The sequence below is a fragment of the Hypanus sabinus genome, chromosome 22 (genome assembly GCF_030144855.1).
Source record: "Hypanus sabinus isolate sHypSab1 chromosome 22, sHypSab1.hap1, whole genome shotgun sequence".
Lineage (NCBI taxonomy): Eukaryota > Metazoa > Chordata > Chondrichthyes > Myliobatiformes > Dasyatidae > Hypanus > Hypanus sabinus.
The window spans coordinates 2,500,659-2,789,016 of NC_082727.1; positions in this window are offsets into that span (position 1 = coordinate 2,500,659).

A 288,358-nucleotide genomic window follows, 5' to 3' on the forward strand; every position below is an offset into this window, starting at 1 on the left:
TAAAATTGGGGTTATTACACTACACCCAGTCTATGATAACTTCTTCCTGCATAGGCTCACGCACAAGCTGCTTTAAAAGCCATCCCATAGGCATTCAACAAGTTCCCTCTCTTGCAATCTGGAACCAACCTGATTATCCCAATCCCCTTGCATATTGAAGTCCCCCACTACCATTGTCACATTACTCTTATTACATGCCTTTTCCAGCTCTCTTTGCAAACTTAACCCCAGATCTTGGGTATTTTGCCATCCTTCTACCACAAATATAGCACCCCCACAATTTACTAAGCATAACCCATATATAATCAAACCATGTGTAACTTTTGGATCACATTTGAAAGAGTTTCTAACTTAATATTACATACAAATCTATATCTCATAATTTCTAACAATCTCATAATGAGTACTAATGAAGGGTCTTGGCCTGAAAAGTCAACTGTTAATTCGTCTTCATAGATGGTGCCCAAGCTGCTGAGATCCTCCAGCATTTTGTGTATGTATCTCAATCTCATTTCATTGTATACAATTTTTAACCAAATGTAAAACATGAAAATGTCTCTTATTTTCCTGAAAGAATAAGAACGGCATTGGAACAGAATTAGGTCAAATCGACCCATCGAGTTTGCTTCACCATTCCATCATAGCTGAATTATTATCCCTCTCAACCCCATTCTCCTGTATTCTCCCCATAACTCTGGTTAATAAAGAATCTATCAACCTCCACCTTAAACATGCCCAATGGCTTAGCCTGCACAGCCTTCTATAACAATGATTTCCACTGATTCACCACCATCTGGCTAAAGAAATTCCTCCTTATCTGGGTTCTAAATGGATATTCTTCTATTCTGAAATTTTGCCGTCTAGTCCCAGACTCCCCCACTATCTTCTCCACATCTACTCTGTCTCGGCTTTCCAATATTCGATGTTTCAGTGAGATCCCCCTCTCATTCTTCTAAACTCCAGTGGGTACAGGCCCAGAGCCATCAAGTACTACTCATATGTTAACCCTTTCATTCTTGTGAAACTCCTCTGGACCCCTTCCAATGACAGAACATTTTTTTTTAAGATAAGGGGCCTAAAACTGCTCACAGTACACCATACAGTCTGACCAATGTTTTATAAAACCTCCGGATTACATCCTTACTTTTGTATCCTAGTCCTCTCAAAATGAATGCTCACATTACATTTTCCTTCCTCACCACCGACTCAACCTGCAAGTTAACCTTTAGAGAATCCTGCATGAGAACTCCCAAATCCCTTTGCACCTCAGATTTTTGTAGAAAATAGCCTATACTTTTACTCCTTCTACCAAAGTGCATGACCCTACACTTCCCTGTACTTTATTCCATCTGCCTCTTCCTTGCTCATTCTCCAATCTAGGTTCTTCTTCACACACCTTGCTTCCTCAACACTACCTGCCGCTCCACATATCTTTGTAGCCTCCACCAACCTGGCCACAATGCCATCAATTGCTTCAATCTAAACATTGACATATAATGTGAAAAGAAGTAGTCCCAACACCAACCTCTGTGTGACTCCATTAGTTACCAGCAGGCAACTAGAAAAGGCCCCCCTATAATCCAACTCTATGCCTGTTGCCAGTCAGCCAATCTTCTGTCCATGCTAGTATCTTTCTTGTAATACCATGGGCTCTTATCTTGTTACGCAGTCTCGTGTGGCAGTTTGTCAAAGGTCTTCAGAGAATCCAAATAAGCAATATCCACTCACTCTCCTGCCTATCCTGCCTGTTAGTTCCTCAAAGAACTGTAACAGATTTGTCAGGAAAGACTTCCCCTGAAGGAAACAGTGCTGACTTTGTCATGTACTTCCAAGTACCCCGAAACCTCATCGTAATAATAGACTCCAACATCTTTCCAACCACTGAAGTCAGGCTAACTGGCATATAATTTGTTTTCTTCTACATCTTTTACATCCCTCCCTTCTTAAAGGGTGGAGTGACATTTGCAATTATCCAGTCTTCTGGGACCATTCCAGAATCTAGTGATACTTAAAAGACCAATGCTAATGCCTTAAGGTTCCTTAAGGTTGTTATAGCCAGGGCTGGTAAAGGGATCAAGCTCCCAGTACCTATTAATGCTCCCAGTGGAGCGCAGCTCAAATAGCCTCTGACAACCATGTCCAGCTCCTGGCCTTTACATGTGGCTTAGCAACTACTGACAGGAGAAAGGGCAAAGGCAGGTTACTGGCACCTTAAAACCAGTTACTTTGGGCAAATGGGGCTTATCAGCCATGGTTGGCAGCTCAGCCAGGAGAAGAAAAACTCTGATCTCAAACCTTCACTGCCTTGCGACTATACCCACCAATGGGGAAGGCTTTGGGAGTAAACTCTCAGGGAAGAATCCAGAGCTGGAGTCCCTATGGCAGTCCTATATTGGGTTGAATACTGTCTGGCAACTCCTGTGACACTACTGGTACCAAACTGTATGAGTCTCTGCTGCCATTCCTTTGAGTTGACAGTAGGGACCTGCTACATTGGCAAAAGCTTGCTCTCCATATCGTACTACATATCTAGACAGCTAGGATGCAGGGTCATGGTTTGACCCCGACTAATGAAGGCCTCATCATCATTATCATGAACTACGCCTCCACAATCTCTTCAGCAACCTCTTTCAGAACCCTGTGTACAGTCCACCTGGTCCAGACTTTTCAGCTTCCCAAGTACCTTCTTAGACACTCAGTTCTGTCCCTGACACTCTTGCCCATTTTAACAACCATGATTTCATTCTTTAACAGTTACAACTTCATCAGTGTAAAATCACCATGAAGGTTAATAAAGTAAAAGAATGTATAATAATGTTAGGAATAATACAGGTTCAAATAAGATTAGGCCAGTTGGATAGAAGATTACTTTGTGACAGTCAATCAGGATATTGGTGACATGAGGCAGAGAGAGGAGATTAAATACTGTAGTGAAAGTTATTGCTATCATATGAACCATTTTCTGCTAATGGAAATCTTACATGAAGAATAATCATCACCCGGCTCGAACAATGTCCTGAAGTAACCCATAAGTGATGGCTGATCTGTTAGGAGAACATGTAGCGACACACATGAATACCTTTTCTGGGAGGGGGAGGTTAAGGAATTTCAATTGTGTAGACTGCTACTGTTTTCTTTAGACTTCAGAGAATTGAAGGTAATTTTATCAAAGCATATAAATTCTTAGAGTGCTTGATAACCTTTATGCAAGGAGGATATTTCATCTAGCAGAGTGTCCTCAAACTGAGGGGCATAGTTTGAGGATAAGTACAAAATGTATAGGGGTGAGATGGTTATGGGATTCTCCACCCTTAGAGGGCTAGAAAATTAGATGAAATACTTAAATTGAAACTATGAAATACTGGAACATGGTATAAAGCAGAAACACAGGGAAATCTGCAGAAGCTGGAAATCCAAGCAATGTACATGAAATGCTGGATGAACTCAGCAAGCTAGGCAGCATCTATTGAAAAGAGTACAGTTAATGTTTTGGGCTAAAACCCTTCAGTAGGTCTGCAGGAAAAAGGCTGAGGAGCAGATTTTACTTGGTGTTTCTCTCTCCCCTCCTCCCACCTTTTAAATCTCCTCTTCAGCTTTTTTTTCTCCAGTTCTGCTGAAGGGTTTCGGCCCAAAATGTCGACTATTCTTTTTTCCATAGATGCTACCTGACCTGCCGAGTTCCTCCAACATTTTGTGTGTGTTGATAAAGCAGCAATGCTGGGGTGGGGGGGGGGACTTTTATTTTACAAGAGCATATTTGATCTAGAAATAACAATAGACAATAGACAATAGGTGCAGAAGCAGACCATTCGGCCCCTCGAGTCTGCACCGCCATTCTGAGATCATGGCTGATCATTCACTATCAATACCCAGTCCCTGCCTTGTCCCCATATCCCTTGATTCCCCTATCCATCAGATATCTATCTAGCTCCTTCTTGAAAGCATCCAGAGAATTGGCCTCCACCGTCTTCCGAGGCAGTGCATTCCACACCTCCACAACTCTCTGGGAGAAGAAGCTCTTCCTCAACTCTGTTTTAAATAACTGACCTCTTATTCTCAATCCATGCCCTCTGGTACTGGACTCTCCCAACATCTGGAACATATTTCCTGCCTCAATCCTATCAAATCCTTTAATTATCTTAAGCGTTTCAATCAGATCCCCTCTCAATCTCCTCAATTCCAGCGTGTACAAGCCCAATCTCTCCAATCTCTCTGCGTAAGACAGCCCTGCCATCCCAGGAATCAACCTAGTGAATCTACGCTGCACTTCCTCAATTGCCAGAATGTCCTTCCTTAAACCTGGAGACCAAAACTGTACTCAATATTCCAGGTGTGGTCTCACCAGGGCCCTGTACAAATGCAAAAGGACATCCTTGCTCTTGTATTCAATTCCCCTTGTAACAAAGGCCAACATTCCATTTGCCCTCTTCACTGCCTGTTGCACTTGCTCATTCACCTTCATTGACTGGTGAACTAGGACTCCAAGGTCTCTTTGCATTTCTCCCCTACCTAACTCTACACCATTCAGACAATATTCTGCCCTCTTGTTCCTGCTTCCAAAGTGGATAACTTCACATTTATTCACATTGAATGACATCTGCCAAGTATCTGCCCACTCACCCAGCCTATCCAAGTCTCCCTGTATTCTCCTAATGTCCTCTTCGCATGTCACACTGCCACCCAGTTTAGTATCGTCAGCAAACTTGCTGATATAGTTTTCAATGCCCTCATCTAAATCATTGACATAAACCGTAAAGAGCTGTGGTCCCAATACAGAGTCCTGTGGTACCCCACTAGTCACCTCCAGCCAGTCCGGGAAACACCCATTCACTGCTACCCTTTGCTTTCTATCTGCCAACCAGTTTTCTATCCATGTTGAAACCCTGCCCCCAATGCCATGAGCTCTGATTTTACTCAACAATCTCCTATGTGGCACCTTATCGAATGCCTTCTGAAAATCTAGGTACACAACATCCACTGGCTTACCCTCATCTAACATCCTTGTTACACCCTCAAAAAACTCCAACAGATTAGTCAAGCATGATTTGCCCTTGGTAAATCCATGCTGGCTCGGCCTAATCCTATTACTGCCATCAAGATGTGCCATTATTTCGTCCTTAATAATGGACTCAAGCATCTTCCCCACGACTGACGTTAGGCTAACAGGGCGATAGTTCTCCGTTTTCTCCATCCCTCCCTTCTTGAAAAGTGGGATAACATTAGCCACTCTCCAATCTTCAGGAACTGATCCTGAATCTAAGGAACATTGGAAAATGATTACCAATGCATCCGCAATTTCCTGAGCCACCTCTTTTAGAACCCTCGGATGCAGACCATCTGGACCCGGGGATTTATTAGCCTTCAGTCCTACCAGTCTACTCATCACAGTTTCTTTCCTAATGTCAATCTGTCTCAATTCCTCTGATATCTTATGACCCTGGCCCATCCATACATCTGGGAGATTGCTTGTGTCCTCCCTGGTGAAGACAGATCTAAAGTACGCATTAAATTCTGTTGCCATTTCCCTGTTTCCCCTAACAATTTCTCCCAATTCATTCTTCAAGGGGCCAACATTGTTCTTAAGTATCTTCTTTCTCTTCACATAGCTAAAAAAGCTTTTGCTATCCCCTTTTATATTCCTGGCTAGACTGAGCTCATACCTGATTTTTTTCTCTCCGTATTGTTTTTTTAGTCAAGATCTGCTGTTCCTTAAAACTTTCCCAATCATCTGTATTCCCACTCATCTTAGCCCTGTCATACTTCTTTTTCTTTAATGCTATGCAATCTCTGACTTCCTTTGTCAACCACTGTGGCCCCTTCCCCCTCTTTGAATCCTTCCTTCTCATTGGAATGAACTGCTTTTGCATCTTTTCTATTATCCCCAAGAATATCTGCCACTGCTGATCCACTGTCTAACAAATGAAATCTATCAAGAAATAGCATTCAGAAACAAACTAATGAAATGTACAGTACTTTTCATATGACATTACACCAGCACATTGAAACAAAATGGTTCCTACTACCATAAGAGATAGTTTTAAAAAACATACTCGACTATACCAGGGATTGCAGCTTTCCTCCACCAGGAGAGATCAAGTAGATTGGTACTGTGTTGTTTGGAGTTCAGAGAAATGAGATGAGATCTCATCAAAGCTTATAAATTCTTACATGGCTGAATGAGCTTAATGTAGGTAGGACATTTCCCCTAGATGAGGTGTCTAGGATCAAGGAGCACACTTTGGCAATAATTGCACACTGTTCAGGGGTGAGATGATCAGCCAAAGACTGGTGAACATTTAGAATTCCCTACCCTTGGAGGGCTCAGCTATTACATCCATCTGAAGCAGATATCAGTAGATTGTTGGAGGAGAAGGAAATCAAGAGATCAGTTTTGAAGATGGCTCTGGAGTAGATCAGCAAAGGCTTTGATGAATAATAACCTTCTCCCCGTGACTGTGTGGGTTACCTCCCACATTCCAGTTAGTAGGTTATTAGTCATTTTAAATTATCCTGTGATTAGGTGAGGGTTAGAGACGTGAGTTGATGGGCAGTGTGCTTTATTGGGCAGAAGGGCTGTATCTCTCTATAAATATGTTTTTATGGGTCAGGTGGCCTACTCCTACTCATGCATTCTATCAAAACTAGTATGGAAGGAAGATTGTTCGACTGGCAGAAGACAGAGTTGGATTAAACAGAGCCTTGTCTGGTTGGCTGCTAGTTACTAGTGGTGTTCCACGGGAGATGGTGTAGGGTCAGCTACTTTTCACATTAATGTATCTAGATGACAGAATTGACAGCTCTGTGGCCAAGTTTGTGGACGATACAAAAATAGATGGAGAGGCAGGTAGTGCTGAGGAACAGGATTCCCTAAGTGTTAACTTGCAAGTTGAGTTTGCAATAAGAAAGGCAAATACTACATTAGCATTCATTTTGAGAGGACAATATATGAAAACAAAGATGTAATGCTGAGGCTTTATAAGGCAGTAGTTGAACTACATTGGAAGTATTGTAAACAGTTGTGATGCACTTACCTACAGGGAAGCTGTAAACAAGGTTAAAAGAGTATAGAGAAAATTTACAAGGATTTTTCTGGAGCTGGAGGACCTGAGTTATAAGGAAAGATTGAATAGGTTATGACTTGATTCCTTGGAATGTAAAAGATTCAGGGGAGACTTGATAATGGGATATAAAATCATGAAGGGTATAGATAGGATAAATGCAAGCAGGTTTTTTTCACTGAGGTTGGGTGGTATTACAACTAGAGGTCATGGGTTATGAGTGAAAATTGAACATTTTAAGGGGAACATGAGGAGAAACATCTTCTTAGAGGGTCTTGAATGTGTGGAACGAGCTGCTGGCACAAGTGGTGCATATGAGCTTGATTTCAACATTTAAAAGAAGTTTGGATAGGTACGTGGACAGCACATGTATGGAGGGCTATGCTCCTGGTGAAGGTCAATGGGAGCAGGCAGTTTAAATAATCCTGCATAGTTTAAATCTGCTCTACTTTTCTACGACTCTATGACTCCAAAGCAGGAGAATAGGTTTGAGAGGGAAAATAAATGGTCTAATTCTACTCCTATGCCTTTCAAAGTGTGTTTTGAAGTCTGACAGACCAGTCTGTCATTGAGTTTATCAGACAACCACAACTTCTTTGTAGTCCCACACAGAGCATGAGGCATATAATCATGCATTCTTCAAAGCCAGCACCATTCACGTGTGGGATGCACTTAAAGCAATAGCTCATGACAGGCCCACCATTTCAGGCTCTGTGAACTAAACTGGATTGAACTGAATTTATTTCTCACATCCTTCACATAGATGAGGAGTAAAAATCTTTATGTTACATCTTTGTCTAAATGTGCAATGTGTAATCATAGTGATTTACAATAATTTATAATGAATAGTACAGTCAATGTAACATAGAAATACACTCAGATCAGCGTGAGTTAATCTGATGGCCTGATGGAAGAAGCTCTCCCGGAGCCTATTGGTCCTGGCTTTTAGGCTGCAGTACCACTTCCCAGATGGCAGCAGCTGGAACAGTTTGTGATTGGGGTGACTCAGATCCCCAGTAATCCTTCGCGCCCCTTACATACACCTGTCTTAGTAAGTGTCCTGAATCATGGGAAGTTCACAACTACAGATGAGTTGGGCTGTCTGCACCACTCTCTGCAGAGTCCTGTGATTGAGGGAAGTATAGAAGCCAATTACCTCAGTAATTACATTGTCAATTTGCCAATGACATAACAGTGGCAACACTCATCACCAACTGTGATGACACAGCTGACAGGAGGTAGAAGGCCTCAGGGCATAGTGCCAAGGAAAGCTGTGTGCATACATCTACTGATTCCTCTGGACACATCATCAGTGATGTTCCTGGGATCATCGAGTGTTTCAGGTCTTTCAACATCATACACCCTCCTCCAGGCTGATCAGACCCCAGCTTGTGTCCAGATGGCTAGCTACATATGACTCCATGGCTTCCCCTCTCTTAAGCCACAGCCATCTTGAGGCCCTCTCTGCCACATTGGTGGTATTGTGGATGGCTCTCCCCTTCTGCTCTCCCTCGCTGCCCAAGTTGCTGAAGGCTCTGGCCAAGGAACAGGCTGCGAATCCCCTACAACCAGCTTCCACTGGGAGACAGCCTGCTGGCAGTTGCTGACCAGTCTTGCGTACTTCAAAGCTTCCTTTCAAGTGATCTTCCCATGGGACTGTCAGCTCCAGCATCACCACCTGCTTCGTAGACTCAGACACAAGGACAATGTCTGGTCGTAGGGTGGTGGCCGCGATATGGTCGGGGAACCTCAGCTGCCTTTCGAGGTCCACCAACAGCTGCCAGTCCCTTGCAGAGGTCAGGATACCTGCAAATGTTCTTTTGGCAGGTATTGGCTGCTCCCCAGCTCTGACAAAGGCAATGGTCTGCTTGGAGGGTCGGGACCGCTTCCTCAATATCAAGAAAACAACGGAGATAGTTATTGACTTCAGGAGAACTCACACATCAGCTGTACAGTAGTGGAAAATGTGAGCAATTTCAAATCCTGCAAGTGGACATCTCGCATAAACTCTCATGGTCCCAGAACACATCCTATACAGTCAAGAAAGCTCACCAATGCCTCTGTTTTCGAGGACTCTGAAGAGAGATGGATTATGCACATCTATACTGAAATCTTTCTACAAATATGTAGTAGAGAGCATCCTAACAGGCTGCATCACTGCATGGTATGGAAACCACAGTGTGGCGGTTAAGATGGCTCCACATGGTAGTTAGATCTGTCCAACACATTTTTTACTGTGATCTTTAACTTATTGTGCTTTTATTACTGCTGTATTAGAGAAAGAGTAACAATTATTTTGTTCTTCTTTACAGATGTGTACTGGAAATGTCATTAACCAACCTTGCGTCTAATCTGGCTTCATTGTGCTTCAGGATACAAGGACTGAGAGATGGCAGTATGTAAAATGTTAACAGTAGCTACTCCTGTGAATGCCTGTATGGCAGTATAGAACAGAAAACATAGAACAGTGCAGCAAGGAACAGCCCCTTCAAACCATCATGATGTAAAACTGATAATCCTTCTGCCTCTATCTATGATCTATATGATCTATATCCCTCCATTCCCTACATTTTCATGTGCCTGTCTTAAAAGCCTCTTGAATGTCATTGTTCTATCTACTTCCACTACTGTACTTGCAGTATATTCCAAATACCTACCACTCTCAGTGTAAAATAACTTTCCCCTCATATCCCCCTTTAATATCCCCTCTCTCACCTCAGCATCAGAATCAACATCTTACTCATTGATGTCTGTACTTCATCAAACATTTGCAGTGTGTGTCCTATCTGTAATAACTGATCGGTCATAATATAATTTATGGTATTCTGACTCTAAAACTTGATCAGGATTGTATTTATAGTGAGATGTGATTTTATTTATGAGTTTGTATTTTAAAGCAAGCTTTTGATGAATGATATTTGCCACTTGATAATGCTTCGGTAAGTAATCAGATTGCATTAAACTGCTAGAGAATCCTGTAATGTGTTGGATTGTTCTTGATTTTTTCTGCATTTTCTACATTTATAATCTTGTATTTGTTGGTCTATTATTATTTATTTCTGATATTTTTTGTTATAACCACCTAGTTCTGTATTGCCACAAGTAACCCTTCAGTTTCTGGGAAGAGGTCTCCAACTCTGAACCAGGATATTCAGCGCTTCCCTTTTGAGATCTAGTCTGCTTAGATTGTGGGCTGTCTTCCATGATGGTCATGCTCTTCCATTGGTTAACCTTTCCTTCAAGAGTGATAATGTTTTAATTTTTCTAGGTTGTGGTCTCATTTAAGTTTAGTGGTGTGTACTTCCTTTTGGAATTGCATATGTTTGTGTGGAGCGCTGCTTCCTGTTTTCATTGATAAAAATATGTTTCATATTCATCTATCGGCTCACACTGAGACGTAAGGCGAGATATCGGCTTTTATTGACTGGAAGAAGGAACCAGGAGTGAGTGTCCATCATACCATGTCCTGGAGACTGAGGCCGAGCGTCAGGCCTCAGATCGCCTTTATACAGGGGCCTGTGGGAGGAGCCACAGGAGCAGTCAGCAGGGGGCGTGTCCAGACAGGCACATAGTTCACCACATTTGTATCCTGCTGCTCTGTTTTGTATTCTACTAGCATCATTACAGGCAAATGACAGGACAAAATTGTAGCCAACAGGGTGAGTATCAGTTGCAATCAGAATGCAAAATCAAAAAGGGTAGCAAAAACAGCACTCAAAGTGTTAAATCTCAATCCATGGAGTATAAGAAATAAGATGGATGATCTTGTAGCACTATTATGGATTATCAAATATGACGTTGTGGCCATCACTAAATTGTAGCTGAAGGATGGTTGTAGTTGGAGCTGAATTTCCGAGGTTACATGTTGTATTGGAGAGATAGGAAGGTAGGCAGAGCTGGTGACGTAGCTCTGCTGATAAAGGATGGCATCAAATCAGTAGAAAGATGCGACATAGGATCAGAAACTGTTGAATCCTTGTGGGTTGAGTTGAGAAACTGCAAGTGTAAAAGGACCAGCTATATACAGGCCTCCCAACAGTAACTGGGATATGGACCACTACAGATTACAAAAGGAAATAGAAAAGGCTGGTCAAAAGGGCAATGTTTTGATAGTCATTGGAGATTTTAATATGTAAGTGAATTGGGAAAATCAAGTTGATAATGGATCTCAAAAGAGCAAGTTTGTTGAATGTCTATGAGATGGCTTTTCGGAGCAGTTTGTCATTCAGCCTACTGGGGAATTAGCTATTCTGGATTAGGTGTTATGTTAATGAACTGGAGTAATTAGGGTAATAAGGTAAAAGAGCCCTTAAGAGCCAGTGATCACAATTTGATTGAGTTCAACTTGAAACCTGATAAGGAGAAAGTGAAGTCTGATGTAGCAGTATTTCAGTGCGGTAAAGGAAATTATACTGGTTTGAGAGAGGAGCTGTCCAAAATAAATTGGAAGGAGCTGCTGTCAGGGATGACAGCAGAGCATCAATGGTATGAGTTTCTGGGAAAAAATGAGGAAGGTTCAGGATAGATGTATTCCAAAACCAAAGTAATACTCAATAGCAAAATAGTCCAACTGTGGCTGATGAAGGAAAGGCAAAGCTAATGTAAAAGCAAAAGAAAGGGCATACAACAAAGCAAAAATTAGTGGGAAAGAGGATCAGGAAGCATTTAAAAACCTATAGAGAGTAATTAAAAGAATCATTGGAAGGGAAAAGATGAAATATGAAAGCAAGCTGCCAAGCAATATCAAGGTGGATAGTAAAAGCTTTCTCGAGCATGTAAAAAATAAAAGGGAGTTGAGACTTGATATAGGACCTCTAGAAAATGAGGCCAGAGAAATAAAAAGGGGGGGGGGGGTGGGGAGATGGCAGAAGAACTAAATGAGTATTTTGCATCAGCTTTACTGTGGAAGACATTAGCAGTGTGCCAGATGTTGTTCTGTATGAAGGAAGAGAAGTGAATGCAGTTTCTATTACAAGGGAGAACGTGCTCAAAAAGCTGAAAGATCTAAGGGTATGCAAGTCACCCAAACTGGATGAACTGCACCCAGAGTTTCTGAAAGAGATAGTGTTAGAGACTGTAGAGGCATTAGTAATGATCTTTCAAAAATCATTGGATTGGCATGGTGCTGGAGGTCTGGAAAATTATAAATGTCACTCCATTCTTTAAGAAAGGAGGGAGGCAGCAGAGAGGAAATTATAGGCCAGTTAGTCTGACCTCAATGGTTGGAGTCAATTATTAAGGATGATACTTGGTAGTGTAGAGGAGCAGAGGGATCTGGGGGTACATATCCACAGATCTCTGAAAGTTGTCTCACAGGTAGATAGGGTAGTTAAGAAAGCTTATGGGGTGTTAGCTTTCATAAGTCGAGGGATAGAGTTTATGAGTCATTGGGTAATGATACAGCTCTATAAAACTCTGGTTAGACTACACTTGGAATACTGTGTCCAGTTCTGGTCGCCTCACTACAGGAAGGACGTGGAAACATTGGAAAGAGTACAGAGGAGATTTACCAGGATGCTGCCTGGTTTAGAGAGTATGGATTATGATCAGAGATTAAGGGAGCTAGGGAGAGAAGGAGGATGAGAGGAGACATGATAGAGGTGTACAAGATATTAAGAGGAATAGACAGAGTGGACAGCCAGAGCCTCTTCCCCAGGGCACCACTGCTCAGTACAAGAGGTCATGGCTTTAAGGATAAGGGGAGGGAAGTTCAAAGGGGATATTAGAGGAAGGTTTTTTACTCAGAGAGTGGTTGGTGTGTGGAATGCACTGCCTGAGTCAGTGGTGGAGGCATATACACTAGTGAAGTTTAAGAGACGACTAGACAGATATATGGAGGAATTTAAGGTGGGTGGTTATATGGGAGGCAGGGTTTGAGGGTCAGCACAACATTGTGGACTGTAGGGCCTGTAATGTGCTGTACTATTCTATGTTCTATGATGTTATGGAGTACTTAGTGACACAGGACAAGATAGAACAAGGTCAGCACGGTTTCCTTAAGGGAGAACCTAGCCTGACGAACCTTTTGAAATTCTTTGAACAGATTCTAAATGTATGTACTTTCAGAAGGCCTTTGACAAGGTGCCACATCTAAGCTGCTTACCAAGATAAGAGACCATGGTGTTACTGGAGAGTTACTAACATACTTAGAGCATTGGCTGATTGGTAGCAGGCAGCAAGTGGGAATAAAGGGAACCTTTTTGGGTTGGCTGGTAGTGACTAGTGGTTTTCCACAGGGGTCATTGTTGGGGATACTTCTTTTTATGCTGTTAATCAGTGTAACCATTCCTGCCCCTAAGCCATCCAATAATGATCACAACATCATAGCTTCGTACTGCCCACTCTCTAAGCTCATCCACTTTGTTCATAGTACTCCTTGTCTTAAAATAGACGCATCTCAAACCATCAGTCTGAGTGCATCCCTTCTCTATTATCTGCCTATCCTCCCTCTCACACTGTCTCCAAGCTTTCTCTATCTGTGAGCCAACTGCCTCTTCCTTCACCTCTTCAGTTTGGTTCCCACCTCCCAGCAATCCTTATTTAAATTCTCCCCAATAGCCTTAGCAAAGCTCCCCACCAGGATATTGGTCCCCCTGGGATTCAAGTGCAACCCATCCATTTTGTACAGCTCACTCCTGCACCAAAAGAGGTCCAAATGATCCAGAAATCTGAATCCCTGCCCCTTACTCCAATCCCTCAGCCACGCATTCATCCTCCACATCACTCTATTCCTATACTCACTGTCATGTGACACAGGCAGTAATCCCAAGATTACTACCTTTGTGCTCCTGCTTCTCAACTTCCTTCCTAACTCCTTGTAGCTGCTTTCAGGAGCTCCTCCTTTTTCCTGCCTATGTCGTTGGTACCAATATGTACCACGACCTCTGGCTGTTCTCCCTCCCACTTCAGCATATTGTGGATGCGATAAGAAACATCCTGGATCCTGGCACTTGGGAGACAAACTACTATCCGTGCTTCTTTCCTGCATCCACAGAATCGCCTGTCTGACCCCCTAACTATAGAGTCCCCTATCACTGCTGCTATCCTCTTCCTTTCCCTATCCTTCTGAGGCACAGTGCCAGACTCTGTTGCTTCCCCCAGGTAGGATGTCCCTCCAACAGTACTCAAGCAGGAGTACTTATTGTCAAGGGTTACAGCCACAGTAATGCTCTCTAGTATCTGACTCCTGCCCTTTCCTCTCCTGACTGTTACCCACTTATCTGTCTTCTGAGGCCCTGGAGTGAGTACCTGCCTACAGCTCCTCTCTATCACCTCCTCACTTACCCTGAACAGATGAAGGTCATTGAGCTGTATCTCCAGTTCCCTAATAGGGTCCCTAAGGAGCTGCAGCTTGACACACCTGTCACAGATATGGTCATCTGGGAGGCTGGGAGTCTCCAGGGCTTCCCACATCTGACACCTAGCACAGAACAACAGCCTCACACACATTCTCCCTGTCTGTATTCTATACAGGTGACCTACCTCGCCTCATCCCATTATTGCTGAAGCCCCATTCAGCCAAAGCCTTCCTACTTTGTCTCCCTCTACTCTGAAGCCTGCTCTATAAAGCTGTGTGCTTTTAAACTCTTTTTGTTATTCTCATTGGCTGACATCCACGTGGTCGCGCAGTCATGCCCCAATCAAACCGCTGAAGAAATAACCATCCCCTTTTAAACTCTTTTGCTTTTAAACTCTTTTCACTGTTCTTATTGGCTGACGTCCACATTCTTGCGCAGTCATGCCCTGATCAAACCGTTGAAGAAATAACCTATCTCAACCTTTTTCATTGTTTCTGAACTGATAATTCTGTTTTCTTCATCCAGTGTATTTCCTTTAGTCTGGTTTCATATCCACCAAACTTTTGTTTCAATGTATCTATAAACTCTACTGTGCTTTGCTTTTGTTAGGCTGATATATCTTGTACGGGCCTTATATTTCCTTAGCTTTTTTTCTTAATTTTCTTGTTCAGGTTATCCTTTTTTTCTCCACTAGGCAGGCTAGTTCTCTTCTTAAGGTTTCAATTTTGTTTTTTAATCTGCATGGCCATTTTGGTATTCTTATTTCATTACTCCGTTTTGAGCTTCTACTAATGAGCGCCTCTATTTTGGAGCCATTGCAATGCGCTCCTCTTAAAGTGCCACTGTATGTTTTGTATGTCATTCTTCAAATGTTTAACATTTTCCTAAATGTTCTGGTAATATAATTTTGTTGAGAGCATCAACAATTTTTGCAAATTTTGGTGATATATCTGTTTTGGTACATAGGGTCTTTTTCTTAGGTCAATGCCCATATATTCTGTTAGTGTGGTGTTAAATATTAGAATAATTTTATCTGTAGCTCAGCTTCATCATCAGCATTCTGCAAAGGCTTGAAACTGTGTTGCTGCTGTTAATGTCTGGTTGTGAAGCAGATGAAGTAATTGTATTTTCACCAGCGGGTTGCAATTTCATTATTTTCTTGTGTAGTATTCTCATGGTCTTTAGTTTGGTTTCTTTCTAGCTCTTGTACAACTTCACATTTTATTTGTTTTGACATATCTAGAGGGATTAAGTTATTTTTTTGCTATCACTCTATATTGATCTGCTATTCATTGTGCATTGATTTGCATGGAGGGATATTGTATTGTAATCAGTTGCTGAAGTTTGTCCTTGTATCCTATCATATTATTATCATTAGTAGTAGTTTTATTTTTCTACTTGCACAGTTCATCTTCTTCTGCTTGTTTCTCCTTCTTTGTGTGTCGTTTTTTTCATTGATTCTATTGTATTTCTTCTATGAATGCCTGCAACAAAATAAATCTCAGGATAGTATATCGTAACAGTCGAAGCATTCCCATGCAAGTCTGGTGAAGAATTTTAAAAACCCAATCTCTATAAAAGAGGGATACCATCTTGCAGAGCAGTTGTCATCATTGTTGTCTGAGTCAGGGTGGTAAGGTTTTGGCTCACTAGCACTTTGGCAAGAATAGGCAGAGGTAAGATTATTCCTTATTTCTTCTTTCTTTTATCTTATTTAAATCTTGAGAGAATAGGAGGTATGTCCTACCGAAGGGTTTTGGCCCAAAACGCCAACTATACTCTTTTCCATAGATGCTGCCTGTTCTGCTGATTGCCTCCAGCATTTTGTGTCTGTTGTTCGGATATCCAGCATCTGCAGATTTTCTCTTGTTTGTGAGGGGATATGTCTACAGGGCCAGTGTTCTGTTCTGGATGTCAGAATCAGATGTGGGAGACTACCAACCTCCTCAATGGCCACAGCTGCATCAGATGCATTGAGATGCAGCTCCTAAGAGACCCTGTTAAGGAACTGGAGCTGCGGCTCAATGACCTTTGGCTTCTGAGAGAAAATGAAGAGGTGATAGAAGCTACAGGGAGGTAGTTACCCTAAGGCTACTGGAGGCAGATAAATGGGTGATTGTCAGGAGAGAAAAGCAAGAACATCAGATAGAGGAAAACACCTCCTATGGCCATCTCCTTCAACAATAAATACTCCATTTTGATTACTGTTGGGGGGGGATCGACCTACATGGGGGAAACAATAGCAGCCGTACCTCTGGTATTGAGTCAGGCCCTGTGGCTGAAGAGGATTGCAGCAGTAATAGGAGACTCAATAGTTAGGGGAACAGATGGGAAATACTGTGGATGCAAAAAACAAACATGGATGGTAGTTTGTCTCCCAGATGCCAGGGCCCATGATATTTCTGGAAGCATCCACAATATCCTGAAAAGGGATGGTGAGCAGCCAGAAGTTGTGGTAGACATTGGTCGAAAAAGTGGCGGAGGCCCTAAAAACAAAATGCAGGAAGTTAAGAAGGAAGCTGAGAAGCAGGATCTTAAGGGTAGTAATCTCAGGATGGCTACCTGTCCCATGTGACAGTGAGGATAGGAATAGAATGAGGTGGCAGATAAATGCATTGCTGAAGAATTGGAGTGGGGGCAAGGATACAGATTTCTGGTTGCACTTGAATCCAAGTGGGTCAAATTTTCTTGCAGACAGGTTGACTAGAGCTGTTGGGAGTAGTTTAAACTAATATGGTAGAGGGATGGGAACCAGGATGATAGAACTGAAGATGAGCCAGCAGGTTTACAAGTAGATGATGGGTGTAACATGAATGTAAGGAAGCACAAACCAATGGTTGGGTACAAATGCAGACAGAGCAAAGAGTTAAATTGTGCCACAGAGGGAAAATTCAAAAGGGTAAAGAATGTAGGAATGAAGGTGCTGTATTTAAATGCGAGTAGCATTCGAATAAGGTGGACAAACTTGAAGCGCAATTAGCGATTGGTCAGTATGATGCTGTGGGCATCAATGAGTCGTGCTGAAAGAAAGCCATAGTTAGGAGCTTAACATCAAACGATATACTTTGTATAGAAAGGACAAGCAGGAAGGCATAGGCTGTGGCATGGCTATGTTGGTAAGAGATGGAATTACATCTTTAGAAAGAGGTGACATAGGGTCGGAGAATGTTTGACTCTTTCTGAATGGAGTTAAGAAGCTGCAAGGGTAAAAAAATATATAGGAATCAAATAGTAGCCAAGATGTGGCACTGAGATTGCAAATGAGCTGGAAAAGGCACATAATAAGGGTAATGTCACAATTGTAATGGAGAACTTCAATATGCAAGGGAATTAGGAAAATCAGGTAGGTTGTGCTTGAGCCTACTTGAAGAAAGGCTATCTTCAATTGGATGTTTGATAAGGTGCTGCACATGAGGCCATTTAACAAGATAAAGTCCTATGGCATTACAGGAAAGATGCTAGCATGGAATGAAGAATGGCTGACAGACAGGAGGCAGTGAGTGGAAATAAAAAGGGCCTTTTCAGATTGGCTGCCAGTGACTAGTGGTGTTCCTCCGGGGTCAGTATTCAGACTGCTACTTTTCACATTTCCATAATGGAATTGATGGCTTTGTGGTAAAGTTTGCAGATGATACAAAGATAGGTGGAGGAGTAGGTAGTGTTGAGGAAGCAATGCAATTGCAGCCAGGGCATTAAAGCAAATTGGAAGAATGGACAAAAAAGTGGCAGTGTTGGGAAATGTATGATCATGTATTTTGGTAAAAAGAACAATGGTGCAGCCTGATATCTAAATGGGAAGAACATTCAAACATCAGAGGTGCAGAGGGACTTAGGATTCCTCATGAAGGACTCCCAAAAGGTTAATTTACAGGTTGAGTCTGTGGTCAAGAAGGAAAATGCAATGTCTGCATTTATTTCAAGGGGGAAATAATATAAAAGCAAGGAGATAATGTTAAGGCTTTATAGAACACTAGTCAGACTGCCCTTAGAGTATTGTCAACAGTTTTGGGCCCTGTATCTTAGAGAGGATGTGTTGTTATTGGAGAGAATCCAGAGGAGTTTCATGAGTACTCACTGGAATTAGTAAAGATGTGTGCGGGGGTGGGGGGGGGATCTCATTGAAAACTACCAAATGTTGAAAGGTCTCCACAGGGGGCATGTGAAGAAGATGTTTCCTATAACTAGAGGGCACAGCCTCAAAATTGAGGGGTAACCTTTTAAAACAAAGGTAAGGAGGAATTCTATTAGCTAGACAGTAGTGAACCTGTAGACTGTTCTGCAACAGACTGCGGTGGAGGGCAAGTCCAAGTTATGTACCCCTAGGGTTCATATTTTCTGTCGACTGTCACTTTAAAACGCCAAAAGAATTGAGACTGACTTTTGTTTTTTTGGATTTCTACTGACTGTAGAATTGCTTGGTTGCTATGGTGAGCAGCTTGTGTTTACATGTACTCTGCAGCGTGTTTTGAATAAGCAAGGTCAGATGATCCTCTTACAGACACACAGAGTCAAGATGGATTCGGTCAATGGAAGACACCAGTGAGTCGGTCGCTGGTTTAATCTTTCAGTAGCCCAAAAGGGGTGAGTTGAGATCAATCCAGAGTATTGATAGATGACCCTCACAAGTTTTCTGCAACTAGAAGAGAAGAGAGGAGAGGAAGGTTTGGAACAGAAGAAACCTAGTGACAGTGAGATCACTGTTTGGACTCTCTCTCTAAGTAACACGTAAGGGTGAGTTTGTTTCCATTCGGCTACGGAAGTGTGATTATCACTTAGTTAATCCACAGGAGTGGGTTCTCTGGTGAGGAAAAAACCTTTGTGTGTCGTCCCTTGCCTGGGTGGTGGTTTCCTTGAAGATGGTCCCCTTTCTTGTGATAAGCTACTGTTGGTGATAATTCATACATGGATTCTGTTTGAGTATCCTGTGGCCACCACTTTGGGATGACCCGTAACTAAATTTGGGTGTGGTACCACTTGTGTTGAAAGGATATTCGTTGAAGATCAGTGTCGGTGATATTTCGTGTGTGGACTGGAACAACTTCAGAGATAAAACCTACTGCTATTGTTATTTTGTATTGCTGTTGTGGAATCTGTGGAATATCAATGTAATTGCCTTCTCACAACATACGCCTTTGGATTACAAATCTCTCTCCTCAATTCTACTCAACTCAATATCACGAACTGAACGGACTTCATTCCTATACCATCTAAAGGCTACAACATTTACCACATAAGCTTGAAGAAGTCTCTACACTTATATCTGCTAACCTGTTTGATTTATCTGGTTTTATTACTATATTATGTAGATACTAATAAATGGTGTTTTGTTTACAGTCAACCCTCCTCATCTGCAAGTTCCGCATCGGCAAATTCAACCAACTGCGAATCCAGTAAACCTGGAAGTGCTCTTCCAGCACTTGTTGTTCGAGCATGTACAGACTTTTTTTTCTTGTCATTATTCCCTAAACAATGCAGCATAATAACTATTTACATAGCATTTACATTGTATTAGATATTATAAGTAATCTAGAGATGATTTAAAGTATACCGGAGGAAGTTCGTGAGTTATCGTGGATAGGGATCGACAAAAAATCAGAAGTTCTCTTACTAAGTAAGTGGGAACAGGTACATCCGGTATTATTTAACGTCAGTTAGTCAAACATTTGTCTTAGTACATAGTATATATTTCACCTTTCAATGCTTGTAAAACACTTTTATGTTTCAGCGCCGGGCAGTGACAGACCGCTATCGAGTGCACTCTCCACATTGATGTGGAAGATCAAAAACTCAAAACCCCAAAACCCAATAATAAAACCACTGCATTGCTTAGTAATAATTGTAGCTTTCATCGGGGCAGGGCCTTTCTCACTTTATCCTTTAAAATTGTTCCGATCGTTGACCGATGTAGACTAATGCTTTTCCAATGACCGATGGTGGTTCACCTCTTTCTGATCGTTTTATTATTTTCACTTTATTTTCAATCGTGATCGTGATTATTTTCGTAAACAGAAACACTGTGGATTCAGAGCTCCAATGCCGGGTCCTAATGTCCACTGGACTGAGACAGGTTAAACAAGGTCTGGGGTTCCGCTTGGTCCTAAGATCCACCACATTGAGACAAGTTGAATAAGGGACTTGAGCATTCGTGTTTTTTGGTATCTGCAAGGGGTCCCAGAACTAATCCCTCGTGGATAAGGAGGGCCGACTGTATAGCAAAACCAAACTCCAGGTGTGTTCCATTTCTGCTGATTCTTTTAACCCATTACGGATGGAGTACATAACAAAATACTAAAGTGGAATTTGAGAGTTTCCTGATTGGTCAGGGCATCAAAAGATATGGTGAGAAGGTGGGTGTATAGGGTTGAGTGGATCAGCCATGATGAAATAGTAGAACAGACTTGATGGGCTGAATGGCCAAATTCTGCTCCTATGTCTTAAGGGGTTATAGACATATACGTATTTGATAATAAACTTACTTTGTACTTTGAACCATGCTGATGAACTAATCTGTCTGAAGCCAAAATGATAAGACTGATATGAAGGCAAGGTATTATTCCTTGTCTCTGGAGAAGGTCTTTGTGCAGCAGTTCATCCTGGGCTCACAGAACATCCACTTATTACCCTATAGGCAGCTGCCTTCTGCACAATGGAAGATCCATTTCCAGATTTGTTTACGCCAGCAACCATACTGTATTCCACTAGAGCAGGGGTCAGCAACCTTTACCACTGAAAGAGCCACTTGGACCCGTTTCCCACAGAAAAGAAACCACTGGGAGCCGCAAAACCCGTTTGACATTTAAAATGAAATAACACTGCATACAACATTTTGTTTTGCCTTTATGCTATGTATAAACAAACTATAATGTGTTGCATTTATGAAATTGATGAACTCCTGCAGAGAAAATGAAATTACATTTCTGCATGCAACAAAAACATTTTGAACTCCGAAATAAAGACGTTGGGTTGAAGGTTACTTTTAAGTAAAATACTCAACGTCTATTTGAGTCCTTCTTGTATTTATGAAAAACGCCAAACTTAAATTTGCCGCCAGCAGCAAACCAAAAATAACGTCAGCCAGCTGTCAACCTGAAAAATAAAAGGACTATTTCACTGAACAATGAAAACATATGAATATACGTAAAATAATAGGCAATTAAAATATTTATCATACTTGTTCAGGTTGACTCACACCTGACAATGCAGTCGTATTCAGTAGGGATGAATCGATGCTTAGGGGAGTGACCGGGAAGGATAATGTGTTTTTTTCCTCTCTGAACTCACAAAAGCGTTTCCCAAACGATGTTTGCATTGCGATGATTGCAGAATGTAAATACTCCGAATTTATCATGTCGTGACCTTGTTTGAACTCTCTCAAATTGGGGAAGTGAGACAATGTGCCTTTCTGTAAATCTCTGGCAAGCAACGTCAACTTGCGCTCGAATGCCAAAACATCCTCCAACATGTGCAGGGCTGTACGTCCTTACCCCGTTGAAGAGCTGTGTTCAGCGTGTTCAGGTGCGCTGTCATGTCTACCATGAAGTGTAGCTTTTCCAGCCACTCTGGCTGTTCCAGCTCAGGAAAGTTGAGCCCTTTGCTGCCCAGGAAAGTTGAGCCCTTTGCTGCCCAGGAAAGTTTTCACTTCTTCCAGACACGCGACAAAGTGTTTCAGCACCTTCCCTCTGGACAGCCAGCGATAAAAACACGTTGTAGCGGTGTGCTACACACAGTCAGTAAACTGCAGTCAAAGATAGCTTTATTCGAACTAAACAGCCTTGCTTTTAAGCCTCCCTCAACCCACCCCCCATGGGCGCGGATGCTGCAAAAGACACGTACTCACAAACCCCCGTAGGCTATCTCCCTTAGCCTGAACGCTGGCTAATTGTGAGCCGGTTCGGATGTGTCAGGAAATGGGTCGCCACAACGTCTTATTTAGATTGTACAAGATCACCATAATCTTCAAATTTAGATTTACATTTCAAAAACTAACAAACTAACATAAAATACATTTTAATTAAATACTGACCATGTAGCGGTGTGCTACACGCAGCGCTAAAATTACGACACGGAGACGGTAACTGCAGTCGAAGGAAAAAACTTTATTCGAAAACTTCAGCCTCACTTTTAAGCCTCCCTCAACCTGCCCCCCATGGCGCAGAGGCTCCAAAGCTCTGTGCTCGCAAACCCCCGTAGACTATCTAATTGTGAGTCGGTTCAGATGTGCCAGGAAAAGGCCACAACCAATTATTTCCCAAAGCAACAGGGAGCCGCAGCACAGTCGTAAAAGAGCCACATGTGGCTCCGGAGCCGCGGGTTGCCGACCCCCGCACTAGAGAAACTAGACTCACGTGTCTGGTTCCTGGGACACGTCTTTGATCTATTGATTTGATAAACTTCAAATGGTCGAATCAAAATGAAGATTAAATAAAGATTCCTATGAAGCATAAATCAGAATCTTATTGCTAAAGCTCTAGCAGCTGATAGGTCAATGGAGAAATAGCTTTGAATCTCAAAGTATGTGGTTTTATTGCACTTAAAATGATTAAGTCATTGAAGGAGCTCTGTTTGTGGTTCTGACAATGCGAGTTGCTTAAAGCTATCTTGTAGGAATAAAAATTTCAGCACGTGAGGCAACAGAATGATGATTCATTGCAAGCTGCAGATCTGCTCAGAACTTATACTCTTTTAAATTTAAATTTTATGACTCTAAGAATTATTTTTAATCTACATACAGGAATAGTGATATTTCGATCTCCTGGGGGCATCACAATCTAACTCCTCATGTCCTCGTACTTTATAGATGCCTGCACTGCACTATCTCTGTAAATGTTACATGTTTTTCTGTGTCCTGTTATTGCCTTTCCCTTGTACTTACTGAGGTGACATTACATTTTGTACAGATGATAAGGTACTGTTCCTTGGTGCGTGTGATAATTTATCAAATTTACCTAAACCAATCTGTTGGATGAAGAGCAAGTGTTGGTCGGTCTCTGTGAATTTCTTCTGTTCTTCTTTGAGTAATGAGTATGGATCCTCTCTACCCTCTGAGCATGCTAACAGGACCCCAGTTTTATATTTTAGTTCATGTCAATGATTCACATCAAGGTTACCCTGCAACCACGAAATCTCATTTCTCTGACTCTTTTGACATCAGATATCTGCTCATTACACAGATATGTTTATGGGTTAAATTTCTTAAGGCTATAAATTTGATATCATGACATAACAATTTGAGTGACCAATTAATATTCATTTCATTTAATCAACCAAGGTCAGCTCACAGATAAAAATGGAGCAGTTGGCCAAAAGGGTCATTTTATTCTGGGAATTGGTAAGCAAATAATGTGTTACCATGTCGTAGATGACTGTAGCCATGATCGAGAATGGTGTACAGAGCTGGGACAGTAGTCACAGAGATTTGTCTTTAAGTTCAGCAGGTTTCAGCATTTATCAAGTGCAAACCAATTTCCCACACAGTAATGACAACACTTCAAGACTACTTCAATGATTATGAAACACTCCGGAATTTCTTGAAAGTGCAATGAAATGTATTATTGAAAAACAATAAAATAAATTGGACACACCTAAGTGGGGAAGTGGGGAAGTGCGGCAAGCAGATCTATGCAGGGAATCAGATTTAACATTTCTGATACATGACTTTTCAATGTTATCAAATCATACAATATATTTCAACTGTGCGTTGCTGTTCATATTGGCACCCAAGGTGCAGTTAGTTTTGACAGGACAGCTGAAATTTGACATTTATACCAAAATGTAAAAGAGACTGTTTTCATAAAGTCATACAACACAGAACAAGCCCTTCAGTCCAACCTTACTAGCATACCTGTTCAAGTGTCTTTTCAATGTTGTGAATGCATCTGCCTCAACCACTTCCTCTGCAAGCTCATTCTTCTCTGGGTTGCCACTTGACTTCCTATTAAATCTCTTCCTTCTCAACTTAAACCTCTGCCTTCTAGTTCTTGATTCCCCAATGCCAGGAAAAGGCAAATATGCATTCATCCCATCTATGCCCTTCATGATTGTACACATATGGTCACCCCTCATTCTCCTGTACTGTAATGAATAAAGTCATAGCTAACCAGCTCTACAGCTCAATCTCCTGTGTTCTGGCAATATCCTATTATGTTTATACCCTTCCTTTTGATTTCATGCTCTTTATCCAACATGTTTCGCTCTGGCACATTGAGACCTGAACCATGATAGTTCTATTATTAAAATTGAAGGCGGGGAATAATTTTAATAGTCAATTAAATTTCTTGCAAATGTGAGAAGCTTATGAAAAACATATATTTAACATCAGAGAAGTCTTATGGAAAATGGTTTTAGCTGCTTGGGATACTGATTAAAAGCATTCATTGAATTTTAGCCCACTTAATGGCAAAATCAGGTTGGATTCTGGTAAAAAGTATGATTCAAGTTTTGATTAAGCATGATTGATTTTAGCACATTCAATATTTACCCATGGGAAATACAGTATGTAACTAACTATGGCAGCTTATCAAGAATGTCTAAAAACAATGTATTCTTGATTCTTCAAGGTTGGATGCAGAATAAATCACTAAATGCTTTTCAATTTAAGATTGCAGCCTCATCTGAAAGGCAACAAAATAGAACAACAGTTGATGACAAATGTTAAGAATAAGAGAGAGGGAAAGGCAAATTAAGTTAGAAAAATAAATGATGTATCAAAGTGCCAAAACAGATTTTTCTTCAGAACTTATGAAACTAATTACCTTTGAAACTCGGGAAATTACTGAAATCAACTGTGCATTAGAATGCTATCTGAACTTGAACATCAGATGTTACAAGCAGCATAGAGCTATTATAGAGCTAATGACCCGCGTTCAATTCCACCACTGTCTGTCAGGAGTTTATATGTTTGATCAAGGTTTCCTCTGGCTGCTCCAGTTTTCTCTCACATTCCAAAGACATACAGGACTAGTAGGTTAATTGGTCACATAGGCACATGGACGTGTTGGCCATAAAAGGCCTGCTACCATGCTGTACCTCTAAATAAATAAATGAGCAATCAATATTAAACATGCTCATTTCCCATCATTATGGTTGATGTAGGGAAGGGAAATGTCACTGATGTAGCTTTGATTTATTTATTTATTGAGATATAGTGTGGACTCGGCCCTTCGAGCCCTTCGAGCCCTTCGAGCCACCCTACCCAGCAGCCCCAGATTTAGTTCTGGGACAATTTACAATGACCAATTAACCTACCAGGCAGCACATGGGAGCAAACTGGAGCACCCAGAAGAAGCTTGTGTGCTCACAGGGAAAACGTACAAACTCCTTACAGGCAGCGGCGGGAATTGAACCCGCCACCTGTTCTGTAAAGAGTTGTGCCACTCAACTAGGGATTTTTTGTGTAAGAGTATGAAAAAGGTGATAGTGAATGTGTGGCAAGTTTCCCCACACAAGCCATAATGAAGAGTAGCAGAACATAGCAGAAATATTCAGGGTAATGAGCAGTATCTTTGGAGAAGAGCCGTGGGCTTAAAAGGAAATCAAACAGAAAATTGGAAATCGAGAATAAAAACAGAAAATGCTAAAACCAGTCAGGCAACATCTGAGGAAAGAAAGACAAAATTAACATTACAAGTCACAGACACTGTTTTGACATCATTGATCTGAAATATTGATTCCACTTCTCTTTTCACTCATGCTCTGGTCTGTTGAGAATTCCCAGCATTTCCTCTTCCTTTAGTTCATATTTATAGTAGTTGTACCTTTCTGCTTCAATTACTGTAAAACAGGATAGTAATTTGTTGAGAGACATTTTACACCATCATCTTGTGCACCTTGAGTGTATTGATAAACTAGTATCCATGTGACTAGCATTTAGCATAGCAAATAGCGCATTTAAATCAGTATGATTTACTAATGTATTAACATTAGACAAGGAAATAAGGTAGCAAAATTGAATGGGAAGTTGGTTGCTATTAAATTAATGACTCATTTATTACACAATCAGTGGCCACTTTAATAGGTACACCTGTAAACCTGCTTATTAATTCAAATATCTAATCAACCAATCATGTGGCAGCAACGTAAAGCATGCAGACATGGTCAAGAGGATCAGTTGTTCTGATTAAACATCAGAATGGATAAGAAATCTGATCAGTGACTTTGAATCTGGAATGATTGTTGGTGCTAGGCAGGATGGTTTGAATAGCTCAGAAACTGCTGATCTCCTGGGATTTTCACATGCAACAATTTTGAGAGTTTACAGAGAACAGTGCAAAATACCAAGAGCATCCAGTGAATGGCAGTTCTGTGGATGAAATGCTTTGTTAATGAGAAAGGATAGAGGAGAATGGACAGACTGGTTCATGTTGACAGTAATTCAAATGAACACACATTATAACAGTGGTGTACAGAAGAGCATCTCTGAAGAGCGATCTTGAAGTAAAGGAGCCATTAGGAGGTAGTCACCATTATATGATAAGTTTTTATCTGCAATATGAGAAGGATAAGGGCAGATCAGAGGTGTCAGTGTTGCAGTTGAACAAAGGAGACTATGGAGCCATGAGGGAGGAATTGGCCAAAGTTAACTGGATGGATATCCTAGCAGAAAAGACAGTGGAACAACAATGGCAGGTATTCTTGGGAATAATGCACAAGGTGCAAAATCAGTTCATCCCCCGGAGAAGGAAGGATTCAAAAGGGGGAAAGGGGCCACAGTGGTTGACAAAGGAAGTCAGAGATTGCATAGCATTAAAAAAAAGGAAATATGACAGAGCTAAAGTGAGTGGGAGGACAGATGATTGGGAAGTTTTTAAGGAACAACAGAACTTAACTAAAAAGACAATACGGGGAGAAAAAATGAGGTACGAACGCAAGCTAGCCAGGAATATAAAGGAGGATAGCAAAAGCTTTTTTAGGTATGTGAAGAGAAAGAAGCTAGTTAAGAACAATGTTGGGCCCTTGAAGAATGAATTGGGTGAAATTGTTATGGGAAACAGAGAAATGGCAGAAGAATTTAATAAGTACTTTAGATCTGTCTTCACTAGGGAAGACACAAGCAATCTCCCAGATGAATGGATCGGCCAAGGACATAGGGTAACAGAGGAAATGAAACAGATTGACATTAGGAAGGAAACGGTGATGAGTAAACTGATGGGACTGAAGGCTGACAAATCCCCAGGTCCAGATGGTCTGCATCCTAGGGCACTAAAGGAGGTGGCCCTGGAAATTGCGGATGCATTGGTAATCATTTTCCAATGTTCCTTAGATTCAGGATCAGTTCCTGAGGATTGGAGAATGGCTAATGTTATCCCACTTTTTAAGAAAGGAGGGAGGGAGAAAACAGAGAACTATCATCCTGTCAGCCTAACATTAGTAGTGGGAAAGATGCTAGAGTCCATTATTGAAAATGAAATAGTGGCATATCTAGATAGCAATGATAGGATTGGGCCGAGCCAGCATGGAGTTACCAAGGGCAAATCATGCTTGACTAATCTATTGGAGTTTTTCGAGGATGTAACCAGGAAGTTAGACAAGGGAGATCCAGTGGATGTAGTGTACCTTGATTTTCAGAAGGCATTTGATAAGATCCCACATAGGAGATTGGTGGGTAAAATCAAGCTCATGGCATTGGGGGGAAGATATTGACATGGATAGAAAACTGGTTGGCAGATAGAAAGCAAAGGGTAGCGGTGAATGGATGTTTCTCGGAACGGCAGGTGGTGACTAGTGGGGTGCCACAGGGCTTCGTATTGGGACCACAGCTGTTTACGATTTACATCAACGATTTAGATGAAGGCATTGAGAATAACATCAGCAAGTTTGCTGATGATACTAAGTTGGGTGGCTGTGTGACATGTGATGAGGATGTTAGGAGAATTCAGGGTGACTTGGATAGGCTGAGTGAGTGGGCAGATACTTGGCAGATGACTTTTAATGTGAATAAATGTAAGGTTACCCACTTTGGGAGTAAGAACAGGAAGGCAGATTATTATCTGGATGGTGTAGAGCTAGGTATAGGAGAAATACAAAGAGATCTAGGAGTCCTTGTTCATCAGTCACTGAAGGTGAATGAGCAAGTGCAGCAGGCAGTGAAGAAGGCTAATAGAATGTTGGCCTTTATTACAAAGGGAATTGAGTACAAGAGCAAGGAAATCCTTTTGCATTTGTCCAGGGCCCTGGTGAGACCACACCTGGAGTACAGTTTTGGTACAGTTTTGGTCTCCAGGGTTAAGGAAGGACATCTGGCTATAGAGGAAGTGCAGCGTAGATTCACGAGGTTAATTCCTGGGATGTCCGGACTGTCTTACGCAGAGAGGTTAGAGAGACTGGGCTTGTACACGCTGGAATTAAGGAGATTGAGAGGGGATCTGATTGCAACATATCAGATTATTAAGGGATTGGAAAAGATAGAGGCAGGAAATATGTTCCAGATGCTGGGAGAGTCCAGTATCAGAGGGCATGGTTTGAGAATAAGGGGTAGGTCATTTAGGACAGAGTTAAGGAAAAACTTCTTCTCCCAGAGAGTTGTGGGGGTCTGGAATGCATTGCCTCAGAAGGCAGTGGAGACCAATTCTCTGGATGCTTTCAAGAAGGAGCTAGATTGGTATCTTATGGATAGGGGAATCAAGGGATATGGGGACAAGGCAGGAACTGGGTATTGATAGTAGATGATCAGCCATGATCTCAGAATGGCGGTGCAGGTTCGAGGGGCCAAATGTTTCTCCTTCCATCCCCAAATTAAGCCTTGAATTGGGACATCTGAAATTTTATTCAGCTCTCAGGCTTTCTCCAATGGCAGCCTGGGAAATCAAATGTTCAACACACAACTTTCATAATGTTTAAAAAGGTGAATGTTGAAAATAGTTGCTGGGGACTAACAGGCATTGTTTATTGTGGGAATAGGTCTAAGATGAGGACTATAGCAGTTCAAGTTGCCTCACTTCCTCCAGGCCAGGTGGGGATTGGAAAATAAATCCTGACCTCTCTAGTGATGTGTTATATGAGTCGATATTGGTTTATCATTGTCACATGTATCAAAATACAGTGAAAAGCTTCTCCATACATTCCAAAATCCAAAATATCAGATCATTACACAGTGCATTGAAGTAAGAAAAATGTAAAAGTATAACAAAATATGGAATAAAAGTGTAACAACTCCAGCAGAAATGCAGTACAATAAAGTAGTACAAATCATAATGAAGTGAGAATGAACACTATAGTACATTATCTGCCCTGATCACCTCTTAACATCACACTATTCCCTGAATTATGGAATTTCATTCAAAGTTAAGCGAAGTGCATTTTGAGTATTTCTATACAGTGTATTCCTATGCATGGAGTATGCATACAGTATTTTTAAAAGCATCAAGGCTACAAACCCCAAAATGCTTTTGTTATTTGTAAGTAGAACATTTGCATATTGAGGAAAATCAGAGTCAGAGTGACAAGGGGAGAGTCATCACAGTTAATTCATCTATTAATTTCAAGCTCAGACGTGATACAGTGGAACAGATAATCAATTTTGTTCCGTGATGCCACAGGTGGGTGATTCTAGACAGTTTTCAGAGGGTTGCCAGCTGGCATACATACAAACAATGTACTGACTTGATTGTGGTGATGATCATTGCATGATCCCACATCCCACATCATCTCCCATACCATTGTCCGCTGGGTAAGCATGAAAAAGAGCATGTAACTCTGCCACTGATATTGCTGTCATATTGTCTCAGCTGTCTGAGCTAACCAAATAAAATTAATCTCCCCTGGTCCAGTTAGAGCCCAATTATATAAGACTTCCTTCAGAAGTTTAGCTCCTGGTAGAATGTTAATAAATAAATTATATTACATTATTGCTTCAGTGATCTCTCATATAATACGCACTGATGTTTACCAAATCAGTTCATTTCTTTGACATTCTCTGTGTTGAAAAGGCAGGAAGGAAGGAAATGGTGCAAATGAAAGAAAATAAATGTAAGCCTCAGGCTCGGCCAACTCGTGTTCGTCTAGGGCAGGGGTCAGCAACCTTTACCACTGAAAGAGCCACTTGGACCCGTTTCCCACAGAAAAGAAAACACTGGGAGCCGCAAAATGAAATAACACTGCATACAACGTTTTGTTTTGCCTTTATGCTATGTATAAACAAACTATAATGTGTTGCATTTATGAAATTGATGAACTCCTGCAGAGAAACGAAATTACATTTCTGCATGCAACAAAAACATTTTGAACTCCGAAAAAAAGACGTTGGGTTGAAGGTTACTTTTAAGTAAAATACTCAACGTCTATTTGAGTCCTTCTTGTATTTATGAAAAACGCCAAACTTAAATTTGCCGCCAGCAGCAAACCAAAAGTAACGTCAGCCAGCTGTCAACCTGAAAAATAAAAGGACTATTTCACTGAACAATGAAAACATATGAATATACGTAAAATAATAGGCAATTAAAATATTTGTCATACTTGTTCAGGTTGACTCACACCTGACAATGCAGTCGTATTCAGTAGGGATGGATCGATGCTTAGGGGAGTGACCGGGAAGGATAATGTGTTTTTTTCCTCTCTGAACTCACAGAAGCGTTTCCCAAATGATGTTTGCATTGCGATGATTGCAGAATGTAAATACTCCGAATTTATCATGTCGTGACCTTGTTTGAACTCTCTCAAATTGGGGAAGTGAGACAATGTGCCTTTCTGTAAATCTCTGGCAAGCAACATCAACTTGCGCTCGAATGCCAAAACATCCTCCAACATGTGCAGGGCTGTACGTCCTTACCCCGTTGAAGAGCTGTGTTCAGCGTGTTCAGGTGCGCTGTCATGTCTACCATGAAGTGTAGCTTTTCCAGCCACTCTGGCTGTTCCAGCTCAGGAAAGTTGAGCCCTTTGCTGCCCAGGAAAGTTTTCACTTCTTCCAGACACGCGACAAAGCGTTTCAGCACCTCCCCTCTGGACAGCCAGCGATAAAAACACGTTGTAGCGGTGTGCTACACGCAGTCAGTAAACTGCAGTCAAAGATAGCTTTATTCGAACTAAACAGCCTTGCTTTTAAGCCTCCCTCAACCCGCCCCCCATGGGCGCGGATGCTGCAAAAGACACGTACTCACAAACCCCCGTAGGCTATCTCCCTTAGCCTGAACGCTGGCTAATTGTGAGCCGGTTCGGATGCGTCAGGAAATGGGTCGCCACAACGTCTTATTTAGATTGTACAAGATCACCATAATCTTCAAATTTAGATTTACATTTCAAAAACTAACAAACTAACATAAAATACATTTTAATTAAATACTGACCATGTAGCGGTGTGCTACACGCAGCGCTAAAATTACGACACGGAGTCGGTAACTGCAGTCGAAGGAAAAAACTTTATTCGAGATCTTCAGCCTCACTTTTAAGCCTCCCTCAACCTGCCCCCCATGGCGCAGAGGCTCCAAAGCTCTGTGCTCGCAACCCCCCGTAGGCTATCTAATTGTGAGTCGGTTCGGATGTGCCAGGAAAAGGGTCGCCACAACCAATTATTTCCCAAAGCAACAGGGAGCCGCAGCACAGACGCAAAAGAGCCACATGTGGCTCCGGAGCCGCGGGTTGCCGACCCCAGGTCTAGGGGAAACAGCCGAACTGAAAAATCACATTTGTGTGGATGCTGTGTAAGGTACCCCCAGTTACAAACCCACAATGCAAAACATCAGACAGTACACCATATGCAATTAAATGACTGAACTTTATGAATCTTACTCTCAATATAGGGTTAGTAATGAAAATTTTAAAAGGGGCCCAATTCAAGGAAACGTCAAAAGAGCACATTGGAGACCACTCAGTCATCATTCTTCTACCATCGATCTCCTCAAGTGTCACTGACCTTCGGACCCTCACATCCCAGTCCACTCCATCTGGTGGTCTACCAGCTCTCTCCACATGTCTTCCCTCTTCATCTCTCCTCAACAAAAACCGCAAAAACATCCTTCCAGATTCACAAGACAGAGCAACAATCTCTGACTGGTTAACGTGCATACCACAGTCCTGTTATCTCCAACAGTAACCCAGACATTGCTGCTACAGAGAAACCATTGCCTCAGCAGCGAAACATTACAAAGAAGCCATTACATTTGCTATCCTTATAGCACGTTGCATTAACTACAAACCAACTAGTAAATCACAGATCTGGCTAGAGATTAAAGTATTCTACATTTTCAAAGAATAAGAAGATACCGGCTGTAATCAGCATGCTTCTGAACCTGGGATTATTTGAATGGCAAAATGTAGATTAAGAGCTCAACACATTAAAGGAAAACTTCCTGAGGATCATCTAGAGCTTTGGCTAGGTTACTGATAAGGCAGGAATTGGCTGTTCTGTATACTAACACATAAAACAGTTTATAGGTTGGTTGTGACTTCTGCAATCAGTTTGTGTCTGTGCTTGTGCTTTCTACATTACGACCGGAATAGACTGGCTTTTCTGCTAACCTTCCAATCTTCTTACTTATCTACAGTCGACGCTAAAAGGCTTGCCAAAAAGAAAATGTTTTGGCTGGATCACTGCTCCCCTTTCATAAACAGACCAAACAGTAAAATAAGTATCTCTGTGTACACTTTGTTCCTTGGTAAGTCATTACTTCACTTTAAGAGAATTTAAATATTATATCACATGTCTTATCCTGTACTTCAGGAAGGGAATTGTTTTAGTCTCCATTTCTTCCAGTTTCTCTGAATGCTGAGATTTGTTCATAGTTCATGGTGATAAAGATGGTATTCCTCCTCCACCAACTCAGGATAAGCACCAGGAAATGGACTGAGTGAAGGAAAAGCAGAGTACTCTGGCTTTCTTGTTCTGCACTGCCAAAGAGCTTGTTGTGACAGATACAGTTACAACATTTGAAAGTTTTTTGAACAGATACTCAGATCAGAAATATTTAGAAAGATATAGGCCTAACACAGACAATGGACTAGCATAAATAGGTACCACAGTGGGCATGGACGAGGTTGGCATGAACGGGCCTGATTCTGCGCTGTACAATCCTATGATCCTGTAATCAATATTCTCATAATGTGCCAGAGTCATCTTACATAGGGAAATTGTGATTCCCTCATTTGTAAGCCTCTTTGTTTCAGAAGCCTAACGCTCACCCTATGTGTATGCACAAGCTTCTTCCTGATGTCACATGTATCATATAACTGGTCAGTTATATTGGCCTGTGAAATAGGCATAGTAGTGATGTAGTGATTAGTGCATCGCCTGAGAGTGCCGGTGATCACCAATCAAGGTTCAATTCCCACTGCTGTCTTCAATGAATTTATACATTCCCTCTGTGACTGCATAGGTTTCCAGTGGGTGCTCTAGTTTCATCCAATATTCTAAAGATGTACAGTTAATGTTAGCGAGTTATGGGTATGCTATACTGGCAACAGAAGCAGGGCGATACTTATGAGCTGCCCGGCACAATGCTCACTGATTTGATTTGAAGCAAACAATGTATTTCACTATAGTTTCAATATTTCAATGTACATGTGACAAATAAATCTAATCTTTATCTACAGCAGTCTACTTCTGAAATTTGATCCTGCTGATTTCATCCACAGACACATTTCTTATCAATCCTGTTTCCATGATTTGCCACTGAACAACAATTCTAGTCGTTGGCCTTGGAAAGAAGCCCAACCTTTTCATCACTGAATATCAGCACTGACACAAAGAATATCCAAACAGGTTCTTTGGGGTTCACGGTGCTAAATTGTTGCCTGAAGTAAGCTGTAGCTCTGGTTATTAAGGATTTTTTTGACAATGGTGGTATCAAATCAAATCAAATCAAGTTTAATTATCATTCAAACCATACATACTGTAGATACAACTGAATGTGACAGCATTCCTCTGGGGCCAAGGTGCAAAACATTCAAAATAGCAAGCAAACATTCAAAAATAGCCAGTGACATAATTCAAAATATCGAGCAAAGATGCATATTCAACTCAAAAAATAAAACATATATAGTCCAAGACCCTGAACGACAATGTCCAACAATTGATGGTACAGTCTCCCGGCAGTGTACAAACACATGCAAACCACCGCTCAAACATGGAAGGCAGCACCAGCTGAGTTCAACCATGCTATACCTCTCACCTGGTCTGTAGCAGCAGGCAAGCCCAAATCTTGAGGCCTAGTTCTCACTACAACCGAGGTCACACAGCTCCTATGTTGCCTGTCCCTCCACCAGATTAGGGTAACAGGCCTGCGTCAAATTACAATATCGCTTTCCAACAGAGTCTTGCGATCGCAAGCAAAACGTCCGAGGTAGTCTCCCATAATTATACCGAAATCAACTCTGATGCAGCAACGTGGTCTGCAGCCAGGACATCTCCCCCATTCTCAAGCTGGCTCCTCCAACATATCGGCAGAGTCCTCCAGTACTCTAACCAGCTCTTCTGATATTCCAACAGGCTCATCCAATATCCAAACCGGCTCCTCTGATATCCCAACCAACTCCCCCGATATCCCGACTGGCTCCTCCCATACCCAACCTTCTCCACCTTGGCTGGCTCTGCCACCTACACCAGTCCAGCTACTCCAATCAATGAGCAGCTCACTGATGAGAGTAACTCTGCGGTACTCTGTGTTCTTGGAGTAGAAATGTCTCTGGACGTAAAAAATAAATTTTACAAAGAGAAAACCTCCTTTGGTACAGCACCATCTTACCAGAAATCTACGGATATTGTTCAGGCTTTGGCACAAACAGAAACATGAAAATTTATCAGCTTGTTTAACATGATAGCACAAAGTTGCTGAAGCCAGGACCCATCAAGAAGTATATTGTTGTCTACATGATGAGATGCATTACTTTGTAGCCATTCGTTAGCACAAATATTGAAGAACTAATTTGTTTTGTCTCGTGCCCTGTCAATTTGGAAGTTCGATTCTCCCCACAGATTATCTACCTAAAACAGCCCTCAAGGTTTTAGAAAGAATTGACTGAAGTGGCTGGCATGTTGCCCACACTAATTTGTCCAAGATTCAGAGCAACAGAACTGTGGGTCAAAGGCCAGCAATTCCAATGGATTGATGTGGGCCAGCAAGCACTGTAGATGAAGACCATTGATGATGAGAGCTGGTAACCTCTCCCCCCACACCCCAGCAGCATTCCCCAGCCAAGTTCAGGGAATGGAGGACCAATCAGGCAGCTGGCATGAGACCTGGTTAGTGTCAAATTCAAGGCCTGAAGTCCGAGGTGCCGCCATCAGCGATTCACCGAAGATCGAAGCTCGGAGGTCAAAGACAAAAGTTGGAGGCCTGTCTGTGTGTGTGAGTTGATGGGAGGAAGGAAAGGGACTTGATATACTGTTGTTGTTGCTAATGTTGATCTACTGAACGTTGTGGACAATGGTGGCACAGGTATGTGTGGTCCCAACAGTCTGCCCCAACACATCCTTAAATTGTGTTGGCTGTTACTACAAACAATGCATTTCACTCTGTGTTTCAATGTACATGTGATAAATAAACAAATCAAATCTGAATTATTTGAGCTAACCTTCTGCACTTGAGAGATAAAGCAGATTGTGCCTGCACCTCTGCAAGACCCTGATGTCTTTAATGGTCCAATGCTGATAAAGGATTTTATAATTTTTTTAAATGTTACTGACATTTTAAAACTGTTCAGATTTATTTAGCTAACGTAAAACAGATTAAAATGATGAAAATAAATTAGATACAAATGAAAACACCTTCAATTACATTGCCTTCATGTTGCCTGGATGAGTCAGTTGCCTGTACAAAATAAATAAAACTAGTCCCCTTTTGAACCGTTTATTTGAGGTTTTCTTCAAAAGGATAGCCCTGGTAGAGCATGAGTGAATTTTTGTCATGTTTTTGCCTCGTTGGCCTTTTCTACAATGGGTACCCAGAGTTGTACACTGAGGTCTGCTACACCAGTTGACGACCTTTGATTTACTTTCACTTAGTTCTTCAGAGGGTTGGACAATGAATGGGGCATGATTCTATAATACCAATTTGAAATGAAGAGCATCCCACTCCACTCCTCAACAACATGGTGCTCTCGTGATTCAGTCTACTGGCAGAATGAGAGTTATGATCTTGCTATTTTTCCTCCTTCTCACCATGAACTTGTGAATTTGACTGCACGTGGTGAGCTCCTAGATGAGCAGAACCATGAAGTCTATATATGCAGTGTTTTTCTACAATGACTCTGGCTAAATTCTGGTCATTAATTTCAATGGGATAGCTTTAGATAACAATTGTTACATCATCAAAGAATTCAATCAGGCTCATAAGGCACAACCTGCCTTGACAAAGCCATACTGACCATCCATAATCAGATCATGTCTCTCCAAATGCTCATAAATCCTGCCTCTCAGGACCTTCTCCAACAACTCACTGGTCTATAATTTCCTCTACTCCCTTTCTTGAACAAAGGAACAACATTTGCAACCCTCCAATCCTCTGGTACTTCTCCCATCCCTATTGCTGATGCAAAGATCATCACCAAAGGCTCACCAATCACCCTCCTCGCTTGCCACAGTATCCTGGGGTATATCTCATCCAGTCCCAAAAATCTTATCTAACTTAATGCTTTTCAAAAATTCCAGCACATCTTTTTTCTTAATAGACTTGATGGGCCAAATGTCTATTTCTGCTCTTGTGTCTTATGGTCATATATGAATCATAGAGGTGTTGTTTTTGATAACTATTGCTGATTACAGAAGTGTCCCTGATTAATAATGTTGCTAAGATTCTACATGTAATGATTCTGAAATGTTTGACCTGTGGAAAATGATTAATGCATTTACATTCACAAACAGAAAAGATTCTGCAGATGCTGTAAGTCTTGAGTGAGACACGCAAAATATGGAGGGGAAGATCAATCAATGTTTCAGGTTGAGAACCTTCATCAGGACTGCGTCCATGATCTCCATCAGCACAGGTGCATCACAAGACTGCATGCTTTCCCTCATGCTCTACTTGTTTTACATTTATGTCTGTACAGCTAAGTGCAGCTCCAATGCCATCTTCAAGTTTTCTGCTGTAGGCCAAATCATAGGTGGTGATGAATCAGCATATAGGAGGGAGATTGAAAATGTAGCTGAGTGGTGCTACAACAACAACCCCTTACTCAATGTCGGTAAGACCAAGGAGCTGATTATTGACTTTAAGAGGAGGAAACCAGAGTTCCAAGAGCCAGTCCTCATCAGAGAATCAGAGGGTGGAGAGGCTCAGCAATTTTAAATATCCCGGTGTTGTCATTTCAGTGGACCTGTCCTGGGTAATTCATAAGTGCAATTACGAAGAAAGCATGTGTGGTGAACTACATATACCTGTCTGGACCCCCCCCCCCCCAACTGCTCCTGTGGCCCCTCCCACTGACCCTGGTATAAAGGTGATTGGGGCCTGAGCCCTGCCCTCAGTCTCCAGGATGTAGTATGGTGGTCAATTGCTGCTTGTTCTTTCTTCCAGTCAATAAAAGCCTATATCTCGCCTCACGTCTCAGAGTTATTGATGGTGCATCAGCATGGCAGCCCCTACACTTAGGAGTTTATGAAGATTCAGCATGATATCTGAAGCTTTGATAAAATTCTATGGTGTGCAGTGGAGAGTAAATTGACTAGCTGCATCACAGCTTGCTATAGATACACCAGGGACCTTGAATGGAAAATCCTATAAGAAGTAGAGGCTACACCTCAGCCCATTATGAGTAAAGCCATTCCCACAATTAAGAAATCTATGTGGAGCATAGTTGCAATAAAGCAGCATTCATCATTAGGAACTCTACCACCCATGCTCTCTTCCTGATGGCAGCACATCAGGAAGAAGGTACAGGAGCCTCAGGACTCACACTACTATCTTTAAGCACAGTTGTTATCCCTCAACCATCAGGCTATTGAACTAATGGTGATAACTTCACTTAATTTCACTGAGATATTCCCACAGCCTTGTGTGCTGTCAGAATAAAAGGTAAGGATTACAATAGTGGAGAGCCTTGCTTCTCAAGAGATGTTGAGGCCCTGGTTAATAAAGAAAAGGAGGTGCTTAGCAAGGTATAGATAGGTAGGAACAGATTAGTACAATACAATTTTTTACATCAATTATATATTAAACCACAAAAAATAAACAGATTAAATCCAAATTTATCTGATCAATGTTTTCCATGTAATCAAGAAGTTGGTACTTTTTTACACTCTACTTGGTCTTGTTTTAAAATTCAACCTTTTTGGATAAATTTAAGAGTTTTATTGGAACAAATTATTGGAATACAACTTCCACATAACCCAATATTATTTTTACTAGGTGATTTTGAAGGGATAAAACTGAAACTTAAATTGAACAAATATCAGAAAAAAATTTATAAAAAATTGCAATGGCAGTAGCCAAAAAGGCTATTGCAGTTACTTGGAAATCTGATTCATATTTAACTATGGACTGTTGGAATAATGAAATTGTTCATTATTGAACATATAGCTTGGAATAAAGCTGTATTCCACTTGAAAAAATTACTTATAATTTAAGAAATGAATATGACATATTTCTGAAAATTATATATAACCATATAACAATTACAGCACGGAAACAGGCCATCTCGGCCCTCCTAGTCCGTGCCGAACTCTTAATCTCACCTAGTCCCACCTACCCGCACTCAGCTCATAACCCTCCACTCCTTTCCTGTCCATATACCTATCCAATTTTACCTTAAATGACACAACTGAACTGGCCTCTACTACTTCTACAGGAAGCTCATTCCACACAGCTATCACTCTCTGAGTAAAGAAATACCCCCTCGTGTTTCCCTTAAACTTCTGCCCTCTAACTCTCAAATCATGTCCTCTCGTTTGAATCTCCCCTACTCTCAATGGAAACAGCCTGTTCACATCAACTTTATCTATCCCTCTCAAAATTTTAAATACCTCGATCAAATCCCCCCTCAACCTTCTACGCTCCAATGAATAGAGACCTAACTTGTTCAACCTTTCTCTGTAACTTAAGTGCTGAAACCCAGGTAACATCCTAGTAAATCGTCTCTGCACTCTCTCTAATTTATTGAGGAAATTTGGCATCCTTATTTACAAAAGATAGGATTAAATATATAGGCTCTTTGAAGATAAAGTTATTAGCCATTTGGGGAAAGAAATAAATATATATATTAAAGTTGTTTTGAATTCCATGGAGCATGTGGGGATCTTCCGATATCCAGGCAATCTTTCTTTCTTTTTCTCTTTTTTTTTCTTTTTTTTAGATAGGGATGTTAAGGGGGGAAGGGTTAAGGGGAGGGGTGAGGGCTGATATTATACACTATTATTCTATTCATTCTATGTAATTATCTTAAAAATTGAATAAAATATATTAAAAAAAGATAGGTAGGAACAAATGACATACTTGTGGAGTATAAGAAATGGAAGAGAACACGTAAGAAAGAAATCAGGAGGGCTAAAAGAAGGCAAGAGGTTACTCTACAGATAAGTTACAAGCAAAATGATTCCAAGGGACAAAATTGGTCCTCTGGAGGATCATAATGGTAATCCATGGGTGGAGCCAGTACAGACAGGGGAGATCTTAAAGAAATTATTGTCACCTGTATTTACTCAGGAGATGGACACAGAATCTATAGAACTGTGGCATAGGGGCATCAACTTCATGGACTCTGACATTATAAAGAAGGAAGTGATTGCTATCCTGAGAGAAATCAGGGTGGATATCCTCAGGGCTTGACAGGGTGTTCTCTCGGACCCAATAAGAGACGTGCAGAAATTGTCAGGCCCTTAGCAGATATCCTTAAGTCATCCTTAGCAACAGGAGAAGATAGCCAATGTTGTTCTGCTGTTTTAAAAAGTCTCTAAACATAGAACAGAAAATTATACTCGGGTGAGTCTGACATCAGTTGTGGGAAAGTTATTGGAGGTTATTCTCAGGAACTGGATATGTATGTATTTGGATAGACAAGGATTAATTAAGGATAGTCAGCATGGCTTTGTGCGTGGTAGGTTATGTCTAACCAACATTACAAAGTTTTTCAAGGAAGTTACCAGGAAAGTTGATGAAGGTAAGGTAGTGGATGTTGTCTACATGGACGTTGGCAAGGAATTTGACACGTTCCCACATGGTTAGTCCTGAAGACTCAATCATTCAGATGAGGTAGTAAATTGGATTAGACATTGGCTTTGCGTGAGAAGCCTATGAGTGGTAGTAGATCTTTGGCTCTCTGACTGGAAGCCTGTGACTAGTGGTGTGCCACGGAGATCAGTAATGGGTCCATGTCATCTGTATCATTGATTTGGATGATAGCTTGGTTAACTGGATCAGCAAATTTGTGGATAACACCAAGAGTTTGGGTGTGAACAGTGAAGAAGACTATCATGGCTTGCAGACTGATCTGGAGCAGCTGGAAAAAATGGGCTGAGAAATGGCAGATGGAAGTTAATACAGACATGTTCAAGTTGTGCACCTCGGTAGGACCAACCAGGGTAGGTCTTACACAATGAACAGAAGGGCACTAAGGAGTGTGGTAGAGCTAAGCAATTTCAGAATGCAGGTCTGTAATTCATTGTTAAGTGGTTTCACAGGTACAGTATATAGTGTCATAAAGAATGTGTTTTGCACATTGGCCTTCATAAATCAAACTATTCAGGACTGGAGATGGGATGTTACGTTGAAATTGTATAAAACATTGTTAAGACCTAATTTGGAGTATTGTCACCTACCTACAGGAAATATGTAAATAAGGTTGAAAGAGTACAGAGAAAATTTGCAAGGTTGCTGCCAGGTCTGGAGGACCTGAGTTATAAGGCAAGGTTTAAAAAGTTAGGACTGTATTTTTTATAATGCAGAAGATTAAGAGAAGATTTGATAGTGGTATACAAAATAATGAGGGGTATAGATAGGATAAATGCAAGCAGGCTTTTTCCACTGAGGTTAGGTGGGGCTACAACCAGAGTTCATGGGTTAAGGGTAAAAGGTGAGAAGTTTAAGGGGAACATGAGGGGAAACCTCTTCACTGAAATGGTTGTGAGAGTGTAGAATGAACTGCCAGCACAAGTGCTGCATACAAGCTCGATTTCATGATTTACGAGAAGTTTGGATAGGTACATGGACAGTAGGGATATGGAGTACTCTGATCCCAGTGCAGGTTGATGGGAGTAGGCAGCTTAAATGGTTTGGCATGGATGATGTGCTGAAGGGCCCATTTCAGTGTTGTACTTCTCTATGACTTTATGACATATATGTACTTTCATTATAAATTTACTTTGGCCATTGAACATTCAAACTAGCTAGGTGGACAATGTGGTCAGCATAGAGTTGTTGGGCAGAAGTACCAACTTCTGTGGTGTATTTCTTTGTGACTCCATGATTGATAAATAATGTGCATTGTGTAAATGAAAGATCCTATGATTTTATTTTGTTATTAGCACAATACATAATTGCAACTTTTACTTTTATCTAAAGCTATCCCATTGAAATCAGTACGGCATTTGATAAGGTTCCCCATGCAAGGCTCATTCAGCTTTGAGGCATAGGAACCAAATAGAACTTGCTTTGTGGATGCAGAAATGGCTTGCCCACTGAAAGCAAAGAATGATTGCAGATGGTTCATATTCTGCATGGAGGTCGGTGACCAGTGGTGTGTCTCAGGGATCTGTTCTGGGACTCCTCCTCTTTGTGATTTTTATAAATGACCTGGATGAGGAAGTAGAAGGGTCGGTTAGTATGTTTGCTGATAACACAAAATTTTGGGGTGTTGTGGATAGTCTGGAGGTTTGTCAGAAGTTACAGTGGGACATCAATATGATGCAGACCTGTGCTAAGAAGTGGCAAATGGAATTCAACGCAGGTAAATATGAAATGATTCATTTCGGTAGGTCCAATTGAAAAGCGGAATATAATATTAATGCTAAGATTTTTGGTAGTATGGAGGAGCTGAGAGTTCTTGTGGTCGGTGTCAAAGGTTGACAGTGTTGTTAAGAAGGTGTATGGTGTGTTCGACTTCATCGACCATTGGATTGAGATAAAGAGCAGTGAGGCAATGTTACAGATCAATATGACTTTGATCAGACCCCACTTGAAGTACTGTGCTCAGTCTGGTCACATCACTACAGGAAGGATGTGGAAGCCATAGAAAGGGTGCAGAGGAGATTTACAAGGATGTTGCCTGCCTTGGAGAGCATGCCTTAAGAGAACAGGTTGAGTGAACTTGGCCTTTTCTCCTTGGAGAGATGGAGGATGAGAGGTGACCCGATAGAGATGTATAAGATGATGAGAGGCATTGATTGTGTGGATAGTGAGAGGCTTTTCCTAGGGTTGAAGTGATTGCCACAAGAGGACATAGGTTTAAGGTGCTGGGGAGTAGGTACAGAGGAGATGTCAGGAGTAAGTTTTTCACTCAGAGAGTGGTAGGTGCATAGAATGCACTGCGAGCAACGGTGGTGGAGATAGAAACAATAGGGTCTTTTAAGAGACTCCTAGATAGGTACATGGAGTTTAGAAAAATAAAGAGCTATGTGGTAAGGAAATACTAGGCAGTTTCTAGAGTAGGTTACATGGTTAGTACAATATTGTGGGCCAAAGGGCTTGTAATGTGCTGTAGATTTCTGTGTTTTGTGTAATGCTGATAACACATTGGTCAGACCGCACTTGGAGTATTGTGAACGGTTGTAGGCTACTTACCTAAGAAAACACGTACTGGAATTGGAAAGAGCCTAAAGAATGATGACAGGAATGATCAGACCAATGTATGAAGAGTGTTTGATTGCTCTGGGCTTGTACTCACTGGAGTTTATAAGAATGAGGGGGATGATCTCATTGAAAACTATTGAATATTGAAAGGCTTATAAAAAGTGGATGTGGAGGGGATATTTCCTATAGTTGGTGAGTCTAGGACCAAAGGGAATAGAATAGAAGAACATCACATTTGAACAGAGAGGAAGAGGAATTTCTTTAGCCAGATGTTGGTGAATCTGTGGAATTAATTGCCACAGATGTCTGTGGAGACTAAGTTATAGGGTATCTTTAAAGTTGACAGGCTGTTGATTAGTAAGGACATTAAAGATTACAGGTAGTAGGCTGAAGAATGGGTTTGACAGGGGTAATAAATCAGCCATGATTGATTTGCAGAAGAGACATGGAGGGTCATATTGCCTGGTTCTGCTCCTATGTCTTTTGGTCTTATAACATAAAGTTAGAAAAAAGTAGAGTTCAGAGAACATGGGTTCATAAGGTTCCAGTGGTCAGGCGGATTATCTTCGCATGTAGAAGTTCTTTGGTGTTGAAGTCTGCTTCTTTGACGATCAGGTTCAAACTCCATTATCAGTTGATGCTTATGAGAGAATTTCAAAAAATCATGTAAAAGCTAAGAAGACAGACAACATTGCAGAAAAGTGATATTTCCTTTTATTAATTGCAATAAATTGCAAAAGTCAGGAGGAAATTTTATTTTTTTGGGAAAACAATTTAATCTGCATAAATGCTTTTCTTTAGAATAATTTTTAAAGATGTGTATATCATAACATTAAATCAGGAATGTGAAGTCTTTTAATAACTTTTGGAGTTTTTTTTAATGCATGTGCCTGGATGCATTTTTGTTCTTGTCTATATCCTTCCTTGAAGGTGTTACAAACCCCGTAACTGGGTGTCTTACCAGCAAAGATAGGAGTGTCCGTTGAAATCAGATGATACTATTTTTAACAGTATTTATTAATAAAAATACACAAAAATAATATCAATGCAAATATACAGATAATATATGTCATCAATACTAAACCTCAAAGTGCAGGTATAATAATCATCAATAAGAAATAAGCTCTATTGTTGTCTAGGGAATAATGAATTGTCCGATGGAAATATACAGTTCAGTTCAGTTTATACAGGCTGCAGCTGTTGTTGATTGCTGTGTTGCAATTGTTGGAGAGAGAGAGAGAGAGAGAAAGAGAAAAACTTGCCAACTTCCCTTGTTACGATCTTGATCCGTATCCGTCCTTTAGCTAGACCGTTCGGTGGAGGACTCACCACCCAGGCAAGGATGGACACACGTCTCGTACGTTTCTACTGGTGTGTCTGAGGGGTGTTCCCCAGACCCGACTTTTATCCTCACTCACGGGGTCTCAGATGTCAATCAGATTGGGATGATGCAATCCCTCAACCAGACCACTCTGGTTGCCCCCTGAGGGGTTTCAATGAATAGCACAGTACTCAATACACAATTCCTTCTCCAAGAGACAATAACAGTAATCAGTGGTTCTGTTCGCTTTTGTTAGGAGACATTCCACTTTTTGTCTATTCCTGCGTTGTCAATAACAACTGCCTTTTCTGTTGTCCTGCGTCTCTCTCTCTCTCTCATTACTGACCTGATGTGTATCGCTATCATTTCCTGGGTATCAGACCCGAAATAATAGTGATCTTGCGATTCTCAAAAAGGAGGGGGCGACTTTGCAGCCTTCGGCCCATCAGAGTTGCTACACATTCGTAACATACCCATCCTTCTAAGGATTTTTACCACAGGGAAAAATTAACTAATACAGAGTCTTACAGAATTTCAGAATCTAACACAATACAAAAGAGTTTTTTTTTCACTACAGAGTAATACAGTTATACATTCAATTCAGCATCTAGATAAACAGTCAGCAACCACATTATCACTTCCTTTAATATCTTAATATCTTGTACCTTAATAAATTCCTGTGGCATCAGACTCCAATTTAATAACCACTTATTTTTTTATTCCTTTTCTTCAGCAAAACAAAACTAGAGTTGTGATCTTAGCTTACGTGTATATTACAAAAGTTTATGCAAATACTAATCTTTATTTTACTTTCAAACTTAACAGTCAATCTTCCATGGTGTTGTCTTTATTATTTATATGCTTTGGCAAAATCCCTTAAAACCAGATCCTGTTATTTAAAGTGGCATCCCGTCAACCCTCGCCCCTTTTCCAGTTAATTCTCACGTGGTTAGCTTGCTTACCGATGTGGAATAGGCTTTTGCATGCTCCTTTCATAGGAGTTATTTTATCAACAATGTTTTCCAAACTTAGCCCATTTTCTGAACTTCCACACAATTCTTTATTTTTAAGCAAGTCATTAGTATTATCTTCAGGACCCTTCATTCTATTAGTTTTCAGTTTAATATCTGCAAGCGAATCCTCTTTGTCCAAACAGCATTTCAAATTCTGCCTCTTCACAGCACACCCTTGAATAACATTAGTGAGTGGGGCACCTTTACATTCCAAATCAAACTGTAATTGATTTGCAGGCACCGTGTTAATAAGCCATTGTTCCTTCAGCCTGGTTACTGCTTCTGACACCAATCCAGACTTTAAGTTATCTTCATTCAATTTAGGAACTACACTTTTCCCTTCTCCTTCAATAATAATATTCACCTCACCACCTTTTATCTCCTCACTAACTTTTAACACACCTTCAAAAACAAACAACTGGGAATTCTCACTTCCCACTAGTACCAAGGTTAACACTTCCTTCACTGAACCAAGTCCATCTGACCCACAAGGACTGCATTCCTTTTTAACTGAATCAGATACCTCAGACCTTTCCTGAGTTTCATTACTAGGTTCAGTACCACGTGCATCCACATCTTGAACACACTCAAACGGGACATCTGCCTCTTCCAGGCTTTCAATACCCGTCCCCTTTTCAAATTCTAAGTTCCCCTGATCCTCCCAGTTACTCTCTGGGCAACTCCCTTCCGGAGTACACTCCACCCTGCGGGCTGAAACAACCTCATCTGCCAACCCAGCAGACTTCTTCAAGGTAATGGCATCCTTTTCATCTAGGACTGCCCTCACTTCATTATCGGGAACACCTTTAAAATTTTCAACTTCTTCAAACAGTTCTGTCAAGCCAGACACATCATCCATGTCCAACCCTGGACCTTTTAACAGCCTTATCGGTTTCCCATTTTTACTCCGTGCCTCTATAAATTTCCTCCTGGCTAAGGGTAGGTCTACCTCCTCTCTTTTACTCTCATTCACCTCCCTATTCTCCATTTTACCACCCTCTAACCCCTCTTGGTACAGGGTCCGTAAAAATGTCTCAGCCAAATCAATACTGGACTGATTTAAACTGGCCTCTTTCTCAGCTGCCTTTCTTGACATGCTGCAAGTGATCGCGCATGCGGGATAGATCTTGGAACCTAGGGGTAGGTCCTCAACACTTACAGTCTTGCTTGGCAGCTTCATTGCTGACCAAACCTCACCCCCGGCTAAATCGTTACCAAGAAGGAAGTCCACGCCTTCTTTCGGGAATTCTGATTGCACCCCTATTTCAACTGGTCCAGATACCAGATCACAATTTATAATGATCCTATGCGAAGGTAAAGCTCCTGTCCCTTTTCCTATGCCTCTCAAAGCTACCTCTCCAGTCTCAGGACCAAAATCTAGTACCTTACTGAGAATCAATGACTGCTCAGCTCCAGTATCTCTCCAGATCCGCACTGGAACTGGTGTTTCTCCCTCTTTCACAGACACGGTCCCTTCTGAAATAAATTTTTCACAACCCTCTCGTATTCTATCTACCTGGGGCTTTCTCATCGATTTATTGATCAACACAATACACCCTGTAGGGACTGCTGCTTTCCCTTTTCCTGTCTCCTTCCTCAGAGCAAAGCACTTAGATGCAATATGACCCACCTTTCCAAAATTAAAACAGGTCAAGCCAGGACCCCTCCTGCCAGCCTGCCTTTCTTCCTCCTTACTCTTACCACTAGCTCCCGGCTGAATTTCTGCCTCAGCCGACGGGCTTTCTCTACCGTTCCTACGGTCTTTCTGGTAACTCTTATTCGAGGAAAACTTTGTCTTGTGGGTTAGGGCATATTCATTTGCGAACTGGGCAAATTCGGATATGGACTTATTCAGCTTCTCGTTCAAATACATCTGGATATCATCTGAAACACAACCTTTAAATTCCTCAATCAGAATCAACTCCCTGAAACGCCGAAAATCCTCTTCCACCCTTTCTGCCGCACACCAATGATCCAAGAGCACACCCTTCTCATAGGCAAATTCTGCATACGTCTGATTCCACACTTTCTTTAAATTTCTGAACTTTTGTCTATAGGCCTCAGGTACCAATTCACTGGCCCGAAGAATGGCCTGTTTTACTTCCTCGTAATTCTCATCCTCCTCCTCCTCCACAGGTAACGCCGCATATGCCCGTTGTGCCTTCCCTTTTAACACACTTTGTAACAACGCCACCCACTGATTTCTGGGCCACTTCTGATTCACTGCCACCTTTTCAAAATGCAAGAAATAACTATCAACATCCATCTCCTCGAACTGAGGTACTAACCTAAACTCCCTACTAACATTAAACCTCTCCTCTCGGTCTGACCCTTGAGCTCTTCGCTCTTGCCTTAACTTCTCCAGGTCCATCTCATGCTGCCTCTGTTTCTCCTTCTCCTCATACTCCCTCTGCTTTTCAGCTCTTTCCTTCTCCTTTTCAGTTGCTTCCAGCTGTTTTAACTTAATTTCATGTTCCAACCTTAATTTTTCTGACTCTAACTGAGCCGTCCCACTAGCTGGTACCTTTTCAGGGATGTGTTCCACTACCTCAGCCGAAAACACATTCTTCTCAATATAATACTGAGTTATGGCCCTCCGCATCTCCCACTTTTTCATTGACAACCTCACCTCTGCGAGATTTAGTCCTTTTGCAATATTTATCAAGTCCGACTTTGTGGCAGCCTCTAGCGCCTCCGGAGTTGGGTTTTTTATAAATTTGTCTACATCCATCTTTGCTGGTTTCCCATCTGGTTACCTGCGCAACCAGATCCAAGTCTGGACTTAGAAGCCCGATTTACTAGCCCTCCAATTTGGTATCAAAATCCCGGACGAGCCCCCAAGTTGTTATGAACCCCGTAACTCGGTGTCTTACCAGCAAAGATAGGAGTGTCCATTGAAGTCTGATGATACTATTTTTAACAGTATGTATTAGTAAAAATACACAAAAATAATATCAATGCAAATATACAGATAATATACGTCATCAATACTAAACCTAAAAGTGCGGGTATAATAATCATCAATAAGAAATAAACTCTATCATTGTCTAGGGGATAATATGGAAATATACAGTGCAGTTCAGTTCATACAGGCTGCAGCCATTGTTGATCGCTGTGTTGCAATTGTTGGAGAGAGAGAGAGAGAGAAAGAGAAAAACTTGCCAACTTTCCTTGTTACGATCTTGATCCGTATCCATCCCTTGGCTAGACCGTTCTGTGGAGGACTCACCACCCAGGCAAGGATGGACACACGCACAAGCCCCCCACTGGTCTTGTACGTTTCTCCTGGTGTGTCTGAGGGGTGTTCCCCAGACCCGACTTTTATCCTCACTCACAGGGTCTCAGATGTCAATCAGATTGGGATGATGCAATCCCTCAACCAGACCACTCTGGTTGCCCCCTGAGGGGTTTCAATGAATAGCACAGTACTCAATACACAATTCCTTCTCCAAGAGACAATAACAGTAATCAGTGGTTCCTTTCACTTTTGTTAGGAGACATTCCACTTTTTGTCTGTTCCTGCGTTGTCAATAACAACTGCCTTTTCTGTTGTCCTGCGTCTCTCTCTCTCTCTCATTACTGACCTGATGTGTATCGCTATCATTTCCTGGGTATCAGACCCGAAATAATAGTGATCTTGCGATTCTCAAGAAGGAGGGGGCGACTTTGCACCCTTCGGCCCATCAGAGTTGCTCCACATTCGTAACAAAGGTTTGCTTTGCTTTACAAAGTCTGCTACAAGGGGGAGCCCTGGGAATGAGGTGGCAGTTGACAAAGAGGTTAGTGGCTGGGATGTATGCCAGTTACCCAGAGAAGATGGTCAGGAACAACTGATGGAACCAATAGGAAGACCAGGTTCCTTGGAAATGAATCAATCCATCCAGCCATTGCAGTTGAGGTCAGCTATCTCCAAATCAACAAAAGCCTTAAACATTACATAGAAATGGAAAGAAGTTCTACAATCCTTTGAGCCTGGTTTATCAGTTAATTAATGCCATGGCTGATCTAATCCTTACCTCAGCTCCGGCTTGCTCCCCGACGCCTTCATTTTCTATAGTTTAATGGACGAAGAAACACTTATTACAAAATAAACAAACCTCTCCTTGACTCCTTCTACACTTCCTGCTGTCTTGGGAAAATGGCCAATATAATTAATGACCCCTTCCATTCTGGTTATTCTCTCTATTTGCCCTCCTGTTGGGCAATAGATACAAAAGGCTGAAAGCAGAAATCACCAGAATTAAAGATTGCTGCTACCCTGCGGTTATCAGGCTCTCATGCTCTAAAGATTAAACTCTTGTACTCTCAGTCTACCTTGTTGTGGCTCTTAGAACTTATTAACTACATGCAGTGTACTTTCTCTGTAACTGGGGCGATATATTCTGCAGTTATCCACTTTTACTACTTTGCTGTAATTATTATAGCAGGATCTACTTGAAGGATGAAGGCAATACTCTAAGGCATTGATCAGACCACATTTGGAGTATTGTGAGCAGTTTGTGCCCCTTATCAAAGAAAGGGTGTACTGACAATGGAGAGGGTTAGAGGACATTCAGAAGTATGATCCGGAGAATGAAATGGTTAATGTATGAAGGATGATTGATGACTCTGGGCCTGTACTTACTAGAGTTTAGAAGAATTTGGGGGATCTTATTGAAACCTCTCCAATATTATACTTTGATAGAGTAGACATGGAGAGTCCAGAACCAAAGGGCACCAGCCTCAGAATAGAAGGATGTCCCTTTAGAACAGAAATAAGGAAGAATTTCTTTAGCATAGAGCAGTGAATCTGTGGAATTCATTGCCATAGATGGCTGTAAATTTCAAGTCAATGGGTATACTTAAAGCAGAGGTTGATAGCTTCTTGATTAGCAAAGGTGTCAGAAGTTACAGGAAGAAGGTGGGAGGGGATAAAAAATCAGCCATGATGGAGTGACAGAACAGACTCAAATGGCTGAATGGCCTAATTCTGCCCCTATGTTTTATGGCCTTATGAATGTCAGGCAAATCAAAAGCTGTTACTGTATTTTAGTACACAATGTCAGTAACATAGAAATCCTATGGTAAAGAGCGAGTAGTTTTCTCTTCAAACTTTCAGAGAATGCTTCTTTCAACCACTGAGAATGACAGCTGCCTGTCTGGACTATTTGAAAGAGTGCAGAGGAGATTTCATAGTATACAAGTTGTTAGCACTGAAGACTGATTTGTGTGAGATAAGCGAAATAGAAACAGATGGTTGCAGAAAATGTGACACGTCATTGGCTGGGGTCACAAGCTCCTTTCCAGTTTACTTATGCAATTCTATTGCAGCAGAAGTCAAGGGGGAGATGATCCAGATGGAAATCAGTGGTGAGAAAATATTTAGAGTGTCCTTTTTGGAAAATATTAAAAGACTGCAAAGCAGTTTTTAAAGCTGTTTATTGATTAAGATACAGTGCAGAACAGGCCCTTTGAGCCATGCCACCTAGCATTAAACCCTAGCCTATTGTGTAGTGTGTCATGTGAGGCAAGAGTAATGTTCAGTGCCAATATTCTCTGGCTTCTACCATAGTAAGGTTGGACTGGTCCTACCAGTTACTGCTAATGGATTGTTAGGAACAAGAGACATGGTCAGAGCATACTATTTATATCATAACCACTGATCCAAGCAAGAACAGAGCTGTACCTGTATCAGAGCTGGTCACTTTGAAGTCATATATCTGTGGTTTTCACCTTCATTTTTGTCTCTCCATTAATACAGTCTAACCTGATAGACATGTCCCACAACCCTGCAATTATCAACACATAAATCAGACAAAGAAGCATAATCACTCTTTATCTACTATCAACCTGAGATATATATACAGTTGTACTATCTGCTCCTCCTATCCCTATCTTTGCAAAATAAAATTATCTTTTTATCTCCTTTCCAGTTCTGACAAAGGGAAGCACACACAAAATGCTGGAGGAACTCTGCAAATCAGACAACATCTATGGAAAGGAATAAAGAGTTGACAATCTCGGCTGAGACACTTCGTCGAGTCCTGATTCTCTTTAGTAGGACGTCTGTCATCCTTACCCTGATCTGGCACACGTGATCCTAGACCAACTGAACTTGACTCTTAGTTGTGACGAGCCACTAGAAAGCTATGCAGCAGTTCAAGAAGGCAGCTGACCAGCACTTTCTCAGAGACAATTAAATGCAATGCACACAAAAATGAGTGATCCTGATGAAAGGTCTTGGTCTGTAATGTTAGCAGTTCATTTTCCACCATAGATGCTGCCTGACCTGCTGAGATTAGATAGCAGTTAGGTGACCAGGAAGAGTTTGTCCTAATAAGCTCATGTATCTCATACAATGGGAAATGGCTCCAACTCTTTTGCACTCCCTTGGTGACAGTGGTGTGCCTCAGGGAACTGTTCTGGGACTCCCTCTCTTCGTGATTTTTATAAAAGACCTGGATGAGGAAGTGGAGGGATGAGATAGTAAATTTACTGGTGATACAAAAGTTGGGGCTGTTGTGGATAGTGTGGTGGGCAGTCAGAGGTTACAGCAGGACATTGATAGGATTCAAAACCAGCATGGAAGAGATGTCAGGGGTAAGATTTTTACGCAGAGAGTAGTGAGTGCATGGAATGGGCTGCCAGCAGCGGTCGTGGAGGTGGAAGCGATAGGGTCTTTTAAGAGACTCCTGGATGGAGCTTAGAAAATAGAGAGCTAGGTAGTTCTAAGGTAAGTACATGTTCGGCACAGAATTGTGAGCCCAAGGGCCTTTATTGAGCTGTAGGTTTTCTATGTTTCTATCATCAACAGGCATGCTCACCTGAAAGTTTGACTGCCAACTGAAAGTTGATCTTGGCAAGCAATTAATGTTCTCTGACTTCATAGCATCACCATCCCTGAGGCCAGACAGGTTCATTCTGTCAGAAACCTCAAAGCAGGTGATCATGGTAGAATTGAAATTTCCTTGGGAAGACTGGATTGAGGAGGTGTTTAACATACTGTCAGAAAGCCAAATACCAGGAGCTAGTAGAAAGGTGTAGAGGTTTTTCTGCTGGCTTGCTGTGGTGAACTTATCTCTTCTTGGCCTTACAGAGGCTGCAGAAAGCCATCAGCACCATCACAGAGGATGCTGGAACGAGCCTCCAAATGGCTATGGATTGAGAGATGTGACCATAGACAAATGCTGTTGGGATAAAAACCAAGGCCTGACCAACCCTGGCTCCGTCACCTGGGTAAGCATATCTGATGTTGAAAACCCAGAAATACCCAATGACCCCGGGTTACCAGGTTAAATCACTGATGATGTGACCCAGCATATCCTAGGATGAATCTCAGCATCAGCACTTACTGCAAATGCCTGCAAAAAATGAATCTCAGCATTGTATATGGTGAAGTATATGTACTTTGATTGTGGCGACCCACTTCCCAGCGCACTCGAACTGGCTCACAAAGTGGCACGTGCCGGCATTGAAGCCGGTCCCAAAGAGGGCGCCAAGCCTGCTTCACCAGCAGGGGGAAAAGCCCGCGCGCGGGATGGGACTGCCAATACAGCATTCCCGCCGGGGAGGGCGGGATCAGGAAGGCTTTAAAGCGAGGCCGCGAAGTTGAATAAACCTCTTTTGCAACTGCAGCTCACTGACTACGTGTCATTATTTCAGCACTGTGTGTAGCACACCGCTACAATTGGTGACCAAAATGGCCCAAACAATATTTGGACCGGAGATGAATGATGCCGCATCTGTTCATGCAGTTTCGTTAAAACTGCCAAGCTTCTGGACGCTGCGACCTCACCTATGGTTCCAGCAAGCAGAAGTCCAATTCCACATTCGGCAGATAACCTCGGATGCCACACGTTACTACTACGTAGTGAGCTCCCTCGACCAGGAGACAGCCGCCCAGGTTGAGGAGTTCATACAGTCGCCCCCGGAGGATGGCAAATACACAGAATTCAAAGCCCTGCTCATAAGGACTTTCAGACTCTCACGGCGCGAGCGAGCTGCCTGCTGCCTGGATGGTTTGGGAGACAGGCCACCATCAGCTTTGATGAATGAGATGCTGTCCCTGGCCGGAGGACACAAGCCCTGCCTCATGTTTGAGCAGGCGTTCCTGGAGCAGCTGCCCAAGGACATAAACCTGCTGCTGTCCGACACAGATTTCAGCGACCCCCGGAAGGTGGCGGCCCGGGCAGACATGCAGTGGAAAGCTAAGAAGGAGAGTGGGGCATCCGTCGCACAGATCACCAGGCCACGCTCCCAGCAGCAGACCAGACCAGGCCCGACTACAGAGTCCACTAACCCCAGAGGCAGGGGCGAGGAGACCAGCGAACAATGGTGCTTCTACCACCAGCGGTGGGGCGCTGTAGCCCGCCCTGCAAGTTCCCAGGAAATGCCAGGGCCAGCCGCCACTGATGGCTACGGCAGTTGGCCATCGGGATAGCCTCCTGTATGTCTGGAACAAGCAGTCGGAACGCCGTTTTTTGGTCGACACCGGAGCCGAGATCAGCATCTTACCTCCAACGAGTTATGACACCCACAACAGAGAACTGGGTCCCACCCTGAGGACCTGCCAAGGAAGAGACTGGTCCACGCCGAGACCTTTCAAATGTTCTCCCTGGGTGAAGCCCAGTTGCCAGCCCCACACCTAGACTCCATCACGCTGTCCGACAACGACTTCACCAGAGTCCTGGTGGATTTCCCATTGGTTCTGGTGCCGCAGTTCATGGCAGCCACGCCCAGACACGGAGTACAGCACCACATCCTGACACAAGGACCACCCCTATAAGCCTGTGCCACACATTCAGGACTTTGCAGCAAACCTGCACGGCACAAGGATCTTCTCCAAGGTAGACCTCGTCAAGGGATACCATCAAATCCCGATGCATCCGGACGATATCCCCAAAACGGCACTCATCACCCCGTTCGGCATTTTCGAGTTCCTCCGCATGCCATTCGGCCTAAAGAATGCCACACAGACATTTCAGCTGTTAATGGATGTGGTGGGACGCGACCTGAACTTTGCTTTCATCTATTTGGACGACATCCTCAGAGCCAGCAGTAGTTGTCAGGAGCATCTGTTCTACCTCCGTCAACTCTATGCCCGACTGAGTGAATATGGCCTAACAATCAACCCAGCCAAATGCCAGTTCGGGCTCAACACCATCGACTTCCTGTGCCACAGGATTACTAAAGACGGGGCAACCCCTCCGCCCGCCAAGGTAGACGTGGTCTGCCATTTCCCCCGACCCAACACAATCAAAGGCCTTCAGGAATTTGTGGTATGGTGAATTTCTACCACTGCTTCCTTCCTTCAGCAGCCCGAATCATGCGCCCCCTGTTCACCCTGATGTCGGGTAAGGGCAAGGACATTACCTGAGACGAGGAGTTTGCCACCACTTTCATTAAACCCAAAGAAGCCTTGGCAAACGCCAGAACAACTCATCGATGGTCGCTGGCAACCCCTGGCATTTTTCAGCAAACACCTACGACCACCGGAGCTCAAATACAGTGCTTTCGACCAGGAACTGTTGGCGCTATACCTGGTAATCCGGCATTTCAGGTACTTCTTAGAAGGTAGGCCCTTCACCGCGTTCACGGACCACAAACCTCTTACTTTGTTGCCAGCAGCAACATCTGTCCTACATCTCCGAATACACGACAGATGTCCGGCATGTCTCGGGAAAGGACAATGTCGTGGCGGACGCCCTCTCACGCCCTAACATCCAAGCCCTGTCCCAGGGGATAGACTATGAAGCACTGACGGAGGCGCAGCAGGCAGATGAGGAGATCCCTTGTTACAGAACTGCAGTCTCTGCTTTGCAGCTCCAGGATCTCCCCGTAGGCCAAGGTGAGAGGACCCTACTGTGTGATGTCACCATCGGCCACCCCCGCCCCATCATCCTGGCAGCCTGGCGGCGGCGTGTTTTCAACTCCATTCACAACTTAGCGCACCCCTCCATCAGGACAACCATCCGAATGGTAGCCAACAGGTTTGTTTGGTATGGACTTCGCAAGCAGGTCAGTGAATGGGCCAAAACGTGCATGCACTGCCAAACAGCCAAGGTGCAGCGGCACACCAAAGCCCTGCCACAGCAGTTCCACCCCACCCGGCAGCGTTTCGACCACATTCATGTGGATATCGTGGGCCCACTGCCAGTGTCGCAAGGAGCGCGACACCTCCTGACTATCGTGGACCGGTTCACAAGATGGCCAGAGGCGATCCCGCTCACCAACACCACCTCCGAATCCTGCGCCCGAGCACTGATTGCAACCTGGGTATTTCGCTTTGGTGTACCAGCCCACATTACCTCCGACAGAGGCGCCCAGTTCACCTCCAGCCTGCGGTCAGCTATGGCCAGCCTTTTGGGGACACAGCTGCACCACACAACTGCCTACCACCCACAGTCGAACGGACTAGTGGAGCGTTTCCACCGTCACCTGAAGTCGGCTCTCATGGCCCGCCTCAAAGGGCTTAACTGGATGGACGAGCTTCCCTGGGTCCTGCTCAGAATCCGTACAGCGCCCAAAGAGGATCTGCACACCTCGTCGGCCAAGTTGGTGTATGGCGCACCCCTGGTTGTCCCAGGAGAGTTCATACCAGCCCCAAGGGGGCAAGAGGAAGAACCCGCAGCAGTCCTGGAGAGACTACACGAGAGGCTCAGTAACCTGGCCCCCATACCCACTTCACAGTATGGGCAGAACCTGACCTGCGTACCCAAAGACCTGCAAAACCGTAAGTTTGTTTTTGTACGACGAGGCGGACATCGGGCACCGCTACAGTGGCCCTACAAGGGGCCATTTACAGTGATCAGAAACAATGGGTCCACATTCGTGCTGGACATGGGGGGGAAAGAGGAGGTTTTCACAGTGGACTGACTCAAACCGGCCCATGTGGACTTGGCGCAGCCGGTTGAGATTCAGGCACCGCAGCGCAGAGGCAGACCTCCCAAACAGGGACCGACCCAGACTGAGGACATTGGGGGGTGTATCGCCAGTTCTGGGGGCGGGGGTTATGTGGTGACCCACTTCCCAGTGCACTCAAACCACCACACAAAATGGCGCACGCCAGCATTGAGGCCGGTCCCAAAGAGGGTGCCAAGCCTGGTTCACCAGCAAGGGGAAAAGCCTGCGCGCGGGACGGGACTGTGAATATGCATTTCCACCCAGGGAGGGTGGGAATCAGGAAGGCTTTAAAGCGAAGCCGTGAAGTTTGAAGAAACCTCTTTTACAACTGCAGCTCACCGACTACATGCCATTATTTCAGCGCTGGGTGTAGCACACCGCTACATGATAATAAATTTACTTTGAACTTTGAATTTTTGACACTGGTTGTAATTCTTTTTCCTTTTCAAAGAAGTACCCGGGGATCCACCCTAGTGTACATATAGCTTGACTTAATGTTGTTTTTGAGAGGCAGAATGCCCAGAACTACAGCTGCTTCTTGGCATTGCATGATAATGTCAACCGAACAATATTCTGGGAGGTGAGGGAAGTTTCCAGACTGACAAAGTGAGCCTGAAAGATCTCTCAGCTCACTTATCTAAAGTCAGGGAGCCAACTTCCCTTCAATGGAAAATCTAAACCAAATTACTTTTTATTAAACTGTTGGTGTTGAATTAGCACAAAAGTAATAGCATGCATGGAAAATAGAATTGTATAGAAAAATTAAGATATGCCTTTAAATTCAAAAAGGCCTTTACCATGTTAATTCATTGGAAAATATTCCCCAAACATGCATTCAATGTCTAGATGAGTTTAGCGGCCGCAAAATAAAATAAACATTTGGGATCACACAGGTCACTTGTTTAGAGTAATATAAAATGTAACAGAATTATTGCAATTTGAACAGTAATTTATTCCCAAAATGTTGCCTTTGCTTTAAAGTGCTTTAAGTATAATAATTTCAGCCAATATGGATAAACTTTATTTGAACAAAACGGATGAAAGCCATTGATTTCATCAAGGTCAATTCACCTAGGCAGCAGCCTTTGACCTTACACCCTTCAATAATTGTGTATTGTGATTGAGCCACAAAAAGGGTTTAACATTGACAGTCAGAGGCTTTTTCCCAGGGCTGAAATGGCTTGCATAAGAGGGCACAGTTTTAACGTGATTGGAAGTAGGTACAGAGGTAAGTCAGGGGTAAGTTTTTTACGCAGGGAGTGGTGAATGCATGGAATGGGCTTCTGGTGATGGTGGGGGAGGCGGATACGATAGGGTCTATTAAGAGACTCCTGGGTAGGTACACGGAGCTTGAAAAATAGAGGGCTATGGGTAACCCTAGGTAATTTCTAAAGTACGAGGGGTGATTGTTAAGTTTGTGGTCTAAGGTGGAAGGAGTCAATTTTAGACAACCTAGTACATTTATTTTTCAACATAGTCCCCTCCTACATTTACATACTTAGTCCAGCGGTTGTGGAGCATACGGATCCCTTCTTTGTAGAAGTGGTTCACAGCAGGGGTGATTGATAAGTTCGTGGCCTAAGGTAGAAGGAGATGAGTTATTAACTTCAAACTTTCTGCATTATCGCTCAAAGAGTTGAACTGCATGTGCATGTAATGAGAGCGTCTTGGACCACCAGGTGGTCCACAGCAGGGGTGATTAATAAGGCTACATCCACACTATGCTGGATAAATCCATAACCAAAGCTTTTTCTCTGCGTTTTTACCTCCGTCCACACTAAAACGGCGTTTTCGTCCCCCGAAACCGGAGCTTTTCAGAAACACTTTCCAGGGTGTGTATTTTTGAAAACGCTGCTCGGGCAGATCAGTGTGGACAGGGTAACTGGAGACTTTTGAAAACACTATCAGATGGCAGCGCGCTATTTCATTGTTTTCTTGAACGCAACCTAACAATTTCAGAACCGACGGCAAAGAGACTGAAGCCAGAAGAGTTAGAAACACAGAAACAGGCCCTCAGCCCACACTCTCCATGACCGCAGTCACAGAAACAGGCCTTTAGCCCACTGTGTGCATGTCCACTATTACAGAAACTGGCCTTCAGCCCACTCTCTCCATGACCATCATCACAGGAAGAGGCCTTTTGTCCACTCTGTCCATGACCACAGTCACAGAAACAGGCCTTTAGCCCACTGTGTGCATGTCCACTATTACAGAAACTGGCCTTCAGCCCACTCTCTCCATGACCATCATCACAGGAAGAGGCCTTTTGTCCACTCTGTCCATGACCACAGTCACAGAAACAGGCCTGCAGCCTCTCTGTCCAAGGGGATCATCAGAGAAACAGGCCTTCAGCCCACTCTATACATGCAAACTGCAACAGAAAAATGCCCCTCAGCAGACACTCTCCATCAACACAGAAATAGGCCTTCAGCCCACTCTGTCCATGTCCATCATCGCACTATTAGCTGCCTTCAGCTCACTCTGTCCATGTCCATCATCACAGAAAAAGGACATCAGTCCACGCTGTCCATGCCCATAATCAGATAAAAAGGCCTCAGCCCACTCTGTCCATGTCCATAATCAGAGAAACAGGCCTTCAGCCCACTCTGTTCATGCACAGAAACTGGACCTCAGCCCATACTCTCCTTGTCCACCATCCAAGAAACAAGGCCACATTGTCCATGTCCATCAGCACAACAACAGGCCTTCAGCCCACTCTGGCCATATACGCAGTCACAGAAACAGGTCTTCAGCCCACACTGTCCATGACCACAGTCAGAGTAACAGGCCTTCGGCCAAGTCCCTCCATGTCCATCATCACAGAAACTGGGCTACAACTCACATTGTCCGTGTCCATCAACAAAGAAATAGGCCTTCAGTTGACTCTGTCCATGTCCATCAGAGAAACAGGCTCTCACCCCACATTCTACATGTCCATCAACACAGAAACTGGCCTTCAGCCCACTCACTCCGTGACCATCGTCACAGTAAGAGGCCTTTTGTCCACTCTGTCCATGAACACAGTCACAAAAACAGGCCTTCAGCCCACTGTGTGCTTGTCCATCATCACAAAAACAGGCTTTCATCCTACTCTGTCCATGACCACAGTCACAGAAACCGGCCTTCAGCCCACACACTCCATGACTATCATCAGAGAAATAGCCCTTCAGACCACTCTGTCCATGTTGACAGTCACAGAAACAGGCCTGCAGCCCATTGTGTCCATGTCCATCATCAGAGAAACAGGCCTTCAGCCTACTCTGTTCATTTCCTTTGTCACAGAAACAGGCATTCAGCCCACTCTGTCCATGGCCATCAGAGAAACTCGCCTTCAGCCCACTCTGGCCATGTACACAGTCACAGAAACCGGCCTTCAGCCCACTCTGCCCATGTACACAGTCACAGAAACAGGCATTCAGCCCACTCTGTCCATGGCCATCAGAGAAACAGGCCTTCAGCCTGTCGTAAACTATCTATACCTGTCTGAACACGCTCCTATGCTGACTGCTCCTGTGGCTTCTCCCACAGACCCCTGTATAAAGGCAATTGGGGCACTGCTCCTCCCTCAGTCTCCGAGATGTCGTGCTCCATTTTTGCTGCTAATAAAAGTCTATCGTTCACTTCCAGTTTCCGAGAGTTATTGATGGTGCATCAATTTTATTAACAGCAATTTTAAAACATGGAGAGCATTTTACGACCCGACAGATTGGATCTCGACCCTCAATCCCAGGAAGCCGGCAACGCTTTCGAACTCTGGCTAGCATGCTTCGAATCGTACCTGGACAAGATTCATGTGACCAGTTCTCCTCTCCAGGGTCAGTCCAAGGGTCTACTCCATGATCAGAGACCAAATGGACTACGGGGTGCGATGGATGCCCTCAAAAGGCAATACCGGCGGCCGGTGAACACCGTCCACGCAAGACAATGCTTATTGACACGGTGGCAGCAGGCCGGAGAGTCAAGCGCTGAGTTTGTCCAGGCCCTACAGACACTCGTGCCGGCCTGCGATTGCAGGGGACTGATGGTAGAACAGCATGCCGAGCTCGTAGTGAGAGATGCCTTCATTACGGGGATCAGGTCAGTGTACGTGTGCCAGCGGCTGCTGGAACACGCCGATCTTACCGTACATTCGGCGATCGAGCTGGCCGACATGCTGGAGGCCGCTCTGCACAACGCTGACGCTGTCCAGGCATGCGATCTCCAGCCGGCCTTGTGGACACTGCAGACCCCGCAACCCACTGGCATATTGACCACGGCTGCTGCCAGTCGCAAGTCTGTGCAGTGTTACTTCTGCGGACTCAAAAAGCACCCCTGAAAACGTTACCCAGCTCGAGAAGCTACCTGTTCCAGCTGTGGCAAGAAGGGCAACTTCATAAGTCCAAACCACGAGCGGCGTTGAGCAGCGCCATGTGCGAGGCATGGGGGGTCGCCATCTTGGTTGCCACCATCTTGCCTGCCCGTTTCGTGCAAGGCATGGGGGCGGCCATCTTTGTTGGCGCCACCTCGCCCCGCCTCCGACCCACGGGTGCTTACTGGGCACCAAGACGGCGATTCAACTCTGGCTTCTGTGACCCTCGACCAAAGCGCTCCACACCAGCTTGCAAGGTCAATGATGGACATCCTGGTGGAGGGGCGCAGGACTAGCTGCCTGTTTGACATGGGAAGCACTGAGAGTTTTATTCACCTGTACACGGTGCAATGCTCCGGATTCGTGACACAGCCGGTAAGCCACCATGGCTTCTGGATCGCATTCCACAGACATCCAGGCGGGTTTGTGTAGTGACACTGGTGGTGCAGGGCACAGAATATCGGGACTTTACATTACTGGTCATGCCTCAACTGTGTGCCCCTGTGCTATTGGGGCTCAAATTCCAGAGCCACCTGAAAAGTGTGACAATGGAGTATGACGGGTCCCTCCCACCAATCACTGTCAGAAATCCTTAGTTCTGTGGGACTTCATCACATACCCCGCGACTGACCACACACACACACCAACCCGCACATCCCACCCAACATCATGCCAACAGCTACGCTACAGACACCACTTGCAGCCTCTCCACCCTCAAGATCCCTACCCCACCGCTGTTCACCAACCTGACCCCCGACTGTAAACATGTGACAACTAAAAGCAGGAGGTACAGCGCGGGGGACAGGACCTTCATTCAGTCAGAGGTGCAGCGGCTACTCAGGGAGGGGATCATTGAGTCAAGCACAAGTCTTTGGAGGGCCCAGGTGGTTGTTGTTCGGACCGGGCAGAAAAAATAGGATGGTCGTAGACTATAGCCAGACCATCAATAGGTTCACGCAGCTTGACACGTACCCTCTAACCCGCATCGCAGATATGGTAAATCAGATAACTCAGTACAAGGTGTACTCAACCATAGACCTAAAATCCGCTTACCATCAGCTCCCCATCCACCCAGAGGACTGCCACTACACTGCCTTCGAGGCGGATGGCAGGCTCTATCACTTCCTGCACATCCCCTTTGGTGTCACGAATGGTGTCTCTGTCTTCCAGAGGGAAATGGACCGGATGGTGGACCAGTGCCAACTGAAGGCCACGTTCCCATATCTGGATAACATCACCATCTGCGGTCACGACTGGCAGGATCACAACACCAATCTCCAATGATTTTTCCAAACGGCCAAAGCTCTTAGCCTTACCTATAACAAGGACAAGTGTGTGTTTGGAACCACCTTACTTGCTATCCTTGGGTATGTCGTGGAGAACGGGGTCATTGGCCCTGACCCTGACTGTTGGAACTCCCTCTTCCCACCACCCTCAGAGCCCTCAAACTGTGCCTGGGATTCTTTTCTTATTACGCCCAATGGGTCCCTCACTACGCAGACAAGGCCCGCCCCCTGGTCAAGTCCACCACATTTCCCCTCTCAGCCGAGGACCGCGCTGCCTTCAACCGCATTAAAGGGGACATTTGCAAAACAACGATGCATGCGGTGGACGAGACCACTCCCTTCCAAGTAGGGAGTGACGCCTCCGACTTCGCGCTGGCTGCTACCCTCAATCAGGCAGGAAGGCCAGTAGCATTCTTCTCTTGTACCCATCAGGGCCTTGAAATTTGGCACTCCGTGGTGGAGAAAGAAGCCCAGGCCATAGTGGAAGCTATTAGGCACTGGAGGCACTATCTCACCGGCAAAAGGTTCACCTTGCTGACCGACCAGCGCTCAATTCTGTTCATGTTTAGCACCAAAGTCAAAAATGATAAAATGTTGAGGTGGAGAATAGAACTCTCTTCCTACAACTATGATATCCTGTACCAGCCTGGAAGGCTCAATGAGCCCCCTGATGCCCTATCCCGGAGAGCATGTGCCAGCGCGCAGCTCAACCGGATATACGCCCTCCATGCAGACCTTTACCACCCGGGGGTCACCCGGCTTTACCATTTTGTGAAAGCTCGGAACCTGCCTTACTCCCTTGAGGAAATCAGGACGATAACCAGGGACTGTCAAGTCTGCGCTGAGTGCAAACCGCACTTCTACTGTCCTGAAAATGCACAACTTATCAAGGCCACCCGCCCCTTTGAGCGACTGAGTGTCAACTTTAAGGGCCCCCTTCCCTCCACTGACCACAATGAGTACTTTCTTAACATAATCGACGAGTACTCTCTGTTCCCCTTTGCCATCCCCTGCCCTGATACCACTGCCACGTCCGTCATAAAAGCCCTGCACCAGCTCTTCACTCTGTTCGGATATCCCTGCTATATCCAGAGAGATAGAGGATCCTCAAGCTGCGCCGGTACCTGCTGGCTAGGGGAATTGCTACTATTAGGACCACGAGCTATAATCCCCAGGGGAATGGACAGGTGGAGAGGGAGAATGCCACTGGGACCACCCTACCAGCTTGACTGAGGTCCCCAGGGCCAGTGCTACTCCGGAAACATGTGAGGAGCAATAAATACTCTCCGCTGGTCGAGAGGGTTCACCAACTTCAAGTGAACCCCCAGTATGCCTACGTAGTCTTACCTGGTGGGCGTGAGGACACGGTCTCCGTTCGCGACCTGACGCCCACAGGAGCACCAGACCCCTACCCCGAACACTCCACGGAGACTATGAACCCCGTACCCACCAATGTATATACCCACGAGACACCGCGCACGCCAAGCCCTACACAGACTCCTCACGACACTCCCATAACGAGTGCTATGCACACACATGAGGGATTCCTGGTGCCTAATGGGCTGGCACCTTTTTGCTGCTAATAAAAGCCTATCGTTCACTTCCAGTCTCCGAGAGTTATTGATGGTGCATCACAGCCCATGTGGTCAATGTCCACAGTCACAGGAACAGGCCTTCTGTCTACTCTCTCCATAATCATAGTCACAGACTGTGGGCTACAGGTCACACTGCCCATGTCCATCATCACAAGAACAGGACTTCAGCCCACTTGGTCCATGCCCATCATAACAGAAACAGGCCTTCAGCTCGCACTCTCCATGTCCACAGTCACAGAAACAGTCCTGCAGCCCACTCTCTCCATGCCCATCAGAGAAACAGGTATTCAGCCAACTCTATCCATGCCCAATGTCACAGAAACGGACCTTCAGCCCACACGCTCCATGACCGCTGTCAGAGTAACAGGCCTTCAGCCAACTCACTACAGGTCCATCATCACAGAAACTGGGCTACAACTCACAGTGTCCATGTCCATCAACAAAGAAACAGGCCTTCAGCCCAATCCAGCCATGTACGCAGTCACAGAAACAGGCTTTCTGTCTACTCTGCCCATGCACACTATCACAGAAACAGAACCTCAGTCAACACTCTCCGTGTCTATCAACAGAGAAACAGGCCTTCAGCCCACAGTGTGCATGCCTGCTATCATACACACAGGCCTGAGACAACTCTCTCCATGAACATCCTCACAGAAAGAGGCCTTTTGTCCACTTCATCTATGACCACAGTCACAGAAATAGGCCTTCGGCCCACTCTGTCCGTGACTATCATCACAGAAACGGGCCTTCAGCTCACTCTGTCCATATCCATTATGACAGAAACAAATCATTAGCCCACCCTCTGCATCTCCACTATCACAGCAAAAACAGGCTTTCAGCCCACTCTCTCCATGTCCATCAGGGAAACAGGCCTTCAGCCCACTCTGTCCATGTCCACAGGATAAGAAACAGGCCCTCAGCCTACATTCTCCATGTCCATCATCAGAGAAACAGGCCTTCAACCCACTCTGTCCATGTACACAGTCACAGTAACAGGCCATCAGCCCATTCTCTCCATGTCTATCAACACAGAAAAAGGCCTTCAGCCCACTCTCCGTATGACCATCATCACAAAAACAGGCCTTCAGACAACTCTGTCCATGACAATCATCACAAAAACTCACTCTGTCCATGTCCACACACAAGAAGCCAGCCTTCAGCCCACCCACTCCATGAGCATCATCAGACAAACAGACCAATACCCACTCTGTTCATGTACACAGTCACAGAAACAGGCCTTCAACCCACTCTGTCCATGTACACAGTCACAGTAACAGGCCATCAGCCCATTCCTTCCATGTCTATCAACACAGAAAAAGGCCTTCAGCCCACTCTCCGTATGACAATCATCACAAAAGCAGTCCTTCAGCTCACTCTGTCCATGTCCACACTCAAGAAGCCAGCCTTCAGCCCACCCACTCCATGACCATCATCAGACAAACAGACCAATAGCCCACTCTGTCCATGTCCACAGTCACAGAAACAGGCCCTCAGCCTACGATGTTCATTTCCTTTGTCAGAGCAACAGGCCTTCAGCTCACTCTGTTCATGTGCATTGTCACAGTAACAGGCCTTCAGCCCTGCATGTCCATGTCATTCATGACAGAAACAGACATAAACCCTACTCAGTCCATCACAACAATCACAGAAGCAGGTCTTCAGACCACTCTGTCCATGTCCATCACAGAAACTGGGCTATAACTCACATTGTCCATGTCCATCAACAAAGAAACAGGCCTTCAGCCCAATCCAGCCATGTACGCAGTCACAGAAACAGGCATTCAGCCCACTCTGCCCATGTCCATCAGAGTAACAGGCCTTCAGCCCACGCTGTCAATGTCTACAGTCACAGAAACAGGCTTTCTGTCTACTCTGCCCATGCACACTATAACAGAAACAGGACCTCAGTCAACACTCTCCGTGTCTATCAACAGAGAAAAAGGCCTTCAGCTCACACTTTCCATGATCATCATCACGAAAACAGGCTTTCAGCCCAATCTGTCCATGTACATCATCAGAGAAACAGCCCTTCAGCCCACTCTGTCCATGTTGACAGTCACAGAAACAGGCCTGCAGCCCATTGTGTCGATGTCCATGATTAGAGAAACAGGCCTTCTGCCCACTCAGTCCATGTCCATCGTCACAGAAACAGGATTTCAGCCAACTCTCTCCATGTTCATCATCACAGAAACTGCGCTGCAGCTCACATTGTCCATGTCGATCATCAGAGAAACAGGCCATCAGCCCACACACTCCATGTCCATCAACACAGAAAAAGGTCTTCAGCCCACAGTGTGCATGCCTGCTATCATACACACAGGCCTGAGACAACTCTCTCCACGAACATCCACACAGAAAGAGGCCTTTTGTCCACTCCATCCATGACCACAGTCACAGAAACAGGCCTTCGGCCCACTCTGTCTGTGACTATCATCACAGAAACAGGCCTTCAGCTCACTCTGTCCATGTCCATTATGACAGAAACAAATCATTAGCCCACCCTCTGCATCTCCACTATCACAGCAAAAACAGGCTTTCAGCCCACTCTCTCCATGTCCACAGTATAAGAAACAGGCCCTCAGCCTACACTCTCCATGTACATCATCAGAGAAACAGGCCTTCAACCCACTCTGTCCATGTACACAGTCACAGTAACAGGCCATCAGCCCATTCTCTCCATGTCTATCATCACAGAAACAGGCCTTCAAACAACTCTATCCATGACAATCATCACAAAAACTCACTCTGTCCATGTCCACACACAAGAAGCCAGCCTTCAGCCCACCCACTCCATGAGCATCATCAGACAAACAGACCAATAGCCCACTCTGTCCATGTCCACAGTCACAGAAACAGGCCCTCAGCCTACGATTTTGTCAGAGCAACAGGCCTTCAGCTCACTCTGTTCATGTGCATTGTCACAGTAACAGGCCTTCAGCCCTGCATGTCCATGTCATTCATGACAGAAACAGACATAAACCCTACTCAGTCCATCACAACAATCACAGAAACAGGTCTTCAGACCACTCTCTCCATGACCATCGTCACAGAAACAGACCTTTAGCCCATTCTGTCCACGTTCATAGTCGCAGAAACAATCCTTTAGCCCACTCTGTCCATGTTCACAGTCGCAGAAACAATCCTTCAGCCCACACTCTCCATGTCCATCATCACAGAAAGAGGCCTTTTGTCCACTCTGTCCATGACCACAGTCACAGAAACAGGCCTGCAGCTCACTCTCTCCATGCCCACCAGAGAAACAGGCATTCAGACCACTCTGTACATGGCAATCAGACAAACAGGTCTTCAGAACAGGCTGTCAATGTCCACAGTCACAGGAACAAGCCTTCTGCCTACTCGCTCCATAACCATCGTCACAGAAACTGGGCTACAGGTCACACTCCCCATGTCCATCATCACAAGAACAGGACTTCAGCCCACTCGGTCCATGCCCATCATAACAGAAACAGGCCTTCGGCTCACGCTCTCCATGCCCATCAGAGAAACAGGTATTCAGCCCACTCTATCCATCGCCAATGTCACAGAAACGGACCTTCAGCCCACAAGCTCCATGACCGCTGTCAGAGTAACAGGCCTTCAGCCAACTCACTACATGTCTATCATCACAGAAACTGGGCTACAGCTCACATTGTCCATGTCCATCAACAAAGAAACAGGCCTTCAACCCATTCTGTCCATCACAACAATCGCAGAATCAGGCCTTCAGCCGACTCTGTCCATGTCCATTATGACAGAAACAAGTGATTACCCACTCTGTGCATCTCCACTATCACAGAAACAGGCCATCTGCCCACTCAGTCCATGTCCACAGATACAGGAACAGGACTTCAGCCAACTCTCTCCATGTCCATCATCACAGAAATTGCGCTACAGCTCACATTGTCCATGTCCATCATCAGAAGAACAGAGCTTCAGTGCACTCTGTCCATGTCGATCATCAGAGAAACAGGCCATCAGCCCACACACTCCGTGTCTATCAACACAGAAAAAGGCCTTCAGCCCACAGTGTGCATGCCTCCTATCATACACACAGGCCTGAGACAACTCTCTCCATGAACATCCTCACAGAAAGAGGCCTTTTGTCCACTCCATCCATGACCACAGTCACAGAAACAGGCCTTCAGCTTACTCTCTCCGTGTCATTCATCAATGAAACAGGCCTTCAGCTCACCCTCTCCATGTCCACTGTCACAGAAACAGGCCTGCAGCTCACTCTCTCCATGCCCACCAGAGAAACAGGCATTCAGCCCAGGCTGTCCACGTCGAACGTCGCAGAAACGGACCTTCAGCCCACACTCTCCATGACCGCTGTCAGAGTAACAGGCCTTCAGCCAACTCTCTCCATGTCCATCATCACAGAAGCTGGGCTGCAGCTCACATTGTCCATGTTCATCAACAATGAAACAGGCCTTCAGCCCACTCTCTCCATGCCCATCAGAGAAACAGGTATTCAGCCCACTCTATCCATCGCCAATGTCACAGAAACGGACCTTCAGCCCACACGCTCCATGACTGCTGTCAGAGTAACAGGCCTTCAGCCAACTCACTACATGTCCATCATCACAGAAACTGGGCTACAGCTCACATTGTCCATGTCCATCAACAAAGAAACAGGCCTTCAACCCATTCTGTCCATCACAACAATCGCAGAATCAGGCCTTCAGCCGACTCTGTCCATGTCCATTATGACAGAAACAAGTGATTACCCACTCTGTGCATCTCCACTATCGCAGAAACAGGCCATCTGCCCACTCAGTCCATGTCCACAGATACAGGAACAGGACTTCAGCCAACTCTCTCCATGTCCATCATCACAGAAATTGCGCTACAGCTCACATTGTCCATGTCCATCATCAGAAGAACAGAGCTTCAGTGCACTCTGTCCATGTCGATCAACAGAGAAGCAGGCCATCAGCCCACACACTCCATGTCCATCAACACAGAAAAAGGTCTTCAGCCCACAGTGTGCATGCCTGCTATCATACACACAGGACTGAGACAACTCTCTCCATGAACATCCTCACAGAAGCTGGGCTGCAGCTCACATTGTCCATGTTCATCAACAATGAAACAGGCCTTCAGCCCACTCTCTCCATGCCCATCAGAGAAACAGGTATTCAGCCCACTCTATCCATCTCCAATGTCACAGAAATGGACCTTCAGCCCACACGCTCCATGACCGCTGTCAGAGTAACAGGCCTTCAGCCCACTCACTACATGTCCATCATCACAGAGGCTGGGCTGCAGCTCACATTGTCCATGTTCATCAAGAATGAAACAGGCCTTCAGCCCACTCTGTCGATGTCCATCAGAGAAAGAGGCATATAGCCTACTCTGTCCATTTCCACAGTCGCAAAACAGGCCCTCAGCCAACACTCTCCATATCCATCAACACAGAAACAGGCCTTCAGCCCACTCTGTCCCTGTACACAGTCACAGAAACGGGCCTTCAGCCCACAGACTTCATGACCATCATCAGAGAAATATCTCTTCAGCCCATCTGTCCATGTCCATTATGAGAGAAACAAGTTATTAGCCCACTCACTGCATCTCCAGTATCACAGCAACAGGCCTTCAGCTCACACTGTCCGTGTCTATCATCAGAGAACCAGGCCTGTAGCCACTCTCTCCATGTCAATGATCATAGTATCAGGACTTCAACCCATTGTCTGCCTGTCCATCATCAGAGAAACAAACCTTCAGCCCACTCTGTGCAGCCCACAGTCTCAGAAACAGGCCTTCATCTCTCTGTGTGCATACCCACCGTCACAGAAGAAGTCCATCAGTCCACTCTGTCCATGTCCATTATCACAGAAGCAGGTCTTCAGCACACTTTGTCCATGTCCAATGTCACAGAAACAGGCCTTCAGCCTACTCTGTCCATGTCCATCATCACAGAAAAATGGCCTTCTGTCCACTCTGCCCATGTCCATAATGACATAAAAAGGCCTCAGCCCACACTGCCCATGACCATAATCAGAGAAAAAGGCCTTCAACCTTGTGTGTCCATGCCATTCATCACAGAAGCAGATGCACAGCTCACTCTGTCAATCACAAAAATCGCAGAATCAGGCCTTCAGCCCACACTGGCCATGTACACAGTCACAGAAACAGTCATTCAGCCCTCTCTGTCCATACCCGTTCTCACAGAAAAAGCCCTTCAGCCCACTTTCTACATGTCCATAATCACAGAAGCAGGCATTCAGCCATCTCTGTCCATGTCTATCATAACAGAAACAGTCCTTCAGCCCGCACTGTCCATGTCTGACGTCACAGAAATGGACCTTCAGCCCACTCTGTCCATGTCCATTATCACAGAAGCAGGTCTTCAGCATACTGTGTCCATGTCCAACGTCACAGAAATGGACCTTCAGCCCAAACTGACCATGTCCATCATCACAGAAGCAGGTCTTCAGCATACTGTGTCCATGTCCAACGTCACAGAAATGGACCTTCAGCCCAAACTGACCATGTCCATCATCACAGAAGAAGGCCTTCTGTCCATTCTGTCCATGCCCTGAATGACATAAAAAAGCCACAGTGCACTCTGCGCATGTACATCATCACAGAACAAAGACCTTCAGCCCACTTTCTACATGTTCATAATCAGAGAAGCAGGCCTTCAGCCCGCACTGTCCATCCATGTCCATTATCACAGAAGCAGGTCTTCAGCATACTGTGTCCATGTCCACAGTCACAGAAATAGGCCGTTCAACCCAAACTGACCATGTCCATCATCACAGAACAAAGACCTTCAGCCCACTCTGTTCATGTCCATCATCACATAAACAGGCCTCCAGTCTACTCTGTCCATTTCATTGATCAGAGAAAAAGGCCTTAAGTCCACTCTGTCTTTTCCCTTATTGACATAAAAAGGCCTCTGTACACTCTGCCCATGTCCATCATCACAGAAAAAAGCCTTCAGTCCATTCTGTCTATGCCCATAATGAGATAATGAGGCGTCAGCCCACTATGTCCATGTCAATCATCAGAGAAACAGGCCTTCAGCCTACTCTCTCCATTTCCTTTATCAGAGAAACAGGCCCTCAGTCCACTCTGTCCATGACCATCGTCAAAGAAACAGGCCTTCAGCCCAGTGTGCCCATGCCATTCATCATAGAAACAGACATCACAACAATTGCAGAATTAAGCCTTCAGCCCACTCCGTCCATGTCCATCATCACAGAAACAGGACTTCATCTCACTCTGTCCATGTCCATCGGAGAAACAGGCCTTCAGCCCACTCTGTCCATGGGGAACATCACAGAAACGGACCTTAAACCCACACTTTCCATGACCATAGTCACAGTAACAGGCTTTGAGCCAACTCTCTCCAGGTCAATCATCACTGAAACTGGGGACAGCTCACACTGTCAATGTCCATCATCACAAGAACAGGACTTCAGCCCACTCTGCCCATCTGCCTCATAACAGAAACAGGCTTTCAGCCCACTGTGTGCATGCCCGCTATCACAGAAACAGGTCTTAGGATCACTCTCTCCATGAACTTCATCAAAGTCCAATCTGTTCATAACCACAGTCACAGAAAAAAGCCTTCAGCCCACTCTGTCCATGTCCATCATCAGAGAACCAGGCCTGTAGCCACTCTCTCCATGTCAATGATCATAGTATCAGGACTTCAACCCATTGTCTGCGTGTCCATTATCAGAGAAACAGGCCTTTAGCCCACTCTGTCCATGTCCGCCATCACAGAACCAGGACTTCAGCTCACTCTGTCCACGTCCATAGTCACAGAAACAGGCCTGCAGCCCACACTGTCCATGTCCATCAGAGAAACAGGCATTTGGCCCACTCTGTCCATGTCCACAGTCACATAAACTGGACTGAAGCCCTTTGTGTTCATGTCCATCATCAGGAAGCAGGCCTTCAACCCATTCTGACATGTCCATCATCAGAGAAAAAGGCCTTCAGTCCACTCTGTCTATGTCCATTATGATAGAAACAAGTCTTTAGCCCACTCTGTGCATCTCCACTATCACAGCAACAGGTTTTCAGCCCATTCTGTTCATGTCCATCATCACAGAAAGAGGCCATCAGCCCAATGTGTCCATGCCACTCATCACAGAAACGGACATACAGCCCACTCTGAGAATCACAACAATCGCAGAATCAGGCCTTCAGCCCACTCCCTCCATGTCCATCATCACACTATCAGGACTTCAACCCATTGTCTGCGTGCCCATCATCAGTGAAACAGGCCTGCAATCCAATCTGTCTATATCCATCATCACAGAAAAAGCCCTTTATTCCACTCTGTCCATGCCCATAATCAGATAAAAAGGCCTTAGCCCACTCTGTCCATATCCATCATCACAGAAACAAGCCTTCTGCCCATTCTGTGCATGGACACTATCACAGCAACAGGCCTTCAGCGCAGTGTGTCCATGCCTATGATCAGTTAAAAAGGCCTCAGCTCACTCTGCCCGTGTCCATCAACACAGAAACAGGCCTTAAGCCCACTCTGTCCATGCTCACCATCACAGAAATAGGCCCTCAGAGCACACTCTCCATGTCTATCAACAGAGAAACAAGTCTTCAGCCCAATGTGTCCATGGCCATCATTAGAGAAACAGGCCTTCACTCTGTCCGTGTCCATCAACACAGAAACAGGCCTGCAGCCCACTCTTTCCATGTCCATCATTAGACTATTAGGACTTCAACCCATTGTCTTCATGTTCATCATCACAGAAGAAGGCTGTCAGTCTACTCTGTCTATGCTTATAATCAGATCAAAAGGCCTCAGCCCACTCTGCCCATGCCCATGTCCAGAAACAAGCCTTCAGCCCAATATGCACATCTAAACTATCACAGCAACAGGCCTTCAGCCACTCTGCCCATGTCCATCGTCACAGAAACAGATATATAGCCCACTCTGTCCATCTACACTATCACAGAATCAGGCCTTCATCCCAACCTGTTCATGCCCATCATCACACAAACTGGCCTTCAGTCCACTCTGTCCATGCCCACCATTACACAAACAAGCCTTCAGCCCACTCTGTCCAGTCCACAGTCACAGTAGCAGGCCCTCAGCCCACACTCTCCATGTCCATCAACACAGCAACAGGTCTTTAGCCCTCTCCGTCCATGCCCACCATCACAGACACAGACCTTCTTCCCATTCTCTCCATGTCCATCCTGACAGAAACCGGCCTTCAGCCCATTGTGTCCATGTCCATCATCAGAGAAACAGGCCTTCAGCTTACTTTGTCCATGCCCACAGTCACTGAAATAGGCCTTCAGCCCATTCTGTCATTGAGGCATGTTTCCTCACTCTCCTTGGGCATCAGCACATGAAACCTGCTTGAACTAGGTGGGTAGCACACTCTGCCAGAGTGAGAGGTTGAAGATATCCGTGAGTACAGCAGCCAGTTGGTCAGCACAGGTCTTCAATACTTTGCCAGGTGCTCCACCCGGACCGGATTCTTTCCCCGGATTCATCTCTTAAAGGCAGTCCAAGTTTCAAGTTTCATTGAGCTCAGCATATTCGATAATAGCCCAGTGTTTAAGTCAATGCAACAGCTCCTGGCTCTCGGAACAAAAAATTTTGTCTGTGCCAAGTTTCGGTGAGGCCTGTATATTACATTATAATCCAGTCAACAGCTCTTGGCCCTCTGATCAAAAAAGGCTTCCAACAAAATTTGCATCAGCAAAATAATGTCAATCTCCCCTTTAACTGTCTTTTTTTAAGAGGAATCAGTGTAATCCTGTAACAGTACAGAAGGCAGGCAGGCTAATCTGGTCAGGTTGAAAAATTGTCACAGACAAACAAGGCAGGGAACAAAATATCTTGCAATTAAATTGAGGTACAGAAAATGAAATAAAGATTGCAACATAAACATGGAATTAAGGGAGAATTCAAAATATCAGTGTATTTTGGCAAGGCATTTGACAAGGTCCCCCACAAGAGACTCATCCAGAAAGTCATGAGGCATGGGATCTGTGGAACCTTGGCTGTCTGGATAAAAATTTGGCTTACAGGAAGAAAGCAGAGGGTAGTAGTGGAAGGAAAGTATTCTGCATGGAGGACGGTGACTAGTGGAGTGCTGCAAGGATCTGTCCTGGGACTCCTGCTTATTGTGATTTTTATAAATGACCTGGATGAAGAGGCAGAAGGATGGGTGAGTAAGTTTGTGGATGACACAAGATTGGAGGAGTTGTACTTGTCAAAGGTTACAAGAGGATATAGACAGGATGCAGAGTTGGGCAGAGAAACGGCAGATGGAGTTCAATCTGGAAAAGTGTGAGATGATACATTTTGGAAGGACCAACCAGAAAGCTGAGTACAGGGTTAATGGTCAGTTACTTAACAGTGTGGATGAACAGAGGGACCTTGGATAAAAAACCCTGGGGTTCAAATCCATACATCCCTCAAGGTTGCTGCACAGGTTGATAGGATAGTTAAGAAGGCCTATGGGATGCTAGGCTTCATTAACAGGGGGATTGAGTTCAAGAGTAGAGATGTCATATTGCAACTCTACAAATCTCTGGTGAGACCACACTTAGTGTATTGTGTTCAGTTCTGATCACCTCATTATAGGAAGGAAGCTGGAGAGGGTGCAGAGGAGACTTACCAGGATGTTGCCTGGATTAGAAAGCAAGTCTTATGAGGCAAGGTTAGCAGAGCTGGGACTTTTCTCTTTGGAACATAGAAGGATGAGGGGGGACTTGATAGAGGTCTACAAGATTATGAGAGGCATAGACAGGGTGGATAGCCAGCACTTGTTTCACAAGGCATGAATTGCAAACACCAGAAGGCATCTGTACAAAGTTAAGGGAGGGAAGTTCAGGGGAGTCATCAGGGATAAGTTTTTTACACAGAGGGCTGTGCGTGCCTGGAGTGACTTGCCAGGGATGGTGGTGGAGGCTAAAACATTAGGGATATTTAAGAGCCTCTTGGACAGGCACATGGATGAAAGAAAAATAGAGGGTTACGGGATAGTGTGGGTTTAGTACTTTTTTTTAGGAATATATGGGTCGGCATAACATCAAGGGCTGAAGGGCCTGCACTGTGCTGTAATATTCTAGTGTTCTAGTATTTATTTAGGAACACAGTACTTTATTAAAAATCTTTACATATCACGTTCTAAGGGAATGAGACTCAGCAAATAATACTCCTTCTTTAAGAAGTCTCTAGTTAAAGGTCATTAGTTGGTAATGCTAACATAACAATTGTCATGCATGCCCATCACCAAGTACAGTGGTTTGGCTGGAAAAGAATTAATGCTTATATAGCCTCTGGAACATCGGTAGCAGGAAAGCCATTCTCTCAGATCGTTCTGACTGATCCATGCCAGCAGCAACAGATCCAAGTTTGAATTCCATATTAACTGTTGCTTCTGCTGCAGTTCAGCAAAGATTGGGAAGATGGCCATTTCTCTTTCCTTGGCTGCAATCCAATGCCTATTAATGGAAAAATCTACAAAAGGTTGTGGTTACAAACTAGTCCATCTCGGGAAAAACACTTCCCACCACTGAGCACATTCACAAGGTGCGCTGCCTCCATCTGGAAGGAGGTACATGAACTTTAGGTCCTACACCACCATGTTCAGGAAAGAGTGCAGGTAACTTCATTCACCTCAACACTGAAGAATAGACTCACTTTCAAGGACCCGACAACTCATGATCTCATTGTTCTCTACTATTTATTAGTTTTATTTGCATAGCTTCTTTACTAATTGGTTGCTTGTCTGTCTTTGTTCACGTGTAGTTTTTTCATTGATTCCATTGTATTTCATTGTATCTACCGTGAATGCCTGTGAGAAAATGAACCTCAGAGTAGTATACGAAGACTATAAACTTGAGCATTGAACTTTTGATCTTCATTGATCATCTCTGACAAACAATAATGAGAACTTATTCAATGGTTAATCAGGTGGTAATTCCAATAGGCTGTGTTAAGAAAGATAAAATAGTTATGTGTTATTGTGTGTACATAAAAAAGAACTTCAATTCCCAGTGGGTAATACAGGTGGTTTATTAAGAATAAACATAACAAGTTGTGTCTAGAATTTGGATTGGACTTCTTTTGGTGAAGTGAATCATTAGGTTTAGTGCATTGGTCATATAACCATATATATATATATAAAACACACACACACACACACACACACACACACACACACACACACACACACACACACACACACTCACACACACATATATATAAAACAATTACAGCATGGAAACAGGCCATCTCGGCCCTTCTAGTCCTTCTAGTCCATGCCGAACGCTTACTCACACCTAGTCCCAGCCTGCACTCAGCCCGTAACCCTCCATTCCTTTCCTGTCCATTTACCTATCCAATTTTTTTTTTAATGACAAAATCAAACCTGCCTCTACCACTTCTACTGGAAGCTCGTTCCACACATCTACCACTCTCTGAGTAAAGAAGTTCCCCCTCGTGTTACCCCTAAACTGGTCAGTTGGAATCCCCTGAAGGAAATGGTGAAGTTGGGCAGCATTATGTTGTCTTACACTATAAAGGATGGACTGAAATGGCGACACATCTGAGGCTCAGCAGAACACAACTGCTAACATTTTCCTGTGCATCAATCAGAGAAGGGTGTCTTCCCTTAAAGGGACATTGCTGAAGATAATCAGGTATCAGTAATGCATTTTATAAACACACTGGAGGAGATCAGGCTGCAGAGCAGAGAGACAGAGAGAGATGGAGAGGAGATAGATAGATAGATAGATAGATAGAGAAGGATAGAGAGGGAAATAGTGAGAGAAAGAGAGAGATAGAGAAAGAAAGTGGTAGAAAAGGAGATGAGGGAGATAGACAGAGACAAAGAGATAGATACACTGTGAATGAAATAGAAACAGAGAGAGAGTTAGAGTCATAAAAAAGCGAGAGAAGGAGACAGAGACAAAGGCAGACAGATAAGCAGACAGGCAGATAGAGACAGACAGAGAAACAGAGAGAAAGTGAGGGACAGGGAGAGACAGGGATTCAGGGGACTAGGGAGAGACAAAAAGAAATAGAGATTGTGGTAACTTCTACTTTACAAAAAGACCACTCAACAATTTGATGGCCAAAAGAGTATCTTCATCTGGGATGGCAAATGATATTTACAATACAGTGCCTTCCAGGTACCTCGTGCGACATGAGTAGAGGAACTATATATAAAGCATACTGGGAGTAAAAAACAGCAGAAGTAAAGACCCCGCCAACCCCGGATCCCGCCTCTTGCTACCAACAACTGCCCAATTAGTATTAACTTACTTTTAATAATACTCACATTACAACACTTCTCCCCCTTCAAAATCCAACATTCCCCAAATATAGAAGAACTGGGAAATAAAAACAATGGTATCATTAGCAACAGGTTACCAATACAAAAACATCTAAAAAATATGGCAAATTCAACATTCAATCTAACAACAAAAGAAACTATCCAATCAAAGATTTAGTCTGTCAGGAGTTTTGTGAGGGTGCTGTGATCTACGCACTACCCCTGGTGACCCAGCAGGCACTGCTGGTGAGGATGCTTTGGGTGGATCTAGTGTTGGGGACACGAGAGGGGTCTGTGTGTCTGTGTGAGAAGGTCCATCCTCTTCAGGAGACTCTGCCCCCTCTGCCAGTGTCTCTCCCTCTAGCAAAGTCACTGGTGGACATGCTTTCCTGGTATGCATTAAATGGGCATTGCTCCTTAACTGTTTTGGACTACTGAGCGTCTTTGAAATCGGTGGCAAGCTATTCTCAGCATTATTGGGATAAATGGCATCTGCAAGTTTGCCACCTAGCTTGGAACACACTGAAGCAGGAACTTTGGTTCTTGAACCGTGGCTCAGAATAGACCCAACTGCAAATTTTTCATTGAGTTCCTTGTTATAACTTGGAACTATCTGGAGTTCAACAGCAGGAAATTGCAATGCGTTTTGGAAAACCTCTTGTGCTTGAATAAAGGTCTTGTCCATTAAATCACAGTCATTGATTTTGATGATACATTCATTCTCCTGGAGCAGGTTCTCTTTTCTTAAACGGCTGTTCTCTTCAATACCACAAATACTCAGGCCAAGGAATCTTCCATTCAGTGTAGTGTTAAAAGGCACCATATGGATTCCCAGGGGGCCACCGCCTCCAGAAAATTCTACTTTCTTTGTCAAATCACTTAGAGTGCTTTCTGAATGCTTGTCTGGTGGCCCTGGAGGCTCTGTTCTTACATCGTCTGCAGGTGCCCCGTTTGCTACTGTTACGATTGGCTTCACATGCAGGCTCCTGTTAGTGGGATCATCAGGCTGAGATGCACCTTGCTGTATCTGGGCAGGTGGTACATGAGCTGGGTCACTGCTTTGCTGTACTAGAAGTGTCAAGGGGGTAACTTCAATTGCTCCTGCAATAGGCTGAAGAGCCGCAAGCTGCGCTGCGAGCTCACTCTCAAATGTGTCCGGACTACGTCTGTCACTCACATTGCCAACGGCGACTTCGTCTGCACATTTTGTGTGTGCTGCTCAGGATTTCTAGCATTTGCAGAATCTCATCTGTTTAACATATTGGTTATGTTACTGGACTAAGACCCACTTAATCATTCTGAGGGCATGGGGATTTTGTATTCAAGTCCTTGGATATATCAGTCTTAGCAAATATGAAACTACAGGATTATCATAGAAACTCTTGGTTCTGGAGAGGAAATCTTTTGCTTCCTGACCCAAACATGGCCCAGAACCAACACATTGTGGTTTGGAAGATATTCATCATAACACCGTGTATTTGACTAAGTGAATGGACCTCTGCCTCAGAAATTTAACCCACTTAACAGTGGCACTCACACCAATCAGGAGTGCTGATAGCATTGCTAACCATAGAGTAATTTCTAAGTAATTACTTCTTAAGAGCCCTCTGAAATGGGTGAACGTGACAATCTGATCAAGGGCAGTAGGCCTAAGCCAAATGAGAGAATATCCAAGCACAAAACACGTTCATTTAACAAGCAACACACACAAAGTGCTGGTAGAACGCAGCAGGCCAGCAGGACTGACGAAGGGTCTTGGACCGAAACCTCGACAGTGCACTATAGATGCCCTGCAGCGTTCCACCAGCATTTTGTGTGTGTTGTTTGAATTTCCAGCATCTGCAGATTTCCTTGTGTTTGTTTTTCATTTAACAGGATTGAGTTTTACTTACTGTACCTGCATAAAGGCAGCATGTAGAAAAAGATTTCCACTGGAGTGCAGTGGTCAGTGGAGTTGTACCTTGTTGCATTTCTCAACTGGACAGGAGAGTTTTGAAGTGTTTGACCACAGAACCACAGAATACTTCTGTCTTTCAACAGAATAAAACTTGCTAATTGTTGCAGTCTTCTGTGAAGGGAAGAAGCCCTGGGTTCCCCAGCTTCCACTACTAATGGGAATTGTATTATTATGTGTGCACAATAAAAAATGGTTCACCCAGTTCAGAAAGTACGATGGTTAGTGGTCAGTGTTGAACAGCAGTTCAGTAATAAAATGTTCCAACGTAAACCCATGTCATTTGTCTTTATTAAGAACAAATGATGTCAGAAGTTGGAGTGAGGTCTGAACATGGAAAGTAAATGAATACCATGTGCAACTGAGAAAGAGTCGCTACTGATTGAGAGAAGTTGGTCAGCGAGGCAAGAGAGCACTTCATGTCCTAAAGTTCAGGTGGGAGGCTGAGAGTTCCCATTGTGAATAAGCTAAGTCCTCCCACAGCTATGCAATCTAATGGATAACTGGAATCACTTCAAACAGTGATTCAATATACATTTAGTAGCTCGAGGAATGGGAAGGGCCAATAAAAAATTAAAACCGCCTGTTTTTCTGCACATAATTGTCAAAGATATTTTGGACATCCATAAAAACTCTCAAATTGAAGAGGCAGCTTTTACATTGGACACTCTGATAACAAAATTTGCAGAGTATTTTGTCCTAAGAATAAGAATGACATTTGAGAGATATAAGGCTTTTCCTGTGACCAGAAACAAGGTGTTAGCTTTGATCAATATTTAGCTGAGCTTCACACACTATGTAAGTTCTGTGAATTTGTAGACTTGAGAAACTCACTAGTTAGAGACAGAATAGTTTACAGAATTTCAGATGATGGACTTAGAGAAAGACTACTGCATGAAAAAGATTTGATGCTGAAAAAGGCTGTGGATACATATAAGGCAGCAGACACCACACAAGCACAGGCTAAGTAGCTGCATAGGGCAGACATAACAGCACATGTTGTGAAAACAGTGTAGCAGTGCACATGGCCTTTCCCAAAGCATCAGCATTGCAAAAAGGAAGGCTGAAATAGCAAATGCAGCAAATGTGGAGATAGTCACATTCCAAAGACGTGTCCTGCTTTTATAGAGACCTGCAATAATTGTGGGAAGAAAAATCATTTTGCAAACCACTGCAAAGCTGGGGCTACCAAGAGAAAGGTGCACATGGTTGATAAGGAAATGGAAGAAGTCTTTGTAAATCCTCTACAGACTACTAGTGCTGGTAAAATAGAATGGATTATTCCAGTGACTGTGAATGAGACAGTAATCCCATTCAATCTTGACACCAAAGCCCAGGTGAATCTGTTATCCAAGGATGTTATCTGTTATCCAATACTCTCAAAGTTAAGAACAAGATTTACCCAATGAAGTTAAAAGTGTCAGGCTACACTGGAGAGTATGATCCAGTATACTGACCTTCAAGCACAAGGGGTAGCATCTAAAGACACAGCTACTGACTATAGAAAAGTGAGTACAGTGTAACCAAGGCAAATACATGCTTGATAGAGCTCTTTAGAAAAGCATATAATTCAGATAATGGTAGTAGAATAATTTCAAACATGTATAAGGGGTTGTCAAATCTTAAAACACATTCGACTTCATACATTAAAACAAAATGGGAGAAGGAAGGAAAAATAATTATATCTGAGGAAGAATGGACAACAATATGGAGATATCGATGGAAGTGTACCAATTCACAGAAATGGAGGGAGTTTGGATGGAAAAACTTGATGAGGTATTTTATTACACCCTCTCAGAAATCCCATTATGATAGTAACCTCCCTGTTTGCTGGAGAAATTGTGGAAATCAAAATGCAAATCATTATCATATTTTTTGGGACTGTCCTGTTATCAAAAACTATTGGAGGGGAATACACAATGCCCTACACCCATCTTTAAATGTGAAATACCCTTGGAGAGTAAGACCATATATTTCGGATATATACCTCAAGAATAGTTGAAAAGAGATAAATATTTAATGAATATACTGTTGGTGGCTGGTAAAAAGACTCTTACTAGGAAATGGTTATCACAGGAGAGCCCAACTTTAAATACAAGGATGGAAATTACAATGGGCATTTACAAAATGGAGAAGATAACAGCAGCTGTTAATCATAAGCTGGAACAATTTGATTCATACTGAGAAAAATGGTTTAACTACATAATGCCTCATAGGCCTGATTTTATTCTCACAAATCAATGAATCTGTTGTAAAAAAAAGATCACTCCCTACTTGTACATAGTTCTTTCCTTTTACTTGTTTTTTCTTTCCACTCTTTTCTATAAGTGTATACCCCAGATAAATACTTTGTGGAGATTTGTGATATATATGATTATATGATATATATGTACAATGTCTGAAATATATCTTATGAAATTGTTTGATGAACTTCAATAAAAAAATAAATTACAAAAAAAAGGAAAAGTGAGTTCAGTCAATATTAGGTCTGAGCGCATGTGAAAAGCTCAGCCTAATGAAAAGACTTTCCTCAGTGGCTTCACATACCAAAGATGACCACACCAATTATTGAAGAATAAACAAATGTCTCTGAGGAGCTCAAATGCTTACCTGGGTACACAAAAGTTATATAGATAAGGCAGTGGCTCCTGCTGTCTATGCATGCAGGTAGGTTCCATTTGCACTTAGAGACATACATAAGCAAGAGCTAGAACACATAGAATGGATAGTTATCATACAGAAAATTGAAGAACCAACAGATAACATGGGCTCATAGATTGTTTAGCAGTCTCATGTGTGGCATTTTGTCAAAGGCCTTCTGAAAATCCAAGTACACAACATCTATCAATTCACCTTTGTCTGTCCTGCTTGTTATTTCTTCAAATAATTCCAACAGATTTGTCAGGCAAGTTTTTCCCTTGAGTTCTTATTTATTATGTGCCTCCAAGTACCCTGAGATCTCATCTTTAAAAATCATCTCCAGCATCTTCCCAATCTCTGGGGTCAGACTAACTGGCTTATAGTTTCCTTTCTTCAGACTGTCTCCCTTCTTGAAAAGTGGAGTTTTCAATTTCAAATTTTCCAGTCTTCTGGAACCATTCAAGAATCTAGTGATTCTTGAAAGATCATTACTAATGCCTCCACAATGTCTTCAGCCACCTCTTACAGAACTCTGGGATATACACAATCTGGTGCAGGTGACATATCCACCAAGGACAAGCATGATATACAACTGAAGACAAGTGCTTGATGTGACATGATATGTGAATTTGAAATTGCCGTTTGTTTTCTCACCTTGTGAGCTCATCAGGCAGCGTTTTTTGCTGTTTCGGTAATATAAGGTCGAGTTGCCAGCTTGATTTGAACTTGAGGCCATGTGTCTTGAAGTCCAGTGCTGATGCCACTACTCTACCAGCCAGCTAATTTGAAATTAAATAAAGAGAAATGTGAGCTTGGTGATAAGAGACAAATTTTCATGGAGATGTCATATCAGAAGAGGGAGTGAAGCCTGACCTAAGAAGCACATCAGCTATCGAAAACGTGGAGAGGCTCTAAAATAAAGAGGGAGTAAGACATTTTTTGGGGATGGTGGCTTATGTGGTTAAACTCATCCCTCAACTCTCTGCTGTCTCAACACCACTTAGGTCACTCCTTAAGCAGTAAAATGAGCAGATTGGGTCTCACAAGCAAAAAGACTGTTTCCAGATGTTGAAAAGAGTCCTAATTGAAGAGCCCATGCTGAGGTTTTATGATCCAGAAAGCTGTACTAGGATCTCGTCCTTGGAGCAGTACTACTGTAGCAGCATGATGGCAACCTGTGGCCTATGCATCTAAGGAGGGAGCCAACTAAGCATAGGTAGAGAAAGAGCTTCATATGCATGAAAAGGGTCCCATCAGCATATTAATAGACAAGCTTTTGAAGTGGAGATAGATCTTAAACCAATAGCCTCAATTATGTCCAAATCACTGAACAGTTGTCCCATGAGGATACAACACATGTTGATAAGGCTGCAGAAATATGACACGAAGATGGGACAAGACATGTTTGTTGCTGACACACTGTCTCGAGCAGTCAACATGAAAGAATTTTCAACATGTTGCAGATATACAGGCCTACATTGACATGATTGTCACCTTCCTTCCAGTATCTCCCAATAGAACAGAGAAGATTAGAGAAGCAGCAGGGCCAGAGGATCAAAGATACCATACAGGAAGGATGGCCAGCAGCAAAGAATGAATTTACAATGTGTACTTGGGATTATTGGGCTTGCAGAGCTGAACAGCCAGTAGTGAAAGATACGGTCTTCAAAGGGACAGCTTTGCGATTCCTGTATCGGTAATCAAGGAAATACTCCAAAAGATACATGATACAAAGACAGGTGGAGAAGCAGGTAGTGTTGAGGAAACAGAGAGCCTGCAGAGAGACTTTGATAGTTTAAGCAAGGAAATGGGCAAAGAAGTGGCAAATGAAATACAATGTTGGAAAGTACATGGTCATGCACATTGGTGGAAGAAATAAACAGGCAGACTATGATTTAGACGGGGACAGAATTCAAAATGTGGAGATGCAAAGAGACTTGGGAGCCATTATGCAGGATACACAGAAGTTAACCTCCAAGTTGTGTGGTGAAGAAAGCGAAATCATAGAATATAAGAGCAGGGATGTGATGTTGAGGCTCTATAAAGCACTCGTGAGACAGATAGACAGACAGACAGTCATACTTTATTGATCCCGAGAGTAATTGGGTTTCGTTACAGTCACACCAACCAAGAATAGTGTAGAAATATAGCAATATAAAACCATAAATAATTAAATAATAATAAGTAGATTATGCCAAGTGGAAATAAGTCCAGGACCAGCCTATTGGCTCAGGGTGTCTGATCCTCTGACAGAGGTGTTGTAAAGTTTGATGGCCACAGGTAGGAATGACTTCCTATGATGCTCAGTGTTGCATCTCGGTGGAATGAGTCTCTGGCTGAATGTACTCCTGTGCCTAACCAGTACATTATGGAGTGGATGGGAGACATTGTCTAAGATGGCATGCAACTTGGACAGCATCCTCTTTTCAGACACCACCATCAGAGAGTCCAGTTCCACCTCCACAACATCACTGGCCTTACGAATGAGTTTGTTGATTCTGTTGGTGTCTGCTACCCTCAGCCTGCTGCCCCAGCACACAACAGCAAACATGATAGCACTGGCCATCACAGACTCGTAGGCAGTGTGACATGTGATGAGGATGTTAGGAGAATTCAGGGTGACTTGGATAGGCTGGGTGAGTGGGCAGATACTTGGCAGATGACGTTTAATGTGAATAAGTGTGAGATTATCCACTTTGGGAGTAAGAACAGGAAGGCAGATTATTATCTGAACGGAGTAGAGTTAGGTAAGGGAGAAATACAAAGAGAACTAGGAGTCCTTGTTCATCAGTCACTGAAGGTGAATGAGCAAATGCAGCAGGCAGTGAAGAAGGCTAATGGAATGTTGGCCTTTATCACAAAGGGAATTGAGTACAAGAGCAAGGAAATCCTTTTGCATTTGTACAGAGCCCTGGTGAGACTACACCTGGAGTATTGTGTACAGTTTTGGTCTCTAGGGTTAAGGAAGGACATCCTGGCTGTAGAGGAAGTGCAGCGTAGATTCACGAGGTTAATTCCTGGGATGTCTGGACTGTCTTACGCAGAGAGGTTAGAGAGACTGGGCTTGTACACGCTGGAATTAAGGAGATTGAGAGGGGATCTGATTGCAACATATCGGATTATTAAGGGATTGGACAAGGTAGAGGCAGGAAATATGTTCCAGATGCTGGGAAAGTCCAGTACCAGAGGGCATGGTTTGAGAATAAGGGGTAGGTCATTTAGGACAGAGTTAAGGAAAAACTTCTTCTCCCAGAGAGTAGTGGGGATCTGGAATACACTGCCTCGGAAGGTAGTGGAGGCCAATTCTCTGGATGCTTTCAAGAAGGAGCTAGATAGGTATCTTATGGATAGGGGAATCAAGGGATATGGGGACAAGGCAGGAACCGGGTATTGATAGTAGATGATCAGCCATGATCTCAAAATGACAGTGCAGGCTCAAAGGGCCGAATGATCTACTTCTGCACCTATTGTCTATTGGCAGATGCTAAGGGACCTCAGTCTCCTCAGGAAGTCGAGACAGCTTCGGCCCTTCTTGTAGACAGCCTCAGTATTCTTTGACCAGTCCAGTTTATTGTCAATTTGTATCCCCAGGTATTTGTAATCCTCCACCATGTCCACACTGACCCCTTGGATGGAAACAGGGTTCACCGGTGCCTTAGCCCTCCTCAGGTCCACCACCAGCTCCTTAGCCTTTTTCACATTAAGCTGTAGATGATTCTGCTCACACCATATGACAAAGATTCCCACTGTAGCCCTATACTCAGCCCCATTTTCCTTGCTGATGCATCCAACTATGGCAGAGTCATCAGAAAACTTCTGAAGATGGCAAGACTCTGTGCAGTAGTTGAAGTTCGAGGTGTAGATGGTGAAGAGAAAGGGAGACAGGACAGTCCCCTGTGGAGCCCCAGTGCTGCTGACCACTCTGTCTGACACACAGTGTTGCAAGCACACGTACTGTGGTCTGCCAGTCAGGTAATCAATAATCCATGACACCAGGGAAGCATCCACCTGCATCACTGTCGGCTTCTCACCCAGCAGAGCAGTGCGGATGGTGTTGAATGCACTGGAGAAGTAAAAAAACATGACCCTTACAGTGCTCGCCGGCTTGTCCAGGTAGGCGTAGTCACGGTTCAGCAGGTAGACGATGGCATCCTCAACTCCTAGTTGGGGCTGGTAGGCGAACTGGAGGGGGCCTAAGTGTGGCTTAACCATAGGCTGGAGCTGCTCTAGAACAAGTCTTCATGATATGGGAGGTCAATGCCACCGGTCTGTAGTCATTGGAGCCACTGGGGCGCGGCGTTTTCGGTACAGGAACGAGGCAGGACGTCTTCCACAGCACAGGAACCCTCTGGAGACTCAGGATCAGGTTGAAGACATGGTGAGGTACTCCATAGAGACCATACTTGGATTATTGTGTGCAGTCTTGGGCTCCTTATTTTAGAAAGGATATACTGACACTGAAGAGGGTTCAGAGAAGATTCACAAGAATGATTCCAGGAATGAAAGGATTACCATATGAGGAAGATGAAACTACACTCAGGTTAGAGGAACAACACCTTATATTCTGTCTGGGTAGCTTCCAACCTGATGGCATGAACATTGATTTCTCTAACTTCCGATAATGCCCCCCTCCCCTTCTTACGCCATCCCTGATTTATTTATTTCCCCCCTCCTTTTTTTCTCTCTCTGCCCATCACTCTTTGCCTGTTCTCCATCTCCCACTGGTGCTCCCCTCCCCCTTTCTTTTTCCCTAGGCCTCCCGTCCCAAGATCCTTTCCCTCCTCCAGCTCTGAATCCCATTTGCCAATCACCTTTCTAGCTCTTAGCTTCACCCACCCCCTCCTGGCTTCTCCTATCATTTCGGTTTTCCCCCTCCCCCTCCTACTTTCAAATCTCTTACTATCTTTTCTTTCAGTTAGTCCTAACAAAGGGTTTCGGCCCGAAGTGTCAACAGCTCTTATTCCTATAGATGCTGCCTGGCCTGCTGCTTTCCACCAGCATTTTGTGTGTGTTACTTGAATTTCCAGCATCTGCAGTTTTCCTCATGTTTACCATATGCAGAACGTCTGGCAGCTTTTGGGCTGTACTCCCTGGAGTTCAGGAGAATGAGGGAAGGGGGGGATCTCATAGTAATATTCCAAATATTAAAAAGCATAGCCAGATCACATATGGCAAAGTTATTTCCCATGGTAGGGGGGGATCTAGCACAAGAGGGATTGAAGGACATCCATTTAGAACAGAGATACAGAAATTACTTTAGTCAGAGGGTGATTAATCTATAGAATTTGTTGCCGTGAGTGGCTGTGGAGATCAAGTCATTGGGTGAACTTAAGGCAGAGATAGATAGGCTCTTGATTCACTAGTTCATCAACGGTTATGGGGAGTGGGGATGACTAGAAGAATTGGATCAGCCCATGATTGAATGGCAGAACAGACTCAATGTGTCAAATAGCCTACTTCTGCTCCTATATCTTATGGTCTCATGGTCTTCTGAAGGACATGTTGGTGAAGAGAAATGCAAACATAAAGCTTGAGAAGAGATTTACTGGCCAAGAATGAGCCAAAACATCAGCCACACCACTACTTCATGTGAAATATCCCTTAGCTACAGTCAAAAGTAGCAAGCAGAACCACTTACAACGCACCCTGTACCAGATAGGCTGTACTTCAAAGATGCAGTGGATTTATTTAATCATAATGGGAAGAGTCATGTTGTTGTAACAGACTACTTTTACAATTATGCAGAGGTTGCAACATCCAGGAAAGTGGTCATCAGCTTCCTGAGAGCTGAAGTTCCATGCCAAGTGGTGTCAGACAATTGTCCACAATTCTTCAGGTGAAATTTCAGTCTTTTGCCAATGATTGGGGATTTTGACATATAACTTCAAGACTACATCATCCAAAACCTAATAAGCTAGCTGAAAGTTTATTCAAGGTAGTGAAGGGTCTTGTCCAAGATGAAAGTCTAATGAATTATAGATGCAAGCTGGTCTTTCACCAGCCCAAATGCTGATGGGTCAATGCATACACAATGTACAAAAAACTGTTGACAGCTGAAAGAGCACGCAAGGTCAAATTGGCTGAAGTGAAAGGGAAAGGAAAACAGAAACAGTACCACAATGAGACTGCAGAGAGCCTACCAGTCCTGAAGGCTGGGTATCAAGTGCGAATCTGAGATCACGATTCTGGCACACGGTCCATGGTTCCTATCAGATCCAGTTAGAGCAGAGGGGTACCTCTGAGAAGGAATCTACGACCACAAGCTCCAACCTGAGCTGTGATGCATCACCTGTCTGCACACCAACAGAGCCAGCAGATGTAAAAAATGTGCATGCTGATCAGAGTTCTCAGGATGACACAAATATTAACCATATAACAATTACAGCATGGAAGCAGGCCATCTCGGCCCTTCTAGTCCGTGCAGAATGCTTACTCTCACCTAGTTCCACTGACTCGCACTCAGCCCATAATTCTCCATTCCTTTCCTGTCCATATACCTATCCAATTTTACTTTAAATGACAATACCGAACCTGCCTCTACCACTTCTACTGGAAGCTCATTCCACACAGCTACCACTCTCTGAGTAAAGAAATTTCCCCTCGTGTTACCATAACAAATGCAAGCAATATACCTGTGGAAATATCTAGCGGACCAAAAAGGATTATTAAACTACCACAGAGACTGATTGAAAGCTATAAATTGGATAAGGGACTGTAGTTGCTCATTAAAATTGAAGTTGAAATCCTGGACAGATGAAAATTTGTAAAAAAAAAGCAGAAACTAACCAGCTAAAGAATGTAGATATCTTTGTTGGAAAGGATTACTGTTCCTTGCAGGTTTATCAGGACATCGTATTGTGTTTATTTTCTTTACAGGGGAAAGATATGTTATTATATGTGCACAATAAAGAATTTCAGTTCCCAGTGGGCAATTTGGGTAGTTCACCCAGAATGGAAGTTATGAAGGTTAGTAGTTTGCACACGCTCACTGTTAACAGCAGTTCAACAACAAAATGTTCCAGTGTAAACCCACATCATTATTAAGAACAAAGATCTGGAATTGGGAAATGAACCTGGTCAGGTGTCAGGTCTCTCAGTGGGAGAGCATTTTGGAGATAGTGATCACAATTCTGTCTCCTTTTGAGAGATTTGAGAGAGATAGGAACAGACAAGTTAGGAAAGTGTTTAATTGGAGTAAGGGGGTCAAGCAGGAACTTGGAAGCATAAACTGGGAACAGATATTCTCAGGGAAATACATGGCAAAAATGCAGCAAATGTTCAGGAGATATTTGCGTGGCATTCTGCAGAGGTACATTTCAATGAGGCAGGGAAAGGATGTTAGGTTACAGGAACTGTGGTGTAAAAAGGCTGTTGAAAATCTAGCCTCTGACTATCTACAAGATCAATGGCTCTCATTATCTTGTACACCTCTATCAGGTCACCTCTCATCTTCTGTCACTCCAAGGGCAAAAGGCTGAGTTCACTCAACCTATTCTCATAAGGCTTGCTCCCCAATCTAGGTAATATCCTTGTCAACCTCCACTGTATGTATGGTTTCCACATCCTTCCTGTAGTGAGGCAACCAGAACTGAGCACAGTACTCCAAGTGGGGACTGACCAGGGAATTATATAGCTTCAACATTACCTCTCGGCTCTTAAACTCAATCCCACGATTGATGCCTTCTTAACCACAGAGTCAACCTGAGTAGCAGCTTTGAGTGTCCTATGGACTTGGACCCCAAGATCCCTCTGATCCTCTACGCTACCAAAAGTCTTGCCATTAATGCTATATTCTGCCACCATATTTTACCAACCAAAATGAACCACCTCACACTTTTCTGAGTTGAACTCCATCTGCCACTTCTCAGTTATGTTTTGCATCCTATTAATGTTCCACTCTAACCTCTGATTTCCCTCCACATTATCCACAAAACCCGCAACCTTTCTGTCATTAGCAAATTTACTAACTCATCCCTCCACTTCCTCATCCAGGTCATTTATAAAAATCACAGAGTAGGGGTCCCAGAACAGATCCCTGAGGCACACCACTGGTCACGTCCTCCATGCAGACTATGACCCACCTACAACCACTCTTTGCCTTCTGTGGGGAAGTTAGTTCTGGATCCACAAAACAAGGTCCCCTTGGATCCCTTGCCTCCTTGGTCCTATTCTCTCATGTCTTACATACTTGCAGAACGCCTTGGGGTATTCCTTAATCCTATCCGCAAAGGTCCCTTCCAGCTTTCCTAAATCCTTTAAGCTCTGACCTGCTAGCCTTATAATCTTCTAGATTTATATCATTTCCTAGTTTTTTGAACCTTTTGTAAGCTCTTTTCTTCTTGACTAGGTTTTCAACAGCTTTTGCACACCATGGTTCCTGTACCCTACCATTCTTTCCTGTTTCATTGGAACATATCTACGCAGAACCCCATGCAAATATTCCCTGAACATTTGCCACATTTCTTCCTTATGTTTCTCTGAGAACATCTGTTTCCAATTTATGCTTCCAAGTTCCTGCCTGACAGCCTCATATTTCCCCTTACTCCAATTAAAGATTTCCCTAACATGTCTGTTCCTATCCCTCTCCAATGCTATGGTAAAGGAGTTAGATTTGTGATCACTATCTCCAAAATGCTCTCCCACTGACAGTTCTGGCACCTCACCAGCTGCATTTCCCAATACCAGATCAAGTACAGCCTCTCCTCTTGTAGGCTTATCTACATATTGTGTCAAGAAACCTTCCTGAACACACCTAACAAACTCCACCCCATCTAAACCCCTCACTCTAAGGAGATGCCAATCAATATTAAAATCTTCCACCACAACAACCCTGCTATTATTACTCCTTTCCAGAATCTGTCTCCCTATCTGCTCTTCAATGACCCTGTTACTATTGGATGGTCTATAAAAAAACCCAGTAGAGTTATTGATCCCTTCCTGTTCCTAACTTCCACCCACAGAGACTTTGTAGACAATCCCTCCATGAATTCCTCCTTTTCTGCAGCCGTAACACTATTTCTGATCAACAATGCCATGCCCATACCTCTTTTGCCTCCCTCCCTGTCCTCTCTGAAACATCTAAAGCCTGGCACCTGAAGTAGCCATTCCTGCCCCTGCACCATCCAAAGCTCTGTAATGGCCACAAAATCATGGCACCAAGTGCTGATCCATGCTCTAGGCTCATCTGCTTTGTTTATAATACTGCTTGCATTAAAATAGACATATCTCAAACCATCGGTCTGAACGCATCCCTTCTCTATCACCTGCCTATCCTCCCTCTCGCACTGCCTCCAAGCTTTCTCTATCTGTGAGCTAACCGCTTCTTCCTTTGTCACTTCACTTCAGTTCTCACCCCCCAGCAATTCTAGTTTAAACTCTCCCCAGTAAACTTTTCAAGCACCCCTGCCAGGATATTGGTCCCCTTGGGATTCAAGTGGAACCTGACCTTTTTCTACAGGTCACAGCTGCCCCAGCAGTGGTCCCAATGATCCCAATGATCCAGAAGTCTGAATCCCTGATCCTGACCTGGAGTTACATGCTGACTATGGTTCTTTGCAGGAATGGGACCCACTCTCAGGGTTCCACAATTGGCCACTATTCGGCATGCCAAAGACTCAGCCTAAGATTTCAGCATGGTTTCAGAAGCCTAGGACCTAGAGTAACTGGGGTCAGGCGAATCAAGGGTTGGTGTCGCCACAGGAGATCCATGTGTCATTGGGGGAGTTGGAGTATCTGCTGTGTGCCTGGGGACCCGGGATCCGTGCAATATCCAGGCAGAGAGCTAGGAAAAAGTGCTGTAACTGACTTTTTAACATCATAATCCAGCGAGTTAACTGTATAACCATATAACAATTACAGCATGGAAACAGGCCATCCTGACCCTTCTAGTCTGTGATGAATGCTTACTTTCACCTGATCCCACCGACCTGCACTCAGCCCATAACACTCCATTCCTTTCCTGTACATATACCTATCCATTTTTACCTTAAATTACAATATCAAAACTGCCTCTACCACTTCTACTGGAAGCTCGTTCTACATAGCTACCACTCTCTGAGTAAAGAAGTTCCCCCTCGTGTTACCCTTAAACTTTTGCCCCCTAACTCTTAACTCATGTCCTCTTGTTTGAATCTCCCTTTCTCTCAATGGAAAAAGCCTATCCACGTCAACTTTATCTATCCCCTTCATTATTTTAAATACTTCTATCAAGTCCCCCCTCAACCTTCTACGTTCCAAAGAATAAAGACCTAACTTGTTCAACCTTTCTCTGTAACTTAGGTGCTGAAACCCAGGTAACATTCTGGTAAATCTCTTCTGTACTCTCTCTATTCTGTTGACATCTTTCCTATAATTCAGTAGCCAGAACTGTACACAATACTCGAAATTCGGCCTTACCAATGCCTTGTACAATTTTAACATTACATCCCCACTCCTATACTCAATGCACTGATTTATAAAGGCCAGCATACCAAAGGCTTTCTTCACCACCCTATCCACATGAGATTCCACCTTTAGGGAACTATGCACCATTATTCCTAGATCACTCTGTTCTATTGCACTCTTCAATGCCCTACCAGTTACCGTGTATGTCCTCTTTTGATTAGTCCTACCAAAATGTAGCACCTCACACTCATCAGCATTAAAATCCATCTGCCATCTTTCAGCCCACTCTTCTAACTGGCCTAACTCTCTCTGCAAGCTTTGAAAACCTACTTCATTATCCACAATGCCACCTACCTGAGTATCATCTGCATACTTACTAATCCAATTTACCACCCCATCATCCAGATCATTAATGTATATGATGAACAACATTGGACCCAGTACAGATCCCTGAGGCACACCACTAGTCACCGGCCTCCAATCTGACCAACAGTTATCCATCACTACTTTCTGACATCTCCCATCCAGCCACTGTTGAATCCATTTTACTACTTCAATATTAATACCTAATGATTGAACCTTCCTAACTAACCTTCCATGTGGAACCTTGTCAAAGGCCTTACTGAAGTCCATATACACAACATCCACTGCTTTACCCTAATCAACTTTCCTAGTAACCTCTCCAAAAAATTCAATAAGATTTGTCAAAATGACCTTCCATGCACAAATCCATGTTGACTGTTCCTAATCAGGCCCTGTCTATCAGATAATTGTATATACCATCTCTAAGAATACTTTCCATTAATTTACCCAACACTGACGTCAAACTTACAGGCCTATAATTGCTAGGTTTACTCTTAGAACCCTTTTTAAACAATGGAACAGCATGAGTAATATGCCAATCCTCCAGCACCATCCCCATTGCTAATGACATTTGAAATATTTCTGTCAGAGCCCCTGCTATTTCTACACTAACTTCCCTAACACAGTTGGTCAGGAACTGCAGCTGGATACACCTTCTACAGTTGTAGTCATCAGGGACAATTGTGCTCACCTTGACTTCCCACATACTGCAAACAGAGCATTCAATTGCCCTAACTTCTGCCTCCATTACCTACTCCTAAGGTAATTACATTAATTAAAGGAACTTACCTCACCTTACCTCACTTGGAGTGAAGCTCGTCCTCAGCCTCTGCTTGCCAAAGTCTCTCAAGCCAAAGCCTTCCTACTCTGTCTCCCTCTACTCCGTCGCCTGCTCCGTTAATCTGCTCTGACTTTCACGCACTTGTGCAGTCGTGCCCTGTTCAAACCTCGGCTCTGCCTGTTCACGCCAAAGCCTGTTGAGCCAAAGCCCTTCCACTCTGCCTCAGTCCACTTGTTTGTTATGTCTCCCTGCTTGCTGGAAAATGGAATGGAGTCACCTCTTTCACCCTTATTGGGAGAGAGAGAGCCTGCAACATGTCGAATTATCTGGCGAACAATGTAGTCTTTGGCGTAACTGCAAATCTGTGTCTTTGGTATTGCTCTGCTCACACTTGAGTGCTGGTAGCTGGAGTGCTTAATTTTTGCTGGTGGGAGGAGGGGGAATTGTTGCTCGTTGCCGTTTATGCGCGGGAGGGGGGAGCTTTGGGTTTCTAACATTCAAATGTCATTCATTCTTTAGGGCATCCTCTGTTTTTGTAGATGGTTGTGAAGAAAAAGCATTTCAGGATGTATATTGTATACATTTCTCTGACATTAAATGAACCTTTGAACCTTTGAGCATTCTGAGCCACAGGGACAGACTCTGTGCCAGACGCACGACCACTGTTGCTTCCCCCAGGTAGGCCATCTCCCCTAACAGTACTCAAAGAGGATAGGATAGGATGCAAAAGTGGGTCGAGAAGTGGCAAATGGAGTTCAACCCAGATAAGAGTGAGGTTGTTCATTTTGGTAGGTCAAATATGATGGTAGAATATACTATTAATGGTAAGATTCTTGGCAGCGTTCAGGATCAGTGGGAACTTAGGGTCTGTGTCAATGGGATATTCAAACCTGCCATGCAGGTTGACTATTAGGTTAAGAAGGTATACAGTGCAGTTGAGTTGAAGAGCTGAGAAGTAAGTTCCAGCTATATAGGACCCTGGTCAGACCCCACTTGGAGTACTGTGTTCAGTTCTGGTCTCTTCACTACAGGAAGGATGTGGAAACTATGGAAAGGGCGTAGAGGAGGTTTTCAAGGATGTTGCCTGGATTGGGGAACATAATTTATGATAATTTTTTGGAGAAGGCAGTCGGAGGATCAGAATGGGAGTGCGGCGGAAGCCATCTTGAATTTTTCTTATTTTCATCTGAGTTAAGAGAGGCGGGACTGCGCAGGCTTGTGACGGCGGGCAGTGAAGCGGGGAAGATTTTAAAAGGATACAGCCTCATACAGTAGGCAGTGGAGTGAGCCGGGAGCAGAGTGAAGGCTTAAGGGCTTTGGCTCAACGGGCTCAGGCGGAAGTGGGCAAGGCAAGGTAGGTTTAGGTTTCAGTTTTACCTGTTATTTGAGGAAAGGGGGAATTATGAGTGTGAGGACAGCATGTTGTTCTCGGTGTCAGATGTGGGAGGTCCTGGAGTCTCCTAGCCTCCTGGAATTCAACATCTGAGCCAGGTGTGCCGAGCTGCAGCTCCCAAGGGACCGTGTTAGGGAACTGGAGCTGCAGCTCGATGACCTTCATCTGGTCAGGGAGAGTGAGGAGTTACAAGCAGGTGGTCACACTGGGACCACGGGAGGCAGACAGGTGGGTCACGGTTAGGAGGGGGAAGGGGAAGAGTCAGGTATTAGAGAGTACTCCAGTGGCTGTACTCCTTGACAATAAGTACTCCTGTTTGAATATTGTTGGGGGGGGCGGGAACAGCCTACCTGGGGGAAGCAACAGTGGCCGTGCCTCCAGCATAGAGTCCGACCCTGTAGCTCAGAAGGGTAGGGAAAGGAAGAGGAAGGCAGTAGTAATAGGGGACTCGATAGTTAGGGGGACAGATAGGTGATTCTGTGGACACGATCAGGGGACCCAGATGGTAGTTTGCCTCCCTGGTGCCAGGGTTTGGGATGTTTCTGATCGCGTCCAAAATATCCTGAAGTGGGAGCGAGAGGAGCCAGAGGTCGTGGTACAGATAGGTACCAATGACATGGGTAGGAAAAGGGAAGAGGTCCTGAAAGGAGAATATAGGGAGTTAGGAAGGCAGTTGAGAAGAAGGACCACAAAGGTAGTAATCTCGGGATTACTGCCTGTGCCACGCGACAGTGACAGTAGGAATGGAATGAGGTGGAGGATAAATGCGTGGCTGAGGGATTGGAGCAAGGGGCAGGGATTCAAGTTTCTGGATCATTGGGACCTCTTTTGGGGCAGGTGTGACCTGTACAAAAAGGACGGGTTACACTTGAATCCTAGGGGGACCAATATCCTGGCGGGGAGATTTGCTAAAGCTACTGGGGAGACTTTAAACTAGAATGATTGGAGGGTGGGAATCAATTTGAAGAGACTAGGGGAGAGGAGGTTAGTTCACAAATAGAGAAAGCTAGTAGACAATGTGTGAGGGAGGATAGGCAGGTGATAAAGAAGGGGAGTGCTCAGACCGAAGATTTAGGGGAGAAGGAAGAAAAAGGTCATAAAGTTGATCGCATCATTAGGGATAAACAGAGAGGAAGAGGTGGAGAGTTTCTTAAATGCATCTTCTTTAATGATAGGGACATTGTAAGAAAGGTGGATGAGCTTAGAGCATGGATTGATACCTGGAAATATGAAGTTGTAGCTATTAGTGAAACATGGTTGCAGGAGGGGTGTGATTGGCAACTAAATATTCCTGGATTTTGTTGCTTCAGGTGTGATAGAATCGGAGGGACAAGAGGAGTAGGTGTTGCATTGCTTGTCTGAGAAAATATTACAGTGGTGCTTTGGCAGGATAGATTAGAGGGCTCATCTAGGGAGACTATTTGGGTGGAATTCAGGAATGGGAAAGGTATAGTAATACTTATAGGGGTGTATTATAGACCACCGAATGGGGAGCAAGAATTGTAGGAGCAAATTTGTAAGGAGAGAGCAGATATTTGTAGTAAGCACAAGGTTGTGATTGTAGGAGATTTTACTTTTCCACACATAGACTGGGAAGCCCATTCTGTAAAAGGGCTGGATGTTTTGAAGTTTGTAAAATGTGTGCAGGATAGTTTTTTGCAGCAATACATAGAGGTACTGACTAGAGAAGGGGCAGTGTTGCATCTCCTGTTAGGGAGTGAGATAGGTCAGGTGACGGACTTATGTGTTGGGGAGCACTTTGGGTCCAGTGATCACAATACCATTAGTTTCAATATAATTATGGAGAAGGATAGGACTGAACCCAGGATTGAGATTTTTGATTGAAGAAAGGCTAACTTTGAGGAGATGTGAAAGGATTTAGAAGGAGTGGATTGGGACAAGTTGTTTTATGGGAAGGATGTAATAGAGAAATGGAGGTCATTTAAAGGTGAAATTCTGAGGGTACAGAATCTTTATTTTCCTGTTAGGTTGAAAGGAAAGGTTGAACATTTGAAAGAGCCATGGTTTTCAAGGGATATTGGAAACTTGGTTCGGAAAAAGAGGGAGATCTACAATAAATATAGGCAGCATGGAGTAAATAAGGTGCTAAAGGAATATAAAGAATGTAAAATGAACTTAAGAAAGAAATTAGAAAAGCTAAAAGAAGATACAAGTTTGCTTTGGTAATAAGGTGAAAATAAATCCAAAGGGTTTCTACAGTTATATTAATAGCAAAAGGATAGTGAGGGATAAAATTGGTCCCTTAGAGAATCAGAGTTGACAGCTATGTGTGGAGCTAAAAAAGATGGGGGAGATTTTGAACAATTTCTTTTCTTTGGTATTCACTAAGGAGAAGGATATTGAATTGTCTAAGTTAAGGGAAACAAGTAGGGAAGTTATGGAAACTAAGACAATTAAAGAGGAGGAAGTACTGGCGCTTTTAAGGAATATAGAAGTGGATAAATCTCCAAGGCCTGACAGGATATTCCCTAGAATCTTGAGGGAAGTTGGTGTAGAAATAGCAGGGGCTCTGACAGAAATATTTCAAATGTCATTAGAAACGGGGAAGGTGCCGGAGGATTGGCGTATTGCTCATGTGGTTCCATTGTTAAATAAGGGTTATTATATTACAATGTTCCTAGCAATTATAGGCCTGTCAGTTTGACGTCAGTGGTGGGTAAATTAATGGAAAGTATTCTTAGAGATGGTATATATAATTATCTGGATAGACAGGGTCTGATTAGGAACAGTCAGCATGGATTTGTGCGTGGAAGGTCATGTTTGACAAATCTTACCGAATTTTTTGAAGAGGTTATGAGGAAAGTTGATGAGGGTAAAGCAATGGATGTTGTCTATATGGACTTCAGTAAGGCCTTTGACAAGATTCCGCACTGAAGGTTAGTTAGGCAGATTTAATCGTTAGGTATTAATATTGAAGTAGTAAAATGGATTTAACAGTGGCTGGATGGGAGGTACCAGAGAGTAGTGATGGAGAGTTGTCAGGTTGGAGGCCGGTGACTAGTTGTCAGGTTGGAGGCCTTAGGGATCTGTACTGGGTCCAATGTTGTTTGTCATGTACATTAATGATCTGGATGATGGGGTGGTAAATTGGATTAGTAAGTATGCAGATGATACTAAGGTAGTTGGTGCTGTGGATAATGAAGTAGGTTTTCAAAGATTGCAGAGAGATTTAGGCCAGTTAGAAGAGTGGGCTGAACAATGGCAGATGGAGTTTAATGTTGATAAGTTTGAGGTGCTACATTTTGGTAGGAATAATCCAAATAGGACAATAATGGTAAATGGTAGGGCATTGAAGAATGCAGTAGAACAGAGTGATCTAGGAATAATACTACATAGCTAACACAAAGTACACTGCAGGTGCTGTGGTCAAATCAAGACATACAAAAAAGCTGGATGAACTCAGCAGGTCAGGCAGCATCTGTTGAAAGAAGCAGTCAATGTTTTGACCTGAAACAGTGACTGCTTCTTTCAGCGGATGCTGCCCAACCTGCTGAGTTCATCCAGCTTTTTTGTAATGCTGCATAGTTCCCTGAAGGTGGAATCTCATGTGGATAGGGTGGTGAAGAAAGCTTTTTGTATGCTGGCCTTTATAAATCAGACCACTGAGTATAGGAGTTGTTAAAATTGTACAAGGCATTGGTAAAGCCGAATTTGGAATATTGTGTACAGTTCTGGTCACCGAATTATAGGAAAGATATCAACAAAATAGAGAGAGAGTACAGAAAAGATTTACTAGAATGTTACCTGGGTTTCAGCAGCTAAGTTAGAGGGAAAGGCTGAACAAGTTAGGTCTTTATTCTTTGGAGCGTAGAAGGTTGAGGGGGGACTTGACAAAATAATGAGGGGGATAGATCGAGTTGATGTGGATAAGCTTTTTCCATTGAAAGTGGGGGAGATTCAAACAAGAGGACATGAGTTGAGAGTTAGGGGGCAAAAGTTTAAGGGTAACATGAGGGGGAATTTCTTTACTCAGAGAGTGGTAGCTGTATGGAACGAGCTTCCAGTAGAAGTGGTAGAGGCAGGTTCGGTATTGTCATTTAAAATGAAATTGGATAGGTATACGGACAGGAAAGGAATGGAGGTTTATGGGCTGAGTGCGGACCACTGGGACTAGGTGAGTGTAAGCATCGGCACGGACTAGAAGGGCCAAGATGGCCTGTTTCCGTGCTGTAATTGTTATATGGTTTATAATAGGTTGAGTGAACTTGGCCTTTTCTTCTTGGAGTGGCAGAGGATGAGAGGTGACCTGATAGAGGTGTATAAGATGATGAGAGGCATTGATCTTGTGGATAGTCAGAGGCTTTTTCTCAGGGCTGAAATGGCTAGTATGAGAAGGCACAGTTTTAAAGTGCTTGGAAATAGGTACAGAGGAAATATCAGGGGTAAGTTTTTTCACAGAGAGGGGTGAGTGCATGGAATGGGCTGCCGGCAACAGTGGTGGAGGCGGATATGGAAGGGGCTTTCAAGAGACTCCTGGATAGGTACATGGAGTTTAGCAAAATGGAGGGCTATGGGTAACCCTAGGTAATTTCTAAAGTAAGTACATGTTCAGCACAGCATTGTGGGCCGAAGGGCCTGTATTTTGCAATAGGTTTTCTATGTTTCTATGAATCATCCCATAGAAACTGCTACAGTCAAGCCTCCCAGAAGATTTAATCCTGCTGTAAAGAAGCAAAGGGAAGAGCAAATCCAGTTTAATTATTTTACTTCAGGTTTAATATTCTTAATTATTTGTTTACAGGTGATCATTGTTGTAATTATTTTGTTCCAGTTCTAATACTTCTAAGTTTTCATGATCCCCCACTATGTTTTCTCAGAATGACGGATGAGGTACCTGCAGCCGAATTTTTTTGAGAAATGTTCACTTGGAAATGTACCTTTTTCTTGATGGTAGTCATGAAATGAGGGCATGTCCTGGATTTGGAGAGTCCTGAAGGATGAATTTGGCTTCTGGAGATATGATAATTTTGAAGATATAATAGTGGTAAGACTGGTGCCCATGATGGAGCTAACTGACTCTACAACCTTCTGCAGCTTTTCTCTGATCCTGTGCATTGAGCCTCCATTCAGACAGTGGTGCAACTCGGGAAATGCTCTCCATGTAATACTGGTAGAAAGTTGCTGGTATCTTAAGTGACATACCATTTCTCATCAAACACTTAAAACTATAGCCGCTGGTGTGCCTTTTTCATGATTACATCAATACCAGAATGCCAGCTAAAGGCAGGCATACCTTCTCCAAGTGTTAAGACACCACAGGGGTCCTGAAGTCTCTCTCATTGCTTCCTATTGGATGTGATGTGGGGGCAGTGTGAGAGAATCACATCTAACAGGAGGTGGTGAATGTGGCCTTAGCACCCCAGTTGTGTGTTGCTGCATGGAGTCCCTAATTCCCAACCCCTCAGCAATTCTCTTCACTCTCCATGCCAGTCATTCTCTTCCTTAGCCTACCCAACATCCTCCTCACGACAAACAGGTCCCCTGCACCAAGTGGTAAGTTATTTATTGCTGCAAGGGGCAGAGGTTTGCACAGGAGTCTGGCAAACAGCCTGCAGCAGCACTCTCAGTAACATACCTCTCCATAAATGGTAACAACACCTTGCCAGATCGATTCCACTTCAAGAGTCAAGGATTAAAGATCAGCTTTATTTGCCTTATAGTGGCATGGTTTAACTATGGTGTTTTGGCATATGTGCAAATAAAAAAGACAACATTCCACCAATTATAAGAATAAAGAATCATATAAAAATAAAGTTAGAGCTTCAAGTATGGATATGGAATAAAACATGCAGAAATACATGACTACCATCATCTATTAACAGTGTAAACAGTATTTTTAAAAGTGCCTTAAACTATTTACAGTGCAGTGTCTGAGCTAATAGTTAATGGGGTCTGAGAGTGGCTAACTAAAAAGATTGATCAGATTAGCTGCCTGGGCAAAAAGTCATAGGAATACATCCCGAGGACTGTGAAAGTTATTAGTATACTTCTTTTCTTCTGACAAATCAAACCCTGACAAGGTGAAAATTAGTGAATGCATGTAATTGCATATCATGCTACAATAATCTAATAAGGAAATCTACAAGCGTTTGTACTATTTAGGTATGAGAGATGAAACCATCTAGAAAGGTTTCTATCGATACTCCTGATATTTTGTTTGACTTGTCCAGATGTCAACTCAGGCCTAGGAGGCCAGCATTGGGCACGATGACGGATTCTCCACTCCTCCCTCTCCCTCATCAGTGTATTCAGTTCATTTACATTAACAGCGTTGCTATCTTCTAGGAGCGTGTTGATCATAGTCTTGGGAGGGACACCGGAATTATTAATAAGATCTTTCCATTTCCTTTTCTATCTAAAAAGAAGTTTTTGATTTTCTTTTAAAAAGACCATGGAACATTGGGGAAGAATGAGGCCATTCAACTGATCATGTCTGCTCCACCATTCAGTGATGGCTGCTTTATTTTTCTCTTTACCCCTTCTCCTGCCTTCCCCATAAACTTTAACACCCATACAAATCAATAATCTAACAACCTCCATGTTAAAGGGTTGAGGTTACTGTTGAAGGAAAGATACAGCATAATCACAAGGAAAATAGAATTAATTATGTTCACAGTGGCACAATCAACAGAATTTGGGGCTCAAATGGTGATTAGAATCAGTAGAGCACATAATGAAATTCTGCAAACTGAGATGGCCTTTAATTAGAAGATGTACTTAGTAAGAGTGCACGTCACAATTTCCTGAACCGCTTTAGGCTACCAAGCAACATGGGCAAAATGCTGTAGGAAGTCAGCTGGTAGGGCAGTATTTATAGGGAGGAATAAACAGTCACCGTTTCATACCCAGACCCTCATTAGGACTGGAAAGAAAGGGGAAAGAAGCCAGTACAAGAATGTGGGGGGATGAAAAGTTACAGAGATGCTTTGGTAGTGTATATAAACACATGAAGCACAACAACCAAACTGTCCACAGAAAATTCCTGTAAACAGAACATAACCATGACCTGATATTCTGTTTATATTTTATGGCATTGTTGAAGCAACAAACATCGGCTTCATACTAAAAGTGCTCTGCAATTTCTATTGATTATCTCAGTCAATAGGCAGCACCTTTGGAGGAACAGCATTGGCACCAGCATCAACCTTCATCCTCATGTCTCTGGGTACTGAGTTCAATCCCCAGTTTCCTGGCTCAGAGGCAAGAAACCTCCCAGCTGAGTCAAAACTATTTCCAGCTGCTCTGGCTCCAGGAAATAAGTTTGCTTAAGATTCCCAGAGCTTTAACTGCTGCATCTATAGATAGAAAATGCTGACTGTATGTTGAAATAATTCAAAGCTTCTTCATGATTGTGGTTTTCATCCCAAAAGTAATGTTATTAAAATATCTTCAGGAAAAGAAAGCAATGAAATTTTCCAAAATCAGGGGAATTAACAAGGTGTCCTGGGATTAATGCCATAATTGTGGAAACTGGATTCACACAACTTGCAAAGAAAATCTGACATCTTTAACATCCATTCTATAAACAATAAGTATTTAAACTTTTCAGGCTGACTAAGAAAAGCTGCAAGAGGGGTTGCAACAACATCTTACACTCAACATCAGTAAAACCAAGGACTTGATTTAGGAGTAGATTGTAGAAAAGGAAACATAAAGTACTGACGGTGGGTGTCAACCCGAAATGTTGACTGCTTCTTTCAATGGATGCTGCCTGACCTGCTGAGTTCATCCAGCGTTTTTGTACGTCTTGTAGTAAAGGAAGTTGGGAGAACACAGACCAGTCCTCATCGGGGCTTCAGCAGTGGGAAGGGGGACCAGGTTCAACATCTCTGAAGATCAATCCTGTGCCAAGCATGTTGATACAGTAGCGAAGAAGGCACACTGGTGGCTATATTTCATTGAGGAGATTTGTACGTCACAAAGACTCTAGCAAATTTCTACAGATATACCATGGCGGGCATTCTGAGTTGTTGCATCACTGTCCGGTGTGGAGACAGCAATCCAGAGTCCCAAAAAAAGCTGCAGAGGGTAACTTAAAATCAGAACTGTATAATGCATTAGGTCTAGAGATGAGATTGCCCAGAAGATCCTTTGGAAGTCAAGAATGAGATGAAAATCTGATAGTTACAGCTATTTTATTTATGTTCTTGGTAGTACAAGTCAGACAGGATCAGCATTACTCACCGTTAAGTAAAGCAACAGAGGAAGCTGAGCACACGCTTTCCTTTTCTCCTGCAAACCAGCCTGAACTGGTTGAGATAAAAAGCCTGTTTAGCACAAACCGACAAGCTCACTCTTAAGCTTTGCAAACAAACTATAGAAGTATACAAACAAATGTGCTACAAGTTACTAAATGTTTACAGGTGATCATATCAAACAAATGTTTACAGTGATCATATAAACACAAGCACACCAGGTGATCATACAAACATGTGCAACAACAGGTGATCATACAAACACTTGTACAACAGGTGATCACCAGGTGATCATACAAATACTTGCACAACAGGTGATCATACAAACACATGCAACAACAGGTGATCATACAAACACATATGCAGCAGCAGGTGATTATACAAACACTTGCAACAACAGGTGATCATACAAACACTTGCACAACAGGTGATCATACAAACACGTGCACAAGCATAAAGAAAGCTAAAATTACAAGGAAAAGCAAAATAAAATCAACAATCTAGGCCCTAATTTAAGTCTATCCTTTGATTCTAGACACAATATTTTGAATCAGAACATCTGAAAATTCAGAAAAATGGGTGATATCAGCATAGAAAATAAACATTGAGTTATAGAAGATCATAGGTACTTATACAACTATGTCATAATCAGGTGGATTATCCTTATGTATTTTAATCAGTTTCCACTGAAGATCCAAAGCGTGAGAAGGCATAGCTCACTGACATTTGCCGATTAAGTAGATAAGGTAGTTTAGCGGTTTGAGCAACAGCCAACCAGCAATTGGGATTGATTGGCAAGAACAAATTAAATAAGATAATGGCACATGGAGTGGCCATTGCTGTAGTTGACAGCGTTAAAGTGGAGATTTTGAGGCCTCGTTGAAGAGAGGCTTGAGTGAGAGCATATGAAAAGTAGCAGGTAGATTTTTTCCCTGCAGCTTATTTCTAGTTTTTCTCAGTTAAGACAGTAGAGATGCCAGGCTGGATAGTTGAATGCTCCTCTTGCGGTATGTGGAAATTCAGAGAGACCTCTAGTGTCTCTGTAAACCACACCTGTGAGAACTGTATACAGCTGCAGCTTCTGACAATCCACATTACGGAATTGGAGCTGGAACTGGATGAACTCTGGAACATTCGGGAGGTTGAAGGGGCGATAGACAGGACATATAGAGAGGAAGTTACAGTGAAGGTGCAAGACACAGGAAACTGGGTGACAGTCAGGAAGGGAAAAGGGGTTAAACAGCCAGAGCAGAGTGCCCCAGTGGCCATCCCACTCAACAACAGGTATATTACATTGGGGATGACCTAGTTGAGGAAGGTCACAGATCTCTGACACTGAGTCTGGCTCTGCAACTCAGAAAAGAAGGGGGAAGAAGAGGCAAGCTGTAGTAATAAGGGATTTGTCAGTTAAGAGTACAGAAAGGAGGTTATGTAGGTGAGAACAAAATTATCAGATTGTATTTTACTTCTTGGGTTCCAGGGTTGGGACACCTCAGATCGAGTCTTCAGTGGGAGGGTGAAGAATACAGGTTGTGGTCTATGTAAGTACCAATGACATACATAGGATGAGTGACAAGGTTCTGCATAGGGAGGTCAGGGAGTTAGGTTCTAAGATAAAGGGCATGTTACCTGTGCCACATGCTAGTGAGGCCAGAAATAGGAAGTTTAACATATGGCTAAGGAATTAGTATAGGGAGAGACGATATCAGATTTTTGAATTGTTGGGCTCTCTTCCAGGAAAGGTGAGACCTGCACAGAAGAACTGGAGGGGGACTAATATCTTAGTGGAAAGGATGGCTAGTGCTGCATGGGGGGTGGGGGGGGCGTACACTAGATTTGCAGGGAGATGTGAACCAGCGTCAGAACAGTTGGTGGATAGGTTTTGGAGACAAATGTTGATAAGACCTCAGACAAAATCAGGAATCAAAAGGTTAAGCATGAATCAGAATCAAATTTATTACCATCAGCATGCATCATGAAATTTGCTAACTTAACAGCAGCATTTCAATGCAATACATAATATAGAAGAATAGGAAAAAGAATAAATAAATAAAATAATAATAGTAATAAATAAGTAAGCAAATCAATTACAGTATACGTACATTGGATAGGTTGAAAATCACGCAAAAAAATCAGAAATTATATATATTAAAAAAGCTTTAATGTCCATTTAGGAATCGGATGGCAGAAGGGAAGAAGCTGTTCCTAAATCACTAAGTGTGTGCCTTCAGGCTTCTGTATCTCCTACCTGATGGTAACAGTGAGAAAAGGGCATGCCCTGGGTGCTGGGGGTCCTTAATAATGAACGCCACCTTTCTGAGACACGGCTCCTTGAAGATGTCCTGGGTACTTTGTAGGCTAGTACCCAAGATGGAGACAACTAGATTTATAACTCTTTGCAGCTGCTTTCAGTCCTGTGCAGTAGACCCCCCCCCCCATTCCAGAACATCTATAGAAGTACATCTATAGAAGTTTTTGAGCGTAGTAGTTGACTTGCCAAACCTCCTCAAACTCCTAATGAAGTATAGTCGCTGTCCTGCCTTCTTTATAATTGGAAATTGAAACATAGAAACATAGAAAATCTACAGCACAAAAAGTGCCTTCAGCCCACAATGCTGTGCTGAACATGTACTTACTTTAGAAATTACCTAGGGTTACCCGTAGCTCTCTATTTTTTAAATCTCTAAAACTGCCCACTCTCTCCACTTATGATCCCTCTGTGAGGATTGATATGTGTTCCTTCCTGAAGTCCACAATCAGCTCTTTCGTTTGAGTGCAAGGTTGTTGCTGTGACACCACTCCACTAGTTGGCATATCTCACTCCAGTATGCCTTCTCATCTCCATCTGAGATTCTACCAACAATGGTTGTATCAAGAGCAAATTTATAAATGATATTTGAGCTATATCTAGCCACACAGTCATATATATAGAGAGAGTAGAGCAGTGGGCTAAGCACGTACCCCTGAGGTGCACCACTGTTGATCATCAGCAAGAAGGAGATATTTTCACCAATCTGGACAGATTGTAGTCTTTTGGTTAGGAAGTTGAGAAACCAATTGCAGGGTAAGGTACAGAGTCCCAGGTTCTGTAACTCCTCAATCAAAGTTGTGGGAATGCTGAGCTATAATCAATGAAGCATCCTGACATGGGAGTTTACGTTGTCCAGGTTGTCTAAGGCCATGTGAAGAGCCATTGAGATTGCATCTGTGGTTGACTTATTGTGGTGATGGGAAAATTGCAATGGGTGCAGGTCCTTACTGAGGCAGGACGTCAGTCTAGTCATGACCAACCTGTCAAAGCATTCTATCACTGTAGTTGTGTGAGCTACCGGGCGACAGTTATTAAGGAAGCTCACATTATTGTTCTTGGACACTGGTATAATTGTTGCCTAATGATGCGACTAATGTTCTGAGTTGCAAATATTTCAATGCCAACAGTATCATAGTAAAGGCAGATGAGCTAAGTGGAATTATGATATTGTAGCCAGCAGTGAAACTTGGTTGCAAGAGGGGCAGGACTGGCAGCTCAAGACTCCAGGATTCCATTGAGTGGGAGGGATTAAAGGAGGAGGGGTGGCGGGTCAAGTCAGGAAAAATGTCACAGCAGTGCTCTGTCAGGACAGACTGGAGAACTCATTTAGTGAGGCTTTCTGGGTGGAGCTGAGGAATATAAAAGTATGACCGTGCTAATAGGATTATATTACAGACCAGCCAACAGTACATGGGATTTAGAGGAACAAATCTGTAAAAAGAGTGCAGACTGCTGTAAGGAGTAGATGATTTTAACTTTCTACATATTGACTAGGAGCCCTGTACTGTAAAAGAACCAGATGGAATAGAGTTTGTCAAATGTGTACAGAAAAATTTCCTTTATCAGTACATAGAAGTCCCAGCGAGAGGGTACACAATTCTGGATCTACTATTAGGGAATGAGACAGGGCAGGTAATAGAAGTTTGTGCAGGGCAACACTTTGCATCTATTAATCACAATGCCATTAGTTTTAAAGTAAATATGGGAAAAGATAGATCTGATCTGCAGGTTGAGGTTCTGAATTGGAGAAAAGCCAATTTTGATGGTATCAGAAAGGATCTGGCAAGTGTGGATTAGGACATGCTGTTTTCTGGCAAAGGTGTACTTGGTAAGTGGGTGGCCTTCAGAAGAGAAATTTTGAGAGTTCAAAGCTTGCATGTGTCTGGCAGAATAAAGTGTAAAGATAACAGGTTTAGAGAACCTTGGTTTTCAAGAAATATTGAGACACTGATTAAGAGAAAGAAACGAGGTGCATAGCAGGTATAAGCAGATAGGAACAGATGAGGTGCTTATATATATATATATTCGGGGGAATTTCTTTACTCAGAGTGGTAGCTGTGTGGAATGAGCTTCCAGTAGAAGTGGTAGAGGCAGGTTTGGTATTGTCATTTAAAGTAAAATTAGATAGGTATATGGACAGGAAAGGAATGGAGGGTTATGGGCTGAGTGTGGGTCAGTGGGACTAGGTGAGAGTAAGCGTTCAGCATGGACTAGAAGGGCCGAGGTGGCCTGTTTCTGTGCTGTAATTGTTATATAGTTATATAAGAAATGTAAGACAGCACTTAAAATACAAAAGAGCAAAGAATGCAGGACTGAAGGTGTTATATTTAACTGTGTGTAGCATTCAGAATAAGGTGGATGAACTTGTGGCGCAATTAGAGATAAAGAAACCCTGAGGAGGCTGTGATTATACTAGATCACTGAGAAGATCTGTAAGAAGAGTGTGGAGCTTAGTTACGATGGGGCTAAATAGTGACTCCTTTGCTTGCATCCTCAGAAACAGCTCTATTTCCGTCTTTAGAGGCGACTGGCAGGGATGGCTGAAGTTTCTGGGAATAGTTCATAAGGTGCAGGATAGATATTTCCCATAGAGGAAAAAGTTCTCAAATGGCAGGTGCAGGCAGCCGCAGCTGACAAAGTAAATTAAGGACTGCATAAAAGCTAAGCTTTCATATAATGTAGCAAAAGTGTGTGAGAAGTTGGATGATTGGGAAGTTTTAAAATCCAACAAAAAGCAACAAAAAAACCTAAGAAGGGAAAAGATGAAAGATGGGGGCAGACTAGTCAGTAATGCAAGGAAATCAGGAGGGCTAAAAGAAGATATGACAAGGTGAAGGAGAAACCTAAACAATTCTACAGATATGTTAAGGACAAAAGGATTGGGAGTGGTTTAAATTAAATAGCAGAGGATGGGAACCAGGATGACAGAGCTGAGGATGAGCCAGCAGGTTTACAAGTAGATGATGGGTGTAACATGAATGTAAGGAAGGACAAACCAATGGTTGGGTACAAATGCAGACAGAGCAAAGAGTTAAATTGGGCTTTCAAGAGTCACTTGATTCTGGCATCCTTCCAGAGGACTGGAAAATTACAAATGACACTCCACTCTTTAAGAAGGGAAGAAAGCATAAGAAAATAAATTATAGGCCAGTTAGCCTACCCTGGTTGGCCCTACCAAAGTGCAACATCTCACACTTGTCTGCATTAAATTTCATCTGCCACTTTTCAGCCTGTTTTTCCAGTTGGCACAGGTCCTGCTGCAAGCTCTGATAGTATTTTTAATTCTCCATGACACCCCCAGTCTAAAACAGAGAAATCTGGAAATACAAGTCATTAATTCATTAAAAGTGGTGTCACTGGTAGATGGGGTTGTAATGAAAGCTTTTGGCACATTGGCCTTCATAAATCAAAGTATTGTGTAGAGGAGATAGGATGCAATGTTGAAGTTGCATAAGACATTAGCGTGACTTGATTTGGAACATTGTGTGCAGCTTTGGTCACCTACCTACAGGAAAGATTTAAATAAGGTTGAAAGAGTACAGAGAAATTTACAGGGTGGTTGCCATGACTGGAAGACCTGAGTTACAAAGAAAAATTGAATAGGTTAGGACTTTATTCCTTGTTACATAGAAGGTTGAGGGGAGATTTGACAGTGGTATACAAAATTATGAAGGGTAATAAATAGGCTAAATGTAAGCAGGCTTTTTCCACTGAGGTGGGTGGGACTACAAGGTTAAAAGGTGAAACATTTAAGGGAAATATGAGCTCAAGTGGTGCATGTGAGCACAATTTCAACATTTTTTCAAGTTTGGATGGGTACGTGGACAGCAGGGGTATGGAGGGCTATGGTCCTGGTGCAAGTTGATGGGAGTAGGTAGCTTAAATGTTTTGGCTCGGACTAGATGTGCCAACAAGCCTGCTTCTGTACTGTATTTTTCTACCACTCCAATTATTCTATAAGGTTGAATGGGTCTGTTGATGGTGGCCCTTATGCACATAATGAAGATGTTAATTACAATAAAGCACATCAGAGTAAACATAACCACAGATCATTTGGGCTGATTTGATCCAGTGGCTAAAGATCAATGTATCTTTGCAGCTTTGTTGCTCATAAAATCAACCAAATCAGATATATCATTAGACTCACCTTGTTCCACAGTCTGTCTGCAACTGCATATGCTACCCCCATAAGAGAAGGTCTAAAACTATGAAACCCCTTTTTACTGGGAGTCTCTAGAGATGTGGCTTGTTAGCCCCTCTCTAACAGCCGCTACACTCAGCGGTGAGAAAAACACCTTTTTCAGACTCCTTAAGTCAAGGGTAGATTGGACTTGGGTCTCACCGAAGAGGTTGGGACATCTCGCCCACCCGAACCCCGATTTGTGTGACTAATGTGTAACTCGCTCCTCCAAGCAATAGCCCGGCAGCAAGAAATAACAGACTGTACACTGCATACAATTATACAGAAAGTAGATTTATGAATGTTAGCATAACCAAGTTATGAAGGAAAAGAAAGAAAATAGTCTATTGTGAATTGTGCACGGGTTGGAGCTCAAGTCTTCCAAAAGCCGTTGTGGCTGATGTACTCACAGCACCAACTCCGATGCACCGATCCCTGGTAGAATTCCCCCTCTTGGGGTGCATTCCTATTTGGATCAAATTCTGCAGTCATTGTCTCGAACATTTTCTCTGTCTATCGTCTGCCAAAAAAGACTTCGAGCCCCCTCAGTATCTGTCACAAAACCTGTTCCCCAGTCCAAACATCTTGATTGGATGACTCCACATTCCTAAGTCCTTATCTTCAACAGTAACCCAAACACTACCAGCAGAACACACTGCTTTTACAGACATTTATTACATGAAATACCAGGGTGTCACACAATATAATTTTGAAGAACCATTTTATGTGTTGTACCCATTTCTGTTGTTATTTTCAGTTGGACATCAGCAGTGTGATTGCTTACCCTTTCCAGAGCAGCAGCAACACTTTTACTTCCCCTCATAGATCTTTTAACACCATACATTGGAAAGGAACTTCCTTCTGAGTGTCATGTTTATGTCAGAATTCAGGGTAAAAAGATAAGGTTTGTGTGTGTCTCACAGCAAGAAAGACATGGCCCATAAAACAGGATCCAAACTAATTACGTGGGAAGCAGAGATAAGCTCCATCTCCACACTTAAAGTAAGGGTTCTTCCAAGAATTCAAGCTATTTCTTTGTGATTGACAGGAATTTTGGTATTGTTTTAATGCACAATGTCAGTGAAAATAGCAGAATATTTATTCCATTTAGACCATACAACCTTAAGACATAGGAGCAGAATTAGGCCATTCAGCCCATCAAGTCTTGGCCACTATTCCATCATGGTGATCCTAGACCCACTCAACCCCATACACCAGCCTTCTTGCCATATCCATACCCTGACCGATCAGTAGTCTATCAACTTCCATCTTAAATATACCTATGGACTTCAGATCTACCACAGTCTGTGGCAGAGCATTCCACGGATTCACTACTCTCTGGCCAAATAAATTCCTCTTTACCTCTGTTCTACAAGGTCACCCCTCATTTTGAGGTTGCGCTCCTCTTGTTCTGGATTCCCCCACCTGAGGAAACATTCTCTCCAGATTCACTCTATCTAATCGTTTCAACATTCAGTAAGTTTCAAGGAGATCTTTGCTCATTCTTCTAAATTCCAGTGAGTACAGGCCCAAAGTTGTCAAACATTCCTCATATGTTAATCCTTTCATTCCCAGAATCATACTTATGAGCCTCCTCTGGACTCTCTCCAATGACAATGCATACTTTCTCAGATATGGGGTCCAGAACTGTTGGCAATACTCTAAATGCAGCCTGACCAGCATCTTATAAAGCCTCAGCATTATCTCCTTGTTTTTGTATTTTATTCCCCTTGAAATAAATGCCAATAATGCATTTGCCTTCTTTACCACAGACTCAACCTGTAAATTAATCCTCTGGGAGTCTTGCACAAGGACCCCTCAGTTCCTCTGCACCTCTGATGTTTGAACCTTCTCTCCATTTAGATAATAGACCACACTATTGTCCCTTTGCCAAAATGCATTATCATACATTTCCCAACACTGTATTCCATCTGTCATTTTTTTGCACATTCTTCCAATTTGTTTAAGTCCTGCTCCAATCGCATTGCTTCCTCAGCACTACCTACCCTTCCACCTTTCTTCATATCATTTGCAAACTTTGCCACAAAGCCATCAATTCCATTATTCCAATCCTTGACCAGTGGCATATCTCAGGTATGGCAGGAGGTATGGCACATGCCCTGGGTGCCACTTGAAGAAGTGCCACTGAGCAGTTTCTATTAAAGTCAGACAAGCCATCCTCAGATAGTGAAAAAAGAATTTTCTTCAGATGTATGATCTGTCTTTGATTGTCATGGGTGAGAAGCATTAGGATGGCCTTATTTCAGAGCATTGTGTAAGAAGACCATGAAACGTTTCTTCACAAAGAAGAAGGAAAGTGGAGCTGAAGGATGGAAGAGACGAAAGTTGGAGGCAGAGGAAGCCAAGAAGTTGAGCAAGTTCTTCACGCCCTTCTTTGAAAAGCCCGGAACAAGTAGTTCGACACATTCCATGGAATCACCTGCACCTGCTACAAGTTTGTTAGAATCTGAAGGTGGATCAAGTACAAATGCATCACAAGCCGAGGAGGAAGTCAAGTCAGATAAATCTGAGTATGATGAGATTTAGTGAGGCTGCCACAGAGAATGTGGACATGACAGCAGGGGATGACGATGGTTGTAGTGGTGATGTTGAGTTTATTGACGAGATTTTACCTGACGAGATTGAACCTGATGACACTGAACCTAGTGAACTGGATGGTGTCAAAGAGCCTCAAACTGTCATACCAGAAAGATTGAACTGCATGACATTGGACTTCTGAAGTCTGACAAGGATACTGGAAAAGCAATTCTGCCTGATGCATTAAGAATAGAAATAATAAAGCTGGGTTCAAAGTATTTCCAGAATAGCGAGGGGCCTTTCCTACCAACAAATAACCACTCAATGAACAAAACTTGGTTCAAGAGGAAATTGGAAAATGGTCGTGGTGAGGAAGTGACTCGCTCATGGCTGGTCTATTCCCCTTCTAAAAAGTCTACATTTTGTATCTGTCGTCTTCTCTATTCCTGGTCAGACCATCAATCCTCATTGGAGCAGGTAAGTGGAATTCAACCAGTGGAAAGCACCTGAAAGGATTAGTGTTCATGAAAATGCCAAGAATCATCAGGAACATCAGGAATGCTTCCACAGTGGAAAGAAATGGAAAGAAATTTAGCTGGAAACAGAGGAGTTATTGGCACGGTATTTCAGTCACAGGTTGAGAAAGAAAAGCAGAAGTGGAACAAAGTACTCATTCGCAATGACCATATTCAAAAGATGTTGCAGGATCCTAGCATGAACTTCCACAATGATACCCTGGACTGGAAAGTCCTTCGAGATCATTTTTATGATGAAAGAGAAGTGTTGGTCAGTGAGTCACTTGAAGAAAGAGTCGGTCTCTGTCAAGAATGGAATTTTGAAGTCTCTATCACAATTAGGAAAGGAGGAAGATCTTACCTCCTGTTGAATGTACCCACTAGGACATTCTGTCTTAACAGAGATTCTCCCATTTTGTTCTCTTGTGGTTTGCTACTTTGCAGTTTACTAATAAAGTGATTATTAAACTTGGCTCCACTGCTCTGCGTTTGAGCCAAGCCTTCTCATGTAAAGAAAGGTATGTAAAGCTTTGGAAGTTAGGCTGAAACAGAATCCCAAGGCATTCTGCACATACCTCAAGAGCAAGAGAATAACCAGGAAGAGGGTGGGACCACTCGAGGATAAAGAGTAGAACATTCGTTTGGATGTGGAGAATGTGAATGAGGTGCTTAATGAGCACTTTGCTTCAGTATTTATCAAGGAAAAAGATATGGAGGACCAGGAGATCAGTGATCAGTGTATAAATATGTTAGGGCATTTAAACGTTAAGGAGGAAGTGTAGGGCTTCCTAATGAGTATTAAAGAGGATGTCCCCAGGGACTGATGGGAATTACCCCAAGTTATTGAAGGAGGCAAGAGACAAGATTGCCATTGACCAGTATCCTTGTGTCCTCTCTAACCACAGTCAAGGTCCCAGAGGACTGGCAAGTGGCTAGTCTTGTACCTCTATTTAAGAAGGGAACAAGGGAAAATCCTGCAAGCTATAGACTGGTGAATTTCACATCCGATGTTTGGAAATTGCTGGAGAAAATTCTTAGGGATAGGATATATGAGCATTTAGAAGCCCATGCCCTAATTAGAGAGATCCAGCAGGGCTTTGTGTACAACAGGTCATATCTTACCAACTTGATTTAGTTTTTGACAAGGTAATGAGAGAAATTGATGAAGGTAGGGCAGTGGATGTTGTCTACATGGATTTGGCGTTTGACGAAGTCCCTCATGGGAGGCTAATCAAGAAGGTTAAGGTGCATGGGAAATTGGCTGTTTGGATGCAGAACTGGCTTATGCATCAAAGACAGAGGGTCATGGTTAAAGGGGCTTATTCGAACTGGAGGTCTGTAATTACTGTTCTTCTGCAAGGATTTGTTCTGGGACCTCCACTGTTTGTGATGTTTATAAATAACCGGATGAAAATGTAGATGCATGCGTTAGTAAGTATACGGATGATACTAAATTGGTGGTTTGTAGATAGTTTAGAATGACTGGCAAAGAATACAGTGTGATCTCGATCAGTTGCAGATAATGACAAAGAAGTGGCAGATGGAGTTTACCCAGATTGATGTGAGGTGTTGCACCTTGACAGGGCATATGCAAGGGGATAGTTCAATGTTAAGGGCATGACCCTTAATGATATTGCTAAGCAGAGAGATCTTGGGGTCAAGTTCATAGCTCCTTGAAAGTGGCTGTATAGGTCGATAAGGTGATTAGTAAGGCTTATGGAATGCTTGCTTTTATTAGTTGAGGTGTTAAGTTTAAAGATCAAGAGTTTATGCTACAACTTTATAAAACTCAGGTCAGACCACATCCGGTAGTCCCACTATATAGGAAGGATGTTGAGGCTTTGGAGATGTTGCATCAGAAGTATACCAGGATACTGCCTGGTTTCAAGGACATGTGCTATCATGAGAGGCTGAAGAAACTTGGGCTGTTTTCTTTTGAGTGGCGGAGATGATCGAGTTAATAAAATTATGAGAGCCATAGATAGAGTGGACAGGGAGTATCTGTTTCCCAGGGTTGAAGTGTATAATACCAGAGAGTGGCGACACCTGGACTGCGCTGCCCGGTATGGGTGTTGAGGCAAAGACATTGGAAGCTTATAGCAGATACTTATATATGCACATGAATGTGAGGATGATCAGGGAAATGACATTGTGTTGGCGGGGCAGATTAGTTTTTGGGCTGAAGGGCCTGTTCCTGTGCTGTATTCATCTATGAAGAAGAGCTTTGAACAATAGCTAATCTGGACGTCAGACGTTTGGAGAGGAGAGTACTTCAATCAGGTCTACTGCCCAAGGATAAAAGGCAATGTCAGTTCACTACAGCGAAAAAGAGCTTTGACCAGTGACTAATCCTGACAATGGAAGTTTGGAGAGAAGGGGGCTTTAATCAGGTCTACAGCCCAAGAATAAAAGGCAGCAGCAAAAAGAAGCTTTGACCAGTGACAAATCGACGTTTGGGATTGTTTAGTAAAAACAAATTAAAGGAAGGCAAGGGCAATGGTCGTCATCTGAGTGGACCATTATAGAGGTGGTGTTGTGGCTTTAGCTCTTTGAGGCTTCAGCAAAGAGAGGCTTCACTAAGAGAAAACAAAGGAAAGGTTAAGATTTCTATTCCTTCCCTTCTTTATAGCTGCTCAGCTAGGACAGTAGGGATGCCAGGCAGGATAGTAGAATGTTCCTCTTGAAGGATGTTGGAAGGTAGGGAGACCTCTAGTGTCCCTGACCACTACAGCTGTGAGAAGTGCATCCAGCTGCAGCTTCTAACAATCCACATAAAGGATTTGGAGCTGGAACTGGATGAACTCCAGATCATTTGAAAAGCTGTGTGGGTGATAGATAGGACAAAGAGACTGGTAGTTACACCAAGGTTCAGGACACAGAAACTGGGTGAGAGTCAGGAAGGGGAAAGGGGTTAAGGAGCCAATGCAGAGTACCCCAAGAACAGGTATATCACATTAGATACTGTCAGGGGTGAGGTATGACTTAACAGAGGAAAGTCACAGCAGTCAGGTCTCTGACACTGAGTCTACATCCGTGACTCAGAACTGTAGGGGGGAGAAGAGGCATGCTGGGGTGATAAGGGATTCATTAGTTAAGAGAATGGACAGGAGATTCTGTGGGCAAGAATGAGATTCCCAGATGTCAGGTGTCAGGGTGTCACCTCCCAGGTGTCAGGGTCCAGAATATCTCGGATCAAGTTCTCTGCATTCTTAAGTGGTAAGGTGAACAGCCAGAAGTTTTGGTCCATCAGTGACATGGGTAGGACGAGTGATGAGGTTCTACACAGGGAGTTCAGAGTTAGGTGCTATGTTAAAGGGCAGGACCTCCAGGGTTGTGATGAGCTCAAGATTGCTATCCCTGCCATGTGCTAGTGAGGCCAGAACTAGGAAGATTATAAAATTTATTATGTGGTTAAGGAGTAGTTATCAGAGGGAGGGGATAAGATTTTTGGATCATTAGGTTCTCTTCCAGGGAAGGTGGGCCCTGTACAGAAGGGACAGTTTGTACTTGAACTGGGGTGGGGGGACTGATATCCTAGTGGGAAGGTTTGTTAATGCCTCACGTGGGGTTTAAGCTAGATTTGCAGGGGGATGGGAGCCAGAGTGTCTGAAGAGTTAGTGGAGAGGTTGTGGAGGCAGATGTTGGTAAGACCTCAGACAAAGTTTGGAACTAAAAGTGTGAGCATGGTGCAACTAAAGTCCTGAGCCGTGGATACTTCAATGCAAGAGAAATTGTTGTAAAGGCAGATAATAGTGCTGGAGATGACGCAGCTGGTTTACAGAGGCAATGAGTAGTGCAGAAAGGCTGTTGATTTGACAAGAAAACAGTAAACAGCAATGTAAAAGTTGGACAGAATCGAAACGAGTGACTACAGTACTGAAGGTGTTGTATTTGAATGTGAGCTCTATATGGAATAAGGTAAATGAACTTGCAGCACAGTTGCAGATTGGGAAGTATGATGTTGTAGTCATCACTGAATCATGGTAGAAAGATTATAGCTGGGTGCTTAATGTCAAAGGATACACATTGTATCAAAAGTACAGGCAGGAAGACAGAGGGGGCAGCATTGTTCTGTTGGTAAAAAATTCAATCAAATCATTAGAAAGAGGTGATAGAGGGTTGGAAAATATTGATTTCATTGTGGATAGAGTTAAGGAATTGTAAGGGTGTAAAAACCCTGATGGGAGTTATATACAGACCCCCAAATAGTATAAAGGATGTGATCTACAAATTACAAAGGGAGATAGAAAATGCATGTCGAAAGGGCAATGTTACAGTCATCATGGGGGATTTCGACATGCAGATAGATTGGGAAAATCAGGTTGATACTGAGTTACAGGAGGACAAATTTCTTCCACAACACTTACAATGCTCTCTGCTTTGTAAGTGCTCACTTACACTTTCTCTGCTCTCCGTTTGGAAAGTCTGATCATTTCCCCACCTTGCTCCTACACGCCTACAGGCATAAATTAAAGCAGGAAGCGACCATAGTGAAAACTATCCACTGCTGGTACAACCATTAATAACCATATAACAACTACTGCACGGAAACAGGCCATCTCGGCCCTTCTAGTCTGAGCCAAACGTTTACTCTCAACCTACCTGCACTCAGTCCATAACATTCAGACTCAATGTTACAAGATTGCTTCAATAGTGTCACCTGGGAGGTATTTCGAACTGAGAACATCTCTGAATACACGGAGGTGGTCATAAGCTTCATTTAGAAGCACTCTGAAGACATTGTTCCTCAAATATCAGTCCAGGTCTACCCAAACCAGAAGCTTTGGATAAATAGTTCAGTGTGTGTTGCTCTCAGCGCAAGGGATAAAGCCTTCACCTCCAGAGACCAACAGAAGCTCAAGAGATGCCACTATGATTTACATAGAGCCATCAAGGTGGCAAAATGGCAATACAGGGACAAAATCCAGTCACAACTCTGTGACGATGACACATACAGCATATAGCAAGGACTGCACACCATCACAGACTTCAAGAGGAAATGCAGCAGCCAACTTTGCCGCCTCGCTCCCGGCAAAGCTAAATGGGTTTTTTTATGCTCCATTTGAGGTGGATAGGACTGAGGAGAGCTGCCAACCAGACCTGCTCCTTGGTCATCTCCCAGGCTGAGGAACGTAGAACATTCCAACATGTCAACAGCTGCAAAGCGGCGGAGCTGCATGATATCCCAGGGCATGTCCTCAAAGTGTGTGCTGAACAGCTGGCTGGTGTGTTTACGGACATTTTTAATCTCTCCCTCTCCCAGTGTGTAGTACCCTCCTGTTTCAAATCATTCATTGTTGTCTCTGTACCTAAGAAAACCAATGTAGCATGCCTGAACGATTGGCACCCTGTCCGCACTCACCTCAATTAAATTTTTGAGAGGCTGGTTAAAGACTATATCTGCAGCATGTTGCCACCCACACTGGGCCCCCAACAATTCACCTACTGATGGAACCTAACTACCAATGACGCCACAGCCACAGCATTACACATTGTCCTCACTCCCCTGCAGAAGAGGGATGCATTCGTTAGAATGCTGTTCCTCAGCTACAGTTCAGCATTCAACACCATAACACCCTCCAGACTTGACAGGAAGCCTCAGATTGCACCCCATCATGTGTAGCTGGATCCTAGACTTCTTATTGGATCACCGACAGGTAGTAAGGATGGGCTCCCTCACCTCTGCCCCTCTGCCCCTCAGCACAGGTGCCCCCCCCCCAGAGTTGTGTTCTGAGTCCCATTCTCTACTCTCTTTACACCCACGACTGTACTGCCACACACAGCTCCAATCTGGTGATCAAATTCACAGATGACACGACTTTGATTGGCCTTATTCCTAGCAGTAATGAGACAGCCGACAGAGGAGAGGTTGACATCCTGACACAGTGGTGCCAGAATAATAACCATTCCCTCAATGTCCAAAAAACAAAAGAGCTGATTGTGATTTACAAGAGGAATGGAGACAGGATCGCTCCAATCAGCATCGATGGGTCTGCAGCTGAGAGGTTCAAGTTCCGCGATATACACATCACCAAAGACCTCACCTGGACTGTACACACTGGCTGTGTGGCAAAAAAAAGCACAGCAGTGTCTCTTCCACCTCAGGCAACTGAAAAAGTTTGGTATGAGCCCCCAAATCCTCAAGACCTCCTACTGATTGGCTGTCTCACTGCCTGGTACAGGAACTGCACCAACCTTGATCGCTGGGCACTGCAGAGAGTGGTACAGATAGCCCAGCACATCTGTGGATGTGAACTTCCCTCCATTAAGGCCATTTATAGCAGAAGGTGCATAAAGCCCATAAGACCATGACAAAGGAGCAGAAGTTGGCCATTCGGCCCATGGAGCCTGCTCCACCATTTCATCATGAGCTGATCCAATCTCCCCTCTAGTCCCATTCCCCCACCTTTTCACCATAGCCTTTGATGCCCTAGCTACTCAGATACCTATCAATCTCCGCCTTAAATACACCCAATGACTTGGCCTCCACTGCCATCTGTGGCACAAATTCCACAGATTCAGCACCCTCTGGCTAGTTTTTTTTTCGCATGTCTGATCTGACTGGGCTGCCTGCAATCCTTAAGTCATGTCCTCTCATACTAGACTCCCCCACCATGGGAAACAACTTTGCTACATCCACTTTGTCCATGCCTTTCAACATTCAAAATGTTTCTATGAGGTCCCCCCTAATTCTTCTAAACTCCAAGGAGTACAGTCCAAGAGCGGTCAAACGTTCCTCATATGTTAACCCTCTCATTCCCAGAATAATTCTAGTGAATCTTCTCTGAACCCTCTCCAATGTCAGCACATCCTTTCTTAAATAAGGAGTCCTAAACTGCACGCAGTATTCCAAGTGAGGTCTTATGCGTTATAAAGCCTCAACATCACATCCCTGCTCCTATACTCTATTCCTCTAGAAATGAATGCCAACATTGCATTCGCCTTCTTCACCACTGACTCAACCTGGAGGTTAACCTTAAGGGTATCCTGCATGAGGACTCCCAAGTCCCATTGCATCTCAGAACTTTGAATTCTCTCCCCATTTAAATAATAGTCTGCCCATTTATTTCTTCTACCAAAGTGCACTATCATACACTTTCCGACATTGTAATTCATTTGCCACTTCTTTGCCCATTCCCCCAATCTATCCAAGTCTCTCTGCAGACTCTCTGTTTCCTCGGCACTACCGGCCCCTCCACCTATCTTTGTATCATCAGCAAACTTAGCCACAAAGCCATCTATTCCATAATCCAAATCATTGATATACAATGTAAAAAGAAGCAGCCCCAACACTGACCCCTGTGGAACACCATTGGTAACCGACAGCCCACCAGAATGGGATCCCGTTATTCCCATTCTCTGTTTCCTGCCAATCAACCAATGCTCTATCCACATATGTAACTTTTCCATAATTCCATGGGCTCTTACCTTGTCTATCAGACTCATGTGCGGCACCTTGTCAAAGACCTTCTGAAAATCCAAATACACAACATCCACTGCATCTCCCTTGTCTAGCCTACTTGTAATTTCCTCAAAAAATTGCATTAGGTTTGTCAGGCAGGATTTTCCTTTAAGGAAACCATGCTGAGTTGCTTTTACTTTGGCTTTGACTTCTCTTGTCAGCCATGGTTGCATCCTTTTTCCATTCAAATTTTCCTCTTCTTTGGAATATATCTGTCTTGCACCTTCCTCACTTCTCACATAAACTCCAGCCACTGCCGTCCTTCCCGCTAGTGTCCCTTTCCAGTCAACCTTGGCCAGTTCTTCTGTCATGTCACCGTAATTTCCTTTACTTCACTGAAATACCAACATATCCAACTTCTCTTTCTCAAATTTTACAGTGAACTCAATCATGTTGTGATCACTGCCTCCTAAGGGTTCCTTCACTTCCATCTCTCTAATCACCTCTGGTTCATTATACAATATCCAATCCAGTATAGCCGATCTCCTAGTGGGCTCAACAACAAGCTGTTCTAAAAAGCCATCTCGTAGACATTCTACAAATTCTCTCTCTTGAAACATAGAAACATAGAAAGTAGGTGCAGGAGTAGGCCATTCAGCCCTTCGAGCCTGCACCGCCATTCAGTATGATCATGGCTGATCATCCAACTCAGAACCCTGTACCTGCTTTCTCTCCATACCCCCGATCCCTTTAGCCACAAGGGCCATATCTAACTTCCTCTTAAATATAGCCAATGAACTGGCCTCAACTGTTCCCTGTGGCAGAGAATTCCACAGATTCATCACTCTCTGAGTGAAGAAGTTTTTCTTCATCTCGGTCCTAAAAGGCTTCCCCTTTATCCTTAAACTGTGACCCCTCGTACTGGACTTCCCCAACATTGGAAGCAATCTTCCTGCATCTAGCCTGTCCAATCCCTTTAGAATTTTATACATTTCAATAAGATCCCCCATCAATCTTCTAAATTCCAGTGAGAATAAGCCTAGTTGATCCAGTCTTTCTTCACATGAAAGTCCTGCCATCCCAGGAATCAATCTGGTGAACCTTCTCTGTACTCCCTCTATGGCAAGAATGTCTTTCATCAGATTAGGGGACCAAAACTGCACACAGTACTCTAGGTGCGGTCTCACCAAGGCCTTCTACAACTGCAGTAGAACCTCCCTGCTCCTGTACTCAAATCCTTTTGCTAAGAATGCCAACATACCATTTGCCCTTTTCACCGCCTGCTGTACCTGCATGCCCACCTTCAATGACTGATGTACAATGACACCCAGGTCTCGTTGCACCACCCCTTTTCCTAATCGGCCACCATTCAGAAAATAATCGTTTTTCCTGTTCTTGCAACCAAAGTGGATAATCTCACATTTATCCACATTAAATTGCATCTGCCATGAATTTGCCCACTCACCTAACCTATCCAAGTCACCCTGTATCCTCTTAGCATCCTTCTCATAGCTAACACCACCGCCCAGCTTCGTGTCATCCGCAAACTTGGAGATGCTGCATTTAATTCCCTCATCTAAATCATTAATATATATTGTAAACAACTGGGGTCCCAGCACTGAGCCTTGTGGTACCCCACTAGTCACTGCCTGCTCGTGCCGACCTGATTTTCCCAATCCACTCGTATGTTAAAATCCCCCACAATTATCATAACACTGCCCTTCTGGCAAGCCTTTTCTACTTCCTGTTGTAATTTGTAGTCCACACCACTGTAGCTGTTTGGAGGCCTGTAGATAACTGCCATCAGGGTCCTTTTACCCCTGTGATTTCTTAGCTCAAGCCATAAATTTTCTGTACCTTCCAATCCTATGCCAACTTTTTCTAATGATTTAATATCATTTCTTACCCTTAAAGCCACGTCACCCCCTCTACCTACCTGCCTATTCTTCCGATACACCGTGTATCCTTGGATGTTCATCTCCCAGAGACATGCATCCTTTAGCCACATCTCAATGATGGCCACAATATCATACCTGCCAATCTCTAATGGTACAACAAGATCATCCACTTTATTCCTTATGCTGCGTGCATTTAAGTATAACACCTTAAGTCCAGTATTTGGTACTTTTTGCATTGATTGCACTGCGACTTTATTGCACTGCAACTCATCCCAATGGCTGCAAATTTGCTCCATCACCTGCCTGTCCTTCCTGACATCCTTACCGCTCACTACCTTAAATCTATTTCTGTTTTCCCTCTCCTCCACTCCATCATTCCAGTTCCCATCCCCCTGCCAAATTAGTTTAAACCCTCCCTAACAGCTCTATTAAACCTTCCCGCCAGGATATTGGTCCCCCTAGGACTCAAGTGTAACTTGTCCTTTTTGTACAGGTCACACTTGCCCCAAAAGAGGTCCCAATGATCCAGAAACTTGAATCCCTGCCCCCTGCTCCAATCCCTCAGCCACGCATTTATCCTCCACCTCATTTCATTCCTACTCTCACTGTTGCGTGGCACAGGCAGTAATCCTGAGATTACTACCATTGCGGTCCTTCTTCTCAACTGCCTTCCTAACTCACTATATTTTCCTTTCAGGACCTCTTCCCTTTTCCTATCTATGTCATTGGTACCTATATGTACCACGATCTCTGGCTCCTCACCCTCCCACTTTAGGATATCTTGGACGTGATTAGAAACATCCCGGATCCTCGCACCAGGGAGGCAAACTACCATCCAGGTCTCCTGATTGCGTCCACAGAATCGCCTGTGTGACCCCCTAACTATCGAGACCCCTATTACTACTGCCTTTCTCTTCCTTTCCCTACCCTTCTGAGCTACAGGAGGGTGCCGGAGGCATGACCACTGTTGGTCATGACCACATGACCCAGGTGGGTTGTCCCTCCCAACAGCACTCAAACAGGAGTACTTATTGTCAAGGGGTACAGCCATTGGGGTACTCTCTAGTACCTGACTCTTCCCCTTCCCCCTCCTAACCGTGACCCACCTGTTTGCTAAAGAAAGCCTGGAAGATCATATGGGACATCAGTCACCCCATCCATAAACTGTTCAACTGTTTCTGCCTGGCAATCGGTACCACAGCATTAAAGCCATGACCAACAGGCTACAGGACAGCTTCTTTCTGCAAGCCATTAAACTTTTATAATCACATATCTGTACATTGCAACATAATCATAACACAAAGATTTTTACACCCTCACGTTGTGGGATGGATATAAGATATAAATAAATTCTAATTCTAATTCTAGAGTGCTTACAAGATAGATTTTTAGAACAGCTTGTGGTTGAGCCCACTAGAGGATCAGTTATTCTGGATTGGACATTGTGCAATGAACCAGAATTGATCAGATAGCTTAAGGTAAAGGAACTCTTACAGACATTGATCAGAATTTGTTCAAATTCACCCTGAAATTTGAGAAGGAGAAGCTAACATCTGATGTATCAGTATTACAGTGGAGTAAAGGGAATTACAGAGGGATGAGAGAGGAGTTGGCCAGAATTGATTGGAAAAGAACACTGACAGGGAAGATAATAGAGTAGCAATGACTGGAATTTCTGGAAGCAATTCAGAAGGCATTGGATTTATGCATCCCAAAGAGAAAGAATTATTCTAAAGGAAAGATGACACAACTGTGGCTAATAAGAGAAGTCAAAGTCAACATAAAAGCCAAAGAGAGGGCATATAATAGAGCAAAAAAAAAGTGGGAAGTTAAAGAACTTGGGAAACTTTTAAAAGCCAACAAAAGCAAACTAATAAGGTCAGTAAGAATGTAAAAAGATGGACTATGAAAGTAAGCTAACAAATAATATTAAGAAGGATTCCAAAAGTTTCTTCAGACACATGAAGTGTAAAAATGAGGCGAGAGTGAATACAATGCTGGAGAAATCTTAATGGGGAACAAGGAAATGGAAGGCTGACTGAATATATATTTTGCATCAGTCTTCACTGTGGAAGACCCTAGCAGTAAGGTGGAAGTTCGAGGTGTCAGGGTGAAATGTATGAATTTACAATAATTAGAAAGAAGGATCTTGGGAAACTGAAAGTTCTGAAGGTAGATAAGTCCAGAGTTCTGAAAAAGGTGGCTGAAGAGATCATGGAGGCATTGGTAATGATCTTTCAAGAACCACTAGATTCTAACATAGCTCCAGAAAACTGGAAAATTGCAAATGTCACTCCATTCTTCAAGAAGGGAGAAAGATAGAAGAAAGGAAATTATAGGCTAATTAGTCTGACGTCAGTGGTTGGAAAGATGTTGGAATCAATTATTAAGGGTAAAGTCTCAGGGTACTTGGAAGCTCATGATAAATTAGACTGTAGTTAGCATTGTTTCCTCAAAGGAAAACCTTGCCTGTCAAATCTGTTGGAATTCTTTGAACAACCAGGATAGATAAAGAAGAATTGGTTGATGTTGTCTACTTGGATTTTCAGAAGTCTTTGACAATGAGCCATACGAGGCTACTTAGCAAGCTACGATCCAATTATTACAGGAAAGATTCTAATATGGATAAAGCAATGGCTGATTGGCAAGAGGCAAAGAGTGGGAATGAAGGGAGCCTTTTTTGGTTGGCTGCTGGTGACTAGTGGTGTTCCATAGGGATCTGTGTTGGGACTAATTCTTTGACAGTGGTGAGAAGTTTCTCACTCTGGGATTGTATGTACCTGTCAGTGGACGACCTCATTTAGGCAAGTGTACTCTGCTGGATCAATTGTTGTTTCACTCAACCTGTCAGAAACTGTACTTAGAACATAGAACATTAGACTACAAGATACAGGAGCAGAATTAGGTTATTTGGTCCATTGAGTCTGCTCTGCCATTTCATCATGGCTGATCCAATTTTCATATGGTTTTGTTGCAAAGTTTGCAGATGATATGAAGACCAGTGGAGAGGCAGGTGGTTTTGAGGAAATAAGGAGGCTACAGAATGACTTAGACAGATTTGGAGAAGGAGCAAAGAAAAGGCAGATGGAACACATTGTCGGGAAGTGTATGATCATGCACTTTGGTAGAAGAAATGAAAGGGTTGACTATATTCCAAATAGAGAGAAAATACAAAAAACTATGGTGCAAAGGGATTTAGGAGTCCTTGTGTAGGATTCCCTAAATGATTATTTGCAGGTTGAGTCTGTGGTGAGGAAAGCAAATGTAATGTTAGCATTCATTTTAAGAGGACTATAATATAAAAACCAGGAGGTTATGCTAAGACTTTACAAAGCACTGGTGAGGCCTCACTTGGAGTATTGTGAGCAGTTTGGACCCCTTATCTTAGAAAGGATGTGCTGAAACTGGAGAGGGATCAAAAGATGTTCACTAAACTGATTCCAGGATTGAATGGCTTGTCATATCATGGTTCTGGGCCTGTATTCACCAGAATTCATAAGAATTGAAACCTATTAAATGGTGAAAGGCCTTGATAGAGTGGATGAAGAGAGGATGTTTTATGTAGTGGACGAGTCTAAGACCAGAGGACACAAGCTCATAATAAAGCTGTATCCTTTTAGAGTGGAAATGAGGAGGAATTTTTTTAATCTAGAGAGTGATAAATCTGTGGAATTCTTTGGCACAGACAGTTGTTGAAGCCAAGACTTTATGTATATTTAAGGCAGAGGTTGATCGAATCTTGATTGGTCAGGGAATGAAGGGACACAGGGAGAAGGCAGGAGATTAGTGCTGAAATGAAAATTGGATCAGCCACGATGAAATGGCAGAGCAGACTCAATGGACCAAGTAACCTAATTCTGCTCCTGTATCTTGTAGTCTAATGTTCTATGTTCTAAGTACAGTTTCTGACAGGTTGAGTGAAACAACAATTGATCCAGCAGAGGGCACTTGCCTAAATGAGGTCGTCCACTGACAGGTACATACAATCCCAGAGTGAGAAACTTCTCACCACTGTCAACCAACTCTCCGTCTTGATACAGCGATTTCACTCCAGTCAGCCTCCAGCCCCAGATTCCAAAAGCCCAAAAGCTACAACAAATCCCCAACCTGATGCTACAACTTCTTGTTCCAGTGCACCTTGCACTTTGAGCTGCAGCCATCTCTGAATACCAAGAACCCAGCCAAAGCTGGCTTTGGCATCTCTCTTGACTGCAATCTCTGATTTGGGATGCCGCTAAATGGGAAATAAAGTCACTCTTTGCAAGATGTTCCTGGTTTCTCAACCATCCATGAGGTTGAAGGGGACAACAACTCAAATACTTTGCCTGTGTCGAAGCTCGCCTTCAGTGCAGGAACTCAGTGCACTTGTGGTGGTGTGCAGCTGGAATGTGGAAGCTCTGCTGACCCATCACGATTACAACCTCAGAGCTGTCTACCCGGGAGATGCCCACTCACCTCAGAAGCCTCATCACTCTGGCCCTCCGAATTGACTAGCGTCTTATGGAATGAAACTCATCAGTCAGAACCCATATCCATTCCAAGAATCACTTCTGGCTGCAGGAATCTCATTATCAATTCTGCCAGAACCCTGTTAGGGAGAGCTCCCTTAACTCCTTCAGAGGGTGGGCGTCAGTGGAGAAACTACTTGAGCACTTTGGATCTGCCAATCACCACACATCAAATGCCCATGGTGTTCAGGGAAATGGCACCACCAGGTAGAGATGGGGTGCTTTCTATCTGATAATGTCCCCCTGGCCTCTTGTTCCAGTACCAAAGTTGGCTCATTCTCTCCATCCTCCTCTACAGCTCAACAGCTTCACACACGCAGGAGGCTCTGGTGGATTCTGGCACAACAGGCAACTTTCTGGACTGGACTGTGTACAGCTTGGACTCCTTATTGAACCTGCCCCTCAGCCGTTCTGCAGCACTGTTATTGTCTAATGTCCCGTGGGATCTGGGATGTCTAGAGCATGCACACAGTCTGTGTACATGAGCATTGAAGAGCAGTGTGAGTCTATCCAATTACTCCCTATCAACCCAGTCAACACTCCACTCATCTCTCTAGGCTCTCCACTCATGACCCTCACTTTGTTTGGTCATCTGGTTCACTACCAAGTTTAGGACTCACCTGCCACACCAATTACCTGCAACCTCAGTTAACTTCACCCTGTAATTCCATGGAGATGGAGGAAACTCTCAATCTTACCAAACTCCCAGAGGAATACCATGACTTCCCCGTTGTCTTCAATGGGAAGTCAGCATGCTACCGCCTCACAGACCATGTGACCATGCGATCAACCTCCTTCCCCATACCACCACTCCCCAAGGTTACCTATTCTCCTACTCTCCTCCTGAGACCCAAGCTGTGAATGATTACATTACTGAAGCATTGCAGCATGGCTTCATTTGATGGCTACTCAATGGAATATGGTGTGATGTTCCTCCAGCCTGAGCTTGGCCTCATCATGCTAATAGATGAAGCCATGGACAGACTGCATTCACCAATATCTTTTAACTTCTCACTCCAACAATCTGAGGTACCCACCTGCGTCAAGCAAGTTTCAATTATACCTTGACAAAGAACGTGGTAACCTGTCTCAATGACTATCATCCAGTAGCACTTAACTCCATTGTGATGAAGTGTTTTGAGAGGTTGGTGATGAAACATATCAACTCATGCCTGAGAAGTGAATTGGAACCACTTCAATTTGCCTACTGTCACAAAGGTCAACAGCAGATGCCATTTAATTGGCTCCTCACTCAATTCTTGAACACCTGCACATCAGGGTACTCTTCTAGGAGGGATATTGAAAATCTGGCTGAGTGGTGCCACAGCAATAACCTCTAACTCAATGTCAGCAAGAACAAGGAGTTTATTATTAACTTCAGGAAGAGAAAAATGGAGATCTATGATCCATGAGAGGCGGAGGGGGTCAGCAACTTTAAATTCCTTTGTGTCATCATTTCAGCGGAGCTGTTTTAGGTCCAGCACATATGTGCAATTATGAAGAAAGCACAGCAATGCCTTTACTTTATTAGAAGTTTGTGAATATTCAGCATGTAGTCTAAAACTTTGACTATGTAGTGGTTGCATCATGACTGGTATGAAACCACTAATGTCCTTGTATGAAAAAGCCTACAAAAAGTAGTGGATCCAGCCTAGTCCATCATGGGTAAAGCCATCCCCACCAATGAGCACATCTATATGAAGCACTGTCGCAGGAAATCAGCATTGATAGGGACTGCCAACATCCCAGGCCATACTCCCTTCTCACTGCTGCCATCAGGAAGAAGATACAGGAGCTCAGGACCCACACCACCAGGTTTTGGAACAGTTATTACCCCCTGAACCATCAGCTCCTTAAACCAGTGGAGATAACTTCATTCAACTTCATTCACCCCATCACTAAACTGTTCCCACAACCTATGGATTCATTTTCATGGACTCATCATCTCATGTTCTCAAATTTATTGCTTATCTATTTTTACTATTATTAATAATATTATTTGTTCTCTTTCTTTTCGTATTTGGTCAGTTTTTGTTTTTGTTTTTTGCTCGTTGGTTGTCTCTCCTGTTGAATGTAGCCTTTCAATGATTCTGTTGTGTTTCTTGTATCTATTACAAATGGCCACAAGAATATGAAGCTTAGGGTAGTATATGGTGATACAAGTATACTTTGAAGTAAGCTTACTTTGAACTTTGACAAGTCAGAATGGGAACAGGAAGTTGAATTGAAATGTACAGTGACTGGGAGATCCTGCCTTTTGTGGTAGACACAGCAAAGGTGCTCGAAGAAGCAGTTCACAATTTGCACGGGTCTCTCCAAAGCAGAAAAAGCAGCACCAGGAACAACAGGCATTATAGTGTACAAGATATTAAGATGAATAGACAGAGTGGACAGCCAGCACCTCTTCCCCAGGGTACCACTGCTCAGTACAAGAGGACATGGCTTTAAGTTAAGGGGAGGGAAGTTAAAGGGGGATATTAGAGGAAGGTTTTTCACTCAGAGAGTGGTTGGTGCGTAGAATGCACTGCCTGAGTCAGTAGTGGAGGCAGATACACTAGTGAAATTTAAGAGACTACTAGACAGGTGTATGGAGGAATTTGAGGTGGGGGGGGGGGTTATATGGGAGGCAGGGTTTGAGGGTCGGCACAACATCGTGGGCCAAAGGGCCTGTAATGTGCTGTATGTTCTATGTTCTATAGATGACCCTGAAGGACTCCTGGGTGTACTGTCATATTACCCATTGCACCCTGAATGGTCATGAGGGAGAAGGTGTAGAGGTACCTGAAGCACTTGTCATGCTTTATTTCCAGTCTTGGTGAAGGGTCTCAGCCTGAAATGTTGACTGCTTCTTCCCCTCTATAGATGCTGCCTGAACTGCTGAGTTCCTCCAGCATTGTGTGTGACTGCCATTTACTCTCCTGGATCATTTCTCCCAGCCTATCAGACAGCTGCTCTAAATCTGACACTGTTAGCGGTTGTTATGGCAACAATTTCCTGCAGTTGTTCACAAGCATATTCAAGATTGCTAATTGTCATTCTTCAGTACAAGAGTGTATAGGAGAATGAAACGATTATTACGCTGGATCTGATGCAGCATAAAAAAATAAAAACAAATACATATATAACATAGAAACAGCCTTATAAATACATTGTACAAATACCTGTTATATACATAGACTGATTACATGTACCTAAAGAATGTTAGGTGATGTGTATGCAGATGGTGCAGGGTGCTGGGATGGGTTAATGGGTGGAAGTGTTGATTGGCCTGTCAGCTTGCGGGCAGTAACTATTTTCACGTCTAATGACTCCTGCATCTTTTAATTTACTTATAAATGGAAAAACATGTTTTTTTAATTTGCACATTCTGGGCTTTCTCTGCCTGTACTCTACAGTGGGAATTGACTCTTTCAGTAATTTTACCCAATTTCGAGCCTGAAATATAATCAGGAGTCAGGCTGGCTACATTGTTCCTATTGGAAAACCCATTCTTCCCTAGTGACTAGAGGATCTGTGTCCATTTATTTCATTATTGTTCTCACTATATTTACTGGATAACACCAATCATTTTGCCATTTCATTATGACCTTGACCTAACCACATTCTCCCACAAAATAAGAGTTGTGGAGTTCATTCCACTCTTGAGATGTCTTAATTAGATTTTTCTACTGCTTAACAACATTTCTCTGCTGGAAATATCAATACATTTAAAATAACAAGTCAGATCATGTGTTAAACATAGCTCAGCAAACTTCCAACAACTATTTCCAACAAAAAAAAAACTCCTGGCAGCACAGAATGGTTAGAAATAAATACGGTGCACATTATGTAAAATAAAACTTGTGGGAAGCTTCTTTCAGAAACCAGAAGGTGAATTCTGGGATACAGATTAAAGCCATGGGACAGACTTCAAGTCCTCTGCAGGCTGGAGGCTGGTGGCCAAAGATGCTGGTGCTGCAGCTTGAGGACTGTCTGTGTGGGTGGGTGAGTGGTAGGGAGAAAGAGGGTTTATTTTGCATTGTTGTTTTGTTGCTTGTTGTGTTCTGAGTTGTTCTGCTGAATACTGTGGACATGCTATGTTGGCACCGGAATGTGAGGTGACATTTGTGGGCTGCCCCCAGCACATCCTCAGGTGTGTTTGTTGTTAATGCAAAGGATGCATTTTACTGCATGTTTCAATGTACTTGTGAAAGATAAATAAATAAATGAATATGAATCTGAAAAATCTGAATCAGAATCTTGGTCACCATTGCAAGTAATCCATATGGTCCCAGTTACTCCAGTCCCTACACCAAATGGCCCCAAAACTCCAGTTTCCCTCAACTTCCATCACCAACCTTCTTTCCAGTTTCTTAATATAAAAAACAGAAGTGTTCAATTTTGCTCTATCTCAGGCAACCGATTTCTCATGAAGCTTTATCCAACAGTTGGCATGAGGAATGGAGGATTTCTGATCCAAGGTTCTTTCCCTGAGATACTGCCTATATTGCTAAGCCTAGACCTGTTGCTTATATACTGAAGCAGGAATACCAAAGCCTATGTCCCACAGCACCAAGTTCAGGAACAGTTATTTCCCTGCAACAATCAGGCTCCTGAACCACAACTTCAAATTATTTTTATGACCTACCAACTCGCTATCAAAGACTATTTTACAATTCATGTTCTCAATATTATTATTTTTATTTGCACACTTTGTCTTCTTTTGCAAATTGGTTATTTGACAACCTTTGTTTAAGGATGGTCACCTCATTATAGGAAGGATGTGGAGGCTATGGAGAGGGTGCAGAGAAGATTTACCAGGATGTTGCCTGGTTTGGAGAACAAGTCATTTGGATAACAAGGTTAGCAGAGCTGGGACTTTTCTCTTTGGAGCATAGAAGAATGAGAGGGGACTTGATAGAGGTGTACAAGATTATGAGAGGCATAGATAGGGTGGATAGTCAGTACCTGTTTCCCAAGGCACCAATAGCAAACACTAGAGGGCATATGTACAAAGTTAAGGGAGGGAAGTTTAGGGGAGATATCAGGGGTAAGATTTTTACACAGAGGGTTGTGAGTGCCTGGAATGACTTGCCAGGGGTGGGGGTGGAGGCTAAAACATTAGGGGTATTTAAGAGCCTCTTGGACAGGCAAATGGATGAAAAGAAAAATAGAGGGTTATGGGGTAGTGTGGGTTTAGTACTTTTTTTTAAGGATTCTATGGGTCGGTACAACATGGAGGGCAGAAGGGCCTGTACTGTGCTGTAGTGTTTTATGGTTCTATGGTTTTTCATAAATTCTATTGTAGTTCATTATTTTTCTTAGAAATTACTGCAAGAAAATGAATCCTAAGGTAGCTTACGGTAGCATACACTATATGTACTTTGGTAATAAATTTTCTTTGAGTTGTGGGATTTCTGAGTAGTGGATAGATGGTGGGAAAGGATGAACAGAATAGGGTGAGCCACACAGTGTTAACCTATTCTGATAGATTTGCTTACAGTGCAAGTAAATAGAAACAGGAAACTTGTAAAAAATACTGGTCACTTCTTTCAGTCCCCCATCTCTCCTATGTCCTTTCTCAGGATGAGGCTTTCCATTCTAGACATCTGAAGTGTCCGCTTTATTCAACTAAGGGTATTTCACTTTTACCACCATCAACACCTACATTTCGTCCACTTTCTGCACATCTGCCTTCACCCCATCCACACTATCATATCCTTGTACTTACATTCTACCAGGTGTGATAACCTTGTTCTGACATACTCAAGTTGTCATAACCCTTGTCCTTACATACCACCATCCTCCACATTCATCATTTTTGTAACTTCCACCATTTCCAACAGGATCATACCACAAAGCACGCTTTGATCTCTTACATCTCTCCACTCTTCATCATGACCACTCAGTATGTGATTCTTTTGTCCACTCATCCCTTCCCACTGACTACTCCCTGATACATATCCCTGCAGGAATGACAAGTGCTACACCAATCCCTATGCTTCCTTCCTCACCACCATTCAGGTCCCCAAACAGTCCTTCCAGGTGAGGCCAGTCTGTTGGTAACCTACTCTATCCAGTGCTCCCCTACAGTGGACTCCCCTACAGTGGTGAGACCCAGCGCAGGTTCACTCTCCCTCCCACATAAGGCAAGACTCAAGGTTGCTACCCATTTCAATTTGACTTTCTCTTCCCATTCTGTGCATAGCCTGCTCTACTGTCACGATAAAGCTAAACTCAGGTTGGAGGATCAACAATTCATATTCCTCTTGGGTATACTCTAATCTGATGGCATGAACAGCAACCTCTCTCACTTCCACTAATTTCCCCCCCTTGTTTTCCATTCACCTTTCTGTTTACCCTCTCACCCGCTCTCTTGTCCTCACCTAACCATCACATCACACTGGTTCCCCTCCTCCTTCCCTTTCCTCCATGGCCCACTACCTTTTCCTATTACATTCCTTCTTCTTTAGCCCTTTAATGCTTTCACCTATCATCACCTCCAGCTTCTTACATAATTTCCCCCTCCATACTGTCCCATTTTCCCCTTCTCCTGCCTTACCTATCAGCTGCCACCTTGTGCTCCTACCTCTTGCCCCACCTTCTGCCCACTTCCTCTCCTCTTCTAGTGAAAAACTGTTAACCACAAACATCTACTGTTTATTTCCCGACATAGACACTGCCAGACATGCTGAATTCCTCCAGCATTTTGTGAGTGATGTTTTAGATATCAAGCATCTGCAGAATTTCTTATGTTTACAACAAAAACAGTCCATTTTAAGATTGCCCCTTTTTCATTCAATTCCCTTTTGCTGGCAAAATTTCTGAAAGGACCAGCTTGTCCTTTCCAGTTGAATGAAGGCCAGGCTTGAATATCATGAGCAGTCTAGGACCACCTGTCCAATAACAGGGGGATTTCAAGGCTAATCCCCGGAGTCATGTATCTTTTAGCTTAAACTAATACAATATTAACATAGATGGCTCCATCAACTATCATTAATGTTTCCCTGGATGATGATATCAATGTAGTGCTAACTTTGTGGAAATACTCATTGCTTTACACTGTGGATAATCCACTCAGTGCAGGAATCAATAGGAACAAACCAATTCATTTAACTTGAAGCCTTACAGCTGATTGGGAGGGAAGTCACTTGATTCCTTAGAGTGGGCAGGATTTAAACTCATGTTTCATCTCTTACAGAACTTTCTCAGAATCAGAATCAGGTTTATTATCACTGACATGACCTGAGGTAGTGTCCATGAGTTCATGGTCCATTCAGTGAGGTTGTGTTCCTGGTCCATTTAATGAGAATCGGGTCATGTGGCAATGGACAGTTCGGTGAGGAAGTTCTAGTGGGTCCATGGGATGTGTTCATAGGATCATGGACCATTCAGTGATGTCATGTTCATGAGTTCAAGAACCATTCAATGAGGATCTTTTCATGCAGCAATGGATAGGTCAGTGAAGTAGTTTTGGTGGGTCAATGGACTGTTCTCTGAGGGAGTGTTCATGGGCTCACAGAAGGTGCTGTATTTCAATGCGTATAGCATTTAGAATAAGGTGGATGAACTCATGGCGCAGTTAGAGATTGGTTGGTATGACGTTGTGGGCATCACTTTGTAGCAGCTGAAAGTAGGACATAATTGGGAGTTTAACATCAAAGGATATACTTTGTATCAAAAGTACAGGCAGGAAGGCACAGATGGTGATGTGGCTCTGTTGGTAAGAAATGGAATTACATCTTTAGGAAGAGGTGACATAGGTCAGAGAATGTTGAATCTTTGTGAGTGGAGTTAAGAAATTGTAAGGGTAAAAAAAACATTATTGGAATCATACAGTATACAGCCCTCCAAATAGTAGCCAAGATGTGGATTTGAGATTGTAAAGTGAACTGGAAAAGGCATGTAATAAGGGTAATGACACAATTGTAATGAGGGACTTCAATATGCAAGGGGATTGGGAAAATCAGGTTGGTATCAGATCGCAGGAGAGGGAATTTGTTGAATGCCTACATGATGGCCTTTTAGAGTAGCTTGTGCTTGAGCCTACTCAGGGGAAGGTTACCTTAAATCGGGTATTGTGTAATATCCAGATCTTATTAGGGAGCATAAAATAAAGGAACCCTTAGAAGGCAGTGATCATAATATGATTGAGTTCTTACTGCAATCTGAGAGGGAGAAGCATAAGCCACATGTATCAGTATCGCAGTGGAATAATGGGAATTACGGAGTCATGAGGGAGGAGCTTGTCCAGGAGGATTGGAGGAGGATAATGGCAGGAATGATGGCAGAGTTGAGATAGCTGAAGTTTCTGGGAATAGTTCACAAGGTAGATTTGTCCCACAGAGGAAGAAGTTCTCAAATGGAAGGAGGAGGCAACCGTGGCTGACAAAGGAAGTTATGGACAGCATAAAAGCCAAGGAAAGGGCATACAAGGTAGCAAAAGTGTGCAGGAGTTTGGATGATTTGAAAGGTTTTAAAATCTAACAGAAGGAATTCTGTCCTGGTCCTGGAGGAATGGAAAATTGCACATGTCACCCCGCTATTTAAGAAAGGAGGAAAGCAAAAGAAAGGAAATTAGAAGCCAGTTAGCTTAACCTCAGTGGCCGGCAAAGTGTTGGAGTCTATTATTAAGGATGAGGTTTCAAGGTATTTGGAGACTAATAATATTGATCAAAGTCAGCAGGGTTTCTGTAAAGGGAAATCTTGCCTGACAAATCTAATCTGTTGGAGTTCTTCGGAGAAGTAGCAAGCAGGGTGGACAAAAGAGAGGCAGTGGATGTCATTTACCTGGATTTTCAGAAGGTATTTGAGAAGGAGCCTCACATGATGCTGCTTAACAAGATAAAATCCTATGGTGTTACAGGAAAGATACTGGCATGTCAGGAGGTAGCGAGCAGAAATAAAAGAAGCCTTTTCTAGTTGGCTAACAGTGACTAGTGGTGTTCAACAGTGGTCAGTATTGGGACAGCTGCTTTTCACATTGTTGTCAGTGATTTAGATAATGGAATTGATGGCTTTGTGGCAGAGTTTGCAGATGATACAAAGATAGGTAAAGGGGTAGGTAGTGCTGAGGAAGTAATGGGATTGCAGCAGGGCTTAGACAAATTAGAAGAATGTGCAAGAAAGTGGTAGGTGGAATGCAGTGTTGGGAAATGTATGATAATGCATTTTGGTAAAAGGAACAATAGTGCCTTTTATCTATAGTGCCTATTATCTAAATGGGGAGAAGGTTCCAACATCAGAAGTGCAGAGGGACTTAGTCGTCCTTGTGCAAGACTCCCAGAAGGTTAATTTACAGGGGTTGAGTCTGTGATAAATAAGGCAAATGCAATGTTGGCACTTATTTCAAGGGGAATAGAATATAAAAGCAAGGAGATAATGCTTAGCCTTTAAGTCAGGCCACACTTAGTCTGCAGTTTTGAGCCTCATATCTCAGAAAGGATGTGTTGTCTTTGGAGAGAGTCCAGAGGAGGTTTGCGGAGGTGATTCCAGGAATGAAAGGATTAATGTATGTGCAGCATTTGGCAGCTTTGGGCCTGTACTCACTGGAATTTAGAAGAATGTGACAGATACCTACCAAATGTTGAAAGGACTAGTCAGGATGGATGCAGAAAGGATGTTTCCAATCATGGGGGATGTTATCCAGAAATAGAGGGCAGAGATAAGGAGGAATGTTTTTTTTAGCCAGAGTATAGTGGATCTGTGGAATGCTTTGCACAGACTGCGGAGGCCAAGTCCATGCATATATTTAAGGTGGAGTTTGATCGTTTCCTGAATGGTCAGCACATCAAAGGACATGGCGAGAAAGCAGGTGTATGGGATTGAGAGGGTTCAGGGATCCACCATGATTAAATAGTGGAGCAGACTCAATGGGCTGAATGGCCTAATTCTACTCTTATGTCTTCTGTTCTTATGGACCATTCAGAGAGGTAGTGTTCATCAGTTCATGGTCTCCCACCCCTGCTCACAGCCCCTCACCCTGCTCTCATGACTACACCCCTCCCCCACCTGAAACCACCACGGTGGGCTTCACAGCTGAACAGGTGAGAAGACAGCTGAAACATCTCCACCCAAGCAAGGCTGCAGGACCGGATGGTGTCAGCCCCAGGGTGCTCAAAGCCTGTGCCCCCCCAACTATGTGGAGTACTTCACCATGTCTTCAACCTGAGCCTGAGTCTCCAGAGGGTTCCTGTGCTGTGGAAGGCATCCTGTCTCATCCCTGTACCGAAAACGCCGCGCCCCAGTGGCTCCAATGACTACAGACCGGTGGCATTGACCTCCCATATCATGAAGACCCTGGAGAGACTTGTTCTAGAGCAGCTCCGGCCTATGGTTAGGCCACACTTAGACCCCCTCCAGTTTGCCTACCAGCCCCGACTAGGAGTTGAGGATGCCATCGTCTGCCTGCTGAACCGTGTCTATGCCCACCTGGACAAGCCGGCGAGCACTGTGAGGGTCATGTTTTTTGACTTCTCCAGTGCATTCAACACCATCCGCCCAGCTCTGCTGGGTGAGAAGCTGACAGTGATGCAGGTGGATGCTTCCCTGGTGTCATGGATTATTGATTACCTGACTGGCAGACCTCTGTACATGTGTTTGCAACACTGTGTGTCAGACAGAGTGGTCAGCAGGACTGGGGCTCCACGGGGGTCTGTTCTGTCTCCCTTTCTCTTCACCATCTACACCTCGGACTTCAACTACAACATAGAGTCTTGCCATCTTCAGAAGTTTTCTGATGACTCTGCCATAGTTGGATGCATCAGCAAGGGAGATGAGGCTGAGTACGGGGCTACGGTGGGAAACTTTGTCACATGCTGTGAGCAGAATCATCTGCAGCTTTAATGTAAAAAAGACTAAGGAGCTGGTGGTGGACCTGAGGAGGGCTAAGGCACCAGTGACCCCTGTTTCCATCCAAGGGGTCAGTGTGGACATGGTGGAGGATTACAAATATCTGGGGATACAAATTGACAATAAACTGGATTGGTCAAAGAACACTGAGGCTGTCTACAAGAAGGGTCAGAGCTTGAGGAGTCTGAGGTCCTTTAACATCTGCCGGATGATGCTGAGGATGTTCTACGAGTCTGTGGTGGCCAGTGCTATCATGTTTGCTGTCGTGTGCTGGGGCAGCAGGCTGAGGGTAGCAGACACCAACAGAATCAACAAACTCATTCGTAAGGCCAGTGATGTTGTGGGGGTGGAACTGGACTCTCTGACGGTGGTGTCGGAAAAGAGGATGCTGTCCAAGTTGCATGCCATCTTGGACAATGTCTCCCATCCACTCCATAACGTACTGGTTAGGCACAGGAGTACATTCAGCCAGAGACTCATTCCACTGAGATGCAACACTGAGCATCATAGGAAGTCATTCCTACCTGTGGCCATCAAACTTTACAACTCCTCCCTCGGAGTGTCAGACACCCTGAGCCAATAGGCTGGTCCTGGACTTATTTCCACTTGGCATAATCTACTTATTATTATTTAATTATTTATGGTTTTATATTGCTATATTTCTACACTATTCTTGGTTGGTGCGACTGTAACGAAACTCAATTTCCCTCGGGATCAATAAAGTACGTCTATCTGTCTGTTCAGTGAGTCTGTGTTCATGGCTTCATGGACCATTCTGTGAGGTGGTTTTCATGGGTTCACGTACTGTTCATTGAGATTGTGAATGAACCACTCAGTGAAGTAGAGTTTGTGGCTTCATGGTCCATTCAGTAAAGAAGTAGTCATTGGTTTATGGATCATTCAATGAGTTGGTGTTCGGGGGGGGGGGGGGGTCATCGCCCATTCAGTGAGGATGTGTTCCTATGTTCATGAACTCCTCAGTGATGTTAGTGTTGTGGTGTTCCAGTGTTCATGGACTGGTTACTGACAAGGTGATCAGGGCCTCATGGTCTGTTCAGTCAGGCTGTGTTCATAGGTTTATGGCCTGGTTAGTGAGGTTCTGTTCATGGGTTCATAGCATGTTCAGTGAGGTTTGCTTCCTGGCTTTGTAGTCCATTCAGTGAGGGTGTGCTCATGGGTTCATGGACCATTCATTCTGTTGGAATATGCCACTTCATGCACTGTTCAGTGAAGTGGTGTTCTCGGGTTCATGAAACTTTCAGCAAGTTTGTGATCAGGGGTCATGGACTGTTCAGTGAGATGGTGTTCATGGATTCAAGGACCATTCAGTGATGTAGGATTCATGGTCCATTCAGAGAGTTACTGTTCATGGGTTCATGGACCATTCAGAGGGGTACTTCTCATTGTTCTTAGACCTTTCAGTGAAGTGTTATTCATGGGTTCATGGACCTTTCATTGAGGTACTGTTCATGGGATCATGGACCACTCACTGAGATAGGGCCATGGGTTCATAATCCATTCTGTAAGGTAGGGTTCATGGGTTCATGTACCATTCAGTGAGATAGTGTTCATTGGTTCATTGATCGTTCATTGAGGTAGTCTTCACATGTTCATGGAACCTTCATGTTCATAGGTCATTGAACCATTCAGTGAGATAGTGTTCATGGGTACATCAAACATTCAGTGAAGTAGTGTTCACAGGCTCATGGTCCAATCAGTAAGGTACTGTACATGGGTTCATGGGCTGTTCAGTGATATAGTGTTCGCTGGTTCATGGGCCACTCAGGGAGGTGGGATTCACGAATTGTTCAGTGAGTTCATGTGTTCAAAGACTGTTGAGTGAGGTAGAATTGATGGTCCATTCAGTGAGGTAGTGTTCGTGGGTTTATGGACCATTCAGTGAGGTACAGTTCATGGAATGTTCTGTGAGGTAGGGTACATGGGTTCATGGACTGTTCAGTGAGGTAGTGTTCACAGATTCATGGAACATTCACTGAGGTAGTATCTGTGGGTTCATAAAACATTCAGAAATTTGATGGTGGTTGGAAAGAAATTCACCCTAAAAGTTTATGTCTTCACGGTCCTGTAACCTCCACCCCTCCAATGATTATAATGAGAAGTGGGCATGACCTGAGCATCTTTCATGGTGGATGACTCCTTCTTGAGACACTGCTTTTGAAGACGCACTCTGAGGTCGGGAGCATGGTGCCTGTGATAGATCATGGCTAATCGATCAGCTTCAACAATTAAGTAATAGTTTGGTACTTTGGTGAGTATTTAACAGGATATTTGTTGAAAACACCCTGCCGGCACTGGACTGTGCCATTTAAAAGTACTGAACAAGACAAAAACCCTGCTGATGGCAAGAATGCACATAAGTTTCTCTATGACCTCATTCTGTGAAGCTCCACAGTCCAATGCAAAACAAAACAATTCCTACCACATTGAAGCTTACAAGGGCAGGATTCCCCAGTGCTCATGGAGCAAACAAGTGCTGAAGTACTTCTTGTGTTTATGAATGCAGGATGTAAGACTCTGTTAGATTTGCCTCAAGACCTTGCAGCCGTCTGTGCACGTTTCCCCAAGGACTTCACTAAAATGTTAGTAGTTGCAGAAAATGAGGGAAAAGTCAGTAATTTAATAATTCAAAGAAGTAACAGCAAGGGACAAAGATGACAGGAAGTCCTGTGCATGTGATTGTTTGGTCAAGTCTGCAATTTGGCAGACTTCCAGACTCCTGCCTAATGTACTGCATCTGAGCATATCCTGTGAATTATATTACTGTGAAAATTATCAAATACAAATGGTTCACACACCAGCTCAAATTGTCCCTGAATTGAACAACAGAAATGCCTGCCAAATAAGATACATTCTGAGAGTAAAGGACACAGCTCTGGCAGCTGGAGACAGATCACTCAGGGGAGAGCTCCATTCAGCACAAGTCAAAATGATAAGATAGACTCATTTACAACCTTTTATAACTTCATGACATTCAAAGGGCATTTACACAACTTTTGTGTTGTGATCTGACTGAAACATTAGAAATTGTATTGATAACATGGCCTTTTAAAACTGATTGGCACAGGTCCCAAATGATTTCAAATCAGGGTCATCTCTATTGTCTATCTGCTGTGAATTTATCCGTCGGAGACACCAGGAAGAACAACCCTGCTCTTCACCTTTGAATCATGTTACAGAACACTCAAGCTCACTTTAAAGTTCAAAGTAAATGTATTATCAAAGTACATATATGTCACCCTGAGCTTCATTTTCTTGTGGGCATACTCAATATGTCCATAATACTAGCTTTCTGTTCAATGGAGGATTGTCCTGCCTGGATTGAGTGCAAATCATTTTGGGATGCAAGTTCTAAACAAGAAGAAATTTTTATATCACTGTTACTGCTCTCAGATAGAAAGCTCCAAATATTCACCAGATGTGGAAAGAAAATATACAATAGATAATAGACAATAGGTGCAGAAGTAGACCATTCGGCCCTTCGAGCCTGCATCGCCATTTTGAGATCATGGCTGATCAATTACTATCAATACACGGTTCCTGCCTTGTCCCCATATCCCTTGATTCCCCTATCCATAAGATACCTATCTAGCTCCTTCTTGAAAGCATCCAGAGAATTGGCCTCCACTACCTTCTGAGGTAGTGCATTCCAGACCCCTACCACTCTCTGGGAGAAGTTTTTCCTTAACTCTGTCCTAAATGACCTACCCCTTATTATCAAACCATGCCCTCTGGTACTGGACTCTCCCAGCATCTGGAACATATTTCCTGCCTCTATCTTGTCCAATCCCTTAATAATCTTATATGTTTCAATCAGATCCCCTCTCAATCCCCTTAATTCCAGCGTGTACAAGCCCAGTCTCACTAACCTCTCTGCGTAAGACAGTCCAGACATCCCAGGAATTAACCTCGTGAATCTACGCTGCACTTCCTCTATAGCCAGGATGTCCTTCCTTAACCCTGGAGACCAAAACTGTACACAATACTCCAGGTGTAGTCTCACCAGGGCTCAGTACAAATGCAAAAGGATTTCCTTGCTCTTGTACTCAATTCCCTTTGTGATAAAGGCCAACATTCCATTAACCTTCTTCACTGCCTGCTGCACTTGCTCATTCACCTTCAGTGACTGATGAACAAGGACTCCTAGATCTCTTTGTATTTCTCCCTTACCCAACTCTACACCGTTCAGATAATAATCTGCCTTCCTGTTCTTACTCCCAAAGTGGATAACCTCACACTTATTCACATTAAACGCCATCTGCCAAGTATCTGCCCACTCACCCAGCCTATGCAAGTCACCCTGAATTCTCCTAACATCCTCATCACATGTCACACTGCCACCCAGCTTAATATCATCAGCAAATTTGCTGATGTTATTTTCTATGCCTTCATCCAAATTGTTGACGTAAATGGTAAACAGCTGTGGTCCCAACAGCTGTGGCACCCCATTAGTTACCACCTGCCATTCCGAGAAACACCCATTCACCGCTACCCTTTGCTTTCTATCTGCCAACCAGTTTTCTATCCATGTCAATGCCTTCCCCCCGATGCCCTGGGCTTTGATTTTGCCCACCAATCTTCTATGTGGGACCTTATCAAATGCCTTCTGAAAATCGAGGTACACTACATCCACTGGATCTGCCCCATCTAACTTCCTGGTTACATCCTCGAAAAACTCCAACAGATTAGTCAAGCATGATTTCCCCTTGGTAAATCCATGCTGGCTCGGCCCAATCCTATCACTGCTATCTAGATATGCCACTATTTCATCCTTAATAATGGACTCTAGCATCTTTCCCACCACCAATGTCAGGCTGACAGGTTGATAGTTCTCTGTTTTCTCCCTCCCTCCTTCCTTAAAAAGTGGGATAACATTAGCCATTCTCCAATCCTCAGGAACTGATCCTGAATCTAAGGAACATTGGAAAATGATTACCAATACATCCGCAATTTCCAGGGCCACCTCCTTTAGTACCCTAGGGTGCAGACCATCTGGACCTGGGTTGTTAACCTTCAGTCCCATCAGTCTTCTCATCACCATTTCCTTCCTATTGTCAATCTGTTTCATTTCCTCTGTTACCCTATGTCCTTGGCCCATCCATACATCTGGGAGATTGCTTGTGTCTTCCTTAGTGCAAACAGATCTAAAGTACTCATTAAATTCTTCTGCCATTTCTCTGTTTCCCATAACAATTTCACCCAATTCATTCTTCAAGGGCCCAACATTGTTCTTAACTATCTTCTTTCTCTTCACATACCTAATAAAGCTTTTGCTATCTTTCTTTATATTCCCGGCTAGCTTGCGTTCGTACCTCATTTTTTCTCCCCTTATTGTCTTTTTAGTTAAGTTCTGTTGTCCTTAAAAACTTCCTAATCATCTGTCCTCCCACTCACCTTAGCTCTGTCATATTTCCTTTTTTTTTTAATGCTATGCAATCTCTGACTTCCTTTGTCAACCACTGTGGCCCCTTTCCCCCATTTGAATCCTTCCTTCCCTGGGGGATGAACTGATTTTGCACCTTGTGCATTATTCCCAAGAATACCTGCCATTGCTGTTCCACTGTCTTTTCTGCTAGGCTATCCGGTTATCCTCATACTGGATGCTTACATCCACTACTGCTGCCCTTCCTTCCTTCATGAAGATCAGGTCTGGCTTCCATAATGATCCGTCTTCTGTCCGAATATGAGGTTCGACAAAAGCCTTCCATCCGTTTTTACATACTTTTTCCTTCAACTTGTCCATCACCTTATTGTTCCTCTTTATTCCTCTCCTCTTTACCGCTCCACACCTTCCAGGTATCTGTGCCAGTGTCTCATTGGCCATACCACATCTTCTACATGTTTTTATTCTCCGGTCTTCCCTTTGTTCCTGGTGCACCGGGTCGGGTGAATTGAGATATTGTTTTGAGTATATACTGCTTCCTACACCAATTTTTGTTTTGGAACTTGGAATTGTCTATGTATTCATCCTATTTTCAATATAATGTGGCTGGATCACAGGTAAAGCCTTCTCCACCACTGAATAAATATACATGGAGCATTATTGCAGGAAAACAGCATTCATCATCAAGGACCCCTGCCAACCAGGTCATGCTGTCTTCTCTCTGCTGCCAGCAGGAAGAAGACACAAGAGCCTCAGGACTCACACCACCAGGTTCAGGAACAGTTATTACCCTTTAACTGTTAAACTCTTGAATTAAGGAAGATAACCACTCAATTTCAGTGTTGCCACACCCATGGCTCACTTTCAAGGACTCTTCATCTCATGTTCTCAATATTTATTATTAACTTATTTATTATTTACTTCTTTCTTTTGCTGTCTTTTGCATGCTGACTGAACCCTCAAGTTGGTGTGGTCCTTCTTTGATTCATTTATGGTTATTATGCTATTATGGATTTATTGAGCTTGCCCACAAGACACTAGAACACTAGAATATTACAGCACAGTACAGGCCCTTCGGCCCTCAATGTTGTGCCGATGCATATATTCCTTAAAAAAGTAATAAACCCACACTATCCCATAACCCTCTATTTTTCTTTCATCCATGTGCCTGTCCAAGAGGCTCTTAAATACCCCTAATGTTTTAGATTCCACCACCATCCCTGGCAAGTCATTCCAGGCACTCACAACCCTCTGTGTAAAAAACTTACCCCTGATGTCTCCCCTAAACTTCCCTCCTTTAATTTTATACATATGCCCTCTGGTGTTTGCTATTGGTGCCCTGGGAAACAGGTACTGGCTATCCACCCTATCTATACCTTTCATAATCTTGTAGGCCTCTATCAAGTCCCCTCTCATCCTTCTATGCTCCAAAGAGAAAAGTCCCAGCTCTGCTAACCTTGCCTCATAAGACTTGTTTTCCAATCCTGGCAACATTCTGGTAAATTTCCTCTGCACCCTCTCCATAGCTTCCACATCCTTCCTATAATGAGGTGACCAGAACTGAACACAATAATCTAAGTGTGGTCTCACCAGATGGAATATAAGGTGTTGTTCCTCCAACCTGACTGAGTCTGGGTAGCCTCCAACCTGATGGCATTTCTCTAACTTCCGTTAATGCCCCTCCTCCCCTTCTTACCCCACCCCCAATTTATTTATTGCCCCCCTCCTTTTTTTCCTCTCTCTGCCCATCACTCTTTGCCTGTTCTCCATCTCCCTCAGGTGCTCCTCTACCCCTTTCTTTCTCCCTAGGCCTCCTGTCCCATGATCCTTTCCCTTCTCCAGCTCTGTATCCCTTTTGCCAATCACCTTAGCTTCACCCCACCCCCTCCTGTCTTCTCCTATCATTTCGGATTCCCCCGCCCACTTTCAAATCTCTTACTATCTTTTCTTTCAGTTAGTCCTGATGAAGGGTCTTGGCCCAAAACATCGACAGTGCTTCTTCTGTTACATACCCCATGGGTAGCTTGTGACTGTCACATGACCATGATGTAATTGAGTATCTGGTGAGTAATGGTCTTGTGATGGTGGGGTGATGTAATTTCCCGTCAGTGAGAGGTCATGTGATGGCCTATGTCAACAGGTATAAAAGGGGAAAGCTTGCTGTGACACAGGTCAGTTAGTTGTTTAATTCATCAGTGACTCTGTTATGCTGCGTATTTGTCTCATGACACAGCCTTGTTTTAAAGTGGAGTTTTATTTTCTGTCTTAAGTCTCAAAGATTACTGTGGCAGTCTCGCCAAACACTGCCAGTTTTGGTTTCTACCTTTGCAATTCAGTTGGAGAGTGAAGAATTTACCAAAGTACAGAAAACCCGAAGGATCAAGAAAAGTTGGTGTTGTCAGCATTAATACAGCATCGAACTCATTGAATCCTCATTCAGAAGGTAGTAACTTGAATCCAAAATGTTTTGGCAGGAAGTTATGGCAGATGACTCTGTCTTGTGACACAGGCAGCAATCCCGAGATTACCACCCTTGAGGTCCTGCTTTTTAACTTCTTTCCTAGCTCCCTATATTCTTCATCAGGACCTCATCCCTACTCCTATCTATGTCATTTATCCCCATGTGGACCATGACATCTGGCTGCTCACCCTCTCTCCTGAGGATACCAAGAACTCGATCTGAGATATGAATCTCAGGGTTGTACATGGTAACATATAAGTACTTTGATACTAAATTTCCTTTGAACTTTGTTCTCTGAAAGTCCACTGTTGTTTAGTGAGATGAAGGTTGATCTCATAATTGGAAATCTAAGCTCATAAATGCTTTAGAGATTCACTCTGTGCATTATATTTACCTAGATTTTCATTCTTTTAAATTCTAGCAAATGGAAATGAAATATGTTACATGTGTATTTGTGACATTTTGCAAGACAGCTTTGAAGATCTGCAGAAGAAAGGTCAATGGCACATTAGTAAGGCTGTGGCCTGTGAGTATTTACCCTGAGAAATGGTGGTAGGGATATAGTGGATGAAGATTACAAGGGTATGTGCATTTGAAAGATAGAGAGATTAGAGAGTATCATTGCGATACAGAGTATTAGTGCACTAAAGAGTATCTGAAAGATAGAATTAGAGAGCTTTAGGGATATCCAGAGTATTAGAGACATAGAGATGATTAAAGACATAATATTTGAGAGAGAGAGAATTAAAGAGATAGAGATAAATAGAGAGAGATGGAGAGTGAGGGAAAGGGAGAGGTGGAGGGCTAAAGAGTGGCAGAGGGTGAGATTCTGTGAAATGGTCAAAGAGATTATCAGTAGTCAGTGCAATTTGTGGAGTCATGTTGATGAGAATAAATATGATACAAAAGGCTGCACAGCTGGAATCCCGAACAACAAACAATTCACTGGGGGAATTCACTGGGAAATCAGCATCTGTGGGGAAGAAGGAAGTACTTTTAATGCTTTGGGTTGAAACTTTGCATCAAGTCTGATGATAGTAATACTTCATAAGGGGTTAAAATATTAATTTTTCGGTATCAGGTGGTTAATCCAGAAGGAGATGCAAAATAAAGTTTGGAATCTCCAGGGTTAAGTAATGAGACATGAGCATGCGGATGGCACAGGCTGCTTGCCAAACTAACTAGACCTCACTAATGAGTATTCAAATTAACTCAATATGTGGAAGCTTGATGATATCTCTGAGGTCCAACAACCCAATCCTGAATATCAACATCTGGTCCTCAGTGAGGACAGAAAGAGAATGCAGGTACCAAACCAAGTGTGCCAAGCTGTTATTCTGGTAATTTTTGCAACAGTGCTTACTTAGCAATACTTTTGCCAAGATATTCAACCCCAATCGAATGTTCCACAAGATAGTGGCATTATTCAAATTCTGAAACTGTGCTTCTATTGCTCAGCTCTCCAAGTGAAAGGCAGCTCACTCTCATGTCCCCACAGCCAGTTTAGAATTATCAGTCTGGGATAGACTTATAGACTTTGCTTTATGTTTTTCAATTGAAATGCAAAGAAAATGGGCAAAGACGACCACCACAACAACTTGAATTAATGCAAAGCATTGAACGTAATAGGAGGGTTGATGCACCATCAATAACTCACTCTGAGACGTAAGGCGAGATATCGGCTTTTATTGACTGGAAGAAGGAACAAGCAGTGAGTGACCACCATACTACATCCTGGAGACTGAGAGGCCGGGCTCAGGCCTTGATCGCCTTTATACAGGGGTCTGTGGGAGGAGCCACAGGAACAGTCAGCAGAGGGTGTGTCCAGACAGGTATATGTAGTTCACCACAAGGGTATTGGTATTGGAGTTGGTTTATTACTGTCATATGTAGCAAGATACAGTGATTTGTTCATATAGATCAAATCATTAGACAGTGCATTGAAAAAAGTAGAATTATTATAACAGAAGTAGTGAGTAGGTCTGCAGGAAGTAGATTACAATACACTACCACGTCAATCTTGCATCAATCTTAGATTCTTTTCTGGCTTCCATCTATCTTAAGGTAATTCAAGCAAAGTAGAGGTAGGTTTTCACACAGAAAGCACTGGGGGAATGTCAGGGTAGGTTTTTTTTACACAGGAAGTGTAGAGGGGGTGTCAAAGATAAGTTTGTAAACAAAAGGTATGGGGGAATGTCAAAGATAGGTTTGTACACAGAAAGTACAATGGGGATATCAGAGGTAGGTTTGAACACAGAAAGTACAATGGGGATGTAAAGGGGGTTTCTTTTTTTTTCTTTGTTGGGAAAGGGTTTCCTTTTGTTAACTAGCAGGAATGCTAATTTACTGATAATGAGAATGGTATTCCTTTGTAAACCAAATGGGGATTAATGTTCTTTCTTCTGAGTCTGTAAGCTTTTGTTGACGGGCTTTTGGGCAGATCGGCACGAGGGGGTCGAGAGAGAGGACGCAATGCTCTAAGCTGGGCGAGGATCGGACCCCAAAGGGGGGTCCGAGGCCGGGAGATTCTCCAAGGAGGGGGGGGGGGATGAAGCTAGATGTGCTTGGTTGACCACTTGGAGGGTCCTGAGCTGTTTGGAGAGTCGAGGAGTTCGGAGGGTCCTGAGCTGCGAGTCGAGGAGTTCGGAGGGGATGGAATGGTGGCCAGAAGACTTCAGTAATTGAGCTCCAACGGTTGTGCACGAAGTGGTTTGGACTTTGATAAGTTTGGCGCCTTTTCTGTAATTTTCTCTTCATATATACTGTATCGTTATTAATCACTTAGTTATAGTAACCTTTATAAATTGTACTCATTTAATCACATATGGTGTACTGTCTGGTTTTGGGCGAGGCGGGGACATCACACAGCATCCACACCAGCTGATTACCCAGTCTGGCGGGGCCGAAGGCTGCTCCCCCTAGACAAGAATGAGCTGAGCGAGCCTGAGGCGACCCAAGGGGTTACATTGTGGGGTGCTCGTCCGGGATTGATTTCTGTGGAAGCTGTGTGATCACCCTCTTTGGATTGTGTCTGCGGCGAAGAGCTGGTGTGCCTTTGTGGGTGTGCGATTGCTGGTTATCGCTGTGTGTGTGTTGGGTGGGGTGGTTGCTGTTGGTAGCCTGGAGGTCGTTGTTCGAGTTCCGACTAGTGCTGACGAAATGGTGGTGGGACCATGGGTTGTCCGTACTGTTTGGAGATTGAGGAGTGACAGGTTGGGATGTTTCAGCAGTGGTGAGCTCCGCCCGGTTATTGGAATAATGTCCAGCCCTAAAGGGGCGGAGGCGTGGGCGGAGCGGACCCCTCATTTGTTGGGTGAGTGGCAGTGCTTGGCTGAGGAAAAGCGACAGGGACGGGTTGAAAGTTTGAGTAGGCGGGCTGGTGACTTTGTTAGAACTGTCAGGTGCAACTACCTCGAAGTGACCGCTGCCAGTTCTGGGAAAGTGTGGGAAAATGCGTGTGGTTCGACTGGAAGTCAAATGCCGCAGCTGGGGGGCTTATTATATCTGTGGCAGGAGATTGGTGGGAAGTTTAGGGTATCCCTTTTTGCCTAGGGGGGGCAGATAAATTGCTTGTGGTGCCAAGGGGATCTGTCAAGGGGATCAGTTGTTCCGTTGATTCGAGAGGTGTCGGGAAACTTAGAGGAGGCCCAGTGGGGGAACGGCTTGGGGTCTCTGGGGGAGCACGTTCCCAGCAATGTACCAAGGAACTCCCGAAAGGAACAGACCCTATTCCTGAAGGCTTAGAGGGGCCATGCGCACAGGTGTTGTTACGGATGGATGGAAGTCAAGTTAAAGCCATCCTTGGCACCGGGGCGCCGGTTAAGTTGCTGTACAGTTTGTTTCATAACCGTTATTGGAAGCATTTACCCTTGACGACATTGTGGACACTGGAGATTCGGGGTACTAGTGCCGGTGATTATCCAGACAACGGTTGTTGGTCAGTGAAAATGGAGTTCTTAGAGGCAAATGTGGAGGAGACTGAGGTTCATGAATCGTTAATGCTGATGTGTCCGGACCCTGTTGAGACGGGCAGCGTTTCTGTTCTAGAGAGAACCAAAATCCTGCTGGTGCGCTTGGGAGCCTGCCCGGAGGAGGCGGGTGAGCGCTGTTTGGAGGCATTGTCAATGCACCCAGGGTTTCGAGCTGCTTGTGCGGACATGTGTAGCAGCATTGGGCTGATACCGAATTCAAACAAGAGCCAGTGGTGGTACGGCCTGGGGGAAGTATCTGAGGGTGAGACCCTTTTCGTGGACGCTGCGAAATACCACAAGGGAGGGGAGTTGACTGCTGAAGACACCTCGGAGAGAGAGAGGTTGCGGCGACTGGCCCCTATAGCCGTGGAAGATGTAGGCAGCGTGTGTATGGATTATATTGCGTTGAAGAGGCGCACTGTCAGTGACCAGAATATGGCCCTGAGGGCCAGAGAGGTGATGGCCTGTCTGAGTGGTGTGAAGTGGTTTAAGGTGCTGGATCTGAGGAGTGGATGTTGCCAGATCCCGATGAGTGGGGCCGACAAGGAGAAGACGGCCGTTATAAATTCCCTAGGAGTCTTCGGGTCCGAAAAGATGCCACAGGGCATATCTGGAGCCCTTGCAACCTTCCTGCGGGGCAGGTGGAAGACCATAGGGGATGTGGAGGCGTTTGGAGTTTTGGTGTATGTGGATGATCTCTTGGTATTTGGATTTGCCTCAGGAGAATATGAAGTGAGGTCTTTGCAGGAGCAGCTGAGAACTACCGAGTTAAAGTGTTTTCGGGACACGTGCCAGGGCTGGCGAAGGTCGCAGCTCGTGAGAGACTGTCTCTACGGAATCAAGTTCCTGAAGATGACCATCGACAGTTCAAATGAAGTGCAAAACCTGAAAGTTGATCTGGAAGAAGTCATGAGGAAGAAAAAACTGGAGAGAAGTGCAGTGAATACTGAACAGGAGGCTGAAGAGCCTGCGGGAGCAGTGCAGGCCACGTGTTTCCGTTTGGAGAAGATCAAACAGCAGCTACCGATCACAGGAATGAGGAAGAATACAGATTCGATGGATGATGTGCTGGATGTGTGGTACATGCTGCCTTTTGCTGACTTTCCCTCGATTGAGGAAGAGACCTTTGGCCCTTCTCCAATTGGGTCAGGTGTAGCGGGGAGGGTTAGCTGTGTGCAGTGTGGGGCATGAGTGAGAGAGGAGTTGGTAGTGGGCCCAAGGTATCCCCAGTTGTGTCCGAGCCTGAAGGGTTTAGGTGAGGGGGTACGGAGGCCTCAGAAGGGTTAGGGAACTCCCAGATAGTTGGCCTAAGTAGCACCTGAGGAACAGGGCGTGAGGTTTACTGTGTGGGGAGGAGATGTCACTGTTTGTGCTTGGGTTACGGTGTGTTGGCAGGAAAGGTGGCGAGTTATTTAGTAATCATGAGGACATGACTTTTATTTGGTGGAGGAAGTGTGTAAAGGGGGTTTCTTTTTTTTTCTTTGTTACTGTTGGGAAAGGGTTTCCTTTTGTTAACTAGCAGGAATGCTAATTTACTGATAATGAGAATGGTATTCCTTTGTAAACCAAATGGGGATTAATGTTCTTTCTTCTGAGTCTGTAAGCTTTTGTTGACGGGCTTTTGGGCAGATCGGCACGAGGGGGTCGAGAGAGAGGACGCAATGCTCTAAGCTGGGCGAGGATCGGACCCCAAAGGGGGGTCCGAGGCCGGGAGATTCTCCAAGGTGGGGGGGGGGGGGGATGAAGCTAGATGTGCTTGGTTGACCACTCGGAGGGTCCTGAGCTGTTTGGAGAGTCGAGGAGTTCAGAGGGTCCTGAGCTGCGAGTCGAGGAGTTTGGAGGGGATGGAATGGTGGCCAGAAGACTTCAGTAATTGAGCTCCAACGGTTGTGCATGAAGTGGTTTGGACTTTGATAAGTTTGGCGCCTTTTCTTTAATTTTCTCTTCATATATACTGTATCGTTATTAATCACTTAGTTATAGTAACCTTTATAAATTGTACTCATTTAATCACATATGGTGTACTGTCTGGTTTTGGGCGAGGCGGGGACATCACACAGCATCCACACCAGCTGATTACCCAGTCTGGCGGGGCCGAAGGCTGCTCCCCCTAGACAAGAACGAGCTGAGCAAGCCTGAGGCGACCCAAGGGGTTACAGGGATATCAGAGGTAGGTCTGTACACAGTAAGTGCAGCAGGAATGTCAGAACTAGGTTTTCACACAGAAAGTATAGGGGAAATGTCAGAACTAGGCTTGTACACAGAAAATGTAGGGGGAATGTCAGAGGTAAGTTTGTACACAGAAGTTACAGGGGGGAGAAGATCTCTTGGGGCACTAGATGGAGTAGGTCATATTTTGGCTTTGCTCCATTCATTTTTCAATTTTTTTACCACCCTTTCACTATTTATATTAAACTGTTTATAACACTTTTATATGCCTGAACTTTGATTTTTAATCACCAAAAATGATTACCAGAGGGCAAAAGGCATCAGCCGAAGGCAAGGAACCTAGTAATGGAAGTGGAAGGAAAGAAGGAGATCCTAAACTACTTAAACAGTCTCCACTCACTTTGGAAGCTATGTCAAAACTCCTGGATGATAAACTTGATAAAAAAAATTCTACTTTGGAAGTAGTTTTAAAGGAAATTGAAAGCAAACTGGGAGAAGGAGAGTGAAAAATAACAGTGGCAAATAGCTGAACTTGATGAAGCTGGAAGACAGAGAGATCGCAGATTGGATGCACTGAAAAAAAAATTAGCTTTGACTATTCAGACACTGGAACAGTATAAACTCAAGATTATTGACCTGGAAAGTCGCAGTCATAGACAATAATAGGACTCCGTGAAGATGTTGTGAGTGATGAGCTTACTAAATTCTTTCCTCAGTTTTTAATGTATGTGCTTGGCAAGAAGCACTTAATTTGAATTGCCCATCGGAAAGTGGTCATTGTACATGGGGACCTCAAGTTTCGACTGGTTGAAGACTATAGTCCCGAGGTGATGCGAGAAAAATTGCTTTTTAAACCGGTGATGTCCGAGCTTTATCAAAGAAAGTTTCAACCAGCTCTGCTATTTCCAGCCCGTTTAAGGGTTGTTCTGCCTGACAAATCACGTAAATGGTTTAAATCCGTGGAAGAAGCTCAACAATTCCTTGCTGACCAATGTTTGATCCCAGCTGTCTAATAAATTGAATGTCTCTTCATGTCTGTACTCATTTGGTTTATAAGTTAATACTCAGTTCACAGATTTTTGAAGTTTGGAGATTTTGGCTATTGGTTTGATAACACTCGTATTCTGTTTTGGAGTATGGATGTTTATTATACGTTTATGTTTAAGTTGTTTTTTTCTTTTGTTCAATTGTTCAATTGAACAAAATTGTTCAATTGTTCGTCTTTTGAAAATAATTAAGAAATTGATTTGATGATTGACTATTTTTTCTCTGAAATATTGATAAGATTGTTTTCCAGTGTTGCTTATAGCATTCCCTTCTCAATGTTTTGACTAAGGTGGAAGTTTTCATTTTTCTCAATTCTTTTTGTGTCTGCATTCATTTAGTTTATAAATTAATAACCAGTTTATAGATCTGACTGTTAAAGTTTTTTCTAATCTGGTGACTGATTTTTTTTTCCCTGAAATATTAATAAGATTGTATTTTGTATCACTTTTTTAAGATTTCACTTCTTAAAATGTTTTGCCAATATGGCATTCCTTTCTCATTGTTTTGACTGGGTTATATTTTACATCTTTTTTTCAATTTTGGAGACTTGCCAGCAAGAGAGCGGGGGTAGGAGAGGTACTAGTTAGCTTTCTGGTTGTCTATTGGCCAGTTTTCAGGCCTTTGTGGGTGGTGGGTGAGTCTATCTTTAGTTTTTTTCATCAGGGCTGAACTGAAAATTACAAATATGTCTGAACTGCCGTAACTTCCCAGTTCCCCTTTAAACCTTTTCTCCTCTTCCTGATTCATGAGTTTCCTATGCAGAAAGTTTAACCCTTTACATACCATATGGTTTATTCAAATAAAATGGATAATATTACTAATTTTGTCTCATGGAATATGAATGGTTTGTATCATCTGATTAAAGTTTTTCATAGATTGAATGCTCAGATTATCTTTGCCCAGGAAACTCATGTGAGGAAGGAGGATAATCAATATTTCTTTAGATTTTGGAAGGGTCAGAAATTTCATTCTAATTCACAAGCTAAAGTGAAAGATGTATCTATTTTTATAGACTCCTTGATTTTGTATTTTCACTATGAAACAATCTCAGACCTGAATGGTAGACTTCTATTAATTACTGGTTTACTTTATAACCAAAAAGTTGTTATGCTTAATATCTATGCACCAAATGCCGACTATCCTGAATTCTTTAAACATTTATTTGCATCTCTTCCTAATTTAAATGAATATATGTTAATAATGGATGGAGATTTTAACTGTTGTCAGAATCCTTCAATGGACAGGTCTGTGTCCAGTCAAGTACCTCTAAACAATTCTGCTATTCTTATTAATTCCTTTTTAGTTGACGCTGGAATTTTAGATATTTGGAGGTTTTTACATCTTAATGATAAAGAGTTATTATTGTTTTCTCATGTATATCATAATTATTCTAGAATTGACTACTTTTTATCGACTTTTGATTAGTTCCATCTGTTACTGCCTGTGAGTACGATGCAATCACCATTTCCAATCATGAGACTATCCTTGAAACTATCAATCAAAATAACTGATGTAACTTTTAGCACTAAGCAATGGAGATTCAATTCTACTCCAGGACTTAAACTTTGTTAACTTTATTAAAGAACAGATTGCCTTTTTCTTTTCAACTAACTTTACGGAAGAAATTTCCAGTGATATATTATGGGATTTTTTTAAAGTATACATCCGTGGTCAAATTATATCATATTCTGCTGGATTGAAAAAACAAATTAATATTGAAATGCGTACGTTGGTTGATAAGAATAAAGAAATTGATATAAAGTATTCTGTTGCTCCTAATCTGGAGCTTTATAAAAAGAGAGTTGAACTTCAAATGCAACACAGTTTGTTATTAACATCCCCAATTAAGAATCAGTTACTTAAAACTAACAGTCATTTTATATACATGATGATAAATCAGGTAAATTATTGGCCAACCAATTGAAAACTGCTTCATCTAAACAGATTATTAAAGTTAATAATCGGGATGGTAGTTTGACAGTTGACCATGATGAAATTAATAAATCTTTTAAAGAATTCTATACATCTTTATACCAACCAGAATTTCCTGATGATTCTACCATAATGCATGAATTTTTAAGGAAATTGAATATTCTGAAATTACTGCTTAATGAACATTTAGCGTTAGATGCACCCATCACAGAAGAAGAAATAAAGAAAGCAATTTCTTTGATGAATTCTGGTAAAGCACCTGGTTTTGATAGGTATACAGTGGAATTTTTCAAATTTTTTCGAATCTACTTTCTCCTTGGTTATGTAGAATCTTTAAGGATTTTTTTTATCTGTTAGTAAATTACCACAATCATTTTATGAAGCATCTATTTCTTTAATTCCTAAAAAAGATAAAGACTCCACTGAATGTGCATCATATAGACCTACATCCTTGTTGAATGTGGACTCCAAAATCTTTTCCAAAATATTGGCAATTAGATTGGAAAATGTATGGCCACAAATTCTCTCTGCTGACCAGACAGGATTTATTAAAAATCGTTATTCTTATTTTAATGTTAGGAGGTTAATGAATATTGTTTATATTCCTTCATCTAAAACCACAGACTGTGTTATTTCACTTGACACTGAGAAGGTGTTTGATAGAGTTGAATGGGAATATTTATTTAATACACTTGAGAAATTTAATTTTAGCCTAAAGTTTATATCTTGGATTAAATTGATATCTCATATACCTTTGGATTCTGTACTTACCCATGATCAGAGATCCCCCTTTTTCAGGCTTTTTCGAAGAACTAGATGGGGCTGTCCTTTAAGTCCCTTACTATTTGATATTGCCTTGGAGCTCTTGGCAATCGCTCTTCATAATTCACGAATATATTTGGGATTATTCATAGGAATGAGATACATAAGGTAACACTATAAGCAGATGACCTGTTACTATATATCTCTAACCCAGAGAAATCCATCCTTGCAATAATATTGCTACTTGCTCTGTTTAGTACTTCTTCTGGTTATAAGTTGAATCTTAATAAGAATGAACTTTTCCCCTTAAATATGCAAGCTCCAATCTATAGACAATCACCAGTCAGATTGTTTACTGATTAGGGCATTAAAATTACTAAAAAGCATAAGGATCTATTTAAAGTTAAATTTTTACCCTTAATTGATCATGTTAAACAACTGCTTACTAAATTGTCCCTATTATCATTGATTGGTAGAATTAATACTATTAAAATGATTACTTTACCTAAATTTCTGTATCTATTTTAGGTGGTACCAATTTTCATTTCTAAATCCTTTTTTGATATTGTTGACTCTAAAATTTCTTCACATAAATGGCAGAATAAAAATCCTAGATTAAGTAAGAAATATTTACAGAAATCAAAAAAGGAGGGTGGTTTGCCAATGCCGAAATTTAGATTCTATTATTTGGCAATTAATATTTGATATTGAATGTTTTGGACTCAAGATCTGGATGAAATTAATTGTCCATGATGGGTGAACCTCAAGCGTGAGTCTGTACAGGGGTTTACATTGGCTTCTATCTTGGGGCCTCACTTCCCTTTGCACTTACTAAACTGAATACGCAAATGACTAATCTAATAACTAAACATACAATAATTTTGTAAATTCTTTGGATTGAATAAATTTATCCTATTAAGTCCTATAACATCTAATTTTTTCTTTCAACCTTCCAGAATTGATCAAGCTTTTCTTTTATGGAGAACAAAGGGAATAACATGTTTTCGTGACTTATTCATGGATAACTGTCTCATATCTTTTGAACAATTGTCTAATAAATATAATTTGCCTAGATCACATTTTTCAGATATTTACAGATTAGAAACTTTTTGAATATTATGTTACCTACTTTTCTGGTATCACGTCAAACTGAAATTACAGAAAAAAATTAGGTTTAAACCCCTATCAGAATTGTTTAATAACAATTATTTATGATCTGATTACAAAAATATGTCTAGGTACATCTGATAAAATTAAGAACGAATGGGAAGGAGAACTTCAGGTACCTTTACGTATAGAGAAATGGGAGAAAATACTCCAACTAGTTAACACTTCTTCAATGTGTACTAGACATACCTTGATACAATTTAAGGTGGTTCATAGGGCCCATATGTCCAAGGACAAGTTAGCTAGTTTTTACTGCCATATAAATCCTGTCTGTGACAGATGCAAGTCTGAGGTAGCTTCTGTGACACATATGTTCTGGTCTTGTCCTCTTTGGAAAAATATTGGAAATATATCTTTGATACTATTTTAGCTGTTTTGCATATTGATTTACAACCATCCTATTACTGCAATTTTTTGATTACCCAGTGATGGACTCTAATCAATTATCCCCTTCAGCTTGCCATTTGATTGCATTTGTTACATTAATAGCCAGAAGATCCATTTTATTTAAATGGAAAGATTCTAATCCCCCTACTACATTTCAATGATTTTCCCAAACTATAACATACTTAAACTTGAAAAAAATTAGGAGTGGCCCATTCAACCCTTCGGTTAAATTTGAAGAAACTTGGAGACCATTTATTCAACACTTTCATATGATGTAAACTGACCTTTTCTGAATCCTTCTGAATATCTTTTTGTTTGTGTATAGAGGAGCAGAGTTAATGACAAATAATGATTTTAACTGATGAAACAAGGCAGCCCAGCTTTTGTTTTGTTTTGTTTTTATTCTGATTTTTTTGTTGGTTTAGGGGTTTTTTTCTTGTAAAATCTTTCTTCCTTGAATCTTTTTCATGTTCAGTTACTAAGAAATTGGGAGGTTTAGATTACATATGTTACTCGGAGTCTGTTTATGTATACGTTAACTATTATTAATGTAATCCCAATCTCTTTGTGTCACTGTCATTGTTATGTTTATCTATTTGAAACTTAATAAAAAAGATTGATAAAGAAAGAAGATACATGGGGGATGCCAGAGCTAGGTTTGTACACAGAAGATACAGGGGGAATGTCAGAGGTAGGTGTGTACACAGAAAGTGTACATGGGGTGTTAGAACTTGGATTTTACACAGAAAGTGTAGGGGGGGATGTCAGAACTAGGTTTGTACATACAAGGTATAGAGGGGGATATCAGAGCTAGGTTTGTACACAGAAGGTACATTTTCTTAGGCAGTTTAAAGGGGGCACGATTGCACAAGCGCATGTCAGTCAGACTGTGAGGCAGCAGGAGCATTTAAAGAGAACAGTTTGTGGAAGTAGGTCATTTTCTTCGGCAGTTTAATGGGGGCACGACTCAGCAAGTGCGTGCAAGTTGGACCGTGAGGCAGCGGGAGTATTTAAAGAGAACAGTCAGATGGAGCGGGCGATGTTGTAGTGGGCAACAGAGTAGAGGGAAACAGAGTAGGAAGGCTTTGTCTTGAGAGGCTTCAGCGAGCAGAGACTGAGGACCAGCTTCACTCCAAGTGAGGTAAGGCCGGGTAAGTTCCTTTAAAAGGAGAAAGTTTCAAAAGTTGAGGAAGGTATTGGGTAGGTCATGACAGCTGAGTGGTTTGTTCATCCTGCAGCATGTGGGAAATCAGAGATACTTCCAGTGTTCCTGACGACTATGTGTGCAGGAAGTGTGTCCAGCTGCAGCTTCTGGCAGACCGCATTGAGCACCTGGAGCTGCAATTGGATTCATACTGGAGCATCCGTGATGCTGAGAAAGTCGTGAATAGCACGTTCAGTGAGTTGGCCACACAGCAGGTAAAGGCTACACAGGCAGAAAGGGAAGAGGAGTCCACTAGACAGCGTAGCAGTAGGCAGGTAGTACAGGAGCCCCCTGATGTCATCTCCCTCCTAAACAGATACTGTTGGGGGAGATGTCTCATCAGGGGAAGGCAGCAGTAGCCAAGTTCATGGCACCATGGGTGGCTCTGCGGCACAGGAGGGAAGGAAAAGGAGTGGGAGAGCTATAGTGATAGGGGATTCGATTGTAGGGGGAATAGATAGGCGTTTCTGCAGCCGCAAACGAGACTCCAGGATGGTATATTACCTTCCTGGTGCAAGGGTCAAGGATGTCTCCGAGTGGCTGCAGGACATCCTGGAATGGGAGGGTGAACAGCCAGTGGTCGTGGTGCACATAGGAACCAACAATATAGGTAAAAAACGGGATGAGGTTCTACAAGGTAAATTTAGGGAGTTAGGAGATAATAGGACCTCAAAGGTAATAATCTCTGGATTACTACCCGTGGATTTCTAGTCAGAGTAGAAATAGGAGGATATTTCAGATGAATATGTGGCTTGAAAAATGGTGCAAGGGGGAGGGATTCAAATTTCTGGGGCATTGGAACCAGTTCTGGGGGAGGTGGGACCAGTACAAACAGGACGGTCTACACCTGGGCTGGACTGGAACCAATGTCCTAGGGGGAGCATTTGCTACTGCTGTTCAGGAGGATTTAAACTAATGTGGCAGGGGGATGGGAACAAGTGCAGAGAGACAGAGGGATGTAAAATGAGGGTAGAAGCAAAAAGTAGTAAGGTGAAAAGTAAAAGTGACAGGCAGGCAAATCCAGGGCAAAAAGCAAAAAGGGCCACTTTTCAACGTAATTGTATAAGGGCTAAGAGTGTTATAAAAACAAACCTGAAGGCTTTGTGTGTCAATGCGAGGAACATTCGTAACAAGGTGAATGAATTGTATGTGCAGATAGTTATTAATTATTATGATATAGTTGGGATCACAGAGACATGGCTCCAGAGTGACCAAGGATGGGAGCTCAACATCCAGGGATATTCAATATTCAGCAGGGATAGACAGGAAAGAAAAGGAGGTGGGGTAGCATTGCTGGTTAGAGAGGAGATTATTGCAATAGAAATGAAGGACATTAGCCTGGAGGATGTGGAATTGATATGGGTAGAGCTGCATAACACTAAGGGAGAGAAAACGCTGGTGGGAGTTGTGTACAGTCCAATTAACAGTAGTAGTGAGGTTGGGGATGGCATTAAACAAGAAATTAGAAATGCGTGCAATAACAGAACAGTAGTTATAATGGGTGACTTCAATCTACATATAGATTGGGTGAACCAAACTGGTGAGTGTGCGAGGAAGAGGAGTTCTTGGAATGTATGCGGGATAGTTTTCTGAACCAACATGTCGAGGAACCAACTAGAGAGCAGGTCATTCTAGAGCGTGTATTGAGCAATGAGGAAGGGTTAGTTAGCAATCTTGTCGGGCGAGGCCCCTTGGGTAAGAGTGACCATAATATGGTGTAATTCTTCATTAAGATGGAGAGTGACATAGTTACTGCAGAAAGAAAGGTTCTGAACTTAAAGAAGGGTAACTTTGAAGGTATGAGACGTGAATTAGCTAAGATAGACTGGCAAATGATACCAAAAAGGTTGACGGTGGATATGCAATGGCAAGCATTTAAAGATCGCATGGATGAACTACAACAATTGTTCATCCCAGTTTGGCAAAAGAATAAACCAGGGAAGGTAGTGCACCCGTGGCTGACAAGGGAAATTAGGGATAGTATCACGTCCAAAGAAGAAACATATAAATTAGCAAAAAAAAGGTGGCACACCTGAGGACTGGGAGAAATTCAGAGACCAACAGAGGAGGACAAAGGGCTTGTAACGTTCTCCTTCGCGTGTACTAATAACGCCGAATTCAACGTCGAGATAAACCAGTTAATAAGAACCAGATCGCAGTAAGATTAACCATTTACTGTTCACTCTTCACATTAACATATGGTGAAAACTGTTGATAAAACAATACAAGATTGATACAGTATTTGTTCCTTCCTTAATATCACATTTCAAGTGTAAATACTTGCAAAGGTAACTATAACTACATTACACTAAGGTGCAGTATACAGGGAGAGTTTACCTGCTCCATTGACTACTTTAAATACACTTCCATGCAAACTATCCGCGACTCTTTAACTAACGAAAGCATAAACATTATCTACCGTCGTTACTTCTAACAGGATCGGCATTAACATCTTAGTTCAATATATCGATTATCTATTAACTTACAGCGTTGCTCTCACTGTGATTTCTCATGCCTGCAAAACAACTTCTGCTCAGGTGAGCCTTGTGGTAAGCCCCCACCCTCGCGCTAATTTCAAACCGGTGTTTTCCCACAAGACGCGGCGAAACCGGATGTGACGTCATCGCATGCCGATATATTTTACATGTAATGAATATACTTTAAACACTTCTAATTCTAACTAGAAAATACTATTGAATGAATTACTAAGCGAAAATATTATAAACTAAATAACTGTCGTAAAGACAGCACACTCCCCGCTTGACCTTCATAAGGTCACAATGAGCAGAGTACAAAACTTAGTCTCTTAATCAGTCATTGGGTAGAAGTAGAATAACTTCTGTAACTGGCCCTTGGTAAATTTTCACATCGCCTTGGTCGGTAGTCTTCCATTCGATCTTCCTGACATGTCCATCCCCGCTAGGGAATGTAGCAGTGATTCTGGCCGTTGGCCAGATTCCTGTGGGGTTCTGTCCACTTTTGTCTCTGTTGCAACAAAGGTAGATATTTTTGTCTCCAGCGAGGCCAGAACTGATTTGCCAGAGCCTGGACTTGTCTCCATTGCTTTGTGTACAAATCCTTGTCTGAGAAGTCTCCTGGTGGAGGAGGTGCTCCTGCCTTCTGCGTAAGGAGCGTTGATGGCGAAAGTATAAAGGGGTTTTCTGGGTCAGAAGACACAGGTAGGAATGATTGTGCGTTTATAATGGCTGTGACCTCTGCCATTAGGGTGCACAGTACCTCGTGGGCCAATCGGGTGCGTTGCTGCATCTCAGGTTTCCTTTTCTGGGTTTTCCGTAAGGACGTGAACCGTTTGACTGCCTGCTCTTTGTTATCTGGTGAGCGCTGGCGTGGTTCTCTGAAAGGCAATGGGGCAACCCCATTATTTGCTTCATCTCTGAAGACCTTGGTGTCTTTGGGTTTTAAAGAAATGGTATCTTGAGCTGATTGTGCAAGTTTGTTTCCGTGCTCGGTTTGAACGAAAACTGACTGACCTAGCGTCTCGTTGGTTACTTTACGCTTGGTAATGTCTTGTTGTGCTTCTTTAGGGTACACCTCAGTGAGGCAGATCTTGGAACAAGAACGGCTTGACTGAGTTTGACTGCAAACTTCTGTACAGTTCGAGCTGACAATTGTTGTCCTGGAGTGAACTTCTCCCTCCCCGCCGTCCTGTTGTGGGGGTGAAGGAGCGTTGTCGGTTCTTTCATTCTTGACTTCATCACGGAGCCGTGAGGGTAAATTTCCTTCCTCGTATGGATGTGATGCAATCGTGACTCTCTGAGGTTCCTCGTAGCTGGGGAAGTTATTGAATACGTATGGAGAGGGGAGACGAGCCTGCCTGTCTATTTGAGATTGTACATAGTCGCTTGTGCGTTCCAGTCTGGTCCTTTCTAAAGTAGATCTTACTGCGGTCAGATCATGCGACCCTTCAGCTTCTTCTATGTACTTTGCTTCCGCCATGGCAGCTTCTTCTCTTTGTCTGGCAGCCTTTTCGGCTTCTCTGGCGGCCCTTTCTTTCTGGATTTCGGCTTCTCTGGCAGCCTCTTCTCTTTGTCTGGCGGCCCTTTCTTTCTGGATTTCGGTTTCTCTGGCAGCCTCTTCTCTTTGTCTGGCGTCCCTTTCTTTCTGGATTTCGGCTTCTCTGGCAGCCTCTTCTCTTTGTCTGGCGGCCCTTTCTTTCTGGATTTCAGCTTCTCTGGTGGCCAGTTTCATTTTCAAAACTGCTTCTTGTCTGGCGTAACGCAGTCGCACCTTGGCGGCTTCTGCCTTTCTGGCGGCCCTTTCGGCTTCTTTGGCAGCCCTTTCGGCTTCTCTGGCAGCCTTTTCGGCTTCCTTCTGGATTTCGGCTTCTCTGGCAGCCTTTTCTTTCTGGATTTTGGCTTCTCTGATGGCCAGTTCTTTCTGGATTTCGGCTTCTCTGATGGCCAGTTTCATTTTCAAAACTGCTTTTTGTCTGGCGTAACGCAGTCGCACCTTGGCGGCTTCTGCCTTGGCTCTTGCCTGGGTGGACTTACTTGATGTCGGTTTACTGCCCTTGTCGCTGGGCGGCGTCGACTTGATCCCGGATCGAGCTGACATTGCAGCACTTGAAACACCTGATAATGCCGCTTTTTCACTGTAACGTTCTCCTTCGCGTGTACTAATAACGCCGAATTCAACGTCGAGATAAACCAGTTAATAACCAGATCGCAGTAAGATTAACCATTTACTGTTCACTCTTCACATTAACATATGGTGAAAACTGTTGATAAAACAATACAAGATTGATACAGTATTTGTTCCTTCCTTAATATCACATTTCAAGTGTAAATACTTGCAAAGGTGACTATAACTACATTACACTAAGGTGCAGTATACAGGGAGAGTTTACCTGCTCCATTGACTACTTTAAATACACTTCCATGCAAACTATCCGCGACTCTTTAACTAACGAAAGCATAAACATTATCTACCGTCGTTACTTCTAACAGGATCGGCATTAACATCTTAGTTCAATATATCGATTATCTATTAACTTACAGCGTTGCTCTCACTGTGATTTCTCATGCCTGCAAAACAACTTCTGCTCAGGTGAGCCTCGTGGTAAGCCCCCACCCTCGCGCTAATTTCAAACCGGTATTTTCCCACAAGACACGGCGAAACCGGATGTGACGTCATCGCATGCCGATATATTTTACATGTAATGAATATACTTTAAACACTTCTAATTCTAACTAGAAAATACTATTGAATGAATTACTAAGCGAAAATATTATAAACTAAATAACTGTCGTAAAGACAGCACAGGGCTTAATTAGGAAAGGGAAAAAAGATTATGAGAGAAAGCTGGCAGGGAACATAAAAACTGATTGTAAAAGCTTTTATAGATAAATGAAAAGAAAAAGATTGGTCAAGACAAATGTCGGTCCTTTACAGTCAGAAACTGGTGAATTGATCATAGGGAACAAGGACATGGCAGACCAATTGAATAACTACTTTGGTTCTGTCTTCACTAAGGAGGACATAAATAATCTTCCGGAAATAGTAGGGGACCGAAGGTCTAGTGAGATGGAGGAACTGAGGGAAATACATGTTAGTAGGGAAGTGGTGTTAGGTAAATTGAAGGGATTAAAGACAGATAAATCCCCAGGACCAGATGTTCTGCATCACAGGGTGCTTAAGGAAGTAGCCCAAGAAATAATGGATGCATTAGTGATAATTTTTCAAAACTCCTTAGATTCTGGATTAGTTCCTGAGGATTGGAGTGTGGCTAATGTAACCCCACTTTTTAAAAAAGGAGGGAGAGAAAAACCAGGGAATTATAGACTGGTTAGTCTGACATCGGTGGTGGGGAAAATGCTAGAGTCGGTTATCAAAGATGTGATAACAGCACATTTGGAAAGAGGTGAAATCATCGGACAAAGTCAGCATGGAAAATCATGTCTGACGAATCTTATAGAATTTTTTGAAGATGTAACTAGTAGAGTGGATAGGGGAGAGCCAGTGGATGTGATATATTTAGATTTTCAAAAGGCTTTTGACAAGGTCCCACACAGGAGATTAGTGTGCAAACTTAAAGCACATGGTATTCGAGATATGACATTGATGTGGATAGAGAATTGGTTGGCAGACAGGAAGCAAAGACTGGGAGTAAACTGGACCTTTTTTAGAATGGCAGGCAGTGACTAGTGGGGTACTGCAAGGCACAATGCTGGGACCCCAGTTGTTTTCGATATATATTAATGATTTAGACGAGGGAATTAAATGCAGCATCTCCAAGTTTGTGGATGACACAAAGCTGGGTGGTGGTGTTAGCTGTGAGGAGGATGCTAAGAGGATGCAGGGTGACTTGGATAGGTTAGATGAGTGGGCAAATTCATGGCAGATGCAATTTAATGTGGATAAATGTGAGTTTATCCACTTTGGTTGCAAGAATAGGAAAACAGATTATTATCTGAATGGTGGCCGATTAGGAAAAAGGGGAGGTGCAACAAGAACTGGGTGTTATTGTACTCCAGTCATTGAAGGTAGGCATGCAGGTACAGCAGGTGGTGAAAAAGGTGAATGGTATGTTGGCATTCATAGCAAAAGGATTTGAGTACAGGAGCAGGGAGGTTCTTCTGCAGTTGTACAAGGCCTTGGTGAGACCGCACCTAGAGTATTGTGTGCAGTTTTGTTCCCCTAATATTAGGAAAGACATTCTTGCCATAGAGGGAGTACAAAGAAGGTTCACCAGATTGATTCCTGGGATGGCAGGACTTTCATATGAAGAAAGACTGGATCGACTAGGCTTATACTCACTGGAATTTAGAAGACTGAGGAGGGATCTTATTGAAACGTATAAAATTCTAAAGGGATTGGACAGGTTAGATGCAGGAAGATTGTTTCCGATGTTGGGGAAGTCCAGAACGAGGGGTCACAGTTTAAGGATAAAGGAGAAGCCTTTTAGGACCGAGATGAGGAAAATCTTCTTCACACAGAGAGTGGTGAATCTGTGGAATTCTCTGCCACAGGAAACAGTTGAGGCCGGTTCATTGGCTATATTTAAGAGGGTTAGATATGGCCCTAGTGGCTAAAGGGATCGGGGGTATGGAGAGAAAGCAGGTACAGGGTTCTGAGTTGGATGATCAGCCATGTTCATACTGAATGGCAGTGCAGGCCCGAATGGCCTACTCCTGCACCTATTTTCTATGTTTCTATGGAGATGTCAGTACTGGGTTTTTACATAGGAAGTGTAGTGGATATCAGAGGCAGGTTTTTTTCACAGAAAGTATAGAGTCATAGAAAAGTACAGCATAGAAACAGGCCCTTCAGCCCAACTAGTCCATGCAGAGCCATTTAATTTGCTTACTTCAATCAACCTACAGCAGGATCATAACCCTCCATGTACCATCCATGTACCAATTCAAACTTCTCTTAAACATTGAAATCAAGTTTGCATGCACCACTTGTGTTTGCAGCTCATTCCCACGCTCTCATGACCTGGTTGGTCTTACTGAAGTGCACAACATTGCACTTGTCTGCATTAAATTCCAGCTCCCATTTTTCAGCTCATTTTTCCAGCTGGTACAGATCCCACTGCGAGCAAAGACAGTGTTCCTTGCTGTCAACTACACCTCCAATCTTGGTGTCATCCGCAAGTTTGCTTATTCACTTAACCACATTATCATCCAGATCATTGATTTAGATGACAAGGCCATTGAGATTGTGTCTGCTGCGGACCTATTCTGGCAATAGGCAAATTGCAGTGGGTCCAGGTCCTTGCTGAGGCAGATGCTCATTCTTGTCATGACCTACCTCTCAAAGCATTTCATCACTGTAGGTGTGCTACCGGGCGATAGTAAAAAGGCAGCTCACATTACTCTTCTTAGACACTGGTATAATTGTTGCCTTTTTGAATCAGGTAGGAACTTCTGGCCATAGCAGTGAGAGTTTGGAAATGTCCTTGAATACTCCCGCCAGTTGGTTGGCACAAGCATTTAGAGCCTTCCAAGGTACACCATTAGGACCTGCTGCCTTGAGAGGGTTCACCTTCCTTAAACATTAGCCTCTGCGACAGAGATCACAGGGTTACTGGGTGCAGCAGGGATCTTCAAAGCTGTAGTTATATTCTCCCTTTCTAAGCGGGTATAGAAATGACCTCATTTGGTAGTGAAGCAATAAGCGGGTATAGAAATGACCTCATTTGGTAGTGAAGCAATACTACCATTCATTCTACTGGGTTTCACTTTGTAGGAGGTAATGTCCTGCAAACCCAGCCAGAGATGACGTGCATCCAACATCACCTGCAATCTTTCTTGGAATTGTTTCTTCACTCTTGAAGAAAGTCATCCGCAAGTCATCCCTAACTTTCTTGTACAGACCTGGGTCACCAGACTTATATGTCACAGATCTAGCCCTCAGCAGATGACACACTCGATTCATCCATGGCTTTTGGTTTGGAAATGTACAGTAAGTCTTTGTAGGCACACACAGGTTTTAATGAAGCCAGTAACAACTGTGGCATACTCATCTATATTCAATGATGAATCCCTGAATATGGTCCAGGCCATTGATTCAAAGCAGTACTTCCCTCATCTCTCATTACTCATGCTGCAGTCTTTGGTCTCTGTATAATCTCAACCAGATGATCAGACTTTATGAAGTGTGGGTGTGGACATGGTAAGCACTCTTGATGGTGGTGTACAGTAACCCTGTGTTGTTTCCTCTGATACTGCAAGTCATTTGTTGATGGTAATTATTTAGTGACATTTTCAATGTGACTGGTTAAGATCCCCCAAATGATGGTGAAAGTGTCAGGATGAGCTAATTGGTGCATGTTGATCCCATTGCTCAGATCATCTAGATCCTGTTTGTCAATGATCTGAGGTGGAATGTACACCACAACCAAAATGTTCACAGAAATCTACGATGACAGATAGAATGGACTGCACTTAATTGTGAGATAGTCCAGGCCTGGTGAGCTGTGTTAGGACAATACTGATATATTTGTGAATCAAAAGGAGTTGATCATGAGGCATACATCTTCACCTCTGCTTTTGAGAGACTCAACACTCCTATCCTGACTGTGTCTAGTGAACCCAATGATCTGAATTGCCGCATCTGGTATGGAAGGGGTTAACCAGGATTGTTGATTTTGGGAGTCTAAAACCTACTTGTATCCCTGACTTGCATCCTCATTTCCAACATGGAATCTGATGAGAAATATGGTCATAATCAGCATTTTTTCTGTCGGTTTTAAATGGCCATAAATAGTCCAATCACATTAAGACATCCTTATTAACTGTACAGACCTTGGAAACAGTTGTGATTCTTGGCTATATCAGGCTGAATTGAGAATGTTTCATCACATCCATCAATCTCTGCTGCACAAGATCGCCATTCCCAAGGTGCCCCAAGAACCCAGGACTATTCCACGGGTCTGAATCCTTCTCAGTCCACCTCGAACACCCTAAACAGTTTGTGAATCCAAAATTCCTCTCAAGGTGATGACCTGTTTCCTATCGACAAACCTGGGTGGCAGTGGAATTGATGGTAGTGGAGCTGAAGGGCTGAGTGTTCACAGGTTTTAATTTGCAAACGTGAAAAGTGGGGTAGATCTTGAGAGTCTTGGGAGTTGCAAGGAGTAAGCCACTGGGTTTACTTTCCTAAGAATCTTGAAGGGTCCAATGAACTTTAGCACCAATGTCCTGGACTCCATTCGGAGAGGTACATCCTGAGTCAACAGCTGCAAAATTGGTCCGTGTCTGCTCTTGTGGTTAGCATTTATTTCAGCCTTCCAGGTAGAAGCTAACAAAACCTCTTCTGCCCTAGTCCATTGCTCTGTACAGCGTAGGACTAGATCTTCAGCTGCAGGAACCTGCTCAAGGAAGAGTGGTAGAGATTACCCAAATTGTCATTCAAAAGGGAAATTCCCTTGTGCCGAACAATGTAACCTCTGCTCATATCAAATAGTTGCACCATTCACCCAGTCTTTCAGAGGCCAGGCATCTTAGCTTTCTTTCCAAATCTTGGTTCACCCACTTCGGTTGGCTCCTGAACTATGCGTGAAACTCGGAGGAATGCCCTCCAAAAACGTGGCATGAATTATGGACCATGATCCGACAACAACATCCACCAGAAAACCATGGATCCTGAAGGCCTGGTGCAGGACTGTTTTGGCCAGCTACACTGCACATGGCAATTAATTTGCATGCCTTGGAAAAATGATCTACAATTGCCATGAAGGAAGGCAATTTCCCTTGGAAGGAGGAAAACCCATGACAAAGTCCATGGAGATGTGTACCCATCATCCTTCCAGAACAGGCAGAGGGTGAAGGAGCACTTGAGGTTGGGTGTGGGGCTTTTTGTTCCAGGCACACACCTCGCATGTCCACATATGTTGACAGACCTTCCTCATGATTCCAGGCCACCAATCTTCTCTTAATGAATTTGAGGGTGCTGGCAATCCCTGGGTGAGTGGTCATCCTCAATGCACGTCCTCATTGAAGAACCTGAGACTGGAATGAACAGCTGACCCAGAGGACCGTTCTGAAGAATCTCCCCTTGGGCCTGGGCCTTGCAAATTAGTGTGCCAATCCCCCAATGAATTGGCACTATCACCTTGGCTTGGGGCAAAATGGCGGTCGGCTGCTCTTCTCATTCATTTCATCAAACTGATGGGACAAGGCATCTGCATCGGATTCTTTGACCATAGTCAATAAGTCAGGATGAAATTTAAATGGTTAAAGAAAAGAGAGCACTTTATCTGCCTGGAATTCAGTCTCTTAACCTCCTGAATACAACTAGGTTCTTGTGGTCTGTTCATATGATGAAAGGGTTCTTGGCCCTCTTAAGTTAGTGGCTCCATTACTCCAGAGCCAACTTGACCACAAGCAGCTCTCTGTTTCCAATGTCATAGTTCACCTCTGTCAGGGATAGTCGCCTGGAAAAGAATGCACACGGGTGCAGTTTATTGTCCAGAGGTGTCCATTGAGGCAACACTGCACCCACTCCCAAGTCCAAGATGTTCACTTCCATGATGAAGGGAAGGTCTGGGTTAAGTGCAACCAAAATGGGAGCTGTTGTGAACTGCCACTTGAGCTCTGTGAAGGCAGCCTCCATCTCGGTAGTCCAAACAAAAGGGTCCGTGGATCTTTTAGCTAGTGCTGTCAGTGGAGCCGCCACTGAACTGAAATTTCTGATAAGCTTCCAATAAAAGTTGGCAAATCCCAGGAATCGTTGGACTTGTCTCACTCTGGATGGAGGTGGCCAATCTCCCTAGGGAGATTGAGTCTCACTAGGGTCCATCTTGAAATTGCCTTTTGAGATGATGAAACCAAAAAAATGAAATGGTGGTAATGTGAAATTTGGACTTCCCTGGTTTGATATAAAGTCTACAATCAAGAATCCTCTTTAGGATATCTCTGATGTGAGTGATGTGCTCCTCTATGGACTTCAAGAAAATTAGGATGTTATCCAAGTAGATGAAGTCAAGTCAAGTCAAGTTACTTTTATTGTCATTTCGACCATAACTACTGGTACAGTATATAGTAAAAATGAGACAATGTTTTTTCAGGACCATAGTGTTACATGACACAGTACATAAACTAGACTGAACTACATAAAAAACAACACTGAAAAAAACTACACTAGACTTCAGACCTATCCAGGACTGCATAAAGTGCACAAAACAGTGCAAGCATTCCAATAAATAATAAACAAGACAATAAGGCAGTAAGGTGTCAGTCCAGGCTCTGGGTATTGAGGAGTCTGATAGCTTGGGGGAAGAAACTGTTACATAGTCCAGTCGTGAGATCCCGAATGCTTCGATGCCTTTTCCCAGATGGCAGGAGGGAGAAGAGTTCGTATGAGGGGTGCGTGGGGTCCTTCATAATGCTGTTTGCTTTGCGTAATGGCGGGAAGAGAGACCCTGATGATCTTCTCAGCTGACCTCACTATCCGCTGCAAGGTCTTATGATCCGAGATGGTGCAATTTCTGAACCAGGCAGTGATGCAGCTGCTCAGGATACTCTCAATACAACCCCTGTAGAACATGATGAAGATGGTGGGTGGGAGAAGGTGTACTTATGAAGAGTTTCCCAGGTCATGTTGTTTATAAATGCCTGGAAAACTGCTGGTGCATTCACAAGGCTGCAGGGCATGACCAGATACTCATAGAGCCCTGTCAGAGTTTTGAATGCTGTCTTCCACTCATCACCCACCTTTATGCAAACCAGATTGCATGCACTCCTAAAGTCTAGCTTCGAGAATACTCTTGCCTCTTGGAGAATTCGAAGTCAGTGTTCACGAGTGGAAGAGGGTAACAATTCTTGACTATTATGCAATTCAGCCCTCTATAATCAATACATGGCTGAAAGTTCCCATCCTTTTTCTGCACAAAGAAGAAGCCAGGCAGCACACACAAATTGCTTGAGGAACTCAGCAGGCCAGGCAGCATCTATGGAAAAGAACACAGTTGATGTTTCTGGCTGAGACCCTTCATCAGAACTGGAGAAAAAAAGATGAGGAGTCAGAGTTAAAAGGTGGTGGGGGGAATGGAGGAAGAAACACAAGGTGATAGGTAAAAACAGGAGTGGGTAAAGAGCTGGGAAGTTGATTGGTGAAAGAGATACAGGGTTGGAGAAGGAGGAATTTGATAGGAAAGGACAGAAGGCCATGGAAAAAAGGAAAGGGGGATAAACCAAAGGGAGATGATGGGCAGTTAAGGAGAAAAGGTGAGAGATGGAAATGGGAATGGGAAATGGTGAAAGGAGTGGGGGGGGGGGGCATTTTGAAAAGTCGATTTTCATGCCATCAGGTTGGAGGTTACCCAGATGGAATATAAGGTGTTGCGTCTCTAGCCTGAGTTTGGCTTTAATACGCCAGTAGAGGAGGCCATGGACTGACATGTCAGAATGGGAATGGGAAGTGGAATGAATATGGGTGTCCTCTACTGTCATGATGAAGCCACATTCAGGTTGGAGGAGCAACACTTTATATTCCATTTGGGTAGCCTCCAAACTGATGGCATGAACATCGATTATTTAAACTTCCAGTAATGCCCCCCTACTCCTTTACCCTTCACCATTCCCATTTCCCTCTCTTACCTTATCCCCTTGCCTGTCCATCAAATTCTCTTGTGCTCCTCCCCACTTTTCTTTCTTCCATGGCCTTCTGTCCTCTCCTATCAGATTTCCCCCTTCTCTTCTCCAGCCTGTATCTCGTTCAGCAATCTATTTCCCAGCTCTTTACTTTACCCCTCCCCCCACCGGTTTCCTCCCCCAATTCTTCTGCCTTCTAACTCAGACTCCTCATCTTTTTATTTTCCAGTCTTGCTGAAGGGTCTCGGCCTGAAATATTGACTGTTTACTCTTTTCCATAGATGCTGATTTCCTCCAGCATCTGCAGATTTTCTTGTGGCTGTGAAGAAGCCAGCACAAGCTGGAGAGGTGGAGGGCCAAATGAATTCCAAGGCAAGAGCCTCCTTCATATACTCTTCCACAGTGCTTCTCTCCAGACCTGTGAGTGTGTATGATCAAACCTGCAGAAGACAAGTAGATCTACTGCACAGTTGTAAGGTCAGTACAGTAGAAACATCAAGGGTTTTCCCTTGCTGAAGAGCTCTTCCAAATTCTTGTAGGTGGAAGGGATTTCTACCAACCTGGATGTTGCAATTACCCCTGAACCTTTCTCCAAGATGACTCCTGAGGCTCCTTAGATAGCAGGGGTGACTGGTCAAACCCAGTCTCGTCCATAGGTTCACAAGAGTATTTGGTAGAAACAGAGGCCAAATCACAGTCCATATCTTCAGATATCAGCAGTGAGGTCCAACAAAGGTCCTTGTGCTCCTGGGACTAGGCTCCGTTTTAGAGCCTTCCCCTTAGATGGGACCTGGCAACTGGAGCCCTTTGGCTTAGCTGCTAAAGTTCCCTCTTGCTTGGGCACCTGTTTGGTTTGCTCCTGAAATGGAGATCTAGTTCCAGCATGCCCCTGACTGGAGAGGGCCAGGGCTGAATGAGGAAGCCACGGCAAGATCCTGGTTCACTGCTGAATCTGTCCGGGGCTGGACGATGTACTGGATTTCCCAAGCGGCTCTGGCTTTCTCACTGCAAAAGTTGACCAATGGCTCCCTAGGGGTCATGTTGCTGGTCAAGAGAGCAAACATCTCCTACTCTGTAATCTGTATAGTATCTATGAAGTTGAAGCTGTTTTGCATTACTTCTATAGGCTCTGTGTCCATCTCCTGAGTAAATGCAGATGTATAATAAGATGTATAATAACCCATCTCTTTAGGTTCCATGCAAGGGTTACCATTCTGATCCTCCAGAGGACCATTTTTATCCCTTACAATCCTTTTGCTATTAGCATACCTGTAGAATCCCTTAGGATTCTCCTTCACCTTGTCTGCTGAGACAACCTCATGCCTCCTTTTAGCCCTCCTGATTTCTTTCTTAAGTGTTTTCCTGCACTTCATTTGGTTCCCATCCACCTGCAACTCTAGTTGAAACCCCACCATGCAGCACCAGCAAACCTTCCTGCAAGGATATTAGTTCCTTTCCAGTTCAAGTGCAAATTGCTTCTTCTGTACGTGTCCCACCTTCCCTGGAAGAGAACCCAGTGATCCAAAAATCTGAAGCCCTCCCTCTTACGTCAACTCCTTACTCATAATCTTGTATACCTAGCCTCCCTTTCCTCATACCCCCCGCACCTCCGGGACACCTTCTTTGCCGTGTGACATGGACCCACCCGCAATTTCATCCTTCGACGGATTCATGCATGCAATTGTCATTTTTTTTTACTTTGTTTTGTCTGTCAAACAGCACAAAATCGCCCATCTGCGGACCCTAGAGCCCATCAGCTCCGGTACCAACATGCATGAATCTCGGATCGCGACCCTTGCTGCCAGTCACGGCACCGGACTGACTCCAGTACCACCAACGCAGGCTCCTACGGCCATGGACACCCCCTCAGAGACTCCGACCTTGAACTTCCAGTCGGACCTCCTCGTGCTGCCATCTCCCTCCCTTCCCCCACCAGCACACTGGATCCCAACCTTGACCTCCGAGCTGGACCTCCACGCACTGCCATCTCCCCTTCCCCAACCACCACGCTGCTATCTGATCTTTCCGAGCCTGAGGTTCAATCACCGGTTCCCGGGCCTTCGGGAGCTTCAGCTTCCTCTCACCCCCCCCCCCCCCACTTCCCCACTGACTCCACCAGCCTCCCACCCCCTCGGACCAGAGCTCTCAACCCTGCCGGGTCTTCACCATCCCCTCCGACCTTCCTCTCTTTCAGGCCGAGCGCTCTGTCCTTAGTAAGGCCCTCACCTTTGTCTCCCTTCACCCTCACCTCAGTGAGTTCCGCGTACGCCAGGACATGGAGCTCTTCTTCCGCCGGCTCCGTCTTCGAGCCCACTTCTTCAGTAGGGACTCTCCGACCCCCACTGATGACCCATTCTCCCATCTCCAACCCTCCTCCTCCTCATGGACTCCCTGCCCAGGACTTCTACCCACCCTCGATCTGTTAATCTCTAATTGCCGTCGGGACATTAGCTGTCTCGACTTCACCACCCCTTGCTCCAATTCCAACCTTACTCCCTCTGGTGCTGTTGTCGTCTGGCGCACCGACCTGTACATAGCAGAGGCACGACGACAACTCGCTGACACCTCCTGTTATCTACCCCTGGACCATGACCCCACTAGGGAGCACCAGTCCATTGTCTCCCAAACCATTTCCGATCTCATCAGCTCAGGAGATCTCCCATCCACAGCCACCAAACTTATAGTTCCCACACCACGCACTTCCCATTTCTACCTCCTATCTAAGATTCACAAACCTGCTTGTCCAGGCAGACCCATTGTCTCTGCTTGCTCCTGCCCCACTGAACTCATTTATGTCTATCTCGACTCTGTTTTATCTCCCCTTGTTCAATCCCTTCCCACCAATGTCCGTGATACTTCCCATGCTTTACATCTCTTCACAGATTTCAAGATCCCTGGCCCTCACCGCCTTATTTTCACCATGGATGTCCAGTCCCTATATACCTCTATCCCCCACCAGGAAGGTCTCCAAGCTCTCCATTTCTTCCTGGATTCCAGACCCAGCCAGTCACCTTCTACCACCACTCTTCTCCGCCTCGCGGAATTAGTCCTCACCCTTAACAATTTCTTCTTTGGCTCCTCCCACTTCCTCCAAACTAAAGGTGTAGCCATGGGCACCCGCATGGGTCCTAGCTATGCCTGCCTTTTTGTCGGCCATGTGGAGCAATCTATGTTCCAAGCCTACACAAGTATCTGTCCTCCTCTTTTCTTGCGTTATATTGCCGACTGCATCGGTGCTGCTTCCTGCACACATGCTGAGCTCGTCGACTTCATTAACTTCGCCTCCAACATTCACCCCGCCCTCAAATTCACCTGGTCTATTTCCGACACCTCCCTCCCCTTTCTAGATCTTTCTGTTTCTATCCTATCTCTGGAGACAGCCTATCCACCGATGTCTACTACAAACCTATAGACTCCGACAGCTACCTAGACTATTCCTCCTCCCATCTCCTGCAAAAATGCTGTCCCTTTCTCTCAATTCCTCCGCCTCCGCCACATCTGCTCTCAGGATGAGGCCTTTCATTCTAGGACAAAGGAGATGTCTTCCTTTTTTAAAGAAAGGGGCTTCCCTTCGTCCACTATCAACTCTGCCCTCCATCGCGTCTCCCGTATTTCATGCACCTGGGCACTCACCCCATCCCCCCGGCAGCCCACCAAGGTTAGAGCCCCCCTGGTCCTCACCTATCGCCCCACCAGCCTACAGATCCAACATATAATCCACCGTAACTTCTGCCACCTCCTACGTGATCCCACCACCAGCCACATCTTCCCCACCCCCCCCCCCCCCCCACTCTCGGCTTCTGCAGGGATCGCTCCCTGCGCGACTCCCTTGTCCATTCATCCCCACCATTCCTCCCCACCAGCCTCCCTCCGGGCACTCATCCCTGCAAACGGAAGAAGTGCTACACCTGCCCCCACACTTCCTCCCTCACCACCATCCCAGGCCCCAGACAGTCCTTTCAGGTGAGGCACCACTTCACCTGTGAGTCAGCTGGGGTGATATACTGTATCCGGTGTTCCCGATGTGGCCATTTACACATTGGGGAGACCCGCCGCAGACTGGGAGACCATTTTGCTGAATCCCGGCGCTCAGTTCTCCAGCAGTGGCGGGATCTCCCTGTGGCCACACACTTCAATTCCACAGACCACTCCCACTCCGACATGTCTGTCCATGGCCTCCTCTACCGTCAAGATGAGGCCACACACAGGTCGATGGAGCAATACCTTATCTCCCACCTAGGTAGCCTCCTACCTGCCGGCATGAACATCCAACTCACAGACCTCCATTGATACCCCTGCCCCCCCCCCCTTACCCCCATCCCTATCTATTATTTTAGTCTGGTTCTCTTTCTCTCTCTTTTTCCTCCCTCACTATTATCTCCCCCAGACCTACCTTTCTTTCTCTTTTATTTCCCATAATTCTCCACCTTCCCCCTAGCCTATTTCCCTCCAGCCTATTGCTTCCTAGCTCTCTACTTTATCCCTCCCCCCACTTCTTATCCCCCCTCGACCATCCCATGTTACTTCACTCCTGATGAAGGGTTTCGGCCTGAAACGTCGTCACTACCTCCTCCCATAGATGCTGTCTGGCCTGCTGAGTTCTGCCAGCATTTTGTGTTTTTATCTTGTATAATCTTCTTATTTCTGGCCTCACTAGCATGTAGCACCCTGGAGGTCCTGCCCTTAACTTAGCACCCAGCTCTCTGAAGTCCCTTTACAGAAGCTTATCACTCTTCCTACCTATGTCATTGGTCATCCATGGGCCATGACACAGACCACACGAACCACAACATCTGGCTGTTCACCATCCCACTTAAGAATTCTGAGGGCTGAATTCAAGTTGTCCCAGACCCTGACACCCAGGAACCATCATACCCATCTGAGAATCTCATTCTTGTTGACAAAACCTCCATTCAGTTTCCCTAACTAACGAAATTCCTATTACCACAGCTTGTCTCCTCTCCCCTCTTCCCTTCTGAGTCACAGAACCTGACTCAGTAACTTTCCTCTGCTAGGTCATCCTCCCCAATAGTATCGAACGCATTATACCTGTTGTTGAGGGGGATGTCCACAGCGGTTCTCTGCGCTGGCTGTTTAACCCCTTTCCCCTTTGTGACTGTCATTAGTTTCCTGTGTCCTGCACCTTGGGTGTAACTACCTCTCTATAGTCCTATCTATTACCCACTGAGCCTTCTGAATGCTCTGGAGTTCATCCAGTTCCAGATCCAACTCCTTAACAGGGATTGTTAGAAGCTGCAGCTGGATGCACTTCTCGCAGGTGTGGTTGTCAAGGACACTGGAGATCTCCCTGCCTTCCCACACCCTGGAAAAGGATAGACCATAAAATCATAGGACCATAAGGCATAGGAGCAAAATTAGGCCATTTGGCCTATCGAATATGCTCCAGCATTACAGCATGGCTGCTCCATTTTCCTCTTAGTCTCAATCTCATCTCTTCCCCACATATCCCTTCATGCCATGACCAATCAAGAATCTATTAGCCTCTACCTTTAAATATACGTAAAGACTTGGCCTCCACAGCTGTCCATTGTGATAAATTCAACAGTTTCACCACTCTCTGGCTAAAGAAATTTCTCTACCTCTCCAGTCTAAAAAGATGCCCCTCTATTCAGAGGAGGTGGCCCCTTTTCTTCAACTCTCCCACCATAGGGAACATCCTCACCACATCCACTTTATCAAGGCCTTTCATTTTTCGATAGGTTGCAATATGGTCACCCCTCATTCTCGTCAATTCTAGTGAATGCAGGCCCAGAGTCATCAAACACTCTTCATATGACAAGCCAGTCAATCCTGGAATCATTTTTGTGAACCTCCTTTAAACCCTCTCCAGTTTCAGCACATCCTTTCTGAGATATGAGGCTCAAAACTGATCACAATACTTCAAGTGAGGCCTCACCAGTGCTTTATAAAGCCTCAACATTGCATCCTTGCTTTTATATTCCTCACCACAGACTCAACCTGCAAATCATGCAGAAGGACTCACAAGCCTCTTTGCACCTTAGTTTTTGTTATTTTCTCTCCATGTAAAAGATAGTCAATCTGTTCATTTCTTCTACCAAAGTGCATGACAATACATTGTATTACATCTGCCACTTCTTTGCCTATTCTCCAATTCTGTTAGGGTCCTTCTGTAGCCTCTCTACTTCCTCAAAACTACCTGCCCCTCCACCTTTCTTCATATTGTCTGGAAACTTTGCAGCAAAGCCATCTATTCCATTATCCATCATTATATAAACATATAACATTAAAAAAATTGGTCCCAACACAGACCCCTGTGTAACATCACTAGTCACGGGCTGCCTCCTGCCAATCAGCCACTGCTTTATCCATGCTGGAATCTTTCCTGTAATACCATGGGCTCGTACTTGTTAAGCAGCCTCATGGGTGGCACCTTGTCAAAGGCCTTCTGAAAATCCAAGTACACAACACCAAGCAATTCTCCTTTGCCTATCCTGCTTGTTATTTCTTCAAAGAATTCTAACAAAGTTGAACATAAAACATAGACATCTATAGCACATTACATTAGCCCACAATGTTGTGCCAACCATGTAACCTACTCTAAAAACTGCTTTGAATTTCCCTACCGCATAGCCCTCCAATTTTCTAAATTCCATGTCCCTATCTAAGACCCTATGGTATCCGCCTCCATCACCATTGCCAGCAGTGCATTCCAAGCACTGTCTGTGTGAAAAACTTACCCCTGACATCCCTTCTGTACCTACTTCCAAGCACCTTAAAATTATGCCCCTTTGTGTTAGCCTTTGTGTTTCAGGCAAGATTTTCCCTTAAAGATACCAATCTGACTATGGCCTATTTTAACATGTTCCTCCAAGTACCCTGAGACCATATCTTTAATAATTCACTCCACCATCTTCCCATCCACTGTGGTCAGACTAACTGGCCTATAGTTTCCTTTATTCTGCCTCTCTCCCTTCTTGAAGACTGGAATGACATTTGCAATTTTCTAGTCTTCCCGAACAATTCCAGAATCTAGTGATCCTTCAAAGATCATTACTAACTGCTTCTATGATCTTTTTCAGAACCCTGGGATATGCACACTTGGGTCCTGGTGACTAAACTATCTTTAGTCCTTTCAGTTTCCTGAGAACTTTCGCCCTATTTATGGTAACTTCACACACTTCATGACCCCTGTCACCTGGAACTTACACCATGATGTTAGTGCATTTTACAGTGAAGACTGCTGTCCAATACTTCTTCAATTTCTCTGGCATTTCCTTGTCCCCCTTTACTACTTCTTCGGCATTGTTTTCTAGCAGCCTAATGTCCACTCTTGCCTCTCTTTTACACTGTATATATCTGAAGAAATTTGTGGTATCCTCTTTAATATTATTGGCTAGCTTACTTTCATATTCCATCCTTACCTTCTTAATGACGTTCTTAGCTGTCTTCTGTTGGTTTTTAAAAGCGCCCCATCCTCTAACTTCCCACTGATCTTTGCTCTACTATATGCCCTCTTTTCAGCTTTTATGTTGGCTTTGACTTCTCTTGTTAGCCTTGGTTGTGTCATCTTGCCTTTAGAATATTTCTTACTCTTTGGGATGTATATATCCTGTGCCTTCCAAATTGCTTCCAGAATTTCCAGCCATTGTTGCTCTGCCAGTGTTCTTTTCCAATCAATTCTGGCCAGCACCTCTCTTATACCTCTGCAATTCCCTTTACTCTGTTGCACCGTGACTTTACCGTCTTCTCAAATTTCAGGGTGAATTTGATCATTTTTTGATCACTTGCCTCTTGATTAGCTCTCCAATCAATTCTGGTTCATTGCACAACACCCAATCCAGAACAGCAGATCCCTAATGGGCTCAGCCAAAAAATAGCATAGGCATAGGCATCTAGGAATCCTCCCTCTTGGAATCCAGCACCAATCTGATTTTCCCAATCTACCTGCATGTTGAAATCGCCCATGATAATTATAACATTGCCCTTTTGACATGCATTTCTATCTCCAGTTGTAATTTGTAGACTACATCCCTACTACTGTTTTGGTGTCTGTATATAACTCCCATCAGGATCTTTCTACCCTTGCAGTTCCTTAGCTCTATCCACAATGAATAAACACCTTCCAACCCTATGTCACCTCTTTCTCTCCTTTTATCCAACAGGGTAACGCTGCCACCTGTGCCTTCCTGCATGTCCTTTCGATACCATGTGTATCCTTGGGCATCAAGCTCCCAACTATAATCCTCTTTCAGGATTGATTCAGTGATGCCTACAACATCATACATGTCAATCTGTAACTGTGCTACAAGTTAACCTACCTTATTCCGTATACTGCGCACATTGAAGTACAACACCTTCAGACCTGAAATCACCTTTTTTGATTTTGTCTGCCTTTTGTGTTACAACTTATCCTGTGGACTGCAGTTTTGCCCTATCATCAGCCTCTCTTTGCTAGGAGTCTTCACTGCACATTGCCTCTGTTAGTAAATAAATTATCTCATCTTCAGTTCTATCACTCTGGTTCCCGTCCCCCTGTCAAATTAGTTTAAACACATCTAAACAACTCTCGTCAACCTGCCCACAAAGAAATTGGACCTTCTCTGGTCCAGGTGTAACCTGACCCTTTTGTATTTGTTGTACCTTCCCCAGATGAGATCCCAATGATCTATAAATCTGAAACCCTTTCCCCTGCACCAGTTCCTCATTCACCTGCCAAATCATCCTATTCTTACCCTCAATGGCACGTGGCAAAAATCAGCAATCCAGAGATTACTACCAGAGGTCCTGTTTCTCAGCTTTCTCCCTAGCTCCCTAGAATCTCTCTTCAGGACCTCCTCACCTTGTCTACCTATGTCATTGGTGCTAATATGCATCAGGAGTTCTGTCTACTCACCCTGACCCTGGAGAATGCCATGGACCTAATCTGAGACATCCCTAATGGAGACAATATTCCATCTGGATGTCTCTATCTCACCCACAGAACCTTGTCTCTGTTCCTCTGACTAAGGAATCTGTGATCTACACTGCCGTCCTCTTCACCTCTCTGCTCTTCTAAGCCACAACACCAGACTCAGTGCTGGAGACCCAGTTACTGTGGCTCCTCTCTGGTAGGTCATCCACCTCAATAGTATCTAAAGTTATATACTTATTATTGAGAAGAATGGCCGCAGGTGTACTCTGCACTGGCTGTACATTTTCCCTCCTTCTCCTGACAGTCACCCAGTTACCTGTCTCTTGCAACCTAGGGGTAACTACCTGCTTGTAGCTCCTGCTTATCACCTCCTCATTCTCCTGTATGAGCCGAAGGTCATCAAGCTGCAGCTCCAATTCCTTAATACATTCTCTCAGGAGCTGCAGTTCAGTGTACCTGGTGCAGACGTGTTTATCTGGGAGACCAGAGGTTTCCTACATCTTACGCAGAGTACAAAACACTGCCTCTGGAGCCATTCTCACTGAACTACTGTGCCAGAACAGATGAGGAATGAACAAATAAAGACAGAGAGAGGGCAATGTACAAAATACTTTACTTCACCCAAGCCTAATGAGCTAAAGCCACCCTAAAGACTGACACACTCAAAAGAGTAACCACTCAAAGCTTGTGCCTGAGAGGTGTGTTTTTACACAGACAGAAGAGGGGATGTGTTAAAGAAAGTGCATGGAACACACTGCTGGGGTGTTGGTTGAGGGACCTGCATTAGGGACATTTAAGAGATTCTTAGGTAGGCATATGCATGAAAGGAAAATGGAGGGCTATTTGAGAAGGAAGCATTAATCTTGGAGTAGATTAAGAAGTCATCACAACATCATGGACTGAAGGGCCTTATGGTGCTGTACTGTTCTATGTTCTGGTTTATGAGCCAGTAGTGGAAATGAGCAACTTAATATTTTCAGGAGGTTATTAGTGTCATACAGCACAGAAACAGGCTCTTCAGCCCCTTTAGGTCCATGGCTATCATCAAGTATCTATTTCTACTAATCCCATTTTATTCTCTCCACATTTCCATCAGTTCCATAGATTCTAACCATTTAGTGATTCACAAATTGGGTAAATTACCCTGCTCAATCAACCTGTCAATACATATGCCCTTAGATATGGGAGCAAGCCAGAACAGCCAGAGGAAACCTGTATTGTCACAGGAATATGGGCAAAACTGCATACAGACAGACCCATAGGTCAGGATTGAACTTGGGTCAGTAGAGCTGTGTTGTATCAGCTTTACCAGCTAAATAACTATACTGCTCATTCTTCATCATTCAGTCACTGTGGCTTGAGTATGCAGACTTCCGATTATGAGCTTTGGTGAGAAAGGGAAGATAATTTATCAGTATTAGTTTAATCCAGTTTAAGGTCACATCTTTGTGGCTTTGTAGCTTTTAGCTGCAGTCATTATTTGAGCTTAATAGGATTTTTTAGCGGAGTCCCATTATGATTGTAATTGTGAAAACCCTTACCATCAGAGACCAGTCAATTGAATTAAGATGATTTCAGCAGAGAAGTTTGAAAGCAAGGTCCCTAATGCACAGCTGTTTTTGAAAAGCACAGGCCTTGAAGAGGTATGCGTGACAATAAACGAAGGTGATTGCAGTTCAATAATGTCATTAACAATGGTATTGTACAACCTCAGATAACAAAACTTGCTTGTTGGTATCTAAACTTGTCACTTCTGGTGTGTCAGTCATCTCTGACATTGTCTCAGTGTTCTTTTCTCTGTTAGCAGAGCCTGACTTCTGGGCATATCTGGGTCTTTTTCATTTGTCCATTTGTTCTGACACTCTTAACTTCCCCCATTAACCTACTAACTAGTTTGGCCCCACTTTAAATCGAGCTTGCCTCAGATTTTCCCACTGTCTTCCCTTGACCCACCTGTCCTTGCAACTTAACACAAATGTGTTTTCTCCCTTTCCCATTTTTAAAGATGGTCGTTGTCCTGAAATATCAACTCTATTCCTCTATTCACAGAGCTGCAAAAATAGGCTTCCAACACCTGCAATTCTATGACTTTTTAAAAAAATGATATAGAACACAAGATTAAAAATGCAAAAGAGTCAACGTTTTGGGCTGAGACCCTTCGACAGGACTGAAGAGGGAGGGGGCAGGGGCCCTATAAAGAAGGTGGGGGGAGAGTGGGAAGGAGAAGGCTGGTAGGTGCCAGTTGGAAAAACAAGAAGAGGAAAGACCAAGGGGTGGGGGAGGGGATAGGCAGGAAAGGTGAAGAAGGAATGTTAGGGGAAAGCACTAAGTGTAGTAGAAGATGGCAGAATCATGAGAGAGGTGATAGGCAGCTAGAAAAGGAGGCAGAGTGAAAGTGGGATGGGGGAAGGGAGAGGGGGGGAATTAACAGAAGTCGGAGAATTCGATGTTCATGCCAAGGAGCTGGAGACTATCCAGACGGTATATGAGATGTTGCTCCTCCAACCTGAGTTTGGCCTCATCATAGCAGTAGAGGGGGCCATGGATGGACATATCCAAATGGGAATGTGAAGCAGATCTGAAGTGGATGGCAACCGGGAGATCCTGTCTGTTGTGGCAGACAGAGTGGAAGTGCTCGACAAAGCGGTCCTCCAATCTGCGTCGGGACCTATAACTCACATTCTTCTACCTTAGGCCATGAACTTATCAATCACCCCAATGAGTTATTAACTTCAAACTTTCTGCATAATCACTCAAAGAGTTGAACTGCATGTGCATGTAACAAGAGCTGTATAACTCATCTCCTTGTACCTTAGGCCACGAACAATCACCCGCGCTGTAGACACTTTCTGGAGGTCCAAGATACGTATGCTCCACGACTGCTGGACTAAGTGTGTAAATGTAGGAGGGGACTATGTTGAAACTTTTCAATCACCCCTCGTAGGTCAGCAGGAACCCAAGAGTGCTGTACGCTGAGAGGGCAGGTAGAAAGGACTTGAATTCACTGAGGAGGGTTAACATGCCGACCAGGCGGTCCTGCTGTCAGGAACAAAATTACCCGTCACTTGTAATGGCTGCCCGTATACTAACTCAGCTGAAAATGACTGCAGGTCCTCAGCAGGACCCATGGGAGCCGATCATGCCAATACTCATTGGTCAGGGAAGCCCTCAAAGTAGCTTTTAAGGAGTGGTGAATCGGCTCGCATATGGCAACGGACTGCAGGGGAAATGCCATGGTGTGATAGCCTAATGCTATCACATTCTGGGTCATTACAGCCTAAAGCTCCAAAATGCACTGGGGACCATGGTCAGAGGAAATATCAGGTGGGGTGCCAAACCGAGCACCTGAGTGCCTGAGCCACAACTTCAGCCGTCATCAGTGGTAGAAGGACCATAAGACAAAGGAGCAGAATTAGACCATTCAGTCCATCGAGTCTGCTCCGCCATTCCATCATGGCTCAACCCCATACACCTGCCTTCTTGCCATATCTATTGATGCCCTAACCAATCAAGAAACGATCAACTTCCAGCTTAAGTATACGCAAGGACTTGGTCTCTACCACAGTATGTGGCAGACCATTCCACAGATTCACTTCTCTCAAACTAAAAAATTCCTCCTTACCTCTGTTCTAAAAAGTCACCCCTCAATTTTGAGCCAATGTCCTCTAGTTTTGGATAACCTCACCATAGGAAACTTCCTCTCCACATCCACCCTTGTTTTTTTTATTCTATTCCCCTTGAAATAAATGCCAACATTGCATTGGCCTTCTTTACCACAGACTCGACCTGTGAATCAACCTTCAGCGTGTTTTGCATGAGGACTCCTAAGTCCCGCTGCACTTCTGATGTTTGAACCTTCTTCCCATTTAGATAGTAGTCCACACTATTGTTCTTTTTACCAGAATGCATTTCCCAACACTGTATTCCATCTGCCACTTTTCTGCCTATTCTTCCAATTTATCAAAGTCCTGCTGCAATCACATTGTGTCCTCAACATGACCTACCCTTCCACATATCCTTGTAGCATCTGCAAACCTTTCTCCACAATTTCCCTACAACTGACATGGGACTCAGTTCCCAGGATTTTCTCTCATACCCTTCTTAACAACCAACACAACCTAAGGATATGCTGGAGACAGCCTACAAGAGTTCCCACACATTCTACCACCAATATGGCATGCCCATAATGTTCAAAAGCCACACAGCAACAGCAATGAACAAAATCAACAGCAAAACAAGCCTCGTTCTCCCCGCCTACCCATGCTTACAATGTACTGTTAGAGTAATACATTCTGCTGCCAGCATAGAGGGTTCCAGCTTATTCTGAACTGTTAGAATGAGATATGATTAATTAATGACTTTGTTGTGAAAGGGCATCCAGTATTAATTATAACATGATTGAATTTTATTGCCAGTTTCAGAGTTGAAAGAATAGATCTAAGGCTAATACTTTCAAACTTAAATAAGGTGAAAATGAGGATGCAAAAGCAGAACTCGTTCACGTGATGGGCAAGTTAAGGCATCAGTCACATGAGACACAACAGCAAAACATTTAAAAGGATCATTTGGATTACAGAGAATCAATGCATTCCAAAAGGAAAGTGAGTTTAAAGGAAGTGCCCACAAACTAAAAATTAAAGGTAAAGCTTAAAGTAAAAACTTTTCATTGTGCAAAGACGGGTAGTAAATCAGAATATTGGAACAGAATAGAGAATAGGATAAAGTTAGTCAGAAAAATGAAAATGAATAATAAGAGGTTTATTGAATCTCTTAAAGCTACTTGCTTAGCTTAAATAAAAAATCTGGAGTGAGACTAGAACTGGAGGTCTTAGGTTTAGAGTGAAAGGTGAAGTATTTAACAGGACTCTTCATTCAGAGGATGGAGTTAGCAGGGGATGATTTACCAGTGGAAGAGGTAGATGTAGGTTTAATTGTAACATTTATGAGAAGTTTGGAAAGTACATTAGGGCACATAAAGGTCTCTGGTCCAGGCTGGCACGGGCTAGATGGGCAGAAAGGCCTTTTCCTGTGGTGAAGTGTTCTGATGATTTCAGTCATTAAACCTGAACAAAAATAGCCAAAACTGAGCATCAACAATGATGCAGTTAGCAGAACTGCTGTCTTGCAGCTCCAGCAGCCCGAGTTCAATCCTGACCGAATAAACGATTGAACGAGACCACTGTCTACGTGCAGTTTGCATGTTCGCCCTGTGACTGATTGGGTGTTCTGGTGCTGGCTTCCTCCTCCCACACAGGCAGTGCATTCCAAGTTCCAACCACCCTTCAGTAAGAAAATTGGGGAAAGTCCTTCATCGTTGATGACCCTCACCATCCAGGATATGCCCTCCTTCACCTTTCTATCATCAGAGATGAGGAACAGGAGCCTGAAGACCCACATTCAATATAACAGGAACAATTTCCTCCAGACCTCCCACATTCTAAATACATACTTGTTAGTAAGTTACAGGCATGCTGTATTGGCCCTTGTAGCATGGCAATACTTGTAGACTGCACCCCAGCACCCCTTTGGCTGTGTTGGCATTGATACAAAAATGTGGATGTTCGATGTCTCAATGTACATGTGACAACCAAAGCTAATCTTTAAAATCTCTCCCATTTAGATTCAGTTTTAGTCTGGTAATAACATCTCAAGATGTTTTGTTGTGTCGAAAGAGCTTTATAAATGCAAATTCTCAACAGCTCACCATCCCCTCATACTCCAAACCTTATTTGTTCATCTAATTTTCACAGTTCCCAAAAATCCTATATTAAGTAACATGAGTAACTATATTGAGAAAACTGACAAACTTGAAGTAAAAGGCACCACTGCACCTGAGGGGCAGTATTTAAATGAAGGAAATTACAGAAGATCTTAGGGATGAGGAAGTCTGAAGATGCCGGAAATCCAAAGCAATACATACAAGTTGCTGGAGAACTCAGCAGATCAGACAGCATCTATGGAAATGAATAAATAGATGACCTTTTGGACTGAGACCATTCCTCAGGACTGAGAAGGAAGGGGGAAGATACCAAAATAAAAAGGTGGGAGGAGAAGGAGAAGGAGGCTAGCTGGAAGGTGATAGGTGAAGCCTGGTGGGTGGGAGAGGTCAAGGGCTGAGTAGAAGTTATCTGATAGGAGAGCAGAGTGGACCATAGCAGAAAGGTAAAGAGGAGGGGACCCAGGGGGGATGTAGTAGGCAGGTGAGAAGAGCTAAATGGTCAGAGTGGGGAATTGAGGAGTGGAGATGAAATTTTTTTTCTGGAAAGAGAAATCGATATCCATGCCATTAGGTTGGAGGGTACCCAGACGGAATATAAGGTGTTTCTCCCCCACCACGATGGTGGCCTCATCTTGCCACAAGAGAAGGCTATGGACCTACATGTTGGAATTGGAATGGAAATTGGTATTAAAATGTTTGGCCACCGGGAAGTCTCACTTGTGGTGGATATGCTTAACAAAGCAATTTATGACAGGTCTCACTGATATAGAAGAGGCTATATCAGGAGCACCAGACACGACCCATCAGATTTGCAGGTGAAATGTTGCCTCACCTGGAAGACTGAAGGTGAATGGAGGTGAGCAAGGAGGTGAATGGGCAGGTGTTACAGTGCCTATAAAAAGTATTCACCCCCTTTAGAAGTTTTCATGTATTGAATCACAGTGGATTTAATTTGGCCTTCTTCTGACAATGATCAGCAGGGAAAGACACTTTCTTTCTTTCTTTTTCAATCTTTTTATTGAATTTCATATATATAAAGAAACATAATATAATAATGAATAGGTTATAAATGCATACGACTTGAAATTGAATTAATAGTAGGATAACAATATCCTATTAAAATATCAACAGAAAAACATAGTACATTATCAATCAAGTCTATAATAATTATATGAAAAAAAATAAAAATAATCATCAAAAGAAAAAGAAAAAATTATAAAAGTACAGGCAAAAAATATATATTAAGAAAAAAAACTAAACTAAACTAACATGGGCAATAATAACAGTTTATTTGTATATGATAGTGCCAAAAACTCCAGAACTCCATACCTGAACAAGAATAAACAGAGAGAAGGTCTGGAAGAGGCCAAATTAATTCATATGAAAATGTCGAATGAACGGTCCCCAAGTTTCTTCAAATTTAATTGATGAGTCAAAAATAGTGCTTCTAATTTTTTCCAAGCTCAGAAAAGAAATAGTTTGAGAGAACCACTGAAACGTAGTAGGAGGATTTACTTCTTTCCAATTTTGTAATATAGACCTTCTGGCCATTAATGTTACAAAAGCAATCATTCGTCTAATTGAAGGGGAAAACTGATTGCCATCCTCATTTGGTATACCAAAAATTGCAGTAATAAAATGAGGTTGTAAATCGATATTCCAAATTGAGGAAATGGTAGCAAATATGTCCTTCCAATAGTTATGTAAAGTGGGACATGACCAAAACATGTGGGTCAATGAAGCCACATCTGAATGACATCAGGGAAAGACACTTTCATGTCAAAGTGAAAACAGATCTCTACAAAGTAATTTAAATTAATTACAAATATAAAACACAAAATAATTGATTGCATAAGTATTTGCCCACTTCAAGTCAGTATTTAGTAGATGCATCTTCGGCAGCAATTACAGCCTTGAGTCTATGTGGATAGGTCTCTATCAGCCTTGCTCATCTAGATACTGCAATTTTTCCCCATTCTTCTTAACAAAACTGCTCAAGCTCTGTCAGAATGCATGGGGATCGTGAGCAAACAGCCCTTTTCAAGTCCATCCACAAACTCTTAATTGGATTGAGGTCTGGACTCTGACTAAATGCTCTGACCACTCCAGGACATTAACTTCATTATTTTTAAGCCACTGCTGTGTAGCTTTGGGTTTGTGCTTGGGCTCATTGTCTTGCTGGCAAACAAATCTTCTCCCAAATCACAGTTCTCTTGTAAACTGCATTAGGTTTTCCTCCTGGATTTCCCTGTATTTTGCTGCATTTTACCCTCTACCTTCATAAGCCTTTCAGGGCCTACTGCAGTGAAGTATCCTCACAGCATGATGCAGCCACCACCAAACTTCGCAGTAGGGGTGGTTTGTTTTTGATGATGTGCAGTGTTTGGCTTACACCACACATAGCATTTAGTCTGATGGCCAAAATGCTCAATTTTGGTTTCACTGGACCATAGAACCTTCTTCTAGCTGAGTGCACCAGGGAACCACATGGGGGCCGATCCCTGTGGAAAGTGGAGGTTAGGAATGGAGATATGTTTAGTGGCAGGATCCTTTTGGAGATGCAGGAAGTTGAACAGGATAATGTGTTGGATATGGAGGCTGATAGGGTGGTAGGCAAGGACAAGTGGAACTATTAAGGTGGTAGGAAGATGTGGTTAATGAGTATGGGAATTGGAGGAGATGTGGGTGAGGGTGGCATCAATAGTGGAAGGAAGACAATGCTGTTCTACAAAGAAGGACATCTCTGATGTTCTGGAATGGAAAGCTGTATCCTGGGAACAGATGTGGCAAAGGCAAAGAAACTGGAAAAAGGGAATAGCACTTTTACAGGAGATAGGGTGGGAAAAGTTGTCAAGTTGGTTTATAAAAGTTGTTCATTGACAGTTTGTCTCCAGAGATGAAGACAGAGAGATCAGAAAAGGGGAGGGAGGTGTCAGAGATAGACCAAGTGAATTTAAGAGCAGGGTGGAAGTTAGAGGCAAATTTACATAAGATCTATTATGTGTTACCAGAACGTAAGAGAACCAAATAGATTTCTTATGCTCTTACTCAAGCCCATTCAGGGCAGCTGCAGGGCTAAAGCAAAGAACAAACATGAATCATTCACAGGAAGACAACATGGGGGAATTAAAAGGCTCAGAACAAATCAAACAGCAGTCATTAAACACCTCCACCCCCCCCCCCCCCCCCACCACGCTGCTATGAGTGAATTCCTCTGGTATTGTGTACTGACACTCAGCCACTTATACTCCAAATACCATGAGAGGTGAAGAACATACCAAACCAGCCTCTCTGACAGTTTCACGTATTAATAACCTAGTTCATGTAGAAAATTAGTCAATAGAAAAAATCAAGAGGCGTTCTCCTTATAAGGCAATCATCCAGGCCATGCACAGAGATGATGGATGGTTCCTCTGTTTCCCTTCACTCTGGAAAAGTTACATAACAGTTTGGGATGTTTTAATATCATCTCCTCTGCCAAACATTTGGGATTTCCTGTTCCGTAATATTTGATGATTCAAACCCTCTGGGAAGCAGGGAAATGGATCATTTAGTGATTGTGTTTGTAGCAACCCCTTGAGAGTGAGATCTATTAAGCTCAGTTCATTCTGTCCTCCCTTCATATCATTGCAGATATTTCCCTGTGTTGGCATGTTTCCTCACACATTCAATAGACTTTCTGTGTCCCTCAGCCCTAACTGTCAAGCTGTCTGTGTGTAGGTTTCACACTTCTGTTTAGTAGTTACAGTAACATGCAGAGGTTTGGGCACCCCTGGTCGAAATTTCTGTTACTGTGAATAGTTAAGTGAGTAGAAGATGAACTGATCTCCAAAAGTCATAAAGTTAAAGATGAAACATTCTTTTCAACATTTTAAGCAAGATTAGTGTATTATTTTTGTTTTATACAATTTTAGAGTGAAAAAAGGGAAAGGAGCACCATGCAAAAGTTTGGGCACCCCAAGAGATTTGAGCTCTCAGATAACTTTTACCAAGGTCTCAGACCTTAGATTATTAGGGCTATGGCTCATTCACAGTCATCATTAGGAAAGGCCAGGTGATGCAAATTTCAAAGCTTTATTTCAAAGGTTTGACTCCTCAAACCTTGTCCCAACTATCAGCAGCCATGGGCTCCTCTAAGCAGCTGCCTAGCACTCTGAAAATTAAAATAAATGATGCCCACAAAACAGGAGAAGACTATAAAAAGATAGCAAAGTGTTTTCAGGTAGCCGTTTCCACAGTTCGTATGATAATTAAGAAATGGCAGTTAACAGGAACAGTGGAGGTCAAGTTGAAGTCCAGAAGACCAAGAAAACTTTCCCAGAGAACTGCTCATAGGATTGCTAGAAAGGCAAATCAAAACCCCTATTTGACTGCAAAAGACCTTCAGGAAGATTTAGCAGACTCTGGAGTGGTGGTGCACTGTTCTACTGTGCAGCAACACCTACATAAATAAGACCTTCATGGAAGAGTCATCAGAGGAAAACTTTTCCTGTGTCCTCACCACAAAATTCAGCATCAGAAGTTTGCAAAGGAACATCCTGATGCATTTTGGAAACAAGGCTTGTGGACTGATGAAGTTAAAATAGAACTTTTTGGCCACAGTGAGCAAACATATATTTGGAGAAAAAAGGGTGCAGAGTTTCATGAAGAGAACACCTGTCCAACTGATAAGCACGGGGGTGGATCGATCACGCTTTGGGCTTGTGTTGCAGCCAGTGGCATGGGGAACATTTCGCTGGTAGAGGGAAGAATTAATTCAATTAAATACCAGCAAATTCTGGAAGCAAACATCACACCGCCTGTAAAAAAGCTGAAGATGAAAAGAGGATGGCTTCTACAACAGGATAATGATCCTAAACACCTCAAAATTCACAATGGACTACTTGAAGAGGCGCAAGCTGAATGTTTTGCCATGGCCCTCACAGACCTCCTAGCCGGCAAGTGACATAGTGGCATCAGTGCCGGACTTCGGAGCGAAGACTCCCGAGTCCGAATCCAGCCAGTTCCCTTGCACACTTTCCATCCAGGCTGGGTTGAACGTCAAGCTAGCAACTCAGCCTTGTAAAAACAAGAAAGCCTGCTAAAAAAAAAATGCCATCATGACGGCATTCCAATGATTCCACTCAGAATTAAGAGCTCACAGTCCCCTGACCTAAACATCATCAAAAATCCGTGGATAGACCTCAAAAGAGGCATGCTAGATGGCCCAAGTATCTCACAGAACTAAAAGCCTTTTGCAAGGAAGAATGGGCGAAAATCCCCGAAACAAGAATTGAAAGACTCTTAGCTGGCTACAGAAGGCATTTACAAACCGTGATAATTGCCAAAGGGGGTGTTACTAAGTACTGACCATGCAGGGTGCCCAAACTTTTCCTTCAAGCTCAAAGTTCAAAGTAAAATTATTATTACCTGGATTAAAATTAAAATTATCTGGATAGACAGAGTCTGATTAGGAACAGTCAGCATGGATTTGTGCGTGGCAGGTCATGTTTGACAAATCTTATTGAATCTTTTGAAGAGGTTACGAGAAACGTTGATGAGGGTAAAGCAGAGGATGTTGTCTATATGGACTGCAGTAAGGCCTTTGACAAGGTTCCACTTGGAAGGTTAGTTATGATGGTTCAATCGTTAAGTATTAATATTGAAGTAGTAAAATGGATTCAATAGTGGCTGGATGGGAGATGCCAGAGAGTAGTGATGGATAACTGTTTGTCAGGTTGGAGCCTGGTAACTGGGGGTGTGCCTCAGGGATCTGTACTGGGTCCAGTGTTGTTTGTCATATACATTAATGATCTGGATGATGGGGTGGTAAATTGGATTAGTAAGTATGCAGATGACAACTAAGGTAGTGGATAATGAAGTAGGTTTTCAAAGCTTGCAGAGAGATTTAGGCCAGTTAGAAGAGTAGGCTGAACAATGGCAGATGGAGTTTAATGCTGAAGAGTGTGAGGTACTACATTTTGGTAGGAATAATCCAAATAGGACATACATGGTAAATAGTAGGGCATGGAAGAATGCAGTAGAACAGAGTGATCTAGGAATAATGGTACATAGTTCCATGAAGGTGGAATCTCATGTGGATAGGGTTGTGAATAAAGCTTTTGGTATGTTGGCCTTTATAAATCAGAGCATTGAGTGTAGGAGTTGGGATGTAATGATAAAATTGTACAAGGCATTGGTAAGGCTGAATTTGGAGTATTATATACAGATCTGGTCACTGAATTATAGGAAAGATGTCAACAAAATAGAGAGAGTACAGAGAAGATTTATTAGAATGTTACCTGGGTTTCAGCACCTAAGTTACAGGGAAAGTTTGAACAAGTTAGGTCTTTATTCTTTGGAGCGTAGAAGGTTGAGGGGGGACTTGATAGAGGTATTTAAAATTATGAGGGGGATAGATAGAGTTGACGTGAATAGGCTTTTTCCATTGAGAGTAGGGGTGATTCAAACAAGAGGACATGAGTTGGGAATTAGGAGGCAAAAGTTTAAGGTCACAGGAGGGGGAATTTCTTTACTCAGAGAGTGGTAGCTGAGTGGAACGAGCTTCCAGTAGAAGTGATAGAGGCAGGTTCGGTATTGTCATTTAAAGTAAAATTGGATAGGTATATGGACAGGAAAGGAATGGAGAGTTATGGGCTGAGTGCAGGCCAGTGGAACTAGGTGAGAGTAAGCTTTCAGCATGGACTAGAAGGGCTGAGATGGCCTGTTTCTGTGCTGCAATTGTTATATGGTTATTATCAAAATACATATATATCACTCTATACTACCTTGAGAGTCATTTTCTTGTAAGCATTTACAGGAATACAGAATTAATGAAAAATATACTTAACAAAGATTGACAAATATCAAATGTGCAAAAGAGAACAAATCACACAAATAATAACAAAAAATTATTATTATTTATAGAGTCCTTAAAAATGAGACCATGAGTTATGGAGACAGTTCAGTGTAAAGGTATATAAAGTTATCTATGCTGGTTCAGGAGCCTGATGGCTATAACTGTCAACTAATAACTTCCTGAACATGGTGGTGAGGGACTTAAGGCTCCCATATGTTGTGTCTAATAGTAGCAAAAAATGGATGCCCAAATACATCCATCAACAGATTGTAAGTCTAATATTTAAAGACACCACCATAGTTCTCTGGAGTAATGAATTTTATAGATTAACAACTCGTAGAAGACAAATTCTTCTTCACTGACTTTTATTTGAAGACTTCTTCCCAAGTAGAAATGTTCTTTCAGCAACCAAGTTGTTAAGAATCATATAATGTAGAGCATATGTAGAGGCTCAAGAGACTGGAATCTGGACTGAAAAAAATGAAGAAAAACAAGCAAAAAATAGTGGAAGGAAAGGATGGAGCAACAACAAGAAGGTGATAGGTGGATCCAGGTGATGGGGTGATAGGGTTCTCCTAACTTCCAGTCCACATGATGGGTCCCAACCAGAAACATTGACTGTTCAATTCCCTCCTTAAATGCTGAGTTCCTCCAATGTCTTTTGTGTAATGGCACCCATGATCTTGTGCATGATTAAAGACACCTAATCTGCACATGGTTCACATCCATGTATTTGCCTCCACCAACACCCCTTCAGTGCATTCCAGGCACCCACCACTCTCTGAGTGAGACAACTTGTCCCGTACATCTCTTTTGAAATTTACCCCTCTCATTGCATTCACAATGCTGGCCTGCAAAGCTCAGCTATGTAGCTGTTTAATTTCTATCAAGTTCTGCAAAGATTCCCTACCCAGATAAAATAATATCTAAGCCCACTGAGGTATAAAATGTCATTATCTCATTATTGAGAGGAAACACATCAATAGATAAGAGATGTTCTAACCTTTGCAAATTAATCACTAAAAACCTGCAGAGTTCTAGGCTTTGAGCAACTGAGTTCAAAATATAGCAATGAAAATCCTACCCAAATATTTTCAGATTCTGTAGATATGGCCTGATTTGTGCAGTCTTATTCCTTGCCAGTAGAACATTGCAAAAACATTTCAAGACATATTTTAAATTTGGGCTTGGATCAAAAACATGCAGTATTAAATGTCAGTTACAGACCTCCATCGAAGCTAGACAATTCGAATCTTCTACTGCTAAACTTTTCACAGTGTTTTGAAATACCCAATAAGAACTCGATGTCTAATCAATATGCATTTGGACCCCGGATCAGTATATAAGCCAGCATTCTAAGGAAAAAGCACTGTCAACTGTGCACTGATGATGGCTTCTCGATTGAAGTTGAAATGTCCGCAAACATTTTGCCAAGCTCGGCAACAAACCAAACTTCCAAGCTAGCTCTGAATATTTTTCTTGCAGCTTAAAAACAATACATCTGAAGTTGTACTGCTGACAGTTGCTATGGCAGGAGGATGGTCCAAGCAGATTCTCCTACAATTTTCAGAAGGGAACAGAATTTATACTTGAGGAAAAATTTGAAGGAGGACATGAAAACAAGATAACGAGACTACAGATAGCCCTGTTAAAGGACACTGCAAACAAATGTACTGCAACATTCTTTGATTTTTTTTCAATAAAACTAACATATCGCCTTCTTTGACTTTCTCAGATCACCAACCAACTGGGTAAATAGATGCAAGATTAAGATAAACCAAGGCAGGAAAATAGTTGTAATTGTTCTGTTTTTTTAATATACTTTGGTTACATTGTATGAACATCACAATATTAAGGCTAATCTTGGCCTTCGGTAATAATCTAAAATAAGATAATTAGAAGTAATAATCTAAGATGAGATATTTCACTAGACTCTCAAGAGGTAGCCAAAATTCACTGAGCATTTTGGATGCCAAATTTGCAGCTTTAAAATTCAATTATAACTAATATCTCCATGAATCTTTTCTTCCCCTGTCACATTCTGGCCACTCTGTCTAGGGCTTTTGTGGTTTTAATGAAGCTTGAGTAAGTCTGAGAAACAGCACCTAATATTGTGTCTGGGCATACTGCAACCATACAGGCTCAATATCAAATTCTGCTTTGGGAAGCTCACTCAGCTTGTATCAAAACCAATCAATCTGCTTTGTCATCCATTACAAATATTGATTCAGAATCTGTTGACATTAATAAGGACTGATCTTCTGGATATTTCCTACAGTTCTAAATTCCACAGCTTTTACACAGATGCACAAAAGATAATATACATGAAGCAACACAAAAGGTGCTGGAGAAAATCAATGGTTCAAACGGCATCCATGACAGGAAATAGACAGTTGACATTTCAAGTTGAGATTCTTCATCCAGATTGGTCTTGAAACATTGACTGTCCCTCCATTGATGCCACCCAACCTGTTGAGTTCCATTGGACCATAGACCATAAGACATAGGCAGAACTAGGCCATTCTACCCATTAACTCTGTTTCACCATGAGCTCATGGCTGTTTTATTATCCCTTTCATCCACATTTTCCTTCCTATTAGCTTTTTTTTAGCTATTCCCTGTTAGCTTTGATATCCTTACTAATCAAGAATCTATCAATATACCCTATGATTTGGCTTCCACGGTCACCTATGGCAATGATTCACCATCTAGAGCTAAAGAAATTCCTTCTCATCTCCGTTCTAAAAGGACTTCTTTCTGTTCTGAGGCTGTGCCTCTGGTCCTAGACTCTCCCACTACAGGAAACATCCTCTCTATATTCCTCTATCTAGGCTTTCAATATTTAATAAGTTTCAAACAGATCTCCCTTCATTCTTCTACACTCTAGTGAGAGCAGGTCCAGAGCCATCAAATGCTCCTCATATGTTAACCCTTTCATTCCCGGGATCATGTGCATAAAGTTTCTCTGGACCCTCTCCAATGCTAGCACATCCTTTCTAGATAAGGGGCACAAAACTGCTTACAAAATTGAAGCGCAATTCCTCCAGTGCTTTTTGTGTTGCTGCAGTTTTCATATGTTTTTATTTGTTTCTATTCTGTCCTTCTCTAACTGTCCTCTTAAGCTTATTAGCCATTTTGCTTCATCACCATGGAAACCCTGGTCTCACTCTAGAAGATATTCCTTTTGTCCATCCTTCCCTCCCCCAACCTCTCTGCAACTCAGGAGCTTTTACTCTCTACTTCATTTCTAATAAAGGGATTTGAGCCTTAAACATTAATTCTCTTTCTCTTTCCACGGATGTTCGCCTGACCTACACAGTGTTTAAGGTCTATCAATTTCTGGTTTGTATCTCAGATTGGTTGCATCTGGCATTTTTTTTAAATCTTCATTTGTAAATTAATCTTGTGAATGACAAAAAAAACACAAATCACAATCCTTTCTTCCCAATTATATTGCATGCTTAACACACATTTTCCAGGTTTCTATATGAAACTCACAATTCTATGAGGTGATTTCATTAATATCTCCTCTTCCAAACCAGAATACACATTAACCTGTAGAATTTCCCTGTAAAAATCTAAGCAATAATACACTATGGCTTGTGTTGCTGAACTTCTGAACTGTATGTAAACTAAATTTGATATGAAACCCATTCATTTCAGGTATTCTTAAAAATCCTAAAACAATGCAGCATTTTCTCCCATTTAGCTCCATTCTTCAAATAATAGGGAACTGCTTATGATGTAATTTATTAAAACGTTCATATATTGCAAGGTTATAGGTATTAAAATTGAGCAAAGCCAAAAAAACACATTTTTCCATCAATTCATGGCATCCTGTCCATAGTTCCTTTCATAAATTTTAGACAAAATTAAGATTGGATGCTATTTTCACAATCAATTTCACATTACAAGTCAATAAATAACATTGTGGAAACCTTGTAAGTGTTTAAGGAAGATATTAATTAAAAAGACTTATTTCACAAGAGCATTTTTCTTGTGCATTTAACAGAAAAATACCATTGAGAGATTGAGGGAAATAAACAAAAATACTTGATGCTGAAAATCTGAAATGAAAACAAATTCATTCTGGAAACATTCAGCAGGCCAGGCAGCATCTATAGAAAGAGAAACAGGGTTAATGGTTGAGACTGAAGACAATTCCAAGATCGGATATGCTCCCAGTACATTTAGAGATAACTATGGGCTCTAAATGCTTCAGCACAAATGGGAATAGAGATGTGTATCTGACCCCTGCAGTTCTTAATCATTCTCAGCATGTTCACAGCACACTAACAGAGGCCATAGTCAACTGCTATTGAGTTCTGAAGCATTAGAACAGCACTGCAGATGTGCATCTGAAGTACTTGTTTGTCTATACATGGTCAAAGAGGCAAGTGGAGGAAGTTTTGAAAGTATACTTTACCACTTCAAATGTAACCTCATCATGAATGAGTAATTCTATTCAAAGTGATTTGCCACCTAAAACACCATTGTGGCTATCACTCTACTGCAGCCCTGCAGCTTGAGTTTGACCACCAGCACTGCAACTCAGAATAAGTATTTTTTAACCTGAAGAAGGGTCTTGGCCAAAACATCGACTGTTTATTTTGTGTGCAGTGCTCTGGATTTCCAGCATCTGCAGACTTTCTCGTGCTTACGCTTTTTAACATATTATTGTATCAAACACTTGAAGCAAACACCAGAACAGGAAGGGAAGGCAGAATTATCTTGTTTTCTTGGGCTAGGGCAGGGGTCAGCAACCTTTACCACTGAAAGAGCCACTTGGACCCGTTTCCCACAGAAAAGAAAACACTGGGAGCCGCAAAACCCGTTTGACATTTAAAATGAAATAACACTGCATACAACGTTTTGTTTTGCCTTTATGCTATGTATAAACAAACTATAATGTGTTGCATTTATGAAATTGATGAACTCCTGCAGAGAAACGAAATTACATTTCTGCATGCAACAAAAACATTTTGAACTCCGAAAAAAAGACGTTGGGTTGAAGGTTACTTTTAAGTAAAATACTCAACGTCTATTTGAGTCCTTCTTGTATTTATGAAAAACGCCAAACTTAAAGTTGCCGCCAGCAGCAAACCAAAAATAACGTCAGCCAGCTGTCAACCTGAAAAATAAAAGGACTATTTCACTGAACAATGAAAACATATGAATATACGTTAAATAATAGGCAATTAAAATATTTATCATCCTTGTTCAGGTTGACTCACACCTGACAATGCAGTCGTATTCAGTAGGGATGGATCGATGCTTAGGGAAGGATAATGAACTCTCTGAACTCACAGAAGCGTTTCCCAAACGATGTTTGCATTGCGATGATTGCAGAATGTAAATACTCCGAATTTATCATGTCGTGACCTTGTTTGAACTCTCTCAAATTGGGGAAGTGAGACAATGTGCCTTTCTGTAAATCTCTGGCAAGCACTGTCAACTTGCGCTCGAATGCCAAAACATCCTCCAACATGTGCAGGGCTGTACGTCCTTACCCCGTTGAAGAGCTGTGTTCAGCGTGTTCAGGTGCGCTGTCATGTCTACCATGAAGTGTAGCTTTTCCAGCCACTCTGGCTGTTCCAGCTCAGGAAAGGTGAGCCCTTTGCTGCCCAGGAATGTTTTCACTTCTTCCAGACACGCGACAAAGCGTTTCAGCACCTCCGCTCTGGACAGCCAGCGATAAAAACACGTTGTAGCGGTGTGCTACAAGCAGTCAGTAAACTGCAGTCAAAGATAGCTTTATTTGAACTAAACAGCCTTGCTTTTAAGCCTCCCTCAACCCGCCCCCCATGGGCGCGGATGCTGCAAAAGACACGTACTCACAAACCCCCGTAGGCTATCTCCCTTAGCCTGAACGCTGGCTAATTGTGAGCCGGTTCGGATGTGTCAGGAAATGGGTCGCCCGCCACAACGTCTTATTTAGATTGTACAAGATCACAATAATCTTCAAATTTAGATTTACATTTCAAAAACTAACAAACTAACATAAAATACATTTTAATTAAATACTGACCATGTAGCGGTGTGCTACACGCAGCGCTAAAATTACGACACGGAGTCGGTAACTGCAGTCGAAGGAAAAAACTTTATTCGAAATCTTCAGCCTCACTTTTAAGCCTCCCTCAACCTGCCTCCCATGGCGCAGAGGCTCCAAAGCTCTGTGCTCGCAAACCCCCGTAGGCTATCTAATTGTGAGTCGGTTCGGATGTGCCAGGAAAAGGGTCGCCACAACCAATTATTTCCCAAAGCAACAGGGAGCCACAGCACAGACGTAAAAGAGCCACATGTGGCTCCGGAGCCGCGGGTTGCCGACCCCCGGGCTAGGGTGATGTGGAGAGGTGGTGGAGGTGTAGGCTGGAGTTTGAACAAAAGAAAGTTCCAATTACAATTGTTTATGGTGAGCAGGGTCTTACCTTTAATGTAAGTCTGCTCAATTGTGAGACATGGCTATGGGGAAAAGATAACCAAAACATGCTTCATCAGATAAATCAACATATTTACCCTGTGTATATACAGTACTTAATCTCTTTGGGGCACAGAGAAAGGGAACTGTATCATAAAATTATTCCAATTCCTCAAACTAAAGGGATTTCACCACAGAATAAAGAACTGTGATCTTCCATTTTTTTATTTATTACATTTCCTACAAAGCTAGAAAAAAAAGTCAATTAACAGCCAATTGTAAATGTAGACAGGCAGGCTGGGGAAAACACCAGTCCCTCAGAATTGTCAGAGAAGCATTCAAATTCATTTCAGCTATGCCAAGGAGACACCATCAGTTAATGTTTTCCATTTCATTCCTTCAATTTGAAGTTTGTAAAACATTGCTTCCTTTCTCATTACCACCTAAGCACAGAAGCTGTGAGGTCGATAGGTTTAATGGAAGTATTGCATGGCCTCCTAGATTCCTTGATTGACTCCTAGATATCTGAATGAACTACAGATCAATGGCACATTCTATGCAGAAATTCTTATACACAGATGACTCAAGACATATTTAAGTCTCATTTATTAGAATGTTGATGGGAAGGTAGAAGAAAGCAATCAAACAGCAAATGCAGAAAGGAAGAGGTTCAGATTATGTAATAACGTTTGTTTGTTGAGATTGCCAGGCAGCCTACTGGGATAGGGCAAATCATAGGACCAAGTGAGCAGTCCTGAAAAATTCACACTGACCACTTTATCTCAGTACAATAAATAATAAAGAAAACCAAAGGGGAGCTGGAGGATATGGAATCAGATTTATTATTACTGATATATGTCAAGAAACTTAGTACTTTGTGGCAGCAGTACCGTGCAAGGCATAAAAACGATTACATATAATAAAATAAAAAATAATGCAAAAGAGGAATAGCTAGTGTTCATGGACCATTCAGAAATCTGATGGCAGAGGAGAAGAAGCTGTTCATAGCATGTTGAGTGTCGGATCGCAGGCTCCTATACCTCTATCCTGATGGTAGTAATTACAGAGAATGGTAGTACAGAAATGGTAGTAGGTACAGAGGAGATCTACTAGAATGTTACCTGGGTTTTGGCACCTAAGTTACAGGGAAAGGCTGAACAAGTTAGGTCTTTATTCTTTGGAGCGAAGATTAGAGTAGAAGGTTGAAGGGGGACTTGATAGAGGTTTTATGAATGCGGAGCAACTCTGATGGGCAGAAAGGTACAGAATCGCCAATGCCCCCCCCCCCTTTGGAGAATCGCAAATCGCTACTGGATGCTGGAAAGGAAATGAGAGAGATAAACAGCTCATACAAATTCATGAGAGAGGGGCATAGCACAGGTTGGAATGTTTCTTATTGACAAAGAGAGAGATTACTGCTATTGTCTCTTGGAGAAGGAATCCTGTATTGAGTATTGTTCTATTCATTGAAACCCCTCAGGGGGCAACCAGAGTGGTCTGGTTGAGGGATTGCGTCATCCCAACCTGATTGACATCTGAGACCCCGTGTATTATACCCGCACTTTTAGGTTTAGTATTGATGTCGTATATTATCTGTATATTTGCATTGATATTATTTTTGTGTATGTTTACTAATAAATACTGTTAAAAAATAGTATCATCAGACTTCAACGGATACTCCTATCTTTGCTGGTAAGACACTCAGTTACGGGGTTCATAACAGAGGTACTTAAAATAATGAGGGGGATAGATCGAGTTGATGTGGATAGGCTTTTTCCACTGAGAGTAGGGAAGATGCAAACAAGAAGACATGATTTGAGAGTTAGGGGGCAAAAGTTTAAGGGTAACACGAGGGGGAATTTCTTTACTCAGAGAGTGGTAGCTGTGTGGAATGAGCTTCCAGTAGAAGTGGTAGAGGTAGGTTCGATATTGTAATTTAAATTAAAATTGGATAGGTATATGGACAGGAAAGGAATGGAGGGTTATGGGCTGAGTGTGGGCCAGTGGGACTAGGTGAGTGTAAGCATTGGCATGGACTAGAAGGGCAGAGATGGCCTGTTTCCGTGCTGTAATTGTTATATGGTTTTATGGTGATGCAAAGAGGGTCATTAGATAGCGACTTCTTGACCCACCACCTCTTGAAGATGCCCTGAAAGAAGGTAAGGGTTGTGCCCAGGATGGAACTGCCTGAGTCTATGGCCCTTGTCCAAGAGTTGACTGCGCAGTACTGAAGTGGGTCAAGAAATTTTGCCTTCAAGGAGTCCTGAGGTGAACAGCTCATCATCTGGTCAATCTTCAGGATTAGCACAAACATCCTCAAGACAAGATCAAAGAAAGTTTAAAACTCAGAAAAAGTTTGGTTAAGCTAGAAAATTTGTAGGTGCTGTTACTCTTACCTTTTCTTTACAGAGGGAAGCAGTATGGTATATATAAATGACTGTAAGACCGCTGATAGATAAATTGGACTATGTATGTCATTGATGCTCAGAAGAGCATCAGGTAAACCAGATACACCTTGCTGACCTGTGCATCTTTCCTGCATATTCTGCACACAGTATAATGTTCCAGAGATCAGGAAAACACAGGAACATTCATATTACAAGAATAATAAAATGCCATGTACTTTTCAATAACACAGAGGGAACTTAACGTTAAATGTCAGCTTTATCTGCTGCTACATCATAAGGAACATGCTTAAAATTGTTTCCTATTCAGTTTCTAACATCTCTACTGTAAGCCAACAGTTAAATGTTATAAATATTTTAATGTTGAGTATTACAATTAGAATGAGCATCAGGTTTATTATTACTGATATATATCATGAAATCTGTTGGCTTGAGGCAGCAGTACTATGCTATAGTGCCATACATTAAAAAATAATTTACAATGTGTTGTTGCGTACCCTCGAGTCATCATAATGATCATAATTCTGTCTCCTTTACAATAGCATTGGCGAGAGATAGGAACAGACAAGTTAGAAAAGCATTTAATTAGAGGAAGGGAAATTATGAGGCTATCAGGCAGGAAAATGGAGGCTTAAATTGGAAACATGTTCTCAGGGAAAAGTACAGAAGAAAAGTGACAAATATTCAGCAGAGATTTGTGTAGAGTTCTGTATAGGTATGTTCCAATGAGACAGGGAAGTTATATAGGGTACAGGAACTGTGGTGTACAAAGGCTGTAATAAATCTAGTCAAGAAAAAAAGAAAAGCTTACAAAAGGCTCAGAGAGCTAGGTAATGTTAGACATCTAGAAGATAATAAGGCTGATAGGAAGGACCTTAAGAAGGAAATTAGGAAAGACGGAAGGGGCCATGAGAAGGCCTTGGCGGGCAGCATCAAGGAAAACCCCAAGGCATTCTACAAGTATGTGAAGAGCAAGAGGATAAGATGTGAAAGAATAGTACTTATCAAGTTTGACAGTGGGAAAGTGTGCATGGAACTGGAGGAAATAGCAGAAGTACTTAATGAATACTTTACTTCAGTATTCATTATGGAAAAAGATCTTGGTGATTATAGTGATGACTTGCAGCAGACTGAAATGCTTGAGTATGTAGATATTAAGAAGGGGGATGTGCTGGAGCTTTTGGAAAACATCAAGTTGGATAAGTCGCCGGGACCGGATGAGATATACCCCAGGCTGCTGTGGGAGACGAGGGAGGAGATTGCTGAGACTTTGGCGATGAACTTTGCATCATCAATGGGGACAGGAGAGGCTCCAGAGGATTGGAAGGTTGCGGATGTTGTTCCCTTATTCAAGAAAGGGAGTAGAGATAGCCCAGGAAATTATAGACCAGTGAGTCTTACTTCAGTGGTTGGTAAGTTGATGGAGAAGATCCTGAGAGGTAGGATTTATGAACATTTGGAGAGGTATAATATGATTAGGAATAGTCAGCATGGCTTTGCCAAGGGCAATTTTTTTGAGGACATGACTAAACACATTGATGAAGAAAGAGCAGTAGATGTAGTGTACATGGATTTCAGCAAGGCACTTGATAAGATACCCCATGCAAGGCTTATTGAGAAAGTAAAGAGGCATGGAATCCAAGGGGACATTGCTTTGTGGATCCAGAACTGACTTGCCCACAGAAGGCAAAGAGTGGTTGTAGACAGGTCATATTCTACATGGAGGTCGGTCTCCAGTGGGGTGCCTCAGGGATCTGTTCTGGGACCCTTACTGAGAGAAATGATTCTTAAGGAGTCCATTTAGAATGTGCTGACACAGAAAGAACGTGCAAAGCAACTTGCAGGGCAACGTATAAACCAATTTGCAAAATCAGGATGAAACAATAGCTTGCTGATTAAAGAAGCGATACAGGTAACGGGAAGACATGCTTAACGATTGAACAATAACGGTGTTAATGCGCTGAGGCTGATAAGTGGGCCAAAGGGTAGTCACATTTGTAATTTTGTAATGAGATTAAGGAAGAATGTCTGCACCTCACATGGGTGCAACTCACAAAATCGTAAACAAATAGGGTATAAAAAACTGTGCAAAGTGTAATTCGGCACTCAATCTAGCAGGAGCTGGTTGGGTCCGACTCTGCAGACTCGAAAAATAAAGTTTACCGTTCTGCAAATTGCTGAGACTCAGTGTGTTTCTGACAACGTGGGGGCTCGTCCGGGATCCACACTCCGACCGCGGTGGACACGAGGAAGGACATCGGAGACGGTGCACCCCGCCGAGTTTGGCGGTCCCTGACTCCTTGCTCGTCGCTCCAACGCGGCTTGAGCGAGTGATATCCGGACAGCGCAGAGCGGTAAACGGGGAGAAGGGGACAGTACCTGGTACTGGAAGTCCCCAGGACGCACCGGGTAAGTGCCTACTATTATAGTAGAAGGGTGCGGGAATAAGTAAGGACGGAGAAGACCGGGATCGCTACCCGGGGGTCCTCCTGATAAAAGTCCTTGGGACGCACCGGGTAAAGTGCCTACTGTTGCAGTAGAAGGGTGCGGGATTAAGTAAGAGCGGAATAAGATGGGAGGGGGTGGCTCTAAAAAGGAAGAGGAAACGGAGAGACCGGGACCATACCCGGGGGTTCCTCCTGATAGCCCCCTCGGTAGAATGTTTGAGAATTGGGGATGTGGAAGACTAAAAGGGAAACAAAAGAAAAAAATGATACAGTACTGTTTAATTTGGTCGAAACAGCCGATAGAAAAACCTGCGGTCTGGTGGCCGCGGCTTGGGTCTGAGGAGGATTGGGTACGACAAGCCTTAAACATTTACGTTAATTCAAAACCAAATGTAAAACCGGAAGAAATTGCTTATGCTTTTTGTTGGGCTCCCTGGCCAGGAGTAACAACAAAGAGTTTTAAATTGGGCTTTAAAGGGGAGCAGAAGTGGGACCCACTCGATCATTTACCCCCTCCCTATGTCCAGCCTTCTGCGCCCCTTGCGGGAGCATAGGGAGAACGTGAAGAAAGTGAAAAAACAGAAGAAATAGACCCGAAGAGGGAAGAGAGGGATGTTGGGGAAAAAGCAAAAGCAAGGATCGAAACAAGGAGTGTGACAGGAGCAGTTAAGAAAAAGAAAGACGAATTAAAAAAGGAAGAGGTACAGCTGTGTCCCCTTCGAGAGGTTCCAATGGGAGGAGAACGGGGAGGAACAGGATTTGTAAACGTCCCTCTGACAAGTACCGAAGTACGAGGATTTAAGAAAGATATGAAAACTTTATTAGAAGATCCAATGGGACTGGCAGAACAGTTGGATCAATTCTTAGGACCTAATGTTTACACTTGGGAAGAAATGCATGCGATTATGGGAACGCTATTTTCTGCACAAGAGAGGCAAATGATACGACAAGTTGCAATATCAATTTGGGGAAGGGAACAGCCGAATGAGTTACCGGGGGACCGGAAATTTCCAGTAAACGACCCACAGTGGGACAAACAAGCAGAAGAGAGAAGACGGCAATATCCCATTGCCATGGAAGGGAGGAGGGGATTACAACCTGTAATTGAGACATTAGTATCAGATGGACTCCTGGAAGAATGTATGTCACCCTTTAATACCCCCATCCTACCGGTCCGAAAGCCCGACGGCACGTATCGAATGGTTCAAGATCTGAGAGGCTTAAATGCGGTAGTCCAAACACGATACCCGGTAGTGCCTAACCCCTATACATTAATGAGCAAAATACCTCCTGAACATGAATGGTTCAGTGTGATAGATCTAAAAGATGCCTTTTGGAGTTGCCCGTTGGAGGAAGGTAGCCGAGATATGTTCGCATTTGAATGGGAAAATCCCTTCACTGGGCGGAAGAAGCAACTCCGGTGGACCGTCTTGCCCCAAGGGTTCACGGAGTCCCCAAACCTATTCGAACAGGTACTGGAGCAAGTATTGGCTGGATTCCATTGTACCGAAAAGAACCAACTATTACAGTATGTCGATGACCTACTACTATTGGGACCAGCAGAGGAGGTAGTGCGAGACGATACTATAAGACTCCTGAATTACCTAGGAGAAAAAGGATTGCGGGTGTCCAAGAAGAAACTGCAATTTGTCGAGAAGGAAATAACATATCTCGGACACAGAGTCAGTAAAGGGCACCGCCAAATAACCCCAGAAAGAATAGCGGGAATAACTAAAATACCGCTTCCCAGGACAAAGAAGGAAATAAGACAATTTCTGGGCTTAGTGGGCTATTGCCGGATTTGGATAGAGAATTATACCTCCCTGGTGAAGTTTATGTATGACAAATTGGCAAAGGAAGACTGGGGAATAATCAGCTGGACCGAAGGAGAAGAACAGAAGTTCAGGAAAATAAAAGGGCAACTAATTCGGGCCCCGGTATTAACACTGCCAGCACTGGAAAAGCCCTTTCGGCTGTATGCAACAAACAATGAAGGAACTGCGTTAGGAGTACTAACCCAAGAAAAAGGAGGAAAGCGGCAACCTGTGGCCTTTTTATCAAAAATGTTAGACCCGGTATCCCGGGGATGGCCGACTTGCATACAAGCCGTAGCGGCAGCAGCCGTACTAGTAGAAGAAGCACGGAAATTAACCTTTGGGGGAAGAATGACGGTGTATACCCCGCACTCCGTTAGCACCCTCTTAGCCCAAAAAGCTCAGCGGTGGTTGACGGACTCTCGCATACTGAAATACGAAACCATTCTGATGGTCGGGGATGATTTAAGCTTTGAAAAGAACAATAGTTGTAACCCGGCACAGTTCTTATACGGGGAATCAACAGGGGAGGAAACCGAGCATAACTGCGTGGAGCTAACAGACCTTCAGACAAAAAGTAGGGAAGATCTACAAGAAGTTCCCCTAATTGAAGGCGAGGAACTATATTTCGACGGCTCCTCGAAAAGATATAGGGGTATCCCCTTATGAAATGTTGTTTGGCCTTCCATATTGGAACAAGGTGGAGGGCTATCCTTCCCTGCAAGGGGGAGATGTCTTTGTAAGGGACTATTTACAGGCACTGTCTCGTTCTTTTGCAGAATTGCGCAGGAAGGGGTTACTCGCACAAACCCCACCTCTGGACTTCGCACTCCACCGAACTCAGCCCGGTGACTGGGTCCTGATTAAGACTTGGAAGCCAGAGAAGTTACAGCCGCAGTGGGAAGGCCCATTCCAGGTGCTACTGACCACCGAAGCCGCAGTAAGGACAAAAGAAAAAGGGTGGACCCACGCCGCGAGAATCAAGGGACCCGTAAAGCCCGAAGAAGGTGCAGAATGGACTTGCGTCCAGGGAGAAGACCCGATGGTGCTAAAGCTCAAAAGACGGACAGAATGAACTTTGGGACTGTAATGTATATACTGCTATTGTTGAGAAGCGCTGAAGGGGGATGTGATAAGTGCAGGACGACGGTAAGGGTGGGCATGACGGTTTTTCCAGGGTCCTTTGTATCACACTCGCATGTAAACGAGAAATGTTATGACTACAACAAAAAGGAGGAGTATGTGGAAAGTTTAATCTAACCAACTGCTGCTTAAAGATAGATGACAACGGAAAGGTGGTTCAAAAAATATCAGATAAAATAAGGAAACTGGCCCACGTGCCGGTACAGACCTGGAAGCCGCTGGGGTATTGGGACTGGCTGGACGGATGGTTGAAAGGAGGCTGGTGGCGAACCGCTTTAGGGGTTATAGGAGGGGGATTGATGGTCCTCCTTCTGCTACCATGTCTGATCCCCTGCTTGCGGGAGCTAGTAGCTAGGGTGGCAAGACAAGTCATGCAACCAGGGGCCCCAGCTGATCCTGTTCAGGTACTCCTACAAAGGGAAATAGAGCTAGAGGAAGAAGCCTATGTAAACCCGTGGCAAAAGCCCAACTGATAGCACATTCTAAAAAGAAAAAGGGTGGATTGAGAGAAATGATTCTTAAGGAGTCCATTTAGAATGTGCTGACACAGAAAGAACGTGCAAAGCAACTTGCAGGGCAACGTATAAACCAATTTGCAAAATCAGGATGAAACAATAGCTTGCTGATTAAAGAAGCGATACAGGTAACGGGAAGACATGCTTAACGATTGAACAATAACGGTGTTAATGCGCTGAGGCTGATAAGTGGGCCAAAGGGTAGTCACATTTGTAATTTTGTAATGAGATTAAGGAAGAATGTCTGCACCTCACATGGGTGCAACTCACAAAATCGTAAACAAATAGGGTATAAAAAACTGTGCAAAGTGTAATTCGGCACTCAATCTAGCAGGAGCTGGTTGGGTCCGACTCTGCAGACTCGAAAAATAAAGTTTACCGTTCTGCAAATTGCTGAGACTCAGTGTGTTTCTGACACTTACTCTTTGTGATTTTTATAAATGACCCAGATGAGGAAGTGGAGGGATGAGTTAGTAAGTTTGCTAATGACACAAATGTTGGAGGTGTTGTGGATAGTGTGGAGGGCTGTCAGAGGTTACAGCAGGACATTGATAGGATGCAAAATTGGGCTGAGAAGTGGCAGATGGAGTTCAACCCAGATAAATATGAAGTGGTTCATTTTGGTAGGTCAACTATGATGGCAGAATATAGTATTAATGGTAAGACTCTTGGCAGTGTGGAGGATCAGAGGGATCTTGGGGTCCGAGTCCATAGGACACTCAAACCAGCAGTTGACTCTGTGGTTAAGAAGGCATATTGTGTATTGGTCTTCATCAATTGTGGAATTGAAGTTAGGAGCCAAGTGATAATGATGCAGCTATATAGGACCCTGGTCAGACCCCACTTGGAGTACTGTGCTCAGTTCTGTTCGCCTGACTGCAGGAAGGAGTTGGAATCATAGAAAGGGTGCAGAGGAGATTTACAAGGATGTTGCCTGGATTGGGGAGCATGCCTTATGAAAATAGGTTGAGTGAACTTGGCCTTTTCTCCTTGGAGAGATGGAGGATGAGAGGTGACCTGATAGAGGGGTATAAGATGATGAGAGGCATTGATCGTGTGGATAATCAGAGGCTTTATCCCAGGGCTGAAACGGTTGCCACAAGAGGACACAGGTTTAAGGTCCTGGGGAGTAGATGGAGAGGAGATGTCAGGGGTAAGTTTTTTACTCAGAGAGTGGAGAGTGCGTGGAATGGGCTGCCGGCAAAGATGGTGAAGGTGGATACGATAGGGTCTTTTAAGAGACTTTTAGATAGGTGCATGGAGCCTAGTAAAATAGAAGGCTGTAGGTAAGCCTAGTAATTTCTAAGGTAGGGACATGCTTGACACAACTTTGTGCTGTAGGTTTTCAATGTTTCTATGTTGTAGGTTTTTATTATCAACTTATGGCGATCCTATGGATAGTGTATTTGTCCTTAGGATTTTCGTGACAGAGGTAGTGCTCATGGGTTCATGGACTGTTTAGAAATATGATCGTAGAAGAGAATCCATTCTTAAAACATTGAGAGTGTGCCTCCAGCCTGATGGTAGTAATAAGAAGAGGGCATGTTCCAAGTGGTGAGGGTACTTAATGATGGTTGTCACTTTCTTCAGGTAACCATCATCAGCAGTAACGTGGAGTACAAGCCCATAATTGAATCCACCTCAGTTGCTGTCATTTCCTCCTTTCATTCTCTGTGGATGGTGCTCTCTCCAAACTTTGACATATGAACTAAAACTGGTTGCTCATTCTGAGTAAAAGCCAACATAAACTAGAGCTTAAAGCACTGCTCTGTGACCAGTGTGAAAAACTATCAATATGTAGAGGAGCACATCATCTTTAGATATTAACCCTTTCTTTCCCAAGATCTCTCATAAACTCCTCTGGACTGTCTCCAGAGCCAAAACTTTCTTTGTCAGATATAAGACCAAACCTTCTCACAATACTCCAAATGGTCTTCCTTTTCATGATTCTACAGCTTTTATGTTTTTTTTTGTTTTGTTGTGTTCTATCATTCTCTAACTGCCCTCATTAGTTTATTAGCTAAGACACTTCATCAACATTTCACTCATGGAAACCCTAGTCTCACCCTCCTATCCATTCTGACAATGTGTAAAATATCATGTGTGGTCCCAGTGCTCAAGAACAGTCGACCAAAAGTCTTGAATGACGACCATCCAGTGGCCCTGGCCTCACACATCATAAAGATCCTAAAGAGACTGGTTCTGGCTCACCTCCAACCTCTGGTCAGATCAACCCTTGATCAACTGCAGTTTGCCTACCAGGAACACACTGGAGTCAATGATTCTGTCATCTACCTGCTAAACAGAGCCCACTCCCATTTAGAAAAGCAGGGCAGCACTGTGTGGACCATGTTTTTCAATTTCTCTGGTGCTTTCAATACCAAACAGCCCTTATTGCTGGAGGACAGCTCCATTCAATACATTGTATCCTGGATAATGGAAGATCAAAGTTTGTGTGGCTTCTGAGCTGTGTGTCAGACATGGCTATAAGCAGCACTGGGACTCACAGGGACTGTATTGGTTCCCTTCCTGTTTACTCTGTATACCTCAGACTTTAGATACAACACTGAGTCATGTCATCTGCAGAAATTCTCTATTGACTCAGCAATAATTGAATGAATAAAGGGGGTGGTGGGGGGGGTAGAATGAGTACTGAGCCCTGATGGGCAACTTTGTCAAATGGTGTGTAATGCCCTGGTCAAGATTTTTACTGCTATGCTGTAGGTATTTCATTTTAGCAGTACTGTGAGAACAGTCAGTGCTGCTTTCAGCCTATTTGGGTTTGGGCTGAGACAAGAGCCTTTGTTTTTCAACTTAGTAATGTGGTGTCAGCCAATCAGGGTGGTAGAATGGGAGAAGGTTCTAGAGAACACAGAACAGAGGTATTTTGTTGGCAGGAGTTAGGAGAAAACAGGAAGGAAGATGGTGGAGGATGCTGTCTCTGTTGCACAAGGTGCTTTTTGCAGAGGGCAGTAAATCCTCACAGCATTCTCATAAACCGGGTTTAGATAGGTGAGACATCCCAACCTCACAGATCTTGCGGGACCAAATTCATATACACCCTAGACGTATATAGCCTGAGAAAGGAGGGTTTCTCGCAGCAGAATTAAGTTAACAAGGGGCTAACAAGCCACATTTCCAGAGACAGCCAGTAAAAGGTGATTTCAGGTGCAAGGTGAATCATCTGCAACTCAACACCAGTAAGCCCAAGGAGATGCTGATAGACGAGCAAAACTAAACCTGCATTGCTCCCTGTTACTATTGATGGTGAGGACCAACAAAAAATACCTGGAGGTACACTTGGATGACAGACTTAGGAGGAACACCAACACAGAGGCTGTGTACAAGGAGGACCAGAGTCGCCTCTACTTCCTGAGGAGACTGAGCTCCTTTGGAGAATGCAGGCCTCTCCTTCACATGTTCCACCAGTCTGTTGTTACCAGTACAATCTGTGGTGGTGTACTGGGGGCGATAGCATCAACACAGGTGTTAAACTGATTGGGACGGCCAGCTCAGTTATAGGAGTCAAATTGGACACACTGGAGGCTGTAGTAGAACAAAGGACCCTCCGGAAAATCCTGGCAATTTCGGACAATGTTTCTCACCCTCTGCATGCCACCTTGGCTGAACAGAGGAGAACTTTTAGTAATAGACTAAGACAACTGCGCTGCTCCAAAGAGCACCATATGAGATCGTTCTTATCCTCGGCCATTAGGCTCTATAATGAGTCAAGCTATAGCCGGGGAAATGACAACCCCATCCTGATAGACTGTAAAATTAAAAAGATTTTTTTATTCCTTCTTACTTCTCTTCTAATAGTTGTATATTTGTATATCTGTGCTCTTGTAATGCTACTGTGACACGGTAATTTCCTTTAGGATCAATAAAGTATCTATCTAATTTAATCTAATCTCCTTTACTCTCTCTACATATTAAAACATGTCTTCTGTCTCATTTCTAATCAAATGTGACTTAATTACTTAACAGAAAATATTGTGAGTGCTGGAATCAGAAATCGATAATCAAAAATATTACTTGGTAAGGAGGCATCTAAGGAGAGAGCAAGTTAATACCTCAAGTCAGCTTATATGAAAGATTATTCATTAGAAATAGTAACTTCAATTCTCTTTTCTCTGATGTTCTCCAACCTGCCTAGAACTGCTAGCATTTTCTGTTTCTAATCGTTACTTAATAATGGTTTTATCCTTGCTGGCTTCTTTTTTAGTGAAATAGCTGAAGGGACGTTCAATTGATTGTTTTTTTCACCAATCAGGTCTTACCTTTCTGGGAAAAGTTTTTAGGTGTGTTATTTAGAATGGACTGTCCTAGAGTATATGCTCCCAAAGAGTAAATTAATAATGTGGCTTTAATGGCATTTGTTCTGCAGACTTTGAAGAATAATGTAAAATGAATGTTTAGTGTCACAATGTGCATTATTATTAAGGTAAGCCTTAAGGTCTGATCTCCAGTTCAATGCTAGGGCAGAGTCCCATACATGTACATGTAACTAGATTAACCAATCAATGTCCACCATTACTGCATTGCTTCCTAGTAAAGCTGCAATGAATAGTAAAGCCATGAGATGGGGAGTCAGCCTTGAAGTATCTATTAGTCCAAAATGCCACTTGTCAAAACAAAATCACCTCATCAGCTTTCTCGATATTTTACTTTATGTGCTGATTCCAGCAGCAATGGAGAACTGTACACTTTAATGGAGAACAACATGAGGGTAATTGGTTAGCCATTCAAATGTCTGGGAATATCCTATTGTTTTCAACCAATCTTTATTATTGGATGATCTTGTTGCACTATTACAAATTGTCAGGTATGATGTTGTGGCCATCACTGAACCATGGCTGAAGGATAGTTATAGTTGGGAGTTGAATATCTAAGGTTACGAGTTGTATTGGAGGGATAGGAAGGTAGGCAGAGGGGATGGTGTGTCTCTGCTGGTAAAGAATGACATAAAATCAGTAGAAAGATGTAACATAGGATCAGAAGAAATTGAATCTTTGTGGGTTGAGTTAAGAAACTGCAAGGGTAAAAAGACCCTAAAGCAGTTATTCACAGATCTCCCAACAGTGGGGAGAAGAGGCTGATAGGATTTATTAATTAGGGGAACAGAAGGGAGGCTCTTTGGGAAAGAGTGAGAGGGGGATAGCTCCAGAGGTACTCTGCACAGGCTTCGTTTGGAGCTCTGACCAGTGACCAATCAGCACTTGGAATTGATTAGCAAGAATAAATTAAAGGAAGGCAGGGGTAAACTCAGCAGCCATCTTCGCAGAGCCCACCATTTGAGTGGACAGAGTTAGAGTGGTGATTATGGAGCTTTAGCTCTCTGAGGCTTCAGTCAGAGAAAGCAAAACAGAAAAGCTCTCGGTAGAATTTTTCTTCCCTCCCTTCTTCACATTTGCACAGTTAGGATGGTAGAGAAGTCAGGCAAGATAGTTGAATGCTCCCCTTGTGGGATATGGGCAGGCAGGGAACTACAACTGCACAAAGTGCATCCAGCTGTTTCTTCTAACAAACCGTAGTAATAAGGTGGAGCTGGAAATGGATGAAACCTAGATCATTCAGGAGGCTCAGGGGGTGATAGATACATAGGACATATAGGGATGTAGTTACACCCAAGGTGCAGGACACAGAAAACTGGCTGACAGTTAGGAAGGGAAAAGGGGTTAAAGAGCCTGTGCAGAGTACCTCTGGAGCTATCCCCCTCAACAACAGGTATATCACTCTGGATACAGTCGTGGGGGATGACCTAGCAGAGAAAAGACTCAGTGGTCAAGTTTCTGGTACTGAATCTGGTTCTATGATTCAGAAGGGAAAAGGGAGAAGAGGCTGATAGGATTTATTAGTTAGGGGAACAGAAGGGAGGCTCTTTGGGAAAGAGTGAGATTACAGGATGTTATGTTGCCTCCCAGGTGGCAGGGTCCAGAAAATCTTGGATCAAGTCCTCAGTATTCTCAAATGGGAGAGTGAACAGCCAGAGGTCATGATGCATGTAGGTACTAATGATATGGGTAGGACGAATAATGAGGTTCTGCATGGGACTTGAGGGAGATAGATGCTACGTTAAAGAGCAGGACCTCTAAGGTTGTGATCTCAAGATTGCTACCTGTGCTATGTGCTAGTGAGGCCAGAACTAGGAAGATTTTACAGTTTAACACATGGGCCAGTGTGTTGGTATAGAAGGGAGGAAATAATATTTTTGTATCATTGGGCTCTCTTCCAGGGAAGGTGAGACCTGTACAGAAAGGATTGTTTTCACCAGAACTGGAGGGGGACTAAAATCCTAGCCAGAAGGTTGCTAATGCTGCACGGTGGGGTTTAAACTAGAGATGCAGTGGGATGGGAACCAGAGTGCCAGACAGCGGAGAGGTTGTAGAGATAGATGTTGGTAAGACCTCAGACAAAGTTAAAAATCAAAATGTTGAGCATGTTACAACTAGAGTCCTGAACGGTGTACATTTCAATGCAAGGAGTATTGTGGGAAAGGCAGATGAACTCGGGGCATGGATGTACACCTGGAATTATGATATTGTGGCCCATTACTGAGACTTAGTCGCAGGAAAGGCATGACGGGCAGCTCATTATTCTGAGGTTCCGTTGTTTTAGATGCGGCAAAGCAGGAGGGATGGCATTATTAACCAGGGAAGATGTCACGGCAGTGCTCTATGAAGATGGATTCATCTAGTGAGGTGTTATAGGTGGAACTGAGAAATAAGAAAGGTATGACCACATTAATGGGTCTACATTACAGACCATGCAACAGTCCTAGGGATTTAGAGGAACACATTTGTAAGGAGATTGCAGATGTTTGCAAGAAACAAGGTTGCTAAGGTTGGTATTTTTTAACTTTCCACATGTTAGTGCCACGTGCTGGTGAGCCTAGAAATAGGAAGATAATGTAGCTAAAGACGTTACTATGGAGATGGTACAGGAGGGAGGGCATCATGCTTTTGGACAATTGGGCTTTGTTCCAAGGAAAGTAGGACCTGTTCCGATGGGGCAGTTTGCACCTGAACTGGAGGAAGACTAACATCCTTGTGGGTAGATTTGCTAGTGCTGTTCCAGGGGGTTTAAACTAGATTTGCAGGAGGAGGGAAACCAGAGTGTTAGAGCAGATAGTGAAGTGGAGGAGGCTAAAGATCATGTGAGGACTGCATGTAGAGGCAGAAATCAAAGGTTTGTATGTGATAAAAATGCTCTCAGGTGCATCTCTTTCAATCCAAGAGGTATTGTAGGTAAGGCAGATAAGTTTAGGATGGTTCGTGGGATTACGACATCATTGCTATTAGTGAGACTTGGTTGCAGGAGGGGCAGGACTGGCAGCTTAATTTTCCAGGGTTCCGTTGTTTCAGACGTGATAGAGGGGGAATGATGAAAGGGGGAGGAGTGGCATTACTAGTCAGGAAGAATATCACAACTGTGCGTAGACAGGATAGCCCGGAAGGCGTCTACAGAGGCCATGTGGGTGGAGCTGAGGAACGGGAAAGGTGTGACTACACTAATAAGGTTGTATTATAGATGGCCCAATACTCAGAGAGAATTGGAGGAACAAATCTGTAGAGAGATAGCAGACCAATGTAAGAAACAGAAAGATGTAATAATAGGGGATATTAACTTTCCACATATTGACTGGGACTCACACATATGAAAGGGCAAGATGGCTTGGAGTTTGTTAAATGTGTTCAGGAAAGTTTTCTAAATCAATATATAGAGGTACTTACCAAAGAAGATGCAATACCTGATCTCCTATTAGGGAACCAGACAGGTCAGTTAACAGAAGTATGTGTAGACAAACATTTTGGGTGCAGTGACCATAATGTCATTAGTTTCAAGTTAATTATGGATAAGGATGGGTCTGGTCCTCGAGTTGAGGTTCTAAATTGGAGAAGGGCCAATTTTGTGGAAATGAGAAAGGAGCTTGGAAGAGTGGATTGGGATAAGTTGTTTTCTGGCAAGGATGTGTTCAAAGACGAAATTCTGAGAGTGCAGAGTTTGCATGTTCCTGCCAGCATTAAACGCAAAGTTAACAGGCATTGGGAACCTTGGTTTTCAAGGGATATTGGTGATCTGGTTAAGAGAAAGAGAGAGGTGTATAGCAGGTATAGGCAACAAGGAACAAATAAAATACTTGAATATGTAAGAAAATACTGAAGAAGGAAAGCATGAAGGCAAAAAGAAGACATGAGGTTGCTTTGGCAGATAATGTGAAGGTAAACCGGAAGGGTTTCTACAAGTATATTAAGATTAAAAGGATAGTAAGGGACAAAATTAGTCCTCTAGAAGATTAGAGTGGCTGTCTATGTGTGGAGCCTCACAAGATGAGGGGGATCTTAAACAGTTTTTTTGCATCAGTATTTACTCTGGAAACTGGCATAGCATATATGGAAGGAAGGGAAATAAGCAGTAGTGTCATGGAACATACAGAGATTAAAGAGGAGGAGGTGCTTGCTGCCTTACAGCGAATAAAGGTAGATAAATCCCCTGGGCCTGACGTGGTATTTCCTTTGACAGAGACTAGTGTCGAAATTGCAGGGGCCCTGGCAGAGATATTTAAAATCTCCTTAGCCGCAGGTGCAGTGCTGGAGGATTGGAGGGTAGCTCATGTTGTTCCGTTGTTTAAAAGTAAGCCAGGAAATTACAGGCCAGTGAGCCTGACATCAGTAGTAGGTAAATAATTGGAAGGTGTTCTGAGAGATCGGATATACAAGTACTTGGACAGCCAAGGGCTAATTAAGGATAGTCAACATGGCTTTAACGATGGTGTTTAACGAATCTTATAGAGTTTTTCGAGAAAGTAGATGAAGGAAAGGCTGTGGATGTTGTCTACATGAACAAAGTCCCACATGGGAGGTTAGTTTAGAAGGTTCAGACACTAGGTATCCTTGGAGAGGTTGTAAACTGGATTCGAAATTGGCTGTGTGGAAGAAGACAGAGAGGGGTAGTGGATGATTGCTTCTGAGACTGGAGGCCTGTGACTAGTGGTGTGCCTCAGGGATCTGTGCTGGGACTATTGTTTGTTGTCTATATCAATGATCTAGATGATAATGTGGTAAATTTGAGCAACAAGTTTGCTGATGACACTAAGATTGGAGGTGTTGTGGACAGCGAGGAAGGTTTTCAAAGCTTGCAAAGGGATCTGGGCCAACTGGAAAAATGGGCCAGAAAATGGCAGATGAAATTTAATGCAGACAAGTGTGAAGCGTTGCATTTTGGAAGGATAAATCAAGATAGGACATACACAGTAAATGGTAGGGCACTGAGGAGTGTGGAGGAATAAAGGGATCTGGGAGTTCAGATAATTCCCTGAAAGTAGCATCACAGATAGACAGTGTTGTAAAAAAGGTTTTCAGCATCCTGGCATTCATAAATCAAATTATTTAGTATAGGAGTTGGGACATTATGGTGAGGTTGTGTAAAACATTGGTGAGGCCAAATTTGGAGAATTCTGTGCAGTTCTGGTCACCTAACTATAGGAAGGACATCAGTAAGATTGAAAGAGTGCAGAGAAGATTTACTAGGATGTTGCCAGGTCTTCAGGAGTTGAGTTGCAGGGAAAGATTGAATAGGTTAGGACTTTATTCCTTGGAGTGTAGAAGAATGAGGGGGGATTTGATAGAGGTTTACAAAATTATGAGGGGTATAGACAGAGTAAATGTGAGTAGGCTCTTTCCACTTAGATTAGGAGAGATAAGTATGAGAGAATATGGCTTTAGGGTGAAAGGGGAAAGATTTAGGGGAAACATTAGGGGGAACTTCTTCAGAGAGTGGTGGGAGTGTGGAACAAGCTGCCATCTGACATGGTAAATGCGGGCTGACTCTTAAGTTTTAAGAATAAATTGGACAGATACATGGATGGGAAGAGGTCTGGAGGGTTATGGACTGGGTCAATGGGACTAGTGGAATATAGTCTCGGCACAGACTCAAAGGGCCGAATGGCCTGTTCTCTGTGCTGTAGTGTTCTATGGTTCTATATTGACTGGGAATCCCATACTGTAAAAGGACTAAATGAGGTAGAGTTTCTCAAATATGTTCAGGAAAGTTTCCTTCATCAGTAAATCCCAATGAGAGAGCATACAATACTGGATCTGCTTGTAGGGACTAGGACGGAGCAGGTGACAGAAGTTTGTGTATTGGAAAAATTTGCATCTAGCGATCACAATGCCATTAGCTTCAAAGTAAATATGTAGAGATAGGTCTGGTCTGTGGAACAAGATTCTAAATTGAAGAAAGGCCAATTATGATGGTATCAGAAATGATCTAACAAGTGTGGATTGGGACAGGTTGTTTTCTGGCTAAGGTGTACTTGGTAAGTGGGAGGCCTTCAAAAGCAAAATTTTGAGAGTACAGAACTTTTGCATCTGTATTTACTCAGATGACAGACACAGAGTCTATAGAAATAAAGCAAAGTGGCATCAACTTCATGGAATCCATACAGATTATAGGGGAGGAGGTGTTTGCTGTCCTGAGGCAACTCAGGGTGGATAAATCCCCAGGGCCCAGTATGGTGTTTCCTCAGACTCTGCAGGAGGCAAGTGCAGAAATTGCCAGGGCCTGAGCAGAGATATTTAAATCTTCATAGTGACAGGAGAGGTACCTGAGGATTGGAGGATAGCAAATACTGTTTGGCTGTTTTAAAGAAGCTCTAAACAGAAACCAGGAAATTATAAGCCAGTAAGACTGACATCAGTTGTGGAGGAGTTATTGGAAGGTATTCTAAAGGACTGGATATATACAGTAGGTATTTGGATAGACATGGACTGATTAAGGATAGACAATGTGGCTATGTGCATGGTATATCATGCCTAACCAATCTTTATAGAGTTTTTTTGAAGACACTACCAGGAAAATGATGAAGGCAAGGGCAAAGGATTTTGTCTACATTGAGTTTAGCAAGGCATTTGAGAAGGTCCTGCATGGGAGGTTGGTTAAGAAGGTTCAGTCACTCAGCATTCAAGATAAAGTAGTAAATTGGATTAACATTGGCTTTGTGAGAGAAGCCAGAGGCTTGTGACTAATGGTGTGCCATTGGGATTAGTGTTGTTTTTTTGTTATCAATAATAATGATCTGGATGATAATGTGGTTAACTGGATTAGCAAATTTGTAGATGACACTGTTATGAAGGTACCACAGCTCTGAGGGGCCGAAGGAGAGGGAGCAGCCCCCTCCTTCCGGAGAATCGCAAGATCGCTATTAATTCGGGTCTCGGAAGTGAGAGACAATGCAACGGTTTTGGCCATTGTTCTTAGAGGCACCTGTGCATGTCCCTGCTACGTGACAGCTACCATGGATATGGACACCCTCGGGCAATGTGGGGGTGAAGATTGCATCACCCTACTTTGATGGACATCTACAACTCTGCAAGTAAAGATAAAAGCAGATTGCAGGAGGCAGTACCCCAGCAACGCACCCGAAGGAGACCCTCGCTCAGTGCTCCCGTGGCTGGAAGCCACTCAACGCCACGTGCGCTCCTAACTCCTTTGCCTGGGGAGCGGGTGGCTGAGAATACCGAGAAGGACTTCGAACTAACAATAGGGAAACAACGCTCCCCTGATTTAACGGAGTCGCTTCCTAAAATCCCGGGCAAGTTTTCTGTTTTTTTTTACCGATCCCTCTAAAACACGTGAAACCCAGCGATTCCCTGAAAGGCTAGTAAAGTCTGCAGGCTTCTGAGTGACTTTTATATTTCCAACGGACAATATACTATCCCCTAGACAACAGTCGAGATTACTTCTTAATGAAGAACATTACGATACCCGCGTTTTAGATTGAGTATTGATGACGTGCATTATCTGAATGTTTGTATTAACCTTACTTTTGTGCCCCTTTATAAATAAAAACGTTTGAAAATAGTGACATCGGACTTCAATGGACCTCTCTATCTTTGCTGGTAAGTTATCCAGTTACGGGATATGTAACAACACCAAAGAAAGGGGCACAGTGGACAGCAAGGAAGTTTATCATGGCTTGCAGAGGGATCGGAATTAGCTGGAAAAACGGGATGAAAAATCACAGATGGAATTGAATGCAGATTTGTGTGAGGTTTTGCACTTTGGTAGGACCAACTAGGGTAGGTCTTACACAATGAATGTTAGGGTACTAAGGAGTGTGGTAGAACAAAAGGATCTTGGAATACAGGCCATAATTTGTAGAAAATGACATCACATGTAGTTAGTGTTGTAAAGAAAGCTTTTAACATATTGTCCTTCATAAATCAGTGCACTGAGCACAGGAATTGGGATGTTATATTGAAGTTAGTGAGGCCTAATTTAGAGTATTGTGTTCAGTTTTAGTCACCTAAAGGGAAGATGTAAACAAGGTTGAAAGAGTAAAGAGAAAATTTACAAGGATGTTGCCAGGTCTGGAGGACCTGAGTTATGAGGAAAGATTGAATAGGTTAGGACTGTATTCCTAAGATCGTAGGTTGTTATCATCTCAGATGACCTATTTTGGGTCCAAAACATTAAACACATGAAGACAGTTCACCAGCAGCTATACTTCATTCCTGCCCCACCGAACTCATTTCTGCATACCTTGACACTGTCTTAACCCCCTTGTTCAATCTCTTCCCACCTATGTTCATGACACTTCTCACGCTTTGAATTTTTTCAATCATTTTAAGTTCCCTGGCCCCCACCACCTTATCATCCATGTTCCATGGATGTCCAGTCCCTATATACCTCCATCCCCCACCCAGATGGTCTCAAAGTTCTTCGCTTCTTTTTAAATTCCAGACTTAACGAATTCCCCTGTACCACCACTCTCCTCCGTCTAGCGGAATTAGATCTTACTCTCAATAATTTCTGCTTTGGCTCCTTCCACTTTCTCCAAGCCAAGGGTGTAGCCATGGGCTAGTTATGCCTGCCTTTTTGTTGGCCTTGTGGAATAGTCCGTGTTCCAAGTCTATACGGGTATCTGTCCCCCTCTTTTCCTTCGCTACATTGACTACTGCATTGGTGCTGCCTCCTGCACACATGCTGAGCTCGTTGACTTCATTAACTTTGCCTCCAACTTTCACCCTGCCCTCAAATTTACCTGGTCCATGTCCGACACCTCCCTCCCCTTTCTTGATCTTTCTGTCCATCTCTGGAGATGGCTTATCTACTGATATGTACTATAAGCCTACAGACTCTCACAGCTACCTGGACTATTCCTCTTCCCACCCTGTCTGTTGCAAAAATGCTATCCCCTTCTCACAATTCCTCCATCTCCGCCGCATCTGCTCTCAAGATGAGGCTTTTTATTCCAGGATGAAGGAGATGTCTTCCTTTTTTAAACAAAGGGGCTTCCCTTCTTCTACCATCAACTCTGCTCTCAAACGCATCTCTCCCATTTCCTGCACATCTGCCCTCACCCCATCCGCCCGCCACCCCACTCGGGATAGGGTTCCCCTTGTCCTCACCTACCACCCCACCAGCCTCCAGGTCCAACGTATAATTCTCCATAACTTCCGCCACCTCCATCGGGATCCCACTACCAAGCACATCTTTCCCTACCCCCCTCTTTCTGCTTTCCGCAGGGATCACTCCCTACACGACTCCCTTGTCTATTTGTCCCCCCCATCCCTTCCCACCAATCTTCCTCCTAGCACTTAACCTTGTAAGCGGAACAAGTGCTACACCTGCCCTTACACCTCCCTCACCACCATTCAGGGTCCCAGACAGTCCTTCCAGGTGAGGCGACACTTCACCTGTGAGTGGGCTGGTGTGGTATACTGTGTCCGGTGCTCCCGGTGTGGCCTTTTATATATTGGTGAGACCCGACGCAGACTGGGAGACTGTTTCGCTGAACACCTACGCTCAGTCCACCAGAGAAAGCAGGATCTCCCAGTGGCCACACATTTTAATTCCACATCCCATTCCCATTCTGTTATGTCTATCCATGGCCTCCTCTACTGTCAAGATGAATTCACACTCAGGTTGGAGGAACAACACCTTATATTCCAGCTGGGCAGCCTCCAACCTGATGGCATGAACATTGACTTATCCTAACTTTGGTTAATGCCCCTCTTCCCCTTCTTACCCCCATCCCTGACATATTTAGTTGTTTGCCTGTTCTCCATCTCCCTCTGGTGCTTCCCCCTCTCCTCCTTTCATTCTCCTGAGGCCTCCCGTCCCATGACCCTCTCCCTTCTCCAGCTCTGTATCACTTTTGCCAATCACCTTTCCACCTCTTAGCTTCATCCCACCCCCTCCGGTCTTCTCCTATAATTTCGCATTTCCCCCTCACCCCACTACTTTCAAATCTCTTACTATCTTTCCTTTCAGTTAGTCCTGACGAAGGATCTCGGCCCGAAACGTCGACAGTGCTTCTCCTTATTGGTGCTGCCTGGCCTGCTGTGTTCCACCAGCATTTTGTGTGTGTTGTTTGATACTATATTAGGAGTTTGGTGAACTTCTACAGATGTACCATAGAAAATGTTCATCACAAACTAGTGCGAGGAGGCTCTAATGCACAGGATTGCAAGAGGCTGTGGAGGGTTGTAAAAGCAGTCAGTTCCATCAAAGGCACTAACATCCCTGCCATCAAGGACATCTTCAGAAAGTGGTGCCTTAATAGGCAACATCCATTACTAAAAACTGTAATCATCCAGGATATGTTCTCTTTTCATTACTACCATCAGGGATGAGGTATAGGAGCCTATACTCAACATTTTAAGAAAGGTTTCTTTCCCCTCCACCATCAGATTTCTGAATGGATCAAGAACCCACAAACACTACCTGCTATTTGTCTTATGAATTATTTATTTGTCTTTGTAACTTACAGTGCACAGTACTGTTGACACAAACAGCAAATTTGTTAATATACTGTATGTCAGTGATAATAAGATATTCTAATTGTGAATATGCAATTTGTGCAATAAATATTAATGTCTGCAATTAGCTAACCTTAAAGGAAACTTCCTATGAAGAGTTAACAATCTCTGAGTCCTCATTTGCAGCACTGGCTACAGAGGCTCGTACAGCCAGCTGACAGACCAGATGATCCCTGAAAGTCAAGGATCAAGCTGATCAGATAGAAGAGCTTTCACAAACAACAAAACAGAAGAAAAAGGCACAATTTTTAACATATAAATGTTTTACACAGCATGAACTGCATTGTGGAATGTGGAATGAATGAGGTAAAAGCTAAAAATGTTGTAAACAAGACTTGTAATTTTTTTTACATCCATTATGCTTTGAAACATTTTTCTGAAAGAACAAAGATCAATATAAATAAAACCAGCTTCTTAGAGTGAGTGTTTGCTTTGATGCAATCATGGCTTACCATGCAATTGAAAACACGTTTAAATTTAATTCAGCAAAATTGTTTTAATTCAATGTCCCCCAATTTTTAACCAGTCTGATAAGGAATATAATTCTTTCTCATTACCTTTTACAGTTCTATGCACCACAACCCAAACTAATCTATAGCTAAAGTTTTCCAATTCAGCAACATCCTTGTGGATGTCTGCAGTCTGCTGAGAAACATTACATCAATCCTACAGAGCTGCTCTCCGGACTCAAGCTGTGCTCATACTTGTCCTGTACACATCTCAGCATAATCTCTCAGCCTCAATGCCTCAGCTACTAGAGTAATGCATTTCCTTCGTCTTTTTAACCACCTTATTGACCTGCTCAGCGACAATATTGGTAGTCTTCTAATGGCACCACTCCTACAATCAGAAAGAATAAGAAAATACCCAGAGCCAGAGTGATTTCCTCCATTACCTCTTTGAACAGTAATGGATACGTTTCATTTCTGTATGGATATTTATCAAACTGAAAAACAGATGTAAATCCCCTAAATTGAGTTCCTTTCTTAATATGTTTACATCATGCAATATATCACACTCAATCTCAAACTTCATAAAACATAGTACAAAGTACAGCACAGTAACAGGCCCTTCAACCCACAATGTCTGTGCTAAACAAATTGCCCAATTAGTTAAATCTCTTCTGCCTGTATATGATCCATATCCCTCCATTCCTTGCATGTTCATGTGTCTAACAATCAAAACGCCACTATCGTATCTACCACTGCTACTTTTGGCAGCACATTCCAGGCACCCACCTCTCTCTCTGTAAAAAAAAATACTTGCCCTGCATATCTCCTTCAAGCATTCCCCCTCTGCATGTCCTCCAGTATTTGGTATTTCTACCTTAGAATAGAAGATTCTGATTGTGTACGCTATCTATACCTGTCATCATTTTATAAACTTTTAGGTCTGCCCTCAGCCATCGACACCCAAGAGAAAACATCCCTAGGTTTTTTCAACCCTTTCTTATCATCCATAACCAGGAACAGCTGTAGTCTGACATCCCTTATATAGTCCCAGTGGAAGTTTAGTCATTCTCTTTGTTTTGGACTCTAAAGACAATCTTGTTTTTGTGTCTTCATGATGACGGCTTCTTTGTATTCTCAGGAATAAAACAAAATCACACTGACTCCTGTTGGACCCTGAAGCTGCTACAATTCTTTAGAAGGTAAGAATGAGAGATAAAACTTGTTGCTTTTGATAATTTTATCACGTGTTTCAAGAACATGGAAGACGAAGAGAGAAGAAGCATGAGGAGGGAGAATGAAGAAAGAGCAGGCAGAAAAAGAGAGCAAACAAAGGTTGTCTAGTCTACTGATAACATGAAATTCCACTGGTAACATTAACCAAGCAGATAACCAGATTCAGGTAATGTCTGCCACTGAAACCTAGAAGATTCCAAAAAATACAGATGGTCTGAACAACTCACTGAGCAATTGAATGTATAGAGATGATTATATAAAAATACAAGCAACTATAAGACATTTAAACTGCAAGGAAAATAACAATTCTGCAGCCTAATCCAACACTCCTAACCTAATTTTTAGGAACTTCAGAAATTTTAATTGCTTTTCTGAAAAAAAAAGGTTCAAAGCTATTTGCTTCCTACACAAACATTTCCTGTCAGTTTGAGTGATTTGTAACAGCAATATGTTTTATTAGCTTTTGCTCATGTACAGCTGCTACAAAGACATTAGGTCAAACTATCTGACTGATTAGATTTTTTTGAAACAATTGTACTGATCAGAAACATCAAATTCAAACGTACAGCTGCAGGTTTCATCTTCACATTCACAGAAGTAACCTCTAAAATTTTCATCAGCAAGTGGTCAAAGGGATGAAGATTAACATAATAAAGTAACATTGTATCAAGATTAGTGATATTTACCATCTGACAGTGGTGGAAATCTGACATGGCTGATCTTCCAGCTAACGTCCACCTTCTGACCTGCAGTCAACAAAGGCACAATGCTAAATTGAACTGAACTGAAATAAACTGACATTCCTAGACTGTTTCAATGACTCTGTGGTTTGATGTTTTATGTTCTGTATGTTGCACTCATTTTTATTGCTGATAGCTCTATTTGTTCTTTTTTTGAGTACTGGATGTTTGATGTTTTCTTTGAATGGGTTCCTTTGCATTTCTTTGTTTCATGGCTCTCTGATGAATCTCAGGGTTCTATACCACACTATGTACTGTGAACTTCGAACTTAAAACAATACTTTGCATCTGTATTTACACAGGAGATGGACCATCTATAGAAATAAGGCAAAGCATCATAAACTTTATGGACACTATACAGATTACAGGGGAAGAGGTGTTTCCAATCTTGAGGCAAATTGGGGTGGATATATCTCAGACCCTGATAAGGTGTTCCCTCAGATTCTGTGGGAGGCAAGAGTTCAGAGAAATTTTAAGCAGATTTTTTTTTCATTTGTATTCACTCAGGAGATGGACACAGGGTCTATAGAAGTGAAACAAAATAGCAGCAAGGCCATGCACCCTATACAAGATACAGAGGAGGAGGTGTTTGCTGTCTTGAGCCAAGTGCAAAGATTGCTGAGGTCCTAGCAGACATATTTAAATCATCCTTAGTGACAGATGAGGTACCTGAGAATTGGAGGATAGCCAATATTGTTCCACTATTTAACAAAGGCCCTAAAAGTAAAGCAGGACAGTAAAGGCCAGTGGCCCTGACATCAGTAATAGAAAAGTTATTGGAGGTACTCTAAGGGAACAAAATTATGAGTATTTGGATAGATATGGACTAATTAAGGATAGTCAGCATGGCTAACCAATCTTTAAAGTTTTCCGAGCAAGTCACCAGGAAAGTTGATGAAGGCCAGGCAGTTGATGTTGTCCCACATGGGAAGTTGATAAAAACATTCAGTTGCTCAGCATTCAGGATGAGGTAGTAAATTTGGTTAGATATTGGCTTGTGGAAGAAGCCAAAGAGCGGTAGTATATGGCTACACCTCTCTAACTGTGGATTCCTGTGACTAGTGGAGTGCCACAGGGATAGGTGCTGGGTTCATTGTTGTTTGTCATCTATACCAATGATTTAAATGATAATGTGGTTAATTGGATCAGTAAGTTTGAGGATTACAATAAGATTTGGGGTCTAGTGGACAGCAAGGAAGCTTATCAGAGCTTGCAATAGGATCTGGACCTGCTGAAAAAATAGGTTGTAACATGGCAGACAAGTGTGAGGAATTACATTTTGGTAGAACCAACCAGGGTAGGTTTTACACAGTGAACTTTAGGGCACCGAGGAGTGTGGTAGAACAAAGTGATCTGGAAATAGAGATCCATAGTTCATTGAAAGTGGCTTCACAGGTAGACAGGGTGCAAAGAAAATTTGCAAAGGTCTTTCCGGGACTGCAGGACCTGAGTTATAAGGAAAGATTGAATAGGTTAGGACTTCATTTATTGGAATGTAGAAGAATGGGGGTTATAGATAGGGTAAACGCAAGCAGAATTTTTCCACTGAAGTCGGGTGGGATTACAACTAGAGGTCATAGGTTAAGAGTGAACGGTGAAAGGTTTAAGGAGAACATGAGGGGAAACTCAGTGTCATAAGAGTGTTAAATGAGCTGCCAGCACAAATGGTGCATGTAAGCTCAATATAAACTGTTAAGAGAATTTTAATAGGTATATGGATAAGGGTATGCATGGCTATGGTACGTGAGCAGATCAATAGGAGAAGGCAGTTTAAATAGTTCTGCATGGACTAGATGGGTCAAAGAGCCTATTTCTGAGCTGCATTTTTTTAGGACTCTATATACTAGAATACTGGTACCAGAACTAATTCTATTAATTTGACCTAAACTGTTATTTTTCCTCTTACACTACAAACGTCGCCTGACCTGCATCTAATTAGTTTGAGATCAAGTATATTTCAGTAAAATCTAGCCTAGATACTGGAGAATACCATAATATTGGATTCCAAATAGTCTGGCGAAAAGCCATGACCCATTTGGTGCTAGACTCTAATATTGTTGAGCCTTGAAACTTCAGATGATCCAGAAGAGTTTGTTCCACCTGCAATAACAGTTTAGAGAACAAGCCGTTTAGACCCATGGAACAATACCAACAAGATGAAGGGTGATCTCTTTGAAATCTACCGAATATTGAAAGGCCTAAATAGAGTGTAAGTAGAGAGGATGCTTCCAATAGTGGGAGATTCTAGGTCTAGAGGGAACAGCTTCAGAATACAATAACTTCCCTTTAGAACAGAGATGCTTAGGAACTTCTTTAGCCAGAGCATGTTGAATCTGTGAAATTCATTACTACAGGCGGTTGTGGAAGCCTAGTCATTGATTATATTTAAAGTAGTGATTAATATTATCTTAATGAGACCATAAGACCATAAAATATAGGAGCAGAATTAGGCTATTTGGCCCATCGAGTCTGCACTACTATTTCATCATGGCTGATCCATTTTCCCCCTCAGACCTAATCTCCTGCTTTCTCCCCATATCCCTTCATGACCTGACTAATCAAGAATCTATTAACGTCCTCCTTAAATATACCCAATGACTTGGCCTCTACAATAAATTCCACAGATTCACCACTCTCTAGCTAAGGAAATTCCTCCTCATCTCCATTCTAAAAGGATGTCCCTCTACTCTGAGGCAGTGTTCTATGGTCCCACCATAGGAAACATCCTCTCCACATCCACTCTTAATTTAGAAAATTGCCTATACTTTTATTTCTTCTGCTACTAAAGTGCACAACCATACACTTCCCGACAGCATATTCCATCTGCCACTTCTTTGCCCGTTCTCCTAATCTGTCTAAGTTTTTCAGTAGTCCCTCTAGTTCCTCAACACCACCTGCCCCTCCACCTATCTTCGTATCATCCACAAATTTAGTCACAAAGCCTTCAATTCCATCATCAAAATCATTAATACATAACATAAAAGTAATCAGTCCCAACACAGACCCCTGTGGGACATCACTACTTATTGACAACCAACCTTTATTCTCACTCTTTGCCACCTGCAAATCTGCCGATGTTCTACCATGTTGTATTTCCTGTAAAATACTTAGGACTCATAGCTTATGTCTAACACCTTGCCAAAAGTCTTATGAAAATCCAAGTACATAACATCCCCCGATTCTCCTATATCTATACTACTTGTTATTTCTTCAAAGAGTTCCAACAGATTTGTTAGGTAAGATTTGCCCTTGTGGAAACCATGCTGACTTCAGCCTATTTTATCATGTGCCTCTAAATACCCTGAAACCACATCCTTAAGAATCGACTCCAACATCTTCCCAACCATTGAGGTCAGACTAACTGGCCTATAATTTCCTTTCTTCTGTCTCTCTCTCCCTTGTTAAAGAATGGAGTGACATTTGCAATTTTCCAGTCTTCCAGAACCATGCCAGGATATATTGTTTCTTGAAAGTTCATTACTGAAGCCTCTTCAGCCCCTCTTTCAGAATCCTAGTGTTTAGACCAAGACAGCTAGTTTAGGTGACTTACCTACCTTCAGATTTTTTAGTTTCCTAAGAAACTCCTCACTAGTAATGGCAACCTTAGACTCTTCTGCCCCTGACATTCTTGAACGTCCAGCATTTAGCTAGTGTCTACCACAGGGAAGACAGATGGGAAATACTTATTCAGTTTGTCCGCCATTTTCTTCTCCTCCATTACTAGCTCTCCAGCATTATTTTCCAGCAGTGCAATATCAACTGATGCCTCTCTTTTAAACTTTATATATCTAAAGAAACTTTTTCTATCCTCTTTAATACTTGCTACCTTACCTGCATATTCCATCATTTCCTTCTTTATGACATTTTTAGTTGCCTTCTGTTGTTTTTTAAAACCTTTTCAGTCCTCTCACTTCTCACTAATTTCTGCTCTATTATATCCCCTTTCTTTGGCTTTTATGTTGGCTTTGACTTCTCTTGTCAGCTACGGTTATGTCATCCTACCTTTAGACTATTTCTTTTTCTTTGGAACGTGTATATCCCGTACTTTCTCAATTGCTTCCAAAAATTTCAGCCATTGCTGTTCTGCCATCATCCCAGCTAGTGGTCATTTCCAGTCAATTTTAGACCTTAATCCCATAAGACATAGTAGCGCAATTAGGCCATTTCGCCATTGAATCTTCACCATTCAATCATGGCTGATCCTTTCTTCCCCTCCTCAGCTTCACTCCCCGGCCTTCTTCCCATAACCTTTGATGCCGACAAGACCATAAGACACATTTTTGTCAGGTCCTCTGTCAAGCCTCTGCCATTACTTTTACTCTACTGTAATGCTTTAGCTTCTCCTTCTGAAATTTGAGGGTGAATTCTATCATACTATGATCACTTTCCCCTAAGGGTTCCTTCACCATAAGCCCTCTAATCATTTCCAATTCATTGCACAATACCCAATCTAGAATAGCTGATTCCCCTAGTGGGCTCAATCATGAGCTGCTCTAAAAAATCAATCTTACGGGCATTCTACAAATTGCCCATTTTGGGATCCAGCACCAACTTGATTTTCTCAATCTGCTTGCATATTGAAATCCCCCATGTCTAACGTAACATTCCCCTTTTATGGATTTGTAACTTGTAGACCACATCTTCACTCCTGTTTGGGGGTCTGTATATATCTCACATCAGTCTTTATACCTTTGCCATTTCTTAGCTCTAGCCACAGTAATTCTACACCTTCTGATTCTGCATCACCTCTTTCTAATGATTTGATTTCATTTTTTATCAACAGAGTCACGACAGTCCATCTTTCTACCTTCCTGTTCTTTGGATACAAGTAAGAGTGCCAAAGATTATGGGGAGAACCTCAAACATGAGAAAATAATCTCAAGCATTTTGTATGTAATGGACATCAATTGCTCAAATTTCTGGTTAATTGCCACCCCCCTCACCCCACCTCACTATTCCCCACTCCCATTTCCCTCTCTCACCTTATCTCCTCACCTGCCCATCACCTTCCTCTGGTGCTCCTCCCCTTCCCTTTCCTCCATGGTCTTCTACCCTCTTCTATCAGATTCCCCCTTCTCCAGCCCTTTACGTCTTTCACCAATCAACTTTCCAGCTCTTTACTTCACCCCTCCTCTCTTCCAGTTTCATCTTTCACCTCCCACCTTGTACTTCCTTCTCCCCCGCCCCCCCATCTTCTTACTCTGACCTCATCTTATTCTTCAATCAAGATGCAGGGTCTCAGGCCTGAAAAGTCGACTGTTCACTCTTTTCCATAGATGCTGCCTGGCCTGCTAAGTTCCTCTAACATTTTGTGTGTGTTGATTATGGGGAGAAGCCGTGACAATGTAATTGAAATGGAAAATAAATCAGCCATGATAGAATGGCAGAGCAAACTCAATGAGCCAAATAGCCTAATCTTCTCTTATGACTTATGGAGTTATGACTGCCAACACAGTCAGTTTGTGAATGGAGTGGGTGGTCAGCAAATTTTAGATCCCATGTTTGTTCTAGAAATAGACACTGACTGTTTATTAACAGCCAATCATAGAGTATTAGGATTCAATTTCCTGCACAATATTGTAATAAGAACATTGCATGCAAAATGACAAAGTATTGTGACAGGAGTGAAAAATATTCCATGGAAGTTCGAGTAAACTGTCAATTGCAAAAACCATCACAACACTCACTTTGTCACTTGCCATACAACAGTGGTTCAGGTTCACTGAAAAGAAGATGTGATGATCTATGTTCAAACTCCTAAAGGCTGGATTTGCCAGTTTCCAGACTCATCTCATTACACACTCTAAAGGAACAACACTTAAGAATATGCCTTGTGAGCACTGAAGTTAAAAGCAGTTTCACATTATCACTTAAAATTCTGCATCATTATCCTGGTGTAGACTGCCATAGCACAAAGTCCAGTGAGCAATAAATGGAGCAGGTTATTTACCTTTGATTGCTCAAGCATGGAATTATAAACCAGGCCAATTAGAACAAATCCATTGTGACTCCTTCATTATACCCTAGTACTGTTGGATTAAAGCTTTGCATATGTCAATAATCTCGCTAATACACACAGTGACCACTTTATTAGCTTCCTCCTAGTAAAGGGATGCTCATGGTTTTCCGCTGCTGTGGCCCATCCACCAAGGTTTGACATGCTATGCTTTCAGAGATAATGTATAATTATAAATTACTGTATGTATAAAAATAAATTAAACAAGTAGTGCACAAAGAGAGAGAAAATAAATACTGAGGAAGTGTTCATGGGTTCCATGTCCATTCAGAAATCTGAAGGCAAAGAGGGAGGAACCTGCTCCTGAATCATTGAATGTGTGTCTTCAGTCTCCTGTACCCCCACCTTGATGGCAGTAATGAGAAGAGGGCATGCCCTATGTGACGGAGATCCTAAAAGATGGATGCATCTTTTTGAGTACTAGTGAATACGCTGCCACCACCAAGGATTCGTCACCATGGCAGCAGCTGTTTACTGTTTACTTGTGCTGCAAAATACATGCATTTTGAATTATATTTTATTAACTCATTTATAGCAATATCTAAGTTTATGAGCTATGTGTGATGTATGTTTTGCAGGTGCACTGTAGTCTGGAAGAAAGCTGTTTCATTTGGTTGTATTTATGTACAGACAGATGACCATAAACTTGAGCTTGAACTAGAGAAACTGCTAGGTGAGGAGATCCAGTTATTTACTTTTTCCTGCCTACATTTTGTTGTTGCCATTTTCACTCTCTAACTATTCTCCTTGACTCATTAGTCATATAATGCTGTTTATAGTTTGACCACATCAGAGACAACCAAAATCTGAATCAGGTTTAATATGCCAAAGAGGTAGAAGCTGCTCCTGAATTGTTGAAATCTGAACCATGATATTTGAGAAGGAGAAGCTAAAGTCAGATGTATTAGTATTACAATGGAGTAAAGGATATTACCAAGACATGAGAGAGAGTTGGCCAGAATTGATTGGGAAAGCATACATACAGGGATGACGGCAGAGCAGCAATAGCTGGAATTTTTGAAAACAATTAGGAAGGCATAGGATATATACATTCCGAAGAGGAAGTAGTATTCTAAAGACAAGGTGACATAACCATGGCTACCAAAGTAAGTCAAACCCAACATAAAAGCTAAAGAAAGGACATATAATAGAGCAAACTTTAGTGGGAAGTTAGAGGATTGGGAAGCTTTTAAAGACAAATCAAAAGTCATTAAGAAAGTAAAGATGGAAAATGAAAGTAAGCTAGCCAATAATATTAAAGAGGACACCAAAAGTTTCTTCAGATACATTAAGTGTAAGAGTGAGTGGATATCGGACCATTGGAAAACAATGCTGGAGAGGTTGTAATGGGGGAAAAAGAATTGACAGACAAACTGAATAAGTATTTTGCATCAGTCTTCACTGTGGAAGACACTAGCAGTATGACAGAAGTTCCAGGTGTCAGGGGTCATTAAGTATGTGAAGTTACCATTACTACAGAGAAGGTTCTTGGGAAACTGAAAGGTCTAAATGTAGATAAGTTACCTTGATCAGATGGTGTACATCCCAGGATTCTGAAAGAGGTGGCTGAATAGATTGTGGAGGTATTAGTAATAATCCTTCAAGTATCATTAGATTACTGAATGGATCCAGAAGACTGGAAAAGTGCAAATGTCACTCCAAGAAGGGAGAGAGGCAGAAGAAAGAAAATTATGGTCCAGTTAGTTTGACCTCGGTGATGTTGGAGTCAATTGTTAAGGATGTGGTTTCGGGGTATTTGGAGGCACATGATAAAATTGGCTGCAGTCAGTATGATTTCCTCAAGGGAAACTCTAGCCTGACAAATCTGTTGGAATTCTTTGAAGAAATAAGCAGGATAGACAAAGGAGGATAAACAATCAAATGGTGAAAGACCTTAATAGATCAGATGTGGAGAGGATGTTTCCTCTGGTTGGTGTGTCTAAGACCAGAGGACACAGCCTCAAGACAGAGGAGTGTCCTTTTAGAATGGAGATAAGGAGGAATTTCTTTCACCAGAGAGTGGTGAATCTGTGGAATTCATTGTTACTGACAGTTGTGGAGGCCCAGTATACATTAAAGGAAGAGGTTGATAGATTCTTGACTGGGATCAGGGCATGACGGGATACAGTGGGAAGGGGGTGAAGGCAGGAGATGAGAACGAGAAAACAATGGATCAGCCATGATGAAATGACAGAGCAGTCTCAATGGGCCAAATGGCTTAATTCTGCTCCTATGACTTATGGTCTTATATCACTGGCATCTGTCATGCAATTTGTTATCCTTGCAGCAGCAGTACAATGCAATACAGTACCACTCCACATTCCTCTTTACAACTTAAAAGCTTCCAATGTTTTCTGTTTTTATTTCAAAAAATATTCAATCACTTCTCTATCCAGGCTTCTTCCAGGGTTCTTATCTCAAATGAACATGCCCCTTGCACAGAAAATTAGGACCTCCAAAAAGCAATAAAGTAGTCTGATGCCAAAAGTAATGTCTGCTGTGTGCTTTTGGATAAATTTCCACTGCCTTTTGCTTTCAATCTGCAAGGAAACTACGTGCCTGTTCAGGAAAGTTAATTCCCCAGAGAGTAACTGTCAATTAGTATTGTATAAGTGTACTTTTATCTTATGTATAACACAGATGGATAAATCAGCTCAGTCCAGTTTATATGAGCAAGTGTGGGGAGATACAGCGCAATGATAAACTTGCTTGCAGCAGTATCTCAGATTCAGACAACAAACAGAATATAAATTAAGCATAAATTATACATAAAATTATACCATGCAGGAAAAAGTACTGTGCATAAGCAAAACAAAACAAAGATGTAATTGAAAACAAGTTCAAGAGGTGGCTATAGTGCTCCATTGCTAAGGTAAGAAGCAATGGGAGAGTAGGTGCTTCTGAACCTGGTGGTGTGGAATTTCAGGACTCTGTACCTCATTCCTGATGGCAGTGAGAAAAGGACATGGTCTGAATGGTGGGGATGTCTGACGGCAGCAAGTTTAAACAGATTCTCAAGCAAAACTTATGGAAATGATGCATTATTAAACGAGTCCCTAATATCTCAACTTAAAAGAACATTTTCAAAAACTAAACAATGCCACAAGTGTTATGATCTCTTTATTTGATATGTCAAAAAAAACCCTTTAAATCACTCATCCTTGCTCTCCTGAGAAATCTCTTAATTTTTCCACATTTGTACTCTTGCCCATCCCCAGTTTTCATCCATCCATCAGTGGGTGCCATGTCTTCCCTTATGTTATGTTTGTGTCAGGTGCAGAAACAGAATTTAGAATTCTTAAAATCGCCCCACCACAGCATTTTAAACCTTTAAAATCCCTTAAACATAAAGTCACTTAGCTAGACTTTTGGATATTTCTCCTAATTATCATCTCTTATGATTGATAGCCAATTTCCTTTGATTGTCATTCACTGTGAATAGCCCCGACGATACTACATAAATGCAAACTGTTGCAAACACAATCAAAATAAGAGCTGTTTTTCTGTGAATTAATGCACAATGAATTATAAAAACACATTCATAGAATCATAATATTTACTGAACTGTTGAGAAGCAATGTAATCCTTTCTTAATATACTGAAATGCTGAAGTTCTCTTTCTAGTTAGTTGGCCTTGAATTGCAGTTAGTTGAAAATATTTACGATATCATTGACCAACAAGTTGAGTAATAACATTTAAATGCAAATGCCACAAAATGTAGTAACAGATCTTCCAAGTGCTTTAGAGCAAACCATTGCTCTGAGTTTATTATGGATATACCAGGTAAGTATACTGCCATGCAAAGCCTTTAATTTATAACATTAGCCAAAGCTCATTTATTTTTTTATTTTGAACTTCATACTTTATCATAATTTCTGCACATGATTACTTTTCAAGATACAATTTTGTGTAGATAAGCAGTTGAATCATATTGATTACTGTAACAACCTCACTGCATTTGGAACATTATCTTTGCCAAGCAAAAGTTCAAAATCCTTTTATGGCTTCCTAAGTTCAAAGAGATAAAATAGCTACAAGTCAAACAATCAAACAAATCCATTTTTTTTGTAAATTTTGAGAAAACCACATCACTAAGTGGTTCACTCCAGGAGTTCAGCAAGATGAAGGAACGAGCACAAACAAGTTTCTAAAGCATGAGCTGTCATAAAGAAGATTAAACATTAAAAGAGAAAAGTAAATGAGTGCAAAATCTAATTTGTAGGCATGTTCATGCAAAAATATTCTTGCACAATGTGGGTGCATTGTAATTAGTAGAAGTACAATAATTTTATGATGTTGGAACTGACAGACAAACTCATCAATCAACCAATGACAGAGTGCATTGAAACTTAGAAGTGCAACCAAACAGGACTATTAAGTGACAAAATATGGAAGTGTGGGGTGCTGAACAAATTGGTTAGAAATGATATGCCAGTAAAAAATACCAGAGATATGCCTGTATGGAGACAAAATTCAACTCATTTTCAAGTTCCAACATATTTCTCTAGAGACACAAGAGAAAAAAAGGGAAAAAAATCCAGTGTTCTAGAGTGACTCAACAGGTAAGGCAACATCTGTAGAGGGAATAAAAACACAAAATGCTGGTAGAACTCAGCAGGCCAGACAGCATCTATGGGAGGAGGTAGTGATAACGTTTCAGGCCAAAACCCTTCACCAGGAGTGAAGTAACATGGGATGGTCAAGGGGGATAAGAAGTGGGGGGAGGGATGAAGTAGGGAGCTGGAAAGTGAAAGGCCTAGGTAGCCTCCTACCTGCAGGCATGAACATTCAACTCACAGACCTCTGTTGATATCCCCGCTCCCCCCCCCCCCTTACGCCATCCCTATCTATAATTTTAGTCTGGTTCTCTTTCTCTCTCTTTTTCCCTCCTCACTATAATCTCCCCCTGGCCCTACCTTTCTTTCTCTTTTATTTCCCATAATTCTCCACCTTCCCTCGAGCCCATTTCCCTCCAGCCTATCACTTCCTAGCTCCCTACTTCATCCCTCCCCCCACTTCTTATCCCCCTCGGCCATCCCATGTTACTTCACTCCTGATGAAGGGTATTGGCCTGAAACGTCGTCACTAGCTTCTCCCATAGATGCTGTCTGGCCTGCTGAGTTCTGCCAGCATTTTTTAAAAATTTATTTCCAGCATCTGCAGATTCACTCGTCTTGCATCTGTAGAGGGAAATTGACATTTCAGGTTGACAACCTTTATTAGTTCAATAAGGGATTGTCATTCAAAGTATCAACAGTCCACTTCCCTCCATGCATGTTGCTTGTTCCACCAGTAGTTTGATTTTCTTTTTACTCCCACAGAGGTTTGAGCAAAGTTATTCATTAGTAGTTGTCCAATTCATTTGCAGTGCACTGACATCTTCCAACTGTTGTGCAGTGGGTGAGGCGCTTTACATTGGCATAAATTGGAAGAACTGCCCCAAGGAATAACACCAAAATGGGAACACTATCTCAATTTTGACTACTTTGCATAACAATGGATATTTTTCTTTAATTGTGTTCTTTATTGAACAGTTTTATACAATTCATGTTTAATTGATGCTTTTCTTGGGTCCCTTGTGCTTGCGGTGCTGCAACAAGTAACATTTTCATTGTACCTTTGCATAAACATGCCTATAAGTCCATCCCCTTCTCGCAATTCCTCCGTCTCCACCGCATCTGCTCTCAGGATGAGGCTTTTCATTCCAGGACGAAGGAGATGTCTTCCTTTTTTAAACAAAGGGGCTTTCCTTCTACCACCATCAACTCTGCTCTCAAATGCATCTCTCTCATTTTCCGCACATCTGCCCTCACCCCATCCTCCTGCCACACCACTTGGGATAGGGTTCCCCTTGTCCTCACCTACCACCCTACCAGCCTCTGGGACCAACGTATAATTCTCTGTAACTTCTGCCACCTCCAATGGGATTCCACTACCAAGCACATTTTTCCCTCCCCCCCTTTTCTGCTTTCCATAGGGATTGCTCCCTACGTGACTCCCTTGTCCATTCGTCCCCCCCATCCCTTCCCACCAATCTCCCTCCTGGCACTTATCCTTGTAAGTGGAACAAGTGCTACACCTGCCCTTACACTTCCTCCCTCATCACCATTCAGGGACCCAGACAGTCCTTCCAGATGAGGCGACACTTCTCCTGTGAGCCAGCTGGTGTGGTATACTGTGTCCAGTGCTCCTGATGTGGCCTTTTATATATTGGTGAGACCCGACGCAGACTGGGAGACCGTTTCGCTGAACACCTACGCTCAGTCCGCCAGAGAAAGCAGGATTTCCCAGTGGCCACACATTTTAATTCCACATCCCATTCCCATTCTGTTATGTCTATCCATGGCCTCCTCTACTGTCAAGATGAATCCACACTCAGGTTCCAGCTGGGTAGCCTCCAACCTGATGGCATGAACATTGACTTCTCTAACTTCCGTTAATGCCCTTCCTCCTCTTCTTACCCCATCCCTGATTTATTTTATTTTTCCCCCTTCCCCTTTTTGTTCTCTCTCTGCCCATCACTCTGCCTGTTCTCCATCTCCCTCTGGTGCTCCCCTCCCCCTTTCTTTCTCCCTAAGCCTCCCGTCCCATGATCCTTTCCTTTCTCCAGCTCTGTATCCCTTTCGCCAATCACCTTTCCAGCTCTCAGCTTCACCTTTTCCTCCGGTCTTCACCTATCATTTTGCATTTTCCCCTCCCCCCCCCAACTTTAAAATCTCTTACTACAAAGGGTCTCGGCCTGAAACATCAACAGTGATTCTTCCTATAGATGTTGCCTGGCCTGCGGTGCTCCACCAGCATTTTGTGTGTGAAGTTTGACTCATCAAGTTCTTACATTTATAACTGTCAAAGTTCAAAGATTCAAAGTAAATATATTATCAAAGTACATAGACAAAGCTGAGACTGACTTTCTTATGGTCATATTTAATAAATCTATAGAATAATAACCATAACAGAATCAATGAAAGATCACATCAACTTGGCACCCAAGCAGTCATTTTGGGGGCCTGAGGTATCTCATGAAGAAAGGTGAGTCCCTCTACAGTGCGCAATGCCATCATTGCCATTGCGTAAATGAGAGCAGTGCAAAGATCTTCATGCTGTTTTCCACTGATCACCCTCTATAAACATTTAATCTACAGGGATTATAGGCAGGCTTATGGTGAAGTCTATGCTGTTTTGTACTGTAGTGTAAGGCCATTTTATGCAACTTCTCATACGAAGTGAAATACCAAGTAGTGCATGAAGAAAGGATGCAGAATTTGTGACCTGACTTTCAACTGCAGAAAAAAGGAACAGACAACAGTACAACACAGGAACAGGCCCTTCAGCCCACAATATTGTGCCAAACTACTTAAAAAGTAAATCAATCCCCCCTCAAAACACTAAAGCTTCCTACTCAAACCATGTCCTTGGCCCTCCATCTTCCTCACATTCATGAGCCAACCTAAACAATTCTTAAAAGCTTCTAATGTATTTGCCTCTACCACCATTTCAGACATAGGAGCACACAAGACACTTGGCCTCTCGAGTCTGCTCCACCATTCAATCATTGATGATCCTTTTTTCCCCTTCATCAGTCCCACACCCTAAGCCATCTCCCTGTAACCTTTGATGCCAATAAGGCCATAAGACACATTTTTGTCTGGTCCCCTCTTAAGCCTCTGCCATTACCTTCTCCTTTTGAATTGCAAAATGAATTCTTTTTTTTGTAATTTATTTTTTATTGAAGCTCGTCATCTAACAAGCATTTCCATATAACCATGTAACAATTACAGCATGGAAGCAGGCACTCATCCCTTAACCCTCCATTCCTTTCCTGTCCATATACCTATCCAATTTTGCTCTAAATGACAATACCAAACTTTCCTCTACCACTTCTACTGGAAGCTCATTCAACAACCTCATTCCATAAGATGTATTTCAGATATTGTATAGTCATATCATATATCATATAGTCATATATGCCACATATCTCCACATAATATTTATCTGAGGTATACACTTATAGAAAAGAGAGGAAAGAAGGAACAAAGGAGAGGAGAAAACTATGTACAAGTAAGGAGTGATCTTTTTTTACAACATATTCATTGATTTGTGAGGATAAAATCAGGCCTATGAGGTGTTATGTAGTTAAACCATTTTTCCCAGTATGAATCAAATTGTTCCAACTTATGATTAACAGATGCTGTTACCTTCTCCATTTTGTAAATGTCCATTGCAATTTCCATCCATGTATTTAAAGTTGGGCTGTGATAACCATTTCCTAGTACGAGTCTTTTTACCAGCCACCAACAGTATATTCATTAAATATGTATCTCTTTTCAACCATTCTTGAGGTATATTCCTCATGGTATATGGTCTTACTTTCTAAGGATATTTCACATTTAAAGATGTCTTGTAGGGCATTATATATCCCACTCCAATAATCTTTGATAACGGGGCATTCCCAGAAAATATGATAATGGTTTGATTTTGATTTCCACAATTTCTCCAGCAAACTGGGAGGTTACTATCATAATGGGATTTCTGGGAGGGTGTAATAAAATGTCAAGTTTTTCCATCCAAACTCCCTCCATTTCTGTGAACTAGTACACTTCCATTGATGCCTCCGTATTATTGTCCATTCTTGCTTAGATATAATTATCCCTCCTTCCTTCTCCCATTTGGTTTTAATGTATTAAGTTGAATGTGTTCTAAGATTTGACAAACCCCTTATACACACTTGAAATGATTCTACTACCGTTATCTGAATTATATGCTTTTCTAAATAGCTCTATCAAACATATTCTTGCCTTGATTACATTTTAACCATCTTATTAACATATTGTCACATTTGTAAATACTGATAAACACCTTGTTTTTCTAATGTGTTTCTCTTTAAGCATTTCAAAACTGAATAGTGTTCCTTCTTTCACTATATTGCAAAGAACTGTTATTCCTTTAGCTGTCCAATCCTTAAATCTAGCATTCAGTTTATTCAGCACACCATTTAAGAATTGCAATATCTCCCCCTAGATTATATTCTTTTATAACAGTTTTCCATATTTCACCCATGGGTGAACCCATGGGTTATCAATAGTATTTATATACCTTTGTAGGTTGTTATCAGCCAAAATTGCCTGTATGGGGATGGGAAGTATCCCCTCCTCAATGTTTTTCCATTGAGTGACATATGATGGGTTGCACCAATATATCCCAGCTCTCAACTGTGCTGCAAAATAATAATCTCTAAGAGAAGGTAGGCCCCATCCCTGTTTTCCTTGGCTAATTGCAAAGTTTTGAGATGAACTCCAGGTCTTTTACCTGCCAAATATGTCTTGATAACATTTTGTTCCATACATTGAATTAATTTTGATTAATCTCTATTGGTAGGGTCTGAAAGAGATATAATAGTCTGGGCAGTATATTCATTTTAATAGATTCAATCCTTGAACTGAGACTAAAAAAAAGGAATCAGGTTCCATCTTGTTATATCTTCCTTAATTTTTTTTATATAAAGACTGATAATTATGTTCTGATAATTTTGTCAAATCTTTTGGCATAATGATGCCCAAATATTTGAAAGACTCTGTTTGCCATGCCCAGGGATATCTACTTTCAATTTCTCTTGGTGGGCTATAGTTATATGAAAGTAACTGGGTTTTATCTATGTTGATCTTCTATCCTGATAATTGGCCATATTGTTCAAAGGATTGCATCAATTTAGGTAAAGAGTATGTTGGTTGACCTAGATAGTGCAAAATGTCATCTGCATAACAGGCCAATTTATGCTCTGTCTCTTTAACAGTAATTTCCCTGATACCTTCATTTTGTCTGATGTATTGAGCTAATGGTTCTAGATATAATGTGATGAGTAGTGGTGACCACGCACAACCCTGACTCGTGCCCCTTTCTAGGGTAAGACTATTTGATAAATTTTCATTAATTTTAATCTTAGCATATGGTGCCTGGATAGCTTTAATAATTGTGTCATGGAAACCTAATCTATGTAAAACTCTGTAAAGAAAATTCCAATTAACTAAATCAAATGCCCTTTCAGCATCCACGCTTATCACTATTGCTTCGATTTTTTTTTGTATATGATCCATAACTTGAAGTGTCCTTCGTATATTGTCTTGTGTTTGGCATTGTTGTATAAAATCTCTCTGATTGTTATGTATCAGTGTGGGTAGAAACTCTTCTAATCATTTTGCCATGATGGAGGTAAATAATCTATAATTTACATTAAGAATAGATATTGGTCTAGATGACCCACATTCTATTTTATCCTCACCTTCTTTCGGTATAGCTGAGATTACCGCTTCCTTCCAACTGGGTGGCATTTATGCCTTTTTTAGAGCCCAGTTCAGTGTGGGGAGTAAAACAGGAATTAACTCATTTTTAAATTCTTTGTACCACTCTGCCATATACCCATCTGATCCTGGTGACTTGCTTAATTTAAGCCTACTAATTGCAGCTTTTAGTTCAACTTCAGTTATGTCAGCAGTCATTGTTCTATTTTGTTCTTTGCTTAAAGTGGGTAACTCTAGAGAATTCAAGGTGTCAATTTGGGTTATGCTTCCCCCTGGAACTTTGGAATATAGAGTTTTGTAAAGCACTTCAAAAGCTTCTTGAATTTCACTTAACTTATTTTTTTATCATTTTTGTTCTTCGATCCCTAATTCTATGAATTGTATTTTCTGCTATTTTTTTTTCTGTTTCCACGTCAGTATTTTCATAGACTTAGATCCACTTTCATAATGTCTCTGTTTCAGAAACATTAAATTTTTCCTGATTTCTTGTATAGCCTAACTATTAATTACAGTCCTAATTTTTAAAATTTCCTCTAATGTATCCTGTGTCAAATTCAATTTGTGTTTTTTTTTAGTTCCTTCAACCTATTTTGTAATTCCTCTAATGCTTTATTCCTTTTTTTCTTAAATGAAGATATTGCTATAATTTTCCCTCTTAAAACAGCCTTCAGAGTATCCCATAGAATGGGAGGCGAAACCTCTCCATTATCATTGAATTCTAAGTAGAGACCAATTTCTTTTTAAATTTGTTTCTTAAAGCAGGGATCAACGAGTGGACTTGAATTTAGCTTCCAAATAGTAATATTTGGTTGTAGGTCAAGATCAACTGATAAATATATAGGTGCACGGTCACTTGCATCTATTGTCCCAATTCCACAGGTGTTTATTTTGTCTTTGTCTTTTCCAAATGTTATGAAATAGTCTATTCTTGTATATACAGAATGGAGGGCAGAATAATGAGTGTAATCCCTTCTGTTGGGGAAAAGGTGAAATACATCAATTTTCCATACATCAATTAGACCAACATCCTCAAAAAGTGTATTGACTTTCTCATGTAAGGATTTTGTTTCATAGGTTTTTCAATTGGAAGATTCTAACTTTGGTTTTAATTGTAAATTTAAGTCTCCCCCACATATCAGTAGACCTTCTGTTTCCATTACCATAATATTAGTAATTTTCTGGAAGAAACTAATATCACTTCTTGGGCGTGCCTATAAATTCGCATCTTCCACCTTCTCAATTCATGTCTCAGCCACCACTACTTTTTGCTTGATGTTGGCGAGCTCTGATTTGATATCATTTAGTTGCTGTTTTATATCTTTTTGGAACTCCCACATCTCTTCCAGAATTGTTATCATATTTGCCACTTCGCCTCAACAAGGCCCATCATCAGCCTCGCTACCATGCGTTTGGGTAGGAGAGCCGCTGCAGGGTGAATTTGATAATATTATGATCACTTGCCCCTAAGGGTTCCTTTACCATAAGTTCTCTAGTCCATTCTGGTTCACTGCACAATACCCAATCCAGAATAACTGATCCCCCAGTGGGCTCCATCGTGAGCTGCTCTAATCCCATTGTCAGCAATGGGATTAAATGATATAGTCTAATTCATCTGCCTGGTGCGAGTGCCATGGTACACAAGTATAACCAGCAGCACAGACTTCAGACAGTAGTCACAATGACCCAGTGGCTTCCTCTCATTAGTTGACTAATAGGGATGTTCTTGGTGTGGTCCACAAGTCATTCTGAAGAATGGAAAAGGAAACATTTCTACTGTTATCTCCTCGACGTTTTGGGTTGATTACAGAATGAATAGATGATCATATCTACAAAGAACACTGCCATAATAATGTAACATCCATCATCAAGGACCCCACCATCAAGGCTCTTCTCATTGCTGCCATTGGGAAGGGGGTACAGGAATCTTAGGTCCCATGCCATCAGGTTCAAGGAAAGTTATTACCCCTGTAACATCATACTCCTGAACCAGTGTGGTTAACTTCACTCATTTCAACACTGGACTAATTGCACAACCTATGGACTCACTTTCTCAGTGTAATTTATCTATCTTCCTATTTATTTTATTTGCACACCTGGTCTTCTTTTGCTCTTCGGTTGTTTATCAGTCTTTGTGAGTAATTTTTCATTGATTCTATTGTATTTCTTTGTCCCACTGTGAATGCCTGCAAGAAAATGAATCTCAGCGTAGTAAATGGTGAGATAATGAAATTAATTTGAACTTTGAATACAGCACTGTATTGACTTTCTCAATTATTATAGATTTTATATACAGCATCTTCCAACAGATCTCAACTCTTTCATGTAATTAGAAGCTTCTACATAATTCATGCACAAGGTGTGCCAGCTATGTCTCTATAAGCATTAAATTTCATATCTGATTGTTCCTCATTTATTTTACATCACTGCCATTTCCAAATTAACCCTTTGGATTCATCAATTATTTCTGATGAGAAAATAAAAGGAGACATAACACACACGTCAATAAAGAATGAAATAGGGGAATAAGTAAGATCCAAGACATAATTATTGAAAACATTCAAGACTGTAAAATCATCTAACAAGAAATCACATGGTGTACAATAGTGACTAACATGTCAGAGACAGTTTCTAATCTGTATTAAGGGAAGAAAAACTATAGTGTGATTACAGGTCACAACTCAAGACTTTGAATTTAAACAAGATTATCCTCAAAGAGACAAGGACAGAGATGATAGCAGTGGAGTGGAAGAAATTATTAGCTGGTACATCAATGAATTAGCTGTGAAATCTATTTAAAGTGCTAGAATGATATGAAACACAGAAACAGGCCCTTCAGCCCACCTAGTTCATGTTGCCCTAATCATACCTATCTGCACCCAGACCACAGCCCTCCATACATATCTCATCCAAATTTCTCTTAAAAGTTACAGTTGAACACATTTCTACCGCTTGTGCAGGTGGCTCATTTCACACTTGCACCACCCTCTGAGTGAAGTAATTCTCCCTCAGATTCCCCTTAAATATTTCTCCTTTCACAGTTAACCAATCATCTTAGTTCTACTCTCACCCAACCTGATGAGAAAATGTCCACATACATTTATCGTATCTATACCTCTCATGATTTTGTGCACTTCTAAAAGATCTCTCCTCATTTTTTTACCCTCCGGTGAATAAAATCTTAACCTATCAATCTTAGCTCAAATCCTCAGGTCTGGCAGCATCCAAAGAGAAACTATTTAAAAGAGCAATTGATGGAAGAAAAGTAAGATTTGTGGAGACCTGTCCTGGGATTAAAGGACTACGTGTGTGGGGGTAGGAGGGAGGAACAGACTTGCTTGTTTTGTGTTGTTCTGCTGAGCATTGTGGAATATGCTATGCCAGTGCTGGGATTTGTGATGACTCTTCTGGCCATCCTCAGCACTGGTTCAGTCACACCGCGTGTGACTGGGTTGTTAACACAAACAACGCTTTTCACTGTATGTTTCGATGTATATGTGACAAATAAACTTGAATCTGAATTTTGAAGTTTAACATCCTCTGCGGTAACTAAGTACTTCAAAAATGGTAGAACCACAAGTTATGAGTGATCAGAGAAAACACCGGGCCAAGATGGAAAACACCTATTTTCATACATGGCATTAACTTTGGTCTATTTTGTTATCCAAGTTAGGGAACTACGTGGATGTTGGACTGCTGTTCCTACCTACAATAACCAACAATAATGTTCTTATCTGATTACAGAAAAGCATTCCAAGTGCTCAAGTCATGAAGCACACACACTCGGTGGCCATTTAATTAGCTGCCTTCTGTACCTAATAAAGTGTCCATTGAGTTAATATTTGTGGTCTTCTGCTGTTGCAGTTCATCCACCTCAAGGTTTAATGTGCTGTGTGTTCATTGATGCTCTTCTGCACATCACTGCTGTAACATATCGTTATTTGCGTTACTGTTCCCTTTCTGTCAGCTTGTTACCAGTCACATGCTCTTGTAACTTTCTCATTAACAAACCGTTTTTGCCCACAGGTCCACTGCTCATTGTATGTTTAATTTTTTGCACCATTTTCCATAATTTCTGGAGAATATTATGCATGAAAATCCCAAATCAGCAGTTTTCCAGATACTCAAACCACGCTGTCTGGCACCAGCAATTATTCCACAGTCAAAATCAGTCAGATCACACTTCTTCCCCATTCTGATGTTTTGTCTGAACAACAACTGAACCTCTTGATCAAGTGGGTATGCTTTTAAGCATTGATTTGCTGCTACATGATTGGCTGTTGGATATTGCCATTTATGAGCAGGTGTACCTAATAAAGTGGCCACTGAGCGTACTTTCTAGCAGAGTCAGGTTAAGTAATCCCACCCTCTGCTGATACAACTGACACAGCCTGAACTAAGATGGATATCAGGAAAAAATTGAAGTGTTTTAAGAAGATGCAAATTTGTTATAAAATTAAAACAGGTCTTCAATTTAGCCGATAATTTTAAGTCTTATGAATGATAAAATAACAAACTAGATTATTTTTTCAAACCATGTCAAAAGTCAATAAAGCTTTTACAAATGGTGAAAGGGATGCTATAAAGTAGTATGCAGCACTGACGCAAATACTAGTAGAGGAAATTAAGCTACTATAAAATGAATAATTTTAATCAGGAATTGCATAAATGTAAATTTTACTCAATTTTCATTAATTATTCAGATTCAATTTATTTACATTTTGCTAAACCTCTAGCTGGTTTGTTATTACTCTTCTAGAGAATGCACCCTGAAAATGGTATTAAAAATTTACAGTGTTAGTTTATTGACATTCGTATTCTCAGTCACAAAAGCCTGGTTATTAACAACACTAGAGTGGCCGGGAGATGGGAACCAGAGTGCTAGGACAGATGTTGAAGAGATTGTGGGGACGGATGTGGTTAAGACCTCAGACAAGTCAGGGATAAAAGAGCATGAAGTGACTGATGTTCTGAGCAGTGTATATTTCAATGCAAGCAGTATTACAGGACAGGCAGATGAGCTCAGGGAATGGATCAACAGAATAATTATATTGCAGCCATTAGTGAGACAGATGCAGGAGGTGCAGGACTGGCAGCTCAATATTCTGCAGATCCATTAATTTCGACGGATAGAGTAGGAAGAATTAAAGGGGTATTACTGGTCAGGGAAAATGTCACAGTAAGTGTTCAGTCAGGACAGACTGGAGAACTCATCTAGTGAGGCATTTTGGGTGGAACTGAGGAATAAGTAAGTGTTGGGATTCTATTATAGACCACCTAAAAGTCCACGAGATTTAGAGTAGCAAATTTGTAGAGAGTTTGCAGACTGTTGCAAGAAACACAAAGTTGTTTTTAATTTTCCACATACTGTGAAAGGAACAGATTGGACAGAGTTTGGTAAATGTGTTCAGGAAAGTTTTCCTAATTAGTATAGAGAAGTTCCAATGAGAGAGTGTGCAATACTTGATCTCCTATAAGGGAATGCAACAGGACAGGTGACAGAAGTTTGTGTAAGTGATCATAATGCCATTAGTTTCCAAGTAAATTTGGAAAAAGATACATCTGGTCAGAGTTGAGATTCTAAATTGGAGGAAGGCCAATTTTGATAGTACCAGAAAGAATCTGTTAAGTGTGAATTGGTACAGGCTGTTTTCTGGCCAAGGTGTACATGGTAAATGGAAGGCATTCAACAGTAAAATTTTGAAAGTACAACACTTGTATGTGCCTGTTAGAATAAAAGGTGAAGCTAATAGGTTTAGGGAACCTTAATTTTCAACAGATATTGAGGCCCTGGGTGATATACCAGAGGACTGTCAAATAGCTAACGTTCTTCCACCTCTAAGAAAATATCTAAATTATAAAGGAAATTAAAAGGTGAGACTAACATCAGTTGTGGGAAAGTTACTGGAAGGTATTCTAAGGGACCAGATATACAAGTATTTGGATAGACATGGACTGATGAGAGATAGTTAGCATGGCTTTAGACCATAAGACCATAAGACATGGGAGCAGAATTAGGCCCACTGAGTCCATTCTGCTATTTCATCATGACAGATCCCAGATCCCATTCAACCCTACCCACCTGCCCTCTCACCTTAATCAGGAATCTATCAACTTTGAATATACCCATGGACTTGGCCTCCACTGCAACCTGTGGGAGAGCATTCAACAGATTCACCAACCTTTGGCAAAATACCCTCCTTAGCTCTGTTCTAAAATGCTACCCCTCAATTTTGAGGCTGTGACCTCTAGTTCTGGATAACCCAACCAGAGGAAACAGCCTCTCCACAGCCACCCTATCTAGTCCTTTGAATATTTGGTAGGTTTCAATCCATTCTTCTCCCTCACATTCTTTTAAATTCCAGTGAGTACAGGCCCAAAGCTGTCAAACACTCCTTATATGTTAACCCCTTCATTCCTGGAATCATCCTTGTGAACACCCTCAGAACTCTCTCCAATGACAATACATCTTTTCTAAGATAAGGGGCCCAAAACTGCTGACAATACTCCAAGTGCAATTTGACAAGAGTCTTATAAAGCTTCAGCATTATCCCCTTGCAATATTATTTTCTTCCTCTTGAAATAAATAACAGCATTGCATTTTCCAAATTTACCACAGACTAACCCTGTGAATTAACCTTCTGGGAGTCTTGCACGAGGACTCCTAAGACCCTCTGCAACTTTAATGTTTAAACTTTCTCCCAATTTAAATAATAGTCTGCACTATTGTTCCTTTTACCAAAATGCATTATCATACATTTCCCAACACCGTATTCCACCTACCACTTTTTTGACCCATTCTTTCAATTTGACTACGTCCTGCTGCAATCACATTGCTTCCTCAGCACTACCTACCCCTCCACCTATCTTTGTATCATCCAGAAATTTTGCCACAAAGCCATCAATTTCACTATATAAACCTTTTACTAAGTGAAAAGTAGCGGTCCCAATACTGACCCCTGAGGAACACCACTAGTCACAGGCAGCCAACTAGAAAAGACACCCTTTATTCCCACTCACTGCTTCCTGTCTGTCAGCTATTTCTCTAGCCATGCTAGTATTTTTCTTGTAACACTACAGGATTTTATCTTGTTAAGCAGCCTAATGTGAGGCACCTTATCAAATGCTTTCTGAAAATCTAAGTAAATGACATCCACTGTCTCTCCTTTGTTCACGCTGCTTGTTACTTCCTCAAAATATTCTAACTGATTTGTCAAGCAAGATTTCCCTTTATAGCAACAGTGCTGACTTTGGCTTATTTTGTCATTAGTCTCCAAGTACCCCGAAAGTTCATCCTTAATAATGGACTCCAACACTTCCAAATCACTGAGGTTAGGCTAACTGGCCTAAAATTTCATCCCTTTTTAAAAGAGTGGAGTGACATTTGCCATCTTCAGTCCTCTGGGACCATGCCAGAATCAAGTGATTCTTGAAAGATCGTGACCAATGCATCCATTTTCTCTTCAGCAACCTCTTTCAGGACTTGAATGTAATTCATTTGGTCCATGTGACTTATCCACCTTAAGACCTTTCAGTTTGCCAAAATGCTTTGAGAGGTTGGTCATGATGGACTGAACTCCTGCCTCACCAAGGAACTGGACCCATTGCAATTTGCCTATGACAAAGGAACACATACCAATCCTCATAAAGGGACCAGAGGTGGAGAGAGTAAGCAGCTTCAAGTTCCTGGATGTCAATATCTCTGAGGAACTAACTTGGCCCCAACATATTGATGCAGTTATATATAAGGCAAGACAGCAACTGAATTTCATTTGGAGTTTGAAGAGATTTGGCATGTCAACAAACACACCCAACAACTTCTAAAGATGTATCATGGAGAACATTCTGATAGGCTGCATCACTGTCAGGTATGGGGGGGTGGGGGCTACTGCACAGGACCGAAAGAAGCTGCAGAATGTAGTAAATTTAGTTGGCTCCATCTTGGTTACTAGTACCCAGGACATCTTCAAGGAGTAGTGTCTCAGAAAGGCAGAATCCATTATTAAGGACCTCCAGCACACAGGGCATGTTCTTTGCTCACTGTTACCATCAGGTAGGAGATACAGAAGCCTGAAGGCACACACTCAGTGATTCAGAAACAGCTTCTTCCCCTCTGCCATCCAATTCCTAAATGGATATTGAACCCGTGAACACTATCTGACCTTTTAATATATATTATTTCCCGTTTTTTGCACGATTTTTAATCTATTCAACATATGTGTATGTAACTGATTTACTTACTTATTATTATTTTTTTTTCTTCTTCTATATTATGTATTGAACAGCTGCTGCTAAGTTAACAAATTTCACGACACATGCCGGTGATAATAAACCTCATTCTGATTCTCAAACACGAGAAAATCTGCAGATGCTGGAACTTCAAGCAACACACACAAAATGCTGGTGGAACACATCAGGCCAGGCAGCATCTAAAAGAAGAAGTACAGTTGACATTTCAGGCCAAGACCCTTCGTCAGGACTAAATGAAAGAAGAGATAGTAAGAGATTTTAAAGTGGGAGTGGGAGGAGGAGACCCAAAATGATAGGTGAAGACAGAAGGGGGAGGGATGAAGCTAAAAACTGGTAAGTTGATCGGCAAAAGAGATACAAGGCCGGAGAAGGGGGGAGTATCATAGGATGAAAGACCTTGGAACAAAGAAAGGGGGAGGGGAGCACCAGAGGAAGATGGAGAACAGGCAAGGAGTTATTGTGAGAGGGGAAGAGGGAAAAAATTTTTTTAAGGGTGAGGTAAGAAGGGGAATAGGGGCATTAATGGAAGTTAGAGAAATCAATAGATGCTGCCTGGCCTGTTGTGTTCCACCAGGATTTTGTTTGTGTCAATCTGATTCTGACTTTTTCCTATGTATTAGTGATAGCACTCATTCCTGCTCAACTCACGGAACTGTGGCACACTGCTATTATCTTTCATAATGAAGACTGATGCAAATTCATCTACCATTTCTTTGATGTCCATTACTACCTTACCAGCATCATTTTCCAGTGGACAATATCAACCCTCACCTCCTAATTTTACTTTTACTCCTAATATAACTGAAAAAACTTTTAGTACCCTTTAGTATCTTGCTTTATATTACTGCCTAGTTTGCCCTCATATTCAATCTTTTCCCTTCTTATAGTTTTTCTAGTTGTTTTTTGTTGGATTTTAAATGCTTCCCAATCATCTAACTTCCCAGTCACTTTTGCTACCTTATATGCCCTTTCCTTGGGTTTTATGCAGTCCTTAACTTCCTTTGTCAGCCACGGTTGTCTTATGCCTGCTGTTTAAGAATTACTGCTTCTGTGGGACCTATCTACCCTGCACCTTGTGAACTAACTATTCCCTGAAACTTCAGCCACCTCTGTTTTGTCATCATCCCTAAAAAGCCATCGCGTTCCTAAAAAGCCATTCAACAAATTCCCTCTCTTGCAATCCAACACCAATCACCTTGCATATTGAAGTCCCCCATTACAATTGTGACATTACTTTTATTACATGCCCTTTCTAGTTTCCTTTGCAATCTCAACCCCACATCTTGGCTACTATTTTGAGACTTATTTATAATTCCCATAATTTTTCTTTTACCTTTGCAGTTTCTTAAATTCATCCCCAATGATTCAGCATTCTTTGACCCTATGTCTCCTCTTTCTAAAGATGTAATTCCATCTCTTTCCAATAGAGCCACACCACCACCTGTGCCTTCCTGCCTGTCCTTTAAATACAAAGTATATCTTTTGATGTTAAACTCCCAACTATGACCTTCTTTGAGCCATGACTCAGTGATGTTCACAATGTCATATCAAGCAATCTCTAATTGCGCCACAAGTTTGCCCATCTTATTCTGAATGCTACACGTATTTAAATACAGCATCTTCAGTCCTGCATCCTTAAGAATTTTGCCACTGTGGTGCAATTTAACTCTTTGCTGTCTGCATTTGTACCCAATTATATAACGATATAACCATATAATAATTACAGCACGGAAACGGGCCATCTCGGCCCTACTAAGTCAGTGCCCAACGCTTATTCTCACCTAGTCCCGCCGACCTGCACTCAGCCCATAACCCTCCATTCCTTTCATGTCCATATACCTATCCAATTTTACTTTAAATGACAATATCAAACCTGTCTCTACCACTTCTACTGGAAGCTTGTTCCACACAGCTACCACTCTCTGAGTAAAGAAGTTCCCCTTTGTGTTACCCCTAAACTTTTGCCCCCTAACTCTCAACTCATGTCCTCTTGTTTGAATCTCCCCTACACTCAATAGAAAAAGCCTATACATGCCAACTCTATCTATCCCCCTCATAATTTTAAATACCTCTATCAAGTCCCCCCTTGTGATGGATAGATCCAAGCCCACCCAAACTCTTCTGAATAAATTGGCTTCTCTTATTAACTCTTTTATGATTGATTCAGCTATTTGTGAAATTTGGCATTTTCTACACCCTAATGACAAAGAGTTTTCATACTTTTCCCATGTCTATCATAATTACTCAAGAATTGATTACTTTTTTATTGATCACCATTTACTCACAGATGTTACTGATTTGTAAATATGACAGTATTACCATATCTGATCATGCACCTCTGAAGTTATCTATTAAAATAACGGATTCACATATCAATGCTAAATTTTGGAGGTTTAATCCTATTTTCTTGCAGGATTTAGACTTTGTTAACTTTATTAAACAACAAATTGATTTGTTTTTCTCAACAAATTCTACAGCAGAGATCTCTAGTGGAATTTTGTGGGATACTTTTAAAGCATATATTTGTGGACAGATTATTTCATACTCTGCTGGAGTTAGGAAATGAACTAATTCTAAAATATTAATATTAGTTGATAAAATCAAAGCAATTGATAAGATTTATTCAATGACCCCTAGCAAAGAACTTTATAAAGAAAGAGTGGAACTTCAAATGGAACATAGATTATTATTGTCCTCTTCGATTGAAAGTCAGTTAATTAAATCAAAAACCCAATTCTATATGTATGGAGATAAGTCTGGTAAATTACTGGCTAACCAATTGAAAATTGTTTCGGATAAACGACAGATTACTAGGATTTGTTAACAAGATGGTACTCTGACGATTGACCACAAAGAGATAAATAGAGCCTTTCAAGATTTTTATAACTCCTTATATCAATCAGAATTCACTAAGGACCCTTCTATAATAAATGCATTTTTAAGGAAATTGAATATTCCAAAAGTAACTGTTGAGGATAACGTAATTTTAGACACACCTATTACAGAGTCTGAAATAGAAAAGGCTATTTTTTCAATGAATTCTGGTAAAGCTTCTGGTCCAGATGGTTTTCCTGTAGAATTTTTAAAATCTTTTTCTTCTATACTTTCTCCTTGGCTTTGTAAAATTTTTAAAGATGCATTAAGTGTAGGTAAATTACCACAATCTTTTTATGAAGCTTCTATTTCTTTAATTCTTAAAAAAGATAAAGACCCTACTGAATGTGCATCCTATCGGCCTATATCCTTGTTAAATACGGATTTTAAGATTTTCAGTAAAATTTTGGCTATTAGATTAGAAAATTATTATTTCTGAAGATCAGACTGGATTTATTAAAAATCACTATTCATCTTTTAAAATTAATTAATATTATTTATACTTCTCCATCTAAAATACCAGAATGTGTTATTTCTTTAGATGCTGAAAAAGCATTTGATAGAGTTGAATGGCCATATTTATTTACTACAATGCAACAATTTAATTTTAGTTCAAAATTTATATCATGGATTAAATTAATATACCATAAACCTTTAGCTTCGGTTTTTACCAATAATCAAAGATCTCCTTTTTTTCAGCTATTTCGTGGTACAAGGCAAGGTTGCCCTTTAAGTCCTTTACTATTTGACATCGCTTTAGAACTGTTGGCTATAGCTATTCATGAATCACCTAATATTCTGGGTATTACCCGTGGGGAGAGGACGTATAAAGTATCATTATATGCTGATGATTTGTTATTATATATATCTGACCCTGAAAGATCTATCCCTGCTATTTTGTCTTTGCTTGCTCAATTTAGTAATTTTTCTGGTTATAAATTGAATTTTAACAAGAGTGAACTATTTCCATTAAATATGCAAGTTCCAATTTATAAACATTTACCATATAAAATTGTTACAGATTATTTTACTTACCTAGGTATTAAAATTACTAAAAAACATAAAGATTTATTTAAGGTTAACTTTTTACCTTTAATTGATCAAGTTAAGCAACTTGCTATTAGGTGGTCTCCACTATCTTTGTCATTGGTTGGTAGAGTTAATGCTATTAAGATGATGATACTACCTAAATTCTTATATTTAATTCAAGCACTACCAATTTTTATTCATCATTTAGTCATCATTTATAAGATGATCATGAATTTACAGTCAGATGTATCAGAAAAAATTAAGAAGGAATGGCAAGAAGAGTTGCATTGTCTTATATCTACTGAGCAATGGGAAAAAATTTTATTATTGGTAAATTTGTCCTCTATTTGTGCTAAACATGCCATAATACAATTTAAGGTTGTACATAGAGCTCATACATCTAAGGATAAACTGGCTCGATTTTATTCTCATCTTAATTCAACCTGCGATAGATGTCATTCTGATGTTGCTTCATTGACTCATATGTTCTGGTCTTGTCCTTGTTTACAAAATTATTGGAAAGATATTTTCAGTATTATTTCAAGAGCTTTAAATATTAATTTCCAACCGCATCCTTTTACTGCAATTTTCGGTTTACCAATGATGGATAATAACCGTTTATCCGCTTCATCTCAAAGAATGATTGCATTTATTACATTAATGGCTAGAAGATCTATTTTATTGCATTGGAAAGAAATTAATCCTCCAATTGTATTTCAGTGGTTTTCTCAAACTATCTCTTGTTTGAGTGTGGTTTTTGATACTTCAGTTAAATTTGAAGAAACTTGGAGACCATTTATTCAACATTTTCATATGAGTTGAATTGTCTTTTCCTAAACCTTACTTATATTATCCTTAATTATTTGGATGGAGGTTCGGAGTTATTGGCACTACTGTATATGTATGTAATATTATTCAAAGGCCCATGTTGGTTAGTTTTTTTTGTTCTTTTTTTCTTTTTTTTGGGGTCTTTTTTTTCTTTTTGCTTCTTTGTTCATTAATGTTCTGAGTTTGGGAGGTTATATATTTTTATTATTATATATCTGAATGTCTATTTAAACTATTAATTATGTAGTCTCAAACACCTTGTATTCATGTTTCATTTATGTTTGTTTAAAATTAATAAAAAGATTTAAAAAGAAAGAAAGAAAGTCCCCCCTCAACCTTCTACACTCCAAAGAATAAAGACCCAACTTGTTCAACCTTTCCCTGTAACTTAGGTGCTGAAACCCAGGAGACATTCTGGTAAATCTTCTCTGTACTCTCTCTATTTTGTTGACACCTTTCCTGTAATTTGGTGACCAGAATTGTACACAATACTCCAAATTTGGCCTTACCAATGCCTTATACAATTTTAACATTACATCCCAACTCCTATACTCAACGCTCTGATTTATAAAGGCCAGCATACCAAAAGCTTTCTTCACCAACCGATCCACATGAGATTCCACCGTCAGGGTGGAACTATGCACCATTATTCCTAGATCACTCTGTTCTACTGCATTCTTCAATGTCCTACCATTTACCATGTATGTCCTATTTTGATTAGTCCTACCAAAATATAGCACCTCACACATAAGCATTAAACTCTATTTGCTATCTTTCAGCCCATTCTTCTAACTTGCCTAAAACTCTCTGCAAACTTTGAAAACCTACTTCATTTTTCACAACATCACCTACCTTAGTAACATCTGCATATTTACTAATCCAATTTACCACCCCATCATCCAGATCATTAATGTATATGATAAACAACATTGGACCCAATACAGATCCCTGAGGCACACCACTAGTCACCGGCCTCCAACCTGACAAACAGTTATCCACCACTACTCTCTGCCATCTCCCATCCAGCCACCGTTGAATCCAATTTACTACTTTAATATTAATACCTAATGATTCAAACTTCATAACTAACCTTCCGTGGAGAAACTTGTCAAAGGCCTTACTGAAGTCTATATAGACGACATCCAGTGCTTTACCCTCATCAACTTTCCTCATATCCTCTTCAAAAAATTCAGTAAGATTTGTCAAACATGACCTTCCATGCACAAATCCTTGTTGACTGTTCCTAATCAGTCTATCCAGATAATTACATATACCATCTCTAAGAATACTTTCCATTAATTTACCCACCACTGACATCAAAATTACAGGCCTATAATTGCTAGGTTTACTCTTAGAACCTTTTTTAAACAATGGAACCACATAAGCAATATGCCAATCCTCCGGCACCATCCCCATTTCTAATGACATTTGAAATATTTCTGTCAGAGCCCCTGCTATTTCTACACTAACTTCCCTCAAGGTTCTAGGGAATATCCTGCCAGGACCAGGAGATTTATCCACTTTTATATTTCTTAAAAGCACCAGTACTTCTTTAATCATCATAGTTTCCATAACTTCCCTACTTGTTTCTATTACCTTACACAATTCAATATCCTTCTCCTTAGTGAATACCGAAGAAAAGAAATTATTCAAAATCTCCCCCACCTCTTTTGGCTCCACACATAGCTGACCACTTTGATTCTCTAAGGGACCAATTTTATTTCTCATATCCTTTTGCTATTAATATAACTGTAGAAACCCTTTAGATTTATTTTCACCTTACTTGCCAAAGCAACCTCGTATCTTCTTTTAGCTTTCCTAATTTCTTTCTAAAGATTCTTTTTACATTCTATATATTCCTCGAGCACCTCATTTACTCCATGCTGCCTCTATTCATTGTAGATAATCTCTCTTTTTCTGAATCAAGTTTCCAATATCCCTTGAAAACCATGGCTCTCTCAAATTTTTAACCTTTCCTTTCAACCTAACAGGAACATAAAGATTCTGTACCCTCAAAATTTCACCTTTAAATGACATCCATTTCACTATTACATCCTTCCTATAAAACAAGTTGTCCCAATCCACTCCTTCTAAATCCTTTCACATCTCCTCAAAGTTAGCCTTTCTCCAAACAAAAGTCTCAACCCTGTGTCCAGTTCTATCCTTCTCCAAAATTATATAGAAACTAATGGCATTGTGATCACTGGATTTGAAGTGCTCCCCAACACATACCTTTGTCATCTGACCTATCTCAATCCCTAACAGGAGATCCAACACTGCCCCTTCTCTAGTTGGTACCTCTATGTACTGCTGCAAAAATCTATCCTGCACACATTTTACAAACTCCAAACCATCCAGCGCTTTTACCGTATGGACTTCCCAGTCTATGTGTGGAAAATTAAAATCTCCCACAATCACAACCCTGTGCTTACTACAAATATCTGCTATCTCCTTACAAATTTGCTCCTCCAATTCTCTCTACCCATTAGGTGGTCTATAATACACTCCTATAAGTATTACTACACCTTTCCCGTTCCTCAGTTCCACCTAAATAGTCTCCCTAGATGAGCCCTCTAATTTATCCTGCCAGAGCATCACTGTAATATTTTCTCTGACAAGCAATGCAACACCTCCCCCTCTTGTCCTTCTGATTCTATCACACCTGAAGCAACGAAATCCTGGAATAATTAGTTGCCAATCACACCCCTCCTGCAACCATGTTTCACTAGTAGCTACAACATCATATTTCCAAGTTTCAATCCATGCTCTAAGCTCCTTCACCTTTCTTACAATGCTCCTGGCATTAAAATAAAAGCATTTAAGAAATTCTCCACCTGGCGGTGCTTTGGAAGAATAGATTAGAGAGCTCCTCTAGGGAGGAATTTGGGTGGAATTGAGGAATGGGAAGGGTGTATTAACACTGATAGGAGTGTATTATAGGCCACCTAATGGGGAGCATGAGTTGGAAGAGCAAATGTGTAAGGAGATAGCAGATATTTTTAGTAAACTCAAGATGGTGATTGTGGGAGATTTTAATTTTCCACACGTAGACTGGGAAGCTCATTCTGTAAAAGGGCTGGATGGTTTAGAGTTTGTGAAATGTGTGCAGGATAGTTTTTTGCAACAATACATAGAAGTATCGACTAGAGATGGGGCAGTGTTGGATCTCCTGTTAGGGAATGCAATAGGTCAGCTGACAGATGTATGTGTTGGGGAGCACTTCGGGTCCAGTGATCACAATAGCATTAGCTTCAATATAATTATGGAGAAGGACAGGACAGGACCTAGAGTTGAGATTTTTGATTGGAGAAAGGCTAATTTTGAGGAGATGCGAAGGCATTTAGAGAGAGTGGATTGGGTCAAGTTGTTTTATGGGAAGGATGTAATAGAGAAATGGAGGTCATTTAAGAGTGAAATTATGAGGGTACAGAATCTTTATGTTCCTGTTAGGTTGAAAGGAAAGGTCAAAGGTTTGAAAGCACCATGGTTTTCAAGGGATATTAGAAATTTGGTTCGGAAAAAGAGGGATGTCTACAATAGATATAGGCAGCATGGAGTAAAGGAATTGCTCGAGGAATATAAAGAATGTAAAAGGAATTTTAAGAAAGAGATTAGAAAAGCTAAAAGAAGATACAAGGTTGGTTTGGCAAATAAGGTGAAAGTAAATCCGAAAGGTTTCTACAGTTATATTAAAAGCAAGAGGATAGTGAGGGATAAATTGGCCCCTTAGAGAATCAGAGTGGTCAGCTATGTGTGGAGCCGAGGGAGATGGGAGAGATTTTGAACGATTTCCTCTCTTCGGTATTCACTAAGGGGAAGGATATTGAATTGTGTAAGGTGTGGGAAACAAGTAAGGAAGTTATGGAACCTATGACAATTAAAGAGGTGGAAGTACTGGCACTTTTAAGAAATGTGGATAAATCTCCAGGTCCTGACAGGATATTCCCCAGGACCTTGAGGGAAGTTTGTGTAGAAATAGCAGGAGCGCTGACGGAGATCTTTAATATGTCATTAGAAACGGGTATTGTGCCGGAGAATTGGCGTATTGCTCATGTGGTTCCATTGTTTAAAAAAGGTTCTAGCAGTAAGCCTAGCAATTATAGACCTGTCAGTTTGACATCAGTGGTGGGTAAATTAATGGAAAGTATTCTTAGAGATAGTATTAATAATTATCTGGATGGACAGGATCTGATTAGGAGTAGCCAGCATGGATTTGTGCATGGAAGGTCATGTTTGACAAACCTTATTGAATTTTTTGAAGAAGTTACGAGGAATGTTGACGAGGGTAAGGCAGTGGATGTAGTCTATATGGACTTCAGCAATGCCTTTGACAAAGTTCCACATGGAAGGTTAGTTAAGAAGGTTCAGTCGTTAGGTATTAATGCTGGAGTAATAAAATGGATTCAACAGTGGTTAGGTGGGAGATGCCAGAGAGTAGTGGTGGATAATTGTTTATTGGGATGGAGGCCGGTGACTAGCGGGGTGCCTCAGGGATCTGTTTTGGGCCCAATGTTGTTTGTAATATACATAAATGATCTGGATGATGGGGTGGTAAATTGGATTAGTAAGTATGCTGATGATACTAAGGTAAGAGGTGTTGTGGATAATGAGGTGGGTTTTCAAAGCTTGCAGGGAGATTTATGCCAGTTAGAAGAATGGGCTGAACGTTGGCAGATGGAGTTTAATGCTGAGAAGTGTGAGGTCCTACATTTTGGCAGGAATAATCCAAATAGAACATACAGGGTAAATGGTAGGGCATTGAGGAATGCAGAGGAACAGAGAGATCTAGGAATAAAAGTGCATAGTTCCCTGAAGGTGGAGTCTCATGTAGATAGGGTGGTGAAGAAGGCTTTTGGAACGCTGGCCTTTATAAATCAAAGCATTGAGTACAGAAGTTGGAATGTAATGTTAAAATTGTACAAGGCATTGGTAAGGCCAAATTTAGAATATTGTGTGCAGTTCTGGTCACCAAATTATAGGAAAGATATCAATAAATTAGTGAGAGTGCAGAGACGATTTACTAGGATGTTACCTGGGTTTCAGCACTTAAGTTACAGAGAAAGGTTGAACAAGTTAGGTCTCTATTCATTGGAGCATAGAAGGTTGAGGCGGGATTTGATCGAGGTATTTAAAATTTTGAGAGGGATAGGTAGAGTTGACGTGAATAGGCTGTTTCCATTGAGAGTAGGGGAGATTCAAACGAGAGGACATGATTTGAGAGTTAGGGGGCAGAAGTTTAAGGGAAACACGAGGGGGTATTTCTTTACTCAGAGAGTGATAGCTGTGTGGAATGAGCTTCCTGTAGAAGTAGTAGAGGCCAGTTCAATTGTGTCATTTAAGGTAAAATTGGATAGGTATATGGACAGGAAAGGAGTGGAGGGTTATGGGCTGAGTGCGGGTAGGTGGGACTAGGTGAGATTAAGAGTTCGGCACGGACTAGGAGGGCCGAGATGGCCTGTTTCTGTGCTGTGATTGTTATATGGTAATATGGTTATATTACACTCTGCTTATCACTGTGCAAACAACTTTACTATCTTCTTTTTCTTCCTTCTCTCATACATCTGTTCCTATACTCTGGTTCCCCTCCCCCTGATAGTTATCAGGGACAATTGTGCTTGCCCTGACTTTGCACATACTGCAAACGGAGCACTCAACTGCCCTAACTGCTGCCTCCATTACCTACTCCTAAGATAATTAAATTAATTAAAGGAACTTACCTGGCCTTACCTTACTTGGAGTGAAGCGCGTCCTCAGCCCCTGCTCGTCAAAGTCTCTCGAGCCAAACCCTTCCTGCTCTGTCTCCCTCTAATCCATTGCCTGCTACTATGTCTCCTGCCCCATTAATCTGCTCTCTTTTTAAATTATTTAAATTAAATAATTATTGGCTTCTCCTTCCTTACATTCATGTTACATCCACCATCTGCAATGTTTGTACTTCTCTACCTGCTGGCTCATCCTCCACTCCATGAAACTGGTTCCCATCCCCCTGCCATTTTAGTTTAAACCTTTCCCAACAGCTTTAGTAAATCTGCCCACAAGAATATTGTTCCTCCTCAGATTCAAGTGCAACCTGCCCCTTTTGTACAGATCACACCTGCCCCAGAAAGAGGTGCCACTTATCCAAAAATTTGAATCTCTACCCCTTGTTCCAAATCTTCAGTCATGCATTTATCTGCCACCTCATTCTAATCCTATCCTCACTGTCACGTGACACAGGCAGCAATCCCAAGATTACTACCCTTGAAATTCTGCTTCTCATCTTTCTTCCTAACTCCTTGTATTGTGTTTTCAGGACTTCCTCCCTTTTTCTATCTATGTCATTTTCTATCTATGTCATCTATCTCATTTCTATCAGATAAAAAAGTGAAATTTTAATTTTCATAAACAAAACATTTCCAAAAACACCAGGGAGCTTTGTCTCCAGCTTTACTAGTGCATGTGAAGATTGCTTTTGATGTTCAACTTCCTTCATTTCTAATACCTTTTACTGACATTTACCAGGTAGTCATGAAAACAACTGAAAGAATTAATGTTTCAAGCTGTTAACCTTTTATCTGATGCAAAGTCAGCAACACACAAAGTATTCACTTTATTTCTCTCTCCAAAGCCACTACACGCTTTTTTATTTCAGATTTCTTGCTTTCCAGTGCATTGTTTCTGTGTTATGCAATGCAGAGAGTTTGGATTATTTGGATACAATTTTTGTTTCCAAAATATAGTGCATGATGTACTGAAAATGCAAATAATCCAGGAGATGAAATATGCATTGATGAGCAACACAAGAGACCTGCAGTTTTTAAAAGATTGGCAGATACAAGTTAACACATCAAATTACCTACATTCCAAGATGTTGCCTTCAGCTTGCCAAAGAGGAAAGTAAGTCTATCTGTGTTTGAGGGGCGCACTTGTACCAAATGTATTAGCTGCAGGCGGGTATGGGAACAGACAAACATCACATTTTCTTAAAGAAATGTGTCTGTGTCAATTTATGACTTAGAAGACATTGTTTTAACACTACTACTACATTATAGATGCAGGAAGTTCTACAGATGCTGGAAATCCAAAGCAAAACACACAAATTGCTGGAGCAGCTCAGCAGGTCAGGCATTATCTATTGAAATGATAAAACTCAAAAAGCCGAGACGCTTCTTCAGAACTGGAAAGTTAGGGGGAAGATGCCAGAATAAAAAGCTGGGGGGATGAGGGGAAGGAGGGGAAGCTAGAAGGTGATAGGTGAAGGCAGGTGGGCAGGAAAGGTAAAGGGATGAGGAGGAAGGAATCTAATAGGATAGAAGTGTGGTAATTAGGAGAAAGGGAAGGAGGAGGAGACCCATGGGAGGTGATAAGCAAGCGAAGAGAGAGAGGGGTCAGAGAGGGGAATAAAAGAAGAAGGGAGGGGGAGGGATTTTTTTCTGGAAGGAGAAATTGATATTCAGGTTGGAGGCTGCCCAAATAGAATATAAGGTGTTGCTCCTCCATGTTGAGGGGCCCCATTGTGGCACAAGAGAGGCCATGGACTTAAGTGTTAGAACGAGAACCAGAATTGAAAGGTCTGGCTACCAGAAAGTTCTGTTTTTAGCAGAAATGCTCAATGAAGTAGTCCCTCAATTTATGACGGGTTTCACCAATGTAGAGGATGCCGCAACAGGAGCACCGGACGCAAAACACAATTTACGTTGGGACTCACCAACATAGAAGAGGCTGCAACAGAAGCACTGCACACAAAAGACAATCCCAGCAGTTGCCTCACTTGGAAAGACTGTTTGAGGCCCTGAATGGAGGTGAAGGGGCAGGTGAGCACTTAGGCCACTTGCCAGGAGGGAATTTAGTAGAGAGGAGCTAATGGTCAAATAACTCACAGAGGTAGCAATTCCTGCAGAAAGGATGGGGGAGGTAAAGATATGTTTGGTGGTCAGATCCCTTTGGCAATGGCGGAAATTGCAGAGAAAGATGTGTTGTATGTGGAGGCTGATGGGGTGGTAGTAAGGACAAGAGAAACTATCACTGTTAAGGTGGTGGAAAAATGTGAACATACCAGAAATGGAGGAGTGCAGGTGAGGGAAGCATCAATGATGTAGGAAGGGAAACACGTTTCTAAAGGAGGAGGAGATCTCTGATGTCCTGGAAAGGAAAGCCACATCCTGGAAACAGACACAGTGGAAATGAAGGAACTGAGAAAAGGGAATAGCATCTTTACAAGAGACAGTGGGAAGACCTACAATCAAGACAACCATGGGAATCAGTAAGTTTATAAAAGATGTTGGTTGACAGAGATGAAGATAGAAAGATCAGGAAAGGGGAAGGAGGTGTCAGAAATGGACCAAGTGAATTTAAGGGCAGGGTGGAAGTTGGAGGCAAAGTTGATGAAATTGACAAGCTCAGCATTGATGCATGAAGAAAGTCCAATGCAGTCATCAAAATTGCGAAGGAAGAGTTGGGGAACATTACAGGGGAAGGCTTGGAAGATAGCCAATGTAAAGGAAGGCATAGCTGGGGCCTGCATGGGTCCCAATGGCTATCTTCCAAATCAGGACAAAGGAGAAGCCGAAGGAAAAATTCTTGAGGGTCAGGACCAGTTCTGCTGGACAGAAGAGGGTAGTTGTGCAGGGGAATTGGCTGGCTCTTTAATTGAGAAAGAAGCAGAGAGCTTTAAGTCCTTCTTGTTGAGGGACTGGACATCCCTGGTGAAAACTGAGGCTGTCAGAGCCAGGGAATTGAAAGTTACTGAGGAGATCAAGAGCATGAGAAGTATCACAAATGTTGTTGGGAAGGGACTGAACCAATGGGCTAGAATGGAGTCGAGGTATGAGAAAACAAGCTCAGTGTAGCAGAAGCAATGGGTCTGCCTGGACAGTCAAGTTTGTGGTTTTTGGGTAGAAGGCAGAAGCAAACAGTGTGGTGTAAGGGAATTCTGAGTTTTGTGGCAGTGGATGGGAGTTCTAAAATGACATCATTGATGTGGTGCAGGATCACAAAATTTGAGGAGTTGTTTGCCTCTTCAAAGGTGGAGGAAAAACAAAGGCACAGACTGCAAATCATCCCAGAATACAGGGCAATTTCTATTGCAGAATTGTCATTTAGAGTGAAATAAATCTAACTGCCATTCCTGCCGTGAGAGAGAAATATTTTTGAATCTGTCCTGTGAATACAGATTAATAATATTCATATTATACCTCATAAAAATTTATGTCCCATTGATACTATTCAAGCTTGGAGCCCCAGAAAGCAAAACAACTACAACCATGGAGTTTCACTCCTGAGTTATTTCTAATTGGCTCGTTTTATTATTTGTAAAAATCTTACTTTTTAAAATGTCTCTTTATTTTGCTTAATAGAATCATCCTTTCCCCATGTTCTGAAGGAGGTAGCAGTGGAGATAGTGGAGGCATTAGCAATAACCTTTCAAAAGTCGATAGATTCTGGCCTGGTTCCAGAGGACTGGAAGATTGTAAATGTCTCTCCGCTACTTAAGAAGGGGGCAAGGAAGCAAAAAGGAAATTATAGACTTGTTAGCTTGACATCGGTGGTTGGGAAGTTGTTGGAGTCGATTGTCAAGGATGAGGTCATGGAGTACCTGGAGGCATATGACAAAGTAGGCAGAACTCAGCATGGTTTCCTTAAAGGAAAATCCTGCCTGACAAACCTAGTGCAATTTTTTGAGGAAATTACAAGTAGGCTAGACAAGGGAGATGTAGTGGATGTTGTGTATTTGGATTTTCAGAAGGCCTTTGACAAGGTGCCACACATGAGGCTGCTAAACAAGATAAGAACCCATGGAACTACAGGAAAGTTACATACGTCGATAGAGTGTTGGTTGGTTATTTGGAAACAGAGAGTGGGAATAAAGGGATCCCATTCTGGTTGGCTGCCGGTTACCAGTGGCGTTCCACAGGGGTCCGTGTGGAACTCTACCACAATACCACAGAAAACATAACTATGTATGCTATCATGCACTGACACTGTCATAGACCTCTCATTCACTCCTAATTAAGCCATCATTGCATCCTCCATTCTTCTTTAATATAACAACTAGAATATCAACATCACTTTTAAAAAAGGTACAGCCTCTATTTGGTTAAATTGGCTGTCTGGTTAAATGAATGCTCTCACTGCCCTGAGCATGATAATTGTAGGGTCACAGCAACACTGAGGTTATATCTATCATGAAAGAACAAGATGGCTGCAGGTATTCATCCTGAATGCAAGTTCTATACTGTGCCAGAACATCACTAATCACTTAGTGCATGGAGGCATTGGTACATTATTGTCACATGTACCTCAGTACATGTGACAATAACAATGTCATGTTTAGCATGCCACCCAGACAGAGCAACAGATCAGGCCCTTCATTGTAACCATGAGGTAGCAAAAAGAAAACTGGATGTATTCAACAGCGTTATAGATAAAAGACAGAAAAATGAAGAGCAGGGGTCACAAGAAGGTCAGTTCAGACTTCAAAAGTTCATCCATGTCCGTTCAACAGTTTGATAACAGTGGGATAGAAGTCACCCTTGAGATGTTCTGCTCATAAATTTGTATCTTCTGACATAAGTTAGAGGGGAGATGAAAGGATAATCAGGTGGGATGGGTACGAGATAATGGTAGCTGCATTCAAGAGGCAGCAGAAAACACAGACATAAGGAAGGTGGAAGGGAAGTTAGTTTTCTCAATGCAGGGAAGTTTGGGAGGTTGATGAAGAATGAGGGGAACAAGTAGATAATCTTGTGAGCACAAATAATCACAGGACAATTTCTTACAGTCTTATTTTCTATTGAAAACTGGATACTAAGTAGCAAGCTAGAAATGTTTAATATTATGAAAGGGTTTGAAAGATCGGTCAATGAAAGATTTTTTCCATCTGTAAGGTGAATGTGGAAGCAGGCGACTGCATGCCTGCTGGAAAAGGAGTCTGTGAGCAGCCTGTCGCTGTGTAGCTGGCTGAGGCAGGTGAGTAGGCCTTTCTGCCTCACGTGGTACCCCTCTCATTCGATGAATGTTGGTGATATTGTAGGATGGTATCGTGGGTATGTGATTATGGATTGGACTATTGCATTTATGGACTTCTTCAGACTTATGATTTTTACATTCTGCACTCTTTTTATCACCACCTGTTCCTTTTTTGTTTTGTTTTGTGAGGGAAAGATGCTTGGAGGTTGATATTTTGTTGTGTTCGGTAATTTTGGTGTGTGGGGGAGGTGTTGTTTTTTGTTGGGGTCTACGTTCCAGTTCAGTTTTGTGTTGGGGGGGATGTTGCTGAAGATCAGGATACTGAACTTTTTTGTATGGGAAGGATTCGACGTTTCTCTCTGAACTACTTAGATGTTCTTTCTTTATTTCATGACTATCTGGAGAATACAAATTTCAGAGTTGTATATGGATATGTGCATTTATAATAAATGACTCTCTGAACCATTGAAAAAACACAAAGCCCACCATTGTAAAATAGATGTCAACTAATCATGGGGCAAATACAGAAGAAATGTCTTTGCCTAGATAGTAATAAGGATCTAGAACTTATTGTCACAGTGAATGGTTGAGATAATTTTAAGGGGAAACTATATAAATATACAAGAAGAGGAATACAGCTGCTAACAATCAAGGGAACCTCCTCTGGATCCTCTCCAATGCCAGCACATACTTTTTAAGATGAGAGGCCCAAAACTGTTCACAATACTCAAGGTGAGGCCTCACCAGTGCCTTATAAAGCCTCAACACCACATCCTTGCACTTATATTCTAAACCTCTTGAAATGAATGCTAACGTGGCATTTGCCTTCTTCACCACTGACTCATCCTGCAAGTTAACCTTTAGGGTGTTCTGCACAAGGACTCAAAAGTCCCCTTTGCATCTCAGATTATTGGATTTTCTCCCCATTTAGAAAACAGTCTGCATATTTATTTATACTACCAAAGTGCATGACCATGCATTTTCCAACATTGCATTCCATTTGCCACTTTCTTGCCCATTCTCCTAATCTGTCCTTTCTGCAGTCTCCCTGTTTCCTCAACAGTACTTGCCCCTCCACCAGTCTTCATATCATCTGTGAACCTGGCAACAAAGCCATCTATTCCACCATCTAAATCATTGATATAGAGCATAAAAAGAAGTGGTGCCAACACCGAACCCTGCGGATCACCTCTAGTCACTAGCAGCCAACCAGAAAAGGATCCTTTTACTCTCACAGTGGAAAGTAAATACCAGCATGGACATATTGGCTTAAATGTCCTTTTTGTGTGATATTTGGCAAATGTTAACTCAAATACAGTTAACTATATAACTCAGTTACAGTTTTAAATCCAGCATAGTGTCATGGAGAAACACAACATAGAAACAGGCCCATGCCAAAGCCATTTAAACTTTCTACTCCCACTGGCCCACACAGAACCATAGCCCTCCATCCCCTACTATCCATATATCTATCCAAACTTCTCTTAAATGCTTAAGTTGAGCTTGCACACACCACTTGTGCTGGCAGCTCATTCCACACTTTCATGACCTTCTGACTAGAGAAGTTTCCCCTCATGTTCCTCTTAAACTTCTCACCTTTCACCTGTAACCCATGACCTCTGATCACACCCAACCTCAGTGCAAAAAGCCTGCTTGCATTACCCAATAAATACCCCCCATAATTTTGTATACCTCTATCAAATCTCCTCTCAGTCTTCTATGTTCTAAAGAATACAATCTAAACCTATTCAATATTTCTTTATAACTCACATACACCAGACCTGGAAACATCTCTGTACTCATTCAACCCTGTTTACATCTTTCCTGTAGACAGATGACCACTACTGTGCATACTACTTCACATTTGGCCTTACCTAATTATCTTATACAACTTCAGCATAACATCCCATCTCCTGTACTCAATATATTGATTTATGAAGGCCAATATGCCAAAATGTTCCTTTACAACCCTACCTACCTGTGATGCCACTTTCAATGAATTATGTACCTGTATTCCCAGATCTCTTCAGTGCCCAAACATTCACTGTGTAAGTCCTACCTTGTTTGGTCTTATTGAAGCGCATAACCTTGCACTTGTCTACATTAAATTCCATCTGCCATTTTTCTCAGTCCATTTTCCCAGCTAATATAGATCCCTCTGCAAGCCAGGATAGCCCTTCTCACTGTCCTCTATCACCACCCCCCCCCCCCCCCCAATCTTGGTGTCATCCAGAAATATGCTGAACCAGTTAACCACATTATCATCCAGATCATTGATAAAGATAATGAGCAACAAAGGACTCACACCAGTCCCTGCAGCACCCCACTAGTCAGAGATGCAACCTTCTGCTACCATTCTCTGGCTTCTCCCACAAAGCCAATGTACTTAACTACCTCATCTTGAATGCCGAGCAACTGAAACTTTTTGACAAGCTTCCCATGCGGGACCTTGTCAAATGCTTTACTAATGTCCAACAGCCTCTGCCTTGCCCTCATCCATTGTCCTGGTAACTTCGTTGAAAAACTATATAAGGTAGATTAGATGTGACCTACCTAGCATGAATCCATGTTGACTATCATTAATTAGCTCATGTCTATCCAACTACTTATATACCCTTAGAATACCTTCAGATAACTTCCCCACAACTGATGTCAGACTCACTGGCCGATAATTTCCTGGCTTCTGTTTAAACAGTAGAGCAACACTGGGAATCCTCTAATCCTCTGGTATCTCTCCTATCGCTAAGGATGATTCAAATATCTCTCCTCGGGCCCCGACAATTTCTGCACACCTCCTGCAGGGTCCAAGGGAACACCTCATCAGGCCCTGGGGATTTATCCATCCTGTTTTGTCTTAGGACAGCAAACACCTCCTCCTCTGTAATCTGAACAGGGTCCATGAATTTAATGCTGCTTTATCTCAGTTCTATAGATTCTATGTCTGTTTCCTGAGTAAATACAGATGCACTGGATTTGTCCCTCTGGGCTGAGAAGCGGCTGAAGAAATAGCTCATTTTGATACAACAAATAAATATTGAATCCCCCAACACTGATTTTGACCATAATATAGAGAAGCAGAATTAGGCTATTTGGCCCATTGAGTCTCCTCTGCCATCCAGCCACAACTGATTGTTTTTAAGTAGATTCGCCCATCTTGTCCCCAAAACCTTTACCCCTGAACTCTGAGCTCTGAAATCGTAAGCTATAATGCTAACAGTTATGCTATCAGGCCCCACAGCAGTGGTTGGCATGATGTTATTACAGATTGAATGTTCTGGAGTGTGGAGTTCATTTATAGCTCGGTTCTGTTAAGGAGTCTGTGTACATCCTCCCCGTGAAAGGCACGGGTTTTCCCTGTGTGCTCCAGATTCCTCCCACATTCCGAAGACTCACTGGATAGTTGTGGACTTGCTGGGGCAGCGTGGTTTGGAAGGCCCTGTTCTGTGCTGTACTGATAAATAAAATTAACTAACTAAATACATTACCCTAATGTCAGGAGCGGAAGGAATTGTTGATGTTTTGGTTAAGCCCATTTATCTTTATCTTAGTTCTACATTTAAGCTTTTTATCATTTTTACTCTTTTTATATGTTTTTTATCATAACTTACAGTATTCTCTGTTCATTGTGTTGTTCTGCTGTCATTAAACAACAAATCTCACAACATACAGTGCAGTGTATCACTGATAATGAACCAGATTTCTGGCTCTGACTTCCTCCAGTGAAATTGTTTGTTGCTTTAGATTCCACCATTTGCAGTCTCATATTGACAAATCAAGGAGGGAGATTTTGCTCAATTGATTGCTTCATCTAGTACATTAACTAAAAACAAAGCAGACTGATTGCTTAATAATTATTTTTATTCCAACCTCTTACAAAATTTATCTTAATCCAATGTTTTTGCTCACCACTCTTTGTGTGTAGCTTTTCACTGATTCTGTTGTATTTGTTCTACTATGAACATCTGCACAAAAATTATTCTCACTCCTAAGTTAATTAAAGATCAAATATGTATATGTCAACAACTTCTACTCTATGTACTTTTTCTTTGATATTCAGTACAAAAAAAATTTTTCCCTCGAAAGCTTAATAATAATTCCCCCAAGGGAGGAACCCAAATACTAGAAAATATTTCTAGATATAAGAATTAGATTGTACTTTTCCAAATGCTTTCTTGTTCATTTCATCCATGGCTTACAGCATCTTTTCAGATCATCATCAGTTTAAATTGCAAATCATGATTCTTTGAAGGAATTTTATTGAGCTTTCCCAGGCCTCTCCATTTCTGTAATCCATGATGTGATTTCAGCATTATCTTTGATTCTTTGATGCCTCTTTCCTGCAAAACCCTGGAGCTAATTCTCCAGACAGCACACGTCTCGGATTATTTTGATCTTGTCAATTACATATTTTTCTACCTCATTAACATTCAAGGTATAGTGTACAAAAATCACAATTATTATCCCTGACTTAAGTTGTGAAATCTTGTTGTCTTGTGGCAGCAGTACAGTGCAAGGCAAAATTACTTACATTCATGAGTTTAGCCTCATTGCCATTGGAGATTCTGCTAACAACAATGTTGTCAGCAGTAGATTTTAAATGGCATTTCAAATGTGCCTAGCCACATAGTTAAGAGTGTAGAGAGCAAAGCAGTGGACTGAGGTTTACCTGTGTTGACCGTCAGCAAGGAGTAGATGTTATTACTGATCTGCACTGACAGTGATTTCTCAATGTGGAGCTCAGGATTCAGTTGCAGAGGGAGGAACAGAGGTCCACATTTAAATTATATTGAGATCACTACAGCCCATAATTTTATGCTGGCCCTTTAACCTACTCCGAGATCAGTCTAACCCTTCTCTCCCACATAGCTGATGCACCATCAATAACTCTCTGAGACGTGAGGTGAGATATAGGCTTTTATTGACTGGAAGAAAGAACAAGCAGCAATTGACCATCATGCTACATCCTGGAGACTGAGAGGCAGGGCTCAGGCCCCAATTGCCTTTATACTGGGGTCTGTGGGAGGAGCCACGGTCAGTGGGAGGAGCCACAGGAGCAGTCAGCGGGGGGGCATGTCCAGACAGGTATATGTAGTTCACCACAATAGCCCAGCATTTTTCTATAATCCATGTACCTATCTAAAAGTTTCTTAAATGCCCCTAATGCATCTGCCTCTACCACCACCCCGGCAGTGTTTTCCATGCACCCACCACTCATTGTGTAAAAAATACTTACCTCTGACAGTCTTCCTATACTTTCCTCCAATAACCTTATAATTATGCCCCCAGGTATTAGCCATTTCCACCCTGGGGACAAAAATCTCTGGCTATCCACTTGATCTATGCATCTTCTCATTTTCTACACCCCTGTTAAGTCTCTCACAAGCTCTTTGGCTTGAAAGACACTAGCCCTTGATCACTCACCCTATCCCCATAAGGCTTGCACTCAAATCCACAAGGCTTCCTGACAAGTCTCCTCTGCAACCTCTCCAAAGGTGGTGAGATGGAAATATGTCTCTACCAAAGAAGGTGAGAGGCATTTCTTCACTCTGCAAGCCCACAGGTCATCTTTGGGCAAGATGTAGCACCTGCTTAGCCCCCCCAATCAGGATCATGTGAAGCCATGGAAGCAGGTGGTATTTGGTTGTATGAACATCTGGTGCGTATTACATGTCCTGGTTATGCAAGCACAGTCACCAGGCAGACAATCTCTGAAGAGTACTGATGATGCCTGGGGTCACCCGCTTCGTAAAGAGAGAAAGCAGTAATGGCAAACTTCTGTGGAAAAATTTGCCAAGAATGATCATAGTCATGGAAAGACCATGATTGCCCACAACACTGCACGTAGTGAACAAACCCTCTCTAAAGCTTCTACATCCTTCCTATAATGAGTTCAAAGAACTGAACACAATATTTCATGTGTGATCTAACCAGTGTTTTATAGAGCTGCAACATTAGGTTGTGGCTCTTGAACACAAAACTTATGTGCAATTAGTTCATGGTAATGATTTACAGGGATACTGAGAAAAATCAAAATATTCATCCAAATAGTGTCAGAGTACAGATTTTACAGCCTGTCGAGCACGATGAAGGGTCTTGGTGCAAAACATGAACTGTTTACTCTTTTCCATTGATGCTGCCTGACCTGCTGAATTCCTCCGGTGTTCTGTGTGTGTTGATTTGGATTTCCAGCATCTGCAGATTTTCTCATGTTTTTAAAAGTTTATTCAGACTGTCACTTGAAATGATGCGAACCTCAAGGATAGAACAAGAGTTAAGATTTGGAAATAGTTCTCTTCAATTGCTTGATTTTACCTTCTTGCAGTTTGTTGGTTTCCTGGCTTGTGGTCAATGCCATTTTTAATTCTTGAATTTTTATTCCCATTGTCTGAAACAATTGTTCATCTGTCTGCGGTTTTTCCTTCAGTTTCTGGTTCTCCATGGCCAATACTGGATCAGAGCCATTTTTGTTGAAAGATTGCTGTCTGACAGTTTCAATTTCCAAAAGCAGCTTCTCATTCTCTTTCTTCTGATTATCTACCTAATTCCATGTATTCCTGATGTACATTACATATCCATTCTACTTTGACCTGGAAAATGCAGCTTCATTCCAAACTGTTTCATTTTGAAGTTGATGGTCTTGATTTAGTATTCGTATTCTATCTTCAGTTTCTTCAAACGTCTTTGAAGCATTTGTAAAAGATGCATTGGAAATTCTTTCCTATAGAACCTTCCAAGCTTCTGCCTTGGATGATAATCCATTCTTTGTGCTTCTTGGATAGTTTTCATATTTTAGTTTCAAACCTGATAAAGTCTGCTGGACATTCATCAAGTGATTTTCTTTGAAATTAATTAAAGTAGAAAGTCGCAGTATTTCAGGATTCTTCTCTTCCGAAGCTAATTCCAGCACAGGAGAGTCAGAAACATGGTTCTTCAAAGACTGCAACTGTATAGACAATTCCCCATTCCTTTTTTTCTCATCTGCTAGACCCAAGTCACATTCAGTTATTGGGACTTGATATCGCTTCATGTTCTGAGGAACAGTACTCATCACTCTCATAAAATGACTCCTCCACAACACAAGCTGTTCATATACTTTTTGATTCTCTTCCTGTAGTTTCTTAATGCTTATTGATTCTGTTGACTCGTCAGGGAACATGGAACAAAATTTGACCAGTAGCTCATTCGTTCTTCCCCCTCTCTTGAAAGCTGTTGGTCAGTTTTAGCTAGTTCAATCTTGTACTTGCTTTCCATTTGGAATAAACTTTGAATTGTTTCCTGCAAAAGACGATCTTCCTCCTGTAGATGATTAGAAAGCTTATTAATTTCTGCTTCAATTTCTTTATTTTCTGGAGTAGTGGATTCAGTTAGTGTGTTGTCTTTCAAATTAAAAAATTTTTTTTCAAGACTCTTGTCCATTTTACTAAGTTCTTCATCTCTTCTTTTCTCCATCTTAAGCACCTCAGAGCTTTCTGGCAGGGCTTTTTTCATTTCTTCTTGTTTGGCTTTGATACCAACAAACTGAAAGAAGGTAAAATCAAGCAACTACAGACAGAGCTGAGCTCCAGAACATCAGAGAACAAGCTTGAAGATCCTCAGACTTCCTTATTGAAGAAAGACAACCAGATTAACATTTTGGAAGAGGCTCTAAAGCAGTTGCAGGCTAAGCTGGATGTAGGAGCTCAACCTTATGAAGAAGTGAAAGAGCTGAAAAATCGCTTGTTTATATTGGAGATGGAGAAGGTTAAAGAAAGTAACAATTATGAAAAGCAGGTTAGTTCTCTAAAAGCCAGCTTGGAGCATAACAAAGAGCTGTGCCGACAAACCAAGGAAAAGCTGCAACAATGTCAAAAAGAACAGCATACCACAATTATGTTTAAAAGTAATAATGAGAAATTTTCTACTGATGAATCTCTTACATGTGGTGGTGGAAGTGGAATAGTTCAGAATGCACTGGTACTTGTATTAAAGTCTGAAAAAGCTAAACTTATTCAAGATCTAAATTGGATCAAAAAGGGAAATGCACGCCTTGCAAGGACCATGTCAGAGTTAAAATATGAAAATGCTAAATGGAAAGACAGGGCATGTAAGTTTCAAGGAAAGGACAGAGTATCATCAGAACATCAACGTGAAAATGATCCACCTACTTTGACTCCATGTCCAGAAGAGGACATAACTCCTTGCTCATTAACGAAAAAATCAAGTGTCAAAAAAATTTAGCACTTCACAACAAAATTATCCTGTTTTTCATTCTGGCAGTACAGCAAAAACTCAGATCTTGCAAACTCCTTTTCAGAAATTCAGATTTCCAGGATTCATGATCCTGACCAAACACCAGCATCCTTTTGTGAAGTCAAGTGGGGTCAAGAGAAGACAACTTTTGAAAGTTTGGGCATATCAGCTCAGGAAAGTGGTAAGCCCCTAGATAGTGTTAAGGAGCAGAAGGACTGATGGATACAGATACATTGTTCATTGAAAGTGGAGGCATAGTTGGATGGGATGGTGCCTTCATTGATCAGGGCATTGAGTACAGGAATTACATCATGTTATGTCTGTGTAAGACTGCATTTGGAATATTGGTTGCCCTACTGTAGGAAGGCTGTTGTTAAACTTCATTGTGTGCAGGGAACATTCATTATGGTGAATCATGAAGGCTGCAGAGCTAGAACTATAAGAGGATAAATCAAAGGCTGAAGCATTTTCCTTGAGCACCAGAGATCTTAGAGCAGGGGTTCCCAACCTTCTTTTATGTCGTGGATCCCTACCATTAACAGAGGTGTCTGTGGATCCCGTGTTGGGAACCCCTGTTATACAGGTTTATGAAATCACGAGGGCTGTAAAAACGGCGAATGGTTGTGTTTTTCCCCAGGGTAAGGGACCTTGATATTGGAGGATATATTTTAAGCTGAAAGTGTAGGTATTTAAAATGGATCTAAGGGGCAACTTTTTCCACATGTCATCTTCTCTCTCTACATTTATGACCGTGTGGCTGCCAACTATAAATTTGTTGTTGACAGAATCTCAGATAGTGATATGGGCATGTGGAAGTGGAAGTGGTAGAGGTGGTTACAATTATAATAATGAATACATGAAAATACATAATAATGAAAACATGAATAGGAATGGCTTAGAGGGTTTGGGCCAAAAATAATTCACAGAGTTAGATTGATCTTTTCCAAATCCTTCTTTTCCAATTTCATCCATGGCATCGTCTCAGATCATCACTGGTTTGAATTGGAAGTTGCACTTCGTTCAAGGAATTTTATTCACCCTTATTGAGGCAAATGTGGGGAAATAAGACGAGCTTAAGTAGACAACTTGGTCAGCTAAAGGGCTTGTTTCCATGCTGTACAACTCCATGAATCTAAAATAAACTGATTTATTTTGTCATTGCTCTATATTGGAAGATGCTAGCATTTGGATGTGATAGTATTTCTGGTAATTATAAACTGAGACTATTCTCTTTCTGGAGACACCAGAAATGCTGAAGGATCTCAGCAGGTCAAGCGATGTCTGTAGAAGAAAGTGGACAGGTGATATCTTGGGTGAAGACCCTTCATCTGCTCTGAAGAATACAGGGGAGATAGCCAGAATGAAGGTTGAAGGAAGGGGTGGAAGAGGACGTGGCAAGTGCTAGGTGGATGCAGGTGAGGAGGCTGATGGGCCAATGGAGAAATGGAGTAGGCATGCAGAGAAAATGCAAAGAGGTTCAGAAGCTTGGAGGTGGAAGTGATAAATTCCTAAACTGGTGATTAAGCAAACACACATATTCCTGCTCAGTAAAATAAATACATCACAGCTGCTTCATTCTTGTCTTGCATGAGGTCACTGTCCAGTCCTTTCTTTTTGTAATTTATTTTTTTATTGAAGTTTATCAAACAAACATTTCCATAAGATGTATTTCAGACATTATACATATACATCATATAATCATATATATCACAAAATCTCCACAAAGTATTCATCTGGGGTATACACTTATAGAAAAGAGTAAAAAGAAAAAAACAAGCAAAAGGAAAGAACCAGGTGGTCTAAAACTGTGAGGAGAGCCATTGAGATTGCGTCTGCTGTTGACCTATTGTAGCGATAGGCTAATTGCAATGAGTCCAGGTCCTTGCTGAGGCGGGTGTTCAGTCTCGTCATGAAAAACCTCTCAAAACATTTCATCACTGTTGATGTGAGTGCTACCGAGTGATAGTCATTAAGGCAGCTCACATTATTCTTCTTAGGCACTGGTATACTTGTTGCCTTTTTGAAGCAAATGTGAACTTCCGCCCGTAGTAGTGAGAGGTTGAAAATATCCTTGTCTACTCCTGCTAGTTAGCTGGTACAGATTTTCAGAGCCTTACCAGGTACTCCACTGGGACCTTCTGCCTTGCAAGGATTCACTTTCTTTAAAGACAGTCTAACATTGGCCTCTGATACAGAGATCACAGGGTCATCAGGCGCAGCAGGAATCTTCACAGCTGTAGATGTGTTCTTCCTTTCAAAGTGTTTATAGAAGGCAATGAGTTCATCTGGTAGTGAAGCATCACTGCCATTCATGCTTTCTAGTACTTTCTTTCTCACACTGCCCAGTTCTATTCTAGAATCCAGCAGTCACTTATTGCAACTTGCAACACAATTCCACATTCCCAGACGTCTAACTGCCCTAACTAATCTGCATTGGCATTGCTTAGATCATCCTCACAATCTTGTGCATATCACCAAAAATAAGAAGAATTAGATGACAAAACATTTTAAGAAACTAGATGGGTTTTTTTTTTGGCTTGGCTGATTTATATCTAAATAAGCATTCAGCTCTTGACAGAGAGCACCATTAAAATGCAAACTAACTTTCAGCAACATCTCTGTTGTGGTCATTTGCTTGTACAGATGACCAATGTCAGAAAACAATATCTCCATGTTTAAACTTTTCCCCACAGTGCATCAAGATGCACTAAAGCCATTGTCTATGATATGCATCATATCATGGTTGGGTTGAAAAGGAATAATAAATTGAGAAATGGGGAAAGATCACCATATGTAACATACAAGCAGCCCAGGGGAAGATAGATGTTCACTGTATTTTGTCAAGTATGCAATGTAATCATTTTCAAGCATGCAAGTGTTTCAGACTCAGTAGATATATCTGAGAATATATAAAGAACTCATTGATCCATCAGAGCATAAAACATGGGAGCAGAATTAGGCCAGTGGTCTATCGAGTCCATGCTGCCATTCCATCATGGTTGATTTTTTTTATCCCTCTCCACCTCATTCTCTTGCCTTCTCCCCATACCCCATACCCTGGCTAACCAAGAATCTCTGCTTAAATATATTCAATGACATGTCCACCACAGACATCCACAGTTTTACCGCCCTCTGGCTGAAGAAATTCCTCATCTCCATTTTAAATGGACATCCCTCTACTCTGAGGATGTGCCCTCTGGCCCTAGACTCTCCTACTGTTGGAAACATCCCCTCCACATCCACTCTACCCAAGCCTTTCAATATTAGATAGGTTGCAATGAGATATGTCGCCCTCATTCTTCAAAACTCCAGCAAGTACAGGTCAGGAGCCATCAAATGCTCCAAATATATTAACTCAATTCGTAATACCAGAATCATGAACCCCATCTGAACTCTCTACAAATCTGCCACATCTTTTCGTAGATTAGGGACCCAAAATTCCTCGCAATACTCTACGTGTGCTCTGACCAAAGACTTATAAAGCTTCAGCATTAAATCTTTGCTTTTATATTGTAGCCTTCTCAAAATGAATGCTAACATTGCATTGCCTTCCTTGCCACTGATTCAACCTGCGAATTAACCATTAAGGAGTCCTGCAGAAGGACTCCTAAGTCCTTTTGCTCCTCTAATTTCTGAATTTTCTCTCTATTTAGAAAATAGTCTATGTCTTCTTTCCTTCTGATGAAGTGCATGACAATACACTTCCCTACACTATATTCCATCTGCCACTTCTGCAGACTCCTCGTTTCCTCAACACTACCTGCCCCTCCATCTATCTTTGTATCATCTGCAAACTTGACAACAAAGCCATTAATTCATTGAAATCATGGTCATAATGCAAAAAGTTAAAAAAACGGTCCCTATACTGACCCCTGCAGAACACCATTTGTCACTGGCAACCAAACAGAATTGGCTCTTTTTATTCCCACTCTTGGCCTCCTGCTAATCAACTAATCTTCTATACATGCTAGTACCTCTCCTGTAATTCTATGGGCTGTTATCTTGTTAAGCAGCCTCATATGTGGTACTTTGTCAAAGGCCTTCTGAAAATCCAAATAAATTTGGTATCCTCCTTTATATTATTAGCTAGTTTACCTTTACATTTCATCTTTTCTCTGCTTACTTTTTTTTTAGTTGCCTTCTGATGGCTTTAAAATCTTCCCAATCTTCTAACTTCCTACTATTTTTTGTTGTATTATATGCACTCTCTTTTGCTTTTATGCTGTCTTTGACTTCCTTTGTTATCCACTGTTGCCTTATCCTACCTTTAGAATACCTCTTCATCTTTGGCTTGCATCTCTCCTAAAACTTCTTAATTGCCACCAGAAACTCTAGCCATTGCTGTTCTGCCATCATCCTTGCTCAGAACCCTTTTGATCAACTTTAGCCAGCTCCCCTCACATGCCTCCATAATTCCCTTTTCTCCACTGTAATAAAGACACATCTGACTTTATCTTTTCCCTCTCAAAGTGCAGGGTGAATTCTATCATATTATGATTACTGTCTCCTAAGAATTCCTCTACCCTAAGCTCCCTTATAAAAGATGTTTCTTTACACAATACTAAATTGCCTTTCCCCTCGTAGGTCAACCATAAGCTGTTCTAAAAAGCCATCTCACATTCTACAAATTCCCCTCTTGGGTTCCAGCACCAACCTGCTTTTTCCAATCTACCTGCATGTTGAAATTCCTCACAATGGTCTTGCTCTTTCTACATGCTTTTTCTATTTCCTGTTTAAATTTATATCTGACATCCTGACTACTGTTTGGGAAGCTGTTTATGTCCACAAGGATTCTACATTTTCCAATCCTATGTCACCTCTTTTAAGGATTTGATTTCATTTTCACCAACAGAACCACCCCACCTTCTCTGCCTACCCTCCTTCCATACATGGTGTATCTTTGGATTTTAAGCTGCCAACTTTATCTCAGTGATGCTCACAAGATCATACTAACAGATCATCTATCTTATTCTTTATTATGCTTGCATTCAAATATATTACCATCAGTCCTTTTCAATTTTGGCCTACATTAACTCATCCCACTGACTGCAATCTTGCACTTTCATTTTGCCTGTCCATACTCACAGTCTCATTACACTGTATTGACTTGTACACCAACTGCCGATCCTCAGTGCTATCACTATGTTCTATGGTTCTATGGTATTATTACTTCTTCTACCAAACACCTGAAGTTACAGTAGATATGCTTGTATTTACTGAGATACAGCGCAGAATAGGCCCTTCCAGCCCTTCGGACCGAGCCACCCAGCAACCCCCAATGTAATCTGAACCCAACCAGAAGACAATTTACAGTGACCAGTAAACCTACAGAATGGTACATCTTTGGACTGCAGGAAGAAACCGGAGCACCCAGAGGAAACACAAGCCATCACAGGGAGAATGTACAAACTCCTTACAGGCAGCATCAGGAAAGTGGTTATGCTAAAAGCGGTTACTAAAGATACCCATAACTGGGAAAGTGCTGGCTGTGTTAATATTCTCAGTTATTGGTATAAAACAATTTACTTGCCATCACCCATATCTATTAATACATATCAACAATTTTCTTAAAGTTCCTGAAAAAATGCCAAAGTTTTGACAGAAGATAAAAACATCACTCTTACCTAAAGGAGAGATCATAAATGATCCATCAAAGTATTATCCTATTACTTGTTTACAAATTATATATAAAATTGCAGTATCATGCATCTTGCAACTAATCACTTATGCAATCTCAATGTACTTACAGAAGAGCTGCAAGGATAAGAGAGGATACAAAGAACAACTGATAATATATTCTGTCATTCTAAATCAAGCTCGGTGGAAAAGCAGAAATCTTTAATGTTATATTAATCACCAAAAAGCATTGGATTCTGTCCCCCACTCATGGTTGAGCAGAGGGCATGGATTCAAATTTCTGGATCATTGTGACCTCTTCTGGGGCAGGTGTGACCTGTACAAAAGGGTATAGGTTGCATTGAATCTGAGGGAGACCAATATTCTTGTGGGCAAGTTTATTAGAGTTGTTGGGAGTGGTTTAAACTAATATTGCAGGAGATGGAAACCAATATGATAGAGGTGAGGATGAGCCAGCAGATTTACAAGTAAACATGAATGTAAGGGTGATGGGTGTAAACATGAATGTAAGGAAGGACAAGCCAATAATTGAGTACAAATGTGAACAGAGCAAAGAGTTATATTGTACCATAGAGGCAAAATTCAAAAGGGCGAAAAATGTAGGACTGAAGTTGCTGTAATTAAATGTGTGTAGCATTCGGAATAAGGTGGACAAACTCATGATACAATTAGAAATTTGGCTTTTTGAGCATCACTGAGTCATGGCTGAAAGAAGGCCATAGTTAGGAGATTAACATCAAAGGATACAATTGTAGCTAAAGGAGAGTCAGGAAAGCAAAGGCGGTGGTGTGGCTCTGTTGGCAAGAAATGGAGGTGACAGGGTCAGAGAATGTTGAATCTTTGCAGGTGGAGTTAAGAAACTGCAAGGATAAAAAAAGACTATAGGAATCATATATAGCCTTCCAAAAGTAGCCAAGTTATGGAGTTGAGATTGCAAAGGGAGCAGAAAAAAGAATGAAATAAGGGTAATATCACAATTGTGATGGGAGACTTCAATATGCAAGGGGATTGGGATAATCAGGTTGGTGTCAGATCACAAGAGGGGTAATTGTTGAATGCCTAGAGATGGTTTTTTTAGAGCAGCTTGCGCTTGAGCCAACTTGGGGAAAGGCTATCTTAGATTGTATGTTGTGTAGTAACCCAGATTTTCTTAGGGAGCTTAACGTAAAGGAACCCTTAGGAAGCAGTGATCATAATACAGTGAAACCCTGATTTTACGTGCCCCAATTTAACGCAAATTCGGATATAACGTGATGAGTCATTGGACTCCATTGGACTTTATTCACGGAATTCTTTAATCCAAAGGTAATTTGCTTGCCAGAAGGTAAACGTGCAAAAAACGGGTCAACTAAGGTGAAAATAGGAGTGTTTTAGGATGTTAGGGCAACATTGGGTCAGTTTGAATGCTGATGTTCTTGAACCCTGATTTAGTGCAACCCCGCTTTTCTCGTGATGACATTTTATGGACCCAAACGATCATGCTATAACAGAGTTTCACCGTATTATTGAGTTCATACTGCAATTTGAGAGGGAGAGGGAGTATCACAATGAAATAAAGGTATTACAGAGGCATGAGAGAAGAGCTTGCCCATGTGAATTGGAGGGGGATACAGGCAGGAATGATAGCAGAAAAGAGGTGGCTGAAATTTCTGGGAACAGTTCACAGCACAAGATAAATATATCCCACAGAGGAATTAGTTCTTAAACAGGAGGGGTAGCAACCGTGGCTGACAAAGGAAGTTAAGACTTCATAAAAGCAAAGGAAAGGGCATATAAGGAGGCAAATGAGTGGGAAGTTCAAAGATTGGGAAGCTTTGAAAATCCAACAAAAGGCAACTAAAAAAGCTATAAGAAGGGAAAAGATGAAATATGAGGGCACACTAGCCACTAATATAAAGCAGAATGCTATAAGTTTTTCAGATATATTTAAAGAGTGAAATAGAGATGAGTGTTGATATTGGAGCACTGGAAAATGATGCTGGTGAGGTAGTAATGGGCGTTAAAGAAATGGCAGATGAACTTAATGGGTACTTTTCACTATGGAAGACACTAGCGGTGTGCCAGGATCTGTGAATGTCAGGGAGTAGGAGTGAGTGCCATTGCTATTACAAAGGAAAAATGCTAAGCAAACTGAAAGGGCTTAAGGTGGCTAAGTGACCTGGACCAGATGGACTACATCCCAGAGTCATGAGAGAGGTTGCTGAAGAGATAATGGATGCATTGGTCATGATCTACAACTACCCTTTGCCTGTGTGGTTAAACTATTTCTGAGATCCACAAAGTAAGCTCTTCTTGGATCCCATGCCTCCTTACTTTCTGAAGGAGCCTTGCATTGGAAACCTTATTAAATACCTTACTGAAATCCATATACACTACATCCATTGCTCTACTTTAATCAACGTGTTTTGTTACATCCTCAAAGAATTCAATTAGGCTCGTAAGGCATGATCTGCCCTTGACAAAACCATACTGACCATCCCTAATCAGATTATGTCTCTCCAAATCCTCATAAATCCTGCCCCTGGGGAACTTCAACAGCTTGCCACCACTGAAGTCAGACTCACTGATCTATAATTTCCTGGGTTATCTCTACTCCCTTTCTTGAACAAGGGAACAACATTTGCAACCTTCCAGTCCTTCGGTACTTCTCCCGTTCCTATTGGACGCAAAGATCATTAAAAGAGGCTCAGCAACATCCTCCTTTGCTCTCCACAGTAGCTTGGGGTATATCTCATCCAGTCCCAGTGATTCATCTGACTTAATGCTCCAGCGCATCCTCTTTCTTAATGTCTATATGCTCAAGCATTTCAGTCCGCTGTAAGTCATCCTCACAATTGCCAAGGTCTTTTTCCCTGGTGAATACTGAAGCAAAGTTTTCATTAAGTCTCTCCCCATCTCCTCCAACTCCATGCACACATTTTCACTATTGCACATAGTTGGTCCTGTTCTCACGTGGCTTATCCTCTTCCTCTTCACATACCTGAACAATGCCTTCTGGATTTACTTAATCCTGCTCACCAAGATCTTCTCATGGCCCCTTCTGGCTCTCCTAATTTCATTCTTAAGTTCCTTTCTAGCAATCTTGTAGTTTTCTCGAGTTCTAACAGAACCTAGTTTCTTGAACCTTCCATAAGCTTTTCAACTAGATTTTCTACATCCTTTGTACAACATGGTTCTTTAACACTACCATCCATTCCCTGTCTCGCTGGAGCATACCTATGCAGAACTGAATGCAAAACTGAGCTGAGATGTGGCAGATCGAGTTCAACCCAGATAAGTGTGAAGTGATTCATTTTGGTAGGTCAAATATGATGGCTGAATATAGCATTAATGGTAAGACTCTTGGCAGTGTGGAGGATTAGACAGATCTTGGGGTCTGAGTCTATAGGGCGCTCAAAGCAGCTGCGCAGGTTGACTCTGTGATTTGGAAGTCATACAGTGTATTGGCCTTCATCAATCGTGGAATTGAATTTAGGAGTCGAGAGGTAATGTTGCAGCTGTATAGGACCCTGGTCAGACCCCACTTGGAGTACTGTGCTCAGTTATAGTCATGTCACTAACAGTAAGGATGTGGAAGCCATAGAAAGGGTGCAGAGGAGACTTACATGGATGTTACCTGGATTGGGGAGCATGCCTTATGAGAATAGGTTGAGTGAACTCAGCCTTTTCCCCTTGGAGCGAAGGAGGATGAGAGGTGACCTGATAGAAGTGTCACGATGAAGAGAGGTATCGATCATGTGGATAGTCAGAGGCTTTTTCTCAGGGCTGAAATAGTTGCCACAAGAGGACACAGGTTTAAGGTGCTAGGGAGTAGGTACAGAGGAGATGTCAGGGTTAAGTTTTTTACTCAGAAAATGGTGAGTGCGTGGAATGGGCTGCTGGCAACGATTGTGGAGGTGGATATGATAGGGTCTTTTAAGAGGCTTTTAGATAGGTCATGAAGCTTAGTAAAATAGAGGGCTATGGGTAAGCCTAGTAATTTCTAAGGTAAGGACATGTTCGGTACAACTTTGTGGGCCAAAGGACCTGTATTGTGCTGTCGGTTTTCTATGTTTCTAACTCCATACAAATGTTTTCTGAAATGTTTGCCACATTTCTGATATGCATTTCCCTGAGAACAATCCTCCCAATTTATGTTCCCAAGTTCCTGCCTAATAGCATCATATTTCCCCCTACCTTAATTAAATGTTTTCCTAAATTGTCTGCTCCTATCCCTCTCCAGCACTATGGTGAAGAAGATAGAGTTGTGGTCACCTCCTCCAAAATGCTCTCCCACCAAGAGATCTGACATCTGACCAGGTTCATTTCCCAAAACCAGATCAAGTACTGCTTCTCCTCTAGTTGGCTTATCTACATATTGCATCAGGAAACCTTCCTGTACACACCTAACAATCTCCAAGCCATCTAAACCCCTTGCACTAAGGAGATGCCAATCAACATTAGGAAAGTTAAAATCTCCCATCACAACAACCCTATTATTATTGCACCGTTCTAGAATCTACCTCCCTATCTGCTCCTCGATAATCCTGTTACTATTAGGGGTCAAGCTAAGGTGAAAAGTAAAAGTGGCAGGCAGGCAAATCCAGGGCAAAAAGCAAACAGAGCCACTTTTCAACATAATTGTATAAGGGCTAAGAGTGTTATAAAAACAAGCCTGAAGGCTTTGTGTGTCAATGCGAGGAGCATTCGTAACAAGGTGGATGAATTGAATGTGCAGATAGTTATTAATGAATATGATATAGTTGGGATCACAGAGACATGGCTCCAGGGTGACCAAGGATGGGAGCTCAACATCCAGGGATATTCAATATTCAGGAAGGATAGACAGGAAAGAAAAGGAGGTGGGGTAGCATTGCTGGTTAGAGAGGAGATTAACGCAATAGAAAGGAAGGACATTAGCCTGGAGGATGTGGAGTCGATATGGGTAGAGTTGCATAACACTAAGGGGCAGAAAATGCTGGTGGGAGTTGTGTACAGGCGACCTAACAGTAGTACTGAGGTTGGGGATGGCATTAAACAGGAAATTAGAAATGCGTGCAATAAAGGAACAATAGTTATAATGGGTGACTTCAATCTACATATAGATTGGGTGAACCAAATTGGTAAGGGTGCTGAGGAAGAGGTTTTCTTGGAATATATGCGGGATGGTTTTCTGAACCAACATGTTGAGGAACCAACTAGAGAGCAGGCCATTCTAGATTGGGTATTGAGCAATGAGGAAGGGTTAGTTAGCAATCTTGTCGTGCGAGGCCCCTTGGGTAAGAGTGACCATAATATGGTGGAGTGCTTCATTAAGATGGAGAGTGACATTGTTAATTCAGAGAGAAAGGTTCTGAACTTAAAGAAGGGTAACTTTGAAGGTATGAGACGTGAATTAGCAAAGATAGACTGGCAAATGATACTTAAAGGGTTGACGGTGGATATGCAATGGCAAGCATTTAAAGACTGCATGGATGAACTACAACAATTGTTCATCCCAGTTTGGCAAAATAATAAACCAGGGAAGGTAGCACTCCCATGGCTGACAAGGGAAATTAGGGATAATATCAAGTCCAAAGAAGAAACATATAAATTAGCAAAAAAAAGCGGCACACCTGAGGACTGGGAGAAATTCAGAGACCAGCAGAGGAGGACAAAGGGCTTAATTAGGAAAGGGAAAAAAGATTATGAGAGAAAGCTGGCAGGGAACATAAAAACTGACTGTAAAAGCTTTTATAGATAAATGAAAAGAAAAAGATTGGTCAAGACAAATGTCGGTCCTTTACAGTCAGAAACAGGTGAATTGACCATAGGGAACAAAGACATGGCAGACCAATTGAATAACTACTTTGGATCTGTCTTCACTAAGGAGGACATAAATAATCTTCCGGAAATAGTATGGGACCGAGGGTCTAGTGAGATGGAGGAACTGAGGGAAATACATGTTAGTAGGAAAGTGGTGTTAGGTAAATTGAAGGGAATAAAGGCAGATAGATCCCCAGGGCTAGATGGTCTGCATCCCAGAGTGCTTAAGGAAGTAGCCCAAGAAACAATGGATGCATTAGTGATAATTTTTCAAAACTCCTTAGACACTAGATTAGTTCCTGAGGATTGGAGGGTGGCTAATGTAACCCCACTTTTTAAAAAAGGAGGGAGAGAGAAACTGGTGAATTATAGTTTGGTTAGTCTGACATCGGTGGTGGGGAAAATGCTAGAGTCGGTTATCAAAGATGTGATAACAGCACATTTGGAAAGAGGTGAAATCATCGGATAAAGTCAGCATGGATTTGTGAAAGGAAAATCATGTCTGATGAATCTTATAGAATTTTTTGAAGATGTAACTAGTAGAGTGGATAGGGGAGAGCCAATGGATGTGGTATATTTAGATTTTCAAAAGGCTTTTGACAAGGTCCCACACAGGAGATTAGTGTGCAAGCTTAAAGCACACAGTATTGGGGGTATGGTATTGATGTAGATAGAGAATTGGTTGGCAGACAGGAAGCAAAGAGTGGGAGTAAGTGAGACCTTTTCAGAATGGCAGGCTGTGACTAGTGGGGTACCGCAAGGCTCAGTGCTGGGACCCCAGTTGTTTACAATATATATAAATGATTTAGACAAGGGAATTAAATGCAGCATCTCCAAGTTTGCAGATGACACGAAGCTGGGCTGTGGTGTCAGCTGTAAGGAGGATGCTAAGAGGATGCAGGGTGACGGATAGGTTAGGTGAGTGGGCAAATTCATGGCAGATGCAATTTAATGTGGATAAATGTGAGTTTATCCACTTTGGTTGCAAGAACAGGAAAACAGATTATTATCTGAATGGTGGCCGATTAGGAAAAGGGGAGGTGCAAAGAGACCTGGGTGTTATTGTACACCAATCATTGAAGGTGGGCATGCAGGTACAGCAGGTGGTGGAAAAGGCAAATGGTATGTTGGCATTCATAGCAAAAGGATTTGAGTACAGGAGCAGGGAGGTTCTACTGCGGTTGTACAAGGCCTTGGTGAGACTGCACCTAGAGTATTGTGTGCAGTTTTGGTCCCCTAATCTTAGGAAAGACATTCTTGCCATAGAGGGAGTACAAAGAAGGTTCACCAGATTGATTCCTGGGATGGCAGGACTTTCATATGAAGAAAGACTGGATCGACTAGGCTTATACTCACTGGAATTTAGAAGATTGAGGGGGGATCTTATTGAAATGTATAAAATTCTAAAGGGATTGGACAGGCTAGATGCAGGAAGATTGTTTCCAATGTTGGGGAAGTCCAGAACGAGGGGTCACAGTTTAAGGATAAAGGGGAAGCCTTTTAGGACCGAGATGAGGAAAAACTTCTTCACACAGAGAGTGGTGAATCTGTGGAATTCTCTGCCACAGGAAACAGTTGAGGCCAGTTCATTGGCTATATTTAAGAGGAAGTTAGATATGGCCCTTGTGGCTAAAGGGATCAGGGGGTATGGAGAGAAAGCAGGTACAGGGTTCTGAGTTGGATGATCAGCCATGATCATACTGAATGGTGGTGCAGGCTCGAAGGGCCAAATGGCCTACTCCTGCATCTATTTTCTATGTTTCTAAGAATGCACGGTATTACAGGAAAGACACTAGTATGGCTAAAGAAGTGGCTGATTGCTAGAAGTCAAAGAGTGGGAATAAAAGGAGCCTTTTCTGGTTGGCTGCTGGTAACTAGTGGTGTTCCTCAGGGGACTATGTTGGGACTGATTCTTCTTACGTTATATATCAATGACTTCAATGATGAAATTAATGACTTCGTTTCAAAGATTGTAGATGATACAAAGAGAGGTGGAGGTTCAAATAGTTTTGAGGAAGCAGAGAGGCTATAGAAGGACAGAGATTAGAAGAATGGACAAAGAAGTACCAGATGGAATCCATTGTTGGAAAGTGTTTGGTCATGGACATTGGTGGAAGAGATTTTTGAATTTTCTAAATTAGAAAATTAGACTATTTTCTAAAAGGAAAGAAAATACAAAAACTGGAGATGCAAAGGGACTTAGGAGTCCCTGTGCAGGAGTTCCTGAAGGTTAATCTGCAGGTTGAGTTTGTGGTGAGGAAAGCAAATGTGATGTTAACATTCATTTCAAGAAGACTAGAATATAAAAACAATAATGTAATGTTCAAAGTTTCAAAGAATATCTATTGTCAAAGAATCTATAACCTTCAAATTTGTTTGTTTACAGGCAGCCACGAAGCAAGAAACCCAAAAGAATGCAATTAAAAAAAAGACGAACATCTGATACGCCAAGAAAATGGAAACAAATCACAAACCATGGAAACAACAGAAGCAAGCAACAACATCCCAAACCAAAAAGAGCCCTTAGGTCTGACTGGAGTAGTTCCAAAGCCTCAGGCTCAGTCCATCATATCAGGGTGCATGGAACACAGCAGCCAGGGCAGTCTTCATAGCCTCAGTGCCACAGAGAGAGGAATGAATATCTCGGGAGAGTGGGTGAAATCGGATCTCAACTCTAAACTCGACACCCACTATATCTGGGCCAGTGTTTAAATTGTCAGAAGAGCATATTGTACTTCACACCAGGACCCAGGCACAGCTGCAGCAAAAGGCTCCGGATCTAGAACACGCTGCCCAATGATTCGTTCCAGGTTCAGATTTCTCCACCCAGCCCAAAGCTGCACGTGATTTCTCCAAATCAGCTCAGTGCACAGGGCAACCCAACCTTGCACCCGGACCAGTTGAGCAGCATCAAGACTCCTCTGCTTCAATTTCTTCTCTCCAAATGGCTCACTCAATCTACGTATATTCTGCAGTGTATCAGCATGGCTCATCACTCGAATTTGCTCTCCTCTTCGTTGTTTGTGGTGATAATTTACTACAATTTACTTTAGAAAAGGAGTTAGTAGTATGTATTTAATCAAATCTCTTACCTTTTGTGCTTCCAGTGAGCTGTCACATGCATTTAGTACGACATCTTAAACCAGAATGTTGGATCTTTATAAAGCACTGGTGAGGTCTCACTTGGGAGTATTGTGAGCAGTTTTGGGCAATTTATCTTAGAAAGGATGTGCTGACACTGGAGAGGGTTCAATAGAGGCTCACAAAAATTATTCCAGGATTGAACCGCTTGTCACACAAAGAGCTGTGACAACTCTGGGCTTGTAGTCACTAGATTTTACTGAATGTGGAGGAAGAGCTGAGGTGTTGCCAGAGGGTAGCTTCTTCAAGCTCCTTTTTTGAAACAGCTTTAATTTTTTACTTTAATGACTCCATTTTCCTCTTCAAGGTGACTGGGGTTCTGTTGTAGACTGTGTTCTACAGCTGCACTCGAACTGCAGTTCTTTATGGAGGTGGTTTCCATCCCAGAGCTTACTGACGTGCACCTTCAGGATAAAGCCCTGTGGATGAAGCAATTCCATGTCGGCCTCGCTGACTGAGGAGTTACAGGAAAAGTGGAACATAACTAACAGTGGATCAGCTGTTGGAGGCCTATACCCGGGCATGAAGGGATACGGGGAGAAGGCAAGAGATTGAAGCTAAGCAGAATAATGGATCAGCCATGATGAAATGGTGGAGCAGACTCAAAGTGCCAAATGGCCTAATTCTGCTCATACATCTTATGGTCTTATAGTGAATTAAAGTTCTTAATATATACAAACTTTATCTAATACCTACAATGTCTTATGAAACATTGGCATGCAATAATCACCCTGTCTATTAATAACCAAAAAAGAACAACCACCGTTATAGAACATAGAACATAGAATAGTACAGCACATTACAGGCCCTTCGGCCCACAATGTTGTGCCAACCCTCAAACTCTGCCTCCCATATAACCACCCATCTTAAATTCCTCCATATACTTGTCTAGTAGTCTCTTAAACTTCACTAGTGTATCTGCCTCCACCACTGACTCAGGCAGTGCATTCCACATGCCAACCACTCACTGAGTGAAAAACCTTCCTCTAATATCCCCCTTGAACTCCCCTCCCCTTACCTTAAAGCCATGTCCTCTTGTACTGAGCAGTGGTGCCCTGGGGAAGAAGCACTGGCTGTCCACTCTGTCTATTTCTCTTAATATCTTGTCCACCTCTATCATGTCTCCTCTCATCCTCCTCTCCAAAGAGTAAAGCCCTAGCTCCCTTAATCTCTGATCATAATCCATACTCTCTAAACCAGACAGCATCCTGGTAATTCTCCTCTGTACCCTTTGCAATGCTTCCACATCCTTCCTATACTGAGGTGACCAGAACTGGACACAATACTCCAAGTGTAGCCTAACTAGAGTTTTATAGTGCTGCATCATTACATCGCATCTCTTAAACTCTATCCCTCGACTTATGAAAGCTAACACCCCATAAGCTTTCTTAACTACCCTATCAACCTGTGAGGCAACTTTCAGGGATCTGTGGACATGGATCCCCAGATCCCTCTGCTCCTCCACACTACCAAGTATCCTGCCATTTACTTTGTACTCTGCCTTGGAGTTTGTCCTTCCAAAGTGTACCACCTCACACTTCTCCGGGTTGAACTCCATCTGCCACTTCTCAGCCCACTTCTGCATCCTATCAATGTCTCTCTGCAATCTTTGACAATCCTCTATACTATCTACAACACCACCAACCTTTGTGTCATCTGCAAACTTGCTAACCCACTCTATTTGTTATCAAAAC